This window comes from Callithrix jacchus, chromosome 2, assembly GCF_049354715.1.
Source record: "Callithrix jacchus isolate 240 chromosome 2, calJac240_pri, whole genome shotgun sequence".
Lineage (NCBI taxonomy): Eukaryota > Metazoa > Chordata > Mammalia > Primates > Cebidae > Callithrix > Callithrix jacchus.
The window spans coordinates 16065790-16346006 of NC_133503.1; the positions used below are offsets into that span (position 1 = coordinate 16065790).

At 48.8% G+C, this 280217-nt stretch overlaps 9 protein-coding genes, 2 long non-coding RNA genes, 1 other non-coding gene and 1 pseudogene across 54 annotated transcripts; 5 read left to right on the forward strand and 8 right to left on the reverse strand.

Annotated features, from left to right (window-relative positions):
* Nucleotides 1–2671: 2671 nt before the first annotated feature.
* Nucleotides 2672–4442, reverse strand: FAM220A (family with sequence similarity 220 member A). Its single transcript, XM_054248622.2, has one exon. It carries the CDS (start codon nt 4404–4406, stop codon nt 3630–3632), a length of 777 nt encoding a protein of 258 aa, XP_054104597.2. The 5' UTR covers nt 4407–4442; the 3' UTR covers nt 2672–3629.
* On the reverse strand, nt 2672–18668 carry SMIM10L3 (small integral membrane protein 10 like 3). 5 transcript variants are annotated; one of them, XR_013530130.1, is made up of 3 exons: nt 18261–18668; nt 16686–16841; nt 2672–4487 (listed from the first exon to the last, which is right to left on the reverse strand). XR_013530130.1 is itself a non-coding variant. In XM_035282962.3 (2 exons), the coding sequence occupies exons 1-2, from the start codon at nt 18444–18446 to the stop codon at nt 4467–4469; spliced, it is 207 nt and encodes a 68-aa protein (XP_035138853.2). In that variant the 5' UTR covers nt 18447–18668; the 3' UTR covers nt 2672–4466. The 5 variants fall into 5 exon arrangements, 2 of the variants coding, with proteins under 2 accessions (XP_035138853.2, XP_054104635.1); XR_013530131.1 differs by having other exon boundaries at nt 16686–16866; XR_013530129.1 differs by lacking the exon at nt 16686–16841 and having other exon boundaries at nt 18073–18668.
* On the forward strand, nt 18625–33818 carry LOC144580529 (uncharacterized). The gene is made up of 3 exons (XR_013530145.1): nt 18625–18739; nt 32435–32524; nt 33511–33818. It is a non-coding gene; the product is annotated as an uncharacterized LOC144580529 (long non-coding RNA).
* Nucleotides 26042–33424, reverse strand: LOC144580532 (uncharacterized). The gene is made up of 3 exons (XR_013530147.1): nt 33312–33424; nt 30623–30731; nt 26042–26139 (listed from the first exon to the last, which is right to left on the reverse strand). It is a non-coding gene; the product is annotated as an uncharacterized LOC144580532 (long non-coding RNA).
* On the reverse strand, nt 32434–32552 carry LOC118151741 (5S ribosomal RNA; annotated as a pseudogene).
* A 14986-nt stretch (nt 33819–48804) lies between the features above and the next one.
* RAC1 (Rac family small GTPase 1) lies at nt 48805–75593 on the forward strand. 2 transcript variants are annotated; one of them, XM_035282977.3, is made up of 7 exons: nt 48805–49046; nt 60686–60757; nt 63015–63132; nt 69983–70039; nt 72132–72194; nt 73546–73705; nt 73977–75593. In XM_035282977.3, the coding sequence occupies exons 1-7, from the start codon at nt 49012–49014 to the stop codon at nt 74105–74107; spliced, it is 636 nt and encodes a 211-aa protein (XP_035138868.1). In that variant the 5' UTR covers nt 48805–49011; the 3' UTR covers nt 74108–75593. The 2 variants fall into 2 exon arrangements, with proteins under 2 accessions (XP_035138868.1, XP_035138877.1); XM_035282986.3 differs by lacking the exon at nt 69983–70039.
* A 5530-nt stretch (nt 75594–81123) lies between these two features.
* Nucleotides 81124–114797, reverse strand: DAGLB (diacylglycerol lipase beta). Of its 2 annotated transcripts, XM_002744066.6 has the most exons (15): nt 114604–114797; nt 112401–112552; nt 104924–105095; nt 103046–103304; nt 100852–100974; nt 99416–99543; nt 98067–98193; nt 96818–96901; nt 93383–93460; nt 89022–89102; nt 88806–88933; nt 83978–84046; nt 83824–83896; nt 82093–82343; nt 81124–82006 (listed from the first exon to the last, which is right to left on the reverse strand). In XM_002744066.6, the coding sequence occupies exons 1-15, from the start codon at nt 114696–114698 to the stop codon at nt 81808–81810; spliced, it is 2019 nt and encodes a 672-aa protein (XP_002744112.1). In that variant the 5' UTR covers nt 114699–114797; the 3' UTR covers nt 81124–81807. The 2 variants fall into 2 exon arrangements, with proteins under 2 accessions (XP_002744112.1, XP_008981812.1); XM_008983564.4 differs by lacking the exons at nt 99416–99543; nt 103046–103304.
* On the reverse strand, nt 88145–88285 carry LOC118151744 (U4 spliceosomal RNA). The gene has a single exon (XR_004740160.2). It is a non-coding gene; the product is annotated as a U4 spliceosomal RNA (small nuclear RNA).
* Nucleotides 114798–120593: 5796 nt separating the features above from the next.
* KDELR2 (KDEL endoplasmic reticulum protein retention receptor 2) lies at nt 120594–142059 on the reverse strand. 2 transcript variants are annotated; one of them, XM_002744068.7, is made up of 5 exons: nt 141886–142059; nt 132205–132305; nt 126800–126958; nt 124299–124551; nt 120594–122675 (listed from the first exon to the last, which is right to left on the reverse strand). In XM_002744068.7, the coding sequence occupies exons 1-5, from the start codon at nt 141974–141976 to the stop codon at nt 122641–122643; spliced, it is 639 nt and encodes a 212-aa protein (XP_002744114.1). In that variant the 5' UTR covers nt 141977–142059; the 3' UTR covers nt 120594–122640. The 2 variants fall into 2 exon arrangements, with proteins under 2 accessions (XP_002744114.1, XP_008981819.1); XM_008983571.5 differs by lacking the exon at nt 124299–124551 and having other exon boundaries at nt 120597–122675.
* An 8665-nt stretch (nt 142060–150724) lies between these two features.
* GRID2IP (Grid2 interacting protein) lies at nt 150725–191008 on the reverse strand. Of its 18 annotated transcripts, none has more exons than XM_035283016.3 (21): nt 190958–191008; nt 181099–181347; nt 180794–180879; nt 176177–176246; nt 175718–175812; nt 174535–174718; nt 169719–169873; nt 168704–168832; nt 168404–168501; nt 168065–168182; nt 166727–167082; nt 165650–166066; nt 163168–163255; nt 162168–162245; nt 160861–161057; nt 160393–160548; nt 160170–160256; nt 159067–159196; nt 158859–158977; nt 155187–155351; nt 150725–154950 (listed from the first exon to the last, which is right to left on the reverse strand). In XM_035283016.3, exons 1-21 carry the CDS (start codon nt 190969–190971, stop codon nt 154879–154881), a joined length of 3063 nt encoding a protein of 1020 aa, XP_035138907.3. In that variant the 5' UTR covers nt 190972–191008; the 3' UTR covers nt 150725–154878. The 18 variants fall into 18 exon arrangements, 17 of the variants coding, with proteins under 17 accessions (XP_035138907.3, XP_078213832.1, XP_035138897.3 ...); XM_078357706.1 differs by having other exon boundaries at nt 162168–162257; XM_035283006.3 differs by having other exon boundaries at nt 168704–168835.
* Nucleotides 191009–228393: 37385 nt separating this feature from the next.
* On the forward strand, nt 228394–240902 carry ZDHHC4 (zDHHC palmitoyltransferase 4). 10 transcript variants are annotated; one of them, XM_078357827.1, is made up of 9 exons: nt 228394–228688; nt 229503–229679; nt 231467–231590; nt 232374–232447; nt 233146–233324; nt 234218–234343; nt 235996–236240; nt 240048–240125; nt 240232–240902. In XM_078357827.1, the coding sequence occupies exons 2-9, from the start codon at nt 229675–229677 to the stop codon at nt 240523–240525; spliced, it is 1125 nt and encodes a 374-aa protein (XP_078213953.1). In that variant the 5' UTR covers nt 228394–228688; nt 229503–229674; the 3' UTR covers nt 240526–240902. The 10 variants fall into 10 exon arrangements, with proteins under 10 accessions (XP_078213953.1, XP_008981836.1, XP_008981834.1 ...); XM_008983588.5 differs by having other exon boundaries at nt 228394–228467; XM_008983586.5 differs by lacking the exon at nt 229503–229679 and having other exon boundaries at nt 228394–229473.
* A 1118-nt stretch (nt 240903–242020) lies between these two features.
* Nucleotides 242021–262637, forward strand: INTS15 (integrator complex subunit 15). 7 transcript variants are annotated; one of them, XR_013530189.1, is made up of 7 exons: nt 242021–242527; nt 243928–244149; nt 246975–247140; nt 251947–252474; nt 255521–255560; nt 261444–261737; nt 261853–262637. XR_013530189.1 is itself a non-coding variant. In XM_035283030.3 (7 exons), the coding sequence occupies exons 1-7, from the start codon at nt 242336–242338 to the stop codon at nt 262480–262482; spliced, it is 1839 nt and encodes a 612-aa protein (XP_035138921.1). In that variant the 5' UTR covers nt 242021–242335; the 3' UTR covers nt 262483–262637. The 7 variants fall into 7 exon arrangements, 6 of the variants coding, with proteins under 6 accessions (XP_035138921.1, XP_035138927.1, XP_035138939.1 ...); XM_035283030.3 differs by having other exon boundaries at nt 261444–261504; XM_035283036.3 differs by having other exon boundaries at nt 252049–252474; nt 261444–261504.
* Nucleotides 262638–270932: 8295 nt separating this feature from the next.
* ZNF853 (zinc finger protein 853) lies at nt 270933–279494 on the forward strand. Of its 4 annotated transcripts, none has more exons than XM_078357813.1 (3): nt 270933–271068; nt 272768–272890; nt 277605–279494. In XM_078357813.1, exons 2-3 carry the CDS (start codon nt 272806–272808, stop codon nt 279161–279163), a joined length of 1644 nt encoding a protein of 547 aa, XP_078213939.1. In that variant the 5' UTR covers nt 270933–271068; nt 272768–272805; the 3' UTR covers nt 279164–279494. The 4 variants fall into 4 exon arrangements, with proteins under 4 accessions (XP_078213939.1, XP_035138987.1, XP_017822361.1 ...); XM_035283096.3 differs by having other exon boundaries at nt 272773–272890; XM_017966872.4 differs by lacking the exon at nt 270933–271068 and adding an exon at nt 271249–271835.
* Nucleotides 279495–280217: the final 723 nt, after the last annotated feature.

Sequence of the window (280217 nt, forward strand, 5' to 3'; positions counted from 1 at the left end):
CGTCTTTACAAAAAAAAATCTATAAAAAAATTAGTATGTATCACTTGATGCCTAATAGGGAATTCTGTACTTTTTGCAATTGAACATTTGTTTACTTGCAATCTACAAAACAAAAGAAATAAAACAGTTGGTGGGTCACAGAGTTTGATCCCAAAGGAGTAAACTTTTTATTTAAAGGGTGTCCCGAGTGAATAAACTTCGTTTTTATTTTACTTTTTTTTTTTTTTTTTGAGACGGAGTTTCGCTCTTGTTACCCAGGCTGGAGTGCAATGGCGCAATCTCAGCTCACCACAACCTCCGCCTCCTGGGTTCAGGCAACTCTCCTGCCTCAGCCTCCTGAGTAGCTGGGATTACAGGCACACACCACTGTGCCCAGTTAATTTTTTGCATTTTTAGTAGAGACGGGGTTTCACCATATTGACCAGGATGGTCTCCATCTCTTGACCTCGTGATCCACCCGCCTCGGCCTCCCAAAGTGCTGGGATTACAGGCGTGAGCCACCGCGCCGGGCCTATTTTACATTTTTTGAGACACAGTCTCACTCTGTCGCCAGGCACCAGGCTGGAGTGCAGTGGCACGATCTCAGCTCACTGCAACCTCCACCTCCCAGGTTCAAGCAATTCTCCTGCCTCAGCCTCCTGAGTAGCTGGGACTACAGGCGCACGCCATCATTCCCTGCTAATTTTTGTATTTTTAGAAGAGACGGGGTTTCACCATGTTAGCTTGAGCCACTGCGCTTGGCCTCATTTTTTTTAATAAAGGAAGGCCAGGTGAGTGGCCCATGCTTGTAATCCCGGCACTTTTGGGAGGCTGAGGTGGGTGTATCATAAGGTCAGGAGTTCAAGACCAGCCTGGTGAAACCAGGTGAAACCCTTTCTCTACTAAAAATACAAAAATTAGCTGGACATGGTGGCACACGCCTCTAGTCCCAGCTACTTAGGAGGCTAAGGCAGGAGAATTGATTGAACCTGGGAGGCAGAGGTTGCAGTGAGCTGAGATCACACCATTGCACACCAGCCTGGTGATAGGGTGAGCCTCCATTTCAAAAAAAAAGAAGTGAAGGGAAGCCTTGATGAGAAAAGTTCCTATTTTAAAACATTTAAAAGTGTCCTCATTTCACAATCAATCACAGTGACACCAAAAGGCCATGGCTGTTTGTCAGGGTTTTAATTGCTCCATTAAGACAGTGTTACTTAGACTGGATGCAGATGGTTTGTCTTTCAAGAACTCTTTTTTCTTTTTTCGCAAGAACTTTTTTTTTGGGACTCTGAGCACCAACCCAAAGGATCACAAGCCCTGATTTCATTGTTTCCTGGGAGCAGAATTAGAGCTGAGTTCCGGCCTAGCTTTATGTATTTTTTCAAGCTCTGCTTCTAATCTTGTGCATCAACAACCTACTTTGGCATTTAAAAAAAAAAAAAAGTAAGGCCGGGCTCGGTGGCTCACGCCTATAATCCCAGCACTTTGGGTGGCCGAGGCGGGTGGATCACGAGGTCAAGAGATCTAGACCATCCTGGTCAACAAGGTGATACACTGTCTCTATTAAAAATGCAAAAATTAGCTGGGCATGGTGGCGCGCGCCTGTAGTCACAGCTACTTGGGAGGCTGAGGCAGGAGAATTGCTTGAACCCAGGAGGCGGAGGTTGCGGTGAGCTGAGATTGCGCCATTGCACTCCAGCCTGGGTAACAAGAGCGATACTCCGTCTCAAAAAAGAAAAAGAAAGAAAAGAAAAAGTATTGGGGGTTGGGCACAGTGGCTCACGCCTGTAATTCTAGCACCTTGGGAGGCTGAGGTGGGTGGATCACGTGATTGATTAGTAGTTCAAGACCAGCTGGCCAACATGGCAAAACCCCCTCTCTAACAAAAACAGAAAAAAATTAGCTGGGCGTGGTGGCTCCTTCCTGTAGTCCCAGCTGCTCATAGGGCTGAAACAGAATTGTCTGAACCTGGGAGGTGGAGATTACAGAGAGCAGAGATCACGCCTTTGTACTCCAGCCTGGGCAACGAGAAAAACTCTGTCTCAAAAAAAAAAATGTATTAGGGGCTGAGTATGGTGGCTGACACCTGTGACTCCAGCACTTTGGGAGGTTGAGGCTGGAGGACCACTTGAGCCCAAAAGTTTGAGACCAGCCTGAGCAACAAACTGAGACCCCTGGCTCTACAAAATATTTTTTAAAATGTAGGCCTGGTGCAGTGGCTCACCCCCTGCAATTCCAGCACTTTGGGAGGCTGAGGTAGGCGAATCACCTGAGGTCAGGAGTTTGAGACCAGACTGACCAACATGGAGAAACACCATCTCTACTAAAAATACAAAATTAGCCGGGCGTGGTAGCACATGCCTGCAATCCCAGCTACTTGGGTGGGTGAAACAGGAGAATCGCTTGAACCCTGGAGATGGAGGTGTGGTGAGTGGAGACTGCACCATTGCACTCTTGCCTGGGCTCAAAAAAAAAAAAATCTGCCCACTGCAGCATGCACCTGTAGTCCTAGGTACTCAGGGGGGCTGAGGTGGGAGGATTGCTAGAGCCCAGGAGTTCAAGGTTATAGTAAGCTATGATCACACCACTGTACTCCAGCCTGGGTGACAGAGCAAGACCCTGTCTCAAACAATAAAAACCATCAGGATGACAATGGCATTAATAAAAACACAAGAACCACCAAGACCACACATAAAATAAGACATATTTATTAAGCTAAAGAACAAATTTTATTTTTCGTTTCCTCCAAACACTAAAATAGCACATGGCATAATTCGGCACACAATATAAACTGGTATATGCAATCAGTAATCCCCAAAATGGTTAAGTCTCACTTTGGGAGTCCTTAAAAACTTATGCCCTTAAATTATCGTTATTAAAGTTATCAGCAGACAACAAAAGGAGTCACCTGAAAAATCTGAGGGCACAAGATACTGCAATTCCTAGAATCCGGGAAACTTTTTAGAAGGGAAGTAACTTGATTTGCTTCTCTGTAATGGAGCTACCTCTTTCTCAAGCTCTTTTTCGTTGAAGGTAACACTGCTAGGGTTCCGAGTTTGAGAAGGGACTCCTCGAAAGGTAAGCTTAATATTGCAACTTTCACCCCAGGGCCTCTGTCTAAATCACATTTCACGTGAAAGGAAAGGGGTGTGAGAAGGGAAATCGAATTCTGCTGCACACGAAAACCATCTACAAAATGCAGAAATGGTAACAGCTTACTACGAATTCAGCAAGGCTTAATGCCAAGTACAGCGGTGTAAACTTCACGAATATCCACTTCCATTGGGTGATCAGACAAGCCGAAGGAACACACAGGACTTCGGACAGTAGCCCTTTAGAATGAGTGTTGAAGACAGAATTTCATGGTAAATCTGTATGTTCTAATCTGATATTTATACAGGCTATGATAGTCTCCTGAAATGTTTCCCAGTTCTTTATGTCTTTGAAAGCACAATTTAACACATGCTAAAAAAGTTTCTTCCACATCAACCAGCTTTGAATTTCAACTCAATTTACTTGAAGTCTGTCGAGTCATAAAAAACCACAGCAGGAACTGAAGGGCTGCACGGTTTGCATCCAGACTTAATGGGAAAGAAATCGTTCTAAGACAACTCTTAAAATTAACCTATTTTTATTGTTCTGCTTGGACCTTAACTATGGCATAATGAATTTGCTAATTCAAAAGGTTGCAGAACCAGTAACCCCAGTGTCATCTGGAGACCATTTGAGGTGCTTTTAAGCATTTTCTTGAATTCTACTGTTTGCTTTGAAAACATGGACTTTAAACAGTCAAGGAAAACTCGTTCTGTCTCATCATCCAGGAGCACTTCTAGACACACGTGCAGCACTGCAGACAGGACGGAGTGCAGGCAAGAGGGTTCCAACTCAGAGCCCAGACACTCGGGAAAATCACTTGGTGGGTCATCCTGACAACTTCCCATTTCCAGCAGTTTTTGATGGTGTGGCAGTCCTGACACCTGAGGCTCTCCTTTGGGGCACTGTCCTCTGTGGCCGTCGGCCTCAGGCCCTCCTCCTTGCCAGTCCCACCTCAGAGCTTCAACACCACTGCAGGACACCCCAGCAAAACACTCTGTTGGAGCAGAGAACAAACCCATGGCTGCGCTCAGAGTGGCTACTGAGGCTAGATTTCTTCTTATTAATTCTTTCACATGTGGAAACACTGGGTCACCACTGTGAAGCCAGAGGCCAGCCCCACTAGGATCCTTTCTCATTTCCAGTGATAATGCAGCACTCTGTGACTTTCTGTCAACCGCAGGCTTATTGATCCAGGAGGGTGCATCTGCAGGCCAGGGGCCCTCCTTCAGCATTCTTTTCTTAAGGCTGTGTAACAGTTTGTCCAAATCACCTCCTCTGGCCCGCTGCACTGGTGCCAGGCAGGTGCCAAGGGGCCCTCTTTTGTCCCTCATGCTTCGTGTTCTTGGATGGGATGGGCCTGAGGTCACGCCTGTGTCAGTCCAGGAGGGCCTTCAATGGATCTCAATATGAACCTAGGAAAGGGGATCAGATTAAAGTTCTAAAATGAAGACAGATGGGTCTTAAGAGCATCTACACCCACTAATTATTTCCTAACAAACACTAAGATCTTTCTCACAGTCTCTGGTACTATGGAGTCCTAATTGTGACAGAAAACAGAATGATAATCTGTACCCACTAGAAATCACAAAAAGAATAGTACTTTGTTAATAGCCATTCCTGAAAATATATTTATATATATTCCTGAAAAAAAATATATATATATGGAATAATTTTTGAGACAGAGTCTCACCCTGTCACCCAGGCTGGAGTGCACTGGCGTGATCTCAGCTCATTGCAACCTCCGACTCCCACGTTCAAGCAATTCTCCTGTCTCAGGAGAAGCTGCAACTACAGGTGAATGCCACCACGCCCAGCTAATTTCCATATTTTTAGTAGAGATGGGTTTCACCATATTGGTCAGGTGGGTTTTGAACTCTTGCCCTCAGGTGATCCACCCACCTCAGCATCCCAAAGTGCTGGGATTACAGGTGTGAGCCACCACATCCGGCTGTATTTATATTTTTTAACATATATGTTATATTTATATTTAGAGAAAAGGTCTTTCTATGGTACACAGGCTGGAGTAGCTGGGATTACAGGTGCCTGCCACCATGCCCCGCTAATTTTTGTTTTGTTTTCAAGATTATAAAAACTTCCTCTTTAATCAAGGCTTATAACATGAACAGATTTCTTGAATAAAATGGAAAGTTTCCAGTATACTGAAACATAAATCCACAAGTCACCATACATACAAAACCCGGCAGAAAAAAACAAAAAGAAGTTTACACAATCCCTGTAACAGCCATGGTCTTAATCTCAGATGCTTCCTCCATCTGCCAAGTGTGTTCTAGATACACAGCACACTAGCTTCTGGGGTCACACTCAGCTGAGGCTGTGGGTCCACAGAGCACTCATCTGGCTGGGCTATGGTAGTGGTGGCTCTCCTTAAGAAGCAAAGCAGTTACCAGCATATTCAAACAGTGTATTGAACATCTTTTAAATATCAAAGTGAGAAACAAGAAGGCAACACAATAACGTCATCAGAAAGATGTTAGCAAGTAAGGACAGATGTGTAAAGCTTGAGGCTGAAAAGTGGCTTGCCAGCTTCATTTCTTCGGCTTCTTGGGTAGTGGGAGCTGGAACAGTAAGATATGAAATTTTGGTTCACAGATCATATAATGGACCCAACCCTGACTCTGCTGAACGCCAAGATTCCTCCATTCAGATTCAGACATCAAATGGGTTTTAGGGACCAGCTTGGCTATGTCCTTGGGCAGCAGGACATGCCGATATTCAAACTCCTCATCGTCGTATTTGTCTGAATAGTAAATTTGTTTGTGCAACATGATTGCTCCGTCTGCTAGCCTTCAGCCCCGCACTGCCAACCTCTAAGCAACTCCCAGCAGCACCAATTTTTCTATTTTTAATAGACACGTGGTTTCACCATGTTGGTCAGGCTGGTCTCAAACTCCTGACCTCAGGTGATCCACCAGCTTCAGCCTCCCAAAGTGCTGATTACAGGTGTGAGTCACCATGCCCAGCCTGGTGCAGAACATTTCTTAGGCTTAGTTTTCCACCCTCTAATTAGCAAATAATAGAGGCTTTTTTTTTTTGAGACAGAATTTTGCTCTTGTTGCCCAGGCTGAACTGCAGCAGCACGATACTGGCTCACTGCAACATCCACCTCCTGGGTTCAAGTGATTCTCCCGCCTCAGCCTTTGAGTAGCTGAAATTACAGGTGCCCACCACCATACTTGGCTAATTTTTTGTGTGTTTTTATTATTTAGTAGACATGGGGTTTCACCATGTTGGCCAGGTGAAATTAGCCAGGCGTGGTGGCAGGCATCTGTAATCCCAGCTACTCGGGAGGCTGAGGCGGAAGAATCGCTTGAACCTGGGAGGTGGAGGTTGCAATAAGCCGAGATCATGCCACTGCACTCCAGCCTGGGCGACAGAGCAAGCCTCCATCTCAAAAAAAAAAATTTTGAAAAGCTGTGAAATGAACAAAAAATAAGATGACTGGGCATGCTACCTAGTGCATCCTTTGGGTTATGTAATTTTATAGGGGCCAGCACCTTCATTGTCTCTGAGCTGCTTTACAACTCTGTCGTTTGCCAAAAACCTCAAGAGTAAAGCAAACAAGTTCCTGTCCAAAGAAAATAGTTTAATTAAGCTAATCAGACTATTTTAATTAGACTAATTAAGTTAGTCTCATGGAATTCAATGGATTACTGCCCTATGGATACTGACCAGCTCTGCATCTATCGGTAAATTCACTTTTGAGTATTATTTGAATTTTCCTTTAAACTGTTTATAATATTACATTAGTTCCCTCTTTAAATGAGTTAAATGTAATTTTAACACATGATGTGTTCACATAAAAAACAACCACACCCTCAGCCAGGCGTGGTGGTTCACACCCATAATCTCAGCAGCTATAGTCCCAGATACTCAGGAAGCTGAGGTGGGAGGACTGCTTGAGCCTGGGAGGCAGAGGTTGCAGTGAGCTGAGATTAAGTCACTGCCTTCTGACCTGGGTGACAGAGTCAGACTCTGTTTCAAAAATAAATAAATAAATAAGGATCAACAATGAGAGGATCAGCTACAGCTGAAAGTGGCTGATGGGGACAGAGAAATGGCAGGTAAGAAACTGCTGTTTCTCTAATCTTATGGAACTAGGAGACTCTTGATGCTACGTGGATGTATAACCGCATTTAGATTTGTTGTAAATTTTGGCCAGGCGCGGTGGCTCATGCTTGTAATCCCAGCACTTTGGGAGGCTGAGGTGGGCGGATCACTTGAGGTCAGGAGTTCGAGACCAGCCTGGCCAACATGGTGAAACCCCATCTCTACTAAAAATACAAAAATTAGTCAGCCATGGTGGCAGGTGCCTGTAATCCCAGCTAGTAGATAGGCTGAAGCAGGAGAATCGCTTGATTGAACCCGGGAGGCAGAGGTCGCAGTGAGCCAAGATCCCACCACTGCACTCCAGCCTAGGTGACAGACAGACAGCAAGACTCCATCAAAAAAAAAAAAAAAAAAAATTCTTTTAAATTTTAAAGAGTATACTGGGAAGAAAACGGAGGGTGCAGTTATTATTGGAAGCTGAAGGAGAAAGCAGAGAGTTGAGTGAAAGAGGCCCTGGGATGTGTCACGGGGAGCCAGGGATGGGAGCCAGCCAGGAAGCCTCTGCAAGGACAGGATGTCTGGATTTGTATTTCAGATGAATTATTCTGGCTGCACCATGATGGACAGACTGGAAATGGTTCAGAATAGACACATACCAGTTAGGAGGCTATTCCAATAGAGCAAGAAAAAGAAAGAAACAAGGCTGCAATCATAAGAAGGAGCAGACTCAAGTTTCGTATTGTTTTTGAGATGAGATCTCACTCTGCCACCCAGGCTGGAGGACAATGGTGTGATCACAGCTCACTGCAGCCTTGAACTTCTAGGCTCAACCAACCTCCCGACTCAGCCTCCTGTATTACTGGGATGACAGGCAGGCACCACCATATCTGGCTAATTTTTTTTTTTCCAGAGCAGGAACATAAGTTTATTAAAAAAGCTCTAGAGCGGGAAAGAAAGGAAAGGGCACTTCAAAGAGATCCAAGTGGGTGCCTTGATGAATGAGTTTTTTTTTCTTGTAGAGACCGGGTCTCCTCATGTTGCCCAGAGTGGTCTCAAACTCCTGGCCTCTTAAGTGATCCTCCTGCTTCAGCCTCCCAAGTAGCTGGGATTATAGGTGTGAACCACTATGCCCAGCTAAAGCATTTTTTTAAAGTTGGCAACTGACCGGGCCCAGAGGCTCACGCCGGTAATCCTAGCACTTTGGGAGGCCTAGGTGGGTGGATCACCTGAAGTCAGGAGTTTGAGACCAGCCTAACCAACATAGTAAAACCCTGTCTCTACTAAAAATACAAAAATTAGCTGGACATGGTGGCACATGCCTGTAGTCCCAGCTACTCGGCAGAAGAACAGCTTGAGCCCTGGAGGCAGAGATTACAGTGACCCCAGATCACGCCATTGCACTCCAGCCTTGGTGACGAAGTGAGACTCTGTCAAAAATAAAAATAAAAATAAAAATAAAATAATAAAGTTGGTGACTAACTCAATGCAGAAGGTGGTGAGAAGACTCACAGGCTTCTTCTGACTTTCAATTTTGGGTGATGAAAGTGTCCGTAACTGTAAACGGGAGGAGCAGCAGGTCCAGAGGGAAGGGAAGTACAGATTGGGAAACACAAGAGTTTGACTGTGCAACTTGACCAGGATGGTCTCAATCTCTTGACTGTGATCTACCCACCTCGGCCTCCCAAAGTGCTGGGATTATAGGCGTGAGCCACCTCACCTGGCCAGTATATTTCAATATATATTGAAATAGGTATTTTAATTATTATTTTTTTTTTTCTGAGACGGAGTCTCACTCTATCTCACCCAGGTTGGAGTGCAGTGGCATGATCTTGGCTCACTGCAGCCTCTGCTTCTCTAGCTCAAGCAATTCTCCTGTTTCAGCCTCCTGGGTAGCTGAGACCACAGGTGTATGCACCACGGACGGCCCTGCTAGTTTTAGCTGTGTCTTCTCCCCTTTGGGACTAGCCTTGCCAGCCCATTAATTTTGTATTTTTAGTAGAGATGGGGTTTCACCATGTTGGGCAGGCTGGTCCAGACCTCAGGTCTCCCAAAGTGCCGGGATTACAGGTGTGAGCCACTGCACTCGGCTGGTATTTCAATTCTTAAGAAAAACAGGTCATATAATATGGGACAGCACTCAGATAAATTAGTTTCTAACCATTTTTAGTAAGTCCTTGTACAAGGATTTAGCATTGTTCAGAAGTGAAGCATTTCTTGTATTGTGTTAGAGTACCTTAAATAAGGTACCATTTTGATTTCATTTATTTCATTTTCCTTAGCAAACTAACACAGTATAAGGTACCATTAATAATCACTTATGATTCAGAAACATTAAGAAAAAAAATCATTCATTTAATGAAAAGGTAATCATACATTCAATCATGATAGAATACATTGTTTCCTGAAGAATACATTGTCTCCTCACGTTCTTCTAGTACTTCAGTAAATTCAGTAATAAACTACGTAATCCTCTTATCAAAAAGACTTCAATAGGTTGGTTATTTATTTTGTTTTGAGACAGAGTCTTACTCTGTCACCCAGGCTGGAGTATAGTGTGGCACAATCTTGGCTCACTGCAACCTCTGCCTCCCAGGTTCAAGCAATTCTCCTGCCTCAGCTTGCCAAGTAGCTGGGACTACAGGCGCCAGCCACCACGCCCGGCTAATTTTTGTATTTTTAGTAGAGATGAAGTTTCGCCATGTTAGCCAGGCTACTCTCAAACTCCCGACCTCAGGTGATCCACCTGCCTTGGCCTCCAAAAGTGCTGCGATTACAGGTGTGAGCCACCGAGTTAGGCCACAAAATGACTTCAACAGGTTATTGAAAACATTTTGGCTCAGAGCCCTCAACTAACCTCCTCTGATATGAGACTGTTACACATATTATCTGTATTCTGAGGGTCACAAATAACTTCTAAATAATTTCTAGACATATTTAAGTCATTTGAGTCATTTTTTCAGTTTATTCTCAATATGCTAGAGGTGTATTATAGCAGATAAAGTATGCCTAAGTGTATACAAAATCAACTCTTTCCAGCCTCCTCATGCCCAAACCCATGTTAATTAAGTCTACAAAATGTAAAAAACAGTGTAAATGATGTTATTGCAAAGAAAGGTAGCCACCAAAGCTGAGACCACCAGAATGAATGAGGGAAGGAGTCTCATTTTGAACTTCAAGAAAGCACGATTCAGGAAAAATGAAGTGCAGCCCAGGTTCCAGGGGGTAAATCCTGGAGCCTATACCTCCCTCGCCCTCCCACCAAAAACGACAAAGGCTGAACACCAAGCCCAGGAGGTCAGAGGGGCGCTGTGCCAGGGAAACAAGGTTGTCCAGGTGTACCCAATCCTCACCGCAGCAGGAGCAGTCACCTTCCCCACAGATCCCTGCCTGTCTGGGCAGCTGAACTGCTGGACCACAACGGCCTGACCCACTTAGCTGCTGCCCTCGTGGGTGCCTGTACTCTCACCTTCCCTAACCTGAGCTATTCCCAGCCTCCAGGGCCTGACAGTGCCGAGTGCTGTTGCTTTGTAAACTAAAAATATCTTGGCCTCAATGTTTCTGAAAGAGAGCTGGCAAGGCTAGTCCCAAAGAGGAGAAGACACAGCTAAAACCAGCAGAGCCACAGTGGGCCATGAGGGGATCCTGTGAGTGAAGAGAGCTCACACATGCTCCCAGATGGGCTGGCTCCACCGCCCTCAGGTGTGAACACTAGCATACCTTAACTCACTGCGCTTATGCCCCAAATGATCAGACTGGAGGTAGCAGAAACCAACCCCTAGATTTCCACACAGGAATGACCCTATTGCTTCTAAATTCAGCTGAATCATGATCACAAGGAACACACCAACATCTCTCAGTTCTTGTTACTTGCCACTCGGAACATCTAAATCACACCTGATGGCCAGGTGCAGTGGCTCACATTTGTAATCCCAGCACTTTGGGAGGCAGAGCTAGGAAGATCACTTCAGCCTAGGAGTTGGAGACTAGCCTGCACAATACAGCAAGACCCCCATCACTACAAAAAATAAAATAAGCTGGGTGTGGTACACACACCTGTGTGGAAGGATTGTTTGAGCCTAGGAGTTTAAGACCAGTCTAGGTGACATAGTAAGACCCCATCTCCACAAAATATAAATCATACCTGCCCTTATAAAACCAGCTGTGCCGCCCCCACCACCCCCACCACTGCTGTTTCCCCTTCCCAGTCCTCTGGATGCTCACAGGTGCAATCACAAGGAGAGGAGAGTGAGCGGACGAAGGGTGCCAGCTCAGAGTCAGGCAGCTGACTTCCGCAGGGCAAATGAGTCTTAGAGACTCTGTCACCCGAGCTGGAGTGCAGTGGCAAGATCTCGGCTCACTGCAACCTCCACCTCAGCCTCCTGAGTGGCTGGGATTACAGGCATGCACCACCACGTCCAGCTAATTTTTAGTAGAGATGAGGTTTCACCATGTTGATCAGGCTGGTCTTGAACTCCTGACCTCAGGTGATCTGTCCGACTCAGCCTCCCAAAGTGCTGGGATTACAGGTGTGAGCCACTGCACCCAGCCCCTCCCAGGATTCTGTGAGGATTTGATGTATGAGAAGCAGCCAGCATCCTCTGACTAGCATCCCAGGGGCATCCCAGCTGCTGAGATCATGCCACTGCACTCCAGCCTGGGCAACAAGAGCAAAAGTCCATCTCAAAAAAAAAAAAAAAAAAAGTCAACCCTTATCACAGACACCTCTTATCTAATAGATAAAACCCATCAAGGCCAGCAGCGGTGGCTCACGCCTGTAATCCTAGCATTTTGGGAGGCCAAGGCTGGCAGATCACAAGGTCAGGAGTGATCTCGTCTCTATTAAAAATACAAAAATTAGCCATGCATGGTGGCATGTGCCTGTAGTCTCAGCTACTCAGGAGACTGAGTCAGAAGAATTGCTTGAACCTGGGAGGCAGAGGTTGCAGTGAGCCAAAATTGCACCACTGCACTCCAGCCTGGGCAACAGAGTGAGGCTGTATTTCAAAAAAATAAAATAAAATAACAGCCGGGCACCGTGGCTCACGCCTGTAATCCCAGCACTTTGGGAGGCTGAAGCGGGTGGATCACGAGGTCAAGAGATCGAGACCATCCTGGTCAACATGGTGAAACCCTGTCTCTACTGAAAAAAAATAATAATACAAAAAATTAACTGGGCATGGTGGTGCGTGCCTGTAATCCCAGCTACTCGGGAGGCTGAGGCAGAATTGCCTGAACCCAGGAGGCGGAGGTTGCGGTGAGCCGAGATCACGCCATTGCACTCCAGCCTGGGTAACAAGAGCGAAACTCCGTCTCGGGAAAAAAAAAAAAAACATCAAGAAACTAAGAAGATGACCAATACCCCAACAAAAAAGCGGCCAAAGAACATGGACAGTTTATGAAAAAAGAGCAAATGAATCTGTCTCTCACACACCACCTCATCCTTTTAGCAAGGCAGGGCTTGTTGACGCAAAGCCCAAAATTCAGGAACACATCCACGATGCTACCACCTCTATGGCCACTGTCCTGAAAACCACCACCATTTCTCACCTGGGTAGCTGCTTCTACTCACACCTGTACAGTGCATTAAGAGTCATCTTCTTGAAATGGTTAAAGATGAGTTACATGTGATCCAGAAATTCTGCTCCTAGGTATACATCCAAGAGAAATACCTAGGTCCACACAAAGCTTACATGCAAATGTTCACGGTAACATTATTCACAACAGCCAAAGAATGAAAGCAACCCAAAAGTCCAACATAAAAAGATACACAAGACAAAAAAAGACTAAGGAAGAAAAAAAAAAGAAAAAAGAAATAAAGTGAAATTCTGCTTTGGAGGAGCTGAAACAAAAAAAAAGAAAGTTAAAAGACTAAGGAGGGCCAGGTCTGATGGCTCACACTTGTCAGCTTAGTTCTTTAGGAGGCTGAGGCAGGAGGATCAGTTGGGGCTAGGAGTTCAAGACCAGCCTGGGCAACATAGTGAGACCCCATCTACACAAAAAAATGTAAAAATTAACCAGGCAAGATGGGACACGCCTGTATCTCCAGCTACTCAGAAGCCTGAGTTGGGAGGAATGCTTGAGTCCAGGAGTTGGAGGCTGTAGTGAGCGATGGTCACACCATTGTACTCTAGCCTGGATGACAGCAGAGGACACTTCCTCAAAGAAAAAGAAAAGAAAGAAAATGAAAAGGAAAAAAAAGAAAAAAAAATCTAGGTGATCTAGGATCTAGGACTAACATTCTTCCCAGAGGCCACATAACTGAAAAGGGCAGGCATGACTTATTAAATTATAGCAGATTCACAGTACCATTTTTAATCTTGCTTTTACTAACTTTAATATTCGGTATTGATTCTCACTGTTTAACTGCCTTGTATTTCAGGTTCTGTATAAATAGGGATGCTAACAACTCTAGGAGACTAAAGCTTGCAAACAGTATTTTAAAATCATAAGTATTCACTGTGTACAAAGCCCTTCTGCATCATCTTCTCATTTAATCATCTTTCATCCTAAAGAGGTATGAGCCTCCTTAAAATGCCTCACTGCCCTACAAACTAGAGATCTATCCGGGAGGGGCTCCCTAAACAAATTTGGAAAATGGGAGTTCTCTATGCCTCATTATTTTTGAAACAGATTCTAACACTCCCGCAAATGAAGAGGATGGGCATGGCTTTTTCTTTTTTGTCTTACTCTGTCACCCAGGCTAGAGAGCAGTAGTGCAATCATAGCTCACCACAGCCTTGAAATCCCAGGCACAGGTGATCCTCCTACCTCAGTCTCCCAAGCAGCTGGGACTACAGGTGTGCACCACTACATCCAGCTAATTTTTAATGTTTTATAGTCAGTCATGGGGTCTTACTACGTTGCCCAGGCTTCTCAAGCTCCTGGCCTCAAGCAATGGTACAGCATGTTCTTTTTTTAAAAAAAAAAAAAGTTGGGGGACACGTGAGGTGGAAGGCTGAGGCAGGTGGATCACGGGGTTAGGAGATCAAGACCATCCTGGTTAACACCATGAAACCCTGTCTCTATGAAAAATACAAAAAATTAGCCAGGAGTGGTGGCAGGCACCTGTAATCCCAGCTACGTAGGAGGCTGAGGCAGAAAAATTGCCTGAACCTGGGAGGCAGAGGTTGCAGTGAGCCAAGATCGTGCCACTGCACTCCAGCCTGGGCGAGAGAGTGAGAATCTGTCTCATTTAAAAAAAAAAAAAAGAAGCATGAGTCTGTCCCCCTTATTCCTTCAGAGTCTACTTCCTGTTGCACTCCCTTTACCAGAAAGCCACAAAAATTAAACCTTCTAATCAGATAAATTAGTGATTTTTCACAAATGAACAAAAACTCTGAAACTTGCAGGGGAGTTTAAAGTAGCAGAGGTAAGTACCACAGTAAAGAAAAAAGACACCCCATTCCCCATTGTCAGGATGTGAAATGGCTGCTTGTTGCATTAATCAAGCCCAAGCATAAAATCTTCACACATTTTTCTTTTTTTAGAGACAGGGTCTTGCTCTGTTGCCCATCCTGGAGTGCAGTGGCACAATTACAGCTCACTGCCTCCTTGACCTTCTGGGCTCAAGTGATCCACCTCAGCCTCCCAAATAGCTAGAACTATATGCATGCACCACCACGCCCAGCTAATTTTTGTAGTTTTTGTAGAGATGAGATTTTGCCATGTTGCCCAGGCTTGTCTCCAACTCCTGAATTCAAGCGATATTCCCACCTCAGACTCCCAAAGGGCTGGACTTACAGGGGTGAGTCACTGTGCCCAGCCCACACAATTCTTTTTATTTTATTTATTTATTTGGAGACAGCCTTGCTTGTTGCCCAGGCTGGAGTGCAGTGGCACAAACTCAGCTCACTGCAACCTCTACCTCCCAGCTTCAAGCAATTCTCCTGCCTTAGCCTCCCAAGTAGCTAGAACTATAAGCATGTACCATCACACCTGGCTTATTTTTGTATTTTAGTAGAGACAGGGTTTCACCACATTGGCCAGGCTGCTTTCAAACTCCTGACCTCCGGTGATCTGCCCACCTCAGCCTCCCAAAATGCTGGGATTACAGGTGTGAGCTACTGGGCCCTGCACTGGCCCACACAATTCTTAGAAAGCCCTTCCCCAAGTCCTGGTGACTACTTTGTCTGTGCACAAACCCCAACCACCACCTGCCCCAGAACTGCGAGCCTACTTTCAGCTCCCAGATTCTCAAAAGCTGTGTGGTACCTAGATTACCCCTTGATACCAAGCCCATCAAAAGACCCCATTATGGTCTTTTGGAATTGGGGCATCTAGCTCTCCTCCACTGCCCACATCACTTTTTACAGAGCCAATTTCCTTCCACCAAAACACACTTACTCTCAATCATTACAGTTCAGATCCTTGTTATGAAGTTTGTATTTAAATAACCTTTCCAAGGCTGGGCACGGTAGTTCACACCTATAATCCCAGTATTTTAGGAGGCCAAGGTGGGCAGATCACGAGGTCAGGAATTTGAGACCAGCATGACCACTATGGTGAAACCCCATCTTTACTACAAATGGAAAAATTAGCTGGGCATGGTGGTGTATGCCTGTAATCCCAGCCACTTTGGAGGCTGAGGCAGGAGAATCGCTTGAACCCAGGAGGCAGAGGTTGCAGCGAGCCGAGATGACACCATTGCACATTAGCCTGGGCGACAGAGCGAGACCCCGTCTCAAATATATGTATATTTCTGATTTCTCTTGGCACTGACTAGATCACAAACACTGGGCCCCTATTTCCGAAGGTGGTGACTGGGGAAGGCACAGGCTTTCTGGTTTACCAGTACCCCGACCTGATTCAGCAGCACCCTTCACACAATTCAAACCCCCTCGTGGAGGTTGTGACCCCTCTAGTCGGGTACCACTTCAGGATGCCACAAGCCCTTGCTTACATGAGAGTATCTCAATTTAGACCTCAAAATAAAGAAGCCAGTTCATCTCATCTTTTTTTGTTTTTAGACAGGATCTCACTGTCACCCAGGCTGGAGTGCAGTGCTGTGGCACAATCTTGGCTCACTGCAACCTCTACCCCCCAGGCTCAAGCAATCCTCCCACCTCAGCCCCCCAACTAGCTGGGACTACAGGCGCACGCCACCACTGCCTGGCCACCACACCCAGCTCATTTTTTATATTTTAGTAGAGACAGGGTTTCACCATGTTGGCCAGGCTGGTCTTAAGTGACCCACCTGCCTTGGCCTCCCCAAGAGTTAGGATTACAAGTGTGAGCCCCTACACCTGGCCACCTTAATTCAATTTTGATCAACAGCCAGAGGTAAATTTCATATTAACTGCCAACACCTGTGTCAGGCACTAAACACCTGAAGACCCGATACTGGGACAATCATACTTTGATACGACCAAACTAACTTTAGAGAGGGAAGGCACCTGCCATGTCTCATAACTGGCTGATACTACTGTTCAGACTGGTTCATTCTGCACACCAGGGAGAAACCCAAGTATCTCCCATTGTACCCAAGGGAGGGTCACTCCTCCATCACAGAGGTATGCAAATAGAATGCAAGAGGGGCTCAGTACCTGGCCACCTTTCCTTGAGAAAGAATTCTTGAGTTGACCACTTTTCCTTCAGTGGAAAGGCATCTGAAGCCCGACTCACTGGGATGTGCCTGCAATCCAGGTGCTTTGGGAGGGTAAAGCAGGGGGATCGCTTGAGGCCAGAAGTTCAAGACCACCCTAGGAACATAGTGAGAACCTGTCTCTATCAAAAAGAAAGAAAAAGGCAACTGAAATTCAACATTTGTATAAGTATCAGTCTCTTGGATGGGCACCATGGTTCACGCCTGTACTCCCAGTACTTGGGGAGGCCTAAGTGGGCAGATCACTTGAGGTCAGGAGTTTGAGAACCAGCCTGGCCAACATGGTGAAACCCCGACTCTACTAAAAATACAAAAATTATCAGGGCATGGTGGCAGTCACTGCTACTCAGGAGGCTGGGTCAGGCAAATGGCTTGACCTCAGGAAGCAGAGGTTACAATGAGCCAAGATTGAGCCACTACATTCCACCCTGGGCAACAAAGGCTCTGTCTCCAAAGAAAACAAGCAAACAAACCGAAATATCCATCTTTTATAGAAAAGGCAGTCTCCAGGGTGCTGGAATGTAAGCATAGTCTAAGTTCAGCTGAATGGTTCCAGGCTTCTGAAACGTTTTGTGCTTCCTTCCACCCTTCCACCTCTTCCACTTCACTCTCACACCTCAGTTCTACCTCTGGCCAGAATAAATAACGTACATTTATCAAAACACGGTTAACTTCCAATCCATTTTAAGCTTCAAGGTAACATAAAACGTCTTTGCAGGTCAGGTGCAGTGACTCATGCCTGTAATCCCAGTACTGGGAAAATGAGACGGGAGGATCGCTTAAGGCCAGGAGTTCAAGACCAGCCTGGGCAACACAGCGAGGCTTTTTTTTTTTTTTTTTTTTTTTTTTTTGAGACGGAGTTTCGCTCTTGTTGACCAGGCTGTAGTGCAAAGACGGATCTCGCCGCACTGCAACCTCTGTTTCCCGAGTTCAAGCAATTCTCCCGCCTCAGCCTCCCGAGTAGTTGGGATTACAAGCATGTCCCACCACACCCGGCTAATTTTGTATTTTAAGTAGAGACATGGCTACTCCATGTTGGTCAGGCTGGTCTCGAACTCCTGACCTCAGGTGATCCGCCCGCCTCGGGCTCCCAAAGTGCTGGAATTACAGGCGTGAGCCACGCCCGGAAGAAACGCCTTGTCTTTACAATTAAAACAAAAACGGGGAGGGGTTTGCAATGTTTGGGAACTAGAAAATTCACCCAAGAATTTACCCAACATTTAGTAAAAGTCCTCTTCAAGACCTTTCCAGCCCATGCAATCTCGGACCCCACCTCCCGAGCTGCGGGACTTTCCCCAAGGCAAGTCGCTTCACCTGACCCCCAGTACCGCGTTTGCAGATCCGGGACAACGACACCACCTCAGTGGGTCCCCCCAAAGTGGCGTCGCAGGGAAAATGCACGGTGCTTGGCAGACACTCAGCTTCCAGGCAGTGGCAGCTGCCGTAGCTTCTGCATCCCGCTGGTGAGGGGGGCGCTCCGGGTGGGCCGGAGGTCGGGCGGGCACGAATCACCCACCTGCAGGCGGACGTTGAGCATCATGGAAGCCACGATGTAGAGGTAGGGGAAGTTGATGCGCAGCCGCCAGGCCAGGTCGAAGAAGATGAGCAGCGTGCGAGTCAGCCCCTTGCAGAAGACCCCATAGGAGCGGGCGGCGGCCGAGCGCGAGAGCCGGACAGCCAGGCCCGACAGAGCCGCCGCCATATAGAGACCGGCGCTCCCACAGCCCGCCCGCCCGCCCTCTCCGCTCCGCGTCGCCCCAGCCGCTGGCCCTCGCCTGGCGCGCTCAGGGAGCGAGGGAGGGAGGCGGCGGCTAGGCCGGCGGGCGGGCGGGCCGCGGGGGAGCGGTGTCCTCGCGTCACGCTAGGGGAAGCGCCTCCGCCAGCCGCCGCCTGGTCCCAGCCCGGCCGCACGGCCTGACGTCACAAAGCCAGCCATGCGCCTGCGCAGCCAACAGGCCCCGCCCCTGAGCAGGCCCCCGCCACCTTTTTTGGCAGGTAAGGCGCGCATGCGCTGGAGAGGGGACGTGTGGGTCGAGGCTGATGCACTGTCTCCGTCCGCCCCCTACTGGTGAGCCTGAAAATGAGGACAAAGGGAGGCGGTGAACGGTAGCTATGGTTGCAGACAAAGTGAATGTATTTAACGTCGCTGGACTATAGAAAAATGGTTGCAGTGCTAAATCTTTTTTTTTTTTTTGAGATGAAGTTTCGTTCTTGTTTCCCAGGCTGAAGTGCAATGGGGCGATGTCGGCTCACTGCAACCTCCGCCTCCCGTGTTCAAGTGATTTCCCCAGGCTCAGACTCCTGAGTAGCTGGCATTATAGGCTCCTGCCACCATACCCAGCTAATTTTGTATTTTTAGTAGACACGGGGTTTCACCATGTGACCAGGCTGGTCTCAAACTCCTGACCTCAGGTGAGCCACCCGCCTCGGCCTAGCATTTTTTAAAAATAAATAAATAAATAAAGTAGGCTGGTGGCAGTGGCCCATGCCTGTAATCATAGCATTTGGGAGGCCGAGGCGGGTGCATCCTTTGGGCCCAGGAGTTCAAGACCAGACTGGGCAACATAGTGAAATCCTGTCTCTACAAAAAATGAAAAAAACTGGCCAGGCATGGTGGTGCACACCTGTGGTCCCAGCTACTTGGGAGGCTGAGGCGGGAGGAACGCTTGAGCCCAGGAGTTCAAGGCTGCAGTGAGGTATTATCACACCACTGCACTCCAGTCTGGACAACAGAGTGAGACCCTGTCTCAAAAAAAAAATCACAAACCTTTATTTTCCCTTATTTTTGCAGCATTATATTTTGCCACATTTATCATTGACATTAAAAAGCTCACTTCCTTTTTTTGAAAGCTATTTTTTCCTTTCAGTTCACATTGGATGCTATCCTTGAGTACTGCAGTGCACATGCTGCAGAATTATCATTGTTTTTCCAGCTATCCCCTTGATAAAAAAAATAGGATGAAAATGTCTTTATGCAGTATTTAGGCAAATAATTTAAACATTTTAAAGAGTAGAATCTTCAGTGGAACATTTGTCAGGAAACACAGAATCAATCTGGTAATGTGTAAACAGGCTTGGAGATCAGCTAAATTTATTCTTAGGCTTGTAGAGATTTTCACTGGTGGAAATTTGTCAGTCCTGTTTATTTGAACGATGCAGAAAGACCAGATGTGCTGAGGCAACATGTGATTATAGAGAGAGATATAGGTATATGTATACATACACACACACACACACACACACACACACACGCATATGTATCCTCCCTGGTTACTTATTTTTTCTGTCTCTAAATGCTGTTGTGGCAGTGAAGCATTTAAAAAAGTTATTTTCAAAATGAGGGTCTTGCTATAATGCCCAGTCTGGAGTGCAGTGGCATGATCACAGCTCACTGCAGTCTAACCTCCCTGGCTCAAGCCATTCTGCCACCATGCCTGGCAAATTTTTTTTTTCAGTCCGATTCTCGCTCTGTTGCCAGACTGGAGTGCGGTGGCACAATCTCGGCTCACTGCAACCCCCACCTCCCAGGCTCACATGTTTCTCCTGCCTCAACCTCCTGAGTAGCTGGGACTACAGGTGTGTGCCACCATGCCCACCTAATTTTGGTATTTTTAGTAGAAACGGGGTTTCACCATGTTAGCTAGAATGGTCTCAATCTCTTGACCTCATGATCCACCTGCCTTGGCCTCCCAAAGTGCTAGGATTACAAATGTGAGTCACCGCGCCCAGCCCCAGCTAATATTTTTAATTTTTTTTTTTTTTTGGTAGAGACAGGCTCTCACTATGTTGCCCAGGCTGGCTCTGGAACTCCTGGTCTCAAGCAATCCTTCTACCTTGGCAGAGAGGCATTTCAATAAGCCATTTGGTTGCCATAAACAATGGCAAGCAAAATTACCACAAAACTAAACTGGGCAAGGTAAGAAGCCTGTTGTAATGACATGTAATGAGAAGTCAAAGAGACACGCAGGAAAGCTAACAAGATTTGAGGTATATCTGGGTCAATTTGTTCCAAACGACAGTTCAGGCTGGGAAATTAGCCTAGGTTCCTGACTTAGCATTCAACTGAGCCCAATTTCACTAAGCATCTTTGGGAATACATTTTCCTCATTATGGGTTGAGAAACAAACACAGTCAGAACTAATTATAAATCAGTGTGAGACAAACATAGTGTATCATGCCTATACTCCCAAAACTTTGAAAGATCAAGGCCTTCAATAATTGTTATTATTAAAAATAATTTTTTTGAGATGGAGTCTTGCTGTGTTGCCCAGGCATGCTGTGCAGTGGCATTATCTTAGCTCATTGCAACCTCCACCTCTCAGGTTCAAGTGATTCAGCCTCCCGAGTAGCTGGGATTACAGGTGCCCATCACCATGCCTGGCCAATTTTTGTATTATTAAAAATAAAACAATTGATCAACAGAATCCATGTCCTTTGCCTACAATCTTCACCCTGGTATGAGAACTGTGTCTCAGGTGAGAGAAATAGTCAAGGCTTTTTTTCTTTTCTTTTCTTTTTCTTTCTTTCTTTTTTTTTTTTTTTTTTTGAGATGGAGTCTCACTCTGTCACCCAGGCTGGAGTACAGTGGCGCAATCTCGGCTCACGGCAACCTCTGCCTTCTGGATTCAAGTGATTCTCCTGCCTCAGCCTCTTGAGTAGGTGGGATTACAGGCAGGAGCCACCACACCCCATTAATTTTTGTATTTTTAGTAGAGACGGAGTTTCACCATGTTAGCCAGGTTGCTCTCGAACTCCTGACCTCAAGTGATCTGCCCTCCTCAACTTCCCAAAGTGCTGGGATTATAGGTGTGACCCAATGTGTCCCACCAAGTCTTTTTTCTTTTCAGCATGATCTGGTGAGGAAAGCACAGAGAAGCCAGGTTTCACATTTAGCAATTTCTTGGTGCCCTGTGACCTGGTTCTGTAAAATGAGGATAAGGGCACCCATCCTACAGGGTATTTACGAGACGTACATGAGATCAGGTATGCATGGCATTTAGCACAGTCCCAGGCAGATAGAGGACCCCCAGAAAGTGGTGGTAGCTATTTTCCTTTTTTTCCTTTCTTTTTTTATTTTTGACAGTCTTGCTGTGTTGTCCAGACTGGAGCACTGTGGTAAGATCTAGGCTCACTGCAACCTCCACCTCCCAGGTTCAAGTGATTCTCCTGCCTCAGCTTCCCAAGTAGATGGGATCGCAGGTGCCTGCCATCATGCACAGCTAATTTTTGTATTTTTAGTAGAAACAGGGGTTCACCATGTTGGCCCGGCTGGTCTCGAACTCCTGACCTCAAGTGATCCGCTCACCTTGGCCTCCCAAAGTGCTGGGATTGCAGGTATGAGCGACCACACCCAGCCTCTCCTGCCTCATTTTTTTTCTTTCTTTTTTTAGACAGGGTCTGGCTCTGTTGCCCAGGCTGCAGTGCAGTGGCATGATCTTGGCTTACTGTAGCCTCAATCTCTCAGGCTCAAGCAATCCCCCCAGCATAGCCTCCCAAGTGGCTGAGCCTATAGATGCACACCACTGCACTGGCTGATTTTGTTTTTGTTTTTGTAGAGCTGGGATGGGGGGGTCTTGCTAGGTTACCTACGCTGGTCTCGAACTCCTGGGTTCAAGTGATCCTCCTGCCTTGGCCTCCCAAAGTGTGGGATTACAGGTGTGAGCCACCACACCTGACCTACATGGTAACTGTTTTCATGCTTAGATCCCTTGCATCCTTAGAAGAATGCAAGTTTGGCCGGGTGCGGTGGCTCACGCCTGTAGTCCTAGCACTTTGGGAGGCCGAGGTGGGTGGATCACCAGAGGTCAGGAGTTCAAGACCAGCCTGGTCATCATGGTGAAACCACATCTTTTAAAAAAAAAAATAAGAGCCAGGCACAGTGGCTCACACCTGTAATCCCAGCACTTTGGGAGGCCAAGGCACGTGGATCACAAGGTCAAGAGATCGAGACCTTCCTGGTCAACATGGTGAAACCCATCTCTACTAAAAATACAAAAAATTAGCTGGGTATGGTGGCGTGTGCCTGTAATCCCAGCTACTCAGGAGGCTGAGGCAGGAGAATTGCCTGAACCCAGGAGGCGGAGGTTGCGGTGAGCCGAGATTGCGCCATTGCACTCCAGCCTGGGTAGCAAGAGTGAAAAACTCCACCTCAAAAAAAAAATAAGAATAAGAATGCAAGTTTAGTGGATCCATTAATACTTGTTATGATGAATATGAATAATGTTTTGGGGTCACAGACAACCTGAAGAGGGAACAACTTTATGCTGCTGGAACAAAGGATAAGCACAAACGATCCAAAATGGTAGACTCCAAATATTTGGGTTTTTGTTTGTTTGTCTGAGACAGAGTTTCGCTCTTTCACCCAGGCTGGAGTGAAGTGGTGTGATCTCAGCTCACTGCAACCTCCCCCTCCTGGGTTCAAGGGATTCTCCTGCCTCAGCCTCCCTGGTAGCTGGGATTATAGGTACCCACAACCACGCTCAGCTAATTTTTGTATTTTTAGTAGAGATGGGGTTTTGCCACATTGGCCAGGCTGGTCTCAAACTCCTGACCTCAGGTGATCTTCCCACCTCGACCTCCCAAAGTGCTAAGATTACAGGTATGAGCCACCATGCCTGGCCATCTCAAATTATTTGTATTCCTTTGTTCATTCCCATGGAGATCTGGAATGGTAAAGTGGGTTCAAACATGTGAGTTTTAAAAAATAAAAGTTTCTAGGAGGAAGAGGGAGGTTAAAAAAATAAATAAGTAGGCCGGGTGCGGTGGCTCAAGCCTGTAATCCCGGCACTCTGGGAGGCCAAGGCGAGTGGATCACGAGGTCAAGAGATGGAGATCATCCTGGTGAACATGGTGAAATCCCATCTCTACTAAAAATACAAAAAATTAGCTGGGCATGGTGGCGTGTGCCTATAATCTTCAGGAGGCTGAGGCAAGAGAATAGCCTGAACCCAGGAGGCGGAGGTTGCAGTGAGCCGAGATCGCGCCATTGCACTCCAGCCTGGGTAACAAGAGCGGAACTCCGTCTCAAAAAATAATAATAAATAAATAAATAAATAAATAAATAAATAAATAAGTAAAATAAATAAAATGAAAGTTTCCAGTCGGGTGCGATGGCTCATGCCTGTAATCCCAGCACTATGGAAGGCCAAGGTGGGCAGATCACAAGGTCAGGAGTTTGAGAGCAGCCTAACATAGTGAAACCCCGTCTCTACTGAAAATACAAAAATTAGGCCGGGCACGGTGGCTTACGCCTATAATCCCAGCACTTTGGGAGGCCAAGGCGGGCGGGATCACCTGAGGTTGGAAGTTCAAGACCAGCTTGACCAACATAAAGAAACTCCATCTCTACTAAAAATACAAAATTAGCCAGGCGTGATGGCATATGCCTGTAATCCCAGCTACTTGGGAGGCTGAGGCTGGAGAATCACTTGAACCTGGGAGGTGGAGGTTGCAGTGAGCCAAGATCGCGCCATTGCACTCTAGCCTAGGCATCAAGAGTAAAACGTTGTTTCAAAAAAAAATACAAAAATTAGCCAGGTGTGGTGGCATGCGCCTGTAGTCCCAGCTACTCAGGAGGCTGAGGCAGAGAATCACTTGAACCTGGGAGGCATAGGTTGCAGTGAGTGGATATCGCACCACTGCACTCCAGCCTGGGCAACAAGAATGAAACTCCGTCTCAAAAAAAAAAAAAAAAATTTCTAGACTGAGTGTAGTTGCTCACACCTGTAGTCCTAGTATTTTGGGAGGCTGAGGCCGGAGGGGCACTTGAGATCAAGAGTTTGAGACCAGCCTGGGCAACATGGTGAGACCCCATCTATAATAAAAATTATGAAAATTAAAAATAAATTTAAGAAGATTTTCTATCTCTTCCCCTTCCTTTTCTCATTATCCCATACAGGGTGAGCAGGTGCTGATTAAACCACTTGAGGCCGGGCATGGTGGCTCATGCCTGTAACCCCGGCACTTTGAGAGGCCAAGGTGGGCAGATTACCTGAGGTCAGGAGCTCAAGACCAGCCTGGCCAACATGGTGAAACACTGTCTCTATTAAAAATACAAAAAAATAGCCAGGCTCCGTGGCTCACGCCTGTAATCCCAGCACTTTGGGAGGCCGAGGCGGGTGGATCACAAGGTCAAGAGATTGAGACCATCCTGGTCAACATGGTGACCCCGTCTCTACTAAAAATACAAAATACTAGCTGGGCATGGTGGGGCATGCCTGTAATCCCAGCTACTCAGGAGGCTGAGGCAGGAGAATTGTCTGAACCAGGAGGTGGAGGTTGCAGTAAGCCGAGATCGCCGCCATTGCACTCCAGCCTGGGTAACAAGAGCGAAATTCCGTCTCAAAAAAAAAAAAAAAATTAGCCAGGCATGATGGCACATACCTGTAATCTTAGCTCCTTGAGAGGCTGAGGCAGGAGAACTGCTTGAACCCGGGAGGTAGAGATTGCAGTGAGCTGATTTTGCACCACTGCACTCCAGCCTGGGCAACAGAGCGAGACTCTGTCTCAAAAGAAAAAAAAAGACTGGCCGGGCGCGGATGCAGTGGCTCACGCCTGTAATACCAGCACTTTGGGAGGCTGAGGTGGGTGGATCATGAGGTCAGGAGATTGAGGCCATCCTGGCCATGATGAAACCCTGTCTCTACTAAAATACAAAAAATTAGCCAGGCATGGTTACTCAGGAGGCTGAGGAAGGGGAAACACTTGAACCCGGGAGATGGAGGTTGCAATAAGGTGACATTGTGCCACTGCACTCCAGCCTTGTAACAGACAGAGCAAGACTCTCTCTCAAAAAAGAAAAAAAGTCTTTTGTTTGGTCCACAGATTGTAAAATATTTAGGTGAGATTGAAGAAAGAGGATGTTTCCCTGAGGAGCTATTGCAGTAACTGTGCGTGACTCTAGTTGTGTCTTTTGAGGAGATGTGTCCTTGGTTTTGTGTGACATTAGAATGATTGCATTACAGTGGGGTGGGAGAATTTTAAAATATCAAATGTATGGGAAGATATATGCATGTGAGTTACAAGATCCACCAGATGAACATGGTGGATATGGCAGAACCTGACCACTGTCCTCTAGGACCCATTCTTCTCCTCTTTAGTGATAACAGAATTTTTAGCAGAGCCTCTATTTCCCAGCCTGCACTGCAACTTGGAATGGTCATGTGACTGTGTCTGGCCAATGGGGTGTAAGAAGTACAATGGCTTCCCAGAATCATCCAGAGGAAACACTTAGCATTTTCTCTTGTCCCCTTCTATCTCTATTTCTCCATCCTGTGCTTGGACCTTAGAAGTGTTGACTAGAGCTCCATCTTGGCCCATGAGGAAGTGGCTGGGGCACCAGGCTTCATGGAGAAGAGCCATGTACCTGTCTGGATTACTTACCTCTGCATTTTTACCTGCAAGAGAGAAAAAAAGACTTTAATTTTGTTTAAATGATTGCTACTTTAGGTCTCTGTCATGGGCACTGAACCTAGTCCTTGTGAATACAATGGATATCTTTTGTTTCTGCTTGCCCAGCCACAACTTCCCGTTCTCTTGGGGGACTTTCTCTATCCTATTCCATATGGTTTTGGTGGACTGTGAGTCACTAGGTCCTTCTCTTTTCACCAACGGGTGGCCAGGTGACCAAATCCAACCAATCAAGACTTCCTATGAGTCATCAGGAATGAAAATGGGTGAACTGGCGCAGGGACCCCTAGGCAGATTATTATTATATTTTATTATTCATTTATTTTTGAGATGGAATCTCCCTCTGTCGCCCAGGCTGGAGTGCACTGGTGTGATCTCACTGCACCCTCCGCCTCCCGGGTTTAAGCAATTCTCCAACTCAGCCTCCTAAGTAGCTGGGATTACAGGTATGCACCACCATACCCAGTTAATTTTTTGTATTTTTTAGTAGAGACAAGGTTTCACCATCTTGGCCAGGCTGATCTTGATATTATTATTATTATTATTTTGAGATGGGAGTTTCACTCTTGTTGCCCAGGCTGGAGTGCAATAGTCTGATCTCGGCTCACTGTAACCTCCACCTCCTGGGTACAAGTGATTCTCCTGCCTCAGTCTCCCAAGTAGCTGGGATTACAGGAGCCTGCCACCATGCCCAGCTAATTTTTTGTATTTTTAGTAGAGATGGGGGTTTCATCATGTTGATCAGGCTGGTCTTGAACTCCTGACCTCAGGTGATCCAACCCCCCTTCCTTGGCCTCCCAAAGTGCTGGGATTACAGGTGTGAGCCACCACCCCTGGCTGCCTGGCCAGATTATTAACAGATCATTATTAATAAAAGCTGTATTTCTCCTGAAATATACATGATGTATTTTTTTTTTTTTTTTTTTGAGATGGAGTTTCACTGTTGTTACCCAGACTGGAGTGCAATGGCACAATCTCGGCTCACCACAACCTCCGCCTTCTGGGTTCAAGCAATTCTCCTGCCTCAGCCTCCTGAGTAGCTGGGACTACAGGCGCACACCGCCATGCCCAGCTAATTTTTGTATTTTTAGTAGAGACGGGGTTTCACCTTGTTGACCAGGATGGTCTCGATCTCTTGACCTCGTGATCCACCCGCCTCAGCCTCCCAAAGTGCTGAGATTATAGGTGTGAGCCACCGTGCCGGGCCATGATGTATTGTATTAACAAGTACAGGAATACAGAAGACATACAGCTTTCATTTTTGCCTGGACCTAAAAGATGGTCCTGATGAAGGTGATGTCAATGCCCCCAAAATAAAATCCTTGAGGGTCCCCGAATGGGCCTGAATTCTATTATTTCTGTGTTCTGGTTACTCAACTTTTCCTTTGGCTTTTCTTTGATTCTGTGAGCTACCTAGTATCCTTCCCCCTTTTTTTTTGAGATGGAATTTTGCTCTGTCACCCAGGTGGGAGTGCAGTGGTGTGATCTTGGCTCACTGGAACTTCCACCTACTGGGTTCAGGCAATTCTCCTACCTCAGCCCGTGGCTGGGATTATGGGTATACACCACCACGCCTGGCTCATTTTTTATTTTTAGTAGAGATGGGGTTTCACCATGTTGGCCAGGCTGGCCTTGAACTACTGACCTCAAGGAATCCACCCACTTCCACCTCCCAAAGTGCTGGAATTACAGGTGTGAGCTACCATGCCCAGCCTAAGAGCACAAACTCTTTGATGAATGCTGCGTTGCTTGCTCTATGAAGGCCCAGGCCCAGACCCTGCTGGCCCAGCTGGACCTATGGAGTTATCCTCATTTTACATAACAGGATATGGGAAATAGTGGGTGGAGCTAAGAAGAGAGGAATTGCATGTTATTTAAAGTTTCAGTGGTAACCAAGAGAACTAAAATAGTGAGATATGTTACAATAAGGGGAAACGATACTATCAGTGAGCTAAATTCTCATGTTTCACAGCAGAAAGACAAGAAATAATGTGTACAATTAATCAAACAATCAGCCCATAAGACAGGGCGAGGAAGAAAAAGAGAAAGGATAGGCAATAAGAATATAAGCTAAGGTTTTTTTGTTGTTGTTGTTGTTTTTCTCTGTTGCCAGGCTGGAGTGCAGTGGCATGATCTTGGCTCAGCGAAATCTCTGCCTTCCCTGTTCAAGTGATTCTCCTGCCTCAGCCTTCCGAGTAGATGGGACTAACAGGCATGTGCCACCACACCCAGCTAATTTTGTATTTTTAGTAGAGACTAGGTTTCACCATGTTGACCAGGATGGTCTTAAATCTCTTGACCTCATGATATGCCCGCCTTGGCCTCCCAAAGTGCTGGGATTACAGGTGTGAGCCACCGTGCCAGGTCTTTTTTTTTTTTTTTTTTTTTTTTTTGGTAAGAGTCTCACTCTGTTCCCCAAGCTGGAGTGCAGTGCAGTGGTGCAATCATAGCGCAATGCAGCCTCAACCTTCTGGGCTCAAGTGATCCTCCTACCTCAGACTCCCAAGTAGCTGAGATCACAATTGCACGACACTATGCATGGCTAATTTTTAAATTTAGGGTAGAGATGAGGTCCTGCTATGCTGCCCAGGCTGGTCTTGAACTTCTGATCTCAAGTGATCCTCCGGAGTTAGCCTCCCAAAATGCTGGGACTACAGGTATGAGCCATTGTGCTCAGCTATTTGAACACTTTTTTTATTTATTACCAAATCATTGGTAGATCTCTGGCTCATGCCAGTAGTCCCAACACTTTGGAAGGCCAACACTGGAGATCACTGAGGCCAGGAGTTCAAGTCCAGACTGAGCAATATAGTGAGACCCTGCCTCTACAAAAAATAAAAATATTGGCCAGGCGCAGTGGCTCATGCCTGTAATCCCAGCACTTTGGGAGGCCAAGGCAGGTGGAACACAAGGTTAAGAGATTGAGACCATCCAGGCCAACATGGTGAAGCCCCGTCTCTATTAAAAATACAAAAATTAGCCAGGCATGGTGGTGTGTGCCTGTAATCTCAGCTACTAGGGAGGCTGAGGCCGGAGAATCACTTGAACCCAGGAGGCAGAGGTTGCAGTGAGCCGAGATTGCACCACTGCATTCCAACCTGGGTGACAGAATGAGACTCCATCTCAAAAAAAAAAAAAAATTACAAAAACTAGCTGGGTGTGGTGGCACATGCCTGTAGTCCCAGCTACTTGGGAGTCTGAGGCAGAAGAATCGTTTGAACTGGGAGGCAGAGGTTGCAGTTAGCTGAGATTGAGCCACTGTACTCCAGCCTGGGCGACAGAACAAGACTCCGTGTCAAAATAAAAACTAAAAAAAAAAAAAAAAAAAAAAAAACTAAAGTTTTTTTTGAGGTCTTTAGTGTGAGTTCTTCTGTACTAGCTATTTCAACAATGTGCACTATGTTAAACAATCATTTAAAGTAAATAATTTAAAGTCATTTAAGCTAATAATTTGAAAAAAGTCAAATAACAGGCTGAGTGAGGTGGCTCACGTCTGTAATCTTAGCACTTTGGGAGGCCAAGACTGGTGAATCAGTTGAGGTCGGGAGCTCAAGACCAGCCTGGCCAACATAGTGAAACCCTGTCTTTACTAAAAATACAAAAGTTAGCCAGGCATGGTGGCAGGTGCCTGTAACTAGCTACTCAGGAGTCTGAGACAGGAGAATCACTTGAACCTGGGAGGCAGAAGTTTCGGTGAGCCAAGATTGGGCCATTGCACTCCAGCCTGGGTGACAAGAGTGAAACTCCATCTCAAAAAAAGAAAGAAAGAAAGAAAGAAAAAAGGCTGGGTGTGGTTCATGCCTATAATCCCAGCACTTTGGGAGGTTGAGGCAAGTGGATCACTTGAGGTCAGGAGTTTGAGACCCGTCTGGCCAACATGGTGAAACCCTGTCTCTACTAAAAATACAAAATTAGCTGGGCGTGGTGACCCATGCCTGTAATCCCAGCACTTTAGGGGGTGAAGGAGGGCAGACCACCTGAGACCAGGAGTGAGAGCAGCCTGGCCAACATGGTGGAACCCCGACTCTACAAAAAATACAAAAATTAGCCAGGCAGGGCGAGGGGTGCCTGTAATCCCAGCTACTCAGGAGAGACACAAGAATTGCTTGAACCTGGGAGGTGGAGGTTGCAGTGAGCTGAGATCACAGCACTGCACTCCAGCCTTGGTGACAGAGTGAGACCCTGCCTCAAAAAAAAAAAAAAAAAAAAACATATATATATATGTAGGCCAAGGTGGGTGGATTACAAGGTCAGGAGTTTGAGACCAGTCTGGTCAACACAGTGAAACCCATGTCTTGACTAAAAATAAAAAAAATGGCTAGGCACGAAGGCTCATGCCTGGATTCTCAGCACGTTGGGAGGCCCAGGAGGGTGGATCATGAGGTCAGAGTTCGAGACCAGCCTGACCAACATGGTGAAACCCTGTCTCTACTGAAAATGCAAAAATTAGCCAGGGGTGGTGGCACTCACCTGTAATCTCAGCTACTTGGGAGGCAGAGGCAGAAGAGTTGCCTGGGGCAGAGAGGTAGAGGTTTCAATGCGCTGAGATGGCACCACTGCCCTGGAAGAGCACGAGTGGCTAAAAAAAAAAAAAATGTATATATATATATATATATACACACACACACACACACAAATACAAAAATTAGCTGGGCATGGTGGTGGGCACCTGTAATTCCAGCTACTCGGGAAGCCGAGGCAGGAGAATCACTTGAACCTCGGAGGCAGAGGTTGAAGTAAGCTGAGATCGCATTACTGCACTCCAGCCTAGGCAACACAGTTAGACTCCATCTCAAAAAATCAACAAACAGTCTGGAGGAGGTCACGTGAAAGCCGTCCCGAGCGCGCTCCGCGGCTGCTGGTGCCAGTATGGTCAATGACGCTGGTGCTGCTGAGTCCCAGCGGTGCAAACGGACCCCGGCCCACTCCCTGGAGTAGCTGCGCAGGTTACCACTTCGGCCGTCACAGACTCGCATCCTGCCCTGGTGGTTTCCGGTGCAGGAACTGAGAGACCCTTTGGTATTCTACTTGGAGGCATGGCTGGCAGACGTGCTCTTTGGCCCGGACCAAGCCATAATTCCAGAAATGGAGTGGACGAGCCAGGCCCTGTTGACAGTGGACATAGTGGACTCTGGGAACCTAGTCGAAATCACCACTTTTGGACGGCCCCGTGTACAGAATCGGGTGAAGAGCATGCTCCTGTGCCTGGCATGGTTTCACAGGAAACATCCCAGCACTTTGGGAGGCCGAGGCAGGTGGATCACTTGAGGTCAGGAGTTTGAGACCAGCCTGGCCAGCATGGTGAAACCCCATCTCTTTTAAAAACATAAAAATCAGCCAGGTGTGGTGGCATGTGCCTGTAATCCAAGCTCTGCAGGAGGCTGAGGCAGGAGAATCCCTTGAACCTGGAAGGCAGAGGTTGTACTGAGCTATGATAGCACCACTGCACTCCAGCCTGGGTGACAGAGTGAGACTATGTCTAAAAATAAATAAATAAATAAAGTACTATATTGTTCCTTTACATTTTATGGCTCCTAGTGGACTTGTGGACTTGCAGAATGGAGAACACAAAGTTCATTTTCCTCATTGTACAGATGAGGGAAAAAAGGCTTAATGACTTAGCTACGTCACAGCGCCCATTGGTGACTAAGCTGGGGCCAGGCTGGCAGCAGCGGGTGGCAGTTCCTGGGCTTCTATCCCGGTGTGCCTTCCACATTACCACACTCCCAGTGCAAAATGTCAACAAGGTTGATGTAATTAAAAGCAAACAGTCATTTTCTTTGCTCCATGAGACATTTGTATTTGAAGGGATCCAGAACATTCCTTGGAGTTTTTATTCTTTTCATTAAGATGGCAAATTAGGGTGGGCACAGTGGCTCACACCTGGAATCCCATCACTTTTTGGGAGGCCGAGGCCAAGGTCAGAGGATCACTTGAGTCCAGGAGTTCAAGACCAGCCTGGCAACATAGCAAGACCCTGTCTCCACAAAAAAATTAGCTGGATGTGGTGACATATGCCTGTGGTCCCAACTACACAGGAGGCTAAAGCAGGAGGATCCATTGAGCCCAGGAGGTTGAGGCTGCATTGAGCTATGATTGCTACACTGCACTCCAGGCTGGGTGACAGAGTGAGACTCCAAAAAAAAAAAAAACCAGAAAAGAAAAAGATAAAAGAAAGATGATAAATTATATTCACACACTTCAGATCTTTTAAATTTCCTTTTTGAAATCTATTGAATTAATTATTATTATTATTTTCTTCCTTTATCTTTTATTTTTAAGGCCTACAGCACTCGGTATTCCTAGGCGGTCTCCCATCCAAGTACTAAACAGGCCTGACCCTGCTTTGCTTCCAAGATCTCACGAGATCAGGTATGTTCAGGGTGGTATGGCCATAGACATTATTATTATTTTTTTTTAGATGGAGTCTCACTCTGTTGTTCAGGCTGCAGTGCAGTGGTGCAATCTCAGCCCACTGCAACCTCCGCCTTCTGGGTTCAAGCAATTCTCCTGCCTCAGCCTCCTGAGTAACTGTGATTACAGGCGCACGCACCACATCCAGCTAATTTTTGTATTCTTATTAGAGATGGAGTTTCACCATGTTGGCCCAGATGGTCTAGATCTCCTGACCTCAAGACCCACCTGCCTCGGCCTCCCAAAGTGCTGGGATTACAGGTGTGAGGCACCATGCCCGGCCAGAGTGAATTTATTTTTTATTCATATTTTGGGTAGGTAAGACATGTGTATAGTGTAAAATTTGAAAGCAACAAGAGTAAACAGTGAAAAGTCTTCCTCACACACCTCTTCCCCAGGTACCTAGCCCCACTCTCCAAAAGCCATCCTATCATCAATTTCTTGTATCTCATTCCAGAGATATTCTATGCTTCTATAAGCAGCTGTATATAAGAGAGAATTTTTCTTATTTGGGTAGATTTGTGTTTTATTTTTTCCCTGCAATTACAGTCCACAAGGATCAGAAGACTCTTCCCAAGTTAATTAAAAGAGAGGCTTGACCAGGTGTGGGGCTCATACCTATAATCCTACCACTTTGGGAGGTGGGAGGATCACTTGAGGCCAGGAGTTTGACCTTAGCTTGGGGAATAGGAGATCGTGTCTCTACAAAAAAATACAAGAATTATCCAGGGGTGGTGGTGTGTACCTGTAGTCCCAGCTATTTGGGATTCCATCACTTGAGTTCTGGAGGTTGACTGCAGTAATCCAAGATCTTGCCACTGCATTCCAGCCTGGGTGACAGAGTGAGACCCTGTCTCTATATAAACAAAGAAAAGAAGGAACTATCAACAAGTATTGAATGTTAATTAACAATATGCATTCTGGTGTTTCCTTGCTATGCACAGAGGGGTCCATACAGCGTTGTTCTGGATTCCTGTCTTAGAGCGAAACTTTCACAATGTCCAGAGCGCTTGATGTCCTGCAAATGAAGGAGGAGGATGTCCTAAAGTTTCTTGCAGCAGGAACCCGCTTAGGTGGCACCAATCTTGACTTCCAGACAGAACAGTACATCTATAAAAAGAAAAGTGATGGCATCAACATCATAAATCTGAAGAGGACCTGGGAGAAGCTCCTGCTGGCAGCTCATGCCATTGTTTTCATTGAAAACCCTGCTGATGTCAAAAAAAAAAAAATTAAAAAAAAGAAAACCCTGCTGATGTCAGTGTTATATCCTCCAGGAGTACTGGCCAGAGGGCTGTGCTGAAGTTAGCTGCTGCCACTGGAGCCACTCCCATTGCTGCCGCTTCACTTCTAGAACCGTCACTAACCAGATCCAGGCAGCCTTCCAGGAGCCATGGTTTCTTGTGGTTACTGACCCCAGGGATGACCACCAGCCTTTCACACAGGCTTTTTTTTTTTTTTTGAAACGGAGTCTCTCTCTGTCACCCAGGCTGGAGTGCAGTGGCACGATCTTGGCTCACTGCAACCTCCACCTCCCAGGTTCAAGCAATTCTCCTGCCTCAGCCTCCCAAGTAGCTGGGACTACAGACACGTGCCACCACACACAGCTAATTTTTGCATTTTTAGTAGAGATGGGGTTTCACCATGTTGGCCTGGCTGGTCTTGAACTCCTGACCTTGTGATCTGCCCGCAGAAAATAACTGATGTTTACTTTCCATGAACATGATTTCCATGTTGGTTATGAGCCTGTGCAAGAACAGCTTAGGGCCATCCAGTGATTGCTCCTACCCATTCAGTGGCCTGAGCAGTGGGAGCTGCAGACCAGTCTTCTGTGGCAGGCTGAGTGCTCCAGTCTTCAGTAGGGAACTGCTGGATCAGCACAGAGGCCACATGCATGCCTTCAGACCAGTCTGCAATCTCAGGCTAAGTAGCAGTGAACTCAGGAGCTGGAGCAGTCCATCCACCCTGAAATTCCTCCTGGGGCACAGCCTTTTCAGCAGCAGCCTGCTCTTCTTTTTCAATCTCTTCAGGATCTCTGTAGAAGTAGAGATCAGGCATGACCTCCCATGGGTATTCACGGGAAATGGTGCCACGCATGCGCGAAACTTCCTGAGCCAGCATCCACAACATCAAACCCACTGAGTGAGCTCCCTTGTTGTTGCATGGGATGGCAATGATCACATAGCACAGGGGAGAATCTGTGTGACCCAGAGCAACCGTAGGTAGGTTAACATAAGATGCCTCTGTGAGGTTCGGCAAGGTGGCTCATGCCTGTAATCCCAGCACTTTGGGAGACCAAGGTGGGCGGATCATGAGGTCAAGAGATCAAGACCATCCTGGTCAACATGGTGAAACCCCGTCTCTACTAAAAATACAAAAAATTAGCTGGGCATGGTGGCACATGCCTGTAATCCCAGCTACTCAGGAGGTTGAGGCAGAAGAATTGCCTGAACCCAGGAGGTGGAGGTTGCGGTGAGCTGAGATCGCGCCATTGCACTCCAGTCTGGGTAAACAATAGTGAAACTCCATCTCAAAAAAAAAAAAAGATGAATTGTTGAATAGGTAAACGGATAGATAGGTGTAATCCCAGCTGCTCTGGAGCCTGAGGCAGGAGAATCTCTTGAACCCAGGAGGCGGAGGTTGCAGTGAGCTGAGATCACACCACTGTTCTCCAGCCCGGGCAACAGAGTAAGACTCCATCTGTTCTCCAGCCTGGGTGACAGAGTAAGACTCCATCTGTTCTCCAGCCTGGGCGACAGAGCAAGACTCCATCTCAAAAAAAAAGGAAAGAAAGAAAGAAAAAAAAGAAAATTAGCCAGGTGTGGTGGTTCACACCTGTAATCCCAGTTACCTGGGAGACTGAGGCAGGAGAATTGCTTGAATCCAGGAGGTGGTGATTACAGTGAGTGGAGACTGCTCCACTGCACTCCAAGCTGAGTGACAGAGACTCCATCTTCAAAAAAAAAAAAGTATAATAAAAATGTTAGGGCTGGGCATGCTGGCTCACTCCTGTAATCCCAGCACTTTGGGAGGCCAAGGTGGGTGGATCACCTGAGGTCAGGAGTTCGAGACCAGCCTGGTTAACATGGTGAAACCTTGTCTCTACTAAAAATACAAAAATTAGCTGAGCATGGTGGCAGGCACCTGTAATCCCAGCTACTCAGGAGGCTGAGACAGGAGAACTGCTTGAACCCAGGAGGCAGAGGTTGCAGTGAGCCAAGATGGTGCCATTGCACTCCAGCCTGAGCAACAAGAGTGAAACTCTGTCTCAAAATCAAATAAAATAATATGTTAAGGGAGGCCGTGCATGGTAGCTCAAGCCTGTAATCCCAGTACTTTGGAAGGCCTAGGCAGTCGGATCACTTGAGGGCAGGAGTTTGACACCATCCTGGCCAATGTGGTGAAACCCATCTACTAAAAATACAAAAAATTAGCTGGGCATGGTGGCCCATGCTGGTAATACCAGTTACTTGGGAGCCTGAGGCAGAAGAATCTTTTGAACCTGGGAGACTGAGGTTGCAGTGACCTGAGATTGCACCATTGCACTCCAGCCTAAGTGACAAAAGGGAAACCACCTCAAAAACAAAAACAAAAACATTAGGGGAAAAAAACAGAAAAGAGGCTGGGGCAAGGTGACTCATGCCTGTGATCCCAATACTTCAGGAGGCTGAGGCAGGAGGAATGCTTGAGCCCAGGAGTTCAAAACAAGCCTGAGCAAAATAGTGAGAACTTCATCTCTGCAAAAATTTAAAAATTAGCCAGACGTGGTGGTGGCAGTGTGTGCCTGTGGTCCCAGCTACTGGGGAGGCTGAGGTGGGAGGATCACTTGAGCCCAGGAGTTCGAGGTTGTGATATATATATATATATATATGAAAGAGAAAGGTTGAGATTGGCCTGGAGCTGTGGCTCACAAATGTAATCACAACACTTTGGGAAGCCGAGACGGGTGGATCATCTGAAGTCAGGAGTTGGAGACCAGCCTGGCCAACATGGTGCAACCCCATCTCTACGAAAAATACAAAAAATTAGCGGGGCATTGTCACATGTGCCTGTAATCCCAGCTACTCCGGAGGCTGAGGCAGAATTGCTTTAACCCAGGAGGAAGAGGCTGCAGTGAGACTAGATTGTGCCACTGCACTCCAGCCTGGGCAACAAAAGTGAAACTCCATCTTCCAAAAAAAGAAAGAAAGAAAGAAAAAATAGCTGGATGTGGTGGTGGTGGGCACCTTTTATCCCAGCTACTCAGAAGGCTGAGGCAGGAGAATCATTTGAGCCCGGGAGGCAGAGGCTGCAGTGAGTAGAGACTGTACCATCGCACTCCAGCCTGGATGACAGAGCAAGATTCTGTCTCAAAACAAAAACAAGAGAAACGAGGGGTATAGGCACCAAGGCTTCTCATTGTTACTACCTCCATGCATTGTCATCAAAGGGGAGCTGGTTAATAAAAGTGGTTTGTCAGCCGGGCACGGTGGCTCACGCCTGTAATCCCAGCCCTTTGGGAGGCCGAGGTGGGCGGATCACGAAGTCAAGAGATGGAGACCATCCTGGCCAACATGGTGAAATCCCATCTCTACTAAACATACAAAAATTAGCTGGGCTTGGTGTCACGGCGCCTGTAGTCCCAGCTGCTTTGGAGGCTGAGGCAGGAGAACCACTTGAACACAGGAGGTGGAGGTTGCAGTGAGCCAAGATCACACCACTGTACTCTGGCCTGGGGACAGATCGAGATTCTGTCTCAAACGCAAACAAATAAAAACACACAAAAAAACAAAAGTGGTTTGTCTTGTAACTGTTCCTGGCTGTTCACACTGGTGGAATTTGACCCAGTTACACACACTGTGCAGGTTTATGGCCACACAGTCTCCCTGCTCCAATATGGGTAAGTCATACAACAGTCCCCATTCCCTGGGAGGCCCCTTCTCTCTTCGGCTTTGTGGGATCTCCTGTTTCTGCCTCTCGTAGCTTCTCTCTTTTGGTTTATTTCCTTCTACTGAAGCGACATATGTTCCAGCAGCTTTCTGGGATGTGGTGTGTGGGAGGTAAAACTTTTTTGAGAACTTGCCTGAAAATGTTCTTATTTTACCCACCTACTTGATCAATAGTTTGACTATGAGCAGAATTCTCTTCTGAAAATTTTTATCCTTTAGAATTTTTTTGAAGGCATTGCTCGGCCCTTGTAACTGCTAGGAAACCCCAAACCATTCTAATTCCTGTTTCCTTAAGCTGTGTGTTTTCTCTTTGGAAGCTTATAGGATCTTACGTGTTGCTGATGTTTTCAAGTTTCACAATGATGGGGACTTAAGGTGGGACTATTTCATTCACTGCACTAGACTTTCCATCTGTAAACTGCTATCATTCAGGTCTGGCAAATTTTCTTTCAATATTTTCTTTTCCTCTTTTTTTTTTGAGATAGAGTCTTGCTCTGTTGCCCAGGCTGGAGTGTAATGGCATGATCTCTGCTCACTGCAACCTCTGCCTTCCAGGTTCAAGCAATTCTCTGCCTCAACCTCCCAAGTAGCTGGGATTAGTTTCCTGCCACCATGCCCAGCTAATTTTTTGTATTTTTAGTAGAAACGGGGTTTCACCATCTTGGCCGGGCTAGTCTATGATCTCCTGACCTCAGGTGATCCACCCTCCTTGGCCTCCCAAAGCGCTGGGAGTACAGGCGTGAGCCACTATGCCCAGACCCATTTCAATATTTTCATTATTGTTTTCCTCCTTCTCTTGTTCTTTGTTCTTTTTCTTTTCTTTTTTGAGATGGAATCTCGCTCGTCACCCAGGCTGGAGTGTATGGTGTGATCTCAACTCAGTGCAACCTCTGCCTCCCAGGTTCAAGCTATTCTGCCTCAGCCTTCTGAGTAGCTGGGATTACAGGCGCCCGCCACCATGCCCAGCTAATTTTGTACTTTCAGTAGAGACAGGGTTTCATGTTGGCTGGGCTGATCTCAAACACCTGGCCTCAGGTGATTTGCCCTCCTCGGCCTCCCTAAGTGCTGGGATTACAGGTGTGAGCCACCATGCCCGGCCTGTTCTTTCTTTTTCTATTATAGGATGGATTTTTGTTGTTGTTTTGTTTTATTGAAATTGAGTCTCGCCCTTTTGCCCAGGCTGAAGTGCAGTGGGGTGATGTGGGCTCACTGCAATCTCTGCCTCACAGGTTCAATAGATTTTCCTCATGCCTCAGCCTCCCTAGTAGCTGTGATTATAGGCACAGGCCACCACACCTGGCTAATTTTTTTCTTTTTTTTTGAGATGGAGTCTCTCTCTGTCACCCAGGCTGGAGTGCAATCATGTGATCTCGGCTCACTGCAACCTCCACCTCTTGGGTTCAAGCAATTCTCCTGCCTCAGCCTCCTGAGTAGCTGGGACTACAGGCACACGCCACCACACCTAAGTTTTGTATATTTTAGTAGAGATGGGGTTTCACCATATTGGCCAGGCTGGTCTTGAACACCTGACCTTGTTTTTATTTATTTATTTTTTTAAGACAGGGTTTCACCATGTTGGTCAGGCTGGTCTTGAACTCCCGACCTCTGGTGATCCGCCTGCCTTGGCCTCCAAAGTGCTTGGATTACATGTGTGAGCCACCACGCCCGGCAGAATTCCTCACCTTATGATCCACCTGCCTTAGCCTCCCAAAGTGCCGGGATTACAGGCATGAGCCACTGAGCCTGGCAATTTTTTTTTTCCTTTGAGATGGAGTCTCACTCTCGTCGCCCAGGCTGGAGTGCAATGGCACCATCTCAGCTCACTGTAACCGCCGCCTCCCAGGTTCAAGAGATTTTTCTCCCTCAGCCTTCCTAGTAGCTGGGATTACAGGTGTGTGCTGCCATGCCTGGCTACTTTTTGTATTTTTAGTAGAGATAGGGTTTCACCACGTTGGCCGGGTTGGTCTCGAACTCCTGACCTTCCGTGATCTGCCTGCCTCGGCCTCCCAAAGTGCTGGGATAACAACCATCAGTCACTGAATCCAGCCTATAGGATGGATATTATTAAGCTAGTTGGATCTCGTTTTTTTGTTTCTTTGTTTCTTTTTTGAAATAGAGTTTCACTCTTGTTACCCAGTCCCGAGTGCCATGTGCAATCTCGGCTCACTGCAACCTCTGATTCCTGGGTTCAAGCAATTCTCCTGCCTCAGCCTCCTAAATAGCTGGGGATTACAGGCATGTGCCACCATGCCCAGCTAATTTTTTTTTTTGAAGGAGTTTCGCTCTGTCGCCTAGGCTGGAGGGCAGTGGCATGATCTCCGCTCATTGCAACCTCCACCTCCCGGTTCTAACAATTTTCCTGCCTCAGCCTCCTGAGTAGCTGGGATTGCAGGTGTTCACCACTACACTGGCTAATTTTTGTATTTTTAGTAGAAATGGGGTTTCACTATGTTGGTCAGGCTGGTCTCGAACTCCTGACCTCAGGTGATCCACCTGCCTCGGCCTCCCAAAGTGCTGGGATTACAGGTGTGAGCCACCATGCCTGGCCTAATTTTGTATTTTTAGTAGAGATGGGGTTTCTCCATGTTGGTCAGGCTGGTCTGGAACTTGTGACCTCAGGTGCTCTGCCCACCTCCACCTCCCAAAGTGCTGGGATTACAGGCAGGAGCCACCGTGCCTAGCCAGATCTGGTTTTCTAGTGTTCCTACTACTTCCTTTTTTGTTTTCGCTCTGTTGCCCAGGCTAGAGTGTACAGCTCACGGCTACCTCAAACTTCTAAGCTCAAGTGATCTTCCAGCCTCAGTCTCCTGGGTAGCCGGGACTACAGGGACATGTCACCACACCCAGTAATTTTTATTTTTTGTTTTGGGCGGGGGGTCTCAGCATATTAACCAGGTTGGTCTCAAACTCCTGAGCTCAAGCAACCTTTGCCTTAGCTTCCCAAAGTGCTGGGATTATAGATGTGAGCCACGGTGCCCAAACCCAGATTTTCAATTGAGTTTTAAAAATTTCTGCTAAATTGGTTTTAATTTCCACTAATTAAAAAAACATGCTGGGCAAGGTGGCTCATGTCTGTAATCCCAGCACTTTGGGAGGCCAAGGTGGCCAGATCACCTGAGGTCAGGAGTTTGAGACCTGGAGAAACCCCATCTCTTTAAAAAAAATAACTAAATAAAAATAAATAAACAAAAAGATGAAAAACTTTCTAATGCTCCATTTTTAAAGTCGAACCCCCTTCTTATTCAAGGATGAATAATATTGCCATATCTGAAAATGGTTAAAAATAACCATTTTCTGGCCAGGTGCAGTGGCTCACGCCTGTAATCCCAGTACTTTGGGGGGCCAAGGCAGGCAGATCACGAGGTCAGGAGTTAAGAGACCAGCCTGACCAACATGGTGAAACCCTGTCTCTATAAAAATAAAAATAACCATTTTCTTTTCCTGCCCTGTATATATTTTTATTTTTATTTTTTGAGACGGAGTTTCGCTCTTGTTACCCAGGCTGGAGTGCAACGGCACGATCTCGGCTTACCACAACCTCTGCCTCCCGGGTTCAGGCAATTCTCCTGCCTCACCCTCCCGAGTAGCTGGGACTACAGGCATGCACCACCATGCCCAGCTAATTTTTGTATTTTTAGTAGAGACGGGGTTTCACCATGTTGACCAGGATGGTCTCGATCTCTTGACCTCATGATCCACCTGCCTCGGCCTCCCAAAGTGCTGGGATTACAGGTGTGAGCCACCACACCTGGCTGTATTTTTAAATAATATATTTAAACATAAGTACAGATCTATTATAAATATATATAATTTTTATACATATAATATTTTGGTTTATTTCCTGAATATAAATATGTATATATTTTTATATAAAATGTAAGGGTCAGGACTGAGCATGGTGGCTCACACCAGCACTTTGGGAGGCCGAGGCAGGCAGATCATGACAGTTCTAGACCAGCCTAGCCAATACAGTGAAACCTTGTCTCTACTAAATAATACAAAAATTAGCTAGGTGCAGTGGCACGTGCCTGTGGTCCCAGGTACTGAGGAGGCTGAGGCAGGAGAACTGTTTGAACCCAGGAGGCAGAGGTTACAGTGAGCCAAGATCAAGCCACTGTACTCCAGCCTGGGCGACAGAGTGAGACTGCATCTAATATAACATAAGCCGGGTGCAGAGGCTCATTCCTGTAATCTCAGCACTTTGGGAGGCCAAAGTGGGTGGATCACCTGAGGTCAGGAGTTCGAAACTAGCCTGGCCAACATGGTGAAAACCCGTCATTACTAAAAATACAAAAATTAGCCAGGCATGGTGGCGGGTCCCTATAATCCCAGTTACTTGGGAGGCTGAGGCAGGAGAATCCTTGAACCCAGGAGGTGGAGGTTGCAGTGAGCCAAGATTGCACCATTGCACTCCAGCCTGGGTGAGAGAGCGACAGCCCAGATCTAGTGTTGACCTGCCCTTCCCACTGCCATTGTAGGTGGCTAGGTCAGTTACAACCACTCTGTCCACACCTTCCTTCTTTCTTATTCCATCTGTTCTAGGTTTCTGCCTTTTTTTCAAAAGTTCCCTTTCTGGAATTCTATTGGGATTTTGGGTAGAAGTGAAATTAGACGCTTACATCAAATCTGTCATTTTAACCTGGAAATGAATACTGTATGTTCATTGCCTATTATGCATCTGCCCTGCTAGAATGTAGGTTTTAGAATGCAGAATAGCAGGACTCTCTTACCCTTTTTTTTTTTTTTGAGATGGAGTTTCGCTCTTGTTTCCCAGACTAGAGTGCAATGGTACAATCTTGGCTCACTGCAACCTAAGCCTCCTGGGTTCCAGCAATTCTTCTGCCTTAGCCTCCCAAGTAGCTGAAATTATAGGCACCCACCACCATGCCTGGCTAATTTTTGTATTTTTAGTAGAGATGGGGTTTCACCATGTTGACCATGCTGGTCTTGAACTCCTGACCCCAGGTGATCCACCCTCCTGAGTCTCCCAAAGTGCTGGAATTACAGGCATGAGCCACCCTGCCCAGCTGTGTTCATTAATTATAATTTAAGCTGCACATTGTGGCTCACGCCTGAAATCTCAGCATTTTGGGAGGCTGAGGCAGGCTGAGGGGTCACTTGAGCCCAGGAGCTGAAGACCAGCCTGGGCAACACGGTGACAAATATACACAATTATATACAAAAATTATCCTAGTGTGGTGAGGTGCACCTGTGGTCTCAGCTACTCAGGAGGCTGGTGGAAGATCACTGAGCCCAGGAGGTAGAGGTGGCAGTGAGCTGTGATCATACCACTACACTCCAGCCTGGGTGATGAGTCAGAGCCTATCTAAAAAAATCCAGAATCTGGCCGGGTGCGGTGGCTCAAGCCTGTAATCCCAGCACTTTGGGAGGCCGAGGCAGGTGGATCATGAGGTCAAGAGATCGAGACCATCCTGGTCAACATGGTGAAACCCTGCCTCTACTAAAAATACAAAAAATTAGCTGGGCATGGTGGCACGTGCCTATAATCCCAGCTACTCGGGAGGCTGAGGCAGGAGAATTGCTTGAATCCAGGAGGTGGAGGTTGCGGTGAGCCGAGATTGCGCCATTGCACTCCAGCCTGGGTAACAAGAGCAAAACTCCATCTCTAAAAAATAAATAAAAATTTAAAAACCCAGAATTTTAAAAAATTTAACTTTTTGTATCATTTGTTGCCATGGGGAACATTCCAAGTAGATACTTAAGCCTAAACTTGGACAAGTGTTCTCACTCAGTTTTAAATTAACGGATTTTCATATGTGGGTTGTACCTTAATTTAATTAATTTTTTGAGACAGGGTCCCATTCTGTTACCCAGGCTGGAATGCAGTAGTTCAATCATAGCTCACTGTAGCCTTGACCTTCTGGGCTTAGATCCTCCTGCTTTGGCCTCCCAGGTAACTGGGACCACAGGTACTTGCTACCATACCTGGCTAATTTTTTGATTTCTTTTTTTTTGTAGACGTGGGGGTCTTGCTGTGTTGCCCAACCTGGTCTTGAACTCCTGGCTTCAAGCAAGCCTTTCACGTCAGCCTTCCAAAGTGCTAGGATTACAGGAATGAACCACCGTGCCTGGCACGTTTTATTTATTTATTATTTTTGAGAGAGTCTCACATTGTCGTCCAGGCTGGAGTGCAGTGGCATGATCTCGACTCACTGCAACCTCTGCCTCCCAGGTTCAAGTGATTCTTCTGCCTCAGCCTCCCTAGTAGCTGGGATTACAAAGGCGCCCATCACCATGCCTGGCTGATTTTTGTATTTTTAGTAGAGATGGGGTTTCACCATGTTGGCCAGGCTGGTCTCGAACTCCTGACCTCAAGTGATCTGCCTGCCTCGGTCCCCCAAAGTGCTGGGATTACAAGTGTGAGCCACCACATCTGGCTTGTATTTTATTTTATAGTCACAGTTAACCTCTTTGAACTTTCATTTTATCCATCTAGAGAAATAATGATCTGAATGTGGTCATGTCACATATTGGCTCAAAATCTTGTGCCCTATCAGAGTAAAGTCCACACTCAAGGCAGTCTGTTTATCCAGCCCGCAACAGCCTCTCTGGATGCTAGTCTTGGAGCCCCTCAGATGCCTTGTGATCCGCCTGCCTCAGCCTCCCAAAGTTTTCTTATTAGTCCATCAGTGTTCATCAGAAATCCTATCCAGATGCATATTTCAGCTCCATCTCTTTGATGAAAGTCATTTTATCAGCATGAGTATTGGATTTTGTTGTTATCGCTGTTTTGAGACAGTCTTGTTCTGTTGCCCAGACTGGAGTGGTGTGATCTCGGCTCACTGCAACCTCTGCCTCCCAGGTTCCAGCAATTCTCCTGCCATACCCTCTCTAGTAGCTGGATTACAGGCATGCACCACCACACCTGGCTAATTTTTGTATTTTTAATAGATATGGGGTTTCACCATGTTGGCCAGGCTGATCTTGAACTCCTGACCTCAGCTGATTTATCTGTCTCAGCCTCCCAAAGTGCTGAATTACAGGTGTGAGCCACTACGCCAGGCCTGTGTTATTTTTTGCTTTCAGACAGAGCCTTGCTCTGTCACCTAGGCTGGAATGCAGTGGCACAATCTTGACTCACTACAGCTTCCGCCTCCTGGGTTCAAGTGATTCTCCTGCCTCAGCCTCCCAAGTAGCTGGGACTACAGGGGAGCAACATCACGCCCAGCTAATTTTTGTATTTCTAGTAGAGAAGTGGTTTCACTATGTTGCCCAGGTTGATCTTGAATTCCTGACCTCAAGTGATCCGCCCATCTCAGTTTCCCAAAGTGCTGGGATTATAGGCGTAAGCCACAATACCAGACAGAATATTGGTGTTTTGCCCCTAATAAGCACCATATTTGTAACCCACTGGCAGCACTAAGGATAGTGGACTTGGCACTGTAGCAACTACGTCCCGGTCTCGTTTGTTTACTGCCAATCCATTATGCAGGAAGCAGCTGCACTCAAATATTTTTTCAGACTCACATCGGTAATTCCAGCATTTTGGGAGGCTAAGGTGGGAGGATGGCTTGAGCCCAGGAGTTCAAGACTAGTCTGGAAAACATGGCAAAACCCTGTCTCTACAAAAAATACAAAAATTAGGCCAGATGCCGTGGCTCATGCCTGTGATATCAGCACTTTGAGAGACGAAGGTAGGTGGATCACAAGGTCAGGAGTTTGAGACCAGCCTGGCCAACATGCAAAACCCTGTCTCTACTAAAAATACAAAAATTAGCTGGGCGTGGTGACACATGCCTGTAATCCCAGCTACCCTGGAGACTGAGTCAGGAGAACTGCTTGAACCCAGGAGGCAGAGGTTGCAGCGAGCCGAGATCGTGCCATCGCACTCCAGCCTGGGCAACAGGGCGAGACTCTGTCTCAGAAAAAATTCTGTAGGAAAGGTCTGATTTCAGAAAACTGTTAAAATACTGGGCAACGGAGTGAGTCATAACAAGAGAAGGCCTACAAGAAGGAAATATCATTAGAAATTAACTCCTCTCAACAGCCTACTCTCACACAGCTTTGAAGGGGTATCTCCTTTCAGAAGGGCAATGCAACAACTTGTATCAAAGCTTTATTTTTATTTATTTATTATTTATGAGACGGAATCTCACTCTGTCACTCAGGCCAGAGTGCAATGGCGTGGTTTCGGCTCATTGCAACCCCCGACTCCTAGGTTCAAGTGATTCTCCCACTTCAGCCTCCCAAGTAGCTGGGACTACAGGAGCCTGCCACCATACCCGGCTGATTTTTTTTTTGAGATGGAGTTTTGCTGTTGCCCAGGCTACAGCGCAGGGGCGCAATCCTGGCTCACCGCAACCTCCACCTCCTGGGTTCAAGTGATTCTTCTGCCTCAGCCTCCGGAGTAGCTGGGATTCTGCCCGCCTCAGCCTCCCAAAGTGTTGGGATTACAGGCATGTCACCGTGTCCAGCAATGTATCAAAGTTTTAAAAGAATTCATCCGGCCCTGCATGGAGGCTCACACCTATAATCCCAGCACTTTGGGAGGCCGAGGAGGATGGATCATGTGAGATCTGGAGTTCGAGACCAGCCTGAGCAACATGGTGAAACCCTCGTGTCTATGAAAAATACTAAAAATTAGCAGGGTGTGGTGGCTATCAAACCCAGGAACTTGAGGCAAGAGAACAGCTTCAACCTGGGAGACGGAGGTTGCAGTGAACAGAGATTGCATCACTATACTCCAGCCTGGGTGACAGTCAGACTCCATCTCGAAACAAAAAGAAAAAAAGATTGGGGACAACTCAACTGTGCAGAATTGTTTAAATTAATGTACGTTTATTGCATGTAAACAGCCATTAAAAATGTTCCAAAAGGCTGGGTGCGGTGGCTCAAGCCGGTAATCCCAGCACTTTAGGAGGCCAAGGTGGGCAGATCACGAGGTCAGGAGTTCGAGATCAGCCTGACCAATATGGTGAAACCCCATTTCTGCTAAAAATTTAAAAAGTGGTTGGCCCTGATGGTGCATACCTAATAGCTACTCAGGAGGCTGAGGCAGGAGAAGAATCACTTGAACCTGGGAGGTGGAGGTTGCAGTGAGCTGATCAGACTATTGCACTCCAGCCTGGGAGACGAGAGGGAAACTATGCATCCAAAAAGAAAAAGTTCCAACAGCTCACTGGGCAACATGGAGAAACTCCATCTCTATAAAAAAATAGAAAAATTAGCTAGGTGTGGTGGCACCCACCTGTAATCCCTGCTACTTGGGAGGCCGAGGTGAGAGGATCATTACAGCCCAGGAGTTCGGGACCAGACTGGGCATAATGAGATCCTACCTGTATTTTATTAAAAAAAAAAAAAAAAAGTTACAACTGTGTACAATTTCTTGATTTTGCTTAAAAAACATTCTTTAGGTCCGAGTCACAGCACACACACAAAAAAGTTCTTTATGTATATCAAGAGATAACTAAGAGGAAAAGAGGAAATATACCAAAATATTTGCACTTTCACCGTCTAACAGCCATTATCTCCAGAACTTGGTACAAAGCAGAAAGCACAGCACTAAATGAGCTAAAAACAAGTAACAGAAAATGCATATGCGACAAACGAGAACATGCAACACATTTTTGTTTTTGAGAAGTCTTGCTGTGTTGCCCAGTCTGGAGTGCACCGGCAAGATCTCGGCTCAGTACAACCTCCACCTCCTGGGTTCAAGCGATTCTCATGCCTCAGCCTCCCGAGTAGCTGGGACTAAAATTAGCCGCCACCATGCCCAGCTAATTTTTTGTATTTTTAGTAGAGACGGGGATTTGCCATGTTGGCCAGGCTGATCTCGAACTCCAGACTTCAAGTGATCTGCCCGGGGCTTCCCAAATTGTTGGGATTTCAGGCGTGAGCCACCGGGCCCTGCCAGCAACAGTTTTTGTTTTTTGTTTTTGTTTTTTTTTGGCTGAATGGACATTGTTATTGCCAAATAAAGGTATGGTGTATGATTTTAGACTTCCTTATAGTTTTAGAATCCGAATTTTCTAGAAGGATCTAATGTAATCGCAGATAGTTATCAGATAAAGAATGAAACAGGAGGAATCAATGCCTTCTGATGGCCTCAAGCAGGTGTTAGCAACAGGGAGCTTGGCTCCTGCAACCACAGGTTCCTCTTTTTTTTTTTTTTTTTTAAGATGGAATCTCAATCTGTAGCCCAGGCTGGAGTTCAGTAGCACGATTTCAGCTCACTGCAACCTCCGCCTCCCAGGTTCAAGCCATTCTCTGCCTCAGCCTCCTGAGTAGCTGGGATTACAGGCACCTGCCACCACGCCCGGCTAATTTTTTTTTTGAGACGAAGTTTCGCTCCTGTTTAGCGTGCAATGGGGCGGTCTCAGCTCACCACAACTTCCGCCTCCTGGGTTCAAGCGATACCCATGCCTCAGCCTCCCAAGTAGCTGGGATTACACGCATGTGCCATCACGCCCGGCTAATTTTGTATTTTTAGTAGAGACGGGGTTTCTCCATGTTGGTCAGGCTGGTCTCGAACTCCCTATCTCGGGCCACCAGCCCGCCTCGCCCTCCCATCCGTATTTTCGGGCCTCCCGCCCGCCTAGGCCTCCCATGCCTATCTCGGGCCTCACAAAGTGCTGGGATTACAGGCATGAGCCACCGCGCCCGGCCTAATTTTTGTATTTTTTTTAGTAGGGACGGGTTTTCACCAGCGTTCGTTTCTTCCCGGACGCTGGTCTCGAAATGCTGACCTTGTAATCCACTTCGGCCTTCCAAAGTGTCAGGTTTACAGGCATGAGCAACCGCGCCCAGCTACTACAGGTTTTTCTTTCCTTTTTTTAAGACGGAGTTTCGCTCTTGTTACCCAGGCTGGAGTGCAAATGGCGCGATCTCGGCTCACCGCAACCTCCGCCTCCTGGGTTCAGGCAATTCTGCCCCAGCCTCATGAGTAACTGGGATTACAGGCACACGCCACCATGCCCAGCTAATTTTTTTGTATTTGTAGTAGAGACGGGGTTTCACCTTGTTGACCAGGATGGTCTCGATCTCTTGACCTCGTGATCCACCCGTCTCGGCCTCCCAAAGTGCTGTGATTACAGGCTTGAGCCACCGCGCACTGAACCCCAGAGAAAGGACCCGCAGATCCCGCCACGCCTATGCCGCGTTAGCGCGCAAAGATGGCAGCCGCCGCGCCCCGTGGGCGGAGACAAGCGGGCCCGAGCACTTCCGAGCGTTCCTGAAGCCCAGAGGAACTCCGGGAACCGCGCGGGCGGGAGCTGCCCCACCCGGAACCTGGGAGCGGCGGCGCCGGCGCGGGGGAGGGGAGGCCGGATGTGAGTGGAGCGGCCATTTCCTGTTTCTCTGCAGTTTTCCCCAGCTTTGGGTGGTGGCCGCTGCCGGGCTTCGGCTTCCAGTCCGCGGAGGGCGAGGCGGCGTGGACAGCGGCCCCGGCATCCAGCGCCCTGCCGTCCTCAAGCCGCGCGCCCGTCCGCCGCGCCCCGAGCCCGCCGCTTCCCGTTTCAGCGCCGTGCCGCTGCCGCCGCGGCCCAGCGAGCGGCCCAGATGCAGGCCATCAAGTGTGTGGTGGTGGGAGACGGGTAAGTGCGTTGCCGGGTCTGGGCTGGGGGCCGCGGGGGCGGGCGCGGGCCGGGGTGGGCGCGGGCGGGGGGCGGGCCGGGATTGGGGCCCAGGCAGGCCGGGATCCCTGGCGGGCTCGCGTAGGCGGTGGGCCTGGGCCTGTGGGGCACGGGGCGGGGGCCGCGGGCGCCGGCTGCCCGGGCGGCGCGTGCCTGGTTCCGGCTCTCGCTGGGGGAGGGCTTCGCCACTCGCCGGCCGGTGGAAAAAGTGAACTCCACCCTCCGGCTTTCTTCCCGGACGCCGCCCGCCGCCCGCCGCCCTCCCCGGGAGCCCTCGTAGAGGAAGCGCTCTTGGAGATTTTTACCGTTTTTCCAAAAAGGGACCCTCTCTTGTTTTTTTGCTTGAACCTCTCGATCCCTGGACCTCGAGAGCTGTGTTGGGAACCCGGCGGTTGAGTCGATCATATTTGATGCGTGCCCGATTGAACTGGCCGCTTTAGTGCCCCAAAGTTTTCTTTAAAAATTTTTTTTTTTTTTTTGCAGAGACGGAGTCTCGCTGTGTTGCCCAAGCTGGTCTTGAACTCCTCCTGGGTTCAAGCGATTCTCCCATCCCAGCCTCTCAAAATGCTGGGATTACAGGCGCCTACGCCTGGCTAATTTTTAAAACTTTTTGTAGAAATGGGGTCTCACTGTATTTCCCAGGCTGGTTTCGAATTCCTGGCTGGGATCAGGCGAACCTCCTGCCTGTCAGCCTCCAAAAGCGCTGGGTTGACACCGCGCCCGGCCCCCAAACTGATTTTTGAGCAGGTTTTTTCGACTTACACTTCTGCCACTGTTAGGATTCCTAAAATTAATGCTTTCTCCCTTTCCGAGGATAAAGTTTTTAAGATGCTCCCTGGCAGGAGCCATCTGTGATGGGGACTGTTCTTTTATCTTTCTTTATTTTATTTTATTTTTTTAAACGTGGTGTGGTCATTGAAAAAAAAAAAAAACTTTCTTGCTTAACGCGTTGGGTATGGGATGTAGCAGAACTGGCTCCTGTGACTCCAGGCGTTGCTTTTCATGACTGTCCGTGTTGGTTACAGGCCCTCGAGAAGGACAAGACTTGTTTTATGCCGTTTTTTTCTCCCATAGAAACAAAAATCTCAGTGTAACCCGAGCAAAATCGCGCGTCTCAGGCGTCGCTTGTATAGGTTAGTGTTAGCAAGGAAGAATTACTAACAGTTTCGTCAAACTCAGAATGCAACTGGTACATGTTCGAGTAAAGTCGAAGGAAAGTTAGGGCATCAAGGTTAACTTGGTTGATATTCTTCGAATTTGTCATTAGGTTTTGGTTTTATGCCTCTACGTCAATTCATGGATTCTCAGTGTATTTAGATAATTATACTGTTAAGACATTTGCAATTGTTTCAGTTATCCTTCTTGCAATTCAGATGCAAGAGGATAATTAGACAACTGATTTTTGTGAGAGGCCCATCTGTCGGATTTGTCTTGCAAGTGTGAAGGATTATTAACGCCTCATAATTTTATGTTTATATGATAACTAAAAATTGTAACTTTCAGTTAGAGTACGTATGCTGTTCAAGCTTTTTTTTTTTTTTTGACTCGGAGTCTCACTCCGTTGTCCAGGCTAGAGTGCAGCAGTGTGATCTCTGCTCACTGCACCCTCTGCCTCCCAGGTTAAAGTGGTCCTCCTGCCTCGGCCCCCCTAGCAGCTGGGATTACAGGCACGTGCCACCATGCTTGGCCGGTTTTTGTAATTTTAGTAGAGATGGGGTTTCGCCATATTGGCCAGGCTGGTTTTGACCTCCTGACCTTGTGATCCTCCTGCCTCAGCCTCCCAAAGTGCTGGGATTACAGGCATGAGCCATTGTGCCTGGCTGGGCTTTACTTTTTTATTTGGGAAAAGTGTTCAGTCAATTGATTGATAGTGACATCAGTGAATTGTTTCATTTAAAAAAAAATTTTCGAGACAGGGTCTCTCAGTGTTACACAGGTTGGAGTGCAGTTGTGCCATCTTGGCTCACTGCAACCTCCACTTCACCCGCTCAAGCGATTCTTAGCCTCCCGAGTAGCTGGGATTACAGGTGCCTGCCACCACGACTGGCTAGTTTTTGTATTTTTAGTAGAGATGAGGTTTCACCATGTTGGCCAGGGTGATTTTGAATTCCTGACTCAAGTGATCTGCCTGCCTTATCCTCCCAAAGTGCTGGGATTACAGGAGTGAGCCATGGCACCTGGCCCACCTTTTCTTAAGAACATTTAACATTATTTGGATTTCCTTTAAGCTAAAAACGCTGAATCAAGTTTTTTTTTTTTTGTTTGTTTGTTTGTTTTTTTTTTTGAGATGGGGTCTCAGTCTGTTGCCCAGGCTGGAGTGTGATAGTGTGATCTCGGCTCACTGCCACCTCCATCTCCTGAGTTCAAGCGATTCTCCTGCCTTAGCCTCCTGTGTAGGTGGTGTTACGGGCGCGTGCTACCACCCAGCTAATTTTTTGTATTTTTAGTAGAGATGAGGTTTCACCATGTTGTCCAGGCTGGTCTTGAACTCCTGACCTCAGGTGATCTGTCCACTTTGGCCTAGGATGACAGGCCAAAGTGCTAGGATGATAGGGATGAGCCACTGTGCCTGGCTGACCATATTATTATTATTACTATTTTTTGAGACAGGGTCTCACTCTGTTGCCTGGGCTGGAGTGCAGTGGTGCAGTCTCTGCTTGCTGCAACCTCTGCCTCCCGGGTTCAAGCGAGTCTTGTGTCTCAGCTTCCTGAGTGACTGTGATTACAGGTGCCTGTCACCATGCCCAGCTAATTTTTATTGTATTTTTTGTTAGAGATGGAGTTTCACCATGTTGGCCAGGCTGGTCTCAAACTCCTGACCTCGCGTGATCTGCCCACCTCAGCCTTTTTTTTTTTTTTTTAATCATATTGCTGATAATTATTTGAACATTTCTAAAGCTAAAACATAAGCATAGCACATACATTTATTTAATACTAACAGATTATAGACCTCTGTTTGAATTGGCTGTTTTGTCTAGTCAAATAACTTGTTGAAGGCCTATCATGGAATGTGGATCCTCCCTTCAAATCCCCACCCCACCACTTATATGGGATAACCCTGAGCACATCACCCACCCCGGCAAGAGAGGCGCCTCAGCAGAAGGTCAAAAAGACTAAACTAGATGTTGATCATTAACTACCTTGCAGGTGCTCCTTGCTGAGTGCTTAGTAAGTGCCAGGTATTATTGCTTTGGTTTCACTACTGTGAGGCTCTGCGAAGGGAGTATTAGGCTTAAAAGCCTGTGGCCCTGAGTTTTCAGTCTTTTTTTTTTTTTTTAATTACAAGTGTTTGAGCAAGCACAGTCTATTTTTTAATACTATGTTTACTATTGATGCTGATTAGCGCTAAGTGATATTACAAGTGAAATATACCTGTCTAGGTCAGGTGGCTCACAACTGTAATCCCAGCACTTTGGGAGGCCAAGGCCGGTGGATCACTAGAGCCCAGAAGTTCGAGACCAACCTGGGCAACATGATGAGACCCCCCCCCCAATTTCTACTGAAAATATAAAAATTAGCAAAGTGTAGAGGCATGAGCCTGTAGTCACAGCTACTCAGGAGGCTGAGGTGGGAGCATCACTTGAAACTCAGGAGGCGGAGGTTGTAGTGAGCTGAGATCGTGCCATTGTACTCCAGCTTGGGTGACAGAGTGAGATCCCGTCTAAAAAAAACACAACAAAAACTGTTAGAGATACACCTTCGGCTTGACTGGGTGGCTGAAGCCAGTAATCCCAGCACTTTGGGAGGTGGAGGCAAGCGGATCACCTGAGGTCCGGAGTTCAGATCCAGTCTGACCAACGGGCAGAGACGGTGGTGATACCCCGTCTCTACTAAAAATCCAAAAAAACTAGCTGGGCTTGGTGGCATGTGCCTGTAGTCCCAGCTACTCAGGAGGCAGGGGAATTGCTTGAACCAGGGAGGTGGAATTTGCCGTGAGTCAAGATCACACCACTGTACTCCAGTCTGAGTGATTGAATGAGACTCGGTCTCAAAAGAAAGAAAAAAAAGACATCATCTTACATTCAGGTATTTATAAACCACTGTTTTATTATTTATTTATTTTTATTTTATCTTGGCTCACTACAGCCTCTGCCTCCTGGGTTCAGTCGATTCTCCTGCCTCAGCCTCCTGAGTAGCTGGAACTATGGGTGCCTGCCACCATGTCCAGCTAAATTTTTGTATTTTGTATTTATTTATTTTTTTGAGATAAAGTCTTGCTGTGTCGCCCAGGCTGGAGTGCAGTGCTGCTATCTCGGTCACTGCAACCTCCGCCTCCTTGGTTCAAGCGATTCTTCTGCGTCAGCCTCCTGAGTAGCTGGGACTACAGGCGCGCGCCATTATGCCTGACTTGTTTGTGTATTTTTAGTAGAGATGGAGTTTTGCCATGTTGGCCAGGCTAGTCTTGAAGTCCTGACCTTGTGATCTGCCTGTCTCGGCTTCCCAAAGTGCTAAGATTACAGGTGTGAGCCACTGCACCCGGCCGGATATTTTTTTTTATTTACTTATTTTTGAGATGGAATCTTGCTCTGTTGCCAGGCTGGAGTACGGTGGTGAGATCTCAGCTCACTGCAGCCTCCGTCTTTTGGCTTCAAGCAGTTCTTCTGCCTCAGCCTCCCGAGTAGCTGGGACTGCAGGGGTGTACCACCATGCCCGGCTAATTTTTGTTTTTTTAGTAGAGATGGGGTTTTATCATGTTGGCCAGGATGATCTTGATCTCTTGACCTCTTGATCCACCTGCCTCATCCTCCCAAAGTGCTGGGATTACAGGCATGAGCCACCACACCTGGCCAGGAAGCCATTTTTAGAAACCTTAAATTTACCCTTTATAACTTTCTATCTTTTGCATTAGTCATCTGGTATCTTAATACTGCCTACTTTTTCACATCTGTATCACCAGGTAGCTCTTAAAATTGTAGTCTTCCTAGAAAGGAGTTGTTTTTATCAGGAGTTCTGCTACCAAGGCATTATTGCATGTGATCAAAAGGAATATTTTTCTGCAGTGTCTTTTTTTTGTGGGATGGGTAAGGAGACAGGAGTCTTGCGCTGTTACCCAGGCTGGAGTGTAATGCCGTGGTCTTGGCTCACTGCAACCTCCACCTCCTGGGTTCAAGTGATTCTCCTGCCTCAGCCTCCTGAGTAGCTGGGACTTCAGGCACCTGCCAACCACACCCAGCTAATTTTTTTTTTTTTCTTTTCTTTTAATTCACCTGGGTGCAGATGGGCTAAGGCTGAAAGGGGTGTTAGCCTTTTTTTTATATTTTTAGTGGAAACAGGGTTTCGCCATATTGGCCAGGCTGGACTTGAACTCCTGACCTCAAGTTATCTGCCTGCCTCAGCCTCCCAAAGTGCTGGAATTAGACATGAGCCACCATGCCTGTCTTCTGCAATGTCTTAATATGAAAAATCTTTCTTTCTTTCTTTTTTACACAAAACTCATGACTACTTTTGTGCCGTTAATATGAAAAGTTTCAAACAGAGTAGTGGAATGCATTGTATAGTCAACATACATATACCCATGGCTGGGATTTTATCACAGCATTTTGTTCTACTTGTTCATTACACTGTATTTGCTTTATCGTGTCTTCTGTTATCAGAGGGAACCTTTTAAGAGGATTTTTAGAGGAGTTGATTTCGAAAAAGAATAAGGGTGTGTGCAGTTAGAAATAAATTCTTATTTTTGAACTCTGTTCAGCTGGCTTTGCATCAACTATACCAGGGTTAGACTTGATTCTAGAAGGGTTGTCTAAAGTAAAGCCTGCTTCAGATTACAGCTCCGTTATACATAGCATCTTCATACTGGGTGTTTGAGACTTGATGCAGTATCTTAATTTTTTGAAACCCCTAGTGGTGGTGATGGCTAGCTTTCTTTATATTGATTGTGATGTCAGCTATTGGTAGTAGAACATCATAATTTTAGGTTGGGTTTTGCATTTATTTAGCACTGAACTACTCTAGTGATATAGTATTCTGAATAGATTTTATCTGCATAGTTATGCATATAAAATTATAGAATACCATCATAGAATCCCCATATTATTTATCAGTGTAAATTGAGGACCTTTATGCAAGGCCTTTAATTTATTCAATAAGTATGAATATGTATTCGACACTTCATTCTACTGTCTTGTCCTTAAAATCTGTGTCTTTTTTTTTTTAATTTTTTTGAGTCAGAGTATTGCTCTGTCGCCTAGGCTGGAGTGCAGTGGTTTGATCTTGGCTCACTGCTACCTTTACCTCCCAGGCTCAAGCGATTCTTCTGCCTCAGCCTCCTGAGTAGCTGGGATTACAGGCGCATGCAACCACACTCGGCTAATGTTTTATATTTTTAATAGAGATGCAGTTTTGCTCTGTTGGTCAGGTTGGTCTCAAACTTGTGGCCTCAAGTGATCACCTGCTTGGCCTCCCAAAGTTCTGGAATTACAGGCATGAGCCACCACGTCTGGCCAAGATCTGTGTACTTTTAGACAGCGATAGATGCTCTGTATTTTGGTTTACAACTGTAATTGTCATTGGAAGAGTTTGGCTTTTCTATCCTAAGATCACCTTGTCTTTAAAAACAAAGGCAGTACAGAAAGTTCTTATTTTTGAGCTTCCTGGATCCTTTATTTTTTTTTTTAACATGAGAAATTCCTAGTATTTCCTGATTTATTGTGTGTGCTTTTAAGTTTTGGTTTACAGATTTTAGTAACACTAAAGTTTACCCCACTCCTCTCAAAATGGAAGTAAAAAGTTCTCTTGACTGGGTGTGGTGGCTCACATCTGTAACCCCAGCACTTTGGGAGGCTAAGGCGGGTGGATCTCCTGAGGTTGTGAGTTAGAGACCAGTCTGGCCAACATTGCAAACCCCCATTTCTACTAAAAATGCAAAAGAAAAAAAAATTAGCTGGCAAGGTGGCATGCACCTGTAGTCCCAGCTACTTGGTAGGCTGAAGCAGGAGAATTGCTTGAACCCAGGATGTGGAGGTTGTGGTTTGTTAGAGTTGCGCCATTGAGCTCCAGCCTGGGCGACGGAGCAAGATTCTGTCTCCAAAAAAAAATTAGTGGAAGAATGAAGAACATAATCGGAATGTCGGAATGTAAGTTACTTGCTTTCATTGTGGTTATTTCTACAGGATAGAGCAGGGGAGCACAGATAGGTTAAAAAAATTGTAGTGTCATGAGCTAGGGGGAAATCCAATGTAGAAATGGCAGGAACTTTCTTCCTGAAGAGTCATGTTCATTTCCTAGAGTGATGGCATCCCTCAATGATTCAAAAGAGGTTGAACTGAGCAGTTCATTATATAAAGTTAGAAATTCCAAAGCAAGTAGTAACCTCCAGAAATTCTCCAGCAGCATCAGTCAAGACTTGTGGCCAAATACAGTTTCCATTTTTCATGGGGGAAAGGCCATAGAAAGGCTGTCACGTTGTCCAGTGCAGATGTTGACTTGGTTTGTGGAAGTACAGTAGGTGTGGAATAACCTTTTGATTAAAACTTTTACTTAATTTCTTAAAATGGACAAAAGAAAAAAAAAGAAAAAGGTTATTCCACAGGAGTTTATTTTATATTTTAAGACTGCATTTAGCTTAGAGATCAGGTTGTACTTCAAAATAAGAATTCTGTAATTTAATAATTTAATCATTTATTTATTTATTTATTTTGAGACGGAGTTTCACTCTTGTTACCCAGGCTGGAGTGCAATGGCGGGATCTCGGCTCACCGCAACCTCTGCCTCCTGGGTTCAGGCAATTCTCCTGCCTCAGCCTCTTGAGTAGCTGAGATTACAGGCACACGCCACCATGCCCAGCTAATTTTTTGTATTTTTAGTAGAGACGGGGTTTCACCATGTTGACCAGGATGGTCTCGATCTCTTGATCCACCTGCCTCCCAAAGTGCTGGGATTACAGGCTTGAGCCACCGCGCCTGGCCAATTTAATCGTATTTTCATAGCACATAGATGTGTAACAAATAGTGCTTGGTAATAAAATTTTAGTCATATCAGATTATGCCAGTGCCTTGAGTTTCTTCACAGTTAAGCCTTCCTCAGCTGAAGATTTCTTTTGGGAAAGGAAGTTATCGAGCATTTTAGACACATCTGGTTGCATTTAAAGTAGTGGGTTTGTTCCTTATGTACATAGAAGAGATTTAGGACAGGATCTTAAAAGAAGTGATAGTGACGTTTTATCATAACAGTCAAAACCTTTAATAGCAGCTTCTCCTTGACATTGTGCAGCAGCTTTTATCTTTTTTTAAAAAGGTCCCTAAGAGCCTTAGGCTCCACTTTCTTCCTCAGCTGCCACATCCAAACCATGGCTAAGCAATGCTTGTTCTGCCTTCAAGTTTAAGCGGTCCATGAAACAGCCCACTTGTCTTTACTATTCAGTCCCCATTCTTGGTTCAGGGCACCATGGGTGGCTCCTGGACTGCAGCAGCATCTTCTCTGTGTGCCTGCCTTGAGTCCCTGGCATCCTCAGGCCTCCTGACACACTGCAGTTGGAGACTTCTTTTAAAATCCAGTGCTTTCTTGGCATCTTAAAACCTGTGACTTTCCAAGTAGGATCTAGTCCCATGTCCTTAACAAGTACAGGTAACTTATTTCCCTATGCCACTGCCTGCCCCACTTTGTTTGTTCTTGAGATGGGGTCTTGCTTTGTCACCTAGGATGGGGTGGTGCGATCACAGCTCATTGCCACCGCAAATTCCCGGGCTGAAGGAATCTTCTTGCTTCAGCCTCCTGAGTAGCTGGGAGTACAGGTGTATGCTACCATGCCCCACTTATTTTTGAATTTTTTGTAGAAACAAGGTCTCCCTATGTTGCCCAGGCTGGTCTTGAACTCCTGGGCTCAGCAGTCCTCACCTCAGGCCCTTGTGCTGATATTACAGCCTTCTGTGCTGGGATTACAGGCCTAAGCCACCACACCAGGCTTTTTAAATTTAAAAAAAAAAAAAACAACAACTTATTTTTTTGAGACAGGGTCTCACTTTGTCCCTCAGGCTGGGTGCAGTGGTGCAATCTGGGCACTGCATCGTCGACCTCCCTCTTGAATTTGTGATCCTCCTGCCTCAGCCCTCTCCTTAGCTGAGACTACAGGTGTACAGCATCATGCCCACCTAATTTTTGTATTTTTTGGAGTCAGGGTTTCTCCATGTTGGCCAGGCTGGTCTCGAACTCCTGATTCAAGTGATCCACCTGCTTCAGCCTCCCAAAGTGCTAGGATTACAGGCATAAGCCACTGTGCCAGGCCTAAAAATAGTTTTTTCCGAGACCGAGTCTTGCTCTGTTGCCAGGCTGTAGTGCAGTGGTGCAATCTTGGCTCACTGCAACCTCTGCCTCAGGCAGTTGCCTCAGGTTCAGGCAGTTCTCTTGCTTCAGTCTCCCGAGTAGCTGGGACTACAGGTATGTGCCACCACACCCAGCTAATTTTTGTATTTTTTAGTAGAAATGGGGTTTCATCACGTTGGCCACGATGATCTTGATCTCTTGACCTCGTGATCCACCTGCCTCGGCCTCCCAAAGTGCTGGGATTACAGGTGTGAGCCATTGTACCTGGCCAAAAATAATTTTTCATCTCTAGAAACGTTATCTCTTTTTCTGTACATTTCCAGAGCTGCTTTAATAACAGTTGTCACATCCATAATTTCATATAATGATCAGATTCCTAGTATTTAAATTGAATAACTGCACATATGCCATGGTGTCTTGGTCATTGATATGTCTTTAGCATCTAGTGCACTTCTGGTGTAGCACACTGTTGGTTGGTATAAATTGAAATTTAATTAATGCGCACAGTACTTTGGTGATGGAGTTGGTTGTCTTGCCTTCACTTTGCAGGTGAAAAAACAGGCGTGAGGAAATTGAAACTTGCCAAAAAATTACAGCCGGTACATGCTAGAACTGGCCCTGGGTCTCAAATCGGGGCTTCTGACTCCAAAGCTTAGGCTCCTGTTCATACAGGTTTATTTTCACATTGTAAGCTTTTAACAAAATGTATGTCCAATGAGTCATTTCTGTTTAGAAAGCCTTTAGGAGTTGGAATCTACTTCCTGGTGATGTAATGTTTGACTCTCTGAAGTCTTTGGAATGGGGAGTTGCAACTTTTGTTAAGCCTTCAATAACGTCATGAGTGAACGAGTATTGGCAAGACTGCTGGGCCTGAGGGAAAATAGAAAAGAAAGTGCCGAACTTTATGGTGAATTCTAACTTATAGTAGTTGAGATTGATTGACAAAATATTACAAACTAGGACACTGATGTATCATTGTGACCTTGGTAAACAGCAGAGAGAAGGGCTTATTAAGGAGAGCACTTGGCTAATTGAATGCTCAAGATGCCATAGAGGAGCTCTCACAGAAGTTAAGGTTGCCCTGTCAGTGTTGTAAAAATTAGAGACCTTTATATTTTGCTAATGATGTGGTGATCTTAGTTATTAGGTGATAGTCTCTTGAAAAACATTCCTGGTGGTTGGGAGACTTTGAGCCACCACTCTGACTTCTGCCTGGTGGCACACTAGTAATACTAGGATTAGTCTCTACCCATACCAGTTGCTCAGGTGGAACCCCATTCTCTGAAGTATTTCTACACAGTTCTCTGTTTGAAAAGTTTGAATTTGTCCTCCCTGAGCTGCTAATTAATATATCTAGGATGTATTGTGATAGGCCATGCTTACAGACTTACGGTGCTGTGAGGATTGGGGCTCGGGAAGGTGGCAATTGAATACAGCTGAATTAATGTGAGGACAGTTGTGGTGGTTTATTGACTAAGCACTTTCTCTCAAGAGAGTAGTCATTGCTGATTGCCAGAGGGGAGGCTCCAGGGATGTGGTGGGATTTTGAGCTGTGACACTTAAGGCAGCAAAATAGGTTAGAGAAGTAAGAAAGTACAGGCGGCCAAGGAAAGCTGTGTTTGTATATTAGTATTAATTAAAATAACTTCAGGCCGCACATGGTGGCCCATGCCTATAATCCCAGCACTATGGGAGGCTGAGGAAGAGACTTGAAGTTTTATTTTTTTTTTAATTTTTAGTTTTTATTTTTAAAATGGCATCTTGCTCTGTCACCCAGGCTTGAGTGCAGTAGCACAGTCTTAGCTCACTGCAACCTCCGCCACCCGGGTTCAAGCAATTCTCCTGTCTCACTGGGACTGCAGGCACATGCTACTACGCCAGACTAATTTTTGTATTTTTAATAACAGGGTTCCACCGTATTGGTTAGGCTGGTCTCAAACTCCTGACCTCAGGTGATCCACCTGCCTTAGCCTCCCAAAGTGTTGGGATTACAGGTGTGAGCCACTGCACCTAGCGAGATGTGAAGTTTTAAAATCTTGTTTCTCTTGAATCTTGTAGATAGTAACAACTCTTTCTTGACTATTAGTGCTAACGTCAGGTACCTAAACAGAATGTGATGGCTTCTGCCTCTCTGAGAAATTCTAGTTTGTTTACTTTAAATTTCAGGATACAAATGTGTATGTAGTGATAAAGAGTTACAGAAAACTGATATTCTTTAATGCTAAGTATGTGATGTATATGCCTTGATTTTTTTTTTTCTCTAGAATTTATTTTAACAGAATAATGACAGCTAAGATTACATTCATGTTGACTAAGCAACCTTTTTTCCCTCTCTTTAGAGCTGTAGGTAAAACTTGCCTACTGATCAGTTACACAACCAATGCATTTCCTGGAGAATATATTCCTACTGTGTAAGTATCTTAAATTGGGAATTAATTTGTTTGTGTTACAATTTTCACATTCCTTGAACAGTTTGTTTTGCTGTAAAACCATCTTTAATCCTTATATGAACAGATATCATTGCTTTTTTCTTAAACATTCACTGAAATCTAATTATAAGGTGTTTTAGGCTTTTAAAAAATACTTAGGGGGCCAGGCTCAGTGATCTCAGCACTTTGGGAGGCCAAGGTGGGTGGATACCCGAGGTCAGGAGTTTGAGACCAGCCTGGCCAACGTGATGAATTCCCATCTCTACTAAAAATACAAAAAAATTAGCCGGGCGTGGTAGTGCGCGCCTGTGGTCCCAGCTACTTGGGAGACTGGGGTGGAAGAATCGCTTGAACCCAGGAGGCAGAGGTTGCAGTGAGCCGAGATTTCGCCACTGCACTCCAGCCTAGTGACCAAGCAAGACTGTCTCAAAAAAAAAAAAAAAAGAAAAAAAATAGTGGCGGATGTCTGTAATCTCAGCTACTTGGGAGGCTGAGGCAAGGAGAATCGCTTGAACCTGGGAGGTGGAGATTTTAGTGAGCATAGATCATACCGTTGCACTCAAGCCTGGGCAACAAGAGTGAAACTCCATCTCAAAAAAAATTTTTTTTGAGTAATATAAAGTTTTCTGGTATCATGGAACAAACACAACTTTGCTAGTTGATTTTTAGACATCCAGGAAACACAGTTTAACTGTGAGGTATAGAGACTGGATGATAAAGAAAACCAGAGTTGGACAGAAGCACTGACCAAAAGTCTGATCTGAGACAGTCCTTGTCAGTGCAGGAGTTTCAGATGCATTGTCTTTCTGGGAACTGGAACAGGAAACATTCCATTACATTTTAATTGGCCTTTTCTGACAAGTCATCAGTTGGTTATGTGTCAGCGTTGAGATACAGAGCTTTGAAATTGAAACTTGGGTGTGTGTGTGTGTGTGTGTGTGTGTGTGTGTTGAAGAGGGTATGGGACGATGGAATTGGCTATTGAATTGCTTATTCCCTGTGGGCAGCAGAATAGGGTGGAGAGAGGAAGGTTCTGTTCTGGTGATGGGTTACCAGGGAACCCATGTAGCTGAGCATCATAATGTACTGTACTGCAGCCACTGAGTTCTCCCTTCTGCAAGCTGGGGAAGATGTTGCCTCCTCCCCACCTGTGCTCACCTCCTCAGGCACAACGCACACCGAGGTGCTCTCTGCGGTGTTGTGCCCATGTCTTGTTTTTTTTGTTTTGTTTTGTTTTTTGAGATGGAGTCTCACTCTGTTGCCCAGGCTAGAGTGTAGTGGCACAATATCAGCTCATTGCAATCTGCCCCCCAGGTTCAAGTTACTCCCCTTCCTCAGCCTCCTGAGTAACTGGGACTACAGGCATATACCACCACACCTGGCTAATTTTTGTATTTTAAGTAGAGGTGGAGTTTCACCACGTTGGCCAGGATGGTCTTGATCTCCTTACCTTGTGATCCACTTGCCTTGGCCTCCCAAAGTGCTGGGATTACAGGCGTGAACCAGGGTGCCTGGCCTTTTTATTTTTTATTTTTTGTTTTTTTAAGAGAGAGTCTCTCCCCCGAGCTGGAGTGCAGTAACAAGCAATTCTTTTGCCCCAGCTTCCCAAGTAGCTGGAATTACGGGCACCCACCACTGTGCCTATCCAATTTTATATTTTTAATGTATATGGGGTTTCACCATGTTGGCCAGGCTGGTCAGGTGATTCGCCTACCTTGGCTTCCCAAAGTGCTAGTTTTACAGGCATGAGTCACTGTGCTAGGCTGGGGAGGCTTCTTAAGTCAGGTGTATTTTGTGTTACTGTTCTACACTCAGGCCTTTTGGAAACCCTGCAGAGGATAGCTCTAGCAGCCAGCTATCTTGTTGAAAATTAGTAACATATGTACATGAAGAACCCAACAAATAGGATTTGAATTTTACACTTTTTTTCTTCCTGGGGAGAAAAGGTGTAACTTTGTTAAAACAAAATGTTTTTATTTCTGATAATGATTCCTTTCACTTAAATAGCTTGCAGTTTGTTTCTTTCATTTTTCTTTCTCAGGTTTTGGGTTTGGTTTGTTTCCTGTAAGTTTTGCCCCTGCCTCATTCCTCCTTCCTCCTTGTGCCTACAGGGTCATTTGTTGGTTTGGCAGCCACCAGGCCCATCCCAACCTTTTTCTTGGCACACCTTCTCTAGGATGGCCAGGACAGCGACTTGGGTTCCACATCTATGACTAACCATTTTCATTCTGTTCTACAGCTTTGACAATTATTCTGCCAATGTTATGGTAGATGGAAAACCGGTGAATCTGGGCTTATGGGATACAGCTGGACAAGAAGATTATGACAGATTACGCCCCCTATCCTATCCGCAAACAGTAAGGATTGCAGTTGATTTTTAATGTGTCTTTTAGAGTATACAATTCTCGAGTGTTTAATTAGTGCATGTTACCTATGGACTTGCTTATATTGCCGTCATTTGGGTATTGAGTAATAGCAAACAGTAAAATTGGTTCAGTATAAACATCCCCCTAGATGCAAACCAGGGTTTTTGTGTTTCGAGAATTACCAGATGTTTCATTGCTGCTCATTTTACAGTCTTCCATTTAGTTTTAGAATAACCATATGAAAGAGGTACATTTTGTTTTGTTCTGCTTTTGCAAACCAGTTTTTTACAGCAATTAGTTTGAAGACAGTTTGCTGTGTGATAGTTTCGTACCACAGAATCAAATTAAGCAAAGATAGGTTTCTTTAATCCCAGTTAGTAACTCTCACAGGTTTAATACATTTTTTTTCCATAAAATACATAATTTGTGTGGGTATTGAACCTAAATCTATTCAGTGTAAACAGAGGTTTTGGTTTTGTAAAATGTATCCACATCAGAAAAAAAGTTTAGTTTTGCTTCTGTATCAGACAACTAAATGATTTATTTACCAAAGCTAATTAGAGCAATAGCTGGTGAAGATAGAGGGTATTTAAAGAAGCAGTTGTCTTACTTGTGTATCATTTGCTTATCTTGTTACATGTTTGTTGTTCTTATTTATTTATTCGTTTTTATTTTTTTGAGATGGAGTCTGGCTCTGTTGCCCAGGCCAGAGTGCAATGGCGCAACCTCAGCTCACCGCAACCTCTACCTCCCGGGTTCAAACAATTCTCTTGCCTCAGTTTCCCAAGTAGCTGGGATTACAGGACTACCACCACACCCAGCTAATTTTTGTATTTTTAGTAGAGATGGGGTTTCACCATGTTGGCCAGGCTGGTCTTAAACTCCTGACCTCGTGATTCACCTGCCTTGGCCTCCCAAAGTATTAGGATTACAGGCATGAGCCACCTTGCCTGGCCTGTTTATTTATTTATTTATTTATTTATTTCTGAGGCGGAGTTTCGCTCTTGTCACCCAGGCTGGAGTGCAGTGACTCAATCTCATTTCACTGCAACCTCCATCTTCCAGGTTTAAGCGATTCTCTTGCCTCATCCTCCCCAGTAGCTGGGATTACAAGCCTCTGCCACTATGCTCAGCTAATTTTGTATTTTTAGTAGAGACGGGGTTTCACCATGTTGGCCTGACTGGTCTCAAACTCCTGATCTGAGGTGATCCACCTGCCTTGGCCTCTTCTAGTGCTGGAATTATAGGTGTGAGCCACTGCACCCAGCCGCTGTTCTTCATTTTTAAAAGTGTCTTTATTTTTTTTGAGATGGAGTTTCACTTCTGGATTGCAGTGGCATGGTCTCAGCTCACTGCAGTCTCTGCCTTTCTGGTTCAAGCGATCCTCCTGCCTCAGCCTCTCGAGTAGCTGGGATTACAGTTGCCTGTCACCACTCCCAACTAATTTTTGTATTTTTAATAGAGATGAGGTTTCACCATGTAGTCCAGGCTGGTCTCGAACTCCTCGCCTCAGGTGATCCACCTGCCTCGGCTCCCCAAAGTGCTGGGATTATAGGTGTGAGCCTCCAAACCCAGCCTAAAATTGTCTTTTAAAAGTTTTGGCATCAGTGACTAACTGATTGAAGCAAAACTTAATTATGCTTGAGATTCTTTAGGTTGCTATCCTGTGTGCGTGTTTTAGCTCTGACCTCAGGCAGGCTCTTGCTCTCTCCAGTCTTTGCCTGTCGTATCGTAGAGTGAGATGAGTTGATACACGTCACGCACGCACAGCAGTCCTGGGCACTTAGCACACACTGCAGGGCCAGCCGTTGTCAGAATTCTCCTGTTCCTCAGTGTGTTTATGGGCCAGCCTAGAGAACACTGCATTCCACATTGTGCCCAAATGAGTGGAAGTTGTGTGGGTGCTCAGCAAACTTGGGTTAGCAGGAGTGATTGGGGTTGTGGTCAGGAAGACATCCTAAAGAAAGACTGGCTTTGAACCTTGATCGATGATGAGGTAGTCTGTGATTGATTCAACCAGAACTTTGTCTTAGGGGGTAATATGGATGAAAATCACTTTAGGAGTTCAAGTCTATTGTATTAAAAATCAGTCACTAATCTCCAAACAATTCAAATTCTTCAATACCTTAGGAAACTACTCTATACCTAGTGAATGTTTAATCTCCAGATTGTAAGTGGATTATAAAGCATACTGGCTGGTAGAGTAAGAGTCTCTAGCCCACTGGACACATCTGGAAGGGTGTGGTGTCATTCTGAGAAACGACAGTCACCCTGCTGTGACTCGAGGTACTGGGCAGGGCGAGGCCCTTCTCTGAGGGAGGCGTCACAGTAAGTTAAGGGTGACTTGGCAAGAGTCCCACTTTTTGTTCTCAGGAACACACAGATAAGAAAGGAGAACTCTCCTCAGATTGAACAAAGCTGTAGAGAGTGAGGCTGAAATAAAAGTGGGTGTTTTCCTTATAGGGCTAGCACTTCAACTTCATGGCTTATCTGTGTGAGATCGTGGACTGGTTTTCTGTAAAATACTGAATAGCAAGAAGGGAGTGTGCCATGGTTTTTGCCCTCAGGTAGTTCATGGAAAAGTCCCATAAACTGTGTAACACACCCTGTACCAGCAAGGGGGTGAACAGGGCACTTAAGGAGCAAGAGGGGAGAGCACCCACCCAGCAGTGGAAGCCTTCCTGCCAGGACTCCTTCAGAGATAAGGAAATTATCTTCACAACTCAGGGCAGGCCATAGATGCTCAGATACTAATGTCTGGAAGATCTCATCCCTTCGAGCCACACTGTCCTAAGAAGAATGAGCTCTGGTAGTGACATGCTGGAACCTGGGTCTCTTGTTGACAAAGGGGAAACCTCTAAATTTGGTACTAAATGGAATGTGGTCCCTGATTGCTGGCTCTGTGGTCTGTTTATGTGGCTCATCCAAGACTGCCTAGACACATTGCCGAAGGACCATTTGGAAGATTTCTTCTCTAGGGCGTCCTAAAAAGAGCTGTTGCATTTCCTGTCCTAAAAAGAGCTGTTGCATTTCCTGTGGTCATTTAACACTGGCATCCTTCTCTGGTGCGTATGGCTGAGTTAAATCTGTTCAGACCATTCATTTCTTCTTAGTTCTCCAAAAGATGTTGAGCAGGTAGTCACCCTTCTCAGTTGACATTGCCTTTCAGGTTTTTATTTTTCAGAATTAATAATCCTTAAATTATTTTCTCTTGAAAATATTTCCTAAGTTCTGCATACTCATCTTGAGTTGGCATGCACAGAATCAAGTCATGTCAGTGTAAAGCTCAAGTCTAGCGTCTTCTCTTGTGTAGGTCACCTGTATTTTTTTGCCTGCTTGCACCAGGATTGGTGGTGAGAGTTGGGAGCCTGAGTGACCTGCCAGTGTCACAGTGAGACCTGAGCCCTCTGTGTGTTCTGAGACTTAAGGCTGTGCAACTGGTTCACTGAGATGTTGAGTGTCCGTATTGGGGTCAACTACAGTCCCAGTGCGTCATGCCAGTCGTTTCATTTTCTCTCTGCTAAAGGTGTTTTTTTTTTTTTTGAGATGGAGTTCGCTCTTGTTGCCCAGGCTGGAGTGCAACAGTGTGATCTTGGCTCACTGCAACCTCCACCTCCTGGGTTCAAGCGACTCTCCTGCCCCAGCCTCCGGAGTAGCTTGGATTACAGGCTCGTGCCACTACACCCAGCCAATTTTGTATTTTTAGTAGAGACGGGGGTTTGTCCCTGTTGGTCAGGCTGGTCTCGAACTCCTGACCTCAGGTGATCTGCCCGCCTCAGCCTCCCAAAGTGCTGAGATTACTGGCATGAGCCACCATGCCTGGTCTGTGCTAAAGGTTTTAAAGTGGTGGGCTAGACTCCTGTAAGGGTAGATAAAAAGAAAAACTGCAGTGTTCGGCTTGCAGTTTTGAGTTTCAAAAGGCTTCAGCCTTTGTGAGGTTGGCTGTTACAAGTGTCAGCGTCCTGCAGCCAGAGAGCACCAGGCACACACCTGTGGTTAAACAGAACTGGATTTGTTACCCTTCGTTGTGAGGGAGACACATACCTGGGGTCTCGGGAAGTCGGACCTTGTTCCTACAGGCTGGGAGTAGGGGGTATTTGTTGATTTTTTTTGTGTGTGGTTTATATGATGATCTTGGATTTATCAGTACTTGGAAAAGATTAAGAGTTGGCTGGGCATGGTGGCTCACGCCTGTAATCTCAGCACTTTGGGAGACCAAAGCAGGCGGATCATCTGAGGTCAGGAGTTCAAGACCAGCCTGGCCAACATGGTGAAACCCTGTCTTTAAAAAAAAAAAAAAGATTATGAGTTGTTTTTGTTTTTTTTTTAAACATTTCTTTACTTTTGGTCTCATTTCAGCATGGTTACACAGGTGACCTTGTCTGATGTCAGTGTTCTGTGAGATTATTCTGTTTGATACTAACACCTCCATGGTGAAGCAGTGAGTGCCAGGCTGGTTCTCAGATGCCAGGGGCTGCCTTTCTTATTTCTAAGCTTCTTTTCTTGGCACCTCCACACTGAGGTTGCATGTGCAGCCTCTTTCAGTTCTTCAGTCTTTTCTCTGCTTGTACATCCTGGTCCTTTGCCCTGTGTGTAGAATGTCTGATATATATATATATATTTGAGATGGAGTCTCACTCTCGCCCAGGCTGGAGTGCAGTGATGCAATCTCAGCTCACTGCAACCTCTGCCTCACGGGCTCAAGTGATTCTCCTGCCTCAAGCCTCCCAAGTAGCTGGGACTACAGGTGTGCACTACCATGCCTAGCTAATTTTTGTATTTTTAGTAGAGACGGGGTTTTGCCATGTTGGGCCAGGCTGGTCTTGAACTCCTGACCTCAGGTGATTCGCCCACCTCGGCCTTCCAAAGTGCTGGAATTACAGGTGTGAGCCACCACGCCCAGCCAGAATGTCTTGTGTTTTTTATAATTCCAGACCTGAAAGTAAAATCTAGGTGGATAGCATTTGGAAGAGAATAAAAGGAAGTAGAAACAGCACTGCTATTTTTTAGTAGTGAGATCTCAGCTGTCCAGATTTCTGCCCTGTTTTACTCTATGGAGAGTGGACCCATCTGTTGTGGATGGTTCCAGGAGGCTGCAGGAAGAGCGGCTACACTTCTCACCACTGAGAAGGGAGTGGCGTATGATGCAGGAGTAACAAAGGTGTTGAAGGCACCAGGTGCGTAACAGGTACTCGCGAGTCTGGGTTGGTCAGAAAGGGGAAAGTGTGCTGAGGTTGACTAGAAACATGGGCTGGTGACCAGAGACAGCGAGCCTCCCAGCCAGGGTCAACCAGCACAGGCTCTGTGTGCGTCGCATCAGGACAGCGGTGGGCGGGAGGAGCGGATGCTAGGAAGCGAGTACCAGAAGCACTAGACGGAGTTTCAGGAAGCTGTGTTTAGCGGGGGACGGAGAAGGAACAAGGAAGGAACAGGCAGATGGTGTAGCGCGAACACAGGGTGGAAAGTGGAACTGCTCGCTCCTGTTGTGCATGTCTCTTCTCCATCAAGAAGGAGGCTCTTAAAAAATTGAAAGGGTGCCGCAAATGTGATCAGAGGCTCTTTTGAAGCTGCATTTTCATAACTGATTCTCTGTGAGCCTCTCTCATGATAAAGATTTGGCACCATATCAAATCCTTGGGAGAACAGATTTTCAAAAATAGCCCGTAGATTAAACCCAGATAGCTGTGGAAACTAATATCCTCTTGGAATGATAAGTCAGAAAAGCTTGAGTGAGATGAAATTAAAATAATTTTCTTATCGCCCTTTTCTTAAAAGAGCTCCAGGGTTCTGTGTTGGAAGAGCGAATCTGCTTTTATTGGAACAAAGAAATAAATTGAGAGCATTGTGATAAACACTGGAAATGTCACTTCTAAAAGGTGTCCATGCCTGGCATTCCCAGTAATTTGGGAAGCCGAGACAGGTAGATCATCTGAGGTCAGGTGTTTGAGACCAGCTTGGTGTCAACATGGTGAAACCCCATCTCTACTAAAAATGCAGAACATTAGCTGAGTGTACACTGTGGTGTGCTCCTGTAGTCCCAGCTACTTGGGAGGCTGAGGCAGGAGAATCACTCGAACCTGGGTGGTGGAGGTTGCAGTGAGCCGAGATTGTGCCATCGCACTCCAGCCTGGGCAACAGAGCCAGACTCCATTTCAAAAAACAAAAAAACTTGTCTTTAAGGCGTGGCTTCCCCCAGACCTGCAAAGGGGCCCTGAATTGGAGGTCTTAGTGTCAGCAACAGTGTTGATTTTGATAATGCAAGTCTGTGAATTCAAACCACACTTCCAGAACTAGTTGGAAGATAGGAACATTTCTGCATAGGAGACTTGAAATGATCTGGCAGCATTAAAATTGTCAGCCCTGAGGCCTGGCTATGTTCTGGGGGAAACCCTTTGTAGGGTAGACATCATTTACAGACAGGTACCTTTTCTGTTTGCTGTGGCTTCCGCTAGGCTGTGTCTGAGAACTCAATGGAGCACTTGAAAGATGTGCCTGTGGCTCCTGCCTGCCTTTGCATTAAGGGACAGTGCTAACCCTCTCTGGCTGTGTGGGCTGTTGTAGAGTCTGGTGGATGCTGCCGTGGGAGAAGGAGCACGTTGTTGCACCCCTCAGGATCTGCCTGACTTCTGTCTTAGCCACTGTTGAACTTATGCCTGCTTTTGACCAGGTAGCATGGAGTGTTTCGGTGGCATTTGTCATCGAAGATGTGTTAGATTATTATATGCTTTTGGATCCCTCCAGAGGATTAAGACAATTCTAATAATGAATCAGTAAGAGGTATGTTGGTTTTTATTTTCCTCAGTCTGTACTAAACTCAAACCAAGTTCTCATGCATTACTAGGTTGGAGAAACGTACGGTAAGGATATAACCTCCCGGGGCAAAGACAAGCCGATTGCCGTATGTAAAACTTTAGTCCACTTCAGTTTCAAGCTTTCTCTGTTTTCTCATTTCACTTCTTTTTCCTAGGATTTCTTATTAAGCCCCAAGTTCCTTGATTGTTTTATATTTAATTCACTCAAGGTTGGGGTTTTGCTTGATGAACTAAGCTTCATTAGAATGTGACAGTTTACCTAGCGGCTTGAATTAAAGCAGTTTGTGAACTGCGATCTTTCCCTCCTCCCAAGTGAAAGGAGGAGTGGGTGAGAGGGCCCCTCTCCTGGCTGGTTGGAGATGCAGATGTGGAGACTCCTCTTAGAAGCAGCCAGAGCAGGACTAACCTTGTTGCCAGGGCCTTCTTTCTCCGCTTCGGTGTCCCGTGTGGTCGGGCTGTCTGGGCGCAGCTGTGCGGTGCTGCTGAGCTAACTAACCCCACCATGCTTGAGATGGTGTGCCGGGTGCTGTGGTGATTCTTGGATGAGCTTGTGCATGCGCCAGCATTCTTCAAATGCCAGTTATAAAAAGCTGTTGTGTGGGATGTTTCTTTCCCTTTCAGGTACGAGGTAAAGCTGGATGGTTGAAAGTGTGGCTTGGGAATTGTATGCATTTCGTAAAGTAGCATAATTGCCTTTTTCCAGGAGAATATTTGATCAATCTAGCATTTTAGAAATTCTTAGGCGTTTTTAAATTTACTTGTAGGTAAATATTTGAATTTGATTTGACACAAAGTACAGAATGGAGGTCAGAAGCACTCTGCACTGTGTCCTCTGCATCCACTCTTCATGCCTCTGCTTTAGCCACAGCTGCCCTGGGGGCGAGTTCTCCAGAGGCCCTGGCTGTGCTGACACTAGGGCAGTGTGAGCATGGTTTTCAGCTGTGAAGGTGCCAGTTACACACTAAGCTCTCCTTCCTTGTGGAGGGAAGGACCCGAGTAGCAAATATTAGAGCCTCCACTTGGTGCTGGAAACTGTGACAGGCCACCTCCCAAAGGAGTTGAATTGAACCATTGACCACCTAAAAACATTTGTACTTGACATGCCAGTGGGGAGCCTGATTTTTTTTGTAGATTCTGTATTATTATTATTATTTTAAAATTTTATTTTATTTTATTTATTTTTTTTGAGACGGAGTTTCGCTCTTGTTACCCAGGCTGGAGTGCAATGGCGCTCAATCTCGGCTCACCACAACCTCCGCCTCCTGGGTGCAGGCAATTCTCCCGCCTCAGCCTCCTGAGTAGCTGGGATTACAGGCATGCGCCACCATGCCCAGCTAATTTTTTGTATCTTTAGTAGAGACGGGGTTTCACCATGTTGACCTCGTGATCCATGTGCCTTGGCCTCCCAAAGTGCTGGGATTACAGGCTTGAGCCACCGCGCCCAGCCTAATTTTATTTTTTTGAGATGGAGTTTTGCTCTGTCTCACGGAGATGGAGTTTTGCTCTGTCTCACGGGCTGGAGTGCAGTGGCTTGATCTCGGTTCACTGCAACTTCTGCCTCCCGGGTTCAAGTGATTCTCCTGCCTCAACCTCCCAAGTAGCTGGGATTACACGTGCCTGCCACCGTGCCTGGCTAATTTTTGTATTTAGAGACAGGGTTTTGCCCTCTTGGCCAGGCTGGTCTTGAACGCCTGACTTTGTGATCCACTCACCTTGGCCTCCCAAAGTGCTGGGATCACAGGCATGAGCCACCATGCCCAGCAGATCCTGTTTTTAAAATTAACTCTGCTTTTGGGAAACAGGAGAGCAGATTTTACAGAAATGTTGGCATACCTTCATACTTGATTTTTTTTCTGTTTAGATAGGCAGAAAGGAAACATCCCAGGGGTCTGGTCTGATCCTCCCTATCCTCGAAGAACTTCCCATGTCATTCTCCCTTCACACTCCCCATTTTCATAAGTAACTGGTGGCTTGACATGCTGGGTTGGTTTGGGAGCCTCTGACAAACTGAAAGGGTGGATTGGGTGGATCAGGGAGCGTCTGACCAAGCCGCCTATACCTAGTATAGTAGACACGCTCTCTGCCTGACAAGTGCTTCCCAGCAACATCTAGAACACAAAGTGCATGCTTTGTTCTAAGGTCATTGTCTAAATGTTTCCCTGTGTTTCCTTTTTGTAGGATGTGTTCTTAATTTGCTTTTCCCTTGTGAGTCCTGCATCATTTGAAAATGTCCGTGCAAAGGTAGGTGGGGATATAAAGTATGTATGTAAGTTATAGAATGATCCTCTCAGAAAGAAATACTTCAAAATACCATTTACTGCTAGGAATTTTCAGTTAAATTGGATTTTAGCAGTTTGCTACTTAGGTACATAATTGGGTTGGTTTGTTTTTTGAGATGGACGTCTTACTTTGTTGTCCAGGCTGGAGTGTGGTGGTGACATCAGAGCTCACTGTAACCTCGAACACCTGGGCTCAAACAGTTCTCCTGCCTCAGCCTCCCGAGTAGCTGGGACCACAAATGTGCACCACCATGCCTGGGTAATCTTGAAAAAATTTTGTAGAGCTGGTTTTGTAGACCCTGGCTGGTCTCAAACTCTTGGGCTGAAATGATCCTTCAGCTTCAGCCTCCCAGAATGCTGGGATTACAGGTATAAGCCACCGTGCCTGGCTCATCAGCAGTTCATTTTATTTATTTATTTATTTATTTTTGAGACAGAGTCTTGCACTGTCACCCAGGCTTGGAGTGCAATGGTGCAGCCTTGGCTCACTGCAACCTCTGCCTCCCAGTTCAAGCGATTCTCCTGCCTCAGCCTCCCGAGAAGCTGGGATTACAGGTGCTTACCACCACACCTGGCTAATTTTTGTGCTTTTAGTAGATATGGGGTTTCACCATGTTGGCCAGGCTGATCTTGAACTCCTGGCCTCAAGTGATCCACCTGCCTCACACTCCCAAAGTGCTGAGATTTCAGGTGTGAGCCACTATACCCGGCCTAATTCGTGGATTTTTAAAGCTTCAGCTTCTGGTTCAGAAGTTTCCTGGGCCTCATTAAAATAATGAAGCACTCAGAATTGTTCTAATAAAAATAATAACCATTTCTTTCTACTCCAGTCTCTTTCACAAACTTCTTAGTAAAAATGACAAGCAACAGAGGCCCTTTAGTAGGGACGTTTTCAGTGGGGATAATGGCAGCAGAGCTGAGGCCTGGGGCTAGGTAGTTTGTTCTCATTTCTGAACAGATGATGAATTTTCTCAGATGACCCTAAGAACTTGTTTTACCAAAGACAAAATTATTTGCTTTGGGAGGAACTTCCTTCCCTTTGTCCTCTTCTCCCCACCCCCTTCCATGGTTGTAGAGCCCATTCTGTCCCGTCCTGATCATCATGATCTGGAAGTCCTGGCTTGCTAATGGAACACCTGAGATGCTCCTTACGGCTCGAGGGTTGGGCTGAAGGTGTGAACTGCATGAAGGCTGGTGGGGCGGCAGTGCCTGAAGTTAGGTGTCTAGCGTGCGTGCTGCCTGCTGGATGTGATTTAGGTGAAGGACGTCTGTAAAGGAGCGCCTCACAACCTCTGTTCCTTCTTCACATCTAGTGGTATCCTGAGGTGCGGCACCACTGTCCCAACACTCCCATCATCCTAGTGGGAACTAAACTTGATCTTAGGGATGATAAAGACACGATCGAGAAACTGAAGGAGAAGAAGCTGACTCCCATCACCTATCCGCAGGGTCTAGCCATGGCTAAGGAGATTGGTATGGAATCCTGCGTTTTTTCCTCTGCCTTGTACCTCTTTTAGTGACTGACTGGAGTCCAGTCTGGGAAAGGAGGGAGTGTCTCCTATTCGGGGCCCGGCTTACTCTTGGGAACAAGTTGGCAAGGCCCTCTGGGTCTTCATGTCAGCGTTGGAAGATGGAGGCAGGGCTGGGAGCCGGCAGAAGGTGCCCAGGCCCCAGGAGCTGCCTCCCGGCGGTGTTGTGATCAGAAGAGAGTGGTGTACATTGTATGTGGCCGTGTTTCTTGTAGGTGCTGTAAAATACCTGGAGTGCTCGGCGCTCACACAGCGAGGCCTCAAGACAGTGTTCGACGAAGCGATTCGAGCAGTCCTCTGCCCACCTCCCGTGAAGAAGAGGAAGAGGAAATGCCTGCTGCTGTAAATGTCCGAGTCCCTTCTTCTTGGCCCTGTCCCTTGGAACCTTTGTACGCTTTGCTCAAAAAAACGGTGGAGCCTTCGCACTCAATGCCAACTTTTTGTTACAGATTAATTTTTCCATAAAACCATTTTGAACCAATCAGTAATTTTAAGGTTTTGTTTGTTCTAAATGTAAGAGTTCAGACTCACATTCTATTAAAATTTAGCCCTAAAATGACAAGCCTTCTTAAAGCCTTATTTTTCAAAAGCCCCTATTCTTGCTCAGATTAAGAGTTGCCAAAATACCTTCTGAACTGTACTGCATTGTTGTGCTAAGAACACTGAGCACTAAACTGTGTAAGACCTTCGTCTTTCAGAAGACCGTAGCTTCTGCAGTTAGGAGATGCAGACACTTTCTAAGTAGTTTCCAGATGCGTAAAGCAGAACAGCCTCCCAAATGAAGCGTTGCCATTAAACTCACCAGTGATATATCAGCCCATGTTCACGACCTAACATTGTACTGTGATGGAATGGGTGTAAACAGCTCAGCTCTTTGGATCAGTCTTTTTGATTTCATAGTGAGTTTTCTAAAAATTAGTTGATCAGCTTTTGCTGAGATTTTGAACAGAACTCATGTGTTTCCTCTAATGAAGTATTCTGTTTAGTTGTGGGTGTGCCGGGTGGGGTGTGTGTGATCAAAGGACGATGACGGTATTTTGACAAAATACGAAGTGGAGAGTTACACTACACTGTACAAGGAATAAAAGTGTCACGGGTAAAAACTCTAAAAGGTTAATTTCTGTCAAATGCAGTAGATGATGAAAGAAAGGTTGGTATTATCAGGAAGTGTTTTCTTAAGCTTTTCCTTTCTCTTGCACCTGCCATCCCTCCCCAAATTGGGCATTTAATTCATCTTTAAACTGGTCATTCCCTTAGTCGCTAACTTAGTAAGTGCTTTTCTTATAGAACCCCTTCTTACTGAGCAATATGCCTCCTTGTATTATAAAATCTTTCTGATAATGCATTAGTTTTTTTTTGTAGATTAGTAAAAGTGCTTTCCATGTTACTTTATTCAGAGCTAATAAGTGCTTTCCTTAGTTTTTTAGTAACTAGGTGTAAAAATCATGTGTTGCAGCTTTATAGTTTTTAAAATATTTTAGATAATTCTTAAACTATGAACCTTCTTAACATCACTGTCTTGCCGGATTACCGACACTGTCACTTGACCAATACTGACCCTCTTGACCTCGCCCATGCGGACACACGCCTCCTGTAGTTGCTTTGCCTAATGATGTTCCTTTGGGTCTGTGAGGTTCTGTAAACTGTGCTAGTGCTGACGATGTTCTGTACAACTTAACTCACTGGCAAGAATACAACGTTGGACCTTTCAACCACTACAACATTTTTTAAATTGACAGTTGCAGAATTGTGGAGTGTTTTTACATTGATCTTTTGCTAATGCAGTTAGCACTATGTTTTGCATGTATGACTTAATAAATCCTTGAATCATACAAGACTGGTAATACTGGCGTTTTTCAGACTTGAACAAGTTCCTGGTGTATGTTGTTTGCCTCACTTTTAAGTCCTGGGTTGTTGGAGACAGTCATTTTCAATGTGTGTCTCCACACAGGAGGGACAGAGGGAGTGCCATCTCGGGGAGAACTGGGTGAGCCCAGTTAATAGAGCAGGCATGGAGGTGACGTTCATGTTTGGACCTTTTGAACAGCGGTGACGCTCTGATGAAGAAACCCACGTCGGGGTGTGAGCGCACATCCTGGCCCAGAGCTTGGAGCTTGAAGATGCAGATGTTGGGACCCCAGACTGGCCCTGGAAGAGTAGAGGATGGTGAACCACACACCCTCAAGGTCCTTTCCAGAGGCTGGATGGGTGGCTTATGCCTGAAAGCCCAGCGCTTTGGGAGGCTGAGGCAGGAGGAGCACTTGAACCTGGGAGTTCTAGACCAGCCTGGACAAGAGAGACCTCTCTCTACCAAAAAAAAAAAAAAAAAAAAAAGGCTTAACTTGCACTATACAAAGGTTTATGTTAAAATTAGTTTTCTTAGTATTCCTTTTTATTGCTTTGAAGATTGTTTTTGAGTATTTTTTAAACTGAGATAAATAATGTAGTTTTTGTTTTTTTGAGACAAAAGTCTTGCTCTTGTCCCCTAGGCTGGAGAGCAATGGTGCAATCTTGGCTCAATGCAACCTCTGCCTCCCAGGTTCAAGCAATTCTGCCTCAGCCTCCCAAGTAGCTGGGATTAACAGGCACACACTACACACCAGTTTTTGTAATTTTAGTAGAGAGGGGGTTTCACTATGATGACCAGGCTGGTCTCAAACTCCTGACCTCAGGTGATCCGCCTGCCGTGGTCTCCCAAAGTCCTGGTATTACAGGCGTGAACCACCATGCCCGGCTGCAGTTTTTATTTTTTGAGAGGGTCTGGCTCTGTTACCAAGGCTGGAGTACAGTGGCACAGCCTTGGCTTGCTGCAACCTCTGCCCCCTGTGTTCCTGCTATCCTACTTCAGCTTCTGAAGTAGCTGGGACCACAGGTACACACCGCCCCCCTCCCCAGCTATTTTCTTTTTATTTTTTGTAGGGTTTCGCCATGTTGGCCAGGCTGGTCTCAAATTCTTGAGCTCAAGCAGTCTGCCTGCCTCGACCTCCCAAAGTGCCGGCACTACAGGTGTGAGCCACCATACCTGGCAATATGCAGTTTAAAAAAGTTTTAGTGGTTTTTAAAGAAAAGTCTTTCCCCTTCATACCTTCTCTAGAAGGAATACTTTGTTAGCTTACCTAATTTTTGGTATTTTACCTGCCCGTGTCTGAATTAGGCTTTTTGTGTAAGTGAAACTTCTGAGTTCAGCATTCTCATCAACATTCCCACTACAGAAGATGTGAGGCTTGCTTTTCCAGTTGCAACTCTCTGCCCAAAACGCTGCTCATTCCTCAGTATGATGGTTTCGATGGACTCAGTTTAGTGCCTGCACGGTCTCTGCTATGTAAACTGCTCACTGGCCATGCTCAGTAGCAGAAAAAACAATTTCCTGAATAACTTCTGGTTTCCTTTGGGATAATCAGTGCTTTGCTTGCTTTTCTGTGTATGGAATTCAATTGTGAATTTTTTTTTTTTTTTTTTGAGGCAGGGTCTTGCTCTGTCACCCAGGCTGGAGTGCAGTGGTGCCATCACAGCTCCTGGGCTCGTGATCCTCTTGCCTTAGCTTCCTGAGTAGCTGGGACCACAGGTGTGTGCAACCATGTCCGGCTAATTTTTAAAACTTTTAGTAGAGTCAGGGATCTCCCTATGTTGCCTAGGTTGGCCTTGAACTCCTGGCCTCAAGCCATTCTTCCACCTCAGCCTCCCAAAGTGCTGGGATTACAGGTATGAGCCACTGTGCCTGTCCTCAACTGTGAATTTTCATCTATTGTCTAAACCTCTCAAGATGTTCAGATGTGTTGTCATTTTACCAATATCCATTTTCCTGAAGTCATCTGACCTGCACCTCTCTTAGGCACTGGTCTTCATTTCCTTCATCCTGAATGGCTTCTCCAAGAGCTCCTTGAGAGTGTGTTGGAAGTACGTACAGTCACGTACCACATGACATTTCAGTCAACAATGTAGCGCATATTTGGTAGTGTATGAGATTATACCTTTTTACTGTACCTTTGCTGTGTATAGATAGCAAATACCACTGTTACAACTGTCCACTGTATTCAGTATAGTAACAGACTGTGCAGCCTCCTAGCCCAGGAGCAGTGAGCAGGCCCTACCCGAGAGACTAGGTGTGCGGTAGGCTGTATGGTCTAGATTTGTGGAAGTCCGCTCTGACGTTAACACAGTGAAATCACCCATGTGTTTCTCAGAATGTATACCCATTGTTAAGTAAGGCATTGCTCTTATTTTTGAGCCCCTGCATCTTTGAAAACAACGGTTTTACAGTACTTTTGGCTGGGTCTAAAATTCTAGGTTGGTGATAACATCCCTTTGAAGTTACATTTTTGAGACAGGGTCTCACTTTGTTACCCAGGCTGGAGTGCACTGGCATGATCTCGGTTTACTGTGGCCTTGATAGCCTGGGCTCAAGCAGTCCTGCTCAGCCTCTCAAGTAGCAGGGCCTACAGGTGTTTGCCACCACACCCAGCTAATTTTGTTTGTAGATATGGGATCTGACTTTGTTGCTTAGTCTGCAGATTCTGTTTTTCTTTTTTTTAGACAGGCTCTTGTGTTGAGCAGGCTTAGACTCAAACTCCTGGGCTCAAGTGATCCTCCCACTTCAGGCGTTCACATACCTGGGACTACAGGCTTGGTCCACTGCACCCAGCCTCCCGTCAGCTAAAATTATTTATTTTTTTTGAGACAGAGTTTCGCTCTTGTTACCCAGGCTGGAGTGCAATGGCACGATCTCAGCTCACTGCAACCTCCGCCTCCTGGGTTCAAGCAATTCTCCTGCCTCAGCCTCCCGAGTAGGGACCTCAGGCATGCACCACCATGCCCAGCTAATTTTTTGTGTTTTTAGTAGAGACGGGGTTTCGCCATGTTGACCAGGATGGTCTCGATCTCTTGATCTCGTGATCCACCCACTTCAACCTCCCAAAGTTCTGGGATTATAGGCGTGAGCCACTGTGCCCGGCCTAAAATTTTTTATTTTATTTTTGGCCAGGCACAGTGGCTCATGCCTGTAATCCCAGCTTCTTGGGAGGCTGAGGTAGGAGAATTGCTTGAACCCGGGAGATAAGGTTGCAGTGAGCCAAGATTGTGCCACTGCACTCCAGCCTGTGCCACAAAGTGACTTTTTTTTTTTTTTTTTTGAGATGGGGGCGGGGATCTTGCTGTGTTGCCCATTCTTGTCTTGAGTTCAAGTAATCCTCCCTCTTCGGCCTCCCAAAATGGGATGATGCTAGGCCTGAGCCACTGAGCCTGGCCCCTTCAGATTTCAGAAGGCAGTTCTTCCATTACCTTCCTCAGCCATTTCTGTTGGGATGTATTTTTTCTTAAATTTTGTGAGATTGTCTTTTTCTCTTCCATACCCTAGGGTTTATTTTATCCACTGTGCTGTGCACTTGGTGGCCACTTTCCATCTGGAAACTCGTGCCTTTCCATTTTGCTTAGAACAGCTAATCAGATGTCGCACCTCCCAGAGTGGCCTCATAACCTTTTCCCTGATTGTTGTCTTTGAGCTTTCGATTTTGTCTGATGCTTTTCATCTTCAGGACCTCTTCTCCACTCTCCACTGTGAGCCACCAGGGTCAGTTCTGAGTCACAGTGCTTTTTCGGAGTCCCAAGCCACGGCATGGGTCATCAGGGGCTTCTGCCCACATCAGCTGTTTCTTTTGGTTTCTTGTTCCTGAGTGTCAGGAGTCCTTGCTCATGCTTCAAGGTTGAAGTTGGAAACAGCTCCTCAGGATGGTCACACCATGTGGTGAGTCCAGCTTGTACCTTTCTGATACTCGGTGAGTGCAGGAATTGTGTTTAGAAACAAAGCTTGTAGCAGTTGGATGCTGCTACAGAATTTTTTTTTCCTTTTTGGAGACTGCCTTGCTCTGTCGCCCAGGAGGCTAGAGTGCAATGGCATGATCTCCTCTCCCTGCAGCCTCTGCCTCCCAGGTTCAAGCAATTCTCTTGCCTCAGCCTCCTGACACTTCAGGTGCCTGCCACCACGCCTGCCTTTTTTTTTTTTTTTTGGTGGGGGGAGGTGGAGTCTTGTTCTGTTGCCCAGGCTGGAGTGCAGTGGTGTGTTCGCAGCTCACTGCAACCTCCGCCTCACAGGTTCAAGTGATTGTCCTGCCTCATTCTGCTGAGTAGCTGGGGCTATAGATGTACACCACCACCCCTGGCTAATTTTTTGTATTTTTAGTAGAGATGGGGTTTCACCATGTTGGCCAGGCTGACCTCGGGTATCTGCCTGCCTTGCCCTCCCAAAGTGCTGGGATTACAGGCATGAGCCACCTCACGCAGCCTGCTACAGCATTTCAGTTAAAGTTGTACTTTTTTTTTTTTTGAGACGAAGTCTTCCTCTGTCGCCCAGGCTAGAGTGCAATGGCGTGATCTCAGCTCATTGCAACCTCCACCTCCTGGATTTAAGCGATTCTTTTGCCTCAGCCTCCTGAGTAGCTGGGAGTACAGGTGTGTGTCACTGTGCCAGGCTAATTTTTGTATTTTTACCGTATTGGCCAGACTGGTGTTGAACTCCTGACCTCGTGATCCGCCTGCCTCAGCCTCCCAAAGTTCTGGGATTACAGGCATGAGCCTCTGTGCCTGCTATAGTTGTACATTTATTTTTGTGAGACAGGGTCTCACTCTGTCATCCAGGGTAGAGTGCAGTGGCGTGACCGCAGCTCACTGCAACTGAACTCATGGGGTCCAGTGTCTGCCTGCCTCAGCCTCCTAGAGTGCTGAGATTACAGGGGTGAGCCCTTGTACCTGGCCTGGTTTTTTTTTTTTCCCTTCCACATCCTCCCAGCCTGAAATTTTTAAAGGGCTCTTTGCAGGCTTTCCAAAGCTCTAAGGTGGCATGGCTGCGACAGCTGAAAGGCCCCAAGGAGATGTCTTCTGAGGTCAGATTTCCCGGGAGAATCTTCTGCTTGAAGACTTGGGGAGCTGGGAGGGGAAGCCATGCTGGTGCCCAGTCCCCACCTTCCACCCCAGAGCAAACCAAGGGCCAGGTTTCTTCCTGCTTTCGAGCAAACCTGCTCTTTGGCTGGTCCTGGTCTGCGTCACCCCCACTTCACAGCTGCCCAGGGGTCTTGTAAGCCGGGGTCAGTTACTGGCTTTCTTTCCCTCTGAAATTTCTGTATTGCTTGTCTGTCATCTGACTGTTCGAGTCTTTCCCATCCTGTGGGTCTGTGCTTTTTGGAGAAATCTCCCTCCTGTCATTCTGTTGGGCTTCTGGTTAGGGAGAGGGGGCGAAATCATTGCTTGTGCATCTTCCATCTGTAGCCAGAACCCCAATGTTTAAAAACCCTGGAAGCCTTGCTCTACAACCACCCAGTATATTAGACCTCCTGAAATCCCCAGTAAGGGAGCATGTGACTGGACACACACTATCGTGACGCGTGCTTTATTGTTTTAACTCCTGAATCCACTGGCTGACCTCAGAGCCAGAAGAGTAAGCAAGAATTAATCAACTCTTGATGTGGACACAACTGGGCGGTGTGAACAAGAGCCGGGGTGCTGTGGCTCAGCGGGGCGGGGCATGGGTTCCACTCGATTACCCAACTGGGTTTCATCTTCATCCCCAGCCAGAGCCCAGGGCTACCCTTGGTGATACCCAGGAGAAAACCCTAGCCCACACTCTCCCAACAGTTCCATTTGCACAGTCAGGGAAGCCCAGTTAGAAAAACAAAGTGCATTTCTATAGACCACGTTCAGTGAAAAGGGCTGGCTTGAGGGTGGGAGGCCCACTGGATTCCTGCACTTCTGGAGCAGTTCTCAGACAGCCAAGGGATCCAGCTGCAGGCTGGGGCTTCTCGAGGCTGCCTGCATGTTCGCTGGGTCTCGGGAGCCCTCCTATCCCCTGAGTGTGCTCACTGCTTCTGCTACTATTATGGCCACAATTACTTCCCATCGCTTGTTCAGTCACGGAGACCATAGGGTTCCTTTCCCATCCACTTCCTCTTGGTGGATGGTCACTGTATTGGCGTCATGAGAATTCCTTGGATGGTAAGTCAGAAATTAAGGACAAAAGTGTGAGTCTGTCATTCCTGGGAGAGTTTGCAGTAGCCCTGGTCAGGCCACGTCCACGCTGGAGACCCCTCGTGCCGGACAGGAGACGCAGGCTGCTCGGTTGGAGACCACGCTGTCCAAGGCCCGCATCAAGATGTCCGGCATGTGGTCTGTGAGCATCTTCGGACCTATGAGGATTTTGCTGAATTCTGCTTCATGTGACCACTTGGCGCTATACTGAGCAGCAGAGCAGCAGCCAAACCTGAAGCAGAAAAGGAGAGACATCAGCTGCCAAAGCTGCCCCCAGCTGACACTTCACTCCACCTGCCTTCCCACCACCACACTCACCGCCCTGAGGTGCCCTCCTCATGCAGGTGGATGATCCTGCCAGGAGGATAGAGAGGGGGGTACTTGGGAGAAGAGTCCAGCGGGGAGTCACTGGAGAAGCTGTAGGCCGGGGACCAGCGCGTCAGCAGGCTCTGCTCTCCGAGAAGAGGCTGTGTCAGGATCTCCTGGTCACCCCCGTCCAGCTCAGTGGGAAAATTGTTGGGGTTTCCTCCGAACAGTTCGTACCACAACCCGTGCAGCAAGATCTTGTACTGAGGGCGAGACCCAAGCAGCAGAAGGCTGTCACTCTCCCAGCAACTCACCCTGTCACCCGAGACCTCCCTGGGCTAGGAGCTGTGCTGGGTGGCGGCCACCTCGGCTCAGGACGAACACCCTTGCCTAGTACGGATCATGAGTGTGGGCTCTCTCTTGGGCAGTAAAACCATCACAGATAGGGCAGTATTTAAAAACCAAGTCATAAAGATTGTGAGGGAACATTTCCCTTAATTATTTTCAGAAAATTCTGCAAATCAGTTTTACCCTTCCCTTAAAGACATTAGATACTAATTTCTAAAAGAAAAATTGAAGGCTGGGCGTAGTGTGGCTCACACTGGTTATCCCAGCACTTTGGGAGGCAAGTGGATCGCTTCAACCCAGAAGTTTGAGACTAGCCTGGGCAACATGGTGAAACCCTGTCTTTACAAAATACACAAATGTTTGCCACTTGTGGTGGTGTGTGCCTGTAGTCCCAGCTACTCAGAAGGCTGAGGTGGGAGGATCACTTGAACTTGGGAGACCAAGGCTGCAGTGAGCTGAGACTGCACCACTGTACTTCAGCCTGGGTGACAGAGCGAGTCTTCATCTCGAAAAAAAAACCACACACACACACACACAAAATCCCCTGACAAGGGCACAGATAACACCATTTTTAGTGACTGCATGACATTACAATATAGATAAATAGGCCAGTACCTCTGAAGCTCTATTTGGCAGCCTCACTTCCTAAGCTTTCAGAGAATAAAGCCAAAAGGCATTCACATACTGTTAGTCACAAGACAGGACTGAGAAGTCTGTCAGAAAGCAAAATCAAATGGATGCTTCCTCCAGGACATTTTCTTTTTTTTAAGAATATAGACAGGGTCTTGCTGTGTTGCCCAGGCTGGCCTCAAGGGATCCTCCTGCCTTGGCCTCCTGAGGTGCTGAGATTCCAGGCATGCGCCGCTGCGCCCAGCCCAGATCCTATTTCATTCCTGTGCCATTTCCTGTACTTGCCGTAGCTATTTGCTTTCTTAGGCATCAGAATCCTAGACCAGAATCTGACTAGAGGGTGGGAGGAGAACTTCAGCAACAGCATAAAGTGCCCTGTGCTGAGGCTGCAGTTCCTCCCAGCTCTCCAGAGCATCTCACAGCCAGGCCCTCTCAAAAGGCACCCCGCGGCCGGGCGCGGTGGCTCACGCCTGTAATTCCAGCACTTTGGGAGGCCGAGGCGGGTGGATCATGAGGTCAAGAGATCGAGACCATCCTGGTCAATATGGTGAAACCCCGTCTCTACTAAAAAATATACAAAAAATTAGCTGGGCATGGTGGCGCGTGCCTGTAATCCCAGCTACTCGGGAGGCTGAGGCAGGAGAATTGCCTGAACCCAGGAGGCGGAGGTTGCGGTGAGCCGAGATCGTGCCATTTGCACTCCAGCCTGGGTAAGAGCAAAACTCCGTCTCAAAAAAAAAAAAAAAAAAAAGGCACCCCGCTTACCTTGGGTTTACTGCAGTGTGCGATCACTCGCAAGATTCTTCTCTTTAGATCTTCCAAGTTGGTCACACTGAGCCTGTTTAGCAAAGAGGCACACTGAGGCTGGGACCTGGCACTCCCAGTACCCAGCCCTGGGCACAGCGCCGGGTGGGCTTACCTGGGAATGACATCCTTCCCCAGGACGAGTGACACTATGAAGCTCCGAGAGTATTCATGCAGAGCTTTGCTGAAATTCCAAACAGGGAGAGGACGTTAGCTTTACCATCACACTGCCCACAAGGACTTCCAAGAGAGAAGTCGGTAACACTGCCAGGTCACTGAGGGGTTAGTTTCACAGCCCTCAGCTCTGCTCTCTAAAGGGAGGGGAAACACCAGTTACAGCGACTCACTGGCCAGATCCACTAAGGTCACAGTATCCGTTCAAGAGAGACCTCCGCAGCTAAAACTGCAGACTGGACACCAAGACGGGCCAGGCCCATGCATCTGTCCTCTGACCCAGAAACCCCACTTGGAATCTTTGATGGTGCATCTGGCCATCAAAGATGCACCAGCAAAAATCAAGGGGCAGAGGCAACAGGCGATTCACTGCAGCGGAACCTGCACCAGCAGAGGCTGGGAGCCTCCAAATACCCAGCCACAGAGCTGCCTTCAATCCACTAACAGCAACAAGTCACACAATCAATAGTGTCCTGCACAGCTGGGAGAAGGAGGAGGGCTGTGTGTGCTGCTGCGGGGCCATCTCGGGACACGGTGAAAGTTAACAGCCGCAGCAGAGGCAGACGAGCAGGTAGAGGAAGAGGGGAACACAAACATGCTTACTTCCAGCTATGGACACATGGAAACATAGGTGAAAACCACGCACACTTCTACCTGTGGGGTGACAGAACGGCATTTCTGAGGGAATAAGGATGGAAACGAGATTCCTCTGAATGCACCTTGCTTTGTTGAATTGTCTTTGGAACTGATTTTCTTTGTTTCTGTTTTTGTTTTTTGAGAGTCTCGCTTTGTCACTCACGCTGGAGAGCAGTGGCATGATCTTGGCTCACTGCAACCTCCGCCTCCCAGGTTAAAGCGATTCCCCTGCTTCAGTCTCCTGAGTAGCTGGGATTATAGGCACTTGGCTAGTTTTTTGTATTTTAGTAGAAACAGGGTTTCACCATGTTGGCCAGGATGGTCTCAATCTCCTGACTTTGTCATCCATCCTCCCACCTTGGGCTCCCAAAGTATGCACCCAGCCTTTTTTTTTTTTTTTTTTTAAATTGAGACGGACTCTCACTCTGTCACCCAGGCTGGAGTGCAGTGGCACGATATCGGCTCACTGCAACCTCCACCTCCCAGGTTCAAGTGATTCTCCTGTCTCAGCTTCCTGAGTAGCTGGGACTATAGGTGCACGCTGCCACGCCCAGCTAATTTTTTGTATTTTTAGTAGAGATGGGGTTTCATTGTGTTCCCCAGGTTGGTCTCGAACTCCTGAGCTCAGGCAGTTCACCTGCATCAGCTTCCCAAAATGCTAGGATTACAGGCGTGAGTCACCATGCCCGGCCTGATGTTTTATTTTATTTTACATCATTATATAAAACAAAATTGCACAAAATAACAAAGCAATCGCTAAAAATCAGAAGCCAAACAAAACAAACCTACTAGTGTATTAACCAAACAGAATTAATATTTTTAGTGAATTGAAAAAGAATTTGGCTGTACAGCTCTACCAGGAATATATTCCCACAAGAAAACCAACCGCACGGACATCGCAAACTCCTTTCAGTCATCCTAATGTTAGGCGTTATGCTGGTATTACTATTCCGAAAGGGTGCGCTATGCATTTCTACATGTACATATATTATGGGGGACATGTAATAAACAGGTTACTATTGGCAAAAAACAAATTTTTCAGGTCAGAAGAAGATACAAAGAGTTTCAGTAAAAACAATACACAACCATATGGTACAGGTAAAAACCCTGATACTGTTTGTTTTTTTTTGTTTTTGAGACAATCTAGCTCTGTTGCCCAGGCTGGAGTGCAGTGGCAGGATCTCAGCTCATTGTAACCTCTTCGCCCTGAGTTCAAGCAATCCTACCACCTTAGCCTCCCTGGTAGCTGTAAGCCGAGATCATAGCTGTGACCACAAGCACATGCCACCACATCCAGCTAATTTTTGTAAGGAATGGGGTCTTGCTATGTTGCCCAGGCTGCTCTCAATCTTGTGGGCTCAAGTGATGCTCCTGTCTCGGCCTCCCAAAGTGCTGGGATTACAGGTGTGACCCACCATGCCAGCCTCCTCATCTTTAAACTGGAAGTATCAATGTACACTAAGGTTTCCTTTTCTCTTTGGTGTAACGAAAGCCTTTCCTTCCTCTTTCCAAGGAAAAGCCAGGAAATTATGACCAGCCCTTTGGTAATGGGAACCACTAGTGCCCAGATTATAGTTCAGAAATACCATTTCCCACTAAAAGGCACCAATATTCCTTGGAGAAATGGTTGATTCCAGATGTGGAACAGGAAAAAAAAAAATACTTGCTCATTTCAAGCCCAAAACTTGAGAACATTTTATTGTACCATAAAGCAAGAAAATGAGGCCAGGCATATTGGCTCACACACCTTTAATCCCAGCACTTTGGGAGACTGAGGCAGGAGGATCACTTGAGCCCAGGAGTTTGAGACCAGCCTGGGGCAGCATAGTAAGACCCCAATCCTTACAAAACTTAGCTGGGTGTGGTGGTGTACGCCTGTGGTCCCAGCTACTTGGGAGGCTGAGGCTGGAAGATCACTTGAGCCCAGGAGGCAAGAGGCTACAGGGAGCCATGACTGTGCTACTACTGCACTCCAGCCTGGGCAACAGAGCAAAACCCTGTGTCCAAAAAAAAGCAAGAAAACAGACAAATGAAGCTTATTATTATTACATTTTTTTGAGACGCAGTCTCACTCTGTTGCCAGGCTGGAGTGCAGTGGTACAATCTCAGCTCATTGCAACCTCCATCTCCTTGGTTCAAGTGATCCTCCTGCCTCAGCCTCCCAAGTAGGGACTATGGGCATGCACCACCACATCCAGCTCATTTTGTATTTCTAGCAGAGATGGGGTTTCACCATGTTGGCCAGGATGGTCTTGATCTCCTACCTGGTGATATGCCTGCCTCAGCCTCCCAAAGTGCTGAAATTATAGGCATGAGCCAGCACACCCAGCCAATAATAACTACCTTTAAAAAAATGTTTTTTTTTAAAGACAGTGTCTCACTCCAACACGCAGGCTGGAGAGCAGTGGTAGAGTCAGAGCTCACTGCAACCTCTACCTCTTGGGGCTGAGATGATCCTCCTACCTCAACCTCCTGAGTCAATGAGACTACAGGCCTGTGTCCCACTGTGCTAATTTTTAAAATTTTGTGTAGAGATGGAGCCAGGCGCGGTGGCTCACACCTGTAATCCCAGCACTTTGGGAGGCCAAGGCGGACAGATTATTTGAGGTCAGGAGCTTGAAACCATCCTGGCCAACATGGTGAAAACCCATCTCTGCTAAAAATACAAAAACTAGACAGGCATGATGGCACATGCCTGTAATCTCAGCTACCTGGTGGCTGAGGCAGGAGAACTGCTTGAACTCAGGAGGTGGAGGTTCTAGTGAGCCAAGACAGCGCCACTGCACTCCAGCCTGGGAAACAGAGTGAGACTCTGTCTCAAAAAACAAGTTTTTTGTAGAGATTGGGTCTTGCTATGTTGCCAGGCTTGGTCTTGTGTTTCTGGCTTCGTATCATCCTTCCTCCTGGCCTCCCAAAGGGCTGGAATTACAGGTGTGAGCCACCATGCCTGGCCTATGTTATTTCACTTTAAAAAATTTAAAAACATTTTTTTTCAGAGACGGGGTCTTGCTATGTTGCCCAGGCTGGTCTCAAACTTCTGGGTTCAAGTGATCCTCTACCTCAACCTCACAAAGGACTGGGATTACAGGTGTGAGCCACCACACCTGGCCTTTATTTCATTTTAAATTGTGGTATAATTTTCCTTTATAATAAAGGCAAAAGGTTACGCAGAACAGTCAGTATGCTGAATCAGCAAAAAAAATGTACTTTTCAAACTCAAAAATGCCTTTCAACATGTCTATTATGCATGTGTCCAAGCTCAGCACACTGTGGCTCTGGGCAATCGCCTACGAGGTGTATGGATGTCGGCAACCTGCCCCCTCTGCTGGGGGTGTGTGAATGGCAGAGGCTGTGCATGCTTGTGGGGAGGGAGGGTATGAGAAAGCCCTACAACCTTCTGCTCAGTTTTGCTGTCTACCTAAAACTGCTCTAAAAAATAAAGTGTTTTAAAAAAGACTCTTATTTTTTTCAGTCTCCGTAGAGACTGTTAAAAATTGCCAGTGCCGACTCTATTTCAAGTCGTCATGGCGGGGTATTGGGAAAAGTTTTCAATTAGCAATAGTTGTGCCTCAGATAAACCTCATCGGCTACAATACTGCCACGGTGCAAAGCTAAGACTCTTAGAAGTATATCATTTAGGAAGTTAAAGGTCTGGTCACACAGGTCTAAGAAAGGCTGTACAGACTTTCTTCAGTCAAATAGTGCTTCAAAACACACACCTCAGCTGGGTGTGGTGGCTCAAGCTTGTAAATCCCAGCACTTTGGGAGGCCCAGGTCAGCAGATCACTTGAGGTCAGGAGTTCAAGACCAGCCTGAGCAACATGTTGAAACCCCTCCTCTACTAAAAATACAAAAATTAGCCAGGTGTGGTGGCTGACACTTGTAATCCCAGCTACTCGAGAGTTTGAGGCAGGAGAATCGCCTGAACTTGGGAGGCGGAGGTTGTAGTGAGCCAGAATAGTGCCATGGCACTGCAGCCTGGGCGACAGAGCAAGACTCCGTCTCAAAAACAAAACCAAACCACAAACCTTTCTTGTGGACGGGAAATTATAACTAAATGACAAATAAAAGATGAGTCTTGACCAGATGACTTGTAAGTAGCAAGCTGTTAGAGCAGGAAAACAAAGGCTCACCTCCACAGCCCCCGGGGTGGGGCAAAGGCGTAGCACCTGACCTGCGGGTAGGCGGCTCTGAGCATGGTGGCCAGCAGGGCTGCCGCCCCACCCCCGAGGCTGTGGCCCACAATGACCAGTCGGTACTCCTAGAGGACAGACAGCAGAGTGAGGTGAAGGGGAAAAACAACAGCTCCAGAGAGGACGAGGACAAGGAAAGAAACATTAAGATCTCACAGGAGCAATGCTGAAGGCTTGGCTCAAAATCCCGTCGTGGATGAGTCGTCGGTAAACGTATCTGGCAGCTTGAGAAATACCCTAAAAACACAGACAAAGAAGGTGGCCATGAATCCTCAGACAAGGCAGGCCCAGTGGAAACTCACGATGGGATGACGCTGTGCACCGATATGTGAGTCTTTCTGGGATCCGCTGCCACGTCCGTCGTTCATGGCTGTGCTCCCAGCACCTTGTACAGGGCCTGGCATGAAGCAGATGCTGGGTGTGGTGGCTCATGCCTGTAATCCCAGCACTATGGGAGGCCAAGACAGGAGGATCACTTGAGCCCAGGAGTTAAAGACAAGCCTGGGCAGTATCATCTCTACGAAAAATAAAAATGTAAGACTAGCTTGGATCCTGTCTCTACTAAAAAAACCAACACAACCAGGCTTGGTGGCAAGTGCCTGTAGTCCCAGCTATTCGGGAGGCTGAGGTGGGAGGATCTCTTGAGCCCAGAAAGTTGAGGCTGCAGTGAGTTATGACTGCACCACTGGGCAACAGAGCAAGACCCAGTCTCAAAAAAACAGAAAAACCCAAAACAAAAAAATATCTTTCCACATATACATTTCTGTGGCAAATCTCTTTAGCTACACAGTTTTGTGCTGTGTTAACATATCACAGTTTACTTCAGGCAAGTCCCTCTGGCTGGTCAGATTTAGGCTTTTAAAATGACATTTAAACAAAGTTCTAGAGCTGACAAAGTGGCCCACACCTGCAATTCTAACTATTTGGGAGGCTGAGGCAGGAGGATCACTTGAGCCCAGGAGGTTGAGATCAGCCTGAGCAACATAGCAAAACCCCATTTCTCTAAAACAACAACAAAATCCATAAAGTTCCAAATCAAAGACTCTGATAAGCATCCGCTGTTCCTGCAAAGGTAAAACTAGACCATCAGAAGTGAGTTTTAGGGAGGTCAGGTTTGGGTTTAGCTTCAAAAAATAAGTAAAATTTTAAATTTTCTTTTGTTTTTCTCAAGATGAAGTCTTGCTCTGTCACCCAGACTGGAGTGCAATGGCACTCTCGGCTCACCGCAACCCCTGCTTCCTGGGCTCAAGCAATTCTCCTGACTTAGCTTCCGGAGTAGCTGGGACTACAGGTTTGCATCACCACGCCCAGGTACTTTTTTGTATTTTTAGTAGAGATGGGGTTTCACCATGTTGGCCAGGCTGGTCTCGAACTTCTGACCTTGTGATCTGCCTGCCTCTGCCTCCCAAAGTGCTGGGATTACAGGTGTGAGCCACCAAGCCCTGCAAATTTTCTAACGTATACATCTATCCTCTAAAACAGGCTTCTTGAAAATTAACCAGTTGGCTGGATGTGGTGGCTCATGCTTCTAATCCCAACACTGTGGGAGGCTGAGGCAGGAGGATCACTTGTGCCCAGGAGTTCAAGGTTACAGTGAACTATGGTTGAACCATTGGACTCTAGCCTGGGTGGCACAGTGAGACTCTGTTTCTGAAAAATAATCACAATAAAAATAATAAATAAGAGAAAAAAAATGAAGCCATTCCTATATGCAGTTAAGCCCTCAAAAATTTTTTAAAAAAGAAAAGCAGTTCCAGGGAAACAACCCTGTCAATCAAAACTGTCTTCAGAGTGCTTCCTCACGGTGGCTCCTGTGCTGGGCCCTGAAAAAGGGGGCCTGGCCCCTGCAGCTTCTATTCTAACAGGATGGGGTGGAGGAAATCCCACAGAAGATGGGAGGCTATTTTTGATCATCTCTATTGGAAATGCAAGTTTCTAAGAGATAAATAATTCAGCAAGTAGAATGCTGAACCTGGTCATCATGTAAGAAACATTTTTAAAAGGCCTCAACACTGTGCATTCGGACGGCACTTTTTCTTTTTGGAGATAAGAGTCTGGGGTTCAAGTGATTTTCCTGCCTCAGCCCTCCAAGTAGCTGGGATTACAGGCAGCAACCACCACGCCTGGCTAATTTTTGTATTTTTAGCAGAGACGAGGCTTCACCATGTTGGCCAAGCTAGTCTTGAACTCCTGACCTCAAGTGATCCACCTGTGTTGGCCTCCCAAGTGCTGGGATTACAGGTGTGAGCCACCGCACCTGGCCCGGATGGCACTTCTTGACAAACCCTAGATGCTCTTTCTCCTGCAATGGCAGGATGCAGTCAACTTCAGACAACACTCGCTGGGCACCTACCCTGTGGCCAGTGCTGGGCAGGCAGAGCCCAGCAGGACGTGGACTAAGCTGCTGCTGGCGAGCCTCGTTGGCACACACATCCAACAACCAAACGCCAAGGCCCTTTTTGGCTGCACAGGTTTGGAGTCCGATTACTGTGGACACCATCAGAGCCAAAACTCAGCTCGATTTGGCACAAATGAAGCCAAGAGCAGAGGACAGGCCCTGAGCGGCAGCCTTCCCGACCCAAGGGACAAACTGTCGCTAAAATACGAGCACAGCACAGGGTGCCTCAGCTGCCACTCAGGCCAGGGGTGGGGGCCTCAGCTTGTGGTCATGTAAAGCCTTAGCCTGAGTAGATCCACCCAGGCCAAGTCCCGAGCCCGACGGATTTCTGGGGCATCTCTGTACTAAGGCTTACAGTTCCTCCTTTCTTCACACACACCCAGTAACAGTCAAACTGGAGTCTTTTGTAAACTGAAGTACAAAAAAGACAGCAAAGGGCCTGGCATGGTGGCTCATGCCTGTAATCCCAGCACTTTGGGAGAATGAGGCTGGAGGACTGTTTGGGCACAGGAGTTTAAGACCAGTCTGGGCAACATAGTGAGACCCCAACTCTACAAAATTAAAAAAAAAAAAAATTAGCCACACATGGTGGCTCATTCCTGTAATCTCAGCACTTTGAGAGGCCGAGGCAGAATTGCTTGGTCTCAGGAGTTCGAGACCAGCCTGGGCAACATGGTGAAACACCATCTCTACAAAAAATACAATATTAGCCAGGCATGGTAGTACATGTCTGTAGTCCCAGCTACTTGAGGGGCTGAGAGGGGACAATCTTTTGAGCCCAGGGAAGTAAAGGCTGCAGTGAGCTGTGACTGCACCACTGCGTTCCAGCCTGGGTGACAAAGTGAGACCCTGTCTCAGAAAAAAAGTGGGGGAGGGGAATGAAAGTCTGAATATGCAACAATATGGATGAACCTCGAAGACATTATACTCAACGAAATAGGCCAGTGGCTGAGCGCGGTGGCTCCTGCGTGTCATCTCAGCACTTTAGGAGGCCAAGGCGGGTAGATCATGAAGGCAACAGATAGAGATCATCCTGGCCTACATGGTGAAACCCCGTCTCTACTAAAAATACAAAAATTAGCCGGCTGTGGTGGTGCACGCCTGTAATCCCAGCTACTCAGGAAGCTGATTGCTTGAATCCAGGAGTCAAAGGTTGTGTTGAGCCAAGATCACGACCCTGCACTCCAGCCTGGTGACAGAGCAAGAATCTGTCTCAAAAAAAAAAAAAAAAAAGACACTGACAAAAAGACAAATATGTACAATTCCACGTCTATGAGGTTTCCAAAAGAGAGGACTCATGGAGACAAAGTAGAAAAGAGGTTCCCAGAGGCCATGGAAGGGAGTCAGGAGAAGTGGGTATAATGGGTTCCAAGCTTATGTTGGGGGTGCTGGGAGTGGATGTGGGCACACAGCACCATGAAGGCACCGAACACCCCAGAACTGCACACTAACAACTAACCAACAGTGAAACTGACCAATGTATGGCAGGAATATCTTACCACAATTACAAAAATCCCCCAAACTAGAAAATCCCACACCTCTACTCTGGGCAGGGGTTTTCACCCTTTGGGAGGAGCTGAGGCAGCCTCATGCCCATAGCACAGAGTGAAACTGTGAACTTGGCACCATGACATCTGCAGAGAATGTGAGAAGTGACCCGGCAGAGTGCCAGTGGTGTGGGGCCGCCTCCTGAGGGCCTGCTGCTCACCCTGCTGCTCTGGGCTGTGCTGAAGCTTTTCTTCACCATGAGAATATACTTCCTGAATTAACTGAGAGGTGGCTGATGCCCGTAATCCCAACACTTTGGGAGGCTGAGGTGGGAGGATTACTTGAGCCCAGGAGTTCAAGACCAGCCTGGGCAATACAGAGGTTTTCAATACCTCTCTGAAAACACATGAAGAAGGAAAAGCTACAGAGCTGGGCTCCAATACCCAACCTGCTCCTTACTCCAGTAACCACGTGACTTTAGGAAGGTACTCACTCTCTCCAAACAGGCTTTGAAAGAACAAAACCCCACAGCTTCCCAGGGCTGCTATGAGAATCAGGGCAGGAGGAACAGGCGGGGCAGGCTCTGTACAGTCAGCATTAGCAGGAAAGATGCACGACCCCAGGCTAATACCTTGTGTGCCAGGCGGTCCTGTACCTCACACTCCACATCCAGCACCTCGCTCTCTGCCGACAGGTCTGTAAGGATGTCCTGGAAAAGGGAGTCACAGAAGGGTGCCCATCAGCCTGTGATGGGCAGGGTGGGAGAATGACGGGCGGTCCCTGCTCCTAACACTGCTATGGAGGATGGCGGGGAAGGCACCGTCTCCTAGTTCAGTTCTGGGACTGAACCTTTGAGGCCTGAACTCAGGAGGGAAACCCAGCGGTGGCTCCTGAGGGTCCCAATGGCACAGCCAGCTCTGCGCCAGACGTGAAGGGTGAAGGGGACCATGGAGTGTACCTAAGACATGCCCTGCACCTTCCCCATCACACACACATATTCTAAGGACCACACGGCACAGAGCCTGTAGCAGGGTTTTGAACAAAGCCTGATTCCTGTCCTCAGGTGTCCCCTTAACAGCTGAAACAGTGGAGAGGTGGAGGCCCAGACTAATGCCGTAGCAAAGGCCAGGCGGTGCCAACTTAGAGGACAGGGCACAGCCCAGGGGCAAGGGTGGCTCCCTGGAGGAGGTGACACCAGAGCCAGACCCAAAGGAAGAGGCTGAAGTGGAAGCAGAGAGGAGAGGCGGCGTCCTCCCCACAGGGGCAGCGGGAACCGCTGGCTGCAACCCTGGGCCGCAGCTCCGCACCAGCTCTATCTGAAAATGTCCACAGGCAAATGCTGTGCTGCTGGGCTGGAGGGCCCCAGCACGGGCATCCAGGAAGGCTGCTGGGTAAAGCACCCAGAGCTGTGATAAAAAAACATAAACGTTAGGCCGGGCACAGTGGCTCACGCCTGCAATCTCAGTACTTTGTGAGACTGAGGCAGGCGGATCATGAGGTCAGGAGATTGAGACCATCCTGGTGAATGTGGTGAAACCCTGTCTCTACTAAAAAAAAAAAAAAAAAAAAATTAGCTGAGTGTGGTGGTGCGCTGAGCACCTGTAGTCCCAGCTACTCAAGAGACTGAGGCACGAGAATCATTTGAACCAGGGAGGCGGAGGTTGCAGTGTGCTGAGATCGCACCACTGCACTCCAGCCTGGGCGACAGAGCAAGACTCTGCCTCAAAAAAACAAAAACAAAAAAACACATAAACTTTACGTTAAAGGCAGTGGGTGCAGCCATAGAAAAGCACGAAATCGTGTCCTCTGCAGCAGTGGATGGAAGCTGGGGGCCGTGTCCTCAGCGAATTATCGCAGACATAGAAAACCAAACACTGCCTGGTCTGGTGTTGAAGTGGGAGCTCAACACTGGGTATTCATGGGTATAAAGAGGGGAACAAAGGACAGTGGGCTATTAGAGGAGTGACGGGGAAGGGCTGGAAACCTAACCGTTGGGTGCTATGCTCAGTACCTGGGAGGCGGGATCAGTTGTATCCCAAACCTCAGCATCACGCAGTATACCCAGGTACAAACCTGCATATGTAGCCTCTAAATCTAAAATGAAAGTTGAAATTAAAAAAAGAAAATTTAAAAATAAATTAAGGCAATGGGAAGCCACCGGAGGTTTCTGAGCAGGATGGTAAGATCCGACCTGTGTTCTAGAGTGAGTATTCTGTGGACAGGATAATGGACAGAGGATGAGGTGAGTGGATGGCTTCAGCCCAGGAGTTCGACACCAGCCTGGGCAACATAGTGGGATCTTGTCTCTACCAAAATATAAAAAATTAGCCAGCTGTGGTGGCACATGCCTGTAGTCCCAGCTACTTGGGAGAGGGTGAGGCAGGAGGATCGCTTGATCCCGGGAGCTGGAGGCTGCAGTGAGCTGACTGTACCACTGTATTCCAGCCTGGGCAACAGGGCAGACCCTTGTCTCAGAAACATACACACAAACAATCAGGCTGGGGAGATAAGAGTCTAGACAGGGACGGAGATAGGAAGCTAGAGGACTGAGGTCAGAAGTGGGGCCATGGCACTGGAAGTGGAGAGATGGCCACATAGGCTGGGGCAGGAACTCCACAAACAGCAAAGGGGATACAGAGAAACCACAGACAATGCTACTGGTTGTTTTTTGTTTTTGTTTTTGAGATGGAGTCTTGTTCTGTCACACAGACTGAAGTGCAGTGGCACGATCTCAGCTCACTGAAACCTCCGACTCCCAGATTCAAGTGATTCTCCTGCCGCAGCCTCCCAAGTAGCTGGGATTACAGGCATGCACCACCATGCCCGGCTAATGTTTGTACTTTAACAGATATGGGGTTTCACCATGTTGGCCAGGATGGTCTTGATCTCCTGACCTCATGATCTGTCTGCCTTGGCCTCCCAAAATGCTGGGATTACAGGCACCACTGCTTCTTAAATGGGCAACAGGGGGACACTGGCAGAGCTGACATGAACAGAGCACCCTCAGGAGGAGCAGTCCTGTGGCGAGTGTGGCTTCTCTGGTGCCTCTGAGGAGACCCAGAGGGCTCCTGAAGATGCAAATGCAGGGTCTGGCCCTGGACCCAGTGGGGGGGTTGCCCCAGAGCCAGTCAGGAGAAGAGGGTGGAGGGCACAGACTCTGGAGTCTCAACACATTTTCTGGGTCAGCAAAGAATAGGTAGTGCGACTGAGGAGTGGCCAAGAGGAAACCAGAATGGACAGAAGAAAGCTTCGACAAGGAAAATGTTGCCTGGCATTGCCAAGGGGCGTAAGAGTCAGGGCTGAGGGAGACAAAAGAGGGGTCACCGGGCATCTGGGGATGGATCCAGGCAGTCCTTGCTGCACCTGGAGAAGGGCAGGTCATGGTGGCCTGTGAGAACACGGTGGGCAGATCACGAGGTCAGGAGATCAAGACCATCCTGGCTAACACGGTGAGACCCCACTTTACTGAAAATACAAAAATTAATCGGGCGTGTTGGCACACACCTATAATCCCAGCTACTCGGGAGGCTGAGGCAGGAGAATCGCTTGAACCCAGGAGGCGGAGGTTGCGTTGAGCCGGGATTGTACCACTGCACTCCAGCCTGGGCGATAGAGCAAGACTCCATCTCAAAAAAAAAAAAAAAAATTAAAAGATGAATACATCAAAAGAAAAAGAAAAAAAAAAGACTGACTCATTGACTCATTGCCACTGTCTCTGGTGCAGGAATTCTTCAAGGGGAGGGCCTCCTGGGTGTGGGGCCTGTCTGGGCAGGTCCTGGGCAGTTAGGCAGGAGGAGGCCAAGCAGGTGCCCTTTTGGAGTTCCTGTGGCAGGGGGGCCAACCTGCTGGCTGCTCTGCTGCTGACATTTCTCAGAGAAGAGGAAACAGCTTCATCCCTTTTGCAAAGGGAGTATTTCCCAACCTGGGCTCACATCCTCATTTTCTGTCCTGGGCATTTTCCACTGTGTCTCATGCGGTTACTGATGGTTTTCCCCAGCCGAGCATCTGTGGGCTTCCGCCCCTGTGCCCCCATTCCCAGGGCCAGAAGGTGAGGCTCCAAAGTTACCTGCATAGACATGGTTCCCCTCACAGCGACTACGACAGATTCTTTCCTGTGATCCAGAGCCACTAGAAACGGGAGTTCGTAAACCTGCAGTGGTAAGAAATAAGCATGAGGCCTAAACACTGAACACACACGCCCAGCACACAGTCAGAGCCCTGCAGAGATGGCAATGACAGCCTGTTCCCGGGACACAGAGAGGAGGGAGACACCGCCTTTCTCCACACCCTCACTACACAGTGGGACCCACTCTCTCGAGGACTGGCCTTCATCAACCACGCCAATCTACATCAAAAGGGATCTTTGTTTTCTTGGTTTTTTTTTTTTGAGATGGAGTCTCGCTTTGTCACCCAGGCTGAAGCTGAAGTACAATGGCCCGATCTCGGCTAGAGGCAACCTCCGCCTCCTGGGTTCAAAGCAGTTCTCCTGCGTCAGCCTCCCCAGTAGATGGAATTATAGGTGTGCGCCACCAGGCCTGGCTAATTTTGTATTTTTAGTAGAGATGGGGTTTCACCGTGTTAGCTAGGCTGGTCTCAATCTCCTGACCTCGTGATCCGCCCACTGCGGCCTCCCAAAGTCCTGGGATTACAGGCATCAGCCACTGCACCCAGCTGGATCTTTGTTTTCTTAGCCTCTCTCTGACCTCCCCAGAATTTGGATTTAACTGATCCAGGGTGCGACCTGGATTTCAGCAGTTTTAAAAGCTCCCAAGAGATTCTATCAGGCAGCAAAGTGTGAGAGCCACTGGTCTGCAGCAGCAGGCCTCCGACTGGTGTGTATGAAAATCACCTGGAAGGACACCGGGCGGCGCTGAGCACACAGCACTGCAGGCAGACACGGCTGGCTTTGGCAGCTTCACCCCACCTAGCTGAGTCCCCCGCAGAGTGCCAGACCTGCTGTGCTACACTATTCATGGAGCTCACGACCCAGGACAAGGATACGAACCCCAAAAGGCCATTCAGGATTAATACAAGAAACTTCCCTGCCCCTCAGTAGAAGGGAGAGGTAAGAAACAGAGCATGTTATCTCTGCTGAAGACTTCTCTAGCTCACGTTAAACCTGGGTTCTGAACCTGCACCAGTGCATTCATGTGGCTTCACCGGGGTCTGTGGACCCTCTGAAATGGTACACAGGACTTAGGAGTGTGTTTGCATGTCTATGAATTACAGGAAGAAGAATTCGTAACTTCCATCAGAATCTCCAAGGACTCCAGGACCCAAAAGCAGTGAAGAGCTGCTGCCTACAGTATACACACCTTGTCATGAAAGCTGATGTGGATGAAGTCCCTGTACTGCAGCCCTGTGGTCTGCAGGATAGAGCCGAAATGGCAGTTGAGCTGATCACCCCCGACCAAGTCATAGTCTGTTGTTCTGCTTCTGCAACTAAAAAAACGAGGGCAAAGACGTTACTGCGCCGAGCAGAGCCACTTAGCAAAGAATGTCCATCCTCACTGCCACATTTTCCCAGCAGGCACAAGGACCAGAGCAGACAATTCTCAGGACTTAGCCTCGTTGACATGGGTGGCTTTTTAAAATTTACTTTATTTTATTTATTTATTGTTTGAGTCTCACTGTCACCCAGGCTGGAGTGCAGTGGTGCAATCTTGGCTCACTGCAACCTCTGCCTCCTGGGTTCAAGCGATTCTCCTGCCTCAGCCTCCTGAGTAGCTGGGATTACAGGCTCGTACCACACCTAATTTTTGTATTTTTAGTAGAGACAGGGTTTTGTCATGTTGGCCAGGGTGGTCTTGAACTCCCGGCCTCAGGTGATCTGCCCGCCTTGGCCTCCCAAAGTGCTGAGATGACAGGCATGAGCCACTGTGCTGGTCCCGAAATGGCTTATTAAAGATAATACTTCTCTGTGTACACTTCTTAGGTAGAGTTCTGACTTCTGGCATCACTTTAATGCTTTCCATATTCAAAAAAATAAATCAACAAGAATGGACAAGTCCCTAAAACTGAATGCCAAGAAGAAGCAGGTAAACCAAACCCATCCAAATGAGCAGCACAGTCAACTCTGGAGAAAGCAAGTAAGAAAAGAAATCATGTAGGTAACTTCTGAGTACTATGCTCTGCTTTTAAAAACAAAAAAGAGAGGCCAGGCGCGGTGGCTCACACCTATAATCCTAGCACTTTGGGAGGCCGAGGCAGGTGGATCAGAAGGTCAGGAGTTCAAGACCAGACTGGCCAAGATGATAAAACCCTGTCTCTACTAAAAATACAAAAATTAGCTGGGCGTGGTGGCGCCTGCCTGCAATCCCAGCTACTCGGGAGGCTGAGGTAGGGGAACTGCTTGAACCTGGAAGGTGGAGGTTGAAGTGAGCTAAGATCACACCACTGCACTCCAGCCTGGGCAGCAAGAGTAAGACTCTGTCTCAAAAAGAGAAAAATAAAATAAAATGGTTCAGAGAAAAAAATATGTATAAATATAGACAGAGTGATACAGCCCATGTGACCAGATGAGTCACAGCTGGTGGCTCTAGGTATAGGATACATGGGACTTCTTTGTACTGTTCTTGCAAGATTTTGAAATATCTCAAAATAGAAAGCTTTTTTTTTTTTTAAGGGAAATATGGCTGTGGAGGCTCAGACTGTGCCAACCTACCAGTCACCACCAATCTTGCATAGCCCTGTAAGGGGGTTTCTGTAGATGTAGAGAGGCCACCCGTAGGCCGCTGCTGCAAACTGCATATAATGATGGCAGTTTTCTAATTCTGCATCCAGATCAGCTTCCTAGAAGAGAAGGACAAAAGTTCCTGTTTATTAAGGGAACTCACAATGCAGAGGATCCACACCCTAAGACCTGAAACCTGAACTCAAATTCCTGACTCTTCCTGCTCCTTCACTGAATAGAACTCTCATACTTCCACAGCCAAAACTGCTCCTTAACTACGAATGGAGATGGATCCCTCATTTTTTTTTTTTTTGAGATGGAGTCTCACTCTGTTGTCCAGGCTGGAGTGCAGTGGCACAATCTCAGCTCACTGCAACCTCTGCCTCCTGGGTTCAAGCAATTCTCTTGCCTCAGCCTCCCAGGTAGCTGGGATTACAGGTACACACCACCATGCTGGCTAATTTTTGTATTTTTAGTAGAGACAGGGTTCACCATGTTGGCCAGGCTGGTCTTGATCTCCTGACCTCAAGTGATCTACCTGCCTCAGCCTCCCGAAGTGCTGGGATTATAGGCATAAGTCACTGCATCTAGCCAAATCCATCACATCTTTAAAGCCTTGTGTTTTAGAAAATTTGCTGTTTGATTCTACGTATGAGAACAATTCCACCTGGGATGGGACCTGCGATTCTCCCTGGCTGTGTTTGCTTTCTTCTCTGGGGCTGGGGGTCAGAAACAGTTCAGCTTTGCTTGATGATAGTTTTCCTGCTACAGATTTTTATGTTGAGAAAGAAAATTGCATGTCAACAGTATTTTGCTGCTCCGTGTTAAGACACCCAGTTCTTGGCAGCTCGTGTGTGGCAGCAGCGTGGAAATGTACTAGTTTGAGGCATCTAGACAGGAAGCGCCACCTCCTTTCAGCAAGACACCAGAGAAGTCATTAGAGTGTTCTTTACCATTAACTTCCACCGTGCTTGCTGCATTCCTATAAAATGAGGAGTCAGGTCAGGTGTGGTGGCTCACTCCTGTAATACCAGCACTTTGGGAGGCCAAGGCAGGCAGATCACCAGAGGTGAGGAGTTCAAGAGCAGCCTGGCCAACATGGCAAAACCCCGTCTCTACTAAAAATACAAAAAATTAGCCGAGCGTGGTGGCGGGCACCAATCCCAGCTACTCAGGAGGCTGAGGCAGGGGAATCACTTGAATCCAGGAGGCGGAGTTTGCAGTGAGCTAAGATTGTGTCATTGCACTCTAGCCTGGGCAATAAGAGCAAAACTCCATCTCAAAAAAAAGTAAATAAGTAAAAGAAAAAAATGGGGAGGGGAGGGAGGAAGGGAGGAGGTGATTGTTATAGATTAGCTATATGATTTTGAAGACCCACCAAGAGGTCTAAGTGTCAGAACTGGACAATCCATGGTAGCCAGGCTCACCTGTGAGCTCCCTGGGGCGTGGCTGACCACCTCGGCAGGCTCCTGGCTGTTCCTGATATTGTCCTGTTGCTGATGAAGCAGGGTGAGGCCCGCCGCAATGTCGCTGGGCACCAGATCTGTGTCCTGGGTGGGAAACCACAATGGCCTGTCCTGAAGCCCAGCAGGCACCACCCCCGGATTCTCTAACATCCAGTCTTCTATAGTTCATAGGCACACAAGCACACACAGAGGCATTTCCAGGCACACAGGTATCTTACAAAGCGTTCTCCTTGCAGGAGTGCTTCTCTATGTGACCTTTATATATTGTCACATCCTGTCCTCAGACAAGTCTACTGGAGAACATAAAAATGCTGTTCATCTGTCTTAAAATTTCCCTTCAACTGACTCAGCTATTTTTAATCTACTTCAAATATTTTGTAAAGTGAAGAAATCAATGGATAAATTATCCGTCGTTATAGCAATGCACCATTTTAGCCCAAATGTATACTCTCATTTCTTAAGATGCTGAAGGTTTTGCTGAAACACAGTGGATGGTACAGATTTATGAGACTAAACTCATATTCATGGGGCATGGCAAGCCTCAAAAAGGACCCCAAGCTAGGAAAGCAACAGACAGTCTTCTTGGGCCTGATGCACTCTTTTTCTCCAGGAAATGGAGAATTCAGGAATCCCCAATCACCTGTAAGAAAGGACAATATACTGGCCGGGCGCAGTGGCTCACGCCTATAATCATAACACTTTGGGAGGCCAAGGCAGGCAGATCACCTGAGGTCAGGAGTTTGAGACCAGCCTGGCCAACGTGGTAAAACCCCGTCTCTACTATAAATACAAAAATTATCAGGCAGGGCAGTGGGCGCCTATAGTCCCAGCTACTTGGGAGGCTGAGGCAGGAGAATCGCTTGTACCAGCCTGGGCAACAGAGTGGGACTCCATCTCAAAAAAAAAAAAGCCTCTCTAGGCGATGGAATGCTTAAAGAAAATTTATATTAATAATAATTTTTTAAAAAGCTGGGCACAGTGGCTCACACCTGTAATCCCAGCACTTTGGGAGGCTGAGGTGGGCAGATCTCAAGGTTGAGAGATGGAGACCATCCTGGCCAACATGGTGAAACCCCATCTGTACTAAAAATACAAAAAATTAGCTGGGCGTGGTAGTATGCGACCGTAGTCCTAGCTGCCAGGAGGCTGAGGCAGGATACTCACTTGAACCCAGGAGGCAGAGGGTGCAGTGAGCCGAGATCATGCCACTGCACTTCAGCCTGGTGACAGAGCAAGACTCCACCTCAAAACAAAACAAAAAAAAAGGAAGGACAATGTACTGGCCACTTGGCCCAGAGCCATCAGTTCTGCCTATGATATAGATTACAACATCCTCTAGAAATAGCCAGCTTCTGTTCTTCCCTTTTCCAAATATCTTAAGAGTAGGTTGAAGCACTCCTTTAAGTTATTTAGGGGACACGCTTTCCTCTTCCCTCTATGAAGCCTGCTGCTATGGCTTGGTGTCAGGCTCTGGGACCAGCCCTGGATGGTACAAAGTCGGATAGCGCAGAGGTGGGTGGAGAGACTGGTAGGTGTGCAGGATGTCCAGAAATCTCTTCCTCCCTTACCTTGTCTCACTATGGAACATAACAGCATTTATCAGAGAATGTCATATAGAAAGATCACACACTGCATGTGAAAGAAAAACAAGCGTTTTCAAATCACTAAAGAAATAGCTCTAGAATGACGATCGCTTCTGAGCCGCAATCATGTATTCAAACTGTCTTCCAAAAGTAGGATCACTGATCATTTCCATCATGATAGAAAGTGGTAAGAAGTCGCTATCTGATTCCACCCTTGATTCAAGCCACTGCCTGTGCTTTGTATCTGCTCAGTACTCACTGCAGATTCTTCTCAAAGTATACAGCTTCCGTTATTTAATTCCTTACAGATTAATGCAGCACCTTGACAGGGCAGTGAGTGGGTGTCAATACAAAGACACGCCCACTGGGAGACAGGGTCTGAGAAGGCACGGTCCTTGAAGTTAACTGCTCCCTGGAGGGCTCGTCACAGACAGAGTATCTCCCACCACCCCCTCACACACCTAAAGAGGCCAGGTTCTCAAACACTGTTTCATGGGAACAGAGGGACCGGCTCCATCAAAAGCATTCACTGAAACAGAAGAAAGAGACCAAACCAGACCCCCTCGGCTTACTGAAAAGTAGGTTGAGAAAAGCTCTGCCGTACTCGAAAAAGCAACCCGAGTATGGTCGTCTTTCCCAATGCAACAGCACAAGAGCTTGATCCTGGTTTCCCACACGCTTGTAGCTGCTGTCTTGAGGCCATTAAGTAACTGGCTTGAATCATGACTATCCAGGTGGCTGGGGCCAGCAGAGGAATACGGAGCCATTTTCCCCCCCAGAGGGTCAAAGACAATGACAATGGAAACCACCGTGGCGGCGATGATGATCCAACTGCAAAACAGAGAGGAAAAGGCTCGGTGACTATGGGCCCCAGGCACAGGCATCAGGGGTCCCTCCTCTGGGCTCAGTTTCTGAGTCTCTACCACAGAGGGTCCTGTTACCAAGCAAGATGCAGCTCTCCCAGAACCTGCCTGAGGTGAGAAACTTTCTTCTAGAAAGTTCCTTATGAGGCTGGGCATGGTGGTTCGTGCCTGTAATCCCAGAACTTTGGGAGGCCGAGGCGGGCAATCACAAGGTCAGGAGATTGAGACCAGCCTGGCTAACACGGTGAAACCCCATCTCTACTAAAAATACAAAAATTAACTGGGTGAGGTGGCATGTGCCTGTAATCCCAGCTACTCAGGAGGGTGAGGAAAGGAGAATCACTTGAACCTGGGAGTCGGAGGCTGTAGGTAGCCAAGATGGTGCCACTGCACTCTAGCCTGGGCGACAGAGCAAGACTCCGCCTCAAAAAAAAAAAGAAAAAAGAAAAAGAAAGAAAGTTCCTTATGAATCGATGGTTAACCCAGGCCCTAAGAAGATTACAACCCTAAAAGGAAAGACTGCAAAAGGAATAGGGAGGTGTCCGCTGGGCAGAGTTGCAGCCTGGGCCCGGAAGTAGTGGGCACTTGTTCCCCTTCAGAGCCTCATGGCTCTTCTCATGAAAGCAAAAGAATTTCCTTATCACAGGGTACTCTGATAGACCTTTCTTTCATCTGTGTTTAAATATTTCCACGCTGCAAGTCACTGTATTCGGGAGCACCTGCCACCGGGGAGATGCCTCTTCTGAAGGGGCTCTGCTGCCCCCTGGCGGTGTGACTTAGGAAATGCGGCAACAGCCCAGGCCTAATTCCTTATTTATAACAGAAGGTGTTGAGGGGGCAGAACTGGATCATCTCCAAGATTTTTAGGCTAGAAAACACGAAAACCTGCGGTGGCTCACGCCTGTAATCCCAGCACTTTGGGAGGCCGAGGCGGGTGGATCACGAGGTCAAGAGATCGAGACCATCCTGGTCAACATGGTGAAACCCCGTCTCTACTAAAAATTACAAAAAATCAGCTGGGCACGGTGGCGCGTGCCTATAATCCCAGCTACTCAGGAGCTGAGGCAGGAGAATTGCCTGAACCCAGGAGGCGGAGGTTGCGGTGAGCCGAGATCGCGCCATTGCACTCCAGCCTGGGTAACAAGAGCGAAACTCCGTCTCAAAAAAACAAAAACAAAAACATGAAAACCTTATGGTTCTAGAATATTATTCCCTGTCCCACTCTGGACACCATATCTCTTCTTATACCTTTAGTTTTAGTTTTTGATCTTGTTTTGGTCTTCGGTTTTCTTCTGAATACTTGTAAGAGAAGGATTAGGAATAAAAGACTTTAAGTAAAAACAAAGAACGTAGAAAGGAGAGAAGCAGTAAGGAAAGAAATCTACATCAATAAATGGATACTGAAAGATGAATTACATTTCATGGATAAACAAGTGTCTCTAAATTTTCATGAGTTACTCAGAAAGTAACTCCAATTTCTAACTATTTCAGGAAGCTTGAGGAATGCCAGGCTCTGTCATGTTACAAGGGTTTGTTCCCCTACGTCTCAAATGCACTGAAACTAAAAGAGAAGAAGGGAGACCTCACCTGACCACAACGGTTGCGATGATGCCGTTCACAACTGTCCGGTCGCACTGAACACCGTCTGCCACCCAGGCGGCCCCCAGAGAGGCCCAGACCATCTCTGGAAAAAAGAGTGCCAGCCGGATGTAAAGCAGCTTAGACATAGACTTCCGAGGTCCAGGGTTACAAATTGTTCCTGAAATACAAAAAAACATTCAGACTGCTTGGTTGCTTCCTCAGAGATGAAGAGCTTCCTTTCTGCAAAAATACAGTTTTTGCAGAGCATATATCTGTACTGTTCACACACCTGCCTCCTGACTTTTCTGACTTGTGACTGGTAATCAGTACCAAAGTTAGACAGCAAGTGACAAAGTAAGGATGGGAAACATGACAGAAAGTCTCAGGCTCCTTTTGAAGATTTACCAGCGATTAAAAACACTCCTGGGTTAGGCCGGGCATGGTGGCTCATGACTGTAATCCCAGCACTTTGGGAGGCCAAGGCGGGTGGGTCACGAGGTCAAGAGATCAAGACCATCCTGGTCAACATGGTGAAACCCCGTCTTTACTAAAAACACAAAAATTAGCTGGGCGTGGTGGTGCACGCCTGTAGTCCCAGCTACTCGGGAGGCTGAGGCAGGAGAATGCTTGAACCCAGGAGGCAGAGGTTGTGGTGAGCCAAGACTGCACTATTGCCTGAGTAACAAGAGCAAAACTCCGTCTCAAAAAAAAAAAAAAAAAAAAAAAAACACTCCTGGGTTCTAACTTGGGTGACAATATAATCGTTGCCAAACTGCTATACTTCTGAGAGCAAAAAAGGAGACTATTAATAATTAAGCTGGGGCTGGGCACAGTGGCTAAAACCTATAGTCCCAGCACTTTGGGAGGAGGCCAAGGCAGGTGGATCACCTGAGGTCAGGAGTTTGAGACCAGCCTGGCCCACAGGATGAAACCTCATCTCTACTAAAAATACAAAAATTAGCGAGGCATAGTAGTGGGCACCTGTAATCCCAGCTACTTGCAAGGGAGGCTGAGGCAGGAAAATCACTTGAATCCGGGATGCAGAGGTTGCACTGAGCCGAGATTATGCCAGGGCACTCTAGCCTGGGCAACAGAGTAAGTAAGGCTCCTTCTCAAAATAATAATAATTAATATAATTATTATTAGTATGCTGGGACAACAGCCACAAAACAGAACTGTCCCAGGCAAATAGGGATATATGGTCACCCAAGTTCTAACAGCCAGAAAATAAGCTGCACATCCCTTTGAGACCTATATTGTTCTAGACACCAACCTAAAACACTTTATGCCCATTCTTCATTAATCCCCACAATGACTGGGTTAGTCATTATCTCATTTTACTTATGAGGAAACTGAAGCTCGGAGAACTTAATAGCTATCTTCTTTTGGAGACAGGTTCTCACTCTATTGCCCAGGCTGGAGTGTGGTGGCATAATCACAGCTCACTGCAGACTCAACCTCTTAGGCTCAAGTGATCCTCCCACTTCACCCTCCCGGGTAGCTGGAACTACCGGTGTACACCACCACCATGAAATAGACCGAATAGTCCCATACACAGTTGTTTTGTTGTCGTTGTTAATTTTTGTGTTTTTTTGAGATGGAGCCCAGGCTGGAGTGCAGTGTCGTGATCTCGGCTCACCACAACTTCCGCCTCACAGGTTCAAGTGATTCTGCCTGAGCCTCCCAAGTAGCTGGGATCAGAGGCATTATACCTGGCTAATTTTTGTATTTTTAGTAGAGACGGGGTTTCACCATGTTGACCAGGCTGGTCTTGAACTCCTAATCTCAAGTGATCTGCCTGCCTTGGCCTCCCAAAGTGCTGGGATTACAGGTGTGAGCTACCATGACCTGACAGTTGTTTTTGGATAAACATAGAAATGGACTCTTCTGGTAAGGTTGAAACTTCTAATTTTTTTTTTAACCTGAGTTCCTTTCTCAGGAAAGGACTTTCAGGAAGTATCAAAAACCGAAACTCACCAGATCACCAAAAAATGCCTCTGTGCCCTACCCTGGTTCCTAATCCGTTTTCTGTTTATAGCAGGGAGATGGATTTGAGACCAAGCTCCCTTCTCAGTGGCTATAGCACCAGATTGAAGCCTTCTTCTTTGGAAATACTCAGTGACTGGCTTTCTGTGGGGCAAGCCACAGGCCCCAGACTGAGCCCCTGGTGTTTTCCTAACAACACCCAGCTAACTGTTCATTTTTTTGTAGAGACAGGGTCTTTCTGTGTTGCCCAGGCTGGTCTCAAATTCCTGGCCTCAAGCAATCCTCCACCTTGGCCTTCCAAAGTGCTGAGATTATAAGTGTGAGCCACCACGCCCAGACTACTTTCTAAAATATAATCCAGGTCTGTGTGACATGTGCTATTTGTCCCCATAGTCTTCAATTTTGAGAAGAAACAATTCTGTTGTGTGAGGCCACTTGAAAATGTCTAACACTTAGACCTAACATTTTTACTATATTTGTAAAACAAATATTTAAGTACCTATAGAGTTCAGTGTAGTTTTGCTTTTATTCTGAGACAGAGTCCCACTGGAGTGCAGTGGCACAATTTCAGCTCACTGCAACCTCCCCCCCGCTGAGTAGACGGGATTACAGGCATGTAGTACCACACCCGGCTAATTTTTTTGTATTTTTTTTTTTTTTTGGAGACAGAGTCCTGCTGTGTTGCCAAGCGCCAGGCTGGAGTGCATGCAGCGGCGCCATCTCGGCTTACTGCAACCTCTGCCTCCCAGGTTCAAGCAATTCTCCTGCCTCAGCCTCCTGAGTAGCTGGGACTACAGGCGCGTGTCACTACGCCCAGCTAATGTTTGTATTTTTAGTAGAGACAGGGTTTCACCATGTTGGCCAGGATGGTCTTGATCTCTTGACCTTGTGATCCGCCTGCCTCGGCCTCTCAAAGTGTTCGGTTTACAGGCGTGAGCCACCGCGCCCGGCCCATTTTTTTTGTATTTTTAGTAGAAACAGGGATTAACCATGTTGGCCAGGCTGGTCTTGAACTCCTGACCTCGTGATCCGCCCACCTTGGCCTTCCAAAATGCTAGGATTACAGGCATGAGCCACCCCATCTGGCCTGTGTGTTTTAATTCTTAATGTAAAACCTAGACTCTCTCCCTTTGGGAAGTTATAATAGACACTGATCTAAGTAACATAAAAATGCCAGATGGGCCAGGTGTGGTGGCTCATGCCTGTAATCACAGCACTTTGGGAGGTTGAAATGGGGAAATCAAGGCCAGGAGTTTGGAACTGCAGCGGATTCCACCACTGTACTCCAGCCTGGGTGACAGAGCAAAAATCTGTCTCAAAAAACCAAAGTGAAAAACAGCAAAACAAAAAACCGAAACCCACATAATTAAAACAAAAACAATGATTGAAAAAAATCTAAGATTTAATGAAAGACTTGGTAAGGAAATAGCTTTATTTTTTTTTTCCTTTTTTTTTTGAGGTGGCATCTCGCTCTGTCGCCCAGTGTGGAGTGCAGTGGTACAATCTTGGCTCGCTGCAACCTCCATCTCCCAGGTTGGAGTGATTCTCCTGATTCAGCCTCCTGAGTAGCTGGGACTACAGGTGTGTACCACCATGTCTGGCTAATTTTTGTATTTTTAGGAGAGATGAAGTTTCACCATGTTGGCCAGGCTGGTTTCAAACTCCTGACTGGAGATGATCTGCCTGCCTCAACCTCCCAAAGGTTGAAGGATTACATTTGTGAGTCACCACACCTGGCCAGGAAATAGCTTTTAAATTCCAAAAATTAACTTCTGTTAGAATGATTTAAACAGTTACATTTTAAAATATTAGGGACTAAAGCCTCATTTTTGGCACAAAGACAAAATTTCATAAGCTAAATAATTGTAACAGTAACCTCTCTGAGGGGGAACGGGTGCAGGTATGGTAAAAACAAAAAAACAAAACAAAAATCCTATATTTGGAGCTTGTTATAACAATAGCCAAACACCCCCGAGAAACAGGAAACAGTATTTGCATACACACTGCTTCCTGGAGGGCTGGGATTCTAAAAACAGACACATCATAATGTCGGCAGCACCTGGACCTGGAATTCCAACTGTGATGACAACTGCTGATGAAATCCACAGACAAGGAATCAAGAGATGGAGTCGCTCTGAATAAGGATCCAGAAAATAAGATACTGATCCTAGCACATTAGAAGGCTGAAGCGGAAGGACTGCTTGATCCCAGGAGTTCAAGACCAGCCTGGGCAACACAGAGACCTCATCTCTGATTATTTTTTTAAAAAGATGATGAGGATGATGATACTGAGAAAATCTCCTTTACATAGTTTTGCCTGCCCAGAAAAAATTTCTGGCTGGGTGTGGTGGCTCAGACCTGTAATCCCAGCACTTTCGGAGGCCGAAGTAGGTGGATTGCCTGAGCTCAGGAGTTGGAGAAGAGCCCAGCCAACATGGTGAAATATTTTTCTACTAAAATACAAAAAATTAGCCAGGCATGGTGGTGTGCACATGTAGTCCCAGCTGCTCAGGAGGCTGAGGCAGGAGAATTGCTTGAACCCGGGAAGCGGAGGTTGCAGTGAGCCAAGATTGTGCCACTGCACTCCAGTCTGACGACAGAGCAAGACTCTGTCTCAAAAGAAAATAGATAAAAATTATATTTTATTTCTCTTTAAGATAAAGAGATTCTGGTATGGACCTGGCTGGTGCAGCAGGCCTCGTAAGGTCACCGGCCCCATAACCAAGGAACACAGCTGCATTCCTGAATGTAATGCCCTTACCACCGCCTTGGTTAAATAACCCTGTCATCCATCATCAGGCACAGCCACTTATGTAACAGCAACAAAAGGAAGGGCTAGGTCCCAGAATCGTTACATTTACCTCCTACAGCCACTGCAGCAATCTCCTCTGGCTCTTGTAAGGCCAGTTGCCTCGCCCATCCCTCTCCACACCTGAAAACTAACCGTCACCAGAATCTGCACTCAACATTAAAACTCTGCACTCCGCACCTAGCCCGATGTTGGAAAACCCCGCCTACCTATCAATAGCAGCTCGCCCCATCCACGTCCTGTTTCTCCACAGCCAATCAAACGCATTCACTCCCTATAAAACCCCATGCCCGAGGGGAGTCAGGGGCGACTTCCCTGGCCCCTTTCCCCGGGACCATGGAACCTCGTCCGGGAGTTAAATAAATTGGCATTTAATTTTCTTGTGCTGGCCTCAGTTTCCTCATTTTAAACTCGGCAATTAACCTCACAAGAGAATAACCCTTACAGCCCCAGCTTAGTCATGAGCTCTTGGGATATAAGTACAGAGAAGACACAAGCAGACATCCCACAATCAAAGCCAAACAAGGCACATGGCACACCTTGTATGTCAAAGTGCTCTTCTATCAAAACATGGTAGTCATAAGGGTGGACCATCCCTAATCAAATCTCCCACAAGGTGCAACCGTAGGATTTCATCTGGGAGGTTTGCAAATAAAAAATAGAAGCTAGGCCGGGCACAGTGGTTCATGCCTGTAATCCCAGCACTTTGGGAGGCTGAGGCAGGTGGATCACCTGAGGTCAGGAGTTTGAGACCAGCCTGGCCAACATGGCGAAACCTTATCTCTATTAAAAAAACAAAAATTAGCTGGGTGTGGTGGTGGGTGCCTATAATCCCAGCTACTCCGGAGGCTGAGTCAGGAGAATCACTTGAACCCAGGAGGCAGAGGTTGCAGTGAGCTGAGATCATGCCACTGCACTCCAGCCTGGGTGATAGAAAAAGACTGTGTCTCAAAAGAAAGAAAAGAAAAAAGGAAAGAAAGGGAAAGAAAAGAAATGAAACAACCACAGTATCAAAGTTTTCCCCAACTGAGCTACAGAAGAAGAGGATCAGTCTTCTAGATGGGGGTGACTGAATTCCACCTGCTCCAAACATTCCCTCCACAATATGTGATCCTTTTAGAGAGGAGTATCAGCCAAAAGCTAAATAAGCATTCTTTCAGCTCAGATGACACACTATTGGGACTTGATTTATGAAACAAAAGGGACAACCAGAGTTTCACATGGTGAAACCCCAACTCTATTAAAAATACAAAATTAGCCAGGTGTGGTGGTGGGCACCTATAATCCCAGCTACATGGGAGGCTGAGGCAGATGAATCACTTGAACCCAGGAGGCAGAGGCTGCAGTAAGCAGAGAACACGCCACTCTACTCCAGTCTGGGTGACAGAGGAGACTCTATCTCAAAAAATAAAAATAAAAAATAAAAAGGTAAATAGCCTAGTCTAAAACTGGGCAAAAGATCTGAACAGACATTTCCACAAAAACGATATACAAATGACCAATAAGCAAATGAAAAGATGCTCATCAGTCATCAAAGAAATGTTCATCCAAGCTGTGAGAGAAAAAACAAATCGCCTGTAATCCCAGCTAGTTGGGAAGCTGAGGCAAGAGAATTGCTTAAGCCTGGGAGGCAGTGGTTGTAGTGAGCTGAGATCAGCCCACTGTACTTCATCCTAGTGACAGAGCAAGACCCCATCTCAAAATTAAATAAATAAATGAGGTACAGATATATGCTAAAACATGGATGAACTTGAAGACATTATGGTAAGTTTAAGAAACCAGACCAATCCAGGTGAAGTGTCAAAAAAAAAAAGGAATCAGACCAAAAGGCCACACGGTGAACGATCCACTTATATGATATCCACAACAGGCAAATATACACAGACAGAAAGCAAATTAGTGAATGCTTAGGGCTAGGGGAGTTTGGGGAAAATGAGGAGTGACTGCTAAGGAGTACAAGATTTCTATTTTTCCTTTATTTTTTGAGACAGAGTCTCACTCTGTCACCCAGGTTGGAACAATCTCAGCTCCCTAGTAGCTGGGATTACAAGCACACACCAACATAATCTTTTCTATTTTTAGCAGACGCGTAGAGACAGGGTTTCACTGTGTTGTCCAGGCTCCTCTCGAACTCCTGGCCTCAAGTGATCCACCCACATCAGCCTCCCAAAGTGCTGGGAATATAGGTGTGAGCCACTGTGTCTGGCCTGGTACGGGATTTTTTTCTGAGTGGGAGTTTCATTCTTGCTGCGCAGGCTGGAGTGCAATGGCGTGATCTCAGCTCACCGCAACCTCCACTTCCTGGGTTCAAGCGATTCTCTTGCCTCATCTTCCTGAGTAGCTGGGATTTAGTAGAAATCCAGTCTCTACTAAAAATTATAAAAGTAGCTGCACCACCATGCCCAGCTACTTTTGTATTTTTAGTAGAGATGGGATTTCTCCACTTTGGTCAGGCTGGTCTAAAACTCCCAACCTCAGGTGATCCACCCCACCCAGCCAGGATTTCTTTTAGGAGTGAAGAAAATGTTCTAAACTTGATGGCAGTGATGGCTGCACAACTCTGTGATTGTGCAAAAAAACCACTGAATTGGAAAGTTTAAGTAAGTGAATTGGATGGTATGTTAATTATATCTCAATAAAGCTATTAAAATAAAAAATAAGTATCAAATAGGAAAGGCTACTTTTTACCTCTCATGCTGACACACATGATGGCTGACACAGTACATATGACAAGTGCCAGGAGAATCATGAGGACGATCAAGTAACTGCTGAGCAGGGATCCTCCAGCACAGTCCAGCTTCCCTCTGTGCATAAGATACAACGTCAGAATGCCAATCCACCTGGCAAAAAAAGGGGAAGGGTCAGAAATGAAATCAAAGGAGCTGCTGTGTAAAACACGATACAAAGAAATACAAGGAGTTAATATTTTCCAAAACAAGGCAGGGTTCACTTTGGAATATAATTTTCTTTTTCTTTCTTTTTTTTTTTTTTTTTTTTTTTTTTTTTTTGTAGAGACAAGTTCTTGCTATGTTGCTCAGACTGGTCTTGAACTCCTGGCTTCAAGTAGCTACCTGCCTTGGCCTCCCAAAGTGCTGGGATTACAGGCGTGAGTCACTGCACCTTGCCTGGAATATAATTTTCAGCAATAAAAGATCTAGGCCGGGCATGGTGGCTCATATCTGCAATCCCAGCACTTTGGGAGGCCGAGGCAGGTGGATCCTGAGGTCAGGAGTTCAAGATCAGCCTGGGCAACATGGTGAAACCCCAGCTCTACTAAAAATACAAAAATTAGGTGGGCATGGTGGCATGTATCTGTAGTCCCAGCTACTTGGGAGCCTGTGGCAGGAGAATTGTTTGAACCCAGGAGGTGGAGGTTGCAGTGGGCCGAGATCACACCATTGTACTCCAGTCTGGGCAACAAGAGGGAAACTCCATCTCAAAAAAAAAAAGAAAAAAGAAAAAGAAAAGATCTAACAAGTCAATTAAAGAGTATGGCTTTCTTTTTTTCATGAGTTTTATATGTTCCATACTTACGTTACTGTTCTTACTGTATGCCTGCTGTAGGCATGAGAGGCATTTAAAGCCCCAAGCAAGCAAATACAATGTGAGCTGCTGGAAAACAGCTCCATCATGACTCAGAAATACACAACTGGTAAACCAACAAACTACATGTCTGCTAAATTATTAACAAGATAATTTTTACTTCTGTGAATTCATAAGAAATTGACAAACATGGCTACTTCAGGCACACTGCCTATAGGGTAGCCCTGGTCTGAGAGTAGCAGTTAAAAAAAAGAGTAAGAAAAAAAGAAGGAATTGGCAAATACACTGTAATCTGCTGTGTGTAATACATAAAACCAATAGGGCAGAAATCAAGCCAGGTGACATGGCTCACACCTACAATCCCAGCACTTTGGGAGGCTAAGGCAGGAGGATCACTTGAGCACGGGAGTTTGAGACCAGCCTGGGCAACACAGTGAAACCCCATCTCTACAGAAAATAGAAAAAGTTTGCTGGGAGTGGTGGCACCAGTCTGTGGTTCCAAGTGGGAGGATCACTTGAGCCCAGGAGGTAGAGGCTGCAGTGAGTGCTGATCGCACCACTCCCGCCTGGGTAGCAGAGTGACACCTTGTCTCAAAAAAAAAATAAAAAGAAAAGGGGTCTCACTAAGTTGCCCAGGTTGGTCTCAAACTCCTGCCCTCAAGCAATCCTCCCATCTCAGCCTCTCAGTGTTTTGAGGTAACAAGGGTGAACCACGGAGCCCGGCCAAAAAGCTACTTTTTCATAACAATGATTCATGCCCTGCACAGATTCTCTGGGAACAGATTTCAGGCACCAATGCCACTTCCCACTGATTCCACACTTTGAAAGACAACAGCGTTTTATGTTGAGCCTGTCTGTTTCTCACCAAATGCAGCCACAACTGGCTCGGTATTTTTTTCCCATCCTTCATTTTGCAGATTCAAGTGCTCTGCTTTTCCGTACAAAGGGAAGGAAGGAAACAAGTGGCTGCTCCCGACTGGAGAAAGGAGACCTCGAGGCCATGGCTTTTGCCAGTGGTGACACGCTCGCTGCTCCCAGAGTCAGGTCTTGGCGCTGCACACCGAGGGGTGCTCGTGTGGTGCAGCGCGGACTTCCACGCTTCCCTGTGTGACCCCGGGTCCGGCCCACAACTCTGGGGGATTCGGTTTGTCATCCGTCAAATGGACACAGCACCACTGCCCACCTCTTCGGGCGGTGGTGAGAAGTCGGTAAGAGGATGCGTGGCCAGCGCTGGGTCCACGAAAGAGCTCGGGAAGCCACTTCTGTCACCGTCTCAGGGAACAGCTCGCCCCCCTAACCACGCTCCCTCCCCGGTGCGCTCCACCGCCCCCATAGCCGCCGTCCTTACCACAGCACTCGCACGACCAGCTCGAAGAACCCTGGGAAGACCAAATCGTCGCTGGCGATGGCCCAGCGCCGGCCGAAGAGCACCATCCCCGGCATGGCGAAGGTCCGGTCGCCCGCACTCCGGACAGACCCCGCGCGCAGCTCACTGAGCTCAACCCAGCGCCCGCTGGGCGCCGCCACCAAGTTGTCTGAGCCAATGCGCAGGCGCAGCGAGGGCGGGGACCTGCGTGTGCTCACTCAGACTCTGAGACCGGCGCACGCGCACTGAGCCCCATGCCGCCGCCTCCACCGGAGCCCTCTACGCCTGCGCAAAAACGCTGGCCCTGAAGCTGCTGGCCGAATTGTTTGCAGGTTTGCAGATCGGTGAAATCCGTTCTGGTATTTCCTTTTTCATCTTCGTGAAAAGTGCAGTAATATCCGTTCTGGTGATATTTCCTTTTCCTTTTTCGAGGTTTTTTTTGGAGTGGTTTGTTTTTTATTTGTTTTTTTTTTTGAGACGGAGTCTCCCTCGGTTGCCCAGGCTGGAGTGCAATAGATGTGCTTTGCTCTCACTGCAAGCTCCGCCTCCCGGGTTCAGGAGATTCTCCGGCCTCAGGCTCCCGCGTAGCTGTGATTACAGGTGCCAGCCACCACCCCCGGCTAATTTTTGTACTTTTAGTAGAGACGACGTTTCCACGTTGGCCAGGCTGGTGATCCGCCCGCCTCGGCCTCCCAAAGGCCTAGGATTACAGACCTGAGCCACAACGGCCAGCCTTTTTTTTTTTTTGAGACGGAGTTTGGCTCTTGTTGCCCAGGCTGGAGTGCAATGGCGCGATCTCGGCTCACCACAACCTCTGCCCCCCGGGTTCAAGCGATTCTCCTGCCTCAGCCTTCCGAGTAGCTGGGATTACAGGCATGCGCCACCACGCCCGGCTACTTATTATTATTATTATTATTATTATTTTAATAGAGACGGGGTTTCTCCACGTTGGTAGAACTCCAACTCCCGACCTCAGGTGATCCGCCCACCTCCACCTCCCAAAGTGCTGGGATTACAGGCGTGAGGCACCCTGGTCAGCCCCAAATTCTTTTAGCTTAATTAAAAACCCTTTTTGAGGGTCTCTTGAGCTGCTTGGTCAAGCTTGCCCCTTTCTCTGAATTGTGATTTTGTTCCAGTCAATCTGTGCTTTTGTTACTCCATTTGTTTGTTTTGTCCTTTGTCGATTCGTTTTATTTTTGTTGTTGCTTTGTGCATTTTCTGTTTCAATTTTTTTTTTTTTTAACGTGGAGTTTAGCTCTTGTTGCCCAGGCCGGAGTACAGTGGGGCAATCTCTGCCCACTGCAACCTCCACCTCCCGGGTTCAAGGGATTCTCCTGCCTCAGCCTCCCGAGTCGCTGGGATTACAGGCATGTGCCACCACATCTGGCTAATTTCTATATTTTTAGTAGAGACGGGGTTTTGCCATGTTGGCCAGCTGGTCTCGAACTCCTGACTTCAAGTGATCCTCCTACTTTGGCCTCCCAAAGTTCTGGGATTACAGGTGTGAGCCACCACGCCCAGCCTTGTGTTGTAATTCTCGGTTCAATGCACCAAGCACCTGACCAACTCACAGCCAAGACTTTCCATCCAGTAACAGAAATACCTGCAGGAGGAATATCCCTGGAAAAGGAAACACGGAATGTAGAATTCCTAGGGCAAGAATGACCCTGATGTCTTTTCAGAGCAGGAAAAGGCCACAGGCAGTGGGGTGGGTGATGGAGGCAGAGTAGTAACCAGGGAGATAGATAAATGAGCCATTATAAACTTGTGATGTGTGACTACTGGGGAAAGGTCTTTGCCAGGGGCTGGAGTGTAATTTTATGCTCTAAACGCAGCCTTGCAAAGTCTTTGGGAGATTATGTGCCACCATGCCCAGCTAATTTTTGTATTTATAGTAGAGACAAGATTTAGCCACGTTGCTCAGGCCGGTCTTGAATTTCTGACCTCAAGTGATCCACCCACCTGAGGCTCCCAAAGTGCTGGGATTACAGGTGTGAGCCACTGTACCCTGCTCCTGCCTCATTACTATCTCTCACATCATTCAGGCCTCAGCTCAAGGGTCACTGCTTTAAAGAAGCCTTCCCTGACTATCTTATCTAAAACAGCAAAACTGTCAGTCTCTATTCCTTACTGTGCTTTGGTTTTCTTCATTGTACATAATCAGCCCCTGACAGTACGTCATGTTAATTATCTCTTATCTCCTCCTTTAAAGTGTAAGTTTCATGAGCAGAGGCACCTTGTCTGTCTTGTTCAATAGAGCACATCATAGGCATTCTTAAATGCTTAATGAATGAGTAACTGATTACATATAAAGAGTAAGTGGGGCTGGCCTGGCAACTCACGCTTGTAATCCCAGCACTTTGGGAGGCTGAGGCCGGTGGATCACTTAAGGTCAGGAGTTCTAGAATAGCCTGGCCAACAGGATGAAACCCCATCTTACTGAAAATACAAAAGTTAGCAGGGTGTTGTGGCACGTTCCAGCTGCTTGGGAGGCTGAGGCAGGAGAATCACTTGAACCTGGGAGATGGAGGTTGCAGTGAGCCGAGATTGTGTCACTGCACTCCAGCCTGAGGCAACAGAACGAGACTCAGTCCCAAAACAATTAGCTGGGGATAGTGTTGTGCACCTGTAATTTCAGCTACTGGGGAGGCTGAGTCAGGAGAATTGCTTGAACCCAGGAGGCAGAGGTTGCAGTGAGCTGAGATCACACCACTGCACTCCAGCCTGGGCAACAGAGCAATACGCCATCTAAAAAAAAAAAATTGCAACCAAAACCTCACAAAGCAACGACAACAAAAATAAAACCAATCAACAAAAGACAAAACAAACAAATGGAGTAACAAAAGCACAGATTGGCACAAAACTACAACTCAGAGGGGGAGTGAGCTTGACCAAGCAGCTCAAGAGACCCTCAATTAGGGTTTTTATTAAGCTAAAAGAATCTGGTTAACATCCCTGGCTGAAGTGGAAACTTCTGTCTTGTTATCACTGAAGTGAAAATGTGGCCTCTGTGCTGCCTAATCCTGCCCAGAACTGGCTGCACCTGCTGATCTTTTGCTTCTGCCTTAACCCTTGTTAACCATTGGTTACACCCATTTCCTATTCTCCTGCCCCCTTTTTATTTTCTTTCTTTCTTTTGAAATGGAGTCTTACTCTGTTGCCTAGGCTGGAGTGCAGTGGTACGATCTCGGCTCTACTGCAACCTCAGCCTCCAGAGTTCAAGCGATTCTACTGCCTCAGCCTCCTGAGTAGCTGGATTTATAGGTGTGCGCCACCACACAGCTAATTTTTGTATTTTTGCCATGTTGGCCATGGCTGGTCTCGAATTCTTGACCTCAAGTGATCTGCCCTGCCTTGGCCTCCCAAAGTGCTAGGATTACAGGGGTTAGCCACCATGTCCAGCTAATTTATATATTTTTAGTAGAGACCAGATTTCACCATGTTGCTCAAGTTGGTCTTGAACTCCTGACCTCAGTGATCCACCCAACTTGGGCTCCCAAAATGCTGGGATTACAGGTGTGAGCCACCGTACCCGGCTCCTGCCTCATTACTATCTCTCACATCATTCAGGCCTCAGCTCAAGCATCATGGCTTCAAGAGGCCTTCCCTGACCACCTTATCTCAAAACAGCAAAACTGTCAGTCTCTATTCCTTATGCTGCCTTAGTTTTCTTCATTGCACATAATCAGCCCCGACAGTACATCATGTTTATTATCTCTTAGCTACTCCTTTATTTTTATTTATTTATGAGAGGGAGTTTCTGGACCTCAAGTGATCTGCCCTGCTGCTCAGATTACAGGGATGAGCCACTACCACCTGCCTCTCCTGCCCCATTTTTTTTTTTTTTTTTTTGAGACATAGTCTCAGTCGCCGAGACTGCAGTGCAGTGGTAAGATCTCCGCTCAATGAAACCTCTGCCTCCTGGGTTCAAGCAATTCTTCTGTCTCAGCCTCCGTAGCAGCTGGAATTTCAGGCATGGGCCACCATGCCCAGCTAATTTTTGTATTTTTAGTAGAGACCGGATTTCACCATGTTGCTCAAGCTGGTCTTGAACTCCTGACCTCAGTGACCTACCTGCCTCGGGCTCCCAAAGTGCTGGGATTACAGGTGTAAGCCACCATGCACAGATGGAAATCTGAATTTTTTAAAAGCATTTTTTAAAGTGTTGAGATCTTCAGTTCTCAGACCTCAAAATAAATAAATAACTTTTTTGTTTCAAAGCACACACCAGTTTCTGGATTACAGGTCTTTAAAATTTTTTCAGTTTTTTTTTGAGACGGTGTTTTGCTCTTGTTGCCCAGGCTGGAGTGCAGTATTTTGATTTCTGCTCACTGCAACCTCCGCCTCCCAGGTTCAAGCAATTCTCCTGCTTTAGCCTCCCGAGTAGCTGAGATTACCGGCATGTGCCACCATGCCCAGATAATTTTTGAATTTTTAGTAGAGACAGGGTTTCACCATGTTGGCTAAGCTGATCTTGAACTCCTGACCTCAGGTGATCTGCCTGCCTCTGCCTCCCAAACTGCTGGGATTACATGCGTGAGCCACCACTCCAGGCGACTCTCACTTTTTTAAGTGCCCAAGGTGAAACCAGAACAGAGTATTTTAGTATTGTAAAAAAGTAACCTTGCCATTGCTTAAAAGGATATATACTATGTTATGCTGCAAATTTCTTTTAAATTGCAGGGACAAAAGGAGTTGCTTCAAAACTAGAGAAACACCCATAGCACCTCCAGCAGAATCCAGGCTACAGATTCCAGTTAACCCGGATAGTTGTGGGGATGGCTGGGTGGTATTGGTCAGAGCTCTGGTTTCTTGGAAATTCCACATCTGGCCACTAGAGGACGGAGGCACACAGAAAAAACCCACACAGACCCAATCAAGCAAGACTTAGATGGGTGGATGCTTTTGGAATTTACCTAAAATAATTTTTATTTTATTAATTTATTTATTTGAGATAGAGTCTCACTGTTGCCCAGGCTAGAGTGCAGTGGCACAATCTCAGCTTGCTGCAACCTCTGCCTTCCATGTTCAAGTGATTCTTGTGCCTCAGTCTCCCGAGTAGCTGAGATTACAGGTGTACACCACCACACCGGCTTATTTTTGTATTTTTAGTACAGGTGGGGTTTCACTGTGTTGGCCAGGCTGGTCTCGAACTCCTGACCTCAAGTGATCCATCCACCTCAGCCTCCCAAAGTGCTGGGATTACAGGCATGAGCCACTGTGCCTGGCCAATTTCTATAGCTCGCCAAACAAGAATTGTGAACCTTCTGGCAAAACTGACCCATATCAAATGGGCCAGAGGGACTCCTGTCAGATACAGTTCCCAACCAGCTTTTGAAGCAGCTGTCACAAGCTAAACACAGTCACATGGGGCAAAGGTGATTACTGGACGTGTACCAAGCTCTGGCTGTTAGCTTTGCCTACAGTGGCTCATTTAAACCGCACAGAAATCCCTGGGAGTTCACCTATGTGAGGGCAATGAGGCTACTGTGAAGTCCAGGGTCAGGGAGTGCAAGTGAGGGGGCCAAGTCTCAACACAGGCCTGGGTCCAATGCGTGTGCTTTTCTTACTTAGGGTTCCCAAAAATCACTATGATCTCCATAAAAACCCCTTCTCCACCTGCTCTTCTCTTGGCCAGAGTGTGAGGAAGCCAGAAACTTCTTCAAAGTTTCTCTGTGATTGAATTGGACAGGGGAATGGATTGGTCTGTTAAGAAGCCAATGGCCAGAAACCTTTCTTTTTAAAATGGAGATGTGGTCTTGCTATACTGCCCAGGCTGGCCTGAAACTCTTGGCCTCAAGTGACCCACCTTCCTTAGCCTCCCAAAGTGCTATGATTACAGGCATGAGCCACCAGGCCTGGCTGGAAAGCAGCTTTTCCTGTAATATCAATTACTGGACAAATCTCTGATCTTTGCTTTATTTCTCATCATGCTTACACTGAAAAACACACAAACACCTCAATAAAAAAAATTAATTACCTGGTAACCTTTATTCGGGAAGTGAAAGTAACTGTGAAACAGTGCTTCATAAGGCGTGGCATACAAGGCCTTGGTTTCCAACTCTAGCAAGGACGAGGCCCAGTCCTGCACTCCGTCGCAGGCACCATTGCTAAGATGTCCTCCTGGCTGACCACAAAACAGTGGTAACAACGTAGCCAAAGTTACTTTTACTTAGGTAGGATGACTGCAGAAGGCATCACTACGCGCAGCTTCCAGACCCTTCTGTGCGTCGTGCTCTCCAGTAGATGTGCCAGCTGTTGGATTTGCATGTACAAAGACAGATGTGTGCCCCACCCACCCTGGACTGGGCAGCAAGTGGCTGCTCACCTACTGCGCCAGACTTCCCAGCCTCCCTCCGCCCAGAATCTTCAAGGAGGTTGAAAAAAGACTACAGAAACTAAAGCAAGACCAGGATGCTATAAAGAAAGATGCACTGACACACAAAAGCAAAAACATGAGGCAAAGAGGGAAGAAATGAGGGAGACACAGAAGGTTAAACCATGTAGTTACACTGCCGATTTAGAAAGATGTTAAGACACACACTAGATACCAATGAAACCCATCCTGCACCCTTCCTCCAGAGGACATTGTAATGCAGAAAGCAAAAATACATCCTTTCTGTAATAAGCACTTAGTATTCAACACTTTAATATTTATGGTGCATCACATAGAAAAGTCGTATACTTTTGTATTAAATCAAAAAAAATAGCAAATCCATATAATGACAAAATTAGGAAGAAAAATTCTAATATTTCCACAAAATACAGAATGTCTTAAAGATGATTATATGGACTTTAAATGTTTGCAGCCCTACAGAGCTTTTGTTGCCAATTGAAAAACAAAAAAAATCATCCCAACACAGGATGTTTCAAAAGCCTATTTCATAAAAAAGGATAATTTATTCTATGTTTAATATAGTGTTTTTTAGGATGGTAACATAAGTCATGCAAGAGCTCAGTAAAACAAAACAAGAAACTATGATGTTGACTGTGGGTTAAATAAAAAGAAAAAAAACACACAAAACAAAAAGAATATAAGGAATGGTAAGTGGTGCTGTCAATTAAAAAACAAACCTGTAAATCATCTTACCACCGAAAAGTGATATGGAAAACTGTCTGAATCTGAGCAGGGAGGTGGCTGTAGTCATCTTCTGGCATTATAAATGAAAGTCATGGGTTAACTACTTGTGTTCCATTCCTCATAGCAGTAGACTCCTATATCCAAATGATCATGAACACCCCTCCCATCCCACACTCAGATGGAAAGCAGCCAGAACACCTGCCACTGGATTCTTCCGCACCCTTGGGACAGTCTCCACTCACACATTCCAGCAGGGGAGGAGGGCAGGCACCTTTGGTAACTCTTCAGTGAGACTCCATCGACATTCAGAATCTTAAAATTTTGGTAATGAAAACCGTGGACCCGCAAGACATCCTTACTAACCTTAAATGTAGTGTTGTGACATCCAACAAAGGAGTTCCACATTACGTGGGAATAAATTTGAACAGATACATCCAATTGAACATAGTGTCTCAGATTTCAAACAAATATAGCTCATCTTTTGGCAAAAAATAAATATAGTGGAATGCAATTTTGATAGGTGTAAGAATATATAATCTACCAACTGTCAAGGAGTACAGTTTCATTGCAGACACAAAGACTCAGCAGTTTCAAAGAATTTTTTAAAATAAAAAAAGAACATTTGCACTTATTCCTCACCAAATCTTCACTTTTGAAACTATCCCAATTGAAGCTACACACTGAATTTATTAATACAGCATTAAGTTTCTTTGTGTAAAAAAATCTTTGTACACAGTAATAAAAAAAGATAAGGCAAGATGCATTTAACAGAAACCTTCTGGCTCTTTTCCTCTGCGTTCTTACGGAGCCACTGATGTCTATCTGCAACAAAAGAGTTAAGTTTCTGATTTTCCGTATCAAGCATCTTATGCCTTTGCTGTGGTAAGAATTCTGTCCAAGCACCCTGAAGGACAGATGCTGGTGATGGTCTTTGGCGCTTATGCTGGCAAACTGAGCTTCTTTCCCTTGAGTACTAGAATTTCAAAGAGAGGAAAAGAAAACAAAAGTTACTGATACTGACAAATTTAGCTTCCTCCTTCCCATTCCTAGAAGTCTCCCACACACAAGATTCTACATAGTAAGGTATAGGAAATAAGCAATTGTATTTTAAAAATACAAATTTGATACAAAGTGCCACTAAATTCATAGTGGCTTTTTGTTATTATGACTTTTGCCCTAATCAATATATAGTAAAATATAGCTTATGTAGGGAGGCCTATGAAATTCTGGGTACTAAAATATAAAGGCCGGGTGCAGTGGCTCACACCTGTAATCCCAGCACTTTGGCAGGCAAGGGTAGGAGGATCCCTTGAAGCCAGGAGTTCAATAACAGCATAAGCAACAAACTGAGAGCGACCCCATCTCTATAAAAAAATTTTTTTAAATGAGCCAGGTGTGGTGGCATGCACCTGTAGTCCCAGTTACTCAGAAGGCTGAGCAGGGAGGATCACTTGAGCCCAGGAGTTTGGGGCTGCAGTGAGCTAAGATCACCGCACTGCATTCTTGCAGCCCGGGTGACAGAGTGAGACCCTGTCTCTTTGAAAAGAAAGAAAAAAACAAAAAAAAAATGGCTGGGCGAGACAGCTCATGCCTATAATCCTAGCACTTTGGGAGGCCAAGGCGGGCAGATCACAAGGTCAAGAGATTAAGACCATGGTGAAACCCTATCTCTACTAAAAAATACAAAAATTAGCTGGGCGTGGTGGCGCGCACTTGTGGTCCCAGTTACTCGGGAGGCTGAGGCAGGAGAATTACTTGAACCCAGGAGGCGAAGGTTGCAGTGAGCTGAGATTGCGCCACTGCACTCCAGCCTGGCACCTGGCAACAGAGCAAGACTGTCTCAAAAAAAAAAAAAAAAATGTAGATTTCTAGTGACATGAAAAATGTGAGTGGAATAAAAGCAGTATACAGATCAGCATGTAGAGTTTAAGTCATGTGTCTGTGTATGCATAGAGAAGTATCTGGTGTTAATGTTTACTAAAACACCAGATGAATTTTTTACAATGAAAATGTGCTGGTGGGGTGAGGTGGCTCACACCTATAATCCCAGCACTTTGGGAGGCCGAGGCGGATGGATCACAAGGTCAAGAGATCGAGACCATCCTGGTCAACATAGTGAAACCCCGTCTCTACTAAAAATACAAAAATTAGCCGGGCATGGTGGCGCGTGCCTGTAATCCCAGCTACTCGGGAGGGTGAGGCAGGAGAATTGCTTGAACCCAGGAGGCGGAGGTTTCGGTAAGCTGAGATCGTGCCATTGCACTCCAGTCTGGGTAACAACAGCAAAACTCCATCTCAAAAAAAAAAAAGAAAAGAAAATGTGCCATTTTAGGAAATCTATCACAAAAGAAAAAGCGTTGTTATATTGAGATTGCGCCACTGCACTCCAGCCTGGTGACAGAGCAAGACTCCATCTCAAAAAAAAAAAAAAAAAAGATGACACCCTGATCCAGAATGTTACTGGCCAGTCACAAAAATGGTTCTCTGGAGCCAGTTCTGCTTTATGAGAGAGTGCCAGGTTAGAAGAGTACTGGGCAAGGGCGCTCCTAAAAGAACACGTGACTCTAGAAACAACGTTAAGTTGCACTCAACATACCTTTTGTAATGTACAAGTAGAAGAAGTCACAGTATAGGATGGTCTGGACTACGCCGGCCACCACAGCAATGAGGTCAAAGAAGCCCTCAAAGTAGAAGCGCCAGATCCAGTTGACAAGATACAAAGCGCGATAGAGGCCCAAGAAGAACAGGTAGTGGGTGGTGATGGTCTCGGCCTCCCCAGTCTTGCTGATCATAAAGAGCTGCGGAAGGATAGCCACAGACTCCAGGTAGATGGAGAAGGTCCAGAGGATCTGGAAGAGAAATGGCAAGCTTCCGTCAGGCTCACTGCCCACCAGGAGCCTAGAGGAAACACTCTTGCTTGCTTTACCACAAAGCAGCTTAAGATGACAGGGAGTTGTGGAGTGGGGTATGTCGGCCCAAAATAGAACAACAGCTTGGCAAGTGCATAACCCAGTGGTCTCCAACCTTTTTGACACCAGCAACTGGTTTCATAGAAGACAATTTTTCCATAGACCAGCAGCGTGGATGGATGGTTTCCGGATGATTCAAGTGCATTGCATTCATTGTGCACTTTATTTCTATTATTATTGTAATATACAATGAAATAATTATACAACTCATCATAATGCCGAATCAGTAAAGGCCCTGAGCTTGATTTCCTGCAACTAGATAGTCCCATCTGGGGGTGGTGGGAGACAGTGACAGATCATCAGGCATTAGATTCTCATTAAGGAGCAGGCAACCTAGATCCTTTGCATGCACAGTTCACAATAGGGTTCGTACTCCTATGAGAACTGAATGCCGCCACTTTTATGACAGGAGGTGGAGCTTAGGCAGTAATGTGAGTGATGGGGAGCGGCTGTAAATACAATGAAGCTTCACTTGCTCACCCCACTGCTCATCTCCTCCTGTGAAGCCTGGTTTCTAACAAGCCACGAAACAGTACCAGTCAGTAGCCCAGGTGTTGGGGACTCCTGGCATAAATCACAGAAACTTAAGCAACCTTTAAGAGGCAGGGCACTGCCAGTGTAACAAGCTGGGTAACTTGGATGCCTCTACCTCTCTGAATTTTCATCACCTTGTCTCTCCAGGTTTATTTTTCCCTCTTCAATTTTCTGAGTCTACATACAGACATTTTTCCTGGACAAGCTTGTCCTGCTCCAGATTGGGGATGACTAATCAACCCTGTTTTCTGCCAGAGTTGACAGCATTGGTAAGTGGTAAGCTCCTACTTCCTCATTGCTGTTTTTTTTTTTAAGACGGAGTTTTGCTCGTTACCCAGGCTGGAGTGTAATGGTGCGATCTTGGCTCACCGCAACCTCTGCCTCCTGGGTTCAAGCAATTCTCCTGCCTCAGCCTCCTGAGTAGCTGGGTTTACAGGCACGTGCCACCATGCCCAGCTAATTTTTTGTATTTTTAGTAGAGACAGGGTTCACTATGTTGACCAGGATGGTCTCAATCTCTTGACCTCGTGATCCACCTGCCTCGGCCTCCCAAAGTGCTGGGATTACAGGCTTGAGCTACCGCACCCGGCCTCAAGTTTCTATTTCAAAGGAATCAGACAGTAAGCTGTCAGCAGACACCCATATACCTGGGTGCTTAATTTTCATCTACTTTTTTTTTTTTTATTTTTAAGACGGGGTTTCACCATGATGGTCAGGCTGGTCTTGAACTCCCGACCTCAGGTGATCCGCCCGCCTTGGCCTCCAAAGTACTTAAATTACAGGCATGAGCCACCACGCCCGGCCTCATCTATGATTTTTTACACCAGTCATGAACACTATACTGGAGTTTGCTAAACCAGAAAATAAAAAAATAAAAATAAAAAAAAAAACCCATGAACACCTACATGATCTGCCAGCATGAAAACAGGCCCATTCACCTAGATAACCAGATATGACCAATAAGTAACTTTTTTGTGGGGGATGGAGTCTTGCTCTGCCGCCAAGGCTGGAGTGCAGTGGCTCAATCTCAGCTCACTGCAACCTCTACCTCCTGGGTTTAAGTGATTCTTGTGCCTCAGCCTCTTGAGTAGCTGGGATTACAAGTGTGTGCCAACATGCCTGGCTAATTTTTGTATTTTTAATAGAAACAGAGTTTCACCATGTTGGCCAGGTTGAATGCATGAACCTCTGACTTCAAGTGATCTGCACACCTTGGCCTCCCAAAATGCTGGGATTATAGGCATGAGCCACCATGCCCGGCCCTAAATAACTTTTTTTTTCCTTCCCCTCTCAAGATGGAGTCTTACTCTGTCACCCAGGCTGGAGTGCAATGATGTGATCTCAGCTCACTGAAACCTCCGCCTCCTGGGTTCAAGCGATTCTCCTGCCTCAGCCTCCCAAGTAGCTGGGATTACAGGTGTGCACCACCACACCTCCTAATTTTTTGTATTTTTAGTAGAGACGGGGTTTTACCATGTTGGCCAGGCTGGTCTCAAACTCCTGATCTTATGATCCACTCACATCGACCTCCCAAAGTGCTAGGATTACAGGCGTGAACCACCATGCTAAGCCCTAAATAATCTCTTAAACTAACCTCAAGAGGAGAAAAATCATGATTGACTAGAAATGAGAGGCCTCCCACAGGGACCACCAGAAATTCCACTCGAAAGGTATCGTGATTTCCATCGTAGGTTGCCTTAAATTTCAGGTAGATCAGGTACACTGTGGCATAGGAGCAGGCAAGGTAGATAACCTACAACCAAAAGCAAAAACACCAGGTGTCAATACCTTGCCACTGTTCCAGCTCCCCCAGCTTTATCACCCATGTATTTGGAAAGGCAAGATTTTTTTTTCCTTAGCTTTTTTTAGAATTTTAAAACTTCAATACAGTAAAATTCTCCTTTTTGGAGGTGTTCAGTTCTGAGGCATAACTACCATTGCAATTAGGACACAGGACAGTTCCATCACCCCCAAAATTCTGCCATGATGCCCCTTTGTAGTCAAGTTCCCCCAGGCTTCCTCAACCTCCTGAAATTACGCTGATGTTCTGTCCCTAGTTTTGCTTTTTCTAGAATGCCACATAAATGGAGTCATATAGCATGTTGCCTTGAGTCCAACTTCCGTTAGCCTAATGTATCTCAGTCATCAAATTTATTGTGTATACAGCAGGTCCACCAATAATATATTTCGTCATGACGAGGAGATTAGTTCCCAGCTGGGGCAACTGTCCACATGGAGTTTGCATGCTCTCCACAGGTCTGCATGGGTCTTCTCCAGATACTCTGGTTTCCTCTTACATCTCAAAGATGTGCACGTTAGGTGAATTGGTATGTGTGAACAGTCCTAGTGTGAGTGTCGGTGTGGGTGAGTGCGCCCTATGATGGAATGGCATCCTGTCCAGTGGGGGTTCCCGCCTTGCACCTGAGCTGCTGGGATAGGCTCTGGGCACCTGAAACCCTGAAGTAAGTGGGTTGGAAAATGAATATGAATTATGGTAAAATAAAAATTCATAAAGTAGTATACAATAGTTATACAAATGTATCACAATAAACAATGTAGTACGAAAGCACTCAGTGAACCTGCTATGTTATTGTTTTTGAGCTTTATGACAGGAGTGTTCCTTATAATCTTTGCTTTGCAAACATATACTTCTTAATCTGCCACCACTATGACCATCATCATGCACTGATTCAGCAAAAATTGGATAAATAATTATGTTGCTTTTATTAATCTTTAAATGTATAGCTCACGTTTGTTTGTTTTTGAGACAGTCTTGCTCTGTCACTTATGCTGGAGTGCAGTGGCATGATCTTGACTCCCTGCAACCTCCGCCTACCAGGTTCAAGTGATTCTCCTGCCTCAGCCTCCTGAGTAGCTGGGATTACAGGTGCCCACCATGATGCCCAGCTAAGTTTTGTATTTTTAGTAGAGATGAGGTTTTGCCATGTTGGCCAGGCTGCTCTCGAACTCCTGACCTCAAGTGATGCACCCGCCTTGGCCTCCCAAAGTGTTGAGATTACAGACGTGAGCCACCACGCCCAGCCTGTTTTTGGTCTTTATTTAAAAGTTTGGGCCGGGTGTGGTGGCTCACATCTATAATCCCAGCACTTCGGGAGGTCAAGAGATTGAGACCATCCTGGTCAACATGGTGAAACCCCGTCTATACTAAAAATACAAAAATTAGCTGGGCATGGTGGCACGCGCCTATAGTCCCAGCTACTCGGGAGGCTGAGGCAGAATTGCTTGAACCCAGGAGGCAGAGGTTGCGGTGAGCTGAGATCACGCTATTGCACTCCAGCCTGGGTAACAAGAGTGAGAATGAAACTCCATTTCAAAAAAAAAAAGTCTGGGACCAGGAATATGCTGTAGGAACTTAACTCTTATTTGTACCAATTAGCCTATGGTAAAACTGGCTTCATTATATGTTGTTCCACTTCAAGTCACAGTTTCTAAGAACCTACCAATGACATCAATTGAGGGCCTAGTGTTAATAATTTGTTCCTTTTTTGTAGCTGAGTCCATTGTATGGATGCACTAGTTTGTTTATTCACTCACCAGTTGAAGGGCAGGTGGTTTCTAATTTGGGAGGACAGTGGACGAAGCTGCTGTGAACATTTGTGTACAAGTGTCTGTGTGAATGTAAGTTTTCGATTCTCTTGGGTATATAGTTAGAGGTGAGATTGCTGGGTCATATGTTAAGTGTAAGTTTAATTTGTTTTTAGTTTTTGAGATGAAGTCTTGCTCTGCTGCCAGACTGGAGTGCAGTGGTGTGATCTCGGCTCACTACAACCTCCACCTCCCGGGTTCAAGCAATTCTCCTGCCTCAGCCTCCCAAGTAGCTGGGATTACAGGCACGAACTGCCACACCCAGCTACTTTTTAGTGGAGATGGAGTTTTACCATTTTGGCCAGGATGGTCTCAATCTCCTGACCCCGTCATCTGTCCACCTCGGCCTCCCAAAGTGCTGGGATAATGGGTGTGAGCCACTGTGCCCGGCGGTAAATTTAACTTTAAAAATACAAAAATTAGCTAGGCGTAGTGGCAGGTACCTGTAATCTCAGCTACTTAGGAGGCTGAGGCAGGAGAACTGCTTGAATCTGGGAGGTGGAGGTTGCAGTGAGCAGAGATCATACCACTGCACTCCAGCCTGGGCAACAGAGTGAGACTGTATCTCAAAAAAAAAAAAAAAAAAAAAAAAAGGCCAAACAGCATATATTCCTTCAACCCCAAAGAAAAGTCTGATAGTCTAAAATTACATCAACTCTCGGACTGTAGAAATTTAGGCCCAAGAATCAAATAGCAGGTTTAGTCCAGGAACAGAAATACCTGAGGAGGTAGCTGTTCTGCCTGGTGCTACTTCTCCCCAGGAAAGACAACTTGAGAATATCTAGGGGCAGATGACTTAAAAAGAAAATGAGAGCAGTTATGAAGCCCTTACATGCTTTACAAAACCCACAAAGGGCTGGATGCAGCAGCTCACATCTGTAATCCCAGCAGCATTTTGGGAGGCCGAGGTGGGTGGATCACGAGATCAGGAGTTCGAGACAAACCTGGCCAAGATGGTGAAACCCCGTCTCTACCAAAAATACAAAAATTAGCCGGGTGTGGTGACACGAGGTGGAGGTTGCAGTGAGGTGAGGTTGTGCCATTGCACTCCAGCCTGGGTGACAGAGTGAGACTCCGTCTCAAAAAAAAAAAAACAAACCAAAACCCAAAAACCCACAAAGACACTAAATTGTCCCTGACAGCTCATCATGCAGTTGTATTTGTAAATAAAGTCAACATGGTATTAAAATTGTTGGTCATACTCATATACTGAAGAATTACCCCCAAAAGAAATCAAGGAACATTACATATACTATTATAGGAGCTCTCTCCACACACAAATGTATGTATGCATGTATGTGAATAAATAAAATACAAAATCTACATGCATAAACAAAACACACATACATCTACACATGCACTAAGCCCCCTCAGCACATTCAGCCAAGGCTCACAGCAGAGAGGCCCCTCACCAGGACCCAGTCTGTGGGTAGCTCAAGATTTTAAAACACTTGATGGCTGTTATTTCCACTAAGGCCTTAGCAGCAGCTGGAGAAGAACAGCTGCTTCTCTCCTCTCAACAGCATGTGGAAGTTAAAAGTAAAAAGACAGGAGCACCTCAGCTCTCACTCCAGACTTTCAGGACATTGTGCTTAGAAACTACAACCAAGCAAGCATGGAATCCTCTGAAACATGGGCATCCTGAGGGGGAGGGAGGATTCTTGCTCACACACCTCTATACCTATAGTTTTAATTTGCCTAGACAAGTGGGGACCTAACCATTTTTAAATAAGCTCATTATTTCCTGAATACTAGGTTCTCATCACTTGGTAATGAAGAATCCATTATAAGTCACTCAAATTTGCTAAGTGACTCAAAATCGCTTTACAAATTTTATAAAGACCAGACTCACATATTGCTATGTCTCCTTTCACCAGTGCTTATGAAAATTCTCTTGAATACAAAATGTTAAGGGAAGGTTGTTTAGATATAATACTTTTAAGTTTCAGTTTAAATATTACTTCCTTGGGTGTGCCAATAACCAAATGGCCTAGAATAGTGCCTGGCACACAGGGGCTCAGTATTTGTAGAATGAATGAATGAAAGAAATCAGACTCCTATTACATATCCTGAGAGCCCCTATACTTCTATCTTTGTTTCTTTTCTTTTCTTTTTTTTTTTTGAGACAGGGTGATGCTTGATCACTCAGGCTACCAGGCTCGAGTACAGTGATGTGATCATGGCTCACTGCAGCCTCAACCTCCAGGGCTCAAGTGATCCTACCACCTCAGCCTTCTGAGTAGTTGAGACTACAGGAGTACACCACCATGCCTGGCTAATTTATTTATTTATTTTAGAGACGGTGTCTTATTATGTTGCTCAGGCTGGTCTCAGATTCCTGGGCTCAAGCAATCTACACACCGTGGCCTCCCAAAGTGCTGGGATTACAGGCGTGAGCCACCGTGACTGGCCCAAGTTTAACTTTATAAGAAACTGCCAGCCAGGCACAGTAACTCACACCAGTAATCCCAGCACTTTGGGAGGCCGAGGTAGGCTATCATTTGAGGTCAGGAGTGTACTCTGTGTACTCCCCACACCAGACTAGAGACTTCTTATTTTCTGCCATATCCTCAGTGCCCAGCTCTGTAGGTGTTTATAAGCATGAATTCAACACTGTGAGAAAGAAACAAAGCTCACGTAGTCCATGAAATCCCCCACAAAGTCATATAGTATCCCAGTATGGGGTGTGTACCACAAAGTGTTAGGCTGTGTGCAAACATTTTGTATTTTAATAGTTATACATTTGTTTTAATGTGAATTAGAAAAACATATAAGAAAGACAAAAAAGGTGTTATAGATACTAATGCTTAGGACAAGTTCCAGGTTTAAAAATATGTTACTAAGTAAATGATGGCATAGAGAACATTTAAGCATAGCAAACATAATAAAAATGACACACACGGCAGTTTAAGAAAAACTCACTAAGTAGAAAAGAAAAAAGGTAGAGGCCTGTATACAGTTCCTCACACAGCAGCAAAATGAGACACTGCATTTAGGAGTCCTACTTTCATTCCTTGTTATGCACTAACTTGCTGGATTGCTCTGGGGACTCTGTAATTTCCCACGGCTTGAAAATATAATAGTTACCCCTCTTTCTTATAGAGTTATCCGGAGCTTTATATTTATCATACTTAAGGAACCTAAAATAAAAAAGCTTGAACTTCAAAGTATTTTAATTAACTACCGTTTTGAAACCAAAGATGTATGTTTACTGATAGCTCATTTATTCCCAGTTATACGTAGAAGGTGGTCTAAAAGTTTTAAAGTCAAGAACAGCATATTAAGACATTATTTTTGGAGCATTTTAATTAAAATACACAGCTGACATAAATTAAGTATCCATAGGTCTGTGTACTATAGGCGAAATACATTCCAGTGCATGGCATACCATACCTTCATAGATGTATTATACAATGAAATAAATGAAGTAAAAAGATCCAGGTAACGAGTTGTGAAGACCAGTGCAAACAGAAGCTGGCTTTTCCCAGAAATACCTAGAGAAACAGAAGGGAAGTATTAGAAAGGCCTGAAAGCTTTATGATTCCTGTGGATCACACTGGGCAGGGGATGTAGACAGGGAAGGAGGGGCACGTGGGGTCAAGGCCCAGGTTTGGGGATGCCTCTAAATGAACAAGAGCAGCTGTAGTTTTTCTATCCTCATCATTCCTGAATGCACCCCTTTTAAGAAGCTCTAACAGGCTTTTCTGTCTCACTATAAAGGGTGACTAAAGGAAAGGGGCTTCATTTTGGCAAGATGTGTATCATTCAAAGGAACCTTGTATTTCTCAAATATATCAACTTAGGTAGGAACGAATTTCTCTCAATAATTCTGTCATTTAGTGTTATAATTTGTCTCTTACCTATGGATTTTTCTTTTCTTTTTTTCTCTCCCCACCACCCTGAGACAGTCTCCCTCTGTTGCCCAGGCTGGCATGCAGAGGCATGATCATAGCTCACTGTTGCCTTGATCTCCGGGGCTTAAGCAATCTTCCCACCTCGGCCTCCCGAATAGGTAGGACTAGAGGTGTGAGCTATCCCACCCAGCTGATTTAAAAAAAAAAAAAAAAAGTTTTGTACAGATAAGAGTTTCACCATGTTGCCCACACTAGTCTTGAACTCCTGGGTTCAAGCAACTCTCCCAGCCTCCCAAAGTGTTGGGATTACAGTTATAAGCCACCTCCCCTAGCCCTTTCTTTGCATGGTAAAATAGTATCTCCATGGTGAGAAATCTTTTGAGAACAGAGTTGGAGTCTACTGTGATTAAGGGGGATGAGGAGTCTAGTGAAGAGCACTGACTCAAGTAAGAGCTGCGCAGGAACTCCTGCTGGAGTAACAGCGTGACCTCCCAAGGTGACTCCTTTGCTAAGGGCAGCAAGTACTTGGGCATGTTAAGATTTTTAAAGCTTCCATCTCAATTGGGCATAATGGTTCATGGCTGTAATCTCAATACTTTGAGAGGCTAAAGAGGGAGGATAACTTGAGCCCAAGAGTTCGAGACCAGACTGGGCAACATAGCAAGAGTCTGTCTCTACAAACAAACAAACAAACAAACAAACAAAATTATAGCCAGGCCAAGGTGGCGCACGCCTGTGGTCCCAGTTCATGGGAGGTTGAGGTGGGAGGACTATGTGAGTCCAGGAGGTTGAGGCTGCAGTGAGCTGTGGTCACATCCCTGTACTCTAGCCTGGGTGACAGAGTGAGACCCTGTCTCAAAAAATTAAAAAACAAAAACAAAAACAGAAATTTCATTGTATTTGTATAAAAATGTTCCTGAATGCTAGGACAACATGAAGGTAGGAACCTGCAACTACAGCCAGTCTTCAAAAGCAACTGTGTTTCCACTTCCAACCACCCACCCACCTCCAGAGCACTGCCTGGCATGGCCACACTCAGCTGGGAAGGCTGGATGTTTATGTGGTGTGCACACAGCTTTTCTGACATCTATATTTAGCCAAATATTTACGTGACAAAGGACATAAACTATGGGTTTCAGTGCTGGAGACTGAGCAGATGAATTAAAGAAACTGAGGGCTGCGCTGGGCACGGTGGCTCAAGCCTGTAATCCCAGCACTTTGGGAGGCCGAGGCGGGAGGATCACGAGGTCAAGAGATTGAGACCATCCTGGCCAACATGGTGAAACACCGTCTCTACTAAAAATAAAAAAAAATTAGCTGGGTGTGGTGGCGTGCGCCTGTAGTCCCAGCTACTCGGGAGGCTGAGGCAGGAGAATTGCTTGAACCTGGGAGACGGAGGTTGCAGTGAGCCGAGATTGTGCCACTGCACTCCAACCTGGTGCCTGGCAACAAAGTGAGACTCTGTCTCAGAAAACAAACAAACAAACAAACAAAAAACTGAAGGCTGATTAAATGTCAGAACCCACCCACCCTCATCTTTAATGCAAACTTCACACCATTACACATTTTAGTAAGTATGAGTGTAACAGAAACGTCTCTTCACCCAAATCATTCACAACACTACTCTGGAACATGAAAAGCCCATTATTTTTATTTTCTTGAGACTGGGTCTCACTCTGTTGCCCAGGCTGGTGCCTGGGAAGAGTACAGCCCACTGCACCTTCGACCTCCCTGGGCTCAGGTGATCCTCCCACCTCAGCCTCCTGAGTAGCTGGGACTACAGGTGCATGTGCCACCACGCCTGGCTAATTTTTGTATTACACATTGTTTTTCAGTATTTTATGAACAATCATTTTGCAGCTTGCTGAAGCTGAAAGCCTGAATTTAAGAATGTTACTTTCTCAGATGAATATTTGCAGTCCCAGCCTATTCACATACACACCTAAATAGAAATGGAAGAAAATGTTGATGCCATCCTTCCAGATCCATCAATAGAAACCAACTTCAAGGAGGAGACACAGACAGTAAATCTGCTCTGCTTAGTCTTTTCCTCAGTAACGGGTAACTTTTTTTTCCCTACAGAGATCAATGCTCCAAAGGGGAAATAACAAGGCTGCTGCTAACCAAGAAAACTAGAGGTTACAGAAGGGGAAGAAGAAAGAACAGGGAGCAGTCAGAACATGTCTGGTGTTTGTGGAAGCCTTAAGAAATCAATTTCCAGCTTATTTCCTATATGATTCTTTCCAGTATTTTAAATACAAACACATAGGATACAGATAGGTGAATTCTGTGGGAAAGGGTTTTACTCTAACAGAACTTTGGAAGCCAGGCAGATTTGAAATTGTGTCCTTGTTCCCAGCATTCCTATACTGAAAACCAGGGATCATCATATTGTCTTTACCAGCCCCCATGAAGACCCAACTCACATCCCACCTCCTCCAGAGGTCATGTCTAAAGACACCCACCCTTGGGGCTGTTGATTCATTCAGCAAGCACATAATGAGACCTGCTTCATGCCAGCTGCTGCCTTAGCTCCAATTACGGTACTTATAAAAATACACTGTGATGATTTGGTTCCTGCTTCTCTTCTCCCCAAAAACCCCATTGGATACTGAGATCTCTAAAGGCTGGGGTCGCACCTTATTCCATCTTGTATTTCCTGCATGGTACACTGGCCCCGACACACAGCAGGACTCAGAAAATATTTGCTGAATGAACAAATGGACAAAAGAAAATGGAATTCATTTTATCTTCATGTCATGGGGGCAAATTCTCATTTTGTGGTATTTTGGGAGAACACTTCTGAAGAATGTCCAAGTCATACTGTGTCCCTGTGACTGCAATAGGGCTCTGCCCTAATTTACCACAAGCTAGAGGGTGGGAGAGCCCTGAGTGTGCATGGGGCAGTGTGTTGTCTACGGCCTGTCCATGGAGTAGCATCCACACAGGACTACCATACTAGAAATCTGCGGATGCTAACGTGGTCCCACACCATTCTCCCTGGCCCGGGATCCTGATTAAGAAGTAGGAGCTTCTTCTTACAGAACAACAAAACTGTTCTGTCTTCACAGGAAAATGGGGATCCTAGCTGAAGACAGAATGGGGTAGGGCAAGAATCTCCTGGAAGGGTTAGGGGTAGAACACCTGCTGCTAAGCCAGAGCAGCTCCCAGTTAGTATCTCTCGATTTTGAGATCAAAGCATGCTAAGGTTACCAGGTAATACGCTCTCCCAGAATACTCACTTTTGTAAATGTTTCTGAAACTGACATCCCCATACCATATACACCAAACACCCGTAACAAGGAGTACAACTTGTTAAATGGAAGCCAGTCATTAAACTTAACATCATTCTTGTCTTATTCTACTGTATCAGGTTAAAAGTCTTGTTTTCTGGGGTCTTTGTGGCCCAGGCTGGAGTACACTGGACTAGGAGTTCAATAGCTGACTGCAGCCTTGAACTCCTAGTCTCAAGTAATCCTCCCAATAAGGTATATTACAAAAATAGCTAGAAGAGAGGTTTTTGAATGCAGAAATGATAAATGCATGAGATGATGGATATAACTACCCTGCTTAAATCATTGGATTGAAACATCAAGGTATATCCCATAAGTATATCCAATCATAATGTACCAATTAAAAATTTAATCCATAACCCAAAATAATGCAAATAAAAACACATAAACCAAAAACATGAACATTTTAAAATTTGATAGTGTCAAATTTCTCCTAGAAAGGCTATGCCAATTAACATATCTACTAACACCAAAGGAGAAGACTCTTTTCTTCACATCATTGTCAACATGAGAGGTTGTAAACCTCTTTTACTTTTTCCTACCCAGTGGTGGGCAGGTAATAGTATGCACTGGTGTTTTTCTTTCTTTGCTTGGCTCTCCCCTCCTTTTTTTTTTTTTGAGATAGAACCTCACTCTGTTGCCCATGCTGGGGTATAATGGCATGATCACAGCTCACTGCAGCCTGAGGCTTAAGTGATTTTCTCACCTCAGCCTCCTGAGAAGCTAAGACACAGGTACACGCCACCATGCCCAGCTAATCTTTTATTTTTTGTGAGATAGAGTCTCACTGTGTTGCCCAGGCTGGTCTCAAGCTTCTGGCCTCAAGTGATCCTTTAGCCTTGGCCACCGAAAGCGCTGGGACCACATGCAGGAGCCACCACACCTGGTCTGAATTGCTCTTTTGCTCTTGCGCACGTGCTCTCTCTCTCTCTATATATATATATGTATAAAATATATGTATTATATATATATATTTTGAGATGGAGTCAGACTCTGTCACCTAGGCTGGAATGCAATGGCGCGATCTTGGCTCACTGCAACTTCTGTCTCCCAGGTTCAAGCGATTCTCCTGCCTCAGCCTCCCATGTAGCTCAGATTACAAGGGCCCGCCGCCACGCCTGGCTAATATTTTGTATTTTTTGTAGAGACAGGGTTTCACTATGGTGGGCAGGCTGGTCTTGAACTCCTGACCTCAGGTGATCCACCTGCCTCGGCCTCCCAAAGTGCTGGGATTACAGGCGGGAGCCACCACGTCCAGCTGCACTGCTATTTTAATATTCAAGTTCCTAGCTTCTAGTGAGGCTGGGCATCCTTTCATGCTTCACTGGTCTTTTGTTATTCATCAGTGAATCGCCCGCTTTGCTCATTTTTCTGCTGGGTTTTTATTTGTAGGAGTACTTTATTACAGATATTAAGCTTTTGTCACTTAGGAATATTACAGATTATTTCTCTCAGTTTATTGCCTTTAGCTTCGATAATATTCTGAATTAAGAAATCAATTTGGAGAGATGTGTCTTATCCTTCTTCACCAGCCTGCCTGGGTGCTCTCCAGGACCATGGTATGAATATACATGCAGGTCATCTACTATGTACATCAGCAAAGTTTAATACTTCCTTTTTTTTTTTTTTTTTTTGAGACAGAGTTTTGCTCTTGTTGCCCAGGCTGGAGTATAGCGGCACAATCTTGGCTCAGTGCAATTTCCAACTCCTGGGTTCAAGTGATTCTCCTGCCTCAGCCTCGTGAGTAGCAGGGATTACAGGTGTGTGCCACCACGTCCAGCTAATTTTTGTATTTTTAGTAGAGATGGGGTTTCCCAATGTTGGCCAGGCTGGTCTTGAACTCCTCACCTTAGGTGAGCCATCCACCTCAGCCTCCCAAAGTGCTGGGATAACAGGCGTGAGCCACCACACCCAGCCTTAATACTTTTCATATAGGTCTTATACACATCTTGCTGGAAAGTCAGAGGAGCCTTCCCTGGGATGGTCTTGCCATTTCACACCCATAGGCTTTAACTGCCTGACAGTTTGACATCCTACGTTTTTATCTTTCATACATTTTCATATCATTTCAACTACACCGCAGCTTTCCTGAGAATAGAAACTTGTTTTGTTGTTTGTTTTTGAGATGGTCTCAGTCTGTCACCCAAGCTGAAGTACAGTGGTGTGATCACGGCTCACTGCAACCTCGACTTCCTGGGCTCCAGCGATCCTCCCCACTCAGCCTTCTGAGTAGCTGGGTGGGATCACAGTGCACTACCACGGCTGGCTAATTTTTGTATTTTTGGTAGAGACAGGGTTTCACCATGCTGCCCAAGCTGGTATTGAACTCCTGTACTCAAGTGATCCACCTATCTTGGCCTCCCAAAGTGCTGGGATTACAGGCATGAGCCACTAAGTCCAGCTGAGAACAGAAAGTTTTAATAGCTGCAAGCTGTTGCTCTGAACTGTGTGCCAGTGCCTTGCACATAGAGGGTGGTCAATAAATGTTTCAGAGTAATGGTTACTTAGAGACTGGCACTGAAAGTAGCTGAGGTGACAGCAACTACAGAGGGAGCTGCACAGGTGATGCAAAAGCTACCTGGAGTACTCCACATCTTACCCACTACATGACTTCAAAAATATAAACTGACCAATATGTGAAATCTGGATACCATAAGCTCCAGTATGGTGTTTGGTAGGATGGAAAGTTTACAACCTACATAACAGCTAACAACAATCTAAGCAACAGGGGAAACAGGGAAGGAGAGAGATTAGGGGAGGAAGGCCTGAGGTCATGGATCTCAGAAAGACTCCTCTAGCTACGGTAGATGTATACTAATAGATACTGCACTACAGTAGATATAGCACTAATAACCATCAGCCTGCAGGAAAATCTGGATAGGAAGCCCTTCATAACTAAAACCACAACTTGTTCTCCCGAGGTTAAGTAGATCAGTGTTTAGGACAAAAATAAAGTGACAACATGAGCATACTGTGGATGGAGCTGCAATGATAATCAGAACAGGAGAAACTCACAGTCCATTTTGGCACCCTTCTGTAATGACAATAGCAGACACAGCCACAAGAGAATGCAGACTCAAACATGATCAACTCACTGTCCCTACTTTGAAATGGTCCTTAAAGGCAGCTGTTCTGGAATCTATGAGGAAAACAGAATCTCCAACTTCCTCACTAGCTTCTCTGATCCTTACTGGGTAAAAAGCACCACAGTTCCGAGACTAAAATAGCATTTTCAAAACTAGTGCTTAAATCCTAAAAATGAACCTCAGTATCAGTATTTTCAAAATGAGAAACACAATCTGGATGCACGTGTCTCCTATTCCAGTTATTTGAGAAACTCTTATCAAATTCTTACTCTTTTGAAAGACTCTTAAACAACTTTTATTATTTAATATGGGAAAAAAAAGGCAGCCTGTCAAATTTAGCATTTAATTCTGAATAAATGACTGGGTGCCGTGGCTCACGCCTGTAATCCCAACACTTTGGGAGGCTAAGGCAGGTGGATCATGAGGTCAGGAGTTCAAGACCAGCCTGGCCAAGACAGTGAAACCCCATCTCTACTAAAAAAATACAAAAACCAGCTGGGCGTGGTGGCGGGTGCCTCTAATCCCAGCTACTCAGGAGGCTGAGGCAGAGAACTGCTTGAACCAGGGAGATGGAGACTGCAATGAGCTGAGATCACGCCACTGCACTCCAACCTGAGCAACAGAGTGAGACTCCGTAGCAGAAAAAAAGGAAAGAAATCTATTCTGGAGTTGCACTAAATTCTCTCAAATATCTTAGTGTGAATAAAAGTTTAGGAGACAGCACACTTCAAGACTTAACGACTTGCCAGAGGAAGGGATTCTGAAAAACAAAAGAAAATGAAGAGACTCACACAAAGATTCTGGAGCAAAACTAAAGATTAAAAGTAACACTGCCACGCACTGCGGCTCACACCTGTACCCAGCCACTCAGGAGGCTGAGGTAGGAGGATCACTTGAGCCCAAGAGTTTGAGTCTGTAGTGAGGTGACACAGCCACTGCACTTCAGCCAGAGTGAGACACCGCACTAACTCTTAAAAAAAAAAAAAGTAACAACATCTGAGTGTAACAAAAAATAATCTAAACATGTGGTTTGGTATCCAATGTTTATTTCAGCTCCATTAGAAATTCATCAATCAGATCCTTTGAGGTACTAATTGTGCTTCAATCCTGGCTCTATCACTAATTTATTCGCCTCCCTAAGACTCAGTTTCCCCATAAAAGAATGGGAACAATAGCACCTAACTCCTAAAGTTATTTTAATGACAACCTGGGATAAGCTATATAAAGCACTCAGCTGACTACTTGCTAGAAAGCAAGTGCCTCAAAGTCAGTTCTCAGAATTGCTATAATTATTTGTTGTCATTGGAAACCATACAGTGGAGCCTCTCAGAACTATGTATCAATTGAGAGATCACCTCCAAGTCAGACACACTGGCACACGGACTTTGTAACACCCATTTTGACTGCTCAAAGGTCTTTTTGGTTTTGCTTACTTCCTGGATCTCAGTTAGGTAGGTGAGGCCTGCAGACAGCAGAATTAGGGATGAAGTGTGACTTTAGACGTCAACATTTTAAGAAAGAAATCAGGTGAATAGAGTCTCTGCCACCCAGATCCTTCAGGATTATCTTTTACTGCCTCTGAAAATATTAAGTTCTTGATTTCAACAAAAGTTATTTCACCGAGCATCAAAAATAAGTTTAGGAATTTTTTAAAAAGTTAAAGCCTGGGCAACATGGTGAAACCTTGTGTCTACAAAAAAAAAAAAAAAAAAAAAAAAATTAGCCAGGCATGGTGGTGCATGCCTGGAGTTCCAGCTATTCAGGAGGCTGAGGCAGGATTACTTAAACCAGGGGAGGTAGAGGCTGCAGTGAACAGTGATCACACCACTGCACTCCAACCTGGGTGACAGCGAGACCCTGTTTCAAAAAAAAAAAAGAAGTAAAAAACTTGCGATTATTATGCCTTTAAAATTAAATGAAATGTAAAAGTCCACAACCATTATCTAGGAAAGTCTCGTTTCACTGCCTACCAGCAGTGCCTGCATGAAATCTGTACTCCTGAACAGGGCAGCAGCCAACTCACTGGTGACGTGGAGCGAGGAACGGCAGCAGCTCATAGGAGAGACCTCCGCGGTCCCCAGATGCCGCAATTGTAAGAGAACCAGTTATTAGATGGAGGCACTTGGAGTTTGACAAACCAGATAGTTTTCCCCAAAGCAGAGTTAATTACGCCAAGAAAATCACTTTAGACCTCCCCGCAAGCCCCTGCCCTGGCAGGTGTGATCCTGGATTCAAGGGCTTGGGTGAAGCCCACACAACTCTAAGAACATGCGATCCGACCCCACTACACCACACCTAGAGCCCAAGCCTTGCACCGGCAGGGTGGGGAGCCGGATGACCTGTCCTCGCGCCCGCCCCACCTCCCGAGCTGGCTGGGCTGCCACGTCAGGCCCAGCCAGCAGCGATCCTGCCCATCCTCCTCCCGCCCGTGCCATTGATACGCGGGTTCCTTGCACCCCTGGCAGCCCCCAAGCGGGACCCCGGCCAGAGAAGCGCCTCCATTCAAGCCCAGGGAGGGGCCACGCCTGGGGGAACCTCCCACCCACGCCAACTTTTCAGACAGAGCAGGGCCCCGCGCAGCCGGGTGCGCCCCGACGGCTCAAGTTCGCGCCGGGATCTGGTGCAGAGCGGGGCCCCGCGCTGCGACACCTGGCCCGGCGGCGCCCACACCGAGGGCCGGCAGACTACTGCCCCTTGGGTCCGGGCACCCGCTAGGCCGGCCGAGGGGGTGTGTCGGGCCGGCGCAGGCCCCGTGGGCAGTGAGGCGGTCGAGGTCAGCGGGTCAAAGGCGAGACCCAGCCCCCGCGTCCGAGCCTCTCGGGGCCTTCCCCGGTCTCTCACCCGCGCAGGAGCGCGTCTTCCAGATCTTCAGCAGCAGGATGACGATGGCCGCCAGGTGGGATAGGTCCCCGGTCAGCCGGAAGATGTTCATGGCGGCGGTCGGCGCAGCGCGGCGGCCCCGGAGCTCGGCGGCTCAGGCAGCAACAGCCCCTGAGAGGAAACGGCGAAGATGGCGAGAGCGGCCGCGACGTGGCCAGGGACGTGGCCGAACTGTCGGCGCGCGCGCGCGCGCGGGGCAGCCTGGGAAAGCGGCGCCAGGCCCCGCCCCCGTCCCGCCCCTTAAAGGGGACGAGCGCAAGCTTGGCCAGGCAGCTCTCAGGGACTCCCTTGCCAGAAGACCCCGGACTCTCTGCCCACTTTTCCCTGCCGGGTTTCCGGCTTCTCCTCGGATGCCAGCAGTTTCCTTTACTTTTTGAAATAACACTCCCGGGGATCTTTTTTTTTCCTCCCACACATCAAAAGAGCTCTACAGGCTTTTTTTTTTTTTTTTTTTTGAGACAGAGTCGCTGTCGCCAGGCGGGAGTGCAGTGGTAGGTACCATCTCGACTCACTGCAACCTCCGCCTCCAGGGTTTAAGCAATTCTCTCGCCTCAGCTTCCCAGGCTGGGACTGCAGGCACGCGCCACCACGCCTGGCTAATTTTTGTATTTTTGGTAGAGACAGGGATTTCACCGTCTTGGCCAGGCTGGTCTCCAACCGCTAACCTTGTGATCTACCTGCTTCAGCCTTCCAAAGTTCTGGAATTTCAGGCATGAGCCATCGTGCCCAGCCCTCCACAAGCTTATTGTATGAAAAAGCATAAGAAAAGGCCAGGTGCGGTGGCTCGTGCCTGGAATCTGAGCACTTTGAGAGGCCGAAGCAGGAGGATCCTTCGAGCCCAGGAGTTTGAGACCAACATGGGCAACCCAATGAGACCCAGGTCTCTACAATTTTTTTTTAATTAGCCGGGCGCGGTGGCTCACGCCTGTAATCCCAGCACTTTGGGAGGCCGAGGCGGGCGGATGAAGAGGTCAGGAGATCGAGACCATCCTGGTCCACATGGTGAAACCCCGTCTCTACTAAAAATACAAAAATTAGCCAGGCGTGGTGACAGGAGGCTGTAGTCCGAGCTACTTGGAAGGCTGAGGCAGGAGAATCATTTGAACCTAGGAGGCGGAGGTTGCAGAGCCGAGATCATGCCACTGCACTTCCAGCCTGGCCACAGAGCAATATTCCAACTAAAACAAAACAAAACAAAACAAAAAAATAGAGGCTGATGTGGGAGGATCACTTGAGCCCAGGGGCCAAAGGTTGCAGTGAGCGGAGATTGGACCACTGCACTCCAGCCCAGGCAACAGAGTGAGACCTTGTCAAAAAAAAAAAAAAAAGGAGTGGAGGAAAGTGTTAAGTCCTAAAATATAAAGCTTTTTCTTTTTGCAGCCTCCTTCTCAACTTGTAGCATTTCTTGTTTGCTATTTAATGTCATTCTAAGTAAAGAAGAAATGGGAAATTTTAATAATGATCATAAACTTTCCCATTTGTCTTTATTTTATTTAGAAATGGAGTCTTGCTCTGTTGCCCAGGCTGGAGTGCAGTGGTGCAATCATGGCTAACTGCAGCCTTGAACTTCTGGCCTCAAGCAATTCTCCTGCCTTGGCCTCCAAAAGTGCTAGTATTATAGGCTTTAGCCACCACGTCCAGACCAGCAATGTCAGTTTTGAATGCAAATATCAGATCATTTAACTAAGATGAAGAATCCGAGAAAGTTCATGATTCATATTTCATGGCTTGTCCACAGAGTGTGCCTGGGGCTCGCCAGAGGAGATGGGCATAGGCCAGACCCATGAAGGTTGGAAGGAACAGATGGGGATCCATCAGGTACAGAGCTGGCTAAGACAGCACACCTTGGGCATGGGGATGCTAGATGGGCCAGTGTAGACTGTCACGTGCTCCCCTGATGCACTTGAGCATCTACACAGAATGCAGAGAGAGTATGCATTTGGGCTTGATGAGTGTTGCTTCCCTCTCCTGCCAACTGACGGCCAGTGCAGGGAGGTTGAGTCAGACATCATTCCTTCCTGCGAAACGCCACCCTAAGCCCTGGCACAAGGCAATCCTCAAGGGTATTGCAACCTTCATGCAAGGAACCCTCTAGGTACCTGGATGAGGAGTGGGGGTAAGACTTACCTCTACCGAGTTGCCCACCAAAGGCACCATGGCACCACCGACAGTGGACAGCCACTGCCATGGTGTGCCCAGAGAGGCACAGGGCATATGAGTCTGGTCTTACCCACTGTAACCTAGCCTGACGCACTCTGTACCCACACCCAGGCCCCCAGCTGAACAGGGGGCAGCAGTGGTCCCTGGGCAAGGGCAGAAATGGGGAGACTGGGCTGCCAGACTGGTTCTCTACTCAGAGAACCTATCAGAGAGTCAAGAGGTGGAACCATGTGTGTGCCCCAGCTTCAAGTATCTATTTCATGCTCCACTGTCTCATTTGGGCTTTACTTGGAAAACACAATTCAAAGCTGAAATTGGCTGGGTGCAATGGCTCACACCTATAATCCCAGCACTTTGGGAGGCCAAGACAAGCAGATCACCTGAGGTCGGGAGTTTGAGACCACCCTGACCAACATAGAGGAACCCTGTATCTACTAAAAATACAAAATTAGCCAGGCATGGTGGCGCATGCCTGTAATCCCAGCTACTCAGGAGGCTGAGGCAGGAGAATCACTTTAAACTGGGAGGCGGAGGTTGCGGTGAACTGAGATTTCGTCGTTACACTGCAGCCTGGGTAACAAGAGTGAATCTCTGTCTCAAAAAAAAAAAAAAACAAAGAAAACGAATTTTCAGGACAGTGACTGCAAAAACATTAAACCTTGAGTGTAGGCCCTTTGGAGCATCGGACCCTGGGAAACCACACTGTTCTTTCTACTAGAAGCCAGCTCTTCTCACAGATAACAAAGAACCCAAAATTAAAAAAATAATACCTTTGCTGAAGTATCATACTTCAGAAAGTATAATTCTTTTTTTTTCTTTTTTTTTTTTGAGATGGAGTCTTACTCTGTTGCCAAGCTGGAGTGCAGTGGCACAATCTTGGCTCACTGCAACCTCTGCCTGGGTTCAAACGATTCTTCCGCCTCAGCCTCCCGAGTAGCTGGGACCACAGGCGCGTGCCACCACGCCCGGCTAATTTTTGCATTTTTAGTAGAGACGGGGTTTCACCATGGCCAGGATGGTCTCGATCTCTTGACCTCGTGATCAGCCCGCCTCGGCCTCCCAAAGTGCTGGGATTACAGGCGTGGGCCGCTGCACCCGGCCAATACATTTTCTTAAGTAAGACTTAAGAGGTAAGTCTTACCCCCACACTGGCCGGGCGCGGTGGCTCACACCTGTAATCCCAGCATTTTGGGAGGCCAAGGCAGGCAGATCACAAGGTCAGCAGTTCGAGATGAGCCTGGCCAACATGACAAAACCCTGCCTCTACTAAAAATATAAAAATTAGCCAGATGTGGTGGCATGAACCTGTAATCCCAGCTACTTGGGAAGCTGATGCAGGAATTGCTTGAACCCGGGAGGCAGAGGTTGCAATGAGCCAAGATCATGCTATTGCACTCCAGCCTGGGCGACAGAGCCAGACTCGGTCTCAAAAAAAAAAAAACAACACTTTTATTAACTACCTCACGCACTTCTGTAATAGTCTTTCCCTACATATGTATACACACATATATACACATATGCATATATGCACATACACATATATGCAGATCCTTATATGTGATATATGCACATACATATATGCATATATAATATGTATGTAGCCAGGCGCAGTGGCTCACGCCTGTAATCCCAGCACTTTGGGAGGCCAAGGTGGGCAGATCATGAGGTCAGGAATTCGAGACCAGCCTGACCAATGTGGTGAAACCCCATCTCTACTAAAAATACAATAAAAAATTGGTTGGGCGTGGTGGTGTGCGCCTATAATCCCAGCTACTTAGGAGGCTGAGGCAGGAGAATCGCTTGAACCCTGAAGGCAGAGGTTGCAGTGAGCTGAGATTGTACCATTGCACTCCAGCCTGGGTGACAGAGCGAGACTTGGTCTCAAAAAATATATATATATGTGTGTGTGTATGCACATATATAATACATGTACGTGTGTGTGTGTGTGTGTGTATTTTTTGTTGTTGATGATGTAAAATTGAGACATAGTCTTCCTCTGTTGCCCAGGCTGAAGTGCAGTGGCACAATCATGGCTTACTCAAACTTCTGGCCTCAAGTGATCCTCCCACCTTCACCTCCCAGAGTGCTGGGATTACAGGTGCACACCAGTGTGCCTCACTTTTTCTCATACTTTTGTCACTGTACACTCTTTGATTGCCTCTTCATATTTTCTATAGCAAGTGTGGTACTTTTTGGATTTGTAATATTAGTTACCGGATTGTCAGCACTCCTTGTATTTAATGGTTTAATGATTTTGAATATGACACTTCCCTTGAAAGTCAGCTTAATTCTCCTTCCCTATAATATGGGATGGACTCAGTGACTTTTTTTTTTTGAGACAGGGTCTTGGTTCATCACCCAGACTACAGTAGAGTGGCTTGATTATAGCTCACTGCAGCCTCAGCCTCCTGGGCTCCAGTGATCCTCCCACCTCAGCCGCCTGAGAAGAGAGGACAACAGGCGTGTGTTGTCCAGTTGGCCAACTACACATGGCCAGTGACTCACTGCTTTTTTATTTTTTATTTTTTTTGAGACAGTCTCACTCTGTTGCCCAGGCTGGAGTGCAGTTGCACAATCTCAGCTCACTGCAACCTCTGCCTCCTGAGTCCAAATGATTCTCCTGCCTCAGCCTCCTGAGTAAATAGTAATTAGTTTTATTAATGAATAAGCATTAGACTAGACTGTGATAATGAGCATCACAGGCAGTCCACCAGAGTGATACTAAAGACAAAAAACACCAGGCTGGGCACGGTGGCTCAAACTTGTAATCCCAGCACTTTGGGAGGCCAAGGTAGGTGGATCACTTGAGGTCAGGAGTTCAAGACCAACCTGGCTGACATGGTGAAACCCTGTCTCCACTAAAAAAAAGAAATAACTGGGCATGATGGTGTACAGCTATAATCCCAGTTATTTGGGAGGCTAAGGCAGGAGAATTGCTTGAACCTGGGAGGCAGAGGTTGCAGTGAATAGAGATCATGCCAGTGCACTCCAGCCTGGGCAATTGAACGAGACTCTGTCTCAAAACAAAAAAACAAACAAACAAACAAAACAGAACATTTTTTTTTTTCCTGAGATGGAGTCTGGCTCTGTTGCCCAGGCTGGAGTGCAGTGTCAGGATCTAGGCTCACTGCAACCTCTGCCTTTTTAGTTCAAGTGATTATCTGCCTCAGCCTCCCAGGTAGCTGTGATTACAGGTGCCTGCCACCACACCTGGCTTTTTGTTGTTGTTGAGGGATGGAGTCTTGCTCTGTCCCCGTGATCTCGGCTGACTGCAACCTCTGCGTCCTTGGTTCAAGCAATTCTCCTGCCTCAGCCTCCTGAGTAGCTGAGACTACAGGCATGAGCCATCATACCCAGCTGATTTTTGTATTTTTAGTAGAGACGGGGTTTCACCATGTTGGCCAGGATGGTCTCCATCTCTTGACCTCATGATCCTCCTGCCTCAGCCTCCCAAAGTGCTGGGATTACCGAAATGAGCCACCACGCCCGGCCCGATTTTTGTGTTTTTAGTAGAGATGGGGTTTCACCATCTTGGCCAGGCTGATCTTGAACTCCTAACCTCGTGCTTCACCCACCCACGCCTCCCAAAGTGTTGGGCGTGAGACACCGCGCCTGGCAGAACACCCTTTTACATAGGAAGGTAGATACAGTCCATTAGCTACCAATTAATATTCTTTACCCCCCAAAAAAGGAAACTTATCTTTTTTTGTTTGTTTTATTTTTACTTTTTGCTGGAATTACAGACACACATCACCACACCCAGCTAATTTTTTTTATAGTTTTAGTAGAGATGGGATTTCATCATGTTGGTCAGGCTGGTCTTGAACTCCTGACCTCAAATGGTCCACCCACCTTGGCCTCCCAAAGGACTGGGATTACAGGCGTGAGCCACCGCACCCACCCCCAAATTTTTAAAAAATAGTTTTATTTAATAGTTGAACCATCAGTGGTTAGTTCTGATCCGCATTGCCTGTCTGTAGATTTGTGAAAGTGGTAACAAGTATGTAGGTAACCAAAGCATAGAGTTTGTTTGGTGACTCTTCATCCTCATTACTTTTTCTGGACAACTGTACATGGATATGGTATGGGACATTCCTTGTTCCTTTGGCGCAAACAGCTTTTTTGAGCCTGGCATTAATGTACCCACTGGAGTCCCCATCTCCTTCATGGCAAATTTCTGGATCTCTTTGTGTGCCTGAGGGGCACTTTTTAAAGTCCACTCCATGGATGTGCTGGTGTATCCTGGGGTCACCACCTCTTTAATGGTGGAATGACCCCTCTTTTTGCCACCCTTCTTTGCAGGAGCCATTCTGCCAAACCCCAGTTGGAAAAGGTGGCATCAAATTTCAGCATGAGGTTTGGAGGCTACAAACATCCAAACCATAGCACCCAGTAAAACTCTTTCTTAAAAACATGGGTAATAGGGCGGGCGTGGTGGCTCACGCCTGTAATCCCAGCACTTTGGGAGGCCAAGGCAGGTGGATCATGAGGTCAGGAGATTAAGACCATCCTGGCTAACACGGTGAAACCCCGTCCCTACTAAAAATACAAAAAATTAGCTGGGCGTGGTGGGATGTGCCTGTAGTCCCAGCTACTCGGGAGGCAGGAGAATTGCTTGAGCCCGGGAGGTGGAGGTTGCAGTGAGCTGAGATCGCACCACTGCACTCCAGCCTGGGAGACAAAGCGAGACTCCATCTCAAAAAAAAAAAGAACATGGGTAATAATTGGGCCAGGTGTGGTGGTTCACACCTGTAATCCCAGCACGATGGAAGCCCGACTCAGTGAGCCGAGGTCACACAACTGCACTCCAGTCTGGGTGGAGACTCTGTCTCAATTAAAAAAAAAAGAAAAGAAAAGGGGAAGGAGAGGGCAGTAGCTGCTGAGGTCTAGAACTGTCCAGCATGCTGCGTGGACAGCGGTGGGAGGGGATATTTACAGGTGAAGGGGAAAGAGCTAGTTGAGAGTGATTTGTGGTCACTGATGGACTGAGAGCTTAGGAAGGCAAGTGCCCAGCACAGACAGTGAATTAGCTCTGAATTGGAGGAGTGGGGAGGGAGGCCTGGATGCCCTGTGATGAGGATGGGAGCAGATGCATACAAGGTTGTACAAGAGGCACAAGGTGGGAGAATCCTGTCTGATATAATCTTTTTTTTTTTTGAGACGGAATCTTGCTCTCTCTCCCAGGCTGAAGCGCAGCAGCACAATCTCAGCTCACTGCAACCTCTGCCTCCCAGGTTCAAGTGATTCTCTTGCCTCAGCCTCCTGAGTAGCTGGGATTACAGGCCCCCAGCGCTATGGGCAACTAATTTTTTGTATTTTTAGTAGAGACGGGATTTCTTCATGTTGGCCAGGCTGGTCTCGAACTCCTGACCTCAGTGATCCACCCGCTTTGACCTCCCAAAGTGCTGGGATTACAGGCATGAGCCACTGCCTGCTGCCTGTGCCTGACAGAATCTTTTCTCTGTGAAGCATCATCAGTTCATGCAGAGATCCTGGAGGCCTCCTTGAGACTAGGACTATTATATCTTTGGCACCTGAAAAGAGGGTGTTACAGATTAAATTGTATCACTCTCTCCCAACAACCAAATCCATATGTGGATGTCCTACCCCGCAATATCTCAGAATGTGAATGTATTTGGAGAGAGGTAATTAAGGTTAAATGGGGGCTTAATCTAATAGGACTGGTTTCCTTATACGAAGAGGCAGAAGCCTGGACAACATAGCAAGACCCCATATCTACAAAAGTAAAAAAAAAAAAAATTAGCCAAGCATGGCATTACATGCCTGTGGTCCCAGCTACTTGGGAGGCTAAGGTGAGAGGACTGCTTGAGCCCACAAGCAATCCTCCATGTGTTTGCATCACTTGGTGTTTACTGCAATCATGCAGTGAACCATGCTTGTACTACTGCACTTCAGCCTAGGTGACAGAGCAAGGCCCTGTCTTTATGAAAAGGAAGGAGGAGGAGGAGGAAGAAAAAAGGAGGAAGAAGGAAAGAAGGAGGAGGAGGGAAGAGGAGGGAGGTGGAAGAGGATGGGAGACAGGAGGAGGAGGATGATGAGGGGGAAGAAAGGAGGAGGAAGAAGAAGCAGAAGAAGGAGAAGGAGGAGAAAGAGGAGGAGGAAGAAAGGAAGGAAGGAGAAGAAGGAGGAGGAAGAGGGGAAGAAGGAGAAAAGGGAGGAGAAAGAGAAGAAGAAGGAGGAGGAGGAGGGAAGGAAGGAGGAGGAGGTGGAGGAGAAGGAATGCCAGGGAGAAAAGACCAAGTGAGGACACAGGTAGAAAGCTTGTTTGCAAGACAAGGAGGACCGCCTCCAGAGAAACCCAACCTGCTGACAGTTTGATCTTGGACTTCCAATCCCCAAAAATGTGGGAAAACTCATTTCTTCTGTTTAAGCTGCTCAGTCTATGGTATTTTGTCCCAGCAACCCTAGCAAACAAATAGAGGGAGGAAGAGGAAGAGAGAAAAGAAGTAAGGATTTTGTGTTGAAATCCCCAGCATCTGTGGCCCTTAGAGCTTTAGAATACATATGTGTGTGTGTATATATGCATGTGTGTGTGTGTGTATGCTACTTCCACTCAGAGGATGGGACTTTTGGATTTAGACAGACTTGAGTTTTAGATCCAGCAAGTCATATAACCTTCTTGAGTTTTAGAGTTTTATTTGCAAAAAGGAGATAACAAAACCCACCTTGGAGGGTTTTGTGAAAGTAAAATGAAATGAAATCCATAAAAACACTGAGCACACTAACTAATAAACATTAACTGGAAAGGTGGTGTATAATTAGGCTACATTATTTTGTTAGTATTGTTGGAGATAAATGAATGCCTGAGGCATAAGTGCCTGCATTCACACCTTGTCATCTGGTGAGGATGACATTCTAGGGAGCCGGGTGGACATGGTACAGACATTGACTCACCTACAGGGCTTTGCACTGACTCTGGGGTAAAACCACCATAAAACATAACCCCAGGTAACCAAATTCAGAGAGGCCGCTTTCTAATATGTTTGTACCCAGCCATGCTCCTGGCATAAAGCAGGCAATTAAAAAGCATTGGCCAATGTGTGTATGAAGGAAGAGTGCACACTGAGCGAGTTAAAAAGACTGAATATTTATCAGCCTCTGTTAATGGGTCTGTTAGTTAACCCTTTCAGGGTTGTAAGTAATAGCAACCATTCAAACCAGCCTAAGCCAGGAAATTTAAATACATTAAAAAAAATTTTTAACGGAAGAGGAATCTGTTGGTTTGAAGACTGACAAGTCCGGTGTGTGCTTCAGGTATGGCTGGATCCAGGGACGGTGGGATGTATATGGCAATCTCTCGTCTTTTTCTTTCCTGTACTAGCTTTATATCCAGGCAGGTGCCCTTAATGTAGTGGTCTTGGCAGCCCCTCCTGAATCCTAGCTTCTATACACCCAGAAATTCCAGAGCAAAGGGACTCTCTTTCTTTTTTTTTTTTTTGAGACAGAGTTTCACTCCTGTTGCCCACATGGAGTGCAATGGTGCGATCTCACCTCACCACAACCTCTGCCTCCTGGTTCAAGTGATTCTCCTGCCTCAGCCTCCCATGTAGCTGGGATTACAGACCCCCACCCCCACGCCTGGCTAATTTTGTATTTTTAGTAGAAGCAGAGTTTCTCTCTGTTGGTCGGGCTGGTCTTGAACTCAACCTCAGATGATCGCCTGCCTTGGCCTCCCAAAGTGCTGGGATTACAGGCGTGAGCCGCTGCACCCTGGGGAATCTCTTTTTCAAACAGTGCCAGCTGGAGGCTTGGACTGACTGAGCCACGCAGCCAGGGTCACAGGATCATCCTAATCCAATCACCCCAGCTCCAGGGCCTAGGAGTAGGGGAGGAATAATTTCTCAGAGGAGAAACAGGAAGCTTTCCCAGCAGAAGGGCAAGACTGGCTGCCAGGCAGGCACAGACCACACTGCCCACTGGACTAAGTATCTATTTTATTTATGTATTGTTATTATTATTATCTTGAGACAGAGTCTCCCTCTGTCATCCAGGCTGGAGTTCAGTGGCATAGTCTCGGCACACTGCAATCTCCACCTCCCTCCCAGGTTCAAGTGATTCTTGTGCCTCAGCCTCCCGAGTAGCTGGGATTACAGGTGCGCACCACCACACCTGGCTAATTTCTGTATTTTTAGTAGGGACAGAGTTTCACCATGTTGGCCAGGCTGGTCTCAAACTCCTGACCTCAAGTGATCCGCCTACCTCGGCCTTCCAAAGTGCTGGGATTACAGGCATGAGCCACTGCACCCAGCCTGCACTAAGTATCTGGACAGAAGTTATGTAATTCCTGGGTGACCAGGTAAAACAGACAGAAGCATGCCACCTGGTGGGTACATGGGGATGGGGAACCAGAGCTGTGCTGGGTCCAGGCAGCACCAGGGCCATTGGGAATTTTAAGGAGGCTGAACCTGCACCCTGGCCAAGAAAGCATGTAATAGATTAATTGCAAAAATGGCCCTGATTCTCCATCTATCCCTGAATTGCACCCTGTGTCGAGTGGCTTTGTGACATCATCCAGTAGAGCCTGTTTCCCTTCCCTTAGAATCGGGGCTGGCCTTGTCATTTGGAAGGACAACAGGCTGTGGCAGAAGGCACGGTATACCAGCTCTGAGCCTCAGCCTCAAGCCATCTTCTGTGCCTTGGCTTGTTCACCCTCTTTGACCCCTCCCACACACTCATGAAAAGAATCCTGGCTATTTGGGTACAAAATGAGAGACCCCTCAGGGCTTTCACAGCTTTTCCAGCCAAAGGTACCAGACACGAGATTGCTTGGTGTGATTACCGAAGCTGCCCAGCTGACTCACAGCTGGCTGAGGATGCAGAGCCTAGCTCAAATCAGAGCCAGGAGTCTCTGAGCACTAAGTGATTGCTGTTTGAAGCCAGTGAGTTTTGGGACAGTTTGTTATACAGCGTTGTAGCAAACAGATATCCAATACAAGGCATGTGAAGGAGAAAACCTAGCTGGTGCTTGGCCTGCCACCTGTGCAATCAAGAGATTAGGTCTCCTGGAAGGGACACGTGTTTCTAACTTGCAGGAAAATGCCATATGGGCTAACCAGGCCTGAAGATCAAGCCTGTTGGAATCTATAATCTCTACAGATCTCATGCAGGGTTTTTGTTTTTGTTTTTCTTTTTTAGATGGAGTCTCAGCCTGTCACTCAGGCTGGAGAGCAGTAGTGGGATCTTGGCCCATTGCAACCTCCGCCCTACCCCCGGGGGTCAAGCAATTCTTCTGCCTCATTCTCCCAAGTAGCTGGGATTACAGGTGTGTGCCACCGTGCCCAGCTAATTTTTTGTATTTTTAGTAGAGATGGAGTTTCACTATGTTGGTCAGGCTGGTCTTGAACTCCTGACCTCAGGTGATCCACCCGCCTCGGCCTCCCAAAGTGCTGGAATTACAGGTATGAGCCACCTTGCCTGGCTTGCAGAGGTTTTAACTGACCTCCTGACATGTTTCTCAGAGGCACGGGCACTGCAAACTTTTGGAAATGATTCCGCTTGAGCTGCTAGGGAGAAACGAATCCCACTAGCCACATCCCCCTTGCAGTATATATTTTGGTCTTGATGTTTTTGCATAGTGGTTGTGTGCAAGGAACAAAAAAAGATGGCTTCAAAAAGGGGCCTGGGGGACTAGGAAGAACTGAACAGGTCCCCAGTACTGCCCTGGTGCAAAGTAAGCCATTTGATTGCAGTGGGAGAAAAATAATCCAAGAGATAGGATTAAAGCCCATTTCTGACTTTTCTGGGGGGAAAAAAAGAAAGGTGCAATGGGGGAAGCTGTCTGATGCAAGGATCTGCCAAACAGAGAATTAAAAAAAGTGAAACAGGTCCCACACCCTCCCTCCCTGCCCACCACGCCACCTGCTCCTGTTCCTGCTCCTGGCATCCAGGTAACTCCTGCTGTATGCCTAGGCACATGTAAGTGACCACTTGGATCCCAAATACATCCCAGATTGTGTCATCTGCCCCCAAACCTGCCCTGGTCTCATGACTTGCTCCAGGGAACATCATCACCTGTCTGGGTGAGAAGTCTGGCAGTTGGCCCCCAGATCCTGCTCACCTCCCGCCTCAACACCTCCCCATTCTGTCTGCTCTACCTTGACCATGCCTATTCCCCTCCCAGGCTCCCCACTTTCAATTGGGCCACCTCTGTAGAAGGTGTCGACCTTCTACGGAGGTTTCATGTCCACTGCATGAAACCTCCATTCTGCAGTCTGACATATGGGGTCTACCTCCTCCAGTCCCTCCTTCCCTGCGTCTCTCCCCGGCCTCTCTTTTCCTGTGCCTCTGCAGCCAGCTTCCAAGGCCCAGGCTGGGCGTGCATGTCTATGCTGGGCTCTCCCCCCTTTTGTGCCCGCCTGCAGGGTGGTGCTCAAGGGTGTTGGCCTCCTCACAGGAACTTGCTAGGAGCAGGATCAGAAAGACGGTCTGCATGTCCTAGGAACGTGGCCACTTTGTAATCCACACTCCAGGCCCCTTCCCCGAGAGCCCAGGAGCAAGGCGGGAAGTGGACCTAGGAAGCAGATGGGCACAGTCCTCCCAGGGCAGGCACACTCAGAGCCCACTCCTAGGGCATCTGGCCCCGGGCCTAGGGGTAGGAACAAGGGCTGGCAGAGGAAGGCCCGGCCACAGCTTAGAGGCTGAGGTAGCTGCAGGAGAGGCTGAAGGTGTGTTCAGAGCCTGGGGCACAACGGCCCCAAACCTCAGCAGTGTCTGGGCCACCCTCTCGGCCTCCATCTCCCTGCTCAGGCTACAGAGGATGCGGTGTGGCCACTGTCACCAGGCCAGGGGTGAAACCATCCCGGAGCTTCGTGGGCCCTCCCCGGCCTGCAGGTCACTCAGCGCTCGCTGGGGAGGGGAAACACAGGGGTAGGGGGTGGTCAGTGTTCCCAGAAGCCTGCGACACCTTCCCTGCCTCTTCCTACCCTAGACAGCCAGCACTGAGGCTGCAACCCACCCATCAGGGCATTAGGGAGACACATTGCTCACTGGGTACCCTTTTCCAGCCCTGGCCTCGTTGAGGATCCCTTCATTTGGCCTCTGGCTCCCACCAAAGGGACCCTCAGGTCTCTGCCAGGGCTCACCTCGAATTTGCTCATGAACTCTGCGAAGATGCCGAAGAAAGCCTCGGAGGTGGTGGCCTTGGAATCCTCCCCGAAGAAGGCCAGCGCCTTGCCCAGCTCCTCCATGGCCTCACGCTGCAGCCCGTCCAGCACCCGAAGCACTGGCTGGGCCGTCTCCAGGAAGGACTGACAGGCCTGGGTTAAGGAAACAGCCAGCCCGCTGGTGCCCTCAGGGTCTTGGGTGGTGGCCCCAGACAGACAGGCCCCTAGCTGCCCCATTCCCACTTAGCCTAAGTCCTTCCAAGGCCAGGCCCTGTGTCCAATGTGGAACAGGACCCTGTTCAGGGACTGCAGTCCCACTGGCCACTAAGCTCATCCTGCAACTGGCTGCAGCCATTCCAGCCTCAGGCCTTTCACCCCTGCTCTTTCTGCAGGCTCTCTCTTCCCTGGGTCTCTGATCAGAGGTCTCCACCGCCACCTTCTTCCCCAACTACCCACTTACAGTCCCTCTGTCACCTGTCACTCTCTAGGCCTTACTTTTTTTTTTTTTTTTGAGCTTAGGTCTTATTCTGTGGCTCAGGCTGGAGTGCAGTGGCATGTTCATGGCTTACAGGTAATTGCAGCCTCTACCTCCCAGGCTCAAGTGATCCTGCCACCTCAGCCTCCTGAGTAGCTGGGATTAGAGGCTCACACCACCATACCCAGCTAATTTTTTTATTTTTAAAATAGAGATTGGGTCTATGTTGCCCAGGGTGGTCTCAAACTACTGGACTCAAGTGTTCCTCCCGCCTTGGCCTCCCAAAGTGCTGGGATTACAGGCATGAGCCACTGCATCTGGCCTTAGGCCTTACCCTCTTTTCTAGCGCATTTTTTGTGATCTGAAATTGTTCACAAGTTCATTTCCTACCGCCTAAGTGCAAGCTTGTTCCCTGCATACAACTCCAGCGCTCAGAATAGCATCTGATACATGCTCAGTCCTGCAAAAAGATTCAGTGGCTGAATTGCTATTGTTTTTTCAGCACTTAAAACTGTGCCAAGCTTTGTTCCAAGCCTGCTGAATTGTAACGCCTCTACCAGGTAGATTATCTCTATTTTACATGCGAACAAATTAAAGCACAGAGGACTTTAGCAACTGGCCCAAGATCACACAGCAAGCACTGTGGTGCCTGAGCCATGGGTGAACTCAATAGTGTCATAATCAATTAATGACCACTGTGGTAGGGGTTTTCACGACCTCTCTTTTTCCTGATGAGGAAACTGGGCTCAGAGAGGGTAAGTGACTTGCCCAAAGTCCCACAGCAGGCAAATGAGTCAGGACTTGGGCCTATGCCTGCCTGATATGCCAGGTCAATTTCCTTTGCAGAGGCTGCCTTTAATTAATTAATTAATGTTACATATTTATTTATTTTGAGACTGAGTCTGGCTCTGTTGCCCAGGCTGGAGTGCAGTGGCATCTTGGCTCACTGCAACCTCCACCTCCCGGGTTCAAGTGATTCTCCTGCCTCAGCCTCTGGAGTAGCTGGGATTATAGGCACATGGCACCATGCCCAGATAATTTTTGTATTTTTAGTAGAGATGGAGTTTCACCATTTTGGACAGGCTGGTCTTGAACTCCCGACCTCAGGTGATCTGCCCTCCTTGGCCTCCCAAAATGCTGGAATTACAGGCATGAGCCACTGCGCCTGGCCTGCCTTCATTTTATATTTGAGACAGCTATTCTCACCCAGTGCAGTGATGTGATCATATCTCACTGCAACCTTGAACTCCTGGGCTCAAGTGATTCTCTAGCCTGAGCCTCCCAAGCAGCTGGGACTCCAGGCATGCACCATCATGCTGGGCTCATTTTCAAATTCTTTTTTTTTGTTTTTAAGACACAGTCTCCCTGTTGCCCAGGCTGAAGTGCAGTGGTGCAATCTCGACTCACTGCAACCCCCATCTCCCAGGTTCAAGCAATTCTCATGCCTCAGCCTCTGGAGTAGCTGGCACTATAGGCAGGCACTACCACATCCAGCTAATTTTTACATTTTTAATAGAGACAAGGTTTCATCATGTTGGCCAGGCTGGTCTCAAACTCCTGACCTCAGATCATCCACCCGCCTCGGCCTTCCAAAGTGCTGGGATTACAGGTGTGAGCTACCGCACCCAGCCTCATTTTCAAATTCTTTTGCAGAGACACGTCCCTGTTATGTTGCCCAGGCTGGTCTCAAACTCCTGGTCTCAAGCAATCTCTTACCCTTGGCCTCCCAAAGTGCTGGGATTACAGTGCCTGGCCCAGAGGCTATCCTTGAATATGACCATCCATCTTCTCTCTGGGGACCTCCAAGCCCAAGGAAGCAGGCTGGTACCCCTGGACTGAGGGATGCTAGAGTGGACTAACCCTCACCTGAACAGCCTCAGTTTTCACATCTGCAAAACATGTGGGTGTTAAGTGGGTGAAAGGAGATGGGGGTGAGAAGCACTTTGTCCAACCTGCAGAAGAGTTTGCTTAGTGATTCTCTGTAGATCTCCTGCCTGAGAGGAAGTGGTGGGGGTGGATCTGACATCAAATTTCTACTCAGACACTCACTGCCACCAGACCCCACGTACTGCAATCAGAGATACATTACAGAGGCTTTCATCACCCACTGCACTGGTCACAGGCACAGCCCCGAGAGCTTTCCTCCTTACCTAGCTTCAGCCTTAGGGAAAACTCTGTGTTCCCTGCCAAGGGGTATTGGAGCCAGACAGCAGGAGCAGGGAGAAGTGCCACATGCCCTTCTTTCCTGTCTTCCCATCTGGGCTTCTGTCTCCCACTGGCCAGGCCCTGCTGGGGGGTTCACTGGGAATGTCCCACCCTCCCGGCTGCCTTTGGCTGGTAGGGCCTGACAGGCCACTCCTTGTAATCTTGAGACTTAGCTCTGGGCTCTACTGCCCCAGAGGACAGATGAGACCGTGGCTTTGGGGCACTCAGAAGAGCTCTGGCTTCAGTTACACACAAACTTGGCATAGCACTTGGATTATAAATGACCTAGAGCCAGGCGTGGTGGCTGATACCTATAATCCCAGCACTCCGAGAGGCTGAGGCAGGTGGATCACCTGAGGTCAGGAGTTTGAGACCAGCCTGGCCAACATGGTAAAAAAAACCCACCTCTATTAAAAATACAAAAATAAGCTGGGTGTGGTGGTGGGTGCCTGTAATCCCAGCTACTTGGGAGGCTGAGGCAGAAGAATAGCTTGAACCTGGGAGGCAGAGGCTGCAGTGAGCCAAGATCGCACAACTGCACTCCAGCCTGGGCAACAGAGCAAGGCTCTGTCTCAAAAAACAAAATAAAATAAAATAAGAAACCCAGGATGGAGCCCAGCATTGCAGCTCATGCTGTAATCCCAGTACTCTGGGAGGCTGAGGCAGGCAGATCACTTAAGCCCAGGAGTTTGAGACCAGCTTGGGCAATGTGGCAAAACTTTGTCTCTACTAAACATACAAAAACTAGCCAGGTGTAGCCTGGGTGACAGAGTGAGATCCTGTCTCAATCAATTAACCAATCCATCAATAACACAGGATGGAGCCCCTTTCAGGACCCCTGTGTGCACAGCAGCCTGTGCCCAGAATCTCTGTTGGGAGTCAAGGTCTCCAGTGGCCCTGGAGCCATAGCCACTTCTACCCAACCACCCCAGGATCCAGCCTGGCGCAGGGACAGGCTGCTCAGAGGATGCCGACATGACCACTGCAAACTTGTCCTCGCTGGAGGGGGAAATGCTCTGGCAGGCGTCCTGTATCTCGCTGATAGTGCCATGGAGGTCAGCCAGGTCGCTGGTCAGGGCCCGTTGGTTCACTGTAGGGAAGAGGACAGAGGCCGCATGGGGCCACTCTCCCAGCCCAGGACAGTATGCCTTTGCCCTCCTGCCGACCCACCCAGCATACCTTTGGCAGCCAGGGGCACGGTGGGCAGGTCCTGACCAAAGCCCAGGAGTTCAGGGAAGTGCTGGCTCAGCGATTTGGCAAGGATGTGCAGGAAGGTGGACTTCCCATCCACTGTCTTGGTGGAGTTCAGCTGCAAGTGACCCCCCACATACATCCTGGTCAAGGACCCCATCAGATATGGTCACGTGGGCTCAGCTTCTACTGGACTACTGTGGCATCAATGATCAATTCTTGGTATCTCTCTCTCTCTTTTTTTTTTTTTTAAATAGCAGGGTCAGCCGAGCACAGAGGCTCACTCCTATAATATCAACACTTTGTGAGGCTGAGGCAGGTAGACCACAAGGTCAGGAGTTCGAGACCAGCCTGGCCAATATGGCTAAACCCCATCTCTACTAAAAATACTAAAAAGTTAGCCGGGCATGGTGGCAGGCCTGTGGTCCCAGCTACTCGGGAGGCTGAGGCAAAAGAATCACTTGAACTCAGGAGGTGGAGGTTGCAGTGAGGCAAGATTGTGCCACTGCACTCTAGCCTGGGCAGACAGAGTGAGACTCCATCTCAAAAAAAAAAAAGGCAGGGTTTTGCTCTGTTGCCCAGGCTAGAGTGCAATGGCTCCATCACAGCTCACTGCAGCCTCAAACTCCTAGGCTCAAGTGATCCTTCCACTTCAGTCTCCTGAGTAGCTTGGACTACAGGCATGCATCATGCTTGGCTAATTATTTTTTGTAGAACTGGAGTCTTGCTATGATGTCCAGGCTGGTCTCCAACTCCTGGCCTCAAGCGATCATCCCACCTTGGCCTCCCAAAGTGCTGGGATTACAGGCATGTGTCACCACACCCAGCCCAGTCCCCAGCCTTTGACACTTCCTTTCCAACTCCCTTCCCTCACTCCAGTTTCCAGATCCTGGGAGTGTGTTCCCCTACTCCACCCCAACCTTTGCTACAGTCACATCCTGGCTTCAATGCAGCCACCTTTACCTGCTACAGGGAAAGCCCTCCTTGGTTACGATGTCCTCTCCTGCCCTCTGCCACAACTGAGCTAGGCTTGGCAGCAGCGCCTTGCTGGTAGAGCAAACCGGACAACTGCTGCTGGCTGGCCCCCTCACCTCTGTCAGAAAGTTGATCTTGAAGCCGGTGGTTTTATTGGTTTTGGGCTGTCCGTCGTTGAGATAGTTGCCCATGGCCAACACAAACTGTGGACAAGAAGGTGGGCATGTCCTGTCCTCACCCCAGCACCCACCCACCCTGCTGTCTGGATGGGCCTTCAGGCAGGAAGCCCCAGGAGACAGGGAAGCAGGTAGGGTGTCCAGGGAGGGTATGCCCACTGACCTCCAGGATCTTGGCGAGCTTTCGGCTGTTTTTGAGCTCCAGGGAGGCCTGGCGCAAGCATTCGAGGCTGCCTCGGATCTCCTCTGTCTTCTCCTGGAGGGTGGCCTGGAAGTGGAGGCTGCGCAGGCGCGTCTTGTATTCGGGAACGGACAGCATCTGCCTCCAAGGCAGAGCCAGATTCACCCATCCCCTGCCTGGGACCCTCTGCCCCACCGCAGGCTTTGGAGTGGGGGTCTGCTGGCTGCTTGGGCCCGATATTCCAGTAGGAAGAATGAGCACTACCCCTGGGGGAGCCCGCCTCCCATGTACCTTGGACCCCTGATACGACCTGGCTATTAAAGGTGTTAAGCTGGGACTCAGAGGCCTGGGCGGAATGGCGGCCCCCGGAGGGGCCGGGACCCCAGCATCCACGGTCACAGCGACAGCCCGGATGGAGCCGGCCTTAGGGCAGGGTTATGGCCACGGCACCTGCAGGACGAACTGGTCCGGCTCGCTGAGGCGGCCGGGCGCCTCGCGGAAGGCCTGGTAGCGCTGCTCCTCGTCGGCGTCGGGCGCAAAGAGCAGCAGCTGCGCCAGATGCGCGGGCTCCAGGCGCCGGGGCTCCATGCTCATCAGCACCTGACGCAGCTCCGCAGGGCTCAGCTTCAGGTGCGCCAGGAGGATGGCTGCGGGAGGGGCGGTGCGGTGAGCTGGGCGGGGCCAGGAGGGGGCGGCGCAGGGGTGGTGCCCGGATGGGACCCAGGACAGAGAAAGGCAGGGCAAGGGAAGGGAGAGGGCGGCCAGGGGCGGGGCCCAGGAGAGAGGGCGGGGCCCTAAGGCTGGAGGGACAAGAAACGGGGCGGGCACAAGAGGATGAGCTGAGGCGGGTTCCGGGTTGGGAGAGGACGGGCTTCAGGATTGGCCTGAGCTAAGGGGAGGAGCCTGGGAGGAAAGGGGCGGGGCAGCTCGCTGAGCTGGGGCCTGGAGAGGGCTGGGCCCGGCAGGAAGAGGGCGGGGCTTCCAGGTTAGGCCCAGGCTACAGCGGGAAGTCTGAAGGGGTAGGGGACAAGGAAAGCGGGTACAGTCGCGAGGGAGAGCCTGGGCTACTGAAAGAACTCTAGATGGGTTGGGGACAACAAACAGGGCGGGGTCTGCGGATAAACTGGGGCAGGGCCCGGGTGGAAAGAGGGCGGGGTCCTGTAGGGAGAGGGCCGGGCTTCGGGATGGTCCTGGGCTACTGGGAGGAATCGGGGGGGAGGAGCAAGAAAAAGGGGCGGGGAAGCTCGTTGAGCTGGGGGCGGTCAGGGCGGAGCTTCCAGATGGGCTCGAGCTACAGGGCGGAGACGGAAGGGAGGGGACAAGGAACAGGGACTGGGCATGCAAAGGGTGCCCTAGGGGGCCAGGGCAGGGGCAGGCCCAGAATAGAGACGGTCTTTCGGCGACCGATTAAAAGGTGAGGGCAGGGTTCTCGAGGCGCTAGACCAAGAAGGTGGGTGGGGTCTATGGGGGGGGTCCGGCCAGGGACTAGGGCGGGGCCTGCGAAGGGGAGCGGGGAGGCTGGAGGCGGGGCCAGAACTGGGGAGTTGATTACACAGTGAGGGCGGGGCCAGAACCTGCGCCCAGGTGGGATTTGGCTGGCTACCGGGCCTGAGAGGGGGCCTTCACTGCGCTAGTCAAGGGGAGTCCAGGTCTCCACCGCCTAATGTCTGTCATCCGTCCGTGCAGATCTGAGGCTCAGAGAAACGGACGCCGCCCGCCCTCTACATCCCCTGGGGGTGTGGTCCCAGGACCCTCACAGGTGTTGTAGGCCTTCTTGTGGGACAGGATCTCCACAACCTCTTTCTTCCGGAAGGGTTCGGGCCCCGGCACAGGCTCTGGAAAGGAAACTGACAGTTTACGAAGGGGGCTAGGCTGAGGTTGCGGTGGGAAAGGTTCGGGAGTGGTGCGGCCACAGCCAACAGCCACGATCTCCCCTAAGCACGACCTCGCTTAATCAGCTACACATGTCCATAGTCCTCTCATTCCTGGGGTCGGGGACCCTTAGGTCCTGTATGTACCCACTCGTGCCCTGTGCACCCCCCATACTGCAGGAGGTCAGGCCTTTCTGTTGTATCCTGGGACTGGCTGTCCCACCCAGCAACGACATGGAAATACCCAGGAAAGATTGAGGGCAGGGGAGCCCGAAAGATACATTTGTGGTTGCCGCCTGTCTACGATGTGACCGTGAGCAAATTACCTCCCCTCTCTGTGCTTCTTCATCAGGAAATGGGGGTGATCACAGTATCTCCATGATAGAGTTGCCATGAGATTTAGAAATGAGAGTCCCTGGTATTTGATCACTGCACAATAAATGCCAGCTTTTTGTTTGTTTGAAACAGAGTCTCACTATGTTACCCAGGTTACCAGGTCAGAGTGCAGTGGCGATCTCGGCTCACTGCAACCTCCACCACCCAGACTCAATTGATCCTCCCAATTCAGCCTCCCAAGTAGCTGGGACCACAGGCAGCCTCCACCATGCATTTTTGATAGAGATGGAGGTTTCGCCATGTTGCTCAGGCTGGGCTCGAATGCCTGAGCTCAGGAGATCTACCCAACTCAGCTTCCCAAAGTGCTGGGATGGCAGGCATGAGCCACTGAGCCCAGCCTAAATGCCAGCTATTAAATAACTCAGGGACTGAAGGCTTGAGGATGCATCAGGTTAAACAGCAGTCAGGGCAGCCCTCAGAGATGCTAAATCTGGGGCTGCCACAGATTGTGTGGTATCTGGGGTTCCCCCAAGGCCATCAGGCCACTCACTAGCAGGTTTCTGGGTGCCGAAGTGGAGCTCCAGATCGAGGTATTTCACCATGTCACTCAGCTTATCGTAGTCGGAGTCTTCCCCAAGCTGGGAAGGAGGATGGAAGTTCAGAGTAGGAGGAGCAGCAGCAGCTGGACTGGTCTCCCACTGCCCACCCTCTGAGGGCCACCCTGGGGGCTTCCCAAGGGGAAGCACCCATCAGGCAGTGGGATAAAGCTCAGAGCAGGAGACTGCAGAAGAAGCCAGATCATCCGAGTCACCAGTGCTGAGCCAGCGCCTCTTGGGATCAACTGAAACTCAGACTTGGAACTCTACCCATGCAGAAGCCAGCAAAGTGGGGCTGGAACTGGGGCATGAAGGAGCTGTGAAGAGGCTAGAGCCAAGTAAGGGGCTACTGGGGGTGGCTCAGGGGTCTGGCTCTGTTACCAGGTCTCCTTTGGGGGCAGTGAGTTCACTAGGGCTGCCCTGGGCAGAGAGGGCTGATGCTGGAAGCCCAGGGGCTGGGTGCGGGACACATGGCTATGAGGAATGGCGTAGATGAGAGGTGACAGCCTGGGGGTGGGGCAGGGAGTGAAGATGGGGTAGCTGCCACAGGGAGAGAACCCAAAGGGAGGGTAAGCAGGGGAATGAAGTCTTAGAACATGGCTGTGGGGCAGGGACACCGAGGATAGATTTGGGCTTGGCCAGATGTGTGGCCTGTATCCATCTGTCTACTTTTGGTAGCCAGTAGAAGAACTATGCTGTGGAGCAAGGCTTGAAGATTGGTCCAAGGTTGGCAGGAGTGAGGTCTCCAGGAGACCCAGGAGGTCCCTATTTGTATCCGTGTCTCACTGAGTTATTTTTAAATTTTCATTTATTTATTTATTTATTTATTTTTTGAGACAAGGTCTTGCTCTGTCCCCCAGGCTGGAGTGAAGTGGTGCCATCTTGGCTCACTGCAACCTCCACCTCTGGGAATCAAGTGATCCTCCCACTTTAGCCTCCCGAGTAGCTGAAACCACAGACATGCACCACCATGTCCGGTTAATTTTTCGTAGAGGCGAGATCTCACTATGTTGCCCAGGCTTGTCTTGAATTCCTGGGCTCAAGCAGTCCTCCCACCTCAGCTTCCCAAGGTGCTGAGATTACAGGCATGAATCACCACACCTGGCCTCACTGGTCTTCTTTATTAGCAACTTGGAAAGGTTCCCTGGAGATGTGGGCTGATAATATCTTGGCTGAGAGGGCAGGAGACAGAATTGGGACTCAGGAGATGGCAGTGGGGAAAAATCACAAGCATGCCTCTGCCTAGTGTGACTACAAGTGAGAGCATGCTATTGGTCCCAAGAAGATGGGGTTAAGGATGATGGTGACCATGAGCACTGGATGGGGCAGCCCTGGGAGCTGGAAGGAGCCCCTGCCATATTAAAAGGAGTGTGATGCCCGGGTCAAAGGAGGTGAGAATGCTGTTCTCTCCTCAGAGTTGGTCAAACCCCATTGAGGGTTCCTTCTGGGAAGGCCTCTGACAGGGACATGGACACTGGAGTGTGGGGTTGGAAACCATGTTCTAGGTGAATGACCTGGAAAAAAAAAAAAGGGAAAAAGGGGTGGGGTGAACCTTGTTCATCTCATAGGTTGGTTGGTCTGTGGGTAAGATTGCTCTGCCTGGCCAGGCACGGTGGCTCACACCTATAATCCCAGAACTTTGAGAGGCTGAGGTGGGCAGATCACAAGGTCAGGAGATGGAGGCCATTCTGGCTAACATGGTGAAACCCCATCTCTACTAAAATTACAAAAAATTAGCTGGGTGTGGTGGCACACACCTGTAGTCCCAGCTCTTTGGGAGTCTGAGGCAGGAGAATCGCTTGAACCAGGGAGGCAGAGGTTGCCGTGAGTTGAAAACATGCCACTTCACTCCAGCCTAGGTGACAGAGTGAGACTCTGTCTCAAAAAAAAAAAAAAAAGGTTGCTCTGCCTGATTTCAAGGGCTAGACAGAAAACAGGGCAGGGGAATCTTGAGGAGACAAGATTTCAGAGGAAGACAAAGGATGGTTAAAATCGTCCAGTGAGGAAAGACCTTGACAGGTGATGAGTTCTTCATCACCAAAGGTGTTCAAGTATACACTGGCAGAATTGTGCAGGAAGAAATTCAAGCATCAAAGTGAAAGAGTGAAGGCTGGTGTGCAGGAGTTTGAACCAGCTGCTCTTTTAAGGGTTTAAGAGAACTCGTCTGGCCTCAAGAGTGATAGGTTTCAAGGATGGGTAGGGTGGTCTTTCCAGGTGTCCCCCATGTGGGTCTTTGGCTTAGGTACATAGATTGGCTTCAATGCCTGCAGTGGCCACCAAGTGTGGGCATGTCCTTGGGCTGGGGCTTTACTCATCCTCTGCTTGGGGTAGGGAGGATGATGCTGGAAGATGCCTGGAAGATGGATTTTCCTTCAATGCTACTGCCCAAGCCATCTTCCCCTAGTACAGAGCACTGGTGGGTCCCAGGTCACCCACCTGACCCCAGATGGTGCCTTCTGAGTTCTCCACCTGCTCCCACCGCAAGCGCTTGACACTCATGTGGCTGGTCTCGCTGCGCCGGTGGCCCAGGCCCCGGGACAGCATGGGGGGTGCACAGGGCACGGGTGGGGGCAGGGGTGGTGGGGGTGGTGGAGGGACTTGGTGACTGAGTTGGGTGAGGGGCTTGGCCAGCACCTGAGCAGGGCCCCGGGAACCATCAGAGCTGCGGGAGCTGGGCTTGGGGTCATGGAAAGGCAGGGGTGGTGGTGGTGGGGGGCTGAGCGGGGGTGGCGGGATGTGGTCAGAGATGGAGGAGTAGGTCAGGGAGCTGCCTTCTTCACTGCTGCTGACGCAGTCGCTGGCGCTGCTCCGCTCATTGGTTACAAAGCTACCCTGGTCATCATGGAAGCTCATCTGGTGGTGGAAAGAAAGGGAAGGGGAGCGTGAGGCTGGGCCCAGAGAGACTAGAGCAGGTGCAAGGTGAAGGATCATGGGACAAGGATAGGGCAGTCTCATGGGTTAGCCTCAGGCTGTGAGGGGGATAGCCTGGGCTAAGCATAGGACTGTCTCATGGGTTAGCCTCAGGCTGTGCATGGGATAGCCTGGGACAAGGATAGGACTATCTCATGGGTTAGCCTCAGGCTGTGAGGGGGATAGCCTGGGACAAGGATAGGGCAGTCTCATGGGTTAGCTTCAGGCTGTGCATGGGATAGCCTGGGACAAGGATAGGACAGTGTTTCACGGGTTAGCCTTAGGCTGTGAAGGGGATAGCCTGGCATAAGGATAGGACCATCTCACAGGTTAGATTTAGGCTGTGTGGGATAGCCTGGCCTAAGGAATGGGCTAACCTGGGATAGGGAGCACAGGCTAGTCTCAGACAAGGAGCAGGATAGCCTTGAACAAGAGATAGGGTAACCTGGGGAAAAGGGTAGGATAGCTTGAGCCAGGGAGTGGGATAGCCTGGGGAAGATCCCAAGGGCAGCAGGCCCTTGCAGGAACCCAGGGACACTGTTGCCTTGCAGACCTCCACACCATGCCTCACCCACCTCCCTCCACATCTGCCTGCATACCCACCTCCTCGTAGTCGTTCTCAGGGGTCAGGAAATCATCCACAATGGTGACCCGGGGGCCCAGCTGCTCACTCAGCACGTCCAGGAAGCGGTCGGTATCACGGCTTCGCACAGGCTGGGAGAAGGTGAAGAGCTTCCTGCGGCTGGGCTGGTGGGCAGGATCCAGGCTTGGGGGGCTGTCAGGGCAGATGGGCCCCAGGCTTGGCTGTGGGGAGGGCGCCCTGCTGCTGTCCAGGCTGGCGTAGGGGTGGGACTCAGAGCTGCTGGGGGAGGCCAGGCCCCCAGAACATAGCGGGTGGTAGCAAGGGGAGGGCAGGAGTCGTTCGCTGGGCCATGAGACGCCGGACAGGGTCCTGGGCCCTGGTGGGGGGATGCAGTGTGAGGATCCCTCTTCAGCCAGCACCAAGGCTGCAGGTGCAAGCTGGAGAGAGGGCCCAGGGCAGGCTGGCTCTGTGTCCTGGGGCACTCCCTTTTCCCTCTCTGGGCATAGTACAGGAAGACCCTGGGTGGCCCTGCCTTCCCAACATGACCAAAGTCCAGGCCCAGTGAGCAGGAGTACCACTCAGCCCCAGGACAGGCTGGATGCCAGCTCACCTTGGAATGGTCACAAGGGACCCAGCTGGGAGCCACTGAACACCACTAACTCAAAGGGTAGAGGGGCTTCTCTAGGGCCCAGACCAGAATCATGGGGCATCTCCCACACCTGGCAAGCCCTGAACTCACAGGAGGACCTCCCAGGGGCCCTGCCTTCTGACCTGCAGAACAACTGTCTTCCCAGCTGTGCCATTCACAGAACAATGCATGCACTTGACAATTTATCCGATAACCACATGCTAACTCGGGACTTCTTCAGAAACAGACATCTGCTTTCTTTCTTTTTCTTTTTCTTTCTTTCTTTTGTTTTTGTCTTTTTTGAGACAGAGTCTTGCTCTGTTGCTTAGGCTAGAGTGCAGTGGCTTGATCACAGCTCACTGCAGTCTTGAACTCCTGGGCTCAAGTGATCCTCCCACCTCAGCTTCTTGAGGAACTGGGACTACAGGTATATGCAATCATGCCCAGCCAATTTTGTATTTTTTTGGTAGAGAAAAATACAAAACTATGTTGCCAGGCTGGTCTCAAACTCCTGGGCTCAATCAATCCTCCTGCCTTGGCCTCCCAAAGTGCTAGGATTACAGGTGTGCCCAGGCTACTTTGTTGATCGGCAGGTGAGGTGATGATCACAGGGCCATGGGAGGGACTGGGATGACCCTGACTCTGATGGAGCAGAGAAGCAGCTCCAGGGCTGAGCCTGGGGTTCAGGGTAATACCCGGACAGTCAAGATGACAGAGCCTGGAGCCCTACCTGCGGCGACTGCTGAGCTGGGTCCTGGAGGGGAAGCCCGGGATTTGGACATGGTCCCCATCTTCCCTTTGAAGCTGCTGTTCAGTCGAGACTCAAGCTCTGCATAGACGGCTGACATCTGGAGGGAAGTGGGGGTGAGTCCAGCCCACCCTACTTCCCCTCACGGCCCTAACTTTTGGCCTCAGCAGCCAGGCCTGGGTAGTGTGGGAGGCAGAGATCTGCCCCAGCCTGAAGCAGCCACAGAGGAGCCTTGGCCTGGGTCTCCTGGGCCCAGTCCTATGGACTGTCCATTCCCTGTCCCCTACTGACCCCACCTGGAGGGCAGAGAGAAGGTCTCACCATCTTGGGGTTGGGGGTCTCAGGGAGGGACGTGCCATCGCCCGCCTGGCGCTCGCCTGGGATCAGGGAAAGAGGCATCTCAGGACACTCGCTGGGACCTACCAGAGAACAATGTCATTACCATTTCTGAGCTCTAAGGCTCAGGCTCCGGCCCAGAACCAACAGGCTTGGCAGACCCAGGAGGGCGACTCCTGAGCCCTGCTTATCCCCATTCCCTGGAATTCCTCTGCCACCAAGCCCATTTTGCAGGTAGAAAAACTGAGCTCCACTCAGTACCCCCAACCCCGACACCAGCCTTACCGCAGCTGAGGCCAGCCTCCACGCCCTGCGACCGGAGGCTGCGGCGGCACATGGAGGAGGCTCGAAGGGAGCTCCGGGGCTGGGGCTCGGGCGTGGGCTCCGACTCCAGGTCCAGCTCAGGCTCTGGCTCTGCTGTGGGACACGCAGGGAACATGGGGCCCTCTTGTCCTCTCAGCCAGACAAGGGACCTCCAAAACAGGGACAGGAGGGCAGATGTCATCCGAAGCAATATGTGGACCCCAGGCTATGGGGCCTGCCCTGCTTGCCACCAGAACAGCTCTGGAAAGGAAGCCCTGGGGCAAGAAACCAGGTGCCGGGAGCAGCACCAGAATGCAGCTGGCCTGAGCTCGGGGGCCCAGCAGAGATCTCATGACAAGAGTTTCCAGAGTCTCAATGCCTTGTGCTCACCCCATGCGAAGTCACTGCTGCCCAGAGAGGATTATGGGTGAAATAGTTTTGTTTTTCTTTTGAGACGGAGTTTCATAATTGTTGCCCAGGCTGGAGTGCAATGGCACCATGTCAGCTCACAGCAACCTCCACCTCCCAGGTTCAAGCAATTCTCCTGCCTCAGCCTCTCGAGTAGCTGGGATTACAGGTGTCTGCCACTACACCTGGCTAACATTTTGTATTTTTAGTAGAGAATGGGTTTCAGCATGTTGGCCAAGCTGGTCTCTAACTCCTGACTTCAGGTGATCCACCTGCCTCGGCCTTCCAAAGTGCTGAGATTACACACGTGAGCCACTGCTCCCAGCCAAAATACAACTTTTTTGAGTCTAGGCAGATATGTAAGACATGTGCCATCCAGCATGGAGCCCGAGCTTCTTGCTAAAATCCTAGTAAACTGTGGGCCAGCAACTCTGCAGCGGCTCTCCCTTATCTCCCTCCCTCTCTCCCACTCTCCCTCCCTTCCTTTTTGGTTGAGACAGAGTCTGGCTTTCTCACCCAGGCTGTTCACCTGGTTGGTTGGATAGTCAGCAGCTGCAGGCAGGGAAGGGGCAGGGGAGAAGATGCTTACCCGTCATGGCAGTGTAGCCCAGGAAGCATGCAATTTTCTCCTGACAGAGCTCCTGCTCCTCATAGGTCAGCAGCTGGTAGATGAACTGCCACAGGACCTGCTTGGAAGGGGTGTCCAGCACAGGGTAGACATCAACGATGAGCGTGTCGATGTTCCTGGGTGAGGGTGCAAGGCGCAATACTCAGGGGATCACCATGATGACAGAGTGGGGGTGGACAAGATGGCACTTCCAGGCCACAGCCTCTGGTCTCATGCCCTGTCCCTGCCCTTGAAAGACAGAGAAGTGGGGGCCGGGCCTGGTGGTGCATGCCTGTAATCCCAGCACTTTGGGAGGCTGAGGTAGGTGAATCGTTTGAGGTCAGGAGTTAGAGACCAGCCTGGCCAACATGGTGAAATCCCATCTCTATTAAAAATATAAAAATTAGCTGGGCATGGTGGCATGCACCTGTAATCCCAGCCACTTGGGAGGTTGAGGCAGGAGAATCGCTTGAGCCTGGGAGGTGGAGGTTGCAGTGAGCTGAGATCATGCCACTGCACCCCAGTCTGGGTAACAGAGTGAGACTCTGTCTCAAAAAAAAAAAAAAAAAAAAAAAGTAAGCAGGAAGGCAGGCTCCAGGGACAGGGTAGCCAGACTCCAATCTTGGCTCTGCCACTTACCAGCTAAGTGACCTTTCTCAAGTGACTTACCTTCTCTGTGCCTCAGTTTCCTGATCTGTAAAATGGGGATAAAAATAGCATCTACCTCATAGAGCTGTTGTGAAGATTAAAACATATAGAGCAGGCCAGGCTGGTGGCTCATGCCTGTAATCCCAGCACATTGGGAGGCTTAGGCAGTGGATCACCTCAAGTCGGGAGTTTGAGACCAGCATGGCCAATGTAGTGAAACCCCGACTCTACTAAAAATACAAAAATTAGCCAGGCATGGTGGCACACACCTGTAGTCCCAGCTACTCAGAAGGCTGAGGTAGGAGAACTGCTTGAACTCAGGAGGTGGAGGTTGCAGTGAGCCAAGACTGCACCCCAGCCTGGGTGACAGAGTAAGGCTCTGTCTCAAAAAAACAAAAAACACATAGAGCAGGCCAGGCACGGTGGCTCATGCCTGTAATCTCAGCCCTTTGGGAGGCTGAGGCAGGTGGATCACCTGAGATCAGGAGTTTGAGATCAGCTTGGCCAACATGGTGAACCCTGTTTCTACAAAAAATACAAAAATTTAGTGGGCATGGTGGTGCGCACCTGTAATCCCAGCTACTCAGGAGGCTGAGGCAAAAGAATCTCCTGAGCCTGGGAGGCAAAAGTTGCAGTGAGCCGAGACTGCATTACTGTCATCCAGCCTGGGCCACAGAGCAAGACTCTGTCTCAAAAAATAAATAAAATAAAAATAAAAATAGGTCAGACATGACCTCATGCCTGTAATCCCAGCACTTTGGGAGGCCAAGGCGGGTAGATCATGAGCTCAGGAGTTCGAAACCAGCCTGGCCAAAATGGTGAAACCCCCTCTCTAATAAAAATATAAAATTTAGCTGGGTGTGGTGGTATGTGCCTGTAATCCCAGCTACTGGGGAGGCTGAGGCAGGAGAATCACTTGAACCTGGGAGGTGGAGATTGCAGTGAGCTGAGACTGAGCCACTGCACTCCAGCCTGGGCAACAGATCAAGACTCCGTCTCAAAATAATAATAATTAATAAAAATAAATAAATAAATAAAAATAAAGTAGGATAATATCTTTTGACCTAGAAGCAGGGAAGGACTTCTTAAAATTTCAAAAGCCAAAACTCTAAAACCAAAAATGTGGCCAGTTTGACTATGCAAAATCAAGGAAGCCCAACTTAGACACATTAATATTAGACACAACAGACTTAATAACAGAAGTAACATGGGAGAGAAATTTACAACATTCAAAATCAAGGAGAAATCAGTGTTTAAAATGTAGAAGGATGGCCAGGCGTCATGGCTCACGCCTGTCATCCCAGCAATTTGGGAGGCTGAGGTGGGTTGATCACCTGAAGTCAGGAGTTTGAGACCAGCTTGGCCAACAAGGTGAAACCCCGTCTCTACTAAAAGTACAAAAATTAGTCGGGCGTGGTGGTGGGTGCCTGTAATCCAAGCTACTCAGGAGGCTGAGGCAGGAGAAACGCTTGAACCTGGGAGGCAGAGGTTGCAGTGAGCCAAGATCATGCCACTGCACTCCAGTCTAGGCAACAGAGCAAGACTCTGTCTCAAAATAAATAAATAGATGAAATAAATAATAAATAAAATGTACAAAGGGTCGGGGGCAGTGGCTCACACCTGTAATCCCAGCACTTTGGGAGGCTAAGGTGGGCACATCACTTGAGCCCAGTTTAAGACCAGCCTGGAAAACATGGCAAAACCCTGTCTCTACTAAAAAAATAAAAATAAAAAATAAAATTAGGGGGGCATGGTAGTCCCAGCTACCTGGGAGGCAGAGGTAGGAGGATCACTTGAGCCTGGGAGTTTCAGGTTGCAGTGAGCTGTATTTGTGCCACTGCACTCCAGCCTGGGCGACAGAGTGAGACCCTGTCTCAGAAAATAAAATAAAATAAAATAAAACATACAAGGAACTTCATACCAGTCAACAAGAACAAAAATTCCAAGAAAACAAAAATGGACAAAGGATATGAACAGGTAATTTTTAGAGAAAATCCCAGAAAAAGTTCATCAGCATATTAAAAGATACTTAAAATAATTAGTAATAGAAGAAAACCAAATTAAAATAACAGGATGTCACTTCTATGGCTAAGAAACTAACAAAAATAAAAAGTTGGACACCACTGTGATCCACAGGACTTTGACTGCAGTTATAATCAATGTATGACATATACACAAAGCAATGTGGACAGGGCTAAACACATTAATTGGTGAATAAGTCAGACACAAAATACTCTATATAGCACAATGAGGGGGGAGAAGATGAAGTCTTGTTCTGTCACCCAGGCTGGAGTGCAGTGGCATGATCTTGGCTCACTGAAACCTCTGCCTTCTGGGTTCAAGCAATTCTCCTGCTTCAGCCTCCCAAACAGCTGTGACTACAGGCACACGCCGCCATGCCTGGCTAATTTTTTTGTATTTCAGTAGAGACAGGGTTTCACTGTGTTGCCCAGGCTGGTCTTGAACTCCTGAGCTCAGACAATCCACCTGCCTTGGTCTCCTAAAGTGCTAGGATTACAGGAGTGACCCACCACGACCAGCCTGATTTTTTTTTTTTTTTTTTTTTGAGACAGGGCCTCACACTGTCACCCAGGCTGGAGTGCAGTGGCACAATCAAGGCTCACTGCAGCCTTGAAACCCTGGGCTCAAGCGACCCGCCCACATCAAAGGAACTGGAACTATAGGTACGAGCCGCCATGCCCAGCTGATTTTTTCTTTTTGTAGATACAGCTTCTTGCTCTGTTGCCCAGGCTGGTTTTGAACTCCTGGGCTCAAGCAAGTTTTCTGCCTTAGCCTCCCAAAGTGATGGGATTATAGATGTTTGGTCTGGGTTTCTTTTTGATATGATGAGGTTTTAAAATGGACCATGTGATGTTTGCACGTATTTGTGAATATACTAAACACCACTGAATTGTATAATTAAATGGGTTGAACTGTATAGAAGGTGAATTACATCTTAAGACTCTTTAAAGCCAGGTACAATGGCTCATGTATGTAATTCTAGCACTTTGGGAGGATCACTTGAGCCCTCGATACCAGCCTGGGTGACATAGTGAGACCCCCTCCACCATCCTTTTTGAAAAACAAAACCAAACCAGGCTGGGCATGCGATGGCTCATGCCTGTAATCCCAGCATTTTGGGAAGCGGAGGTGGGTGGATTACCTGAGGTCGGGCGTTCGAGACCAGCCTGACCAGCGTGGAGAAAACCTGTCTCTACTAAAAACACAAAATTAGCCGGGCATGGTGGTGCATAGGCCTGTAATCCAAGCTAGTTGGGAGTCTGCGGCAGGAGAATCGCTTGAACCTGGGAGGCGGAGGTTGCAGGGAGCTGAGATCAAGCCATTGCCCTCCAGCCAGGGCAACAAGAGCGAAACTGTCCCAAAAACAAAATGAAACAAAACAAAAACCAAAAAGCAAAGCCCTTGAAAGAAAACAAAAAGGTACAGATAAGGGGCAGGCTTTTCAGAGACCATGGAAATGACCTCATGGACCAAGGAGTGAGATAAACGCACCTGGCTGTAGTTGAGGTCCAAAAAGAAAGACACCAACATTATACCCAAGGGCCTGGACCATAACAAGTGCCCACAGGTGGGTCCCATCAAGAATGCTGCAGGTATTTGGGAGGCCAAGGTGGGTGGATCATGAGGTCAGGAGTTCGAGGCCAGCCTGACCAACATGGTGAAACCCTGTCTCTACTAAAAAGACAAAAATTAGCTGGGTGTGGTGGTGCATGGTTGTAATCCCAGCTACTTGGAAGGCTGAGGCAGGAGAATCGCTTGAACCCAGGAGGCAGAGGTTGCAGTGAGCCAAAATCACATCACTGCACTCCCACCTGGGCAACAGAGAGAGACTCCGCCTAAAAAAAAAAAAAAAAGAATGCGGCAGGTAGTCTCCGTCTGCCTCACTTCACAGAGAAGGCTGTGACTTGCACAAGGTCATGTGGCTATCGGAGGTGTCAGAGTCAGAATTTGTTCCAGGGCAGCTCAATTGCCCACCACCCTGGGGCCCCTGATACCAGCTGCTACCTTCCTGAGCATCCCCCAGGAGATTGGGACTGAGGGGGCTCAGGCAGGGAGATTAGGATGTGAGTCTAGGCAGGACTTAGGGCCGACCCAGGGCAGGTCCCCACCCCAGCTCTGGCCCAGCCACCTGTGCTGGAAGAAGCTCTCGAGGGCCCGGCAGACCCCGTAGCGCTCAGGAGGCGTGAGCAGGTGCTCCAGTTGCTGGCTGAAGGTCCTCCCTTGGACCCGGATGCTGGATGGCAGGATCTCCGCCACCCACTGCAGGGAGGTAAGCGCTGACGACGGGTTGGGCGAGTCCAGAGAATCAGAGTCTGCTGGGACCACAGGCAGGAGAGGCAAGAGTGACCCAGAGTCCCCAGGCCAGGTGCCGTTTCCCTGGCTTTTGAGGTCAGCAGACCTCCTGAGCTGGGGTGTGGCTGTCCAGTGCCATGCATAGGAAGACATGCCTGCTGCCCGACACTGGGGCCAGGGATAGAGGGAGTCACCCCTGGGAAGGGTCCCTGAAGCTGTGCTCTAGGGTTTTTGTTTTCATTTTTGTTTTTGTCTTTTTCTGAGATGAAGTCTCACTCTGTTGCCCAGGAGGGAGTGCAGTGGCATGATCTCGGCTCACTACAATCTCTGCCTCCTGAGTTCAAGTGATTCTCCTGCCTCCTGAGTTCAAGTGATTCTCCTGCCTCAGCCTCCCGAGTAGCTGGAACTACAGGTGTGCACCACCATGCCAGGCTAATTTTGTATTTTTAGTAGAGACAGGGTTTCACCATGTTGGCCAGGATGGTCTAGATCTCCTGACCTTGTGATCCGCCTGCCTCTGCCTTCCAAAGTGCTGGGATTACAGGCATGAGCCACCGCGCCTGGCCCTTTTTTTATTTTTAAGACAGAGTCTCAGCCTGTCACCCAGGCTGGAGTGCAGTGGCGCAATCTTGGTTCATGGCAACCTCCGCCTCCTGGGTTCAAGCGATTGTCTTGCCTCAGCTTCCCGAGTAGCTGGGACTACAGGCATGTGTGATCATGCCCAGCTAATTTTTGTGTTTTTAGTAGAGCCAGAGTTGTGCCATGTTGCCCAGGCTGGTCTCAAACTCCTGGCCTCAAGTGATCCTCCCACCTCGGCCTCCAAAGTGCTAGGATTCCAGGCATGAACCACCGTGCCCAGCCTCACTGGGATTTTATAGTACCACTTAGGGGGCAGTCCTGGGAAGGCAAGCTGCAGGTTTAGGAGAATAGCTGAGTCCTCTGCACTGTGAATCTCACACATAGCAGCCGGGGCAGGGTTGCTGTGGACCAAGAAAGCCAAGTGTCCATGGAGTTCTCACCACTGGCAAACGGGACGAGCCCTTCCTCCACCACCAGCGTGGGCATGGCACCACTGCCCTGCAGCATGGACACCACCTTGTCATGGGAGCAGTTCCTGCCAAGCAGAGAGGGCCCAGGAAGGCCTGACTGGGGTGAGCCTGGTCCACGGCCACCAGCCAGACCTCCCTGTCCTGCCCACAGGGGCCACACAGCAAGACCACCTCTGTGCCTCTCTGTGTCCCCAGCATGGAGCTGGGGTATTTTCTGGTTGGAAGGATGAACTGAGGTCCTGGCTAGAGTTGGCGGCTGGCGAGGGGGAGGGTTAGATTCAAGAGTTCCCACTGGAAGAGGGACAGATCCTGGGGACCAACTGGTGAGAGGAGATCGGGACCATGGCCTGGGTGCCCCAAGAAGGCAGGAGTCTTGCAGGGGGTGGGGCAGCTCATCATCAACCTCTAGTGTCCCCAGTAGCCACTGACCTCATGTCCAGTCCGTTGAGGAAGAGGATCCGGTCACCTGACTTGAGGGCAGCATTGTCAGCTGGGCTCCCTGGAAGCAAGAAGAGAGGTTGTGCCGGTCAGCTGGGCAGGGTACCACTTCGAGAGCAGGATGCTGTCCTGTTTTACAGGCAAGAAATGGAAACTCAGAGACCCACAGCTGGCCAGGCATGGTGGCTAACACCTGTAATCCCAGCACTTTGAGAGGCCAAGGCATGAGGATTGCTTGAGCCCAGGAGTTCGAGACCAGCTTGGGCAACAAAGCGAGACCTCTGTCTCTACAAAAAAAAAAAAAAAAAACCTAAAAAACAGAGATCCATAGGCATGGGTGGCAGAGGAGAGTCAAATAAGGTCGATAGATCCGTGCAATAGACTCTGCACATCTCCAATCGCAGCTGCTTTAAGGATCCAAGGACCAAGGGAGTGACCCCCTAGTCGGGGCACAGCATGAACCCCCAGTGCTGGAGAAGAGCAAGGTCCAGAGGGCAGTACTTAGGCAGCATCAGTACATCTCTAGTCCCTGCTCCATATACTGTGCTTAGCTCTGCATAGAAAGGTCCCATCAGGGATTCCTTTTTGTTTCAGGAGAATTACTTTCTGTTTTTTGTTTTGTTTTGTGTTGTTTGAGACAAGGTCTTGCTGCAGTGCAGTGGTGTAATCACAGTTCACTGAAGCCTCGACCTCTTGGGCTCAAGCAATCCTACCACCTGAGACTCTGAGTAGCTGGGACCTAGGCATGTACCACCACTCTGGGCTATTTTTTTTTTTTTTTTTGAGATGGAGTCTCGCTCTATCACCCAGGCTGGAGTGCAAGTGCATGATCTCAGCTCACTGCAACTTCTGCCTCCTGGGTTCAAGCTATTCTTCCCCTCAGCCTCCTGAGTAGGTGGAACTACAGGTGCCTGCCACCATGCCTGGCTAATTTGTGTGTTTGTTTTTAGTAGAGATGGGGTTTCACCATGTTGCCCAGGCTGGCCTCTAACTCCTGAGCTCAAGTTATCCGCCCGCCTTGGCCTCCCAAAGTGCTGGGATGACAGGTGTGAGCTATTGTGCCCGGCCATCTAAGTTTTGTATTTTTTGTAGAGACGAAGTTTCACCATATTGTTCAGGCTGGTCTAAAACTCCTGGCCTCAAATGATCCTCCTGTCTCAGTCACCCAAAGTGCTGGGATTACAAGCATGAGCCACCACACCTGGCCTCTTTCTGCCTCTTTTATTAGTCATCATTCTAAACTTAATTCTGAAAGAAGTAGGGAAAATGATCAATGCCTAAATAAAATATACTCTCAGATTGTGAGAATTTCACTCTGGGGGAGATGGAAACTGTCCAGAGAAGAGGGAGAACAATCAGGGAAGACTTCCTGGGAGAGGTGAGATGGGGAAGTCCTTTCCCTGGACTGAAAAGGAGAGAGTGATGGTGGCAGCGAATCCAATCTGGCCTGCCTTGAATAGCTGCATGACTAGAGAGGCTGTCGCAGGGGATCAAAGATCACTGGGCCAGGAGTCAGGAGATCCTAGTTTCTGGTCCTTAATTTACCAGAGCCTCTCCATGTCTCAGTTTCCCCATCTGTAAAACCTTGCATCTAAGCATCCATTTGACTTCCTATGACAGGTAAGACATGGGATCACTAACTTGAGAGTCGGGTTGAGAACAGCAGACCCGGAATTTTTTTTTCTTTTTTTGAGACAGGGTCTTCCTCTGTCACCCAGATTGGAGTGCAGTGGCACAATCATAGCTCACTGCAGTGCTGAACTCCTGGGCTCAAGCAATCCTCCCACCCCAGCCTCCTGAGTAGCTGGGACTACAGGCATGTCCTTCGCTATGTTGACCAGGCTGGTCTCAAACTCCTGGGTTCAAGTGATCTTCCTGACTCAGCTTCCCAAAAGGCTGGGATTACAAGTGTGAGCCAGTGCACCCAGCCACACCTGGATTTTAGCAAGCCCCTAGGCCAAGTATCTCTGGCTACACATGTGGGAGAGACTGGGATGAGGATGGTGGTGGTGGCATGGTTGGAACAGCCACATCCACAGAGGAGAGATTAATCATTCTTTTTTTTTCTGAGACGAAGTCTTGCTCTGTCACCCAGGCTGGAGAGCAGTGGTGCAAACTTGGCTCACTCCAAGCTCCACCTCCCGGGTTCAAGCAATTCTCTTGCCTCAGCTTCCTGAGTAGCTGGGACTACAGGTGCCAGCCCCATGCCTGGCTAATTTTTGTATTTTTAGTAGAGACAGGGGTTCACCATATTGGCCAGGCTGGTCTCGAACTCCTGACCTCAGGTGTTCCACCCCCCCCCCCAGCCTCCCAAAGTGCTGGGATTACCACGCCTGGCTGAGATTAATTGTTTTTAGAGGAAGCTCTCTAGAGAGCAGCTTTAGGCTTTTTGCTTACCATATGGTGTCAAAAAATTTAGTGATGCTCAAATTGGGAAAGGATCCAAACATGCCAGTTATCAGGATCAAGTCTCGGAACAGTCCGAAGCCTGTTGGCCTGACACGTCAGTGCTCTTCTGGGGCAGGGACTACAGGCCTCACTTTCCCCAGCTGTAAAGCTTCCATCTAAACATCCATTTAGCTTCCTATGATGGGAAAGGCATGGGATCAGTCCTGGGACTATAGGATCAGATGATGCCCAGCTCACGGATCCATCCACTGGAGACAGTGACATGCAGAATGTGGAAAGAATGCAATGGCATGGCCACCAAAGGTATGTGTAACCAGGAGCATTACACTTAGGTGCTGGGAGGGGACTGATGCAGGACAGAACAGGTAACCCAGTTCTGAGCAGGTGGTTACAGAGTTCAATTCTGCTCTAGGAGACACTTCTGCCCTACAAACACCTTCCACAATGAATATGAGCACACACACACTTCTGCCCCACTGGAGTGGCAGGAAGAAAGGGATTCTTGCACTGGAGAGGCTGCCTTCTTCAAGATGCCACGGTTGGGCCTGGTGGCTCACACCTGCAATTCCGACATTTAGGAGGCTGAGGCAGGAGGATCCCTTGAGCCCAGGAGTTTGAGGCTGCAGTGGGCTATGATCATGCCACTGCAATCCTGCCTGGAAAACAGAGGGAGACCCCATCTCTTAAAATAAAATAGGCTGAGTGTGGTGGCTCATGCCTGTAATCCCAGCACTTTAGGAGGCCAAGACAGGTGGATCACCTGAGGCCAAGAGTTCGAGACCAGCCTGGCCAACATGGAGAAACCCCATCTCTACTAAAAATACAAAAAAATTAGCCAGGTGTGGTGGTAGGTGCCTGTAATCCCAGCCACTCAGAAGGCTGAGGCAGTAGAATTGCTTGAACCTGGGAGGCGGAGGCTTACGTGAGCCGAGATTGCACCACCGCACTCCAGCCTGAGCAATGAGAGTGAAACTCCACCTCAAAATAAATAAAATAAAATAAATAAAATATAGGCTGGGTGTGATGGCTCATGCCTGTACTCCTAGCACTTTGGGAGGCCAAGGCAGGAGGATTACTTGAGCTAAGAAGTTCGAGACCAGCCTGGGCAATATGGCAAAACCCTTTCTCTACCAGAAATACAAAAAAGTAGCCACACATGGTGGCGTGAGCCTGTGGTCCCAGCTACTTGGGAGGCTGAGATGGGAGGATCACCTGAGCCTAGGAGGTGCAGGTTGCAGTGAGCCAAGTTCGTGCCAATGCACTCTAGCCTGGGTGACAGAGGGAGACCCTATCTCATTAAAATAAAATAGGAGGGACACAGTGGCTCATGCCTGTAATCCCAGCACTTTGGGAGGCCGAGGTGGGTGGATCACAAGCTCAGGAGATTGCGACCATCCTGGCTAACACGGTGAAACCCTGTCTCTAATAAAAATACAAAAAATTAGCCGGCATGGTGGCACACGCCTGTAGTCTCAGCTGCTCCGGAGGCTGAGACAGGAGAATTGCTTGAATCCGGGAGGCAGAGGTTGCAGTGAGCCGAGATGGTACCACTGCACTCCAGCCTGGAGACAGAGTGAGACTCAGTCTCAAAAAAATAATTAAAACAAATAAAATAAAATAAGTAAAGTAAAATAAAATTAAAAAGATGCATGATTTCAGGAACAAGAAGGGGCAGGCGGGGTGGTAGGAGAGGGGAGTCCAGATTCAGCATGGGTTAGAGGCAGAGGCAGAGAGTCACAGGCAGAGGCCCTGAGGCCCTTTTGGCTCTCTGAGTCTGGCCTGACAGGCAAGTGCCCAGTTCAGCGTGGGCACAGTCTAGGTAGGCACCAGCTCAGTCCTGGCTGTCCCAGGGTCCTGGACAGTGGCCCTGACCCTCCCTGTGGACATAGGAAAGGTCTGGATGCAGAACCTGGCTCCCTCAGGTTGGGGTGATGCTGAATTTACAGGGGCAGGGGTGGGGTACCCCAGCTCAGGCAGAAGGCTCTGGCCTCAAGCACCTTAGGTAGGAGTGGGATTCAGATCCTCTGGCTCTGGGACACTCAGGGGACACCGTCTACATAAGGATGGTACCTTATGTAGACGGGAGGGGTTGCTGAGCAGGAGCCTACATGGGGTACAGTGACCCTGGAGAGCCATCACGGGGTCCTTTACCCTATTCTGGGCCTTAGGGACTCTTAGGGCAACCAGCCCACCCCTCACCAGGCAGGACAGACTCGATCCAGACAGGCCCGTGGCCGCGAAGTGTGAAGCCGAAGCTCTTGTTGCCCTTGTAGACTCGGACAGTCCTGGGGGGGGGGAAAGAAGGGGCGAGCAGCATGATGGAGAAGGGGCCCTGGAGTGCAGCGGGGGAGAGACGTCCCGTGTCCTTTTCCCCTTAACCTCTCGGTCCCTTCTGCACCCCAGCAGCCCCGCCCCGCCCCGCCCCTGCGCACTCTCCCCGGGTCTGGGTCCCGAGCCCACCCACAGGGAGGGGTCCGCGGCCAGTGCCTGTGAGCCCCGCGTACCTGCGCGCGCCCCCGGGGCCAGCGAGGCCGCCCACCAGCAAGGAGGCCCTGCGCGGGGGCGGCTCGTCGGGGCGGCGCGGCGGGGCGCTGGCGCGCGTGGACACCAGGAGGCGCTCTGGCCTCTCCTCGCTGCGGCTCCGGCGCAGTCGCTGAGCGCCCTGGGCCCGGCGGGCGCGGCACAGCTTGCCCAGGAGGCCCTGCGACACCACCTCGTCGAAGCGCGCCCGGTGCTTCTTGGGGATGAAGATCCTGCCGGCGAAGACGGAAGAGTGGGGCCGCGTCCCCGGACCCCGGATCTCGGCAAACCGTGGCCCGAAGGGGCGTCCTCGTGGGTGCCGCCCTCCGCTCTCCAGCCCCTTCCCAGGAGTGGCGGAGGGTTTTGGGGGAACAGCAGCCAGTGGCACCCCAGTCTCCCCTCGGTGCTCGGATTTGCGCCCCCGCTCCACCTCGGGAATGGCACATTCAGACCGTCCTTCATGACTCTGGCCTCTGCAGGGCCCGAGCCCCACAAAGCCAATCCGTGGACCCGTTCCTCCTCCTGCCTGTCTTCCTTCCCTGATATCTCCCCCAACTGCCCTGCACCCGCCAGGCCAAGTGCGAGCCAGGGACCCCCACAACACACTGTCTCCCAGCTCGTCTCTAGGTGGCTCTGCTGGAGGAAACTGGAGCCCTCAAGCTGGTCTGAGTTCCCGCAGCCCCTCACCACACCTCAGTCTTCCTGCTTGCTTCTGTGGCCAGCCTCATCTGCAGCTGCCCACTCAGATATCTGCCAGGACCCCTGCTTCTGCCACCTTCAGTCCCTTTAAGCTCTCTCCAGGCCCTCGCCCCAGCCTGCTCCGATTCATTGCTTCCTTAGCTTAACGAGGCTCCACACCCAATACTGGTCTCCTTTCAATTTAATTCTACATGTACTTAGGGAGCCCCTGCTATCTGTGCCATCTGGGAACTGGGGTTCAAAGCTGAAGGGACTGTGGCTCCTGTTCTCAAAGGAGTTACCTTGGAAGTGAGAGGCAGGGGGAAGGCCTGTGGGTCTCTGCTGCAGGGCTAGCAACTCTCTCTTTCTCTGTCTCTGTTTTTTTCTTCCCTCTTTTGAGACGGGGTCTTGCTCTGTCTTCCAGGCTAGAGTACAGTGGCACGATCATAGCATGATCACAGCTTGATCATAACTCAGTGTAACCTGGAACTCCTGGTCTCAAGGGATCCTCCTGCCTCAACCTCCCTCGTAGCTAGGACTACAGGTACATGCCACCAGGCCTGGCTATTTTTTTTTTTTTCTTTTTTGAGACAGAGTTTTGCTCTTGTTACACAGGCTGGAGTGCAATGGCGCGATCTCGGCTCACCATAACCTCCGCCTCCTGGGTTCAGGCAATTCTCCCGCCTCAGCCACCCGAGTAGCTGGGATTACAGGCACGTACCACCATGCCCAGCTAATTTTTTGTATTTTTAATAGAGGCGGGGTTTCGCCATGTTGACCAGGATGGTCTCGATCTTTTGACCTCATGATCCACCTGCCTCAGCCTCCCAAAGTGCTGGGATTACAGGCGTGAGCCACCGCCCCCGGCCTTTTTTTTTTTTTTTTTTCTTGAGACAGAGTCTTGCTCTGTTGCTCAGGCTGGAGTGCAATGGCACGATCTCGGCTTACTGCAACCTCCGCTTCCTGGGTTCAAATGATTCTTCCACCTCAGCCTCCAGAGTAGCTGGGATTAGAGGTGGCCACCAGCACTCCTGGTTAGTTTTGTATCTTTGTAGAGATGGAGTTTCACCATGTTGGCCAGGCTGGTCTTGAACTCCTGACCTCAGGTGATCTGCCCACCTCAGCCTCCCAAAGTGCTGGGATTACAGGGGTGGGCCACCGCACCCAGCATTTTTTTCTTTTTCTTTTTCTTTTGTAGAGCTGAGGCTCTATGTTGCCCAGGCTGGTAGCAAACCCCTGGCCTCAAGCGATCCTCCCACCTCCACTTCTCAAAGTGCTGGGATTACAGGCGTGAGCTACAACACCCAGCCTTGGTGGCTTTCTGAGGGTTTGGTCTGTAGTTCAATCATGAGCCACCGTGATTGGCCAGGGCTCGGCACACCAGAGAGGCTTGGTAAACAGGCAGTCTGCCAGCAGCCTACCCGCATCTCTGAGTAATGGCAGCAGTTAACGTCCTGATGGACTCTCTGGTCTGTGGCAGAGGATTCTGAGGCACAGAGAGGACCCGTAGCTCTCCTCGGTTACACAGTTGGCCTGTGGCACAGTTGGCATTGGAGCCCAGCCTTCAGAGCCTCAGCACTGTGGCAGGACCTCTAACAAGAGCCCCTGAAGGTCCAGTTGCCTGTGAGGTCTCCCTGGCTGCATCCCAAAGCTCCCTTCCCTGTTCCTTGTACCAAATGCCATGGCCAAGGGCAAGATGATGGAGAGAAGGGAGAAGGGATCAGTGGCCTTGCAGTCAGCTGAAATACAAACCCCTCTGAGGTGTCCCAGTGGCCCCCACACTTCCCTCCACCTCTGTGGATAGGAGTAATTATGCCAGGCGGGCAAAATAAGTTGCCTGGTGGGAGGAAGTGGGCATGGATTCTCAAGGAGGAGGCTCTGTCCCCACAGTGAGCTCTGCTCCAGGTCTGGATCATCTGGATGACCAGAAGGCCAGGATGAATATCCTGCTCACCTTTGCCCGGTGCCCATTCCCACCCACCTGCAATGCTTTCTGCAAACCTGGAAACTTAGCCTCATCCCCTAAGATGGTCACTCAAAGTCTCCGGAGCCTGACCCCTCCATCTGCCTGGCTTCCACATTCCCCACTGCCTCCCAGACCTCAACCCTCACGTTGAGGCAAAGGAAAAAGGACACACCCACTTGAGACTGTCCACCTCACTTCTGACTCCAGTAACAGACTCTGAAGAAGATATCACTCCATGCACCCAACCCCTGGGTCCAACCTGGGCAGGGGTCAAGAGGACATCACAGCTCTACCTTCCAGCAGCAGTTAGAAAAGACCCTATCATCCAGGCGAGGTGGCTCAAGCCTGTAATCCCAGCATTTTGGGAAGCTGAGGCAGGCAGATTACCTAAAGTCAGGAGTTTAAGACCAGCCTGGCCAACGTGGTGAAACTCTGTCTCTACTAAAAATACAAAACTTAGCCGGGCATGGTGGCATATGCCTGTAATCCCAGCTACTCAGGAGGCTGAAGCATGGGAATTGCCCGAACCCAGAAGACAAACCCCTCTCAGTGAGCTGAGATTGAGTCACTGCACTCCAGCCTGGGCAACAGAGTGAGACTCAGTTTTGGAAAAAAAAAAAAAAAGAAAAAGCCCTGCCCTCCCAGGTGGGAACCAGGCTGTCACCAACTGTACAGAGGAAAGAAGGTTGAGCAGCCCTTTCCTTACTTGGTGTTTTTAGGGGTGAGACAGAAGTCAAGGCTGCCTGGTAAGCCAGACATCCAACCTAGCTCCTATGGGCCTTCCATGCAGCTCAGTCTGGCCCAGGGTCTCCAGCCCTGGGTCTGCCCTAAATCGACTGACCCAGCAGGGCCAGGAACAGTGGGGCCACAGCAACTATTGTCGCCAGTCACTATCCCTTTGACTGGCAGTCCAGCAATCATTGTCCTGGGACTCTATGCCAACAGGCCTCTCTGAGGCCACAGGCCTCTCTGGGGGCCACACAATGACCTTGCACTCAGGGTCAGTTCTGTTCTTTCTGCCAGGGTCAGGTCTTAATCCAACCCCAAGTTCGTACTAGGGACTACCCCCACCCACCCCACCCCCATCCATTCCCTGTCCCAACCCAGCTTTCTCTCTCTCTCTCTTTTTTTTTTTTTAAGACAGACTCTTTGCCACCCAGGATGGAGTGCAGGGGCACAATCTTGGCTCACTGCAACCTCTGCCTCCCAGGTTCAAGTGATTCTTCTGCTGCAGCCTCCTGAGTATCTGGAGCTACAGGCATGCACCACCATACACGGCTGTTTTTTGTATTTTTAGTAGAGATGGGGTTTCACCATGTTGGTCAGGCTGGTCTCAAACTCCTGACCTCAGGAGATTCACCCCCCTCGGCCTCCCAAAGTGCTGAGATTACAGGCGTGAGCCACTGTGCCCGGGTCCCCACCCAGCTTTCTCTTGATCAGCCAGTGAACTGGTGGCAAGGGGCAAGGTGCCCTGGTTCAGCATAGGGAGCACAGCAGTGGAGAGGTCGTGCCCCCCAAACTCAGGACGAGATGCCCATATTTTCACAAGAGCACCCAACCTCAGTCTCGGCCCTCTGTCATGTCCCCTCGACCAGCCCAGGTGTAGGAAGGAAACTGGTCTTTCAATATCAGCCTTTTGCCCCGACACCAACTCTTTAGGGCTGCGCACGGGTTCTGAGCGCCCAACGCTTAGACCTCGCTGCCCCGGTACCCACCCAGGTTATTTCCAACCTCCTTGGGCCCCGGGCTCCGCCCAGGCTCGGATGTTGCCCACCCAGAGCAGGGAAGCCCCTCCGCGCTCCAGCCCAGCCCCTTCAGACCAGCCCGAAGCGGATCCACGGCGCACAGGGCGCACGGTTCCCGGAGGCGCGGGACGGACGTGACGGGGAAGCTACCGAAAGTGCCGAGAGAAGCCCTGGTCCTTCCCCATCTGGAGCCGGGGACCGCGACGCGGCAGGTGCCGAAGGGCAAGCGGGTATCCAAGCCCGGGAGATGAGCGAGCGCGCCGCGACTCCACGCACCTCTGCCCCGCGAACGCGCGCGACCCCTCCCGAACGGTCCGGGCCCGCAACCCCGCTCCCGCCCCCTCTTGGTGGCCCCGCCCCCTCCCGGGAGCCCCGCCTCTCCCCCGTAGAGGCAGGCCCTCTACTCACCCCCTCCCCACTTTGGTCACTCTGGGGTGCAGGGGAAACCGGGGGAAGTTTGAGGCCGCCGCGCTCACTCCCCTTGGCTCTCTCCATTATTCCTTCCCCAGGATCCTCCCCTGTGTCCTCTCCAGCCACTGCGTCCCGGACCCCCGCACAGTGGCGAGTCCCTGCAGTTTAGAAGCCCCGATGGCTTTTGGTAGAGCATGCGAGGTTTTCCGGAGGGGATGGCCTTTGCGTTAGGCCTCCAGGGCTCAGCAGGAGTCGGCCAGCTAGTAGAAGCCCTCTCTACCTACCCGGGGTAGGGATGGGGTTGGGGAAGGGACGCTGTGGCCGAGAAGAGGCTGGAAAGGGAGGCTTTGAATGTCGTGGTCAGCAGCTGAGACCCGACTCTGGGAGCAGGAGGGAGCCTTAGGAGGGTTTCAGGGTTCAAGAAGAGGTGGAAGGACTCCAAAGGTTTTGGCACACCAGGAGAGGGGTGATGCTAGGAGGGGACGCAGAAAAGGGTGTTGGGTTGGGACAAGAAGCCGGATTTCAAAACACAGAGGAGGTAGAGTGCCTGAGGCCTGGGGAGTTAGTGCCAGCGAGGTCAAGGTGCCCAGGCTGGGGCAACCCCCAGGTGAGTGCGGAGGGGGTGAGTAGACGGCCTCCCAGAGCTGCAGGTCCTGCCCAGCCAGCAGAGAAGAGGGGAGGAGCATTAAAGGGGGTGGATAGGGAGGCGACAGGAAGGGAGGTCTGGACTCTTCCCTGGGGGCTCTGGGCCTGCAATCCCCTGCAGGGCAGCAGGAGGGGACCCCAGAGTGCCTGCTTGCATTGTCATGTCTCCAGGAGTCCTGATTGCCACAGGAGAGGCCCAGAGTTAGGTCTGAGGAACAAATGATACAGTCTGAGTAACCAGTTCAAGGCACATCCTGGGGAGTGGCTCTTCAGAGGTACCCCCGACCAGGAACATCAGCATGAGGCCCTCTCCAAAGACAGGCTGGAACAGCAGAGGCAGGATGCCCCCAGACTTTCCCTCTGTCCCACTCAAAGGAACAACTACCATGGTGCAGACAGTGGGTACCTGCGGGCAGCACAGAGAGGACCCTGTGGATCTGATCATTGGTCTCTGGTACTGTCCATACACTGCTCCTCAACACACCGCAGCCCCCACCCCCCCGGCCGCCCCTGCAAGACCATCACCTTGCTGTGACCTCCCAGAGCTGTGTTTCTCCCTGGAAGCAGCCAGGAAATAGAGCCAGTGCTCACTCATGCCATGCCCTCCCCAAGCCCTGTCCTCAGCCCTGCCAGGGAGAGAAGCAGCTGACAAGCCTCCCAGCCCGCACAGCTCCCTGATGTCTGTGGGGCCCCAGCCATCCCGTTATGATTGGAGCCATTCCTGGTTGTACTGTGCCAGCTGCAGTGGCCCAGAATCCAGAACCAGGCATGGCCAAAGGCTCTGAAAACTGTCCACCGTGCTGTGGGCACAGGAGTTGAAACAAGGGAGCAGATGCCCAGGCTCAAATCCAGACACGCTACCCAGGATGGGCACACTGGGGCCAGGTAACAGCTGGACCTCCCTCGAGGGTCTGTTCCAGCACAAGGCACTGCTTAAGATTCCTCCAGAGAATACTTCTCAATCAGTGGTGATTTTATTCACCTAGGGGATATTTGACAGTCACTTGGCATTTTGTCACAAAATGACAACCGAGAGGGGGTTGTGCTAATGGCATCTAGGGGGTAGAGGCCTGGGATGTTGCTAAACATCGGGCAATGTACAGGACAGCCCCGGATAACAAAGAAGTTTCTGGCCCCAAATGTCAGCAGTGCCCTACTTGAGACACCTGCTCTTGGGAAAAAGAAAGCTTCCCTAAGAGAACCCAATATTAATTGAGCACATATTTTATGCCTGGTGTTTCTATCTACACATCTCATAGAATTCTCCCAATAACTGTCTTTACCTATTTAGTTTTAGAGACAGGGTCTTGCTCTCTATCACCCAGACTGGATTGCAGTGGCATGATCATAAATCACTGCAGCCTCCAATTCCTGGGCTCAAGTGATCCTCCCACCTCAGCCTCCTGAGTAGCTAGGACCACAGGCTTGTACCATCTGGCTATTTTTTTTTTAGAGATGAAGTCTCACTCTGTTGTTCAGGCTGGTCTTCTACTCCTGGCTTTAAGCAATCCTTCTGCTTCAACCTCCTAAATCACTGGGATTACAGGCAGGCACCCAGGTAATTTTTTAACTTTTTTTTTTTTTTTTTTTAAAGAGATGGAGTCTTGCTATGTTGTCTAGGCTGGCCTTAAACTCCTGGGCTCCAGTGACCCTCCCATCTCAGCCTCCCAAAATGCTGGGATTACGGGCGTCAGCCACCAAACCCAGCTAATTTTTTAATTTGTATTTTTATAGAGATGGGATCTCACTATGCTGGCCTGACTGGTCTTGAACTCTCCTTAAGCAACCCTCTCACCTCAGCCTCCCAAAATGTTGGGATTACAGACATGAGCCACTGTGCCCAGCCCTGATAACTCTGTATTATTGTATTTGTTACACTTGGCACCGAAGCAGAAGAGGGGGACGGGGTGCAATGTACAGGACATTGTACCCTTGTCCCTCACACTCCACCCTTATATTCTCAACTCATCTCTTTCCTGCTTTCAGTTGGTCAACTTCATTTACATGGTTTCCTACCAAGAAGCCTGCTGGGGACACTCAGAAACTAACAACTCCATTTTACAGACAAAGCGTAGATGTCAGTGAACCTGCTTGAGTTTGCACTGCCAGTGAGGGGTCTGACCGGATTCCAAATCCCAGCTTCCACCATGACCTGCCCCCGGCCTGACACCCCCCCCCCCCCGTTCCCACCACCCCACCACCCATATTTCCTGAAACGCTAGCGGACTGCAAAGCTGACTCTGTTTTCCTGTTCCCTCCTGGCCATATCACACTTTCCAAACTGCCTGGCCTGTCCTCATTAGAAAGCCATTTTCTCACTTCATCAGACTGGGATCCCTTTGGGGACAGACCCAAATTAGCCTCCTAGTCGCAGGAGTAACTGCTGCGGTGAAAGAATAGGAGACTTCCTGCTTATGTGGTGATCACAGACCCATCTTACCCTTTACAGCAGCATGCTGTCCAAGGGAATATCTGCAATGATGGACAGGTCTACATCCACCTGGCCCTGTACAGTAGCCATTAGCCATATGTCTCTGTTGTGTGCTTGGAATATGACTTGTGAGACTGAGAAGCTGAACTTTATATTTTATCAAATATTAATTCCTTTAGCTTTTTTTTTTTTGAAACAAAGTCTGGCTCTGTCACCCAGGCTGGAGTGCATCAACTCTATCTCAGCTCACTGCAACTTCTGCCTCCCAGTTTCAAGTGATTCTCCCGCTTCAGCCTCCCGAGTAGATGGGATTATTGGCACCTGCCATCACACCCAGCTAATTTTTGTATTTTTAGTAGAGACAGGGTTTCACCATGTTGGCCAGGCTGGTCTTGAACTCCTGACCTCAGGTGATCCGCCCACCTCAGCCTCCTAAAGTGTTGCTATTACAGGCATAAGCCACCATGCCTGGCCACATTTAGCTTTAAATAACCATGTGTGGCTAGTGGCTACTGTGCTAGATGGCCCAGCTTCATGGTGTCACTGCTCCCTCCTCTTCTCCCCAAGCCTTCTATTTTGGCCTCACAATTTAGTGAGGCCACACCTCTCTGATTTGGGTGGGTCCTGAACTCCTCACAGAACTTTGACACACACATGTGTATTTTTTTGCCTACTACCCTTTGGCTGTTCAACCTCTCACTTAAACCTTGCCTCTTGGCAGGGCATGGTTGCTCACGCCTATAAACTCAGCACTTTGGGAGGCTGAGGTAGGAGGATCTCTTGAGGCCAGGTCAGCCTGGGCAACATAGCCAGACCCCCATCTCTACTTAGAAATTCTTTAAAAAATTAAACCTTGTCTCTCCTTGATTTGGAGGTCCTAGGGCCCAAGTGGTGGCTCTCTGTGGTCCGCTTTACTCCCTGTTGGGTAGTTCACATTTGGGAGCTTTTGGATGCCATAGGCCAGGGTGGCACTGCCCTCACCCTGAACTCTCCCTGGGGACTGTCCTCTCAGCTCCACAGGACCCACCAGACTCCACCAGTCACTAAGTCACAGCACAGCCACCTCCTGCTGCCTCCTCCGAGAAGCCTGCCCTGGTTGCTCTGTGCTGAGTTAGCCATTAATTGGCACCCAACCCTGGGAATCACAGCTGCGTCTGTGGCTCCTCCATGCCCCTCTGACCTTCTGACCTTCTGACCTTTCTCCAGGTGGGGCTGCCCAGAGATTGCCATCATCCTGGAGGCCAGCTCACTGTGGGGCCATAGGTGACAGGCCAGCCGTGGGAAGGGGGTTGTTGGGAAGGGACGGGTTGAAGAGGTCGGGGAAGGGCGGTGGCTGAAACCCTACTGCCAGGGTAACCTTCTCCCTGCAGAGCCCAGCTGGGCACCACCCCTTCCTCCAGCAGCCTCCCCAGTTTTCCTGGCGCTCTCGACACGCGCTGACAGCAGAGGCTGCCTTACCAGGCTGCGGGGACCGGGCATCCCCAGGCGTCCAGGGCTCCCGCTGCCCAGGCTCTAAATCGAGCGCACCCAAGGGGGTTCCCCCTCCCGCGCCCTGCCCGACCCACTGCCGCAGCTGCCGGCGGCTTGGGGACCAGCAGCAGCTGGGAAAGGCGGGCGTGTGGCTGTCCTAGGGGGCAGGCGGGCTGGCACGGGAGAGGGACAGGAACAGACGCCGGCAGCGCCGTGGGGAAAAGGAGGGCAACCGAGAGGGCCTCCAGCCGAGCCCAGCTGCTAGCAGCCTGGAGACGAGCGAGCCAACTTCCTGGGGGACAGCTGGGCCGCCTGCACCCCCCTTGCCCAGCGCTAGTGGGGAGGAGTGGGGCAGGGGGATGCGTGTCCATCAGCTCCCCAGGAAGCGCTCAGAGCCAGCGCATCATCTCCGAGGCTAATTCGGCTCTAGAAATAACTTTTTTATTTTTTACTCCCCTCTTCTGATTCTCCCAGAAAGGGGCTCATCCCTTACTCACCCTAGGCAGCTCATGGTGGCCTCTTTCGGTGGTGGTCGCCTATGCTCCGCTGCAGAGCGGAGAGCTGCGCCCGGGCTGGGGTGGGGTGGGGGGCGGGGAGGGTGGCCAGCCCAGTCCATGACATTGGCCAGGCCCAGAGGGAGGGGCAGGCTGCGGGGTGAATGGCAGCGAGGGGAGGGGGCGGGCTGAGCCGGGGAAGGGGGAGGGGAGGGATAGGGGAGCAGTCGCGGGCCCCGGAGGCTGGGTGAGGAGGGAAACCGGGCGGGATCCAGCGGGGGAGAGCAGCAGTCCGGCCTGGTCCAAGCTGGGCTGGCAGCGAGGGCCTCCAAGGATGGAGGTGGCGTCAGGAGATTCTTGGATTCCGCTAAATGAGGACCCACCAGGATTTTTTTTTTTTTTTTCTGACAAATAAATTTAGAGCAGGCCAGGCTTGGTTTGGTGGCTCACGCCTGTAATCCCAGCACTTTGAGAGGCTGAGACGGGCGGATCACTTGAGGTCAGGAGTTTGAGACCAGCCTGGCCAACATAGTGACACCCCATCTTTACTTAAGATACAAAAATTACCCAAGCATGACGGTGCCTGTACTCTCAGCTACTCGGGAGGCTGAGGCAGGAGAATTGCTTGAAGCTGGGAGGCAGAGGTTGCAGTGAGCTGAGATCGTGCCACTGCACTCCAGCCTGAGTGACAGAGTGAACTTTATCTCAAAAAAAAAAAAAAAGAAAGAAAAGTAATCACAAAGGGCCAAGAGCACACATGATGGTCGGGGGTGGGGGATACTGGAGCCCCACATGACACAGTCCTGGTCTTCCCTGCCCTCACATTGTGCCATCATCCTCTCTGATGTCCTGCTGCATTGGGAGTATCCTGTATCCTGCTGGACTGGGAGTATCCAGTATCTTGCTGGATTGGGGGTATCCCGTACCCTGCTGGATTGGGAGTATCCGGTATCCTGCTGGATTGGGAGTATCTAGTACCCTGCTGGATTGGGAGTATCCGGTATCTTGCTGGATTGGGAGTATCCTGTATCCTGCTGGATTGGGAGTATCTGGTATCCTGCTGGATTGGGAGTATCCTGTATCCTGCTGGATTGGGAGTATCTAGTACCCTGCTGGATTGGGAGTATCCTGTATCCTGCTGGATTGGGAGTATCTGGTACCCTGCTGGATTGGGAGTATCCGGTATCTTGCTGGATTGGGAGTATCTGGTACCCTGCTGGATTGGGAGTATCCGGTATCCTGCTGGATTGGGAGTATCTGGTACCCTGCTGGATTGGGAGTATCCTGTATCCTGCTGGATTGGGAGTATCCTGTATCCTGCTGGATTGGGAGTATCTAGTACCCTGCTGGATTGGGAGTATCCTGTATCCTGCTGGATTGGGAGTATCCTGTATCCTGCTGGATTGGGAGTATCTGGTACCCTGCTGGATTGGGAGTATCCGGTATCCTGCTGGATTGGGAGTATCTAGTACCCTGCTGGATTGGGAGTATCCTGTATCCTGCTGGATTGGGAGTATCTAGTACCCTGCTGGATTGGGAGTATTGGGTATCCTGCTGGATTGGGAGTATCCTGTATCCTGCTGGATTGGGAGTATCTAGTACCCTGCTGGATTGGGAGTATCTGGTACCCTGCTGGATTGGGAGTATCCGGTATCTTGCTGGATTGGGAGTATCCTGTATCCTGCTGGATTGGGAGTATCTAGTACCCTGCTGGATTGGGAGTATTGGGTATCCTGCTGGAGATTTCTACAATCTAGGTTTTGGGGTGGAGCAGGGAAGACTCTGACTTTTTTTTTTTTTTTTTTGAGACAGTGTCTTGCTCTGTCTCACCCAGGTTGGAGTGCAGTGGCACAATCATAGCTTGCTGCAGCCTCAACCTCCTCAGTTCAAGCAATCCTCCAGCCTCAGCCTCCCAAGTAGTTGGGACTACAGGCATGTACCACCATGCCCAGCTCTTTTTTGTTTTTTGTAGACATGGGGTCTCTCTATGTTGCCCACGCTGGTCTCCAACTTCTGGCCTTAAGCTGTCCCCCCACCTCAGCCTCCCAAAGCATGTAGATTACAGGCAGGAGCCACCGTGTGCAGCCAAGGTGGTGACTTTAGATCAGAAGGTGGATCCTCTCTGAGGTCTGCTCCGGCCCTTCTCCCATCATTCAAGGTGGTACCCTGGCATCAGGCAGAGCCAACAGCTGCCTTCTCACGGTGGCCCTTCAGGGTCTTTGGCCAACCCTTGTTTGGGTCTTGCAGGTATGTTGCCATGCAGTTCAAGAGCAAGGCCACCATTTCCCACTTGGGCTGGCAGGGGTTCCTGGAGTGGCTGTGGGGGATGATGGTCCTAAGCGAGACCCACGCTGCCTGTCCACCCTGCCCCTTGCTTGCAGTACCTGAGGTTGTCCAGGAGTGGCCCGCAGGCCTCCCGGGGCAGTGCCAGGGTGAGAGCCCACACCAGGTCATCCACCCTCTGCTCAGCTGCAAACTGCTTCAGCGAGATGAACACCTGCTCCTTGGCAGTCGGCTGGTCCCCCAAGATTTCATCCACCTGCAAGGAGGGGTCCTGTGAATGACCAAAAGGGATCCAGAGTGGAACCCTGGAGAACTGTTTTCCTTCTTCCTTTCATCCCTCAGTTTACCTCCACAGGCTGGAGTGCAGTGGTGCAATCGTGGCTCACTGCAACCTTCGCCTCATGGGTTCAAGCGACTCTCCTGCCTCAGCCTTCTGAGTAGCTGAGATTACAGGCATGTGTCACCAAACCTGGCTAATTTTTTGTATTTTTAGTAGAGATGGGTTTTCTCTGTGTTGGCCAGACTGGTCTCGAACTCCTGACCTCAAGTGATCTTTTGGGATGGAGTTTCCCTCTTGTTGCCCAAGCTGGAGTGCAGTGGCATGATCTTGGCTCACCACAACCTCTGCCTCCTGGGTTCAAATGATTCTCCTGCCTCAGCCTCCCAAGTAGTTGGGATTACAGGCATGCACCACAACCCCTGGCTAATCGTGTATTTTTAATAAAGACAGGGTTTCTCCATGTTGGTCAGGCTGGTCTCAAACTCCGGACCTCAGATGATCCACTCACCTCGGCCTTCCAAAGTGCTCGGATTATAGGCGTGAGTCACTGCACCCAGCTATATCATGCCATTTCTAACCTCACGTCTGCCCTCAAAATGGACCTGGTCTCATCGTTAGCATCTTCATTTTATTTGAGATGGAGTCTTGCTCTGTCGCCATGCTGGAGTGCAGTGGCACGATCTCGGTTCACTGCAGCCTCCGCCCCGCCAGGTTCAGGTGATTCTCCTGCCTCAGCCTCCTGAGTAGCTGAAACTACAGGCGAGTGTCACCACGCCTGGCTAATTTTTGTATTTTTAGTAGAGACAGGGTTTCACCATGTTGGCCAGGATGGTCTCAATCTCTTGACCTTGTGACCCTCCTGTCTCGGCCTCCCAAAGATTACAGGCATGAGCCACCTCTCCTGGCCTATTTATTTAATTTTGATTTAATTAAGTTAATTATTTACGTTTTACATGGATTCTCAATCTGTCACCCAGGCTGGAGTACAATGGCTCAAGCTTGGCTCACTGCAACCTCTGCCTCCTTGGTTCAAGAGATTCTCTTGCCTCAGCCTCCGAAGTAGCTGAGATTACAGGCATCTGCCACCACACCTGGCTAATTTTTGATATTTTTAGTAGAGATGGGGTTTCACCATGTTGGCCAGGCTGGTCTTGAACTCCTGACTTCAGGTGACCCACCTGCCTTGACATCACATTGTCACAATCTCAGCCAAAGTGCTGAGATTACAGGCATCAGCCAGTGTGCTCAGCCAATTTATTTTAACTGAATTTTTTAGTCTCACTCTGTTGTCTAGGCTAGAGTACAGTGGAGTGATTATAACTTACTGCAGCTTCAACCTCCTGGGCTCAAGTGATCCTCCCTCCTTAGCCTCCCAAGTAGCTGGGACAACAAGTGTGTGCCTGCATGCTTGGCTAATTTGTTTTTTAATAATCCCTCATCTACTTAAAGATACCTGGCTAATTAATTTTTCTTTTTTTTTTTAGAGATGGAGTCTTGCCATATTGCCCAGGCTGGTCTCAAACTTCTGGGCTCAAGTGAACCTCCCACCATGGTCTTTCAAGGTGCTGGGATTACAGGTGTGAGCCATCTCTCTTGCCCAGCATCTTCATTTTCAATGTAAGGAAACTGAGGCTGGTAGAGGTGATGGCATCACCGGGCTAAGGTGAAGGGGTGAGGATTCAAGCCCAAAGAGAGCTGTGAAGATCAAAGGAACTGATACAAAAGCTTAAAACCATGCCAGACACTCAGTAATTACTAGTTACTATTATAATACCCCACTCCCTTCCATACTGTTTGCTAAGAGATCCCACAGAGAACATTCTGGCTCCATAAAAAAGTCCTGGCATATTATCTTAGCCCTGAATTTGTCTCCCTCAGTTCTCTCTCCAAACTTTTGTTTCTTTGTCTTTGTGCACAAACCAGCTGATACTAATCAAGGCACGTCTGCACAGAGGAGTGTGTGACCATTGGAAATGAGTGTGCAAATCGACACGTTGGAAATGAGTGTGCAAATGGTCACATTGGAAATGAGCATGGAAACTGACACGTTGGAAATGAGCATGCAAATTGATACGTTGCAAATGAGCGTGCGAATGGACACGTTGGAAATTATGTGCAAATAGACATGTCGGAAATGAGCGTGCAAATGATCACATTGGAAATGAGCGTGCAAATTGACATGGCAATGAGCATGCAAATGGTCACGTTGGAAATGAGCATGCAGATTGACATAATGAGCGTGCAAATGAGCACGTTTCTGGAAGCCAGGTTAAGTATGTTCAAAGCCCATCCTTTTACCCAATGATCTCACATCTAGGAATTTATCTTAGACACATCCTCAACAAGACACATGCATGATGTATGAGTGAGGTGGTTCACCTGTGTATTATTTTTAACACTGAGATGTTGGCAGCAGTGTAAATATCTGACAGTAGGGGCTAAATAATTGCAGAACATCCATATTTGTATGTAGTTTCTTGGCTATCCAGGCCAAAAATAAAGATGAATTTTATTTATTTATTTATTTAAAAATTTTTATTTATTTATTTTTTAAGATGGGGTTTCACCATATTGCTCAGGCTGGTCTCGAACTCCTGATCTCAGGTGATCCGCCAGCCTCAGCCTCCCAAAGTGCTGGGATTACAGGCGTGAGCCACTGCGCCCGGCTTATTTTATTTATTTTTTGAGACAAAAAATAAATACAATATTTTTGAAACAGGGTCTTGCTCTGTTACCCAGGCTGGAGTGCAGTGTTGAAATCTCGGCTCACTGCAACCTCTGCCTCCTGAGTTCAAGTGATTCTCCTGCCTCAGCCTCCCACGTAGCTGAGATTACAGGCAAGGGCCACCATGCCCAGCTAGTTTTTGTATTTTTAGTAGAGACAGTTTAACCATGTTGGCCAGGCTGGTCTCGAACTCCTGACCTCAGGTGATCCTCCCACCTCGGTTTCCCAAAGTTCTGTGATTACAGGTATGAACCATCACATCCGCCTATCATGATCTTTAATAGCTTGTGTATTGATTAATTCACTTGCTTACCGTCTCTTGCCCTGCAGCAATGTTAGGTGTATGAAGTCAGGCTCCTTGTCTGTGTTGCTCATGGCTGTTTCCCGTCCTGCATATCACAGGCCCATGATCAATGACTGAAAAATGCATGATTTTCTTTCTTTTTTGTTTTTTTTGAGACAGAGATCTTGGCCTGCTGCAACCTCCTCCTCCTGAGTTCAAGTGATTCTCCTACCTCATCCTTCCAAGTAGCTGAGATTAGAGGCAAAGGCCAGCATGCCTGGCTAATTTTTGTATTTTTTGTAGAGACGGGGCTCCTCTATGTTGGCCAGGTTGGTCTTGAACTCCTGACCTCAAGTGATTCACCCACCTTTGCCTCGCAATGTGCTGAGTTTATAGACGTGAGCCGCTACGCCCAGCCTGCATGGTTTTCAGTATCTCTACTTCTCCATTCCCTGTTATATACATGTTCAAGTCTCTCTCAAGCTATAAATAAATAAATATCAAGCTGGGCATGGTGGCTCACACCTATAATCCCAGAGCTTTGGGAGGACAAGGTGGTAGGATCGCTTCAGGCCAGGAGTTAGCGACCAGCCTGAGCAACATAAACAAACTCTGTCTGTAAAAAAATGAAAAAATTAGCCAGATGTGGTGGTGTATGCCTGTAGCTCCAGCTACTCAGGAGGCTGAGGTTGGAGGATCTCTTGTGACTTGGAAATCAAGGCTGCAATGAGATGTGATCACACCACTGCACTCCAGCATGGGCGACAGAGCGAGACTATCTCCATAAATAAATAAATAGGCCGGGTGCAATAGCTCACACCTGTAACTCCAGCATTTTGGGAGGCTGAGGTGGGCAGATCACGAGGTCAGGAGTTCAAGACCAAACTGGCCAACAGTGAAACCCCATCTCTATTAAAAGATACAAAAAGATTAGCCAGGCATGGTGGCACGTGCTTATAGTCCCAGCTACTCAGGATGCTGAGGCACAAGAATTGCTCGAACCCGGGAAGTGGAGGTTGCAGTGAGTAGAGATCATGCCACTGCACTCCAGCCTGGCGATAGAGTGAGATTTTCATCTCGGGAGGTGGTGGGGGAAGAAAAAAAAATGAAAAACCTAGCTAGATATGGTGGTGCACATCTGTAGTCCCAGCTACTTGGGAGGCTGAGGCAGGAGGATCTCCTGTGCCCAGGAAATCAAGGCTGCAGTGAGCTGTGAATACACCACTGCACTCCAGCCTGGGCGACAGAGTGAGGCCCTGTCTCCATAAATAAATGAAGGACAGTCCTCCTTTGATCCTGAAAGCTGTTCCTTCTCCTTTTTCTTGTCCAGAGCTGTCTACATGTGCTGTTTCTGTACCACTGCTCTTTGCCACCGCCTGCTCCGGCCAAGAACCCCAGACGGTGACTCCCAAGACCTCGATCTTTGGCCCAGAGCTCGCTCTTGAGCTCCAGAACTTATACCCATCCGCTTTCTAGATGATTCCACAAGGGGAGGAGAAGTAGCAGGAGGCTTCCAGTCAGAGGTCACTTTCTGTGCACATCTGAATCTGAGCACAGACATACCATGAATCTGTATAACTGTCTGTCTCCCTCACCAGGCATGATGACCCGAGGTCTTGTGCATGTCCAGCCTCAAGCACAGTGCCTGGGACATATTAGGCACTCAGTGAATGTGGATGGGACTGAACCAAAAAGCAGCCTTGCATTGTACTTCCTGCAGGCCCTGAGCTCACCTCTGTTTCCCTCCCTGTGAGCAGACCAGACTGACAGCACCGGTTACCCCCTCCCCATGCATGCGCCGTGCTGAGGAAGGTTACCGGTTTGGAAATCAAAGTCAGCAGCAACCTCGATTCAAAGGAGAACATGGCTGGCTGCAGAGATGTTTTATGTAAGAAAGAGGAAAAAATAGTTCCTCCCTCCTGGGGCCCGTGCCACAGTGCGGTTTCGGTGTCAGTTATTACCCAGATGTTCTCAGCCTACATCTAAGCATGAGGCATCATCACGGGACACTAATGGATTTTCTATTAAATATCAGCCACTTCAAGGAGGAAAAACTGGGGCAGGCAGACAGTGTGGGCGAGAATTGGAGGGCTGGTGATTGAAAACCAACCAGGCCGGGTGTGGTGGCTCATGCCTATAATACCAGCACTTTGGGAGGCTGAGGGGGTGGATCACCTGAGGTCAGGAGTTCGAGACCAGCCTGATCGATGTGGTAAAACCATGTCTCTACTTGAACTCCTGACCTCGGGTGATCCGCCTGCCTCGGCCTCCCAAAGTGCTGGGATTATAGGCACGAGCCACCACACCCGGACTAGCCACCATGCCCCGCCAGTCTTTACTAAAAAAGGCAAAATTAGCCAGGCATAGTGGCACATGCCTGTAATCGCAGCTACTTGGGAGGCTGAGGCAGGAGAATTGCTTGAACCCAGGAGACAGAGGTTGCAGTGAGCCATTGCACTTCAACCTGGGCAATGAGAGCAAAACTCCATCTAAGAAAAAAAAAAAAGAAAGAAAAAAGAAAAGAAAAGAAAACTAACTGGGCTCCACAGAGGCCCTTCATCTTCCCAAGGCAGTCATTTTTGGAGATTCACTCTCAGCTTTTGGGGGGTACCCAACAAGCCCTAACCAAAATCCTCTGCTGCCTTGTTCCTTTTCCTCGTGCCAGAAAACGCCCTGCAGCTGGCCTGGGAAGCCTGTTGGAGTCTTCCCTCAGCGTATTGCTTCCCAGCCCTGCTCTTGGGCAGTTCTTCTTTTGCATCCTGCCCTGTTTGGGGCTCTAAGCATACCCCTTTCCAACTCTGCAGGGATTAGATGGAGTCTGGGATAGACCTTTGGTTCCATGGCAGGTGATCTGGGATTGCAGAAGGCATTACTTGCACTCACCAGTATTTCTAGTTCTTCTCTATCCTGGACACACAGAAGACTACATTTCCCAGCATCCTAGAGAGCAGCAGTGTGACCAGTTCTGGCCAATGAGGATTGAGGTGCTGTCCTAAGAGCAGATGCACAATTTTCCGTGCTCTCCTCCTCTTTCGTAGAGAACCCTGAAGCTTCAAATTTAGATGGAGGAGTCTGAAATGCCGAGATCTCATGTGGACATCGAGCCACCCTAGAAAGTCACCTGATCCCCTAAAGGACTCTGTGGGTGAAAAGTAAACTTCTGTAGCACAAAGGCACTAAGATGTTGATTTTGGGTCGGGTACAGTGGCCCACACGCGTAATCCCAGCACTCTGAAAGGCTGAGGCAGGAGAGTCACTTGAGGCCAGGAGTTTGAGACTAGCCTGGGCAAAATAGCAAGACCTCATCTCTCCAATTATTTTTTTCTTTTTAATCAGCCAGGTGTGGTGGAGCACAACTGTGGTCCCAGCTACAAGAGAGGCTGAGGCAAGAGGATCACTTGAGCCCAGGAGTTGGAGGCTGTAGTGAGCTATGATTGTACCACTGCACTCCAACCTGGGTGACAGTGCTAGACCCTGTCTCAAAAACAACAACGACAACAACAAAAATGTTGGCTTTGTTTATTGTAGCAGCAGAGCCTATTGTGGGTACAGGAGGAAAGTCACGGCTTTGAAATATCTGGACATTGGTGATGGAGGAAAGGTGGAGTTGAGTCCCGTGTGTATGTGAGTGTGTACCTGGCCACAGAGGCTGGTCTGCTCAGGGTCAGAAAAGCCCATTTGGGGGATCAAGCTAGGGTACATGATGGAGGAGACACTCCTGAGGGGGTTAATTTAGAAGAGTTTAGGACTAGAACAAGATTGGGCACTGGAGGAGGCCAGAGTGGGTGGGGACCTGACACCTTGGCAGTGGGCTGGAAGGCATTTCTGCAATAGTCTAACTCCAGCAGAGTTTCCAGGCTCCCTGACCTCCCAAACCCCATGGTCAAATGCTACTGGGGTAGGACTGAGTAGATTCCCTTCCACGGAGGAAAAGTCTGTGAGCTTGGTAACACAACAGGGTGACTATAGTCAATAATAACTTAATTGTACTTTTTTTTTTTTTTTTTTTGAGATGGAGTCTTACTCTATTCCCCAGACTAGAGCACAGTGGTGCGATCTTGGCTCACTGCAACCTCCGCCTTCCGGGTTCAAGTGATTCTCCTGCCTCAGCCTCCCCGAGTAGGTGGAACTACAGGAATGCACCACCATGCCCAGCTAATTTTTTGTATTTTTAGTAGAGACCAGGTTTCATCATGTTAGCCAGGATGGTCTCAATTTTGTGATCCGCCCACCTCCCAAATTGCTGGGATTACAGGGTGTGAGCCACCGTGCCCAGCCTTAATTGTACATTTTAAAATAATTTAAGCCAGGTGCGGTAGCTCACACCTGTAATTCCAGCACTTTTGGGAGGCCGAGGCGGGTGGATCTCCTGAGTTTAGGAGTGTGAGACCCACCTGGCCAACATAGTGAAATCTAGTCTCTACTACAAATACAAAAATTAGCCAGGCATGGTGGCAGGCACCTGTAATCCCAGCCACTCAGGAGGCTGAGGCAGAAAAATCACTTGAACCTGGGAGACAGGGGTTTCAGTGAGCCAAGATTGTGCTACTGCACTCCAGCCTGGGTGACAAAGCCAGACTCTGTCTCAAAAAAAAGGCTGGGCATGGTGGCTCACACCTCAAATCCCAGCACTTTGGGAGGCCCAGGAAAGAGGATCACTGAGGTCAGGAGGTCGAGACCAGCCTGGCCAACATGGTGAAACCCCATCTCTACTAAAAATACAAAAATTAGCCTGGCATGATGGTGCATGCCTGTATTCCCAGCAACTTGGGAGGCTGAGGCAGGAGATTGCTTGAACTTGGGAGGCAAAGGTTGCAGTGAGCTGAGATTGCTCCACTGCCCTCCAGCCTGGGCAACAGATAGAGACTCTGTCTCCAAAAAAATAAATAAATAAGTAAATACAAACTTCAAGAGTGTAGATGGATTGTTTGTAACTCAAAGGATACATGCTTGAGGGGATGTGTACCCCATTCTCCATGATGCACTTATTTCACATTGCATGCCTGTGTCAAAACATCTCAGATACCCCATATGTACACCTACTAGGTACCCACAAAAATTACAAATGAAAATAATGTAAAAAAAAGTCTATAAGCTCAAGTGTCCCAGCCACCAAACAGGTACTAAGTTTCCAGGCTTCACATCCACAGGGGCCCTGAGGCACAGGCAGGGATAGGGATGGAGTGTCATGGCTCCAGACTATTTCCTAGTCACACACAGTCTCACTTTTTGTTCCACTCAAGTATTAGTGAAATAAAGGCCTTGGGACCACATCTGAAAGCTTTGGAGGACAAAAGTGAAGGTGAGTGGCGTGAGGAGGTCGCTGTACTGAGACCTTGTCGGTGGCCTAGGGTAGATGTGACCATACTAGGCAACCTCTTCTATAACTGTGTCACATCCTAGGTTTCTTGGGATTGCCTGTATCTATCCAGTAAATGGCAGTTTCCTGAAAATCAGGGGTTGCTTGGGATTCAGGCCTGAGACCGATTCGATCCTCCCTCTTTCCATCCCAGCCCTGGATCTCTGAATGGTTCCTCTGTCTCCCCTTGTGGCTGCTCTGCAATTCCTGCAGGTGACTCAGGCCTTGGGCTCTCCCTGTGGCTGGAGGTCTGATCCATTCTAGGATCCTGATTCTTAATCTTCAGGGCCACCCTAATATTCCACCTGCAGCCTATCACAGCCTGGTTTGTGCCAAAGACCAAGAGGAAATGCCTTTCAAAGGTTGGAGAACCCAAACTAGGGCCCCCTGCAGCCAACAAGCCAGCCAGACTCCTGTGCAAGGGCAGGCCTAATCCTGGCTTTGTGGGGGCTGAGAACAGGTGTCACTCTTTTACACTTTTTTTGGTGGGGGGGAATGGAGTCTTATTCTGTCACCCAGGCTGCAGTGCAGTAGCCTGAACTCAGCTCACTGCAACCTCCACCTCCCAAGCTCAAGTAATCCTCCCATCTCAGCCACCTTGAGTAGCTGGGACCACAGGTGCACTTTTTGTATTTTTGGTAGAGACAGGGTTTCACCACATTGCTCAGGCTGGTCTTGGTCTCCCAAAGTGCTGGGATTACAGGCGTAAGTCACCTCACCCCACTGGCTCTTTTATGTTTGATCTTGGATGAAGGGCCAAGAAGTGCTATGTGTGGCTCTTTTTATTTTAGAGATAGGGTCTCACTCGGTCACCCTGGCTGGAATGCAGTGGTGCAATCATAGCTCCCTACAGCCTCTGGCCCTGGTATAGCGGCGCCCCGCCCACTCTCTCCGCTCTCTCTCTCATCTCACATTATGAGCCCCGCCCCTGCCCCGCCCGTCTCACGCCCTACCTGGCGGCTGAACTCTTGGGCCTTGCGCCTGCGCTCTCGATGCACCGCGTCGGGGCGCTTGCGGCCGGCCAGGCGCAGCAACTCGCGGCCCAGAGCTAGGCCGCGGCCGGACCTCGGGGCCCGAAAGGCTGTGGTCGGGGCAGCGGGGCCCGATCCCGGACCCGAGCCACCGTCGGGTCCCGGCAGCACGCCCAGGCTGGGCGGCACACGTGGGCAGCGCCGTGCCAGGCGCACGAGGCGCTCGCGGCTCAGGCCGCCCACCGCCAGTCCCTCCACCTCCAGGATCTGGTCCCCTGGCTGCAGTCCCCCGGCATGCGCGCTGCTCCCCTCGGTCACCTCCAGGACGAAGCAGGGGCTGGAGCCACCTAGCCGGAAGCCAAAGTCCTCGGGCCAGCCCTCGTTGGTGGCCGGCATGGCAGTGGTGGTCATGCACCTGGAACTGGAGACAGAACAGGGATTTCCTTGCGGCTCTGTCCGTGGCTCCAAAGCCACTCAAAGGCCCAGGCATGTGCCACTCAAGGCCTCTATTTATCTCTGCCTCCTCCCTCTGACTGCCTTTGTCTCAATTCCCTTCCATCTGTCTTTTTTTTTTTTTTTTAGACAGAGTCTTGCTCTATTGCCCAGGCTGGAGTGCAGTGGCATAATGTTGGCTCACTGCAACCTCTGCCTCCCTGGTTCAAGTGATTCTCCTGCCTCAGTTTCGAAGTAGCTGGAATTATGTTCACACCACCATGCCCAGCTAATTTTTGTATTTTTAGTAGAGATGAGGTTTCATCATATTGGCCAGGCTGGTCTTGACCTCAAGTGATCTGCCTACCTCAGCTTCCCAAAGTGCAGGGATTACAGGTGTGAGCCACTGCACCTGCCCTTTTAAGTGCCTTGAATTTTTTTTTTTTGAGACGGAGTTTCGCTCTTGTTACCCAGGCTGGAGTGCAGTGGTGCAATCTGGGCTCACCTCAACCTCCACCTCCTGGGTTCAGACAATTCTCCTGCCTCAGCCTCCTGAGTAGCTGGGATTACAGGCACGCACCACCATGCCCAGCTAATTTTTTGTATTTTTAGTAGAGACGGGGTTTCACCATGTTGACCAGGATGGTCTCGATCTCTTGACCTCGTGATCCACCTGCCTCGGCCTCCCAAAGTGCTGGGATTACAGTGCCTTGAATTTTTAACTAATGCGGCCACATGCTTTTCCATGGGCCCCTGCTGCTTCCACCATTCTGTTTTACTGTCTTACATGGTTCACTTGGTTTCCATGGGACCTCCTCACTCCCTCCACCTTAATCCCTCTTCTTACCCCTTCTCCATCTACCAAAATCTCCTTTCAGGATCTGGCATGAATCACAAACTTTCTGAAGCCCAGAAAGTTGGAGCAGGATGGTCTCCCAGAGACCATTCATATCGCTGGAGCTTATAGAAATGGAGACTTGAGACGGGGCACCGTGGCTCATGCCTGCAATCCCCACACTGGAAGGCCAAGGCGGGTGGATCACGAGATCAGGAGTTTGAGAGCAGCCTGACCAACATGGTGAAACCCCGTCTCTACTGAAAATAGAAAAATTAGCTGGGTGTGGTGGTCAGCTGGGGCTGGTAATCCCAGCTACTCAAGAGGCTGAGGCAGGAGAATCACTTGAACCCGGGAGGCAGAGGTTGCAGTGAGCCAAGATGGTGCAACTGCACTCCAGCCTGAGGGATAGAGCAAGACTCCATATCAAAGAAAAAAAAAATGGGGTCTTGATATGTTGCCCAGACTGGTCTCAAACTTCTGGGCTCAAGTGATCCTCCTTCCTCAGCCTCCCAAAGTACTGGGATTACAGGTGTGAGCCACTGTGCCCAGCCTGGGAGAGACTTTAGAAACCTCCTCAGACCCAGCACATGGAGTATCTGCACCTTGAGACAGGAGGAGGGCCCTAACCCAAGGTCACCCAGCTAGGGAATGGCAGAGCCAGGTTACCCTCAGGCCCCCATCCAAGGCCCTCTCCACAGAGCCTCCCCACGCCCTTCAGGCAAAGCCTTCAACCTCTGTCCAGATGTCTCCTGCCTGGCTTGAGAATGCCCTGACAGGCTTCCCCTCACTTGTGTTGTAGGATGTGGAGTGCGTTGATGTCCTCTCTCCCATGCCCTGGGATTCGGGGAACAAATATTTATGTACTGGCCCTGGTGGCAGGGGTGGGCATTGACCAGGCTGGCCCATCACTGTATTTCAACCTGTGTGTCCCATGGAGGGCTCTTTGGAGCTCCTGCAGAGCTGATATGTTGGTCCTGAGAGAGAGGTCTTTCTGTGGGTCTGTTAGCTGTATGAACGTTGCAGGTTTGCGGCTGCTGGCAGCCCTGTTGCCACCATGTGGAGGATCAGTTCTTCCGACATCATCAGAACTCCTGGATCCAGCTATGCCTGAAATGCACCCAACTTACATTTGACAGAAGGGCTTCTCAGTAACACAGGCTCATGAATTCCTCTTTCTTACTGTTTTTTAAAGGCTATTTGGCTAGATGAGGTGCCTATAATCTCATGCCTGTAATCTTAGTGCTTTGGGAGACAGAGATAGGAGGATCACTTGAGCCCAGGAGTTCAAGATCAGCCTGGGCAACAGAGCAAGACCTTGTCTTTTTTTTTTTTTTTTTTGAGACAGAGCCTCACTGTGTTGCCCAAGCTGGAGTGCAGTAGCTTGATCTCAGCTCACTGCAACCTCCACTTCCCAGGGTTCAAGTGATTCTCCTGCCTCAGCCTCCTGACTAGCTGGGACTGAAGGTACGCACCACCACACATGACTATTTTTTTTTTTTTTTTGTAGAGACAGGGTTTCGCCATGTTGGCCAGGCTGGTCTTGAACTCCTGGCCTCAGGTGATCAACCTGCCTCGGCCTCCCACAGTGCTAGGATTACAGGTGTAAGCCAGACTCTGTCTTTAAAAAAGAGCCGAGCATGCCATATTACAGGTGTATTACCGAGCATTACAGGTGTAAGCCACTGTGCCTGGTGAGATGAGGAAAAAAAGATTTTCTTTAAAAATCATGGCTATTGGCTGGGCGTGGTGGGTCACACCTGTAATCCCAGCACTTTGGGAGGCTGGTGTGTGTATTTCTGTCTATTTATAGCAGGGGCTTCTTGCAGGAGCCCATCGTGGCCTCTGAAACCGTAGGCAGTATGTGGTGTTGGTATTCTGGCCAGTGTGTAAAGACTTCCTGAGCTGGCTTGGAAGAAACTCCAAGGGCTGGTTTTGCAAGGCACTGGGCTTGGGTGCTGCTCAGCCCCCTGCAGATGTGTCATCTGCCCATGGCAGTCCTCTTCCCGGAGCCAGCCTCTCCCAGGAGGCCTGGGGAATTTTTCCGGGAAGGTGCAGAGTGGGGAACTGGAGACAGGGAAGAGACCCATTGTGGTTTAGAAGGAACTGTCCTTGAGTGACACCCAGTGAGAATTGGTGTCACCTGGCCACAAGAGGGCCAAGTGAGAGAACTCCTTACACTGGGTGGGACAGAGGCTGTCATATCCTGAGGCTGGCAGGATCAGACCCAAACACATCCCAGGAGTCCTCATCCTCAGCTACTAAGCTGTGGTGCCAGCCCCCAGGCATGGAGCCTCAGGGACACTTCCTCTGTAGCTTGGTGGCAAAGCACTGGGCTCCTGTGCCCAGCTGGGGTTTGGCCATCACCCCGTCCTGGAGGGAACTGAAGTCAACCATAAGAGAAGACTCAGCTCCCCATCATCAAGGAAAAGCTGGGTGGGCATGGTAGCTCATGCTTGTAATCCCAGCACTTTTGGAGGCCAACGTGGGTGGATCACTTGAGGTCAGTCATTCAAGACCAGCCTAGCCAACATGGTGAAACCCTATCCCTACTAAAAATATAAAAATTAGCTGGGCATCGTGGCACATGCCTGTAATCCCGCTACTTGGGAGGCTGAGGTGGGAGAATGGCTTGAACCTGGCAGGCGGAGGTTGCAGTGAGCAGAGATTGTGACACTGCACTCCAGCCTGGGTAGCAGAACGAGACTCTGCCTCAGAAAAAATTTGAAAAAGGAAGGGCTGACTGGAAACCGAATTGGGGGCTGAGGCACAATCCCCACGTCCCATGCACATCTATTCTGGCTGCCACACCTGTGCTGGGTGGCAGGGCTACCCATCAGAGCCCAAAGCAGGGAACTCCTAACACCTCTACACCCAACCTGGTTGCTCAGCCTACAGTACTGACTTCCAGGGCTCCCAAATCCTGGCAAACCCTCTGATGTATCCCCAGCCCTGCAGACTGACCCAAGCCCTCTCTTCTGTCTATCAGAGCCCCCAGCCTGGGCCACTGTCTCTTCTTTCACCTCCCCTGGAAGCAGGAATGCAGGTTCTTAACCAGGAATAACTGGGCTAGCTCAGATCATGAGAAAGAGGCATCTCTGGGTCCCCGATCTCAGATGAGTGGATGCTGTGCCCCCAGCCCAGGTCCGCTCACCTTTCTCTCTGATGACTGCAGTGACCCCGGAGTTCAGAGCACAGTGCTCACGGGACACCGAAGGACACTCGCTTGCAGCCAGCCCTCTGCTGCTCAGGGCCTTGGAATCTGTTACTGATGCTCCCGCAGTGACAGCTGGAGTTTCTAAGGCAAAGTGATCCTCTGGGTAACACGAGAAGGCCCCAGTTACCAGGTGGACCAGCAGGATGGCTGGATGGGCTTGGCCAGGGCCCAGGCTGGCTGGCCCCAGCTGCTTACTCCTGGTGGGGGTGAGCCACGGCTGGGGCCCGTCCCATCCACGAGGTCCCAGAACATGGCAGGTGGATCAAGAGGATTCAGGGGTGTTGCTTTGGGTTGGGTGTGTGACTTGGTTTAGTGGGAACAGTGATGCTGGAGGGGACCGTGAGACCCAAAAGGGCAGGGGAATCCAGTTCCTGCAGAGAACACTGAAGTGAGAGAACTACAGGCTGAGAATATTGGAAGGAGAAGGGGAGACCCAGGCTAGCAAAAATTGTCATGGGGCCAGGTGCAGTGGTTTACACCTATAATCCCAGCACTTTGGGAGGCTGAGGCAGGAGAATCACTTGAAGCCAGGAGTTCAAGACCAGCCTGGGCAACATAGCAAGACCTCATATCTAGAAAAAAATAAAAATAAGCCAGCACAGTGGCTCACGCCTGTAATCCCAGCACTTTGGGAGGCCAAGGCGGGTGGATCACAAGGTCAAGAGATCGAGACCATCCTGGTCAACATGGTGAAACCCCGTCTCTACTAAAAATACAAAAAAGTAGCTGGGCATGGTGGCACCTGCCTGTAATCCCAGCTACTCAGGAGGCTGAGGCAGGAGAATTGCCTGAACCCAGGAGGCGGAGGTTGCGGTGAGCCGAGATCGCACCATTGCACTCCAGCCTGGGTAACAAGAGCGAAACTCTCTCTCTCAAAAAAAAAAAAAAAATAATAAAAAATAATAATAATAATAATAAAAGAAAAGAAAAAGAAAAATTAGCCAACCGTGGTGCACACTCTAGTCCCAGCACTTTGGGAGGCCAAGGCATGTGGGGCTTGAGATGAGTTTGAGAACAGCCTGGGCAACGTAGGGAGACCCCGTATCTACACAGAAAATTAAAAAATTACAGCCGGGCACAATGGCTCACGCCTGTAATCCCAACACTTTGAGGGGCTGAGGTGAGTGGATCACTTGAGGCCAGGAGTTTGAGACCAGCCTGGCCAAGGTGGTAAAACCCCATCTCTACTAAAAATAGAAAAATTAGCCAGGTACAGTGGGGTATACCTGTAATCCCAGCTATCTGGGAGGCTGAGGCACAATAATCAGTTGAGCCTGGGAAGCGGAGGTTGCAGTGAGCCAAGATGGCGCCACTGTACTCCAGCCTGGGGTGACAGAGTGAGACTCTTTTCCCCAACTCCCAAAAAATTAAAAATTAGCTGAGTGTGATAGTGCATGCCTGTGATCCCAGCTACTCAGAAGGCTGAGGCAGGAGGATCACTTGAGCCCAGGAGTTGGAGGCTGCATTGAGCTATCATTGGCCACTGCACTCCAGCCTGGGCACCAAAGCAAGATCCTGTCTCCAAAAAAACAACCAAACAAACAAAAAGAAATGATCTAAATGGGGGGAAAAGGTAATTAAGTAATTTTGGAAATGAATCAAGTTTATACAAGTAAAAGCAAAAGGAATTGCACATAGCACTGTACTCTAGTCGATAAAGTTTCCCACGGGGTACAGGAAACAATTCTGAAATTGCACTATATGTGCATGCTGAAATTGAACAGTTAAGTAAGGGGACTTGGCTGGGTGCGGTGGGTTATACCTGTAATCCCAGCACTTTGGGAGGCCGAGGAGGGCGGATCACCTGAGATTAGGAGTTCGAGACCAGACTGGCCAACATGACAAAATCCCGTCTCTACTAAAAATACAAAAAAACTTAGCTGGACATGGTGGCATGCACCCGTAATCCCAGCTACTCAGGAGGCTGAGGCAGGAGAATCGCTTGAACCCAGGAGACAGAGGTTGCAGCAAGCCGAGATTGCGCCACTGCATTCCAGCCTGGGCAAGAAGAGCAAAACTCTGTCTCAGAAAATAAAATAAGTGGATGGTGGGAGCCAGGTTTTTTTCTGCTAGAGTGGGAGGTCACAGATAAGTAAAGTAGGGAAAGCTAGAATGACTCATGGTTCTGGGTTAGAGTTGGAGGCATTAGGCCTGATGCGGTAGCTCACGCCTGTAATCCCAGCACTTTGGGAGCACTGGTTAAACCTGAGTTCATACTGATTATCCCAACTTTTTTTTTTTTCGAGATGGAGTCTCACTCTGTCACCCAGGCTGGAGCGCAGTAGCGCCGTCTCGGCTCACTGCAACTTCCACCTCCCAAGTTCAAGCAATTCTGGTGCTTTAGCCTCCCAAGAAGATGGGATTATAGGCGTGTGCCACCAGGCCCAGCTGATTTTTTTTTTTTTTTTTTTGACGGAGTCTTGCTTTGTCATCTAGGCTAGAGTGCAGTGGTGCGATCTCAGCTCACTGCAACCTCCACCTCCCCGGTTCAAGCAATTCTCCTGACTCAGCCTCCTGAGTAGCTGGGATTACAGGTGTGTGCCACCAAGCCCAGCTAATTTTCGTATTTTTAGTAGAGACGGGGTTTCACTGTTTGTCAGGATGGTCTCGAACTCCTGACCTTGTGATCTGCCCACCTTGGCCTCCCAATGTGCTGGGATTACAGGCGTGAGCCACCGTGCTCAGCCTCATTTTTGTAATTTTAATAGAGACAGGGTTTCACCATGTTGGCCAGGCTGGTCTTGAACTCCTGGCCTCAAGTGATCCACCTGCCTCAGCCTCCCAAAGCGCTGGAATTACAGGTGTGAACCACCATGCCTGACCAACAACACAAACGTTCCTGATACCAGATGGGGAGGTGGGGGTTCCCCTAAACAACAAGCAATTCTCCAATGGACACCAGGTGAATGTCCTGTAATTCTGTATTTGGAGATGGGACCTAATAAACTGATTAAGGTCAACTGTGGTGATAAGGCTGAGATCCTGATCTGATAGAATTAGTGTCCTTATAAGAAAAGACACCAGGCCTGGCTAGGTGGCTCATGCCTGTAATCCCAGCACTTTGGGAGGTTGAGGTAGGAAGATTGCTTGAGCTCAGGAGTTTAAGACCAGTCTGGGCAACATGGCAAAACCCCATCTCTACAGAAAACACAAAAATTAGCTTCTTAGGAGACTCAGGTGGGGGGCTCAGGTGGGAGGATCGCTTGACCCCAGAAGGTTGAGGCTGCAGTGAGCTGTGATTGGCCACTGCACTCCAGTCTGGGTAACAGAGCCAGACCTTGTCTCTAAAAAAAAAAAAAAGAGAGACACCAAAGAGCCCAGCCTGAACAAGATGTGGAACTCCATATCTGCCTCCCCCTCCCCACACCATGCCAAAAAAAGGAAAGTCAGATCCTGTAAGTCCTCTGCTCAAACTTGTTTTTTGTTTTGTTTTGTTTTGAGGCAGTTGCAACATCCACCTCCTGGGTTCAAGCAACTCTCCTGCCTCAGTCTCCCGAGTAGCTGGGATTACAGGTGCCTGCCACCATGCCCTGTTAATTTTTGTATTTTTGCTAGAGATGGGGTTTCATCATGTTGGCCAGGCTGGCCTCGAACTACAGACCTCAAGTAATCTGTCTGCTTTGCCCTCCCAAAGTGCTGGGATTACAGCCTTGAGCCACCACACCTAGCCTGAAACTTGTTTTTGTTTGTTTGTTTGTTGTTTATTTGCTTGTTTGTTTTTCTAGAGGAAAAGATCTTGCTCTGTTACCCAGGCTAGTTTCGAACTCCTGGACTCAAGCTGTCCTCCAGCCTCTGCCTCCATAAGTGTGTTGGGATTACTGATGTGAGCTACTGCACCCAGCTCATATGCTCAAATTGCTCCCCATCACTCAATCCTTACATGGCCTGCAGAACCCCACCCGATCAGGTCTTTGCACCTCTCGGACTTTTCCCCTGCTATAGGACTCTTTTCCCGCTCACTCCTTGCTGAGGCCAAGCATTGAGCTCCCACCTCAGGACCTTTGCACAAGTTTCTTCCTTTGCCTGGACCATTCCTCCCACATGTCTGCATGCTTCCACCTCCCCATTCCCAGTCTCTGTGCAGATGTCTTCTGTTCCACAAGCCTACCCAGACCCCCTCTGCTCCCCTCTCCCAATTTCACGGAGGGGAGTGGAGGAGGCATCTGACATGCCCCCAGGTGTCCTATAGATTCATCCTGATTATTGTCCTCTCCAACCATGAGAATGCAAACTCTAGGAGGGCATATATTTCTCTCTGTTTTGTTTATTGCTGTATCTGTGGTACCCAGAATAATGTTTGTCGAGCCACAGATGCTTAATAAATATTTGTGAAATGAATTAAGACATTAATAAACTCTACACTGTGGCCCCATCCCTCTAACAGAAGAAGTACAGCCCCCTGCCCAGGCCGCCCTAAGTAATCTTTTTTTTTTTTTCCTTTTGTAAAGACTTGGTGTTCCTATGTTGCCTAGGCTGGTCTTGAACCCCTGGGCTCAAGTGATCAACCTGCCTCAGCCTTCCAAAGTGCTGGGATTATAAGATGAGAGCCATAGAAGCCTGACTTTTTTTCTCTTTTTCCATTTTTTTTTTTTTAAGCCATCAGAGGCTCAATCTTTTTTTTTTTTTTTTTAAATTAGAGAATTCCTAAGTCTCATTTTTTTTTTCTTAAGAGACAGGGCCTCTGGCTGGGCATGGTGGCCCATGCCTGTGATCTCAGGACTTTTGGAGGCTGAGGCGGGTGGATCACCTGAGGTCAGGAGTTCGAGACCAGCCTGGCCAACATGGTGAAACCCCATCTCTACTAAAAATACAAAAAATCAGCCAGGCATGGTGGCAGGTGCCTGTAATTCCAGCTACTTGGGAGGCTGAGGCAGGTGAATCTCTTGAACCCAGGAGGTGGAGGTTGCAGTGAGCTGAGATCCCACCACTGTATTCTAGCCTAGGAGACAGAGTGAGACTCCACTAAAAAAAAAAAAAAAGAAAAAAAAAACAGAGAGAGACAGGGTCTAGCCGTGTCAGGCTGGGGTTACAGTGGCATAATCATAGCTCACTGCAGCCTCCAACTCCTAGGCTGAAGCAATCCTCCTACCCTAGCCTCCTGAGTAGCTAGGACTACAGGTGAGCATTTCTGTGACAGGTTAATTTATTATTATTGTCATTATTTTTATAGAAATGAGGAATCACAGTGTTGCTCAGGTTGGTCTCGAACTCCTGGGCTCAAGTGATCCTCCCACCTCAGCCTCCCCAAATGCTGGGATTACAGATGTAAGCCACTACAACCAACCCAGGAATCTTTTTTTTTTTTGAGATGAAGTCTCCTTTGTCACCCAAGCTGGGTGTCAAAGGCGCTATCTTGGCTCACTGCAATTTCTGCTTCCCGGGATCCAGTGATTCTCCTGCCTCAGCCTCCCAAGTAGCTATGCTTACGGGCATGCACCATCACGCCTGGCTAAGTTTTTTTTTTTTTGAGACGGAATTTCGCTCTTGTTACCCAGGCTGGAGGGCAATGGCACGATCTCGGCTCACCGCAACCTCTACCTCCTGGGTTCAGGCAATTCTCCTGCCTCAGCTTCCTGAGTAGCTGGGATTACAGTCGTGCATCACCATGCCCAGCTAATTTTTTGTATTTTAGTAGAGATGGCATTCACCATGTTGGCCAAGTTGGTCTGGAACTCCTGACCTCAGGTGATCCACCCACCTCGGCCTCCCACATGCTGGGATTACAGGTGTGAGCCACTGTGCCCAGCCAACCCAGGAATCTTAAATCTCTGAGGCAGGCCCCGTGTGGCGCACAGGGTGCGTTATTTTGTGATTATTATTATAATCACTAGTATTATGCTCTTCTGACAACCCAATTATGTTTCCCAATGTTGCAGTTTTTCAAAATAAACTTTTTGTGTTACAGTATAAGTTGTTTTAGGTGTATATTCACTTACTGAGGAACATCTTGGTTGCTTCCAGCTTTTAGCAATTAGGAGTGAATCTGCTATAAACATTTACATAAAGACTTTTTCTTAGACATAAGTTTGCAAATCAGTTGGGTAAATACCTAGGATCATGACTGCCAGATCATATGGTAAGTCTATGTTTAGCTCCATAAGAAACTGACAAACCATCTCCAAAGGGGTTGGATCACTTTGCGTTCCAACAAGCCACTCCACATGTCTACAGGCAATGGGTATTGTTTCCGCCCTTGGGTGGGAGGGATTTTAGCCATTCTTTTTGTTTTTGTTTTTGAGATGGGGTCTGGCTCTATTGCCCAGGCCGGAGTGCAGTGGCGGGATCTTGGCTCACTGCAACCTCCACTTCCTAGGTTCAAGTGATTCTCCTGCTTCAGTCTCCTGGGTAGCTAGGATTACAAGCACCCGCCACCATGCTCAGCTAATTTTTGTATTTTTAGTAGAGATGGGGTTTCACCATATTGGTCAGGCTGGTCTGGAACTCCTGACCTCAGGTGATCTGCCCACCTCGGCCTCCCAAAGTGCTGGGATTATAGGCATGAGCCACCATGCTCAGCCCATTTTAGCCTTTCTAATAATAGGTATGTTGTATCTAATAATAGGTATCTCCCTGATGATCACGGATTTTTCTTGTTATCAGCCGCAAACTCTGCAAACTCTACCTCTGGGTTCAAGTAATTCTCCAGCCTCAGCCTTCTGAGTAGCTGGGACTACAGGCGCATGCCATCACACCCGGCTAATATTTGTATTTTTTTTCTTTCTTTTCTTTCCTTTTTTTAAAAATAAGATGGGGTTTGAGCCATGACACCCGGCCTAATATTTGTATTTTTAGTGGAGATGGGGTTTCACCATGTTGGCCAGGCTGGTCTCAAACTCCTGACCTCAGGTGATCTGCCCACCTCTGCCTCCCAAAGTACTGGGATTACAGGTGTAAACCACCATGCCTGGCCTTTTTTTCTCTTTATAGAGGCAGGGTCTCTCTATGTTGCCCAGGCTGGTTTTGAACTCCTGAGCTCAAGCAATCCTCCTGCCTTGGCCCCCTAAAGTGCTGGGATTACAAGTGTGTGCCATAGTGCCTGGCCTCATCAATGTTTTAATTAGCTGGGTGTGGTGGTGCATGCCTGTAATTCCAGCTGCTCAGAAGGCTAAGGCAAGAAAAATCTCTTGAACCTGGGAGGCGAAGTTTGCAGTGAGCTGAGATTGTGCCACTCAACTCCAACCTGGGCAACAAAGCAAGACTGTCTCAAAAATAAATAAATGAATAATAAATAAACAAAAAGAAAGTGAAAAAAAAAGAAAGAAAGAAGGAAATTAGCTGGGCATGGTGGTACACACCTGTAATTCCTGCTACTCTGGAGGCTGAGATGGGAGGATCGCTTGAGCCCAGGAATGTAGGGAATCCATGAGCCTCATACAGTGGTACCAGAATGTAGGGATTCATAAGTCCCATGTTGGGCACCAGAATGTAGGGAGCCAGCCCTACATCACCCATGGGTACCCCAGTGATGACGAAGGAATGAGAAAAAAACAGATTAAGAGAGACAGTGGGATCAGGGAGCCATCACTTATTACTCTGGAGGAGGCCCTGAGTTCTGATCATCCACACTATTTATTGGTTACAATCACTTTGATCTATAGGGTAGGGGTGGAGTGATGGTGGAGTGAATTAGTGAGCCGGAACTGCTGCGTCATCCAAAGAATTGGTAACAGTGGCGGTTTGGGAGTTTCACAAAACAAGAACACATGGTTATCTTTAACTTATTATCCATATGCTGCTGGTGGAACTCAGGCCTTATAAGGAGCCTACAAGTCTGGCTTACGTCATAGTGCTACGAAGGGGTTTTATGTCCTTGAGCACAATGTTTATGGTAACAGAGCCTAGGTCACCCTGCACCGGAATATGAGGCATGGAGAGGCCTTCCTCCTCAGAGGCCTCTTGTGGCCCTCTGCAGTTTGTTGTTCCTCGTTTATATGTTACTCAACCAATTTATGCAGGCACTCTGTAAGTCCTTTCTTCTTTACTGCTTTTCCCAACACAGGAGGTCGAGGTTTCAGTAAGCCATGATCTTGCCACTATATTCCAGCCCGGGTGGCAGAGTAAGACCCTGTCTAAAAAAAAATTTTTTTTAAACTGTCTTAATTGTTGAGTTTTTTTTTTGTTTTCTTTTTTTTGAGATGGAGTTTCACTCTTGTTACTCAGGCTGGAGTGCAATGGTGCAATCTCAGCTCACCGCAGCCTCCACCTCCTGGGTTCAAGCAATTCTCCTGCCTCAGCCTCCCGAGTAGCTGGGACTACAGGCAAACACCACCACGCCCAGCTAATTTTTGCATTTTTAGTAGAGACAGGGTTTCACCTTGTGGACCAGGATGGTCTCGATCTCTTGACCTCGTGATCCACCCACCTCAGCCTCCCAAAGTGCTGGGATTATAGGCGTGAGCCACTGCTCCCGGCCTAGTTGTTGAGTTTTAAGAGTCTATGTGGTGTATTTTGAAAACAAGTTCAAATTCTTTTCTGTTTGTCTGTTTTTAGATACAGAGTCTTGCTCTGTTGCCCAGGCTGGAATGCACCTGGTCTAGAAATAGGACTTTTAAACAGGTAATTAAGTTAAAATAGGGTCATTAGGGTGAATCCTAATCCAATCTGACTGGTGTCCTCATAAGAAGAGGAAAGTTTTTGGGAGGCCAAGGCAGGAGAATTGTTTAAGCCCAGCCTGGACAACATGGCGAGACCCTGTCTCTACAAAAAATTTAAAAACAACCCGGACATATTGGTGCATGCCTATAGTTCCAGCTACTCAGAAGGCTGAGGTGGGAGAGTCGCTTGAACCCAGGAAGTGGAGGCTGCAGTGAGCCATGATCATGCCACTGCACTCCAGCCTGGGCGACAGAGACTGCCTCCAAAAAAATAAATACATAAAAATAAGAAGAGGAAATTTGGACACAAACAGGCACAGAAGGTAGACCATGTGAGGACACAGCAAGAAGGCAGCCATCTACAAGCCAAGGAGTGAGGCCTCAGGAGGAACCTGCCCTGCCAACACCTTAATCCCAGACTTCCACCCTCCAGAACTGCCAGAAAATCAATGTCTGTTGCTTAAGCCACCCAGTCTGTAGTATTTTGTTAAGGTAGCCCCAGTGAATGAATGCATGTCCACAATGAAATTTTATCAGAATATGGCTAAATGGTACTTCATTCTGGTTTATGTTGAGAGCCTGGATAGGCTTTGGCCAAGGACGGCAAAGGAGGACAGACAGGAAATGAGTGGTAAAACCCAGACATCCGTTTAAAATTGGCTGGCGTCTCACTCTCTTCCTGCCAAGTCTACCCTGACACATCCAGCCTCTCTGGACTGGGGAGACAGAGTCCAAACAGAGGAATTTTTTTTTTTTTTTGAGTAAGAATCTTGCTCTGTCACCCAGGCCAGAGTGCAGTAGTGTGATCTTGGCTCACCAGAATGTAGGGATTCATAAGCCCTATGTTGGGCACCAGAAAGTAGGGAGCCAGCCCTACATCACCCGTGCGTACCCTGAGTTCAGTGGTGACAAAGGTATGAGAAAAAGATAGATTAAGAGAGACAGTGGGACCAGGGGGCCATCACTTATTACTCTGGAGGAGGCAATGAAGGCCCTGAGTTCTGATCATCCACACTATTGGTTACAATCACTTTGATCTACAGGGTAGGGGTGGAGTGATGGTGGAGTGAATTAGTGAGCCGGAACTGCTGTGTCATCCTAAGGACTGGTAACAGTGGCGGGCTCAAGCCGTCCTCGTGTCTCAACCTCCCGAGCAGCTGGGATCATAGGCATGCACCACCATGCCTGACTGATTTTTTATTACTTCTAGAGAAGGGGTCTTGCTATGTTGCTCAAACTCCTGGGCTCAAGAGGTCCTCCCACCTCAGCCTCCCAAAGTACTGGGATTATAGGAGTGAGCCACCTCACCCAACCCAAACAGGGGATTTTTATCTTACAGTCAGACACTCCTATCGAAAGCCTCTGTGTGTCTGTTACTGTGTCCTCAAGACCTCAGATAACAAAGAAAAAGAGACGAGTGACAGCTTGCAAGGTTGGGGGTTGGTTTAGATGATTGTCCACCACAGTGACTGAGACCTGAAGTTGACCAATGATGTAACAGCATTTTATTTTATATTTTAGATAGAGTCTTGCTCTGACACCCAGGCTGGAGTGCAGTGGTGTGGTCTTGGCTCAGGGCAACCTCCGCCTCCCGGGTTCAAGTGATTCTCCTGCCTCAGCCTCCTGAGTAGCTGGGGTTACAGGCACTTGCCACCAGGCCCAGCTAATTTTTTATTTTTAGTAGAGATGGGGTTTCACCATGTTCACCAGGCTGATCTTGAACTCCTGACCTCAGGTGATCCACCCACCTCAGCCTCTCAAAGTGCTGGGATTACAGACACGAGCCATTGCGCCCCGCCCTGACTGATTTTTTTATTACTTGTAGAAAAGGTATTGCTATGTTGCTCAGACTGTCTCAAACTCCTGGGATCAAGTAATCCTCCCACCTCAGCCTCCCAAAGTTCTGAGATTACAGGCGTGTACCACCACGCCCAGCGAATTTTTGTATTTTTAGTAGAGATGAGGTTTTGCCACATTGGCCAGGCTGGTCTCAAACTCCTGACCTCAGGTGGTCCACCCTCCTCGGCTTCCCAGCTTGTTGGGATTACGGTATGAGTCACTGTGCCCAGCCAATGTAGCAGCGTTTTGAAGGCAGGCTTGATGGTTAGCCCTGGGCTCTGCTATGGCTTTCACCAACAACCAACATAGCGTATTAGCGCCATGAATACCAGCTACTGTAACAACCAACCTTAATCTCAGTGACTTTACATAATGAAGTTTCATTGATGACCACATCAAAGTCCAGTGTGCTAGCCTGTGAGCCCTGGTGTCTGAGGGAGACTCTCCGAGCCCTGTCACTTCCACCTCGAAGTAAGAACAGCCCATGGGTATGCCTGGCTTCAGCTTGTCTTATGTTCACATTCTCTTCTTCTTGTTTCCCCTTCTAATATATATATATATATTTTGAAGTCTTGCTTTGTCGCCCAACCTGGAGTGCAGTGGTGCGATCCTGGCTCACTGCAACCTCTGCCTCCCAGGTTCAAGAAATTCTCCTGCCTCAGCCTCCCAAGTAGCTGGCATTACCGGCATTAGCCACCATTCCCAGCTAATTTCTGTATTTTTAGTAGAGATGGAGTTTCACCATGTTGGTCAGGCTGATCTGGAACTCCTGACCTCAAATGATCTGACCTCCCAAAATGCTGGAATTTCAGGCGTGAGCCACCACGTGTGGCCCTGCTTCTAATCTCTTTAAAGTTATGTATGTATATATGTATGTATGTATGTATTTAAGACAGGGTCTTGCTCTGTTGCCCAGGCAACAGAGTGCAGTGACATGATTATGGTTCACTGCAGCCTCAAATTCCTGGGCTGAAGCAATCCTCCCACCTCAGCCTCCTGAGTAGCTAGGACTCAGGAGTGCACCATCAAGGCCAGCTAATTTTTGTATCTTCTTGTTACTGAGGCTGGTCTTGAACTTCTGGCCTTGAGTGATTCTCTCATCTTGCCCTCCCAAAGTGCTGAGATTACAGGCATTGGCCACTGTGCTCAGCCTCTTTAAAATTATTTTACCTTGTTTCTGTGCACCTCTGTAAGCCATCTCCAGTCCTGCCTAGAATAAGGCAGGTTGGTAGAAATCAACGTAGTGGGCCAAGCATGGTGGCCCCTGTGATCCCAGCATTTGTGGATGCTGAGGCAGGAGGATTGCCTGAGGCGGTGAGTTGGAGACCCGTCTGGGCAACATAGCAAGATCCCGTCTCTAAAATTTAAATGAATAAACTGGCCAGGCGTGGTGGCTCACACCTGCAATCTTAGTACTTTGGGAGGCTGAGGCGGGAAGATCACTTGAGGTCAGGAATTGAAGACCAGCCAGTCAGCATGGTAAAACCCTGTCTCTACCCAAAATACAAAAACTAGTCCGGCATGGTGGCGAGAGCCTGTAGTCCCAGCTACTCGGGAGGCTAAGGCAGGAGAATCAATTGAACTCAGGAGTTGGAGGTTGCAGTGAGCTGAGATCTCGAACTCCTGATCTCAGGTGATCCACCTGCCTCAATAAATAAATAAATAAATAAATAAAATTTAAAGAAAGAGATAAATAAATGTAGTGAACTACGCTTTGCCGTTTGCCCTTCCTGTTCCTTCTACCTGCTACTCTTCCCCTCAATAGTCATGCCAGCATTAGCTGGGTATGTGAGTGTGTGGGGGTAAGGTCGGGGGAGATTTAGCTTAAAAAGAGCTACCTTTGGGCAGGTGCGGTGGCTCATGCCTGTAATCCCAGCACTTGGGAGGCCAAGACAGGCCGATCATGAGGTCAGGAGTTCGAGACCAGCCTGGCCAACACAGTGAAACCCTGTCTTTACTAAAAATACAAAACATTATTCAGGCATGGTGGTGGGCGCCTGTAATCCCAGCTACTCGGGAGGCTGAAGCAGGAGAATTGCTTGAACCTGGGAGGTGGAAGTTGTAGTGAGCTGAAATCGCGCCACTGTACTCCAGTCTGGGTGACAGAGCGAGACTCCATTAAAAAAATTTTTTTTTTGCAACGTCAAATTTGAGGATTTTGGAAGGGAAAAAATATTTCAAAATCTTCTGTGTTATACCATAGAGTGGAACTGATTGCACCAGAACTAATTTTTCATCTCCAAGAGCAGTAAAAGACTGAGCCATGGGCAAAGAGGGTAAGAAGGAGGGTAGGCCAGCCACAGTGGCTCCCACCTGTAATCCCAACACTTTGGGAGTCCGAGGCAGGTGGATCACCTGAGGTCAGGAGTTTGAGACCAGCCTGGCCAACATGGCAAGACCCTGTCTCTAGTAAAAACAAAAACATTAGCCAGGCATGGTGGTGTGCACCTATAATCCCAACTACTCAGGAGACTGAGATATGAGAATCGCTTGAACCCAGCAGGCGGAGGTTGCAGTGAGCTGGTATTTCACCACTGCATACCAGCCTGGGCGACAGAGAGAGACTGTCTCAAAAAAAAAAAAAAGAAAGAAAGAAAAAGAAAAAGGAGGGTAGAAGAGGCAGGTTTGCTGTCCCATTGGAACCTGAGTCACAGCAGTCACACTAAGTCCAGTTATGGAAATGTAATCACCCAAGGGGTTCACCTTGCCTGCTGCCTAGATAGAGCCAATTTATCAAGACAGGGGAATTGCAATGGAGAAAGAGTAATTCAGGCAGAGCCGGCTGTGCGAAAGACCGGAGTTTTACTATTACTCAAATCAGTCTCCCTTAGCATTTGGGGATTTAGGGATCAGAGATTTTACAGATGATCTGGCAGGTAGGGGCTTGGGAAGTGAGGGGTGCTAATTGGTCAGGTTGGAGATGGACTCACAGTGGGTCGAAGTGGGTTTTCTCGCTGTCTTCTGTTCCTGGCTGGGATGGCAGAACTGATGGAGCCAGATTACTCATCTGGGTGGTGTCAGCTCATCCATCCAGTGCACGGCCTGCAAAATATCTGACGCACTGATCTTAGGTTTTATAATAGTGATGTTATCTCCAGGAGCAATCTAGGGAGGTTCAGACTCTTGGAGACAGAGGCTGCACAACCCCTAAACTGTAATTACTAATCTTGTAGCTAATTTGTTAGTCAGACAGGTCCCCAGAAAAGAAGGGGTTTTTTTTGGGGAAATTGCTGTTAACAATTTTGTTTCAGAGTCAAACCATGAGCTGAATTCCTTCCCAAAGTTAGTACAGCCTATGCCCAGGAATAAGGACAGCTTAAAGTCAGTTAGGTCTGATTTCTTTCACTGTCATAATTTCCTCAGTTAAAACTTTGCAGTGGTAGTTTCAGAGACACAAAGGAGGCTGGATTTGACAACATGACTTTGGGGTCAGCTGTATATGCTCACCTTTGATGCTGTAATTGCCTGAAAGGCTCTTCTTTCGGCTACAGAGACAGAGCCAATTTACTGAGACAAAGGTATTACGGTAAAGAAAGCTTAATGAACACAGGGCCAGCCACATGAAAGGACTGGAATTTATTACTCAAATCAGTCTCCCTTGAAAATTCAGAGCCTAGTGTTTTGTAATTTGGCAAGCAGGGGGCTAGGAATGAGGAATCCTCATTGTTTGCACAGGGATGAAATCCTAGGGGGCTGGAGCTGTCTTCCTGTGCTGAGTCAGTCCCTGGGTGGGATCATGTAACCAGTCGAGCCCATTTACCAGTCACAGTGGCACCAGCTGGTCCATTATGATACAGGATCTGAAAGTCACCTGGAACACCAATCTTAGATTTTCCAATAGTAATGTTATCTATAGGAGCAATAGGTTATGAATTTTGTGACCTCTGGAACAATGGCTGGTTATCATTTAAGTAGGCCTACATTTTAGTGGAGTTCAGATTCCTCCCATAAGCCTAATCTTTGGCTATTTATTAGTTTTACAAAGGTGGATTAGTCCATGAACAAGGAAGGGTTAATTATTGGGAAGGGGCTTTTATCATCATTTTAAACTAATGCTGGATGCAGTGGCTCACACCTATAATCCCAGCACTTTGGGAGGCCGAGGCAGGAGGATCACTAGATCCCAGGAGTTCAAGACCAGCTTGAGCAACATAGAGATAACCCATCTCTACAAAAAGTCAAAAATAAACCACGCATGACGGTACTTGCCTGTAGTCCCAGCTACTCAGGAAGCTGAGGCTAGAGGACTGCTTGAGGCCAAGAGTTGGAGGCTGCAGTGAGTCATGATCTGGCCACTGCAATCCAACGTGGGTAACAAAGTGAGACCCAGTCTCAAAAAAAAATTTTTTTTTAAATAAAGTTAAACGAAATTCCTCCCATAGTTAACTTGGCCAATATCCAGGAATGAACAAGGGCAGCTTGGAAGTTAGAGGTAGGATGGAGTCAATTAGGTCAGATTTCTCTCACTGTCATATTTGCAAAGGCAGTTTCAGTCTCCACCCCATTCTTGGGAGTATCATCAGAGAGAGACGGTTAGGGTAAGGCATGCCAGCTGCTGCAACGAGCAAGCTCACTGTGTCTGTGTGTGCAACCACCACCCAACACTAAGTATTCCAGATGGCTCTCCCTCTGGTCCTCTTGCTTCCAGCTGGTGTTCAGAACCCCTCTGACACTGCAGTCTCAGAGGGATCCCTCTCCTCCAGGCAGCCGGGCTTCCAAAGCCTTCCTACTTCATTCTGGAGGCCCCCAGCCAATGACGTAGCATCTCTAGCCAGCTCTGCAGAGGTTTGTTGGGCCAGAGGAGTTATAAGAACCTGGAGGGCTACAGTGAGCCATTCCCTGGTGACATTTCACAGAGTCTGTGGGAGGCTCATTCCAGGTTTCTTCCATTGGCTTCATCATTGGAGCCTCCCTAGGGAGCTGGCAGTGCATGCCCTCCTTGGCTTCCATGATGTCCCCCTTCCCTGGCTCTCCTCCCACTTCTTTTGCTTTGTTTTATTTAATTTTTTTTTTTTTTTTTTAGATGGAATCTCATTCTGTCACCCAGGCTGGAGTGCAGTGGGTTCAATCTTGGCTCACTGCAACCGCTGCCTCCCAGGTTCCAGAGATTCTTCTGCCTCAGCCTCCTGAGTAGGTGGGATTACAGGCGCCCACCACCATGCCCAGCTAATTTTTGTATTTTTAGTAGAGACGGGGTTTCACGATGTTGGCCAAGTTCATCTTGATCTCCTGACCTAAGGCAGTCCGCTTGCCTCAGCCTCCCAAAGTGCAGGATTACAGGCGTGAGCTATGTGCCTGGCCAAAAAAAATTTTTTTAAAGATGCAAGGTTTTTTTTTTCTTTTTTTGAGAGTCTCGCTCTGTTGCCAGGCTGAAGTGCAGTGGCATGACCTCAGCTCACCGCAACCTCTGAGTCCCAGGTTCAAGTGATTCTCCTGCCTCAGCCTCCCAAGTAGCTTGAACTACAGGTACGTGCCACCACGCCCAGCTTATTTTTATATTTTTAGTACAAAATAAAAATACAGGCTTTCATCATGTTGGCCAGGATGGTCTCAATCTTTTGACCTCATGATCCACCCACCTTAGCCTCCCAAAGTGCTGGGATTACAGGTGTGAGCCACTACGTCTGGCCAAGATGCAAGGTCTTGTCCTGCTGCCCAGGCTACAGTGCAGTGGTGCAATCATAGCTCAATGCAGGCTTGACCTCCTGGGCTCCAGTGATCCTCCCACCTTGGTTTCCTGTGTAGCTGGAACTACATGCCTGGCTAATTTTTAAATTTTTTTTGTAGAAATGGGGTCTCACTATGTTATCCAGGCTGGTTCAAACTCCTGGCCCCAAGCAGTCCTCCAGCCTCAGCCTCTGAAAGTGCTGGGATTATAGATGTGAGGCAGTGCCCAGCCTCCTCCTACTCCTATGAACATCCTCATTTGGCTTTCTTTGCCAGCTCCTCTTCTTCTGCTGGTCCCAGAAGTAGGAGAGCCTCAGCCTCTTCTCTCCTTATACACTCTTGCTTTTCCTAAGGAATTGCATCCATTCTGAGTGACCTTGCGCAACTGTAACTGCAGCTTTGCTTTGTGGCTAAAATTTCCTTCTCCTTCCTTTGCATACACATTCCCTTGAATCTGCACCAGGAGACAGCTGCCAGGAAGGAATTGTATTAATAGATTTGTCTTTGAGTCTGGGAAATGAAGGACACCCACCAAAATTCCTGCCATGCCCCAAGCATCCCATGTTCTCACCCTTCCATCTTCATTCAACCTGGGTTGAATTTTTTTATTTTTATTTTTTTGAGATGGAGTCTCGCTCTGTCGCTCAGGCTGGAGTGCAGTGGCATAATCTCAGCTCACTGCAACTTCTTCCTCCCCAGGTCAAGCAATTCTCTTGCCTCAGCCTCCCGAATGGCTGGGATTACAGGCGCCTGCCAACATGCTCGACTAATTTTTTGTATTTTTAGTAGAGACGGGGCTTCACCATGTTGGCCAGGCTGATCTCAAACTCCTGACCTCAGGTGATCCACCCACCTTGGCCTCCCAAAGTGCTGGGATTACAGGCATGAGCCACCGCACTCGCCCCTGGGTTGAATCTTAATTTGAAGAGGCATTTTTGACATATTCCTTGCAGCATTCCAGATATCACTTATTAGATGCCCACTGTTTGACTGGCTACCTGGCCAGCATCCATGCACCTTCCCAGTAGTGCTTACACTTCCCTTCCAGAATCCAACCCCTCCCCTGAGCAACTCCCATGCTTTGGGGAAAAGTGATCTTCTGTAGCTTCAGCAGGAGGACTTGTTTTACCCAAGACAAAGGAAACATTCCATTTTCCTGGTGGCATCATGGTTCAGGGGTGAGTCTATGACCCAAGCCAGCTCAATCACACTGAATGTTGGTATTCCTACTTGGACCTCAAGGGAGACCTCCCTACTCTTCTTCATTGAATGTGTGTGTGGAAGCATGAAGCCCCAGCTTCGGCTGGTGGCCATCACATCATCAGGAGGAAAGCTGGTTTTCAGATGAAGCCAATCTTCCAGTCACAGAGTGAGGGACACAACGAACATTGGTTCTCAATTATGTCATTGAGCTGCTGGTTCAAGTCATTCCTGAGGCCAGCATCATCTCTGGACATTCCAGTGGCAGGGACCAAGATGTCTCTTTTGTTTAATCTAGTTTGAAGGCTGGGCGTCGTAGCTCACACCTGTAATCCCTGCATTTTGGGAGGCCGAGGCAGGTGAGGTCAGAGGTTCAAGACTAACCTGGCCAACACAGCGAAACCCTGTCTCTACTAAAACTACAAAAACTAGCTGGGTGTGGTGGCACACACCTGCAGTCCCAGGTACCCAGGAGGCTGAGGCAGGAGATCACTTAAACCCAGGAGGCAGAGGAGGTTGTAGTTACCCGAGATCACGCCACTGCACTCCAGCCTGAGCAACAGAGCAAGACTCTGTCTCAAAAGGCGGGAGCAGCAATCACAGTAGCAAAGGCAAAGTGGAAATTTGGGTGTAAACTGGGCACTCACATATTATGCTCCAAGACAGCTAATAGTGACAACTGTGGCCCCACCTACTGGCCACAGGAATTTTTCTTGTGTGATAACAAGGATGTAGATTTCCTTCTGATACAATTTATCCTTTTCTTTCATTCAGTTGGTACATTTTTTTGGGCATCTACTATGAGCTAGGTGCTAAAATAGTTGCTACCGATATAATGGTAAGCCAACACAGACCTGGTCCTTTTTTTTTTTTTTTTTTTGAGACAGGGTCTTGCTCTATTGCCCAGGCTGGAATGCAATGGCAGAATCATGGTTCACTAAAGCCTCAAATTCCTGGGCTCAAGCAATCCTCCTGCCTCAGCCTCCCCAAGTAGCTGAGAATGCAGTTGTATATCACCACACAACTAATTTTAAAATTTTTGTAGCAGCGAGGTCTTGTTAGGTTACTTGGCCTTGTCTTAAACTCCTGGCTTCAAGGGAGACTCCCCTCTGGGAACAGCTGTGAGCCACAGTGCCCAGCTCAGAAATACTTTTATGTTCCTTTTCTTCCGTTTTTTTTGAGACAGAGTTTTACTTTTGTTACCCAGACTGGAGTGCAATGGCATGATCTCACTGCAACCTCCGCCTCCTGGGTTCAAGCAATTCTCCTGCCTCAACCTCCCGAGTAGCTTTGACTACAGGCGCGCACCACCATGCCCAGCTAATTTTTATGTTTTTAGTAGAGATGGGGTTTCACCTTGTTGACCAGGATGGTCTCGATCTCTTAACCTCGTGATCCACCCGCCTCGGCACTATAATCCCAAAGTGCTGGGATTATAGGCGTGAGCCACTGCGCCCAGCCTTCCTTTTCTTCTTAATTTCTTCATGGCAAAATTCCTCATGACCAATAAATCACTGATTGTAAACAAGCATCATGTGTAATGTGCCTTTTGCAGGAGTAGCTACGAAGTCCTGTATCCTATTTCCAAAGTATACATCCATCATTCCCTTGGGGACAAGAGATCGTGGTGTAAAGCTGGTTGATCCTGTCAACTGATCTCATAGCAGGTAAAAAACTGATACTGCAGGTCCAGTTTCAGGAGCTAACAGGAGGGGTTAGCGACACTCCAGAGAGGAATTATTTGCCGCATGTGTCATAATCAATGCAATCCTTTGATCACACTGAATTAAGTTTTTGGTTTTAAGCTTACTCTCTTTTCTCCTACGCTATTTATAAAATGCAGATATCAATGTTTGTACTTGGAGGTTTTAAAGAAGAGGCGAAAAATCGAACATACCTAGGTTTCAGGAATTAACTAAGTACCAAGAGATTCATCTTTTTTTTGAAACAGGGTCTTGTTCTGTTGCCCAGGCTGGAGTGCAATAGTGTGATCCTAACTCACTGCAGCCTTGACCCCCTGGGCTCAAAGAATCCCACCTCAGCTCCCCAAGAAGCTGGAACCACATATGCCTGCCACACCCAGCTAATTTTTAAATTTTTTGTAGATACAAGGTCTCCATATGTTGCCCAGGCTGTTCTCAAACTCCTGGGCTCAAGCAATCCTCTCACCTTGGCCTCCTAAAGTGATGGGATTATAGGCATGAGCCTTGCTTTTTCTTTTTTTTCCTTTTTTGAGAGGGAGTTTTGCTCTTGTTACCCAGGCTGGAGTGCAATGGCTTGCGATCTCGGCTCACTGAAACCTCCGCCTCCTGGGTTCAGGCAATTCTCCTGCCTCAGCCTCCTGAGTAGCTGGGATTACAGGCACGCGCCACCATGCCCAGCTAATTTTTTGTATCTTTAGTAGAGACGAGGTTTCACCATGTTGACCAGGATGGTCTCGATCTCTTGACCTCGTGATCCACCCGCCTCAGCCTCCCAAAGTGCTGGGATTACAGGCTTGAGCCACCGCGCCCGGCCGAGCCTTGCTTTTTCAATTCTGTGTCCATAAATGTATGAAGACCTTGGATACAACGTACATAGGAGAAGGCTTCCTGTTGGTAAGGAGTTTTTTAAAAAAGGAAAAGAAAAGGCATCAAGAAGCTGACATAGGTAGCAAAGAGACAGGAAAAGAGGAGTTTTAAGGTCAGTGTTTGGAGATCAGACATTTCCCCTCAAAGGAGGACAGGCCTGGCTCAGGCCTTCAGAGGCATCAAGAATAGACCCTGGCTTCAGCTGATTCAGAGATGGTCAGAGCAAAGGACACCCCACGGGGCCTTCTCAGGGCTATGTTTGGAAGCAGCTCTTGTTACCCCAAGCCTGCCTAGCATCAAACAGCCTTCCCTTTTATCCTCAAGGTGGTCAAGCATTTTCACTGTCCCAGGGAGAGAACATTCAGGGCTGTACAGAGCAAGATGTCCTTGTCATCGGGAGCAAGGACACACGTTGAGCAGAATCTGACTGATGGGTATACATTGTACTTTCTGCCGCTTCTGCAACAGAAGATGCTGGAACTGTTCAGCTAGATCCCAACAATGTGGGTGGCTGGAAGCACCCATGCAGACACAGTTTCAGAGTCCCCTAAGTGTGACTGCCCTGGGCCACCCGTATCCCCCTGCTAGGCTGAGCTGGGACATGACTGGGCTCTGCCCAGGCCGCAGGGCAGCTTAGTCGGTTACAGCCCCAGCGTCGCCGCCCCTACCAGGCCCAGGTCGATCCTCCTGTAAGTCTCCTGGCAATACTGCTCTAAAATCCCACTTACAGCCCAGTGCACGGACTCACGCCTGTAATCTCAACACTTTGGGAGGTCGAGGGGGTAGGACCGCTTGAGCTCAGGAGTTTCGAGATCAGCTTGGGCAACATAGGGTGACCCCCGTCTCTACAAAAAATAAAAATTAGACGGGTGTGGTGGCATGTACCTCTGGTCCCAGCTACGTGGGAGGCTGGGGCAGTGAGCTATGATAGCGCCATTGCACTCCAGCTTGGGCAACACAGCGAGGCTGTTTTTGAATGAATGAATAAATAAGTAAATAAAAAAATGTAATAAAATAAATAAAATAAAATCGCACTTCCCACCGGTTACACCCGGCCACGGAGGTCCCCAAGCTAGCTGCGAGGACACCCGGGAGGTCACCGCGAGTCCAGTCCGGCAACTCGCAGCGGCCCTCGCGCGCTTCCGCCGGAAGTCGGCCTCGCAGGGGCGCCTCGCTGACGTCACGAGTTCGCAGGAAATCTGGTGGCGAGCACAGGAGGCGCGGGAGCCGAGCGCCTGGCGGTTGGCAGAGGTTGGCGGTAAGGCCGCCTCCGCGGAGCTGTCTGAAGCTTATGCTGTCCCATGACCGTCGGTCTCCTCCCCTGACCCTCCCTTACCCCCTTATGTGTGGGCCCGCTGTCCCACCCCCACCTCCCCCGAGTCCCGGGCGGCCTGTTGTCCCTTCCGAGCCTGCTGCGCTCCGCGTTCCTCTAGCAGGCTCCAGTCCTCAGGGAAAGCTCCGGCCAGGCCCGTCCAGGAGGTGCCTTGATGGGGACAGCCTCGGGAGGCCCTAGTGGGGAGGGGCAGGGAGAGAACTAAGGCTTGGCTTATTTCTTCCCAACCAGCTGTTTCTCTCAAAGTCTTTATTATTATTATTTTTGAGACGGAGTTTCGCTCTTTTTGCCCAGGCTGGAGTGCAATGGCGTGATCTCGGCCCACTGCAACCTCCGCCTTCCTTTTTCAAGCGATTCCGCCCGAGTAGCTAGGATTACAGGCGTGCGCCATCACGCCCGACTAATTTTTTTTCTATTTAATAGGGATGGGGTTTAACCATATTGGTCAGGTTGGTCACGAACTCCTGACCTCAGGTGATCCACCCGCCTGGGCCTCCCAGAGTGCTAGGATTAGAGGAGTGGGCCACCACGCCGGGCCTATTTTATTATTTTTATTTATGGGGTGCCGCTCTGTGGCCCAGGCTGGAGGGCAGTGGCAGGATCACAGCTCACTGCAGCCTGGACCTCCTGGGCTCAAGCGATCCTCACACCTCAGCCTTCCAAGTAGCTGGGACCACAGGCGCGCCACCACACCCTGCTGGTTTTTAAATTTTTATGTAGGGACAGTGGTCACACTATGTTGCCTAGGCTGGTCTCAAACTCTTGGCCTCAAGCGATCCTCCTGCCTTAGCCTCCCCAAGATTTGGGAGCAGGCCTGAGCAACTGAGCCTGTGCCATTTCTCCCAAAGTCTTACCCCTTCATGGCTGAACATCCCCTACTTCCAATTCTTTTCCACAGTGTATCTGCCTTTGACTGCTACTCTTGTCTTACGTGAGTGTTGAATTGATGTGTCTCTGTAGCCAGATCCAAGCTCCTGGAAGAACCATGTCCGGCAGCTATGGGTTGTGCCACGCGCAGAGTGCTGCCCCAGAGGAGCTGCTGTTCGAATTATCTGTGCATGTGGGGAGGAGGAATGCCAGAGCTGCTGGCTGAAAATTATCCAAGAGAGATGTAGGCTGGGCACCCTGAATCATGCTGTGAGCATCACTGCTGTTTGTTTGCTCTTAACCCTATCATGTCATGAATAGTTTCTTGTTTGGTTATCTCACTTGTATTTCCAGCCCAGAATCATATCTGCTAAGGTCAAAAGTAACCAGTTCCGGTATGTTTCTGTTTGTTTTTGAGACAGGGTCTCACGCTGTTGCCCAGGCTTGAATTCCTGTGCTCAAGCAATCCTCCCACCTCAGCCTCCTAAGTATTGGGGACCAAAGGCATGCACAACCACATCTGGCTAATTTTTGTATTTTTTGTAGAGATGGGGTCTCCCTATGTTGCCCAGGCCATTCTTGAACTCCTGGGTTCAAGTGATCCTCCCACCTCAGCCTTCCAAAGTGCTGGGATTATATGCACGAGCCACTATGGCCGGCCAGTTCCAGTACCTTTTTTTTCTTTTCTATTTTTTTTTAAACCACTACACTATGGAAAAGAATTCCAGTATCCTGTATTTTTTTTTTTTTTTTTTTTTTTGAGACAAAGTCTCGCTCTGTCACACAGGCTGGAATGTGGTGGCATGATCTTGGCTCACTGCAACCTTCGCCTCACGAGTTCAAGTAGTTCTGCCTTAGCCTCCTGAGTAGCTGGGATTACAAGCTCGCGCCACCACGCCCAGCTAATTTTGTATTTTTAGTAGAGACAAGGTTTCAGGCTTGTTGGTCAGGCTTGTTTCAAACTCCTGACCTTGTGATCTGCCCGCCTTGGCCTCCTAATGTGCCACCGTGCCCAGCCCCAGTATCCAATATCTTAACACAATATCCAGTATCCAATTTCTTAACACAGACCTGTGTATTGACTCTGGTTCCAGAGGGTGATCCCTGATGGTTGTGGACAGTGTCCTGGAGGGATGCTTCTTAGGACAGGATGCCTGATTCTGGGTGCAGGGCTCCTCACTGCCTCTAGGAGATGCTTGTTCTCAAGGCATTGTCAGAGATTCTTTGGGGCACCTCTTGTATCTTTGTGAATATTTAAGGAAGTAAAAGAATGATTTGTGCCTGGAGGCAAGGAAGGCAGATACATTTTTTTTCCTCACTTTATTTTGGGTTAGCAGGTTGGAGATGTCCCAAAGGCAGGCCACAGAGTTAGATTCAACATTTTTATCTTGGGCTGGGGCCGGTGGCTCACGCCTGTAATCCCAACACTTTGGGAAGCTGAGGTAGGCAGATCACCTGAGGTCAGGAGTTTGAGACCAGCCTGGCCAATGTGGTGAAACTTCGTCTTTACTAAAAGTACAAAAATTAGCCAGATGTGGGGTGCACACTTGTAATCCCAGCTTCTAGGGAGGCTGAGGCAGGAGAATTCCTTGAACCGGGGAGGCAGAGGTTGCAGTGAGCCGAGATCATGCCACTGCACTCCAGCCTGGGCAACAAGAGTGAAACTGTTAAAAAAGATATATATCTTTTTTTTTAATTGAGACAGGGTCTCACTGTGTTTCCCAGGGTGGGAAACTCCTGAGCTCAAGTGATCTGCGCACCTTGGCCTCCCAAAGTGCTGAGAATACAGGCATGAGCCATTGCACCTAGCCCAGAATTTTATCTTGCTGGAGGGAGTTCAGGATCATTTGGGAGGCCCCACTGAGAGGCAGCAGGCCTCTGTTTTGTGTGCCTAAGAGTTGGTGAATTGTTTGTTTTTCTGCTTTTTGCTTTGAGATGTCATTAAAATCTAGATGAATTCTGCTTTGGTAGCCTTTTGGGAGTTGACATCTGAGAATATGTGCCATGGAAGAAACCTTTCAGTAGCAGATAGTCACACTCTTTCTGTTCCTTTGTAGCCCCAGGATGGACTTTCTGGTCCTCTTCTTGTTCTACCTAGCTTCGGTGCTGATGGGTCTGGTTCTGATCTGCATCTGCTCGAAAACCCATTGCTCGAAAGGCCTGGTCAAGGGAGGAGCACAGGTGAGGATGATCCTTGGATAGCACTGGAGTTTGAATACTGTGCTAGTCTAAGAGACTCCAGGTTCACTACAGGACAAAAAAGAGATGCTAGGCTGGGTGCAGTGACTCACACCTGTAATTTCAGCTACCCAGGAAGCTGAGGCAGAAGGATCCCTTTAGCCAGGAGTTTGAAGTTGGAGTGAGCTATGATCATGCTGCTGCCCTCCAGTCTGGACTATTGAGTGAGACCCTATCTCAACAACAACAAAGATGCCATTTAACTTTATTGATTGATTGATTTCATTGATGGCAGTTGTTATGGGACATTCCACAGCCTCTGTCTGTGTGTGTGTTTTTTGTTCCTGCTGAAAGTCCTCTTGTGGTGGTGCTTTGAGAGAATAGGTTGCTTGGATTGATTTCCTCTGGATTAAATACTTGTTATTGGGCATGGATGTGAGCAGTGTCCACCTGGGGGGCTTGATGGGTGACTCTGGGGGATGTATGAGCAGAAAGGTCAGCATCAGTTAGCCCCATCCTTCAGGGATCAAAGTGACCAAAACTGGGGCAAGCAACCGATGGAAAGGCATGGTCTTGGGAGGGACCTGGGCTAATGCCCAGTGATCTGGGTGTGGACACTGGAACCTGGGATTGAACCCAGGCTGGGGAAAGAGCACCTAAACCACTTCTTTACCCATATATGGAAACAACTTACCATCACTCATATTGCCAGCTGTATGTGGAGTGTCTGATTCGTTTGGGAGAAGAAATGAGAAATGAAATTGAGTCTTTTTCTTTGCTTTTCAGATATTTTCCTATATAATTCCAGAATGTCTTCAGAGAGCAATGCACAGATTGCTTCATTACCTTTTCCATACAAGGTATTTGTATTTCAGAGTTTAAATATCCTCCTCTTTTCTGCTTTATTAATTGTTGTGATCCTCTAGCTTCAGGAAGCTCCTTGTGGTTTCCAGCACGCTGAGGGAAAGAATGCTGGAAAGAATCATGAGTCCTGAGTTGGGAACCTCTACTCATAGTCAGTTTGCCTTTTGAGACTGAGGTTTTAACTTGTCTGCTTTTAAATAGTGATATTTAAAGATTGGGAAAATACTGACATATATTTCTGTTAAATACATGCAGAATGTTTCACAGTTTTCTTTTTTTTGAGACAGAGTCTCATTCTATTGCCCAGGCTAGAATGCAGTGGCGTGATCTCGGCTCACTGCAACCTCTGCCTCCTGGGTTCAAGTGATTCTCCTGCCTCAGCTTCCTGGTAGCTGGGACTACAGGTGTGTGCCACAAGACCCAGCTAAATTTTTGTATTTTTAGTAGAGATAGGGTTTCACCATGTTGGCCAGGATGGTCTCAATCTCTTGACCTCGTGATCTGCCTGCCTCAGCCTCCCAAAGTACTCCCAAGGTGTGAGCCACTGCACCCGGCCTCACATGGTCTTCTGTATAATTCTTACTATTATCTCAAGCCCAAAGGAAGTGGTTGGCCCTTCGTTACTTTCTTTAGTATTTTATGATTCTTCAAGTAGAAGCCCCCATGAATAAACCATATGCCTGTTTCCTTTCAGAAACCACTCCTTCATTGTCCTGCACCTGGTCCTGCAAGGGATGGTTTATACTGAGTACACCTGGGAGCTATTTGGCTACTGTCAAGAGCTAGAGTTCTCCTTGTATTACCTCCTTCTACCCTATCTGCTGCTAATTGTAAACCTGTTTTCGTTCATCCTCACTTGTGTAACCAATCCTGGTAAGTTGAGGCTCTTAGCATACAGCATGGTGACAGCTCCACTGTCTTACGAATAGTGCTGCAAACAAGGAGTGGCCTTGTACACTTTGTGTACAATTGTGCTGAATTCTACACTTTAAATGGGTGAATTAGGTTAATGAGTTATGTCTCAGTAAAGCCATTATTCAAAATGAATTGCTTGGCCGGGCATGGTGGCTCACACCTGTAATCCCAGCACTTTGGGAGGCCGAGGTGGGAGGTTCACCTGAGGTTGGGAGTTTGAGACCAGCCTGGCCAACATGGTAAAACCCCATCTCTACTAAAAAGATTAAAAAATACAAAAATTAGCCAGGCGTGGTAACACACATCTGTAATCCTAGCTACTACTCTGGAGAATTGCTTGAACTCAGGAGGTGGAGGTTACAGTGAGCGGAGATTGTTCCACTGCACTTCAGCCTGGACAACACAGTGAAACTCTGTGTCCAAAAAAAATAAAAAAGTAACTGCTTAAGATATTAAAGATAGCGGCTGGGCACAGTGGCTCAGGAATGTAATCCCAGCACTTTGGGAGGCTGAGGCAGGTGATCACCTGAGGTTAGGAGTTTGAGACCAGCCTGGCCAACATGGTGAAACCCTGTTTCTACTAAAAATACAAAAAATTGGCTGAGCATGGTGGCGCATGCCTGTAATCCCAGCTACTTGAGAGGCTGAGGCAGGAGAATTGCTTGAACCCAGGAGGCGGAGGTTGCAGTGAGCCGAGATTGTGCCATTGCACTCTAGTTTGGGCAACAAAAGTGAAACTCCATCTCAAAAAAAGATATTAAAGATTTCAGTTGTGTTTTATCAGGATGGGTTTTGTGACCATCCACTCCACCATATTACACGAAACTGACATATGTTCTTTCTTTTTCCAGGCATTATAACAAAAGCAAATGAATTATTATTTCTTCATGTTTATGAATTTGATGAAGTGATGTTTCTGAAGAACGTAAGGTGCTCTACGTGTGATTTAAGGAAACCAGCTCGATCCAAGCACTGCAGTGAGTGTGGCTCTCATGGCTCCAGCGGCACCCCCAACAGCACACGTGTGGGCTTTGTCTGTGAAAGAATGTTTCCTGAATCATAGTTCACCCCCAGACATGGTGTAGCCACTACTTATAGAGTTGAGATAATGGTTTCTTTCAGATGAGTGAGGGTCAGGGTTTGTGTTCTTGTGTAGTAGACAGTTCTCATCCCTGGGCATAACAGCCCTTCCCTTACCATAGGGCAGGACTCGCTGCCCACAAGATATTTCTGTGGGATGCTGTGTTTGCAGATTTCAATCCTGCAAAGCCTAGTCTTCTGGAAGGGCCCAAAATTCTAGACCAGTGCTGTCTAACAAAAATAGAATATGACCGGGCACAGCGGCTCATGTCTGGAATCCCAGTACTCCTAGGCTGATATCTCTTGAGCCTAGGAGTTTAAAACCAGCCTGGCACCATGGGGAAACCTCACCTTTACAAAAAACACAAAAGTTAGCGGGCATGGTGGCATGTGTCTGTAGTCCTAGATACTTGAGAGGCTGAGGTAGGAGGATCGCTTGAGCCCAGGAGATCGAGGCTGCAGTAAGCTATGATTAAATTGCTGCACTCTAGCTTCAGCAACAGAGCAAGACCCTGTCTCAAAAAGCCATGAAAAGAAACAATTTTTAAAAATATCTTTCTTTTATTTAATTCTTTTTTCTTTTTTCTGTGGGCACAAAAACAAAAAAATGTTTTTCAAAATGTAGCTGTGCTTGGAGACAGTTTTAATCAGGGTTTTATTTAACCTAGCATATGTAAAATACCATTTTAACATGTAATCAATGTAAAAAAATTCTTCATGAGATTGTTTATATTCTGCTTTTCATACTAAGCCTTTAAAATCTGGTATTTTATATTTACAGCATATCTTGATTTGGACACCAAATTTTCGTTTTAGAATTTAGATTTAATAAAATGTGTATTTAGATTTAATAAAATGTACAGTTGAAAATGTAGACTCACATATGCATCCTATATCCAGAAATTCTTAAAAATTTTCCAGTATCTGAATTTGGTGACACAAGAATCATTGTCCTTTGCCATCCATGTCTGCATTGACATAATGCCTCATCTTAATCAGAAGAATTGACTTTAAAGCAGAAACATCAGTTTTAAAATTATGTCTGTCCACGTGAAGTAAATTCACTAACTTTTGTGTTGCTTCCATATTCACACTGAATTCAAAGGAGTATTGTAGTAAAAAGCAACGGTAAATTTGTCAACATTGACAAAATGTCCTTTCCATTTTTTTTTTTTTTTTTTTTTTTTTTGAGATAGGGTTGTCACTGTGTTACCCAGGCTGGAGTGCAGTGGCGCGAGTTCACTGCAGCCTTGACCTCCCGTGCCCAAGCGATCCACCTGCCTAGCCTCTGCATACCTGGGACCACGGGTGCATGCCACCACTACCTCAGATGTTTCTTGTAGTCAGATTGCAAGTGCTCAATACCCACATTTGGCTAGTTGCTCCTGTACTGGACACTGCAGTTTCAAAAGCTTAGTTTGGAACTAAGCAGCTGCCATTTCCCCCTGATCATACGTCCTGTGGTCAGATTGTGAAAATCTCAGTAGGTGTGTGGTTTCCTTGTCTCATCAGGCCCCATCCCAGCACTTGTCCCCTCGTTTCTGTGCAGGTGTGTGTAACTGGTGTGTGCACCGTTTTGACCATCACTGTGTTTGGGTGAACAACTGCATTGGGGCCTGGAACATCAGGTACTTCCTCATCTACCTCTTGACCTTGACGGCCTCGGCTGCCACTGTCGCCATTGTGAGCACTGCTTTTCTGGTCCATTTGGTGGTGATGTCAGACCTGTACCAGGAGACTTACATTGATGACTTTGGACGCCTCCACATTATGGACACGGTCTTTCTTATTCAGGTAATTATGCTGTAGGTTTCTGACTTCAAGTTTCAGAACTGCAAAAAGGACATTTATTTTCCCAGTAAAAGCATGAAGTTAGGTGAGGCACGGTGGCTCATGCCTGTGATGCCAGCACTTTTGAAGGCCGAGGTGGGAGGATCACATGAGGCCAGGAGTTTAGGACCAGCTTGGGCAACACCCAAATGTCCATCAACTGATGAGTGAATAACTGGTCTCTTGTAGAGAACCTGTGTCTACACAAAATACAAAAATGAGCTGAGGTTGAGCACAGTGGCTCATGCCTGTAATCCTAGTACTTTGAGAGGCCAAGGCAGGCAGATTGCCTGGGCTCAGGAGTTTGAGACCAGCCTGGCCAACATGGTGAAACCCTGTCTCTGCTAAAATACTACAGATTAGCTGACTGTGGTGGCATGTGCCTGTAGTCCCAGCTACTCGGGAGGCTAAGGCACAAGAATCACTTGAAGCCAGGAGGTAGAGGTTGCAGTGAGCTGATATCTCGCCACTGCACTGCAGCCTGGGTGACAGAGCAAGACCCTGTCTCAAAAACTAACAAACGGGCCGGGCGTGGTGGCTCACGCCTGTAATCCCAGCACTTTGGGAGCCCAGGGTGGTCGGATCACCTGAGGTCAGGAGTTAGAGACCAGCCTGGCCAACGTGGTGAAACCCCGTCTCTACTAAAAACACAACAAAATTAGCCAGGCATGGTGAGGCAGGAGAATCCCTTGAACCCAGGAGGCAGAGGTTGCAGTGAGCCAAGTTCGTGCCACCACTGCACTCCAGCCTGGGCAACAAGAGCAAAACTCTGTCTCAAAAAAAAAAAATTCACATATCATAAAATTTACCCTTTAAATTATACTATTCGGTGGTATGAGTATATTCACAGAGTTATGCAACCTTTATCACTATCTAATAGAACATTTCATCATCTCCAAAAGGAGACATACCCCATTTCCTCCTCCCTCAGAACCAGGTAATCACAAATCTACTTTCTGTCTTTAGGGATTGGTGTTTTCTGGACCTTTCATATAAATGGAATTGTGCAATATATGGTCTTTTCCACTGAGTTCTTTCTTGTGACACAAGGTTTTCAGGGTTAACTCATGTTGTGGCCTGAATCTACTTTATTCTTTTTATTCTTTTTTGTTTGTTTGTTTTTGAGACAGAGTCTCCCTCTGTCACCCAGGCTAGAGTTCAGTGGCGCAATCTTGGCTCACTGCACCATCTGCCTCCCGGGTTCAAGCGATTCTCCTGCCTCAGCCTCCCAAATAGCTGGGACTACAGGCGCCTACCACCACACCCAGCTAATTTTTGTACTTTTAGGAGAGACGGGGTTTTACTGTGTTTGGCCAGCTCCCAAAGTGCTGAGATTACAAGCATGAGCCATCACGCCCTGCTCCATTTTTTTTTTTTTTTTTTTTGAGATGGAGTTTTGCTCTTGTTGCCCAGGCTGGAGGGGGCAATGGTGTGATCTTGGCTCCATGCAACCTCTGCCTCCCGGGTTCAAGTGATTCTCCTGCCTCAGTCTCCTGAGTAGCTGGAATTATAGGCATGTGCCACCATGCCTGGCTAATTTTTGTATGTTTAGCAGAGACGGGGTTTTACCCTGTAGGCCAGGCTGATTTCTAACTCCTGACCTCAAGTGATCCATCCACCTTGGCCTCCCAAAGTGCTAGGATTACAGTTGTGAACCACCGCGCCTGGTCTCACTTCATTCATTTTTTATTTTTTTTTATGACTGAATAACATTCCATTGTATGGATAGACCAAATTTTATTTATTTGTTCATCAGTTGATGGACATTTTGGTGTTTTTACTTTTCGGCTATTTTTGAATAATACTGCTATGAACATGTAAAAGTTTTTTGTATGGACATATGTTTTTACTTCTCTTAGGTAAATTCACCTAGGAGTGGAATTGCTGGGTTGTATGGTAACTTTTTGTTTTGTTTTGTTTTTTTATTTTTATTTTTTTTAACTTTATTATTATTTTTTTTAAAGACAGTGTCTTACTCTGACACCTAGACTGGAGTGCAGTGGTAGCATCACAGCTCATTATAACCTGGAACTCCTGGGCTCAAGCGCTCCCACCTTGGCCTCCCTAAGTGCTGGGATTATAGGTGTGAGCCAGCATGACTGGCCTGGAATAACTTTTGATTTTAAGTCTTTATATAATAATGACAGTTAGTCTTTTGTTATATTGGTTTTCTGTTTGTGGTTCTTTTGGATCGTGGGAATGGGGTTTTAGGTTTTTAGGGTTTTTTTGGTATAGAAAAGTTTAGACATTCTTTCTCATCAAATCTCTCTTCTTTGTAACTTCAACTAGAAAGTCTCCTCCATCAAGAGTTTTGTTAAATGTTCTCTTTTCTTGTCACTTTCAAAAATATTAAACTTTCTAAATTCTTCATTTTGCTTATTGCAAAAATAACTTGGAAAACTTTAAGCAGCCCTGTTCCTGTCGTCACACACCACTGACACAGCCAGTTTTGTTTTTACCCAAACAAGATGACAGTGTAATCCTTGCATCTCACCTTTCTCATTAGTCAATATGTTAAATCTTTTCAGAGTCAGTACATAGAAATTGACATCATTTTTAATGGCTCCTTTTTTTCCCATTGTGTGACCATCCCAGAGTTTTACCCTTCCCGATGGATGGACAGTTAACTTGTTTCTTTGCCAGGTACGGTGGCTTACACCTGTAATCCCAACAATTTGGGAGGCCAAGGTGAGAAAATCACTTGAGGCCAGGAGTTTGAAAGCAGCCTGGGCAACAAAGCAAGACTCTGTTTCTTTCTTTCTTTTTTTTTTTTTTTTAAGATGGAGTTTTGTTCTTGTTGCCCAGACTGGAGGGCAATGGCATGATCTCAGCTTACTGAAACCTCTGCCTCTCGGGTTCAAGTGATTCTGCTGCCTCAGCCTCCCCAGTAGTTGGGATTACAGGCCACCATGCCCAGCTAATTTTGTATTCCTAGTAGAGACAGGGTTTCTCCATGTTGGTCAGGCTGGTCTCAAACTCCTGACCTAAGGTGGTCCACCTGCCTCGGGCTCCCAAAGTGCTGGGATTACAGGCGTGAGCCACCATGCCCGGCTGCAAGACCCTGTTTCTACTGATTTTTAAATTTTTAATTTTAATTTAATTTTATTTTACTTTTAGAGATGGGGTTTCACCATGTTGGCCAGGCTGGTCTTGAACTCCCAACCTCGTGATCCACCCACGTCAGCCTCCCAAAGTGCTGGGATTACAGGTGTAAGCCACCACGCCTGTCCTATTTTTTATTTTTTGAGATGGAGTCTCACTGTGTTGCCTAGGCTGGAGTGCAAGTAGCACAGTCTCGGCTCATTGTAACCTTTACCGCCCAGGTTCAAGCAACTCTCCTGCCTCAGCCTCCTGAGTAACTGGGATTACAGGCATGTGCTACCACCCTTGGCTAATTTTTATATTTTTAGTAGAGAAGGCCATGTTGGCCAGGCTGGTAAACTTATGACCTCAAGTGTTCTGCTCACCTTGGCTTCCCCAAATGCTGAGATTACAAAGGTGAGCCACCCTGCCTGCCCCTGTTTCTACTTATTAAAAAAAAAAGAAAAATCTTGTTTCTTTTGGGAAGAGGGGCTGATAAAATCAGTGATACAATGAATATCCTTGTACATCTATTTTTGGGGTTGTATTTTGTTTTAAGACATTGATCTCTTTTGTCCAGCTGGATTTTGTTTTGATGAATGAAGTCTGCATTCTTTCATAGCTAGCTAACTGGAACAGTACATTTCCTTTCCCTTCACCCTCTGTGTGACCACTTCATTCATTCCATAGGAAACTCTTGTATGTACTGGGATTATTCCTGGGCTGCTTGTCAGCTGTTTGTATTCAGTTTGTCACATTTGGACACAGGTAGGTGGGCTGAGGAAGCTGCACTGGTGGCTGGGCAGGACCAGGGTTGGCAGGTATTTACCCTCACGGATGTCACAATCCAGCACTGCTGTTTCTCTGCCCCTAGTATCTGTTCCTGACCTTTCCACGGATTGTCTTCATGCTGGGCTTTGTTGTGGTCCTGAGCTTCCTCCTGGGTGGCTACCTGTGCTTTGCTGTGTACCTGGCGGCCACCAACCAGACTACTAACGAGTGGCACAGAGGTGACAGGGCCTGGTGCTGGCGTTGTCCCCTTGTGGCCTGGTGTCCGTCAGCAGAACCCCAGATCCACCAGAACATTCACTCCCATGGGCTTTGGAGCAACCTTCAAGAGATATTTCTACCTGCCTTTCCATATCATGAGAGGAAGAAACAAGAATGACAAGTGTGTGACTGCCTTTCAGCTGTAGTTCTCATTTATTTACACATGTGGATTTGCTCATTTTCCAAGCATGGCTTGTTTTGATTTCTGCTGTGCTTATCAGTCACTTTTGGTGGGCAAGGGAGAGGGGAAAATGAGTGTTGAGTGCCTCATCTTTGCCAATGTGGTGGGAGGAATCCCCCTTGCTTACTTTCTTTTGAAACTGGGCATCTCTGAAGTCCTAGTGTCAAGGAGATCAAGATATGATTTCTCAGAGGTTCCAGGTGGCGCTGAGACCTTGGCATCTGTAAACTCTGGGCATGTGGACAGGAGGGGCTTGTGGCCATGTCTCTGACTTGTCTCTGAAGTACAGGAGGGTCTCATTGACTCAGTGTCTGCACATTGTGCCTAGCTGTACTCTCTTTTATGCCTTCTCTATTCGCCTGTCTTCCCCCAAAGGATTTTCATCTCAACAGCAGAGTGTCCTCACCCAGGCCTGCCTTCCGGCCAGTATGGCTTTGTACACCAGGCACATTCCTGCATGCGTGGCCTCCTGCCTGCCCTCCTCTGGCCATATTCAAGTCCTTTTTTGCCCAGTTTAAAAATTGTGAAAGTTAACTGCCACCTAGTTCAGAGAGGAGAGATGATAGCCAGAAAAGGGGTCTTAGTGCAGAAGGTCTTTTGAGTGGGAGGTTACTGAGAACCAGCTTGGTCGGGAGACCCCCATCCAGGCGGGCTGAAGGTATTTGAGAGGCAGACAGTCAGATAGCACTACAGAGTGGATCTGTCCGAGGCGAGAGCCTACGGGGCTGACAGCTCTCCAGACTGAGGACTCCTAGCAGATTTCATCTACGTATTTGCTCTTTGACAGGTGACTCTCATTAATACGCAAGTGTTCTACATACATAACTCAAGAATATACCAAATACGCAGCTGTTACCTGCCTACCACTAATTACAAACCGAAAGTATCTTCCACATGGGAACCATGGGGCAGGGTAAACTTAATGTTCTTCAACAGGAGGGCTCTGAGGAGCAGGGAGCAGGTGTTCTGCACCTGCTAGGCCAAGAAACCGTCAGCCAGAGAGGTCAGGAAGTGGGAGTCAGGGGCAAGGGGCCTTCCAGGCATCCTCCCCCGTAGCTCCCCCACCTGAGAACAGATGGAAATTTGAAGACCGGTAGCTGGGGCGGCCAGGGAACCCAAGTCCGCTGGGTTAAGCCAAAGCCGGGCACTACCCCGCATCCTTGCTGGTGGTGGAAAGCACGGTGAAATTAACCAGCGGCGGCTCTGAACGCGACGCAGAGCCCGCGAGGGAACCTGGGCAAGGACAGAGCGGGCTTGCCTCGGCGGTTGGGCGGATTCCGAAGGCGAGGGCGGGCTTGGGGCCTGGGGGCGGGGTCCACCTGTGGCCGCGACGCGCCCTTCATCGCTAGCGCCGCCAGGGGGCGCCATCCGGAGAGCGCTCCTGGGCCGGGCTTGTGCTTGGCCCCTGCGGGCCGCCGTCTCCGCGCCCGTCATTCGGCCGTCTTTCGGCTACGCGGCGGCGGCTCCCAGCGGCGCCGCAGTCGGACCTTCGGGTGTCCGCTTGCCGGCGGCGGCGGCGGCGGCGGCGGCGGCGGCGGCAGCGGCAGCGGCGAAGATGGCGCCCTGAGCAGGGAGGGAGCGGGGAGCAGGTAGCGGCAGGTGGGCCAGCGGGCGGGTGCCGCGGCCCAGGCCCGGGGTCGGGGCGGAGGCTTGGGTTGCGCCTCTTTGTCTCCACGGGCAGCGGCGCAACCCCGGGCCCCGGGCGGAAGTGAGACGCGCTCGGCGCGGGGGCCGTGGCGACCGCACCATGAGCGACATCCGCCACTCGCTGCTGCGCCGCGACGCGCTGAGCGCCGCCAAGGAGGTGCTGTATCACTTGGACATCTACTTCAGCAGCCAGCTGCAGAGCGCGCCACTGCCCATCGTGGACAAGGGCCCCGTGGAGCTGCTGGAGGAGTTCGTGTTCCAGGTGCCCAAGGAGCGCAGTGCGCAGCCTAAGGTGCGGCCCGGGACGGTCGGGTGCCTGGGCCCCGCAGGCAGGCTGGAGGGCCCTTTCCCCGGCGATTAAGGGCTGTGTCAAGCTCCGGGCGTCCCGCGTCCAGGAGACCCGCGCTCACGCTCGGCCTCGCTCCCGCCGCAGCCCCCAACCCCTCTCCGGGTCCTGCAGTGTGGCTCAGCTGCCTGTCCACTCTGCGAGGCGTGTGACAGCCGAGTCTCGGTGTTAAGGGGACAAATTCTGGCAACTGCCCGCTCGCTAGAGGTCTGCTGGGCTGTTACCGGGAGGCTCAAGCCGTTGTGGGTCATCCTGAGCCCTCCAGGAGGATGGATAAATGATCTGTATGGCTTTCTCCTTACATCTTTTCTTGTCTGTCTGTCTGTCTGTCTCTCTCTCTCCCCCCCTCCCTCCCTCCCTCTCTCTCTCCCCCCTCCCTCCCTCCCTCTCTCTCTCCCCCCCTCCCTCCCTCCCTCTCTCTCTCCCCCCTCCCTCCCTCCCTCTCTCCCCCCTCCCTCCCTCTCTCCCCCCTCCCTCCCTCTCTCTCTCTCCCCCTCCCCTCCCTCCCCCCTCCCTCCCTCCCTCTCTCTCCCTCCCTCCCTCCCTCTCTCTCTCTCTCTCTCGTTTTTTTTTTTTTGAGATGAGGTCTCACTCTGTTGCCTGGGCTGGAGGTACAGTGGTGCAATCGCAGCTCACTACAACTTTCAACTCCCGGGGTCCAGAAATCCTCCCGCCTCAGCTAGCTTCCTGAGTAGCTGGGACTACAGGCATGCACCCCCATGCCCAGCTAATTTTTGAATGTTTTGTAGACATGGGGCCTCCCTGTGTTACCCAGGCTGGTCTCAGACTCCTGGGGTCTCAGACTCTGGGCTCTCAACCCTGGGATTAAATTTGGAATTACAGGCGTGAGCTACAACGCCAGGTCTGCATGACTTTTGTCTAAGATTAACAGCAAAGATCTACTCCCTGAGACCTGAGCTTCATGAAGGGTGAAAAGTTCTGCGGGGGTGGGGGGATACTGTTATTACCTGTTTTCTTTTTTTTTGAGACGGAGTCTCCCTCTGTCACCTGATGGGAGTGCAGCAGGTGTGATCTCGGCTGACTGCAACCTCTTGTCTACCAGGTTCAAGCAGTTCTCCTGTCTCAGCCTCCCGAGTAGCTGGGATCACAGGTGTCTGCCACTATGCCCAGCTAACTTTTTGTACTTTTAGTAAAGATGGGGTTTCACCATGTTGGCCATGCTGGTCGAACTCCTTACCTTATGATTCGCCCATCTCTGCCTCCCAAAGTGCTGGGATTCAGGTGTGAGCCACCGCATGTGGCCTATTTCCTGTTTTCTTACTATATGACTTAATAAGTACGTTACAGCCACATTTCTTAACGTTTTTCCTGGATTTGTTTTGCAGAGACTGAATTCACTGCAGGAGCTTCAACTTCTTGAAATCATGTGCAATTATTTCCAGGAGCAAACCAAGGACTCAGTTCGGCAGATTATTTTTTCATCCCTTTTCAGCCCTCAAGGGAACAAAGCCGATGACAGCCGGATGAGTTTGTTGGGAAAGTTGGTCTCCATGGCGGTCGCTGTGTGTCGAATCCCGGTGTTGGAGTGTGCCGCCTCCTGGCTGCAGGTACTGCTCGAGAGAGAGCCTTGGCCTGGCTGGGTTGCTCACGCCTGTAATCCCAGCACTTTGGGAGGCTGAGGCAGGCGGATCACTTGCAGTCAGGGATTCGAGACCAGCCTTACCAACATGTTGAAACCGTGTCTCTACTAAAAATACAGAATTAGCCGAGCTTGGTGGTGCATGCCTGTAATCCCAGCTATTTAGGAGGCTAAGGCAGGAGAATCACTTGAACCTGGGAGGTAGAGGTTACAGTGAGCCAAGATGATGCCATTGCACTCTAGCCAGGGTGACAAAATAAGACTCCGTCTCAAAAAAAAAAAAAGCTCGCGTCCCCATGTCCCTCTCTGAAGAGGAGTTTGCTGTTCTGAATTCTCACTTAATTGGATTTCTGCAGTGGTCTTTTCTCTTAATTGCCGTTCTTTTAGACCATGCCCGGTGGTTCACACCTGTAATCTTAGCACTTTGGGAGGTTGGGGGGGGGCAGATCACTTGAGGTCAGGAGTTCGAGACCAGCCTGGCCAACGTGGTAAAATCCCATCTCTACTAAAAATACAGAAATTAGCCATGTGTGTGGTCCCAACCACATAGGAGGTTGAGGCAGGAGAATTGTGTAAACCTGGGAGGTGGAGGTTGCCATGAGCTAAAATCGCACCACTGCACTCTCCAGCCTGGCTGACAGAATGAGACTAGGTCTCAGAAAAATATATACATTTTTTTAAATGAGGGTGTGTTTCTTTCTTTCTTTTCTTTTTTTTTTTTTGCCGACAGGATTTCAGTCTGTCACCCAGGGTAGAGTGCAATGGCTCTATCTTAGCTCGCTACAACCTCCGCCTCCTGAGCTCAAGCCATCCTTCTACCTCAGCCCCCTGAGTAGCCGGGACCACAGGCACGCAACACCATGCCTGGCTAATTTGTGTATTTTTTGTAGAGAGAGTTTCACCATGTTGTCCAGACTGATTATGAACTCCTGAGGTCAAATGATCCTCCTAGTCTCCCAGAGTGCTGGGATTATAGACATGAACCATCCTGTCCAGCCTAAGAACAGGATTTTTTTTTTTGAGACGGAGTTTCGCTCTTGTTACCCAGGCTGGAGTGCAATGGCTTGCGATCTCGGCTCCCCACAATCTCCGCCTCCTGGGTTCAGGCAATTCTCCTGCCTCAGCCTCCTGAGTAGCTGGGATTACAGGCACACGCCACCATGCCCAGCTAATATTTTGTATTTTTAGTAGAGATGGGGTTTCACCATGTTGACCAGGATGGTCTCGATCTCTTGACCTCATGATCCACCTGCCTCGGCCTCCCAAAGTGCTGGGATTACAGGCTTGAGCCACTGCACCCGGCCAAGAACAGGATTTTAAGAGTAATTTAGCGAGTACTGCTGTGAACCACCATTTTCATCATTTGATAGTTCACAGACTCTCCTGAATCTCTTCAATGTGATAGCAACTGTTAATTTTTACCTGTGGCGTTTCATCTGGCATCCTGTAGGATTACAAAAGTTGTCGTTTCCTCACCTGAAAGCAGGTGATGTTTCCTAGGTAAACTGTAAAGCAAGAGTTGACAGCCTCCATGCGGTGGCTCACGCCTACAGTCCCAGCACTTTGGGAGGCCAAGGTGGGCAAATCATCTGAGGTCAGGAGTTCAAGACCAGCCTGACCAACATGGAGAATCCCCATCTCTACTAAAAATACAAAATTAGCCAGGCGTGGTGGTGGGGGTGGGCACCTGTAATTCCAGCTACTCTGGAGGCTGAGACAGGAGAATCACTTGAACCTGGGAAGCAGAGGTTGCAGTGAGCCAAGGTCCCATCACTGTGATCCAGCAACAAGAGCGAAACTCCGAAACGCTATCTCAAAAAAAAAAAAAAAAGTTGGTAATGTTTTATCTAAAGGGCGAGATAGTGAAATATCTTAGGCTTTGTGGGTCATGTAGTCTCTTTCACAGCTGCTCACCTCTGCCCTTCTAGCACAAGAACAGCTTTAGGCAGTAGGCAAATGAATAAGCATGATCATGTCTCAGTGGAATTTTGTTTACAAGAACAGGTGGGACAGATTTGGTCTGTGGACTTTTTGCGTGTGTGTGAAATGTTTTTGCTCTGTTGCTCATGCTGGAGTGCAGTGGTGTGACCTTGGGGCTCGCTGCAACCTCACCCTCCCCAGGCTCAAGTGATCTTCCTACCTCAGTCTCCTGAGTAGCTGGGACTACAGGTGTGTGCCACAACGCCCGGCTACATTTTTAATTTGTTACAGAGATAGATTTTTGCTATTTTACTCAGGCTGGTCTGGAACCCCTGGGCTCGAGTGATCCTCCTGCCTTGGCCTCCCAAAGTGTTGGGATGATAGGCATGAGCCATCATACCAGCCTGGTCAGTGGCTTTAGATTGCCCACCACTGCTTCAGAGTAAGCCTTTATTATCCTTTGTTTTTTGAGATGGAGTTTTGCTCTTCCTGCCGAGGCTGGAGTGCAGTGGCCTGATCTCGGCTTACTGCAACCTCCCCCACCTGGCTTCAAGCGATTCCCATGCCTTAGCTTCCCAAGTAGCTGGGATTACAGGCATGCACCACCATGCCTAGCTAATTTTGCATTTTTAGTAGAGACAGGGTTTCTCCATGTTGGCCAGGCTGGTCTCGAACTCCTGACCTCAGGTGATCCTCCCGCCTTGGCTTCTCAAAGGGCTAGGATTACCGACATGAACCACTGTGTCCAGCCACATTAACATCTTTTTCCATCTTGGAAGTGGTTCTGCCAGTTCTGGTGGGGGACACCTCGTATGCATAGTTGCTAGTCTGCTCACAACACCTGTAGTGACGTGAACTGTGGCTTCTTTCCAGCGGACGCCCGTGCTCTACTGTGTGAGGTTAGCCAAGGCCCTCGTGGATGACTACTGCTGTTTGGTGCCAGGATCCATTCAGACGCTGAAGCAGATATTCAGTGCCAGCCCGAGATTCTGCTGCCAGTTCATCACCTCTGTTACCGCCCTCTATGACCTGTCGTCAGGTAAACTTTAAACAGGTTATTTCTGTGAAAGAAGCTTCAGCTCATGGCCTCAGTTTTATTTTCTGCTGAATAGCCAGGTGACGCATCTAGTAAATGCTTTGGCCATTTTGTTTCTGAAATGAGTAGTTTTATTTTTATTATTTTTTGAGATGGTGCTTGTCTCCCAGGCTGGAGTGCAGTGGCGTAATCTCGGGTCCCTGCAACCTCTGCCTCCAGGGTTCAAGCAATTCTCCTGCCTTACCCTCTGAGTAGCTAGGACTACAGACATGTACCACTACACCTTGCTAATTTTTAAAAATATTTTTAATAGAGACGGGGTTTCACTATGTTGGCCAGGCTGATCTGGAATAGCCTGGCCTCCCAAAGTGCTGGGATTACAGGCATGAGTCACTGTGACCAGCCGAGTTTTTATTTTTTTGAGACAGGGTTTCACTCTGTCACCCAGGCTGGAGTGCAGAGGCGCAATCCCAGCTCACTGCAATCTCTGCCCCCAAGGCTCAAGTGATTCTCCCACCTCAGCCTCCCAAGTAGTTGGGACTACAGTTGCGTGCCACCATACCTGGCTAATTTTTGTATTTTCTGTAGAGATGGGGTTTTGCCATGTTGTTCAAGCTGGTCTTGAAGCCTGAACTCAAGCAATTCTCCCTCAGCCTCCTGATTAGTCAGGACCACAGGTTTGCAACCATCATGCCTGGCTAATTTTTTATATTTTTATGGAGATGCAGTTTCACCATGTTGTCCAGAGTGGTTTTAAACTCCTGGACTCAAGCAATCCACCTGCCTTGGCCTCCTAAAGTGTTGGCATTACAGGTGTGAGCCTTTGCACCCAGCTCAAAATGTGTGTGTGTGTGTGGTTTTTTTTTTTTTTGAGGTGGAGTCTTGCACTGTCACCTGGACTGTAGTGCAGTGGTGCAATCTCAGCTCACTACAATCTCCGCCTCCTGGGTTCAAGCAGTTCTCCTGCCTCAGCCTCCTGAGTAGCTGGGACTACAGTCGTGCGTCACCATGCTCAGCTAATTTTTTTTGCATTTTTAGTAGAGACAGGGTTTCACCATGTTGGCCAGGATGGTTTCGATCTGACCTCATAATCCACCTGCCTCAGCCTCCCAAAGTGCTGGAATTACAGGCGTGAGCCACCACGCCTGGCCATGTGTGTTTTTAATTTAGGCCAAAAGCTCAAGTTGTGGGCCACCTGGACGTGTGCAGTTGGCTAAGAGGGAACTATTCTTAGTGATACCTATTTGCCTCAGGTGCAGTGGTCCAAGTGGCAGACAGCCCAGAAAGCGAGGGTCTGATGTCTTGTGAGGTGTGACCCACTCCCTGGACATGTGACTGATTTTTCATCATTCCCCTAGTTTCTTTAATTTTTTAATTTTTTTGGATACAGAGTCTTGCTCTGTTGCACAGGCTGCTGGAATACAGTGGTGTAGTCATAGCTCACCGTAGCCTCCAACTCTTGGGCTTAAGTGATCCTCCCACCTCAGCCTCCCAGGTGGCTGGGACTCTAGGCACACACCAGCATGCCCAGCTACCAAAACCTGCTTTTCTGCTGCTGTTTTGGGTTCCTCCTTCTCTGCCCTTGGCTCTTGCTGCTCACAGGCTGACAAATAGTGTCTTTCTCTTCATGGTCTGACAGCCAGACCAGCAGTTTGTAAGCCTTCAGCATCTGTTGTTTTTATTTAGTCCAGTGTTGGTCTCCCGCCAGCCTCCTGATCATTTTTTAGCCTTTTATCTGTTACCCTTTTTTTTTTTTTTTTTTTTTTTAATCTTGAGGAATCTCACTCTGTTGCCCAGGCTGGAATGCAGTGGACAATCTTGACTCACCACAGCCTCTGCCTCCTGGATTCAAGTAGCTGGGATTATAGGTGTGCGCCACTACACCTGGCTGATTTTTGTACTTTTAGTAGTGATGGGGTTTCACCATGTTGGCCAGGCTGGTCTTGAACTCCTGACCTCAGGTGATCCACCCACCTTGGCCTCCCAAAGTGCTGGGAGGGCAGGTGTGAGCCACCGAGCCCGGCCACCTTTTTTTGTTGTTGTTTGGCATTTTAGTTTTCTTGAGAAACTTTGTGTGGAAATATTGTGAATATGCAAGCATGTGCCATATTCATATGCTAATTTCCTACTCCTTTTCATAGCAGTTTGCCTGCGGAATGGGAGGCAGGCCTTGTGGAGCAGTGCCACCTGCCACAGTGGGGTTTCCCTTAGTTCTCTCCTCCAAAGGCTTCCTAGGAGCTGTTAACAGCTAGGAGCGGCATTTAGGCCTTTCATCTTCCAATAGGAAAGATTTCACTGAACCCAGCTATGGTATCATAGTTACTGCCTCTTTTTTTTTTTTTTTTTTTTTTTTTTTGAGACTGAGCCTCACTCTGTCACCTAGGCTGGTGTGCAGTGATGTGATCTCAGCTCATTGCAGCTTCTGCCTTCCGGGTTCAAGAGGTTCTCCTGCCTCCACCTCCCAAGTAGCTGGGGCTACAGGTGTGCGCCACCACGTCTGGCTAATATTTATATTTTTAGTGGAGTCGGGGTTTCACCCTGTTGACCAGGCTGGTCTCAAACTCCTGACCTCAAGTGATCTCTCTGCCTCGGCCTCCCAGAGTGCTGGGATTATAAATGTGAGCCACCGAATCAAACCTGCCTTTTAAGCCATTGGTTATTCCAGGCCATTGAATACAGAAATTGGCCTTACCATTGGGAAGGGATGAGTTACCATATGGAACAGGAAATAATATTCAGAAATAGCACTGACACACCAGAGCAGAGACACAGTGTTTTTCTCATAAGCCAGTGTGACAGTTGAGATGTTGGTGATTTCTCAAGTCACCGCCACACAGCAGTGGCCCTGGAAGTTGCCATCAGAATTGTGATTGAAGCCACTCTTGGGCACTTCTGGTAACAGGAGAGCATTCTTGGGGAGCCTGTGTCTTCAAAACCACAAAAAGGAAGAAACCCACATAATAATATCTCCTCTTCCTGAATGGTGCTGAGAATATGGGACTCTAAAGCGGGGGGTGGAGACTGAGGACTCACAAAGTGCACATTCTGATGTGTGCTGAGGGTACACCTGCACAGGTGCGTGCGCGCACCACACACACGCGCGCACACACACACACACACACATACACACACTGCCTACAGGCTCGTGGAGATGCCTCAGCTCATAGCTGAGGGGGGCAGGGATACACTAGTGAGGTAGTAGGACCCTGGCATTGCCCAGACAGAAACATCTCCATGGAATCAATAGGCTGCACACATGGCCACGCACCGTTGCTCATGCCTGAAATCCCAGCACTTGGGAGGCTGAGGCAGGTGGGTCACCTGAGGTCAGGAGTTCAAGACCAGCCTGGTCAACATGGCAAAACCCTGTCTCTACTAAAAATACAAAAATTAGCTGGGCGTGGTGGCACGCACCTGAAGTCCCAGCTACTCAGGAGGCTGAGGCAGGAGAATCACTTGAACCTGGAAGGCATAGGTTGCAGTGAGCCAAGATCACGTCACTGTACTCCAGCCTGGGAAAAAAAAAAAACACCACGCACACAGGACAGCAGCTGCTCCCTGATGTAGCCATCGTCTCACTGCAGAGGTGACTGGGACAGTTCATACTCCAACCATTGGCAGGAATCATGTCAGATGGGGGGGCACGGCTCGAGAGAAAGGAGGCTGAAGGCCCACTCCTGTGCACACAGTCAGTCTAAGGGTGTTGTACACCAAGCCCCGGATTTGCCGTGTAGCCTCGCCAGGCTGCTGAGGTCAGATCTGGGCCATATGCTGTGGTTTTGTTTTGTTTTCTGAGACAGGATCTGACTCTTTTGCTCAGGCTGTTGTACAATGGGACATCCACAGCTAACTGAAACCTAGACCTCCCAGGCTCAAGTGATCTTCCTACCTCAGCCTCCTGAATAGCTGGCAATATAGGTGTGCACCACCACTCCTGGCTGATTTTTAAGAATTTTTGTAGATATTGGGTCTCACTATGTTTCCAGGGCTGATTTTGAACCCCTGAACTCAAGTGAGCCTCTTGCCTTGGCCTCCCAAAGTGCTGGGATTTAGGTATGAGCCTGGGATACATAGTTTTGATGAGTCCTGAGAAATCACTTGATGTGACTGTGCCTCAGTTTCCTTGTCCTTTGTATGAGACAATAGCTGGGGTTTGGAGGGTTAAACGAGTTTGTCTGTGTGAAGGATTGAGACCTGTGCCAGGCTCATAGGAAGCCCAGAGTAAGTGTCACCATCTGTTCTCTGTTGTGGCCAAGAGCCTGCCAGGTCTCAGGGATCACATCTCTGAGGGTTGCTTAGATGAGGGTTCCAGATTTGGGGTTGGGACAGCCCTTGGCAGCTGACAAATGACTGACAGGACTCTGAGCTCCCTGAAGGCCACCATTGCTGTGCTGTCACTGTCCCATACAGGAGACACTGAGCACAGGGAGGACATCTACTCAGGAGGGAAGCGGTGATGTGTGGCAGTGTGGGATATAAAAAGTGTGGAATTTTATTTAAATTAACATACAGGAGGAAATTTCTCCAAAGCATGAAGTTCCAGGGAATTGTAGAGTTAGGTATTTCTGGAACCCCTCCCTTGCCCCAGGGTACTGGGCACTGGGATATAACATTGACTAAGACGAGAGTCCCAGTCTGCGTGGAGTGGACGTTGTAGGAAAGGAGACAGAAAATAGCTAAGCCCGGAGGCGTGATCGGACCATCAGGCAGGCAGTGCCATGAGCCCTGGAGCCCGGCTTCCTTCTCTCCAGTTCCCGCCCCTGTCCTGGAGGCCAAGAGCACTTCTGACCTAATGGTCTTTGTTTGCAGATGACCTCATCCCACCTATGGACTTGCTTGAAATGATTGTCAACTGGATTTTTGAGGACCCAAGGTTGATTCTCATCACTTTTTTAAATACTCCGATTGCAGCCAATCTGCCAATAGGATTCTTAGAGCTCACCCCGCTCGTTGGATTGATCCGCTGGTGCGTGAAGGCCCCCCTGGCTTATAAAAGGAAAAAGAAGCCCCCTTTAGCCAATGGCCACGTCAGCAACAAAGTCGCAAAGGACCCAGGCGTGGGGATGGACAGAGACTCCCACCTCTTGTACTCGAAACTCCACCTCAGTGTCCTGCAGGTCCTCATGACGCTGCAGCTGCACCTGACTGAGAAGAATCTTTACGGGCGCCTGGGCCTGATCCTCTTCGACCACATGGTCCCGCTGGTCGAGGAGATCAACAGGTTGGCAGATGAACTGAACCCTCTCAATGCCTCCCAGGAGATCGAGCTCTCGCTGGACCGGCTGGCGCAGGCTCTGCAGGTGGCTATGGCCTCAGGAGCTCTGCTGTGCACGAGAGGTGGGTGCCTCCCTGGCCCAGGCCTCCACCGCCCCACAGAAGGAAAAAAGGGCTCCTGGACAGACACTGTTTTGCTTCATTTAGGACTTCTTTTCATCCTAGTGAACAGCGGAGGAAGGGGCCCCAGCCGTGGCCCTGGCACTCCACTCTCCTTGCTCACCCCGGCAGGGTCCTAATATACCCCAGATGGGAGGGTTCACTGTTGCCCAGGACTGGGGACTCCTTGAGAGCCTGGATAGCTTTCCTTCCAGAGAACCCTTTTTCTTTTTAATTTTATTTTATTTTAATTTATTTATTATTATTTGAGATGGAGTCTTACTCTGTTATCCGGGCTGGAGTGCAGTGGCGTGATCTCAGCTCAGTGCAACCTCCATCTCCTGGGTTAAGCAATGCTCCTGCCTCAGCCTCCCGAGTATCTGGGACTACAAGTGCCCGCCACCACACCTAGCTAATTTTTGTATTTTTAGTAGAGACGGTTTCACTGAGTTGGCCAGGATTGTCTTGAATTCCTGACCTCGTGATCCACCCACCTCAGCCTCCCAAAGTGCTGGGATTACAAGCGTGAGCCACGTCACCCAGTCCCATTTTTCTTTTTCTATGCCCTTTTTAAGTTTCATTTCTCTTTATTTTTATGAGACAGGGTCTCTCAGTATGTCACCCAGGCTGGAGTGCAGTGGCGTGATCGTAACTCACCATAGCCTCCAACTCCTGGGCTCAAATAATCCTCCTGCCTCAGTCACAGAGTAGCTGGGACTACAAGTGTGTGCCACCACACCTAGCTAATTTTTTTTTTTTGAGACAAAGTTTTACTCTTGTTGCCCAGACTAGAGTGCAGTTGCACCATCTCAGTTCACCGTGACCTCTTCCTCCCGGATTCAAGCAATTTTTCTGTCTCAGCCCCCACGAGTAGCTAGGATTACAGGCACACACCATCATGCCCAGCTAGTTTTTGTATTTTTAGTAGAGATGGGATTATACTATGTTGGCTAGGCTGGTCTAGAACTCCTAACCTTGTGATCCACCTTCCTCAGCCTCCCAAAGTGCTGGGATTACAGGTGTGAGCCACTGTGCCCAGCTCCCCCCTCTTTTTTTTTTTTTTTTTTGACAGTCTTGCTCTGTTGCCCAGGCTGGAGTGCAGTGGCACAGTCTCGGTTCACTGCAACCTCTGCCTCCCAGGTTCAAGTAGTTCTCTGCCTCAGCCTCCCAAGTAGCTGGGATTACAGGTGCCTGCCAGCATACCCTGCTAATTTTTGTATTTTTAGTAGTCATGAGCTTTCACCATCTTGGTCAGGCTGGTCTTGAACTCCTGACCTTGTGATCCACCTGCCTCAGCCTCCCGGAGTGCTGGGATTACAGGAGTGAACGACCATGCCCAGCCTCCAGCTAATTTAAAAAAATTTTTTTTGTAGAGACAGGGTCTCACCATCTTCTCCAGGCTGGTTTCAAACTCTTGAGCTCAAGCAGTCCTCTCACCTCAGCCTCCCAAAGTATGAGGATTACAGGTGTGAGCCACCACACCTGTGCTTGTCCTTTTTTTAATTGAGGCATAATTTATGTACAATAAAATAATGTGGTTTAAGGGCAGGATTTGATGAGTTTTGACTAATGTTTACACTCATGCAGCCACTTCCCAGTTGATAACACAAAACATTCCCACTGCTGGTAGGTTTTTTGGTCTTTATTTTAAAGATGAGATCTTGCTCTGTCACCCAGGCTGGAGGGCAATGGCACGATCATAGCTCACTGCAGCCTCGACCTCCTGGGCTAAAGCCGTCCTCTCACCTCAGCCTCCTGAGTAGCTAAGACTACAAGCACATATTACCACACCTTGCTAATTTTTAAATTTTTTGTAAAAATGAAGTCTCACTATGTTGCTCAAGCTGGTCTCAACCTCCTGGGCTCAAGTGATCCTCCTGCCTTGGCCTCCCAAAGTATTGGCATTATAGGCAGGAGCCACTGCGCCAGGCCTCATAGCCTATTTTGAGGGTTCCTTAATTCTGCATTTCAGTGCTTGGACTCTCCTTGGAGAATGATATGGTGTTAATAAGGCGCTTGGGTTTGCTTTTTAACAACTGATTCACTAAAAAGGGTTGCCTCTGGTGCCAAGGGATGGTCCTGGGTTTCTCATGTTGTTGTTTCTCTTAGAATGCCTTGGGTGCCTGATTGCCCAGAGAGAGCCCTGCCTCTGGGCTTTTTCCAGCCATCTGACAAACTGCCAGCAGGGCTGCCTCCTTTCTTAAGTGTCATTTTTTGTTTGGGGATTTTTTTGGTTTGTTTTGTTTTCTTTTTTGAGACAGAGTCTTGCTCTGTTCACCAGGCTGCTGGAGTGCAATGGCGTGATCTTAGCTCACCCCAATGTCTGCCTCCCGGGTTCAGGTGATTCTCCTGCCTCAGCCTCCTGTGTAGCTGGTATTACAGGCTAATTTTTGTATTTTTAGTAGAGACAGGGTTTTACCATGTTGGTCAGGCTGGTCTCAAACTCCTGACCTTGTGATCTGCCTGCCTTGGCCTCCCAAAGTACTGGGATTACAGGCTGACCCACTGCACACAACCTTGGGGGATGGGTTTTTTAAAGCAAAAATTGAAGACAAGGAAAACTCAGATTCTTTTTTTTTTTTTTTTTTTTTGAGACTAGGTCTTGCTCTGTTGCCCAGACTGGAGTGCAGTGGCTCAATCTTGGCTCATTGGAACCTCCTGCTCCCGAGTTTATGCGATTTTCCTGCCTCAGCCTCCTGAGTAGCTGTAATCACAGGCACCCACCACCATGCCCAGCTAATTTTTGTATTTTTGGTATAGATGGGGTTTACCACGTTGGACACAGGCTGGTCTCAAACTCCTGACCTCAGGTGATCCACCCGGCTCAGCCTCCCAAAGTGCTGGGATTACAGGCATGAGCCACCACGCCCGGCTAGAACTCAGTTTCCAAACTCTAGGAAAATGTAGTGTGAAGCACTCCTGCTGTTTTGCTGGCATCCTTGAATATCAGTGTATATTTCACCATGTTGTCTTCAGTATGTTTGTTAATCTTGTATCTCCTTAATTGCAGATGACCTGAGAACCTTGTGCTCCAGGCTGCCCCATAATAAGTAAGTATCTTCCAGACTTCTAGCTGGGCCTGCTTGCTGGGGCAGGGTGGGGGGAGGCGAGGCAGGGCGGACCCCTTTGTCCTGGGTTCTTTGGGGAGAGCCCGGAAAGATCCTGATGATAAGTGGGGCATGGATACGACCAGATAATGAACGTGAACAGAACTCAAGTAGAAAGTAAACCTGAAAAACGGTCATTTTGCTGGGAGTCGGTGAACGAAGCCAGAGCCGGCTCCAGATCATGAAAATCTCCCTAGTGAGCGTGCAGAGGGCCCTCTGTCGGTGACATTGTGAACTGCACAGCCCTTTGGGAATTCAGCAAAGCCAGGGCTCTAGAGCCACTGTACTTTTAGGCCGGCTGCCAGCGCTTGGCCATTGGGTAGCATGGACTTGGGTTCCAAGCGTGGCCCTGTCTGGGATTGGCTGTGACGCTTGGGAATTCTCTTGACCTGTCTTTATGCGTCAGCTTAACCCCTTGTAAAATATTCCGACTCAGGGTGGTACTGAGGATAAGAGGCAATGGTGTTTGTGAATTTCTTATCTGACTCCTTGCCACGTGGAGACCTCCACAAATGCAGTTCATTGTTGGGTGAAAAGTAGGAGCTGTGGTCAGATTCTGCTGAGAATCTTGACCTTGTCACTTCCACAAATCCATATGCCCTTGGGTAACTTCCCAGCCATCTGCCTCAAGTCCTTATCTATAAAATCAGAAAACCATGGGACTCACCTAATATCCCTCTTGCTTCCCCTAACTTCACACTGTAAGGTTTTTGTGAGGATTAACTGAGTAAAAACAGGCCAGGGCTGAGTGCAGTAACCTAACACTTATAATCCCAGCACTTTGGGAGGCCGAGATGGGTGGATCACCTGAGGTCAGGAGTTCAAGACCAGCCTGGCCAACATGGTAAAACCCCATTTCTACTAAAAATACAAAAATTAACCGGGTGTGATGGTGCATGCCTGTAATCCCAGCTACTTGGGAGGCTGAGGCAGGAGAATTGCTTGAACTCAGGAGGCAGAGACTGCAGTGAGCTGAGATTAGGCCATGGCACTCCAGCCTGGGCAACAAGAGTGAAACTCCATCTCAAAAAAAAAGAGGCCGAACTCGGTGGCTCATGCCTGTAATCCCAGCACTTTGGGAGGCTGAGGCAGGCGGATCACGAGGTCAAGAGATCGAGACCATCCTGGCCAACATAGTGAAACCCCATCTCTACTAAAATACAAAAATTAGCTGGGTATGGTGGCATGTGCCTGTAGTCCCAGCTACTCAGGAGGCTGAGGCAGGAGAATTGCTTGAACCCAGCAGGCAGAGGTTGCAGTGAGCTAAGATCGCAACACTGCACTCCAGCCTGGTGACAGAGCAGCACTCTGTCTCAAAAAAAAGCCAAGACGTGGCTCATGCCTGTAATTCTAGTACTTTGGGAGACTAAGGCAAGAGGATCACTTGAGGTCAGGAGATCAAGACCAGCTTGACCAACGTGGTGAAACCCCATCTCTACTAAAAATACAAAATTTGCCAGGCATGGTGGCATGCACCTGTAATCCCAGCTACTTGGGAGGCTGAGGCAGGAGAATCACTTGGACCCTGGTGGCAGAGGTTTAATAGTGAGCCAAGATTGTGCCACTGCACTCCAGCCTGGGTGACAGAGTCACACTCTGTCTCAAAAAAAAAAAAGGCTGGGCACGGTGACTCACGACTGTAATCCCAGATCTTTGTGAGGCCAAGGTGAGTGGATCACCTGACATCTGGAGTTCGAGACTAGCCTGGCCAACATGGTGAAACCCTGTCTACGCAAAATACAAAAAAACCAGGCGTGGTGGCAGGTGCCTTGTAATCCCAGCTACTTGGGAGGCTGAGGCAGGAGAATTGCTTGAGTTTTGGGAGCAGAGGTTGCAGTGAGCCAAGACCGGAACATTGCACTCCAGCCTGGGCAACAAGAGCAAAACTCTGTCTTAAAAAAAAAAGCGGCCGAATATGGTGGCATGCACTTGTAATCCCAGCTTTTGGGGGAGGCTGAGACAAGGATTGTTTGAGCCCAGGAATTTGAGGCTGCAGTGAGCTATGGTCAACACTGTACTACTTGGGCAACAGAGTAAGACCCTTTCTCTCTTTTTTTTTTTTTTTTTAAAGTAAAAACTCAGAAAGCACTTAGACTAGTATTTGGCCTATAGTGAATATCTGATAAGTGTCAGCTTTTCCCACTGCTTAATTATTTAACATTTTTTTTTCTTTTTGAGACAAAGTATCAGTTTATTATAGAGGCTGGAGCACAGTGGCAGGATCTTGGCCCACTGCCAGCCTAAGCCATCCTCCCACCTCAGCTTCCCAAGTAGCTAGGACTACAGGTGTGCACCACCATAGGCTAATTTTTGCAGGCACAAAAAATGTTTCATACAGTTACAGTGTTACTAGCTAGCAAAAAACTGGAAACAACCTGTCCTACAACGTAGTGATACTTAGTAAATTAGTTGTGATACATCAGGAGGCTGGAACATTAGGTATGTGCTAAAAATAGTTACTGCTGGGGAGGAAATGTGGATAGTGGAAAGCAGAACTCCTGTGCACATGGACAGGGTTTATTGAAATGACAAAGTGGGCTGGTAATGTTCTTTCTTCAGAGCCCTCACACTGGTTTTAGCAAGGAGAAGCAGGCTTCCAGGGCAGGTGTTGGCAAGCAGTGTGGACCGAGGGGCAGCGAGTGGCTCAGCAGCCCTGGAGGTACACACAGCCTCTCGGCCTGGCCCCCTGGCTCTGTCAGGTCCAGTGGCAGAGTACTGGGTAGGGCTTGCAGGCTCCAGTCCAGGGTTCAGCTGGGTGCTAGTCCACAGCCCGCAGAGGAACCACGTCCTTGTTTGGGAGTTAGGGACTCCCATCCGCACCATACTCATTATGCCAGTTTCTGCAAGGGAGGAGCCAGGGCAGGTGTCTAAATGGGTACAAAGCCCAACGGGGCGGAAGGAAACAGTCTCTGGTAGGAGACTGTCCTGCCTGAGGTGTCCTAACAGCAGCACAGGCAGACCAGAGGACCACCTCCCCCAGGGCCCACACTCTTCCCTTCCTTTCTGTGTTTTTTTTAATTGTATTCTTTATTTTTTATTTTATTTATTTATTTTTTTTAGGCTAGTCGAGTGAAGCAGTGAGAGTGGAGAAGGAACAAAGAAATCTGTAACTGATTGTGATCAATTAGTTGTAAACACCAGTGCCATCGGACCAGCCTCTTTCTTTTTTTAAGACAGTCTCGCTGTGTTGCCCAGGCTGGAGTACAGTGGCATAATCTCAGCTCACTGCAACCTCTACATCCTGGATTCAAGCAATTCTCCTGCCTTAGCTTCCCAAAAAGCTGAGATTACAGGTGTGCGCCACCACGCCTGGCTAATTTTTGTATTTTTAGTAGAGACGGGGTTTTGCCATGTTGGCCAGGCTGGTCTCCAACTCCTGACCTCAAGTGATCCGCCTTCCTCTGCCTACCAAAGTGCTGGGATTACAGGCATGACCACTGTGCCCGGCCTCTTTTTCCTTTTTTTTTGGTCTGGGTTCTAGCAGCTTCCACAGCATTGGAGAACATTGTTGGTTTCAGCTGGCATCTTTCCCCTCCTGCAGGAATCCCTTTGTGATAGTTCCCTCCTTTTCCCACTGCTTAATTATTTAACATTTTAGTATTTTCGGGGAATTATAATGACAGTGGGATACAAATCCTTGTATCATGAATCTCATAACTAGGGGTATGCATTGGAGCCCCCTGGAACTTCTCACCTGTCCCCTGCTGGTCCTGCTCTGGAGCCTCTGACTCTGTCCCTTCCAAGGAGCTGGTGGCCACCTCTCCTGATGCAGATCAGGGAGCCCTAACCTCCTAGGGTCAGTCCTGGCACTGCTATGGGGGAAGGTCGGGGTCACCTGGAATAATACCCCTTCGTGGTTTTTTTTTTTTTTTTTGAGATGGAGTTTCGCTCTTGTTACCCAGGCTGGAGTGCAATGGTGCAATCTTGGCTCACCGCAACCTCCGCCTCCTGGGTTCAGGCAATTCTCCTACCTCAGCCTCCTGAGTAGCTGGGATTGCAGACATCCACCACCATGCCCGTCTGATTTTTGTGTTTTTAGTAGAGAAGGGGTTTGGCCACATTGGTCATGCTGGTCTCGAACTCTTGACCTTAGGTGATCTGCCCACCTTAGCCTCCCATAGTGCTGGGATTACAGGTATGAGCCACCACATCTAGCCTACATCTTAGATTCTTGATGGTCTCCATGTTTGTCGTTTTTCCAACTAGACTGGAAACTTCTTTAAGTGCTTTCTATTTCTGGCAGGGTGTGCAGGTTCCAATCATTACATGACTAAAATTTGGCCCTTGCTGTACCTCTTCCTTGGGGTGGTTAATCTTTTGCTAAATTATTTACCCAGAGTTATTTAAAAAGTAATAACAGAAAGACAAGTGGCTCAGAAGAGCTTTGGGCACTAAAATGAACCAGCCCTCAACATACACTCTGTTTACTGCCTGAGCCCCTCCTGGGAGTCCTGCGTGCAAGCCTTTGTACTGGGGGACTTGGGGGTTCCGTCTGTGACAGACTAACCCCTTGATGGAGCAAGGGGAGTCAGCAGAGAGCAGGCAGGGCCCACAGAAGGGTGAAGTGGTCTGGAAAACGGGCTGTTGTGGGGCCCAGTTAGGGCAGTGTGCAGAGACAGACAGCCTTGGCCAAGTGATGGTGTGGGCAGGACCTGGCAGGCTGGCCTTGGTGTTAGGAAAGACCAACACAGGGACTGCCGACACAGGACCCAGCCGGGGTGGGATCCTGGGGCAGGTCAGGAGAGGGGTGAGCAGAGCCTGTCTGTCTGCAGCAGAAGCTTCCGATGGGGGAGGTAAGGGGAAGGCAGGATAGGGAGGAGACATGGGACCTGAAGCCAGGAGGGCCCCAGAGGGCCTTTTTTTTTTTTCTTTGAGACAGGCTCTCACTCTGTCTCCCAGGTTGGAAGTACAGTGGCACAATCATGGCTCAGGGCTCACTGCAGCCTTGAACTCCTGAACTCAAGTTGTCCTCCTGCCTCAGCCTCCTGAGTAGCTGGGATTAAAGGTGTGTGCCACCATGCCCAGCTAATTTTTAATTTATTTTCTATAGAGATAGAGTCTCACTGTATTGCTCTGTCTGGTTTTGAACTCCTGGCCTCAAGCAGTTCGGCCTCCAAAAGTGCTGGGATTGGCTGGGCGTGGTGGCTCACGCATATAATCCCAACACTTTGGGAGGCTGGCTGGTGGATCACCTGAGGTCAGGAGTTTGAGATCAGCCTGACCAATATGGTGAAACCCTGTCTCTTAAAAAAAAAAAAAAAAAGTACTGGGTTTACAGGCCTGAGCCACCAGACCCCACCAAGAGGGGTTCTGACTGGGGAGAACCCATGGGGAGTTGGTCCCTTCCAGCTGACATGGCCCGTGGTGGGCAGGATGCCCAGCTGGGGGAGCTGGGGTGATGAGCCAAGCCAGGGAGTCTGGGGGATCATCCTGGGGAGGGTGTGGTTAGAAGGTAAGGGCCATGAGAAATTCTTTCAGAAGTCTGGGAAGGGACCCGGAGTTGGGAAAGCCATGTTGAATTTAGGGGGAGGAGGATTCCAGGAAGTGGGGGCCGTGGGTGTGGGGTACCACCGGGAGGGGAGGTCCAGGCCTCTGAGTCCCGGGGGCTTTGGTGGGAGGGCGTGGCAGGTGGGGAGGGCGTGCAGCTGGTCTCAGAGCCCTGGTACTGGGTGCTGGGTGCTGGGTGGAATACAAAAGTAGGGGAGTCTGAAGCTGAAGCTGCACAGGGCTGGGTGGGAGGTGGGCAGGTCCCGGAGGTCCATAAGGGCTGGGTCCAGGCCTGGGCCATCCCCGAGGAGGCCGCACCGGACTCATTCTGAATTTCAGGACTCTGAATTTCGGGGTCGTTTGCAAGGCCAGCTTCCTGGGGCTTCTGCTTGGAATTCAGGTAGGACGCGGTCTTCACGGCTCTGAGGAGGCTGTGGCCGGCTGTCCTGTGTGTCACAGCGCGGCAGAGAGCCGCAGAGGCTGACATGGAGGCTGCGTGCCTGGGACGCAGAGGGAGCTCCCGTGGGCCACGGGCCCCGCGCAGAGCCCGCTCCTGTGCATCCTCGCCTGCAGGGTCCTGGCACTGCCATTGCTGCTCCGCGTCCACCGCCTGGACCCCCCTCCCCCCGAGTGGTCCGTGTCTGCGTCGGTGCCTCTCCCGGGCGGGGTGTGGGGGGACGGAGCCCGCCTGCCATGTGCACCTGCGAAGTCCCGGGGCCCGTGCTGACGCTTTTCCTTCTGTTCGCAGCCTCCTCCAGCTGGTGATCTCGGGCCCCGTGCAGCAGCCGCCTCACGCCGCGCTCCCCCCAGGCTTCTACCCCCACATCCACACGCCCCCGCTGGGCTACGGGGCCGTGCCGGCCCACCCTGCCGCCCACCCCGCCCTGCCCACTCACCCCGGGCACACCTTCATCTCGGGCGTGACGTTCCCCTTCAGGCCCATCCGCTAGGCTGGCCTGCGCGTGCCTTCTGCACCCTCTTTGGACAAAGCCTTCTGAGAAGGAAGGGGTGGTCGGCCCCCCAGAAGAGGACCTCGGGGAAGCGGCAGGGCAGCCCCTCCCCGCTGGCAGAATCGTCTGGGTGCGGAAGCTTTGACGTCACGGAGTTCAGGTGCTTCCCACCCGGTCGCATTCTTAGACATCCAGATTGGATGAAGGGAAGAGTACAGCCCTCTGCCGAGAGGCTGATGCAGGCATTTTTAAAACATGCAGATGCTGGGAGCCTCTGTTCTCTAGGCATTTCAGACACAGCCTGTGTGGCGAGGAGTGTGACGGCAGGAGCCGCAGGTGCAAGCCCATGTGTGTCTGGCCTCTTTCCTCGTGAAGATGATGTGTCCCCGCCAGAAAAAGCAGGCTCTTTCTGCAGCCCCGGGAGCTGAGCCCAGGCTGCCTATAGTGACCACAAGCTTGTGTGCAGCACCGCTCAGGGAAGCTGTCGGGAATCCCCCTCACTTCGGAAAGGAATTTCTTTGCTTTGTTGGGGGTGTCTAAATTTTCCTTTCATATGTTCGAATAAATTTTTTCTAAACAGTCATATATACTTTATGGAATGTATTTTTAATGGCTTCATAAATGTTGCTTCCAGCTGCAGGGATTTCCTTCCCAAGCTCTTTTTTTTTTTTTTTTTTTTTTTTATAGAGTCTTGCTCTGTCGCCCAGGGGTGGAGTGCAGTGGTGTGATCTCGGCCCACTGCAACCTCCACCTCCTGGGTTCAAGCGATTCTGGCACCTCAGCTTCCCTGGTAGCTGGGACTACAGGTGCACTCCACAATGCCTGGCTAATTTTTTTTTGTATTTTTTACAGAGATGGGGTCTTGCTAGGTTGCCTAGGCTGGTTTCAAACATTTGAACTCAACTGATCTGCCCACCTTGGCCTCCCAAAGTGTCAGGATCAGAGGTGTTTGCCAGTGCCCTGGCCGCCTTTCCAATCTTTTAGGATTGTGGTAGTTTTAGTCATTTCTTTGGATGGAAACAACTTGGACACCCATGCCCCAGCTGAGCTGGGCAGCTGAGGTCAGTGAGCATACAGCACTCGAGGTTTTGTTTTTGTTTTTTTTTTTAAAGGCAGGATTTCACTCTGTTGCCCAGGCTGGGAGTGTAGTGGAGTGATCTCAGCTCACTGAAGTCTCTGCCTCCCAGGTTCAAGCGATTCTTCTACCTTAGCCTCCTGAGTAGCTGGTACTACAGGTGCCTACCACCACGCCTGGCTAATTTTTGTGCTTTTAGTAGAGATGGGGTTTCACCATGTTGGCCAGGCTGGTCTTGAACTCCTGACCTCAGGTGATCTGCTGTCGTCTGCCTCCCAAAGTGCTGGGATTACAGGCATGAGCCACCATGCCCGCCCTGCTTCAGGTCTGTTTGCTTCGTGTCGCATTTCTTCCCTCAGGTACAAAACACAGCCCTCAGGGATCTTTTTCCTACTGCAAAGGGGAAGGTGTCTGCCTGGAATCCTCCCATAACTGACTTTAGGAGGAAGGAAAGATTAGGAAGCATGTCACTGTAGCTCTCCCAGCCTGATATGAGAGATGGAAACAGCAAACAAGGAGCATTAAAAGATTGAGCTTACCTTTTGGGGACGAAATTTAACCTCCTGTGGTCAGGCACAGTGGCTCAGGCCTGTAATCCCAGCACTTTGGGAGGCCAAAGTGGGCAGATTACTTGTGGCCAGGAGTTCAAGACCAGCCTGGGCAACATGGTGAAACTGACTCTACTAAAAATAAAAAAATTAGCTGGATGTAGTGGTGTGTTCCTGAAATCCCTGCTACTTGGGAGGATGGGGCAGGAGAATCACTGGATCTCAGGAGGCAGAGGCTGCAGTGAACTGAGACTGCCACTGCACTCCAGCCTGGGTGACAGTGAGATTCTGTCTCAAAAAAAAAAAAAAAAAAAAGAAAAAGAAAAATTGGGCAGCCATGGTGGCTCACACCTGTAATCCCAGCACTGTGGGAGGCCGGGGCAGGCAGATCACCTGAGTTCAAGAGTTCAAGACCAGCCCAGCCAACATGGTGAAACCTCGTCTAAAAATACAGAAATTAGCCAGGCGTGGTGATGTGCACTTGTAGTCCCAGCTACTGGGGAGGCTGAAGCAGGAGAATCGCTTGAGCCAGGACTTGGAGGCTGCTGTGAGCACACTATGGCATTCCAACCTGCGCAGCATAGCAAGACCTTGTTTTGAAAAGAAAAGGATGGAAAAGAACCTCTCATGTTGTTTCCATGTTTGAGACACTCTCTTACCAGTTGGGCCCTTGCAGCTCCATCTCAGAAAGTGGCCTGCACCAAAACTTTCCAGAGGTGAGATATGTCTCCGCTCCTCTCAGACCCAAGATGGTTCTTCCACAATAAAAAAGAAAAAAAAATGTGGGAAATAAAGCAACGTACCAGACTCCCCTGGCTGGTACATTGAGTAGTGTGTGAGTAATTAAAACAACCTATTAAAAATGTAGGCTGGGAGTGGTGGCTCAACACCTGTAATCCCAGCACTTTGGGAGGCCAAGGCGGGTGGATCACAAGGTCAGGAGTTCAAGACCAGCCTGGACAATATAGTGAAGCCCCGTCTCTACTAAAAATACAAAAATTGGCCAGGCGTGGTAGTGGGCGCCTGTAATTCCAGCATTTTGGGAGACCGAGGCGGGTGGATCATCTGAGGTCAGGAGTTCGAGACCAGCCTGACCAACATGGAGAAACCCCGTCTCTACTAAAAATACACAATTAGCTGGGTGTGGTGGCACATACCTGTAATCCCAGCTACTTAGGAGGCTGAGGCAGGAAAATAGCTTGAACCCAGGTGGCAGAGGTTGTGGTGAGCCGAGATTGTGCCATTGCACTCCAGCCTGGGTAACAAGAGCGAAATTCCGTATCCCCCCCCAAAAAAATGCAGAATGGCCCTGTGACCCAGCAAATCTAGAAACAAAAAGGGATGACAAAGGATTTTTGCTGCACTGTTGTTTTTAAAGTTGTGGTTTTATTAAGATATGATTCACATACCTAGTTCATCCATTTAACATGTACACTTCAGGCCGGGTGAGGTGGCTCACACCTGTAATCCCAACACTTTGGGATTTCACCATGTTGCCCAGGGTAGTTCTCAAACTCCTACGCTCAAGTGATCCTCTCACTTCAGCCTCCCAAAGTGGCTGGGATTACAGGCGTGGTCCAAGGCATCTGACTTGAGGTTGTCAAAAGTCCCAGCCTGCATGGCTACCAGCACTTCAAGATGGTGTCAGAGGAGCCTCAGGAAGCCCCAGTTCAATCTAAGCCTCAGCAAATGAACACTGAGATTTTGCTTGGAGGACACCAATGCCATCAGATGGAACTGCCCCACACTGGGGTCCTGGCAACCCTCATTCTTTCTGTCTTAATTCAGAGCTTTAACATCAGAGGACACGTGGTTCTGGGTCACTGCAGTGGATACCTTGATTAGTTGTTTGGATTTTGACATAGTCTCACTCTGTCACCCAGTCTGGAGGGCAGTGGTGCGATCTTGGCTCACTGCAGACTCCACCTCCTGAGTTCCAGCGATTCTCCTGCTTTACCCTCCTGAAAGCTGGAATTACAAGTGCCTGCCACCATGCCCAGCTAATTTTCGTATTTTTAGTAGGGATGGGTTTTGCCATGTTGGCCTGGATGGTCTCAAACTCCTGGCCTCAAGTAATCCATCCACCTTGGCCTCCCAAAGTGCTGGGATTACTGGTGTGAGCTGTGACATCTGGCAACACACTTCCCTGTCCTGGAACATTTGATGGCGTTTACTGGGGGTTTGACCTGAACAGTAACACCTGACATTTGCATGCTAGGGCAGCGCCAAAGCATGCTTTCCATTTTTAAAAATTTTAATATTTGGCTGGGCACGGTGGCTCACGCTTGTAATCCCAGCACTTTGTCAGATCGAGGCAGGTGGATCATGAGTTCTTGAACTCCAACCTGACCAAGATGGTGAAACCCCGTCTTCTACTAAAAATAAAAAAAAATTGGCCGGGTGTGGTGGCACGCACCCATAATCCCAGCTACTCCGGAGGCTGAGGCAGAGAATTGCTTGAACCTGGGAGGTGAAGGTTGCAGTCAGCTGAGATTACGCCACTGCACACTGCACTCCAGTCTGGGTGACAGAGCAAGACTCAATCTCAAAATACATAAATAATTTTTATTTTCCTTTTTGTTATATTCAGAGAATGCAAGCATTTCTAGGGAAGGACACTCGAGAATATGCTCCACCAAAATGAAGGGCAGCATAATCGATGCTCACTGCAGTGCTTCTCCCTAGCTTGCTGCTCCTCCCCAGAGCAGAATCCAAACCTTTTCCACTATCTCCAGGAGGAGACAGACTTCCTGCAGCCCCTCAGCTGCCATCTGGGAACAGCTCTAAGTCTGCCTCATTCCACTCCCCTTTAAGGCACCTGCACCTGCTCCTGGCCCATCAGCTTTTCCTCTCAGGCGCAAAGGATCAAGAATCCAAATGGCACTGGAGTTCTCCACTAGCAACTCTGGAAGCTAAAATGCAATGAAACTGTTTTAGGCTGGACGTGATGGCTTGGTTCACGCCATAATGCCAGCGCTTTGGGAGCCAATGTTGGTGGACAGCTTGAGCCAGGAGTTTGAGGTCTCAGCCTGGGCAACATAGCGAGATCCTATCTCTATAAAAAATCAGCCAGGCAAGGTGGGTGAGTAGTCCCAGCTACTCAGGAGACTAAGGTAGGAGGATTGCTTGAGCCCAGGATGTCGAGGCTGCAGTGAGCTATAATCGCACCTCTGCACTTCAGCCTAGAAGACAGAGTGAGACTCTGTCTCAGATAAAAAACCAAAAACCACACACACACAAAAGTGCCTTTAACATTCCTAGGGGAGACAATTGCCAATCTATAATCCATAGTCAATCTAATGTGAGAATAAAGACTTTGGCCAAGCACCATGGCTCACACCTGTAATTCCAGCATGTTGGAAAGCTGAGACAGGAAGATCACTTGAGCCCAGGAATTCCAGGCTGCAGTGAGCCATGATGGCACCACTGCACTCCAGCCTGGGCAACAGAGCAAGACCCTGACTCAAAAAAAAAATAATAATATAAGAAAGAGACAGACATGGTGTGAGTAAACAGGGATTAGTATGAGAGAGTGTAAGGAAAACAAAGGCAAGTCCCAGAAGGATGGCGATGGGAGGAGCGGGGGCGCGGGTCCCAAATTGACAGCGGGCAGCAGCGCCAAGAGCAGCTTGCCCAGGTGAATCCACAGGGAGGAAGCCCCTGGAGGGACGCCCCCAGGAAACAGTGAAGCAAATGTCTTCTTGACCAGATTGACCAGGTGGAAAGTTGAGTTATTTATAGAGCCAAAGGAGGATGTGGGAAGGCTTATTAAAAGACTCTAGGCTGGGCGCAGTGGCTCAGGCCTGTAATCCCAATACTGTGAGAGGCTGAGGTAGGCAGATCACAAGGTCAGGAGTTCGAGACCAGCCTGGCCAACATGGTGAAACCCCGTCTCTACTAAAAATACAAAAAATTAGCTGGGCATGGTGGCACATGCCTGTAATCCCAGATACTTGGGAGGCTGAGGGAGGAGAATCATTTGAACCCTAGAGGTGAGGTTGCAGTGAGCCGAGATCACGCCATTGCACTCCAGCCTGGGCAACAGAGTGAGAAAAAAAAAGATTAAAATATTCTAGCTGGGGCTGGGCATGGTGGCTCGCGCCTGTAATCCCAGCATTTTGGGAGGCTGACGCGGGTACATCACTTGAGGTCAGGAGTTCGAGACCGGCCTGGCAAACATGGTGAAACCCTGTCTCTACTAAAAATACAAAAATTAGCCGGGCATGGTGGTGTAAACCTGTAATCCCAGCTACTCAGAAGGCTGAGACAGGAGAATCACTTGAACCTGGGAGGTGGAGGTTGCAGTGAGCCGAGATTGCACCACTGCACTCTGGCCTGGGTGACAGAGCAACATTCCATCTCAAAAATAAATAAATAAAATAAAATAAATATTATAGCCAGGTGTGGTGGCTCATGCCTATAATCCCAGCATTTTGGGAGGCTGAGGTGGGAGGATGGCTTGAGGCCAGGAGTTCAAGACTAGGCTGGGCAACATAGGGAGACCCCATCTCTACGAAAAAATACATTAGCTGGATGTGGTGGTACATGCCTGTAGTCCTAGCTACTTGGGAGGCTGAGGTGGGAGGTTCACCTGAGCCTGGGAAGTTGAGGTTGCAATGAGCTGTGATTGTGCCACTGCACTCTAACCTGGGCAATGGGAGTGAGAACCTGTCTCAAAAACAACAAAAAGCTCAGTGGGAGGAACTGTGTGTGGACTGGGTGGGAATCGTCTGTGGTGCAGAAGTGAGCATGAGCCTGGCAGGGAAGCACAGCCTACAAGGTGTCAGAGAAGGGACCAAGAGGAAGGGGAGCCAAGGTGTTTCTCCCTGGACATGATGGCAGAAGTGTCTCATACTGCCCAGAGGCCAAACGTAATGAGGGTTTAGTGATATGGACATTGCAGGTGACATCAGGGGGAGTTGCCTGGCTGGGGTGAGGCCACGTCAGAGAATAGAAGGAAGGATGGGCAGATGAGAATATGGCAGAAAATGTTTGGCTGTCAAGGGCAGGAGGGAGAAGCGGGTGGCTCTTTATTTTATTTTTTTTTGAGATGGAATCTCGCTCCCGACGTGCAGTGGCAAGCTCTCAGCTCACTGCAACCTGCACTTCAGGTTCAAGTGATTCTCCTTCATTAACCTCCCAAGTAGTTGGGATTACAGGCATGCACCACCACGCCTGGCTAATTTTTTTGTATTTTTAGTAGAGACAGGGTTTCGCCATGTTGATCAGGCTGGTCTTGAACTCCTGACCTCAGATAATTCACCCACCTTGGCCTCCCAAAGTACTAGGATTATAGGCATGAGCCACCATGCCCGGCGTGGGTAGCTTTTTTCTATTTTATGGACAGAATCTTGCTCTGTTGCCCAGGCTGGAGTGCGGTGGCATGATCATGGCTCACTGCAGCCTCCAAAGCCAGAGCTCACACGATCCTCCTGTCTTGGCCTCCCAAAGTGCTGGGATTACAGGCATAAACCACTGCATCTGGCCAGGGTAGCATGTTTTTAAGAAGGGAGAGCCCTGAGGATGTGTAAATGCTGCCAGATAGAAGCCAGCAGAAGGAAAGGCTAAACACCTGAAGAGGGAGGGGCCCCTCAAGGTACAAGGTCTTGCAGGAGGCAAGAGGAGGCAGGTGCACACCTGCCCTTATCTTAAACCCCTGGTCTTATCCTCCTCATCTGCTCCTCTGTCTGTTCATGCTTATCCTGCCTAGCAGGCTGCCATCTCCCCTTCACAGATCCAAGGCAGTCATTTACCTGCAGTTACCTGGCTGCAGAAAGGTCCCATGACCCCAGATGACTCTGCTCCAAAGCCAGGTTCTTGCTGTACTTGTTCTAGCCTGGGGCGGAAGCCACCAGAGTGCTGGGTTTTCAGGTAAGAACCAGAGAGGGGAAGCCTTGAACTCCAGTGCCTGTGGGGGCCAGAGAGATTCCAAAAACAGGACAAGGTGGCCACCTGTGTCACAGCAGTGTGAGCCCAGAGACAGGATGAAGGGAGGAGACTGTGCACCCTGAGGGCTCGTGTGGGGGGCATTCCTACTACACCCCAGATCACCAGATCTTTGGATTTTTTGTTTTTGTTTTTTTTTTGAGATGGAGTTTTGCTCTTGTTGCCCAGGCTGGAGTGCAATGGTGCAATCTCTGCTCATTGAAAACTCCGCCTCCTGGGTTCAAGCGATTCTTCTGCCTCAGCCTCCTGAGTAGCTGGGATTACAGGCACCCACAACCATGCCCAGCTAATTTTGTATTTTTAGTAGAGATGAAGTTTCTCCATGTTGGTCAGGCTGGACTTGAACTCCTGACCTCAGGTGATCTGCCCACCTCGGCCTCCCAAAATGCTGGGATTATAGGTGTGAGCCACCATGCCCGGTGTGTTTGCTTGTTTTTAGATGGAGACAGGGTTTCGCTCTGTCACCCAGGCTGGCGTGCAGTGGTGCAATCATAGCTCACTGAAGCCTTCCTTGACCTCCTCCGGGGCTCAAGTGGTCCACCCACTTTGGCCTCCCAAGTAGTTGGGACTACAGGCTACTTTTTAGTAGCCCAGCTAATATTTTAAAACATTTTTTGTAGAGATGGGGTCTTGCTATGTTGACCAAGCTGATCTCAAACTACCAGCCTCAAGTGATCCTCCCAAAGAGCTGGGTTTACAGGCGTGAACTACCATGCCCTGTCCCCAGATCTTTGGGTTTTTCTAAAGAATTTGAACATCCTAATTTGAATTTGAATTCTCCAGGTTAGAGAGGTTTGTGCTCCGAGGACAGTAAAGTTAGGTGGTGGAACTTAAAGACGGGGTTAGGGAAGGCTTTCCTTGGAGAAGACCCCTACCCAGGCAGGAAGCAGCTGGCAAAGTCCGGAAAAGGCGAGGGTGGGGGAGGTGGGAGGGCCTGACCACCAGCCTTGTGGCTAGGGGAAGGCGGCAGGGGCGCTGGGAGGGAGGATTCCAGCTCTGCCAGTTCTCCAAGGTGGCCCCATTTGATCTATGCAGGTCACAATACCCGAACGGGGGAGGGGGGCACACATTCCCTACTGGCCTGCCCTCCCCTCCCCAGTCCAGGGGTCCAAGAGGAGGGCTCCAAGGTGCGGACCTGGGTGGACTCTCCAGGCCCTGCTGGGGCCGGGATCGGATGGCGCCCACTCCCTCCCGCTCTGAGTGCCAACGAATTGAGTGCTAATTGGCCACAATTTGTACCCCAGGGAAGTCCCGAAGCCACGCCTGTCCTCCAGGGTGTTGCAGGAATCCGGCTGGGCACCCCCCACCCAGACACCCAGGCAGCGACAGTCGCCAACCGTGGCGCGCGGACACGCGCAGCGGGGATGCGGCACAGCGCGCGCTGCGCTCGGCACTGGCCGGCCCGGGACGCCCCAGGGGCCGCCGCATCGTGTCCCCCGGGCCGGGTGAGTGGCCGGGCCGGGAAGGGTTAAGCTCACCGAGCTGCGGCTGCCTAGAGCGGCGGCGGCGGCGGCGGCGGCGGCGGCGGGGCCGGGGCGCGGGGGCGCGGGGGCGCGGCGGGCGGCAGGGGCGGGGGACAGGATGCGGATGCCGGGGGGACTTCCTGTGCCGGCCCCCGCGCCCGCGCCCCCGGCCCGGCCCGCGGCCGCACGGACGCACTCCCGGGAGGGCGGGCGAGCCCAGCGGGACCCGGCCCGGCCGCTGCGCCCGCCCCCCTCCTCCCCTCCCCGCCCCGGCCCCCGCGCGGCCCGGCCCAGGCCGCCCGCGGGTTCCGGGCACCTGTAGCCCCCGAGGACCCGCGTCGCCTGGCCGCCGCCGACCCCAGGCTGGGCCACCCCGCAGTGCCGACCCCGGGCGCCGGCCTGGACCCGGTTGCCCGCCACGGTCCCGCGGGGCCGGCCCTGAGCTCCGCGCTGGATTCGAGGCGCTGCCTCCCGCCCCGGCCCCCACCCGAGAGTCTCCGCCAACTTCTGCTCGCCCGCTCCTCTCGGCCCCTTTCCTTGGCCCAGGGCGACCTTGGAAGCCCAGACCGCACGGACCCTCCCGAGTGTCCAGATAGCCTCTGGGGTGCCCCGGCGCCTCCCGGCTCTTTCTGGATGGAGGCGCCTCCGGAAGGAGCGGGCTGCACGCAGTGGCCTTCACCTCGCAGCCTCTGCTGACCACACCTCCCCTAGCGCAGAGGCTGCCCCGGGAGCAGGAAATGCTCCACCAGGTGAGGCCACCAGGGACGTGACCCTCGAGAGGGTTTGGACTGGATGTCGCGAGGCTAGAGGGGTCTTGAGTTGGCCTGTTTAGGGGAGAGGGCGGACGCTCAGGAGCACCTGGGCACAGGGCCAGGCAGTGGGTGACAGTGCTCTGGACACCTGCCTTGCCGGGGAGCTGGGGTGGCACCTGATACACGTGGCCTGCTAGTGGCCTTGTCAGAGCAGGCTAGGGAGGCAATAGAATTGAAAGGGGCCGGCGCGCGGTGACTCACTCCTGTAATCTCAACACTTTGGGAGGCCGAGGCAGGAGGATCGCCTGAGACCAGGAGTTCGAGACCAGCCTTGGGCAACATTGTCTACAATATAAGAAAACATAACATAACAACAGGGCTTGATGGCGCGCACCTGTAGCCTCAGCTACTTAGGCGGTTGAGGCAGGAGAATCGCTTGAACCCAGGAGGCGGAGGTTGCAGTGAGCAGAGATCGTACCACTGCACTCTAGCCTGGGTGACAGAGAAAGACCCTATGTCAAAAAAGAATTGAAGGAGACAAATTATTGATGGACAGTCTCTCTTTGGCCCCAGAGCCCCCTACCCTGAATGTCTTTTAGTGACTCCAGCTTCCCTCCCTTGTGAAGGGCTGATACCCACAGTTGTGTCTCAGCGGGGCTACCCCGCTCTTTGTCCCCCTGTGAAGCATCAGGAGAGACAGCCCTGCCTTTGTGCAGGAACAGGGTCTCATGCAGTGCCACCTTCCTGACCCTGAGCCTTCAGGCCTCCCAGACTCCCTGGTCTTCGTTGTGGCCTGGATGGTCCTGTAGTTGCAGCAGGGGTGAAGCTGACTGCTCTGGGTGGTCGGAGGCAGAGGTGGAGGGTCTGTGCCACCTGGCGGGGCTCCAAGCACGCCAGCCCATCTGAACCACCTCCTTCCTTTCTCTCAGCACAGCCGACTCCGGGGAATCTGGGTCTGACCGCCAGGATGGAGGTGGGGCCAGCCACCGAGACCTTCGTGCTGGAACTTCGATGTCTTGAAGATGGCGGCCCAGGGCCTGACACCCTCTCAGGTGAGGGCCTGGTGGGGGGAATCCCTTGACAGAGCCCCATGGCTGCCTGCTGTGGCAGAAAGAGGCCCAAGGGTGATGGGCAGGCCGCATGGACTCATACCAGCCAACCTCAGCTGTGCTGAGTAACACCGGCAGCTCTGCCTTGAGATTTTCCAAAGTGGCTGTGTCAGGCAGGCTGAGGCCAGGCTGATGAGGGGCTCCCTGGCCCCCATATGTGTACTGACTGACTGGACTCATACTGGCTGGAATTTATTGCTGTGTTTTCCTGGCAGCCAGGGAGCCTCCACAATCTTCCTACCTCGCCTCAGCTCCTGACTCAATTTCCATTCAATTTCCTAGATTGGATTCAGGCACTGATAGGCTCTCTTCCTGTCCCTCCCGCCTCAGATGTTGGCTCTGTGGATTCTTCTCTCTGGTGGCTTCTTAAGCTTGTCCACTTTCCCTTGACCTCTGCTCACATCTGTTTTTCTCTACCTGATGCCCCGGGGCAGATGTGGTACTGTAGAATCTCCCAAGGCCTCTTCCTCTGGGACCCACTCTGGGAAAACCTTCTTTGGTGACCACGCTCATGAGAGCTAGTTTCCATTCTGTGCTTTAAGTGTGCTGAGTGGGGGGCTGGGGCAGGGTGGGACAGAGCATGAAAAGGACCAAGGGAATTGCAGGGGTGGGATGGGGACGTGTGAAGTCAAGAAGGATCCTTCTGGCCAGGTGTGGTGGTTCATCCTGTAATTCCACCACTTTGGGAGGCTGAGGTGGGCAGATCACTTGAGGCCAGGAGTTCAAGACCAGCCTGGCCAGCATGGTGAAACGTCGTCTCTACTAAAAATACAAAAACTAGCCAGCTCTGGTGGGTACCTGTAATCCTAGCTACCTGGGAGGCTGAGGCAGAAGAATCACTTGAACCTGGGAGGCAGAGGTTGCAGTGAGCCAGGATCATGCTACTGTACTCCAGCCTTGGTGACAGAGTGAGAGTCTGTCTCAAAAAAAAAAAAAAAAGAAAGAAAAAAGAAAAAAGGAAAACCCTTCTGACTTGGAAATTTAACTGACAAAACCTTGAGAAGGTATACCCATGAACATTGAACTAGATGTTTACTAAAATGCCTTCATTAAAAATGCTGGGGTCTGGCTCGATGGATCACACCTTTACAGGTGTGAGCACTTTGGGAGGCCAAGGCAGGTGGGCGAGGCAAGGGGCCAGAGCTCGGTGACTCACATGAGAACAGCCTATGCAGTGTGGCAAAACCCCGTCTCTACAAAAATTTTTTAAAAATTGGCCAGGCATGGTGGTGTGTACCTGTAGTCCTAGCCACTTAGGAGGCTGAGATGGGAGGATCACTTCAACCTGGGAGGCTGAGGCTACAGTGAGCTGAGATTGTGCCACTGTATTCCAGCCTGGGTGACAAGAGCGAGACCCTGTCTCAAAAACAACAATAGTAAAACAAAACAAAACAAAAAACAAACACTGAAATTGCTGCCCCAAGGAGTCAGAGTGGCCTGTGGTCAAGACTGCACCAGGAAGGAGGAGATTCACACCGAGGCATGATCTGCCCCATTGCTCCCAGCAGGGATGGGAGAAGGGAGTGTCCATGTGACATTGGACTTGCTGGGGGGACAGTTTTCACCTTGTCTTCTTCTACCACATGCTTTCCCCCAGTCAGTGTGAATGTCTGTGAAAAACATGCTCATGGATTCATTAGCCTAAGCAAAGGTTAGTAGGAATATTTTACTAGAGGAAATTATATGCATACAGATCTCCCTGCTGAGGTGTTTTTTTGTTTTTGTTTTTAAGATGGAGTCTTACTCTGTCACCCAGGCTGGAGTGCAGTGGCTCAGTCTTGGCTCACTGCAACCTCCACCTCCTGGGTTCAAGCAATTCTCCAGTTTCAGCATCCTGAGTAGCTGGGACCACAGGTACATGCCACCACACCCAGTAATTTTTGTATTTTTAGTAGAGATGGGTTTCACCATATCTCTTGTTTTTTTTTTTTTGAGACAGAGTCTTACTCTCTTGCCAGGCTGGAGTGCAGTGGCTCAATCTTGGCTCATGGCAACCTCCGCCACCCACGTTCAAGTGATTCCCTTGCCTCAGTCTCCCAAGTAGCTGAGGCTACAGGCATGGGCCACCACACCTGGCTAATTTTTTGTATTTTAGTGGAGACGGGGTTCAGTATGTTGGCCAGGATGGTCTCGATCTCTGACCTGGTGATCTGCCCACCTCGGCCTCCCAAAGTGCTCACACCTGTAAAGATTATAGGCGTGAGCCACCACACCTGGCCATCCCTTGGTTTTATTAAATTAATATATTCCTGGAAAAGTGGCCAGAAAACAAACTTATAAATTAAACCATTGCCTTCCATTACAAAATGGAAAACATATGACACTATAGGGAAAAGAGATGTTAAAATCAGATTTAAGAATGGAGAACACCTCCTTGGGTCACATTGAAAAGAAGAATTAGGATTTTCCAATAGCCCAATAGTAACACTCAAAACAAGAAACTCAGGGTGGACACGGCACAGAAAGAGAAGCGTGGTAATGGAGTGGTGCTGTTTGTGCAGGGCTCACTCTGTCCCACACATGGCTGCGTCTCTACATTTACCTGAATTCCACTGATGTACCTGGAAAGTATTTAGCTTCTTTTAAAGAGGAGGAAGCTGAAGTTCTTAGAGGTTGTCCAATTGGTCAGTAAGGCTGGGAGAAGTCCTCTTTTTTTTTTTTTGAGATAGAGTCTCACTCTGTTGCCCAGGCTGGAGTGCAGTGGTGTGATCTTGGCTCACTGCAACCTCCGCCTCCTTGGTTCAAGCAATTCTCTGCCTCAGCCTCCCAAGTAGCCGGGACTATAGGCGCGTACCACCACACCCAGCTAATTTGTTTTTTTTTTTTTTTTTTTTTTTAATAGAGACAGGGTTTCACCAGGTTGGCCAGGGTAGTCTCGAACTCTTGAACTCAGGTAATCCTCCCACTTTGGCCTCCCAAAGTTCTGGGATTACAGGCGTGAGCCACCACACCCAGCCTAATTTTGTATTTTTAGTAGAGACAGGGTTTTGCCATTTTGGTCGCGCTGATCTCAAACTCTTGATCTGAGGTGATCTACCTGCCTCAGCCTCCCAGAGTGCTGAGATTACAGGCATGAGCCACCACGCCCAGCCGAGTTAGTCATTTTTAATCCTGAATGACAATCTAAAACACTCCCAGTCTCCTTGGTATTTTTCATTACTTTGCAAACCAACCTGCAGAGAGAGGGAATTTTCAGGCATCTATCAGGATCCAAGGACTGTGCCAGGGCTCTCCCTGTGTCACTCTTCAAGCGGATGGTGTGGGTATCACTGAGCTATTTTAGAGATGGGGCTGTGAGCCTGCGGAGGTTGTATACCTGATGACTGGTAGAGTTAGGTTCTGAACTGAGGACTTCCCACCTGGAACCTAGTGGCCTCTCTGACCCTTTGGTGATTTGGGGAAACTACTTGTAACACTTCCAGGCAGCTTTCTAGAATGCTCTATTCTTTACAGAGAAGGGGAGTTTCATTTATTTAAGGTGTGGCTGTAAACTGCGGTCGGAGTTCAGCATGGGATTGATGGTTTGGCCTGGAGTGGTTCAGTGGTTTCCACTGGAGGGAGATTAAGCACAGAAGCCTTCTCAGGGGATGGTGTGGGAGCCCCTGGCACCCCTGCTGGTGTCAGTGTCAAGATCAGAGCATGGAGCCTGTGTAAAGGGAGGCTCCAAGGAGGGATCAGGGGGCTGGGGTCCAGAGGGAGATCACCAGCAGTCCCCTGGGTCCACCCGCCCTTCTTCCTTCCTTCCTTCCTTCCTTCCTTCCTTCCTTCCTTCCTTCCTTCCTCCCTCCCTCCCTCCCTCCCTCCCTCCCTCCCTCCTTCCCTCCCTCCTTCCCTCCCTCCCCTTCCTCCCTTCCTTTTTTGCCTAGGCTGGAGTGCAGTGGTGCTATCTTAGTTCACTGCAACCTCCACCTCCTGGGTTCGAGATTCTCCTGCCTCAGCCGCTTGAATAGTTGGGACTACAGGCACCCACCACCATGCCTGGTTAATTTTTTGTGATTTTAGTAGAGATGGGGTTTTGGCATGTTGCCCAGGCTGGTTTCAAACTCCTGAGCAAATTAGTCCTGAGCTCAGGCAATCCACCTGCCTCGGCCCCAAAGTACTGGGATTACAAGCATGAGCCACTGTGCCTGGCTACCTGGGCATTTTTTTTTTTTTTTCTTGAGATGGAGTCTCACTCATCACCCAGGCTGGAGTGCAGTGGCAGGATCACGGCTCACTGTAACCTCCGCCTCCCAGGTTCAAGCATTTCTCCTGTCTCAGCCTTCCGAGTAGCTGGGATTTCAGGCATGCACTGCCACATCTGGCTAATTTTTGTATATATATTTTTTTAAGTAGAGATGGGGTTTTTCCATGTTGGCCAGGATGGTCTTGATCTCCTGGCCTCATGATCTGCCAACCTTGGCCTCCCAAAGTGCTGGGATTACAGGCATGAGCCACCACACCTGGCTACCTGGGCACATTTCAAAGCCACCCCCCTCCCCTGCAGCATTTTAGTTTGTGCTGGGCTGCTATTGTTACTTGATCCAGCACTTTTGGGCTCCTGCTAAGAGTGTGTTAGTGTGTCTTTAAGGGCAGGTTAAGAGGCAGGTCCTGGGGTCTGGACCAGAGAGCTTCCTGTAGATCTTTCTCTCCTGGCTTCCTGCCATTTCTTCTACAGGTGGCAGTGGTGGGAGCGAGAGTCAGGAGGAGGAAGAGCCTCAGGAGGGGAGCAGCAGTCCACAGCGGCCAGCAGTCTCAGCCCTGGTGGGGGCCAGTGAAATCGCTGAGGAAGCCCAGCCAGGACAATGGGAGTTGCCACTGCAGCAGTCAGAACAGCAGCCTGAGCTGCAGCAGCATGAGGAGCTTCAACAGCCACAGCCACACCCAGAACTGCAGCAGCAGCAGCAAGATAGGCACCAGCAGCTGTCTCAACTACAGGAAAAACACCCATCCATGCACCATCAGGAACTGAAACCAGAACTGCAGCTAATATACCAGCAGCAACAGCCACAGCCACAGCCAGTGCAAGAGCAGCAGCAGGAGCAGTTGCAGCCGCAGCAAGCACAAGAACCACAGGTGTTGCAGCAGCAGGAACAGCTACGGCAGCAAGTGCAAGAGCAACAGCTGCTGCAGCAACAGGAGGAACAGTTACAACAGCAGCAGCTGCAGCCTCCTCCCTTGGAGCCCGAGGAGGAGGAAGAGGTGGAGCTGGAGCTCATGCCGGTGGACCTGGGGTCCGAGCAGGAGCTGGAGCAGCAGCGGCAGGAGCTGGAGCGGCAGCAGGAGCTGGAGCGGCAGCAGGAGCAGCGGCAGCTGCAGCTGAAACTGCAGGAGCAGCTGCAGCAGCTGGAGCAACAGCTGGAGCAGCAGCAGCAGCTAGAGCAGCAGCAGCTGGAGCAGCAAGAGGTGCAGCTGGAGCTGACCCCGGTGGAGCTGTGCACCCAGCAGCAAGAGGTGCAGCTGGAGCTGACCCCGGTGCAGCCGGAGCTGCAGCTGGAACTGGTGCCAGCCGCAGGAGGCGGCGGAGCAGCGGTTCCCGGGGCTCCATCCGCGGTTGTGGTGGCCCCTCCGGGCTACGTGGTGCTGCAGGAGCTCATGGTGCTGCCCGCCGTGGCCGCGCCGGCAGTAGTGGCCATCCCGGGCCCCGCGGGCAGTGCGGCGCTGACCCCCGCGCGGCAGCGGCGGCGGCGGCGCGCCCGAGACCGGCCGACCATCTGCGGGGAGTGCGGCAAGGGCTTCAGCCGCAGCACTGACCTGGTGCGCCACCAGGCCACGCACACCGGCGAGCGACCACACCGCTGCGGGGAGTGCGGCAAGGGCTTCTCGCAGCATTCGAACCTGGTGACGCACCAGCGCATCCACACCGGTGAGAAACCCTACGCCTGCTCCTACTGCGCCAAGCGCTTCAGCGAGAGCTCAGCGCTCGTGCAGCACCAGCGCACGCACACGGGGGAGCGACCCTACGCCTGCGGGGACTGCGGCAAGCGCTTTAGCGTCTCCTCCAACCTGCTGCGCCATCGGCGCACGCACTCGGGCGAGCGGCCCTACGTGTGTGAGGACTGCGGCGAGCGCTTCCGACACAAGGTGCAGATCCGCCGCCATGAGCGCCAGCTGCACGGCGCGGGCCGCTCCCGAGGCCTCGGCCTGCTGCGCGCCTCGCGACCTGCGGCCCTCAGCGGCCCAGCCCGCACGGACCAGGCTGCGGCGGCAACTGCGCCCCCAGACAAGGCACTGTGAGGCCATGATCAGGGCTGCCTGGTCGGGAGGGGACCCCCCCCCACCCACCTCCACCTGAAAAGCTCCTCGATCAGGGTTCGTGGGTGCTGGAGGCATCCTGGAATATCCCTGCAGTAAAAGGCTTCCATCCTCATCATCATTCCCGGATTCCCTGAGAAATACCAAGGTTCACAGATTCGCCGCCAGGAAAAAAAAAAAAAAAAAAAAAATCTGCCAAAAGAGAAGCAGACTGGGGCTGAAACAGCACACGGGACATGTTTCTCTGCTCTTTGAGAGGCCTGCCAAAAATTGCCCCCCTGGGAAAACTGGACATATTACAAAAGAAGAAAAACTCCCAGTGGCAAGACAGTGAATGACATTGGACGAGGACAGGACACCTACCAGGGAATCAAAGACGTGGTGAGACACACACGGAAAAAGCTTCAATCCTGGTGAAAATGATCCCAAGGAGATATTCGGGGAGGAAGCAAACTTGTTTGCACTATGTAGAAACTGATCAAGGCATTGAATCGTCCTTAGTGACATTTGCCTTGAAAATACTTTCTAGGATGAAAATTCATCAGGGTGGGTATAATTCTGATGAAAACGCCTGTGTTCATCACACAGGTCAGACTGCTCATGGGGTCAATGTGCAAATCGAAGCCAGGAAGTCCTGCTCTGGGTGGAAGGTGGAACCTTCCCTCCAGGGAACCAGGGGCTCTGGTGGGCATTGGAGGCAGGTTCTTGGCCTTTGCTGCCATGCCCCCCAGTCTCCCCAGTCCCCATTAATGTCCTCTTGAATAAGAGCCTGTGGCTGAAGCAGAGGGTGTTCTGGGAGAGCTCTCCAAAGTCTGGAAGGAGGGTCCCCCAGAAGGAGCTCTGGGGTAGCCTCACTGTGGCCCCCCGACTCCACCAGCTTCGTGCTTCTCAGATGCCACCCAGGGTCGGGCATGGGGAGACTGGGGCATATTTCTCCTGTGTCAGGCTATGGGGCTTTGGAGGGCTGCCTGAGCAGACCCTGCCCCATGTTTGGGGCTGGGGAAAGAATGTCTGGGACAAGGATTGGGAGCAATGC

What these genes read in the sequence shown, in the direction of transcription:
- KDELR2 (XM_002744068.7), bottom strand. Translation starts at nt 141,976, where the DNA reads ATGAACATCTTCCGGCTGACCGGGGACCTATCCCACCTGGCGGCCATC. An exon ending in ATGATTTTTCTCCTCTTGAG is followed by an intron (nt 124,552 to 126,799) that starts GTTAGTTTAAGA and finishes TTTCTCTTCCAG; the next exon opens with ATCCTCTGGACCTTCTCCAT. An exon ending in CTACTTGTACATTACAAAAG is followed by an intron (nt 122,676 to 124,298) that starts GTATGTTGAGTG and finishes TTGAAATTCTAG; the next exon opens with TACTCAAGGGAAAGAAGCTC.
- FAM220A (XM_054248622.2), bottom strand. Translation starts at nt 4,406, where the DNA reads ATGAGGGACAAAAGAGGGCCCCTTGGCACCTGCCTGGCACCAGTGCAG.
- RAC1 (XM_035282977.3), top strand. Translation starts at nt 49,012, where the DNA reads ATGCAGGCCATCAAGTGTGTGGTGGTGGGAGACGG. An exon ending in TGTGTGGTGGTGGGAGACGG is followed by an intron (nt 49,047 to 60,685) that starts GTAAGTGCGTTG and finishes CCCTCTCTTTAG; the next exon opens with AGCTGTAGGTAAAACTTGCC. An exon ending in GCAAAGACAAGCCGATTGCC is followed by an intron (nt 70,040 to 72,131) that starts GTATGTAAAACT and finishes TCCTTTTTGTAG; the next exon opens with GATGTGTTCTTAATTTGCTT.
- SMIM10L3 (XM_054248660.2), bottom strand. Translation starts at nt 18,446, where the DNA reads ATGGCGGCGGCTCTGTCGGGCCTGGCTGTCCGGCTCTCGCGCTCGGCC. An exon ending in TGCTCAACGTCCGCCTGCAG is followed by an intron (nt 5,652 to 18,260) that starts GTGGGTGATTCG and finishes TTACTGTTCCAG; the next exon opens with CTCCCACTACCCAAGAAGCC.
- GRID2IP (XM_054248680.2), bottom strand. Translation starts at nt 185,688, where the DNA reads ATGGGGAAGGACCAGGGCTTCTCTCGGCACTTTCG. An exon ending in CTGAGAACGACTACGAGGAG is followed by an intron (nt 166,067 to 166,726) that starts GTGGGTATGCAG and finishes TTCCACCACCAG; the next exon opens with ATGAGCTTCCATGATGACCA. An exon ending in CGGACCAGTTCGTCCTGCAG is followed by an intron (nt 160,549 to 160,860) that starts GTGCCGTGGCCA and finishes CCTTGGAGGCAG; the next exon opens with ATGCTGTCCGTTCCCGAATA.
- DAGLB (XM_002744066.6), bottom strand. Translation starts at nt 114,698, where the DNA reads ATGCCGGGGATGGTGCTCTTCGGCCGGCGCTGGGCCATCGCCAGCGAC. An exon ending in AAGCCTTCAGCATTGCTCCT is followed by an intron (nt 88,934 to 89,021) that starts GTGAGATCTTAA and finishes TCTGTCCTCTAG; the next exon opens with GAGTACCGACTGGTCATTGT. An exon ending in GAGGAGGGCACCTCAGGGCG is followed by an intron (nt 82,007 to 82,092) that starts GTGAGTGTGGTG and finishes TTTCTGCTTCAG; the next exon opens with GTTTGGCTGCTGCTCTGCTG.
- ZDHHC4 (XM_035283054.3), top strand. Translation starts at nt 228,501, where the DNA reads ATGCTGTCCCATGACCGTCGGTCTCCTCCCCTGACCCTCCCTTACCCC. An exon ending in TGGTCAAGGGAGGAGCACAG is followed by an intron (nt 231,591 to 232,373) that starts GTGAGGATGATC and finishes TTTGCTTTTCAG; the next exon opens with ATATTTTCCTATATAATTCC. An exon ending in CACTTGTGTAACCAATCCTG is followed by an intron (nt 233,325 to 234,217) that starts GTAAGTTGAGGC and finishes TTCTTTTTCCAG; the next exon opens with GCATTATAACAAAAGCAAAT.
- INTS15 (XM_035283030.3), top strand. Translation starts at nt 242,336, where the DNA reads ATGAGCGACATCCGCCACTCGCTGCTGCGCCGCGACGCGCTGAGCGCC. An exon ending in AGCGCAGTGCGCAGCCTAAG is followed by an intron (nt 242,528 to 243,927) that starts GTGCGGCCCGGG and finishes TTTGTTTTGCAG; the next exon opens with AGACTGAATTCACTGCAGGA. An exon ending in CCTCTATGACCTGTCGTCAG is followed by an intron (nt 247,141 to 251,946) that starts GTAAACTTTAAA and finishes CTTTGTTTGCAG; the next exon opens with ATGACCTCATCCCACCTATG.
- ZNF853 (XM_035283096.3), top strand. Translation starts at nt 270,988, where the DNA reads ATGCGGCACAGCGCGCGCTGCGCTCGGCACTGGCCGGCCCGGGACGCC. An exon ending in CATCGTGTCCCCCGGGCCGG is followed by an intron (nt 271,069 to 272,772) that starts GTGAGTGGCCGG and finishes CTCTCAGCACAG; the next exon opens with CCGACTCCGGGGAATCTGGG. An exon ending in AGGGCCTGACACCCTCTCAG is followed by an intron (nt 272,891 to 277,604) that starts GTGAGGGCCTGG and finishes TTTCTTCTACAG; the next exon opens with GTGGCAGTGGTGGGAGCGAG.